Source organism: Hypanus sabinus, chromosome 15 (assembly GCF_030144855.1).
Source record: "Hypanus sabinus isolate sHypSab1 chromosome 15, sHypSab1.hap1, whole genome shotgun sequence".
NCBI lineage: Eukaryota > Metazoa > Chordata > Chondrichthyes > Myliobatiformes > Dasyatidae > Hypanus > Hypanus sabinus.
The window spans coordinates 28,979,353-29,267,710 of NC_082720.1; the positions used below are offsets into that span (position 1 = coordinate 28,979,353).

A 288,358-nucleotide genomic window follows, 5' to 3' on the forward strand; every position below is an offset into this window, starting at 1 on the left:
AGACAGATAGGATTTCAGGCATGCTAATGACTGGAAAGGCTATAACTGAATCAGCATAAATATGCAAAATCAATGAGCAGATGTGACTGAAGCATCAACAGCTGAATATGAATAATCTTGTCCCTGGTGATATTTGCATAATTGGTGTCTGTTGGGCATTGAAGCCAGTACTCAGCTGCCTGGCAACACGGCGATTGTGATTATGAACAGGAGTAACAGATGCAAGGGAGGCTTGATGATGCAGCTGAATGTTTATCAACCTCTGGCAGAAAGCACGGCTTTATCCCAGTCTTTAGTGAGAATGCTGGAATGCTGCAATTTCAGCAATTCAATTAAACATCAGTGGATTGTGCTTTGTGATATCTGTACTTGAGAAACTCTAGACTTCACTATCACAATCCGGGCAGATAATTTAGAGGTAAATAAGTAATTGGGGGCCACAACCTTCCCACCATTAATAACATGATCTGGGAGGTTTCTGATTTGCAAAGTATTTTAATCAGTTTCCATTCAGTGTGTAAATGACACTGACTAAGACTTCCTATGCTCTATTCATTGCTATAAATATCTTCTTTCTGTGCTATTTGCAGGCTTATGTTTTATTGGGGTTTAGAAGGTTGTTCTGTTTCCTTCTCAAGTTAAGATTTAAACTAAAGTGTTTTAGCCAAAAAGCACAAATGCACCCATGATGGGAACAGTTCCTTGGATGGTGATCAATTCCCTTTGCATTGTATCTTGTAGATTTGTTCAAATCATTCATCTGTGGTGTAAAATCTAACTCAGTTAATAAAAAGTATAGCTTTTACAAAATAAATGAAACTACAAATTGCAAAACACCACAAATATTAAACTATGCAGATTCCAAATCGGCTTCAAAGACTGTCGAAAGTTACAATGGCTGAATTGTTTCCTTTTTGGAGATTTTGGGTGGATATCATTTTTACTGGAATCTCTGAAGGTTACCTGTTCATTATTACCCAAGCACACTAACATTGTTGTGTTCACCTTCTGGGCAAGTGGAATGCTGGTATAATTTTACCTGTGGAACATTTTAAAGTACAGGCTTGACAAATATTATACAAAGGGTATTATTCATGTCACATATGAACAAAGGGCACAGTGACCCAGCACTGTTGTGGATTTATATTCATAAGCTCAATCTGGCACTTTCTCAATTATGAGAAGTTCTGCAGATGCTGGAAATCAAGGTAATACCCACAAGATGCTGGAGGAGCTCAGCAGGCCACGCAGCATCTATGGAAAAGATTGAACAGTCGACATTTTGGGCTGAAGCTATCGTCAGGACATTTTGTGTCTATTACTGGCACTTTCTCAGCCGTAGGGTGAGGACATTTGGCCATGCCTTTGCTGATCATTTTCTATTGAATAAGAATTATGCATAGGTCATCAATCATTAAAAACTATTAACAACAAGCACAATGATGCCAATCTCCATCAGTGTAATACCTGCAACCTGTTCAAGTGCTTGCAGTGGACCTGCTGACAAATCTGATCTAGAAGATTTTAAAGATCCGTCAAGTGTTCCTATTTAAATGCTTTGCAAATCAATTGATGCCTAAGATAATTTCCTCCTCTATAAAGATGTGTCCTCATTAACTATCCCAATAGATTGCTGTCAGCAGTAATACAGTGAAATGATAACATCGGCATCTGAACTGTCCTAGGAAATTGAGCCTCGACTGGACAATTGTTAACCATTATTTCAATGGATGATCAAGTTAAATGGAGTACAAATGAAATAGATTAGTATTGACAGGTATGAAAATTATGTTTGTAAATAATTGTTGAAAGACACCATGCACAAAATAATTCACTTTGTGAACTGGCAGGAAAAAGGTAATTAGGTCATCCATTGTATTACTTAATTGGGTGTGCAGTAAGCATTCCTTCACAATATCTTCAATATTAGGAAGACTTGCTGCTTATATTTTTGTTAAGTCTGTGACATTATGTAACATAATGATGGAGGTACATGTTCCCATTGACCTGTGACTCTGACTGTACACATTAGGTTTGCCTCAGGATCCTGCACAATTGTACATATTGAAAATAAATGGTTGAAAAATGCCTTTATGGAAAATGCAACTACTTTGATATAATTGTTATAATTTTGTTATCTATATTCACCATTGACATACTAAAGGATTCACCTTAAATTATTTTTGTGACTTTTAAGTAGCTCTCTTGCTCGTAAATATCTTTTTGAAACTCGGAGGTTTTCCATTTTGCGCTGTAGGAAATGAAATGCCTAGCAACGAGGACAAAAGCACACCAGAAACATTTCAAGCAAAGAATAACCCAAAAAGAGAAACATGTTGACAGTAATATTGTGGCAGATATTTAGAACCTTTCACTGCTACCATGGCAAGAGGCCTGTCTTCCAAGGTTTCTCACGTGCATTGTATTGGATTTTTGCAAATTACATTTTAACATTTGCCCATGCTGTTATGAAGACAGGGTGAACACAGGCACAAAGGTGTATGATATGCTGTTAAACTTGATTGTATAAATGTCTACTTTAGCCAATTATTTAATGACTAATTGTTGATTATCATGACTTAAAAGAGCTCAGGAGACGCCGATGGGAGGTCTGCACATTTAGCATTTAAGTTTTGTCAGGTAGTAAATTTCTTGCTCACATTCCCACCGAGAGTGTGGAGTTTAGTGATTCACACACAGGAGCTTGTCCCAGTAATTTTTGGAGACAGAGGGAGGTGTCTCTAAGTTTCTCTGAAATGAACTGAAGGTCTTGACAGAGGACATGTAAAGGCCTCCAACATGGCCTGATGCAGGATTTGGTACTTACACTTTCTAGGGTAGAGGTGAGACCAACCAATATCACTAGCGAGCAGAGTGATAAGATGATGCATCTCTAATGACTACAGAACTAGCAGCTTTGGTGCAATACCAAATTGTATTTAAGGGAAACCAAATGGCTTGTATAAGGTAAGGATGTGCTTCAATGCAGCCTCCAAGAGCTTCTGCTATTTGCTTGTACAGTGAATGTTTCGTTTGTTGCCAGGAGACTTCTTGAATAGAAAGAGATTCCAAGTGATACCTACGCCCGGTGACCTGTCGCTCATTGATCAGTGCACTGGTTGGACCTGAGGTACTGGTGGGGGGAAATGAATCATGGAACAGGAACCTATTAACATCTCTGCAGGTGCCACTTTCCCCCTCCCTCCTGGCTTGTGTTATTGCCCCGTGACCAGATGGAAACCTGAGCCCCGGTCAGAGCTGTCTGGGACTTCAGTCTGTCAAGTGTAATGGAGGTTGGGGAGAAGGACACCACCATTTATGTCCTCAGGCCTTCAGCAGCTGCTGACTCATGTTCTTGCACTGATATTGAATTGAACTGAATTTTGGTTTATTGTCATTTAGAAACCACAACTGCAATGCAATTAAAAAATGAGACAAGGTTACTCCAGAATGATATCACAAAAGCACACAACAAAACAGACTACACCAGAAAATCCACATAATGTTGGCAATCCCCAAATCCAGAGTCTGGAGAGGCTGCTGCATATTAATATTGTGCTACCATCTTAGCGCGCGTTCCCCAGAAAGGAGCTCCAAATCCACTAGACAAAACAAGACTACCCAGACACATCAAGTCAGGAGACCAACTCTAGCACCCAACAAACCAAAAACTAAAGCTACAAGACCTACACAAAATCACATAGTTACAACATATAGTTACAACAGTGTAAACAATACCATAATTGATAAAAAAAAAACAGACCATGGGCACAGTAAAAATAGTCCAAAGATGTTAAAAGACCATAAGTTCGAAAGAAACCACCACACAGTTTCCACAAGTCCCCAGGATCCCAATAGACTCGTCATCCCACGCAGGCGGCAGAAGGGAATACCCCAGCTATGGACTTCCACAGCGCTGCCAGACTCAGCCTCGCAGATGCAGCACACAGTGAAAGCACCCCGACCGCAGTGGACTCCGTGTCCGTTGAACCTCCGAGCCTCCGACCATTCCCCCGACACAGCCTCTCTGAGCACTCTAATGAGTGTTAATACCAATATGTTTAGTGATCAAAGCTTTACCGTGCCTTGGGGAAGCTATTTCATACTAGTTCTTAAATGATGGTCTTATCAGGCATTGCTCTGCAAGAACTTATCTTGGTCTGTTTGGAAACTTTGTAGTACTAGGTAAAACTACTTCTGCTAATTTTGTATTTGCCATTTCCATCCTTTGTTAGAAGGGTGGTCAATATAGTGAGTAATTTGGAGTCATTATCGATGAAAATTAAATACTTTTAGGTGAAGAAGCCACACAACATGGACAACAAACCATCATCTACTCATCTTCCTCTCTTCATGTTTGTGATTACCCTGTCATTCTGCTGTCTCTTCCACAGACCTAACCAAAAGTTATATCTGACATCCCATGTAGACGTTACTCGTTTGAAAATCTTGCATCTGTCCCTGCTGATTGCCAGCTGCTATTGAATGGAGTGCTGTCCTTTGGCATGGCTGATTACATGACCTTGGCCCAGCACATGAGTGAAATTGTGAAGAGGACACAACAGCACCTCAACTTCTTTAAGAGTTTGTGGAATTTCGGCATGGCGTCTAAAACTTTGACAAACTTCTTCAGATGTGTAGCAAAAAGTGTATTGACTGGCAGCATCATGGCCTGGAAACACCGATATCTCTGAATGGAAAATCCTATGAAAGGTAGTGGATTTGGCCCAGTACATCACGGGTAAAGCTCTCCCAGCCATTGAGCACATCCACATGAAATGCTGTTGTAGGAAAGCAGCATCATCATCAGGTAGAAGGTACAAGAGCTTCAGGACTTGCACCACCAGGTTCAAGAACAGTTACTACCCCTCAGTCATCTGGCTCTTGAATAGAAGGGGATAACTACACTCACTCGCCCCATCATTGGTATGTTCCTACAACCAACGATCTCACTTTAAGGATCATGTCTCATTATCTCATGTTCTCATTATTTATTTCTACTTATTTCTATTTGCAATAGCACAGTTTGTTGTCTTCAGCATTCTGGTTGATCTTTCATTGATCCTGTTGTGGTTACTATTCAAAAGATTTGCTGAATATGCACACAAGAAAATGAATCTCAGGGTTGTATATGGTGACATATATGTACTTCGATAATAAAATTTACTTTGAACCTTCTCCATTGGTGAAACTTCCCTTCCTCAGCTCGATTTCTACCTGTCACGCCATAGCCAAAGAATCACTTCCACTATTTCTCTGCATTCCTGCAATTTCTTCTGGCATTGCCCAACTCTTTGTCCCTCATAGTTCCGAATTGACTTCTACCTCTAGGTGTGACTGAAAGTATGATGTCTGGTTGCACATACACCAAGCTCACCTCTCCCTCTCAGTTGGGTGTGACTTTCTGTAGTAATATGGGTGATCACACACAATGGCTGCCTGAATGTATTAGTGGAAGACAAGACCTGATGTCATTAGCAGTCAACCTCAATAAAGGCAGCATAATGCCTATGGACTAATTCACTACTAAAAGATATTTGGACCCAAAATTAGAACATCACAGGACCATGAGGGGAAGCTCTAATCTCTGGGCTGGTTGTGACCAAATTGACTCTTGCAGAACCTAAAGGAGCATACCTGCTCCCCGTCTCCTCTGCAAAAGTACACGGTGTGCTTCTGTACCTGTGGACAGCCAGCTGCCACTAAACGGAGGAAGTACGTTGTGCGCACTCATTATGAACTGAAATGGCAAAAGAGGATCAGTGTGTATACTGTGAATATCTGTCCTGGGCTGGCAGGGTAGCTGTGCAGTGTTAATTTGGAGTGGAAGGTTTCAGCAGCTGTAGGAAGAATGTGTTAAGTCATTTTAAAAGCACTCTGCCCCATCCATTAAATGGAGGCCTCGAGTTCTGACTCCATGAAGTAATGCATCTCGGTCGGATATTCAGTTAGTTGCTTACTACTGGTTTTGAATTACTAGGTTTTAGTTTCCTCGCCCAATGTCGCTTGTTTTTTTTTGGTCATCGCAAAGACTACTGGCTGAGAATGACCCACGGATTCCTACCCTAGCAAGAGCTCAATGCGAGTCGAAAACATCTCTCATTAACTAGTGATGGAAATTTTGCTAGATTGAGGCTGCATAGTGCATGAAAATTTATATTTGTGATTCAATGAATTAACAAAATGGCTAGAATTACATGAGAAACTCAGCAGATGCTGGAAATCCAAAACAACACATACATAATGATGTAAGAGCTCTGCAGGGCAGGCAGTGTGGAAAAGAGTAAACCGTTGACGTTTCAGGCCGAGACCTTTCATCAGGACTGGAAAGAAAGAGGAGAAGTTGGAGTAAGAAGGTGGGGTGAGGGGAAATTAGAAATTTATGTTGTTCATTGAAGTTCGACTGATATGAGGGACAATTAGGATTAAGGTTCAAAGGTTTAACTAAACGGTTTTCTGAATGGAACTATTGGAAATACTCAGCAGTTCAGGTACTATTTGTGATTGACCTGAAATGTTAATTCAGTTCCTCTTTTCACACAAGCTGTCTTAGCTTTTGAGTATTTCTGGAACATTTTTATATCACAATTTTTAGATACTATAGATTTTTTTTTGATTTTTCACTCCTGAATGGGCATTTTTGTTTGACTCAGTATCAGAGTTAACACTCTGAGAATAATTTGCCTAACAGACATAGACATGAAGCAGAACTTGCTTAAGAGCACTTACAAAACTGAAAATAAATCACAAGTTACGTTCCAGTACACAGACCAAAGTCCTAAAGAGCAGAAACTAACCAAAGGAAGCCTGTTCTGATGTTCAATAAGCTAAATGTTGAGGAACTAAAAGAAGTACTGTCAGGACTACATGACCTGAGGAAGTTCTATTATGAAATCAGCAAGTTTCAGATGATTAAAGCTCCATTATTGAGCTCAATTTGACTTCTGTCTCTGATTGCAAGAATCCGCTTTGCCACATATTACAGCCGTCAATAAATGATACTATTTTATTACTTTCCTCTTCAGCAATGAAATAATTTTGAACCAAAGAAAAACATGCCTCTAAATGAATAAAAAATGACTTTGCTTCAGAGACTTGTCTGGCTTTGACCTCTTTATGCCACGAGGCTGATTTATATAGTTTTAAAAGAATATTTTATCTGACTTCCCTACTGTGGCAACCGAACTCAAGGACATTTCTGGGTCAGAGACAGGGGATCATATTGTGAACTCTTCCACCATTTTCAGCAACAACGCTGGTGTGTGAATCAGGTGACAGGAAACAGAATCGATGGGGTGGGTAGCAGGGAACGTTATTCGCCAAGGTGCCCTGCTCCACCTACAGGCTGGCAAGAATGTTTTAAAAATGAGATGAATTCTGATAGCAGGATTAAAGAACAGGTTTGAAAAAAACAAGATGACCATTAAGCACAAATTTGATTTTCAAATTATTAAAATCACAACTGATACATTTGAGAATGTTATAAGAAATCCAGCAGTAGAGCTATAAGCAGTGATCAGGATGAAAGCTCCATACAAACTTCCCTTTTTGCGTCATTCAAGCAATTGCCAGCATTTACAGATCACGCTGTGACACTTTGCCAGGCATTAGTGACTGTAACATTACTCCAGGAATGACGTTGTACCTATCAGAACAGGAAGATAGAAGGCATTAGGAGCATGGAGGAAGCTCGTAATTTTTCATTACATAACATAATGCAAAGCACAATGGATTATCACAGCCAGGCGAAAGATTTTGCCAAACATTCTGACAGATTGTTAAAAACAGAGCTCCTTGGCACATTGAGGAACTTTCATTATCAGCAATCAACAGGAGATTTTGTAACAATAGTTGAGTGACAAAGTGTCTAAGTGGAATTCTCAGGTCAAATGTGCTTGGGGCTGGTATGAGGAAGGGACCATCACATCCTGCCAATGTATTGCACTATTAAAACTCGAAGTGGGTTTTAAATCTAGCTTCATTGGATTTATGCTTACGTTGAATATTGAGTAGTTCAAAAAGCAGAACTAGAATACAGGCTTAACCTCTCCCAACTGAACCGTAATTGTGATATAGACAGGGGCTAAGTATAGACTAGTTAAGTCCTTGGAGATGTGTGGCAGATACAATAAAGAACCCTGAGTCCTATCCCTGATAGTTAAAGAACAATATCAGTCTCCTGGTCAGAGCCATGAGGTTAAATGATTTTGTCACTGATACTTCATAAATTACTCTGACTCTGTCCCGAAGGAAAATGAAAAATTGTATTTGTGTTGACTAATAAAATTTGCACTAAAAACCGCTGAGATTGGAGGAGCATTAAGTGCTCCATTTCCAGGACAGGTAACTTGGTGACACTTCAGTAACAAGTACAGCAGCAGCAACACACACAAAATGCTGGTGGAACTCAGCAGGCCAGACAGCATCTGTGGAAAAGATCAAACAGTCGAAGTTTCGGGCCGTGGCCCTTCACCAGGACTGTAGAATCCCAGGAGGTGATCAACACGTCTTATGTGAAGCAACACACCGTGCAACGTTTAATAGCCTGATCAACAATCTTTGCATTATTACCACCATTTGCCAAGTCTAAACATCGACTAAGGAGAGAGAACAAACTGTAATCTGAGTTTTATTTGTCAGTTCTTAGCTGGTGAAAAATGACCTTTTTAACAAGCAAAGGTCAAACCCACAGTTCATTTTCATGTAGTTCAATGCAGCTGGTCACTGGGAAAAAAATTCCCTGTTCAAATGTTTTACTTTTGGATTAATTAATAGTGAATATTGATTGAGTTCATTCAGTTAGAGAATGGTACCTAACTCTGGGAAAAGAAGTCAAAAAAATATTTAATATAGATCAGAAATAAACACAATATAACTTTACTGTTGCACAAGTTACAAAAATGAGCTTCTGTTAAAACAATTTTATAATAATAGAATACTGTGGACTACATGTAATTAAATTCAGCAAAAACATGGGCTGAATGAAACAAACTGTTAAACTTTTTTTTAGCCTTTTGGGAACAGGGCTTGATTCCAATCCAAGCTTTTGTGATGTGTTGCCAGTGCATCGAGACGATTGATTATAAAGGAAATCTTTTTCAAAAGAGTTATTCTACTTGAACTAGAAGGAAATGACAACATTGAAGATGCTATGGTGTTTCACTGCTCCAGCTCCTACTGCTCTCTGGGATTCCAGTCTATCTACAGATTTAAAGCTTCTATTGAAATTAGGGGTAGTCATTTATACTGTACTGTGACTAACATTTAGTGAAAACCACACACAAGGCCCATTGAAACATCAGAAGAAACCTGAAAAGAGTTTCAGAACTACATTTCAACCCCTCATATCTAAATTCTGTTCAAGCTTTATCTTTGTATTCAAAGTAAAATGACTAATGCTATTAATTTATTGAAATTTCTCTGAATCCAAATACTGCATCAGTAATGATGAAGCCAATGGATTGTCATAAAAGCTTCGAGATGAAGGGTCACAGCCCAAACCATTGACTCTGCATTTCCCTCCACAGATGCTGCCTGACCTGCTGAGTTCCTCCAGCAGTTTGTTTTTTATTCTGCTCCACATTTCTGCACCTGCTGTCTCTTGTGCCCTGTCATAAAAATAAAACTTATCTTGTTCAATGAGAAGGAAATGAAGAGGGAAATCTGTTCTCTTCACCCGGTCTGGTTTACAAATGACTCCAGAGACGGTATGTAGTAGTGTCATTGATTGTTAATTGGCTTCTGAAATAGCCCATCCAGCCATTCTTGGTGCAATATGTGTTGCAAGTTTATTAACAAATATCAATAATGGAAAGAAATGCTAACTTGCATGAAATGGCATGGTAAATATCAACAATCGGGATGATAACGTAGTAAACTGGATTAGCAAATTTGCAGATGACACCAAGATTAGGGGCACAGTGAATGTATCAAGGCTGCCAGTGGGATCTGAACCAGCTGAAAAAATGGGCTGAGAAACGGCGGATGCAGTGTAATGCAGACTAGTGTGAGCTGTTGCACTTTAGAAGGAAAAACCATGTTAGGACTTACACAGTAGGGCACTGAGGAATGTGATAGAACTGAGGGATCTAGGAAATCATAATTCCTTGAAAGTAGCATCACATGTAGGGAGGGTCATAAAGAGCTTTTGGCACATCGGCCTTCACAAATCAATGTAGTGAGTACAGGAGATGAGATATTCTGTTGAAGTTGTATAAGGCATTGGTAAGGCCTAATATGTACTGAGTGCAGTTCTGGTCATCTTTCTATAGAAAAGATATCAATCTGTTTGAAAGAGTGCAAAGAAAATTTACAAGGATGTTGCCAGGACTTGAGGGCCTGAATTGTAGGGAAAGTTTGAATGGGTTAAGACGTTATTCCCCATAACAGAGGAGAATGAGGGGAGATTTGATAGAGGTATATAAAATTATGAGGGACATAGATAGGGTAAATGTAAGCAGGTTTTTGCCACTGAGGTTAGGTGTGAATAGAACTCGAGGTCATGGTTAAGGATGAAAGGTGAAAAGTTTAAGGGGACATGAGGGGACATCATCACTCAGAGACTGGCGAGCTGCCAGTGGAGTGGTGGGTATGGGGTCGATTTCAGCACTTCAGAGATTGGTACGTGGATGGGAGGGGTATGGTAGGTTATGGTTTGGGTGCAGGTCGATGGGATGCGGCAGATTAATAGTTTGGCATAGAAGAGATGGGTCAAATGGCCTATTTCTCTGATGTAGCATTCTATTATTCCACATGGATGCACAATAAGGACCGAGATACACAGGAATTGTGGGGGGTTGGGGAATTAGAAGAGATTACAATGATAGGAAAGAGCGTAAAAAGTTTAGAAATATAAGTACATGCATTTCAGATCAGATTCTGAACCAGTAATGTGCTATTACAAATTCCATTTGCTGATATCAGCAAAGTTATTAAGTTGCTTTTAAGTTGCTTTGTCGAGTTTTCCAAACTTAAGAGTAACATCAAAATAATTGTTTGAACTGCTTTATATGAAATAAACTTTACAAAATAATATTCTCACAACCCATACCAAATAGTCTACACTAATCAATATAAACTTTCATTTGGAAATTGGCTACTCATTTGCAAATAAAGAAATTCACCTACCCTCTTCTGTTATTTCCCACACTGACCTTTTACCTCTTCATCTGCCTATCATCCTCCCCGGGTCCCCTTCTTCTCCCCTTTCTCTAATGGTCCACCCTCCTCTCCGATCAGATTCCATCTTCTCCAGCTCTCTATCTTTCCTACTGACGTGGCTTCACCTATCACCTTCTAACCATCCTTCTTCCCCTCCCCTCCCATCTTTTTATTCTGGCATCCTTTCCAGTCCTGAAGAAGGGTTTTGGCCTGAAATGTTGACTGTTTATTCACTTCCACAGATGTTGCCTGACCTGTTGAGCTCCCCTCGCATTTTGTCTGTGTTGTTTCACCAAGCATAAGTCACTTTCACTTATTGTTGGTGCAGTCCCTATTTAATAATCAACAGTGAATATTAGTTTCGATGACAGGATAACTTATACTTTCTCAGTTCCCAGTTCTCTCTCTGATACTTGTTCTTTAGCCTAACTAGATCTTTTATCTGTAACTTAGACAAAACTGAAAAACAGCTTATCAAAGGAACTCCATAGCTAAACTTTCATAACAGCCTCAATCTGAGGTTCTCAAGGCAAGACCTTGGGATTCTAAATCCATCACAGACTCTTCATTATTACTCTGGAAACATGGATGTATCATGCATTAAGCAATAACATTAAAAAAAATTATTGCAAACTGAGAGAAAGAAAAAATGACGAATCATGATCGTGCACAGCATCGAGTACTGGAGCATGAATGCACATACTCAAACATTTCAGGAACAGTTTCATCCCTTTTGCCATCAGAATACTGAATGGATAATGAACCCATGAATACAACCTCATTATATTTTTTCTCTCTTTTTGCACTACATATTTATATATATATATTGTAGTTTATAGTATTTATTAGTATGTACTGCGGCCACATAACAGCAAATTTCATGACATATGTCGGTGATATTAAACCTGATTCTGATTCTGAATTATAACTATTGATATGACTGATGTCAGATTACTATTGGCTCTTTTTTGAGAAACCTATTCATTGCATTCATTCCACTGCTGGTTCCTCATTGCCCTATTAAATAGTTTACCTCAAATTGCATCCAAGTTGCTTTCGAAAGCCTTGATCAGCTGTTTTAGCCAACCTCACAAGCAGTGATTTCCATACAATGTTTAAATTTTGAATGATAGGATTTTCTGATATTCTTCCTGCTCCTACAGCCCATCATTTAAATCCATGGACTGGTGTCTCTCTTTATCCTAATCTATTGTGACTTTGTACCATACTCCTCTGTCAGATCTTCTTTTAACCTTCCATGGTTTAATGAGAGCCCTCCCCCCAGTCTAACTTTATAGCAGGTCTCTTGGGCTAGGAATCATTTAGTAGATAGAACCAAAGAGTCATAGAGGTGTACTGCACAGAAACAGGCCCTTTGGCCCATCTAGCCCATGCCAAAACCATTTAAACTGCCTGCTCCCAATGACCTGCACTGGAACCATAGCACCCCGTGTATATGCAGATCTATTCTGCAACTTCATCAAAGCTTCATGACTTTCCTAAAGAGAATGTTTTATTGAAAAGAAACAACATAGTCTCCATCCTTTGGCATTCTGTGCCTATATTTATGAAGCTAAGGATCACATTTCCAGCAGATAATCAGCTCCTGCCATCATCAATCATTTATTTACCTATGCACCCAAGCTCTTCCGTTGCTGTGCAGCCTTTAGAACTTAACCAGTTTTGCTTCTGTTTGTCCTTTTTTGCCAAAACACTTAACTGCAAATTGGCAGCAAGGCTAATATTTAACATCCATCTCTGGTTCATTGCCAGAAGCTGTTGGTTAGAATTCATCGGGAACTAACCTTTTCATGAGATGATGGTGTGACAGAATTGAATCGTAATAATGGAATTCCTTACAATAGAACAATTAATGCTCAGAGTTTTAGGTTAACATATAAAGAATTTGTGCCATATATTGGAAGACTGTGGGAGATATGACATGTATAAAACTACATTCTATTGCAAATATATGAGTTTGGAAGAAGAAGGGAGAGAATAGGCAGGCGTTGCTAGTGGGAGGGGAGGCATGACGTGTAAAAGGAGATAAGTAATGTGGGATTAGTTCAAGTTTATTGCATACAAACCAGGGTATATATGGTTTGAAAATCAGCTTTTAGCAGCAGCACGGTCCATTACAAACGTAAATTATATAAGCTTAAGTTAACGTTAAATTATGTTCAGCTTACACTCAGAATAACAAAAACAATCATAATGACATTAGTGCAAATAGAGGAAAATGCAGTCCAGGTAGAATTAGGGTTTTTGGGTTGGATCAAGAAACCTCTTGCAGTGGAGAAGGAGCTGCTGTGGTTCCTTGAAGTGCAGTTCTTCAGGCTGCTACACCTTCTGCCTGACAGCAGCATTGAGAAGAGGGTCTGGCCTGGATGGTACGGATCCTTTGCGATGGATTATGTCTTGGAGATATCCATGGCAGAGGGAAGGGCTGCACCTATAGTGGACTCCATCACTGTCTGTGGCCTCTTATTTCCCTGGGCACTGGAATTCTCCTACCAGCCAGTCAATGTGTTCCCTGTACGTCTGTAGAAGTGTGTTGAATGCGTGCTGAATCTCCTTAATATTTGAAGAAAGTAGAGTACACATACATATTAAAAAAAAACTTATTGAAGGTCAAAGGATTTAACTCTAACTTTGATGTTTCGCAGTGACAGACTTCACCACTTAAAGAAGTCAATGTAGCTTTAGCTTAGATGTAAGTGACCCATTGATGCCAGCATCTGATTATACAGAACATATGCTAATACATAAAGCACAGTGGTAAGTAACAATGTAAAGTTCCCAAAATCTAGGAAAAGCTAGATTATAGATTCAATGGCACTGAAGTCAACTTGACAAGAACAAGGCTTAAGGCAGCTGAAATAAGTGGGAACAATGAAAACTCATTTGGAAGAGGAACTCGGAATGTGAACTCTGGAAAATACCGTCTAGTCAACCTTATGTGACATAACATGCTGTTCAGCTTTTTTTATGACAAGCAATTCACATAAATGGGTACTTGTAATCCCATATAGAGTCCGTTTTGGATGAGGTCAGTTGAATTCACACCTTGCACATGTCTAGTTTCTATGAGCAAAGGAGAAAAATAAAGGCACATTAGCCAGCTGGAAAGAGCTCCTGTATGACAAACAGAAACTCTGTTCTCTGATGGAGTGGAAACAGCTGTGCAGATCTCCGTGTCGTTTCAGTCGGAAACAATGGAATTTTCCAAGCATGGACAGGTAAAGATAAACATAACGTAAAAAAATCACACCAAGAAGTCGATGCATTAGGCTGAAAATTCCAGCGAATAGTTTGACAGCTCTTATATAGTTGAATGGAGTATCACATATCCCGCATCGGTTCAAAGGGCCTGAATATTGGGACCAAGCATAGCTGCATAGATATGTTGTTATTTCAGAAGTATTAATGTTCAAAAAGCTGTGGCTATAGCAATGGGGAAAGAGGGATGGAGCCACATAATCATCTATGTTAATAGTGAAGAATATTCCAAATGCTGTTTCACTCTCCATGGGCATTATTTAACTATCTATCCCTCTATCCATTTATTTATCTATTTCTTGATCCATTAATTTATTTATTTATCTATCTATTAATCATACAATCAAGTTATTTATTTAGGTAGATACGTTGATAGATGGATATAGCACAGAACTGGCCTTTCTGGCCCTTAAAGCTGTGCCCAACAATCCCCAATTTAATCCTAGCCTAATGACGGGACAACTTACAATGACCAACTAACCTATCAATCAGTGCACCATTGGATAGTGGGAGGAAATTGGAGCGCTCAGAGGAAAGCTAAGTGGTCACGGGGAGAACATACAAACTCCTTACAGTCAGTGGCAGGAAATTAACCCGGATTGTTGGTACTGTATAGCGTTGTGCTAACCACTATGTTATTGTGTTAGAATTTCTTCATTACTAGTTATTTTTCCTTTGACTTTATCTTAGCCCTTTGCATTCCTCATAAAAAGAGAGCTGAGTTAGATAAATTTAGATGAAGGATTCCCATTTAGTTTAGTCTACCAAAATTTTCAGCCACTGTATTTTTCTGTTACAGAAACTATGTACATAGTGAAGAAACACTATTCCTCTACTTTGATTGAAAGATGTTGTATTTTGAGTGGCATCACCCTTAGAAATTACAATAGCACCATTTTTAGGCTGGTTTGCAATTTGTCTCCAACATTGTGTATATTCTGTATACTGGGAAGAAAAAAACTGATGATGCACATACTGCGTGATTGATTTTAAAAATATCTAGGTGTGATGCCGAAAATGATTTTTATCTATTAATAGTCATGCTGCTTGATGTGTTTAATACAAAAGCAATAAACTTTTGAAATACGCAAGCCAAACTGCAAAACACGAATGGAAGGAAGTTTTTCTCTAAGGTGGGAGAGTCTAGAATCAGTGAGTACAGATACATGGTGAGAGGGATATCATCAGATTTAAAGGGAACTTAAGAAGCAAGTTTTTCACACTGTGGGAGGTGTATGGAGTGAGCTGACTGTGGAAGTGATTGAGGAGGGTACAATAACAATGGTTAAGAGAAGGGGAAAGGTTTAGAGGACTATGTGCCAAATGCAAGAAAATGGGACCACTATAAACTGGCACATTGGTCAACATAGAGGAGTTGGGCCACAAGTCCCATTCCCATGCTGAGTAACTCCACGACTCCATAAAGACTCTGCACCTTGAGCATTCTGACCCATCCTGCTGACTTGATACAAAAAGAAATGCTAACGATGGAAGGAGTAGGGAGGAGAGGCATGAAATTCCTATCTGGCGTCCAGATTCTGGAACGATGAGAAAAGATCAGAAAAAGCATGAGCTGTCCTCACAGAGGGAGTGGATTGTCATTCCAGAATCAGAAAGTGAGTGAATGCCCAGCTGCTCCTGCCAGTCAGGGAGCAAAGCTATTTTGAGGTCTATGACACTGAGTTAGCAACCTTCTGCAATCTACTTGCTTCAGGCCACACAAACTCATCCTCCCCAGAGTTTCGACCAGCTATGGGAAGCTGGAGGCAAGCATACACAGAGAGCTCAGTAGGGTATTAGTCAACCCTGGGCAGAAAGTTGGTGGGAGGAATTGTTGGGGTATAGTGAAGTCAATTCAACTTTTGCCACAATGGTCAACTATTTATTGAGAGTGGACGTTACTTTCCCTTTCCTGTAACTTATTAACACAGCTGTGCCCCTCATTCATTTTGACAGAAATCTTCATTTTAAGTTTTTGGCATTGGACTTCCACAAAGTTCCTCCCTTTCTTCTTACATTTGATGTTCGTGAAGTTGACAACGTTCAACGTGAACATTTTCAGAGAGCCAGAGTAGAAGCCCAGGCCTCCCCCTAGCTGAGGCCGTGTCAGTCTAATGTTCAAAGTCTGAATCAGGTTTAATATCCGCAGTACACGTCATGAAATCTGTTGTCTTTGTGGCATCCTGTGCTTCTTATCACTCCAACAATACTGTGCTTGTCCCTCACATTAGAGCTTCATGGTTTTATTCCCAGCAGCTTAAAGACCCAAAATATCAACCGCATTGTTATTTCATGTTACCAAGAGACATCATCTCCCGGGATTAAACGATTTGATATCTGAAGGAAATTAAAGAGGTATTGTGTTCCTGCAAGTGTGTCAGCAATACGAAAACAAAACAATTCTGGCAGAAAGCCGGACAGGTGTTTCAGCTAAAGGACGTGGAGACTGGGTTCTTAGTGGATATGTATCCCGAAATATATCTGCACACTGACATGTACAGCTGCCGTTTTCCAAACAATTTGGCACCCTACTGCTGTTTATTTTTCCAGCATCAGATACGCTGTAAAATCTACCTCATGGTTTGTTGCCAGAATGGAGCAGAACTGCACTTCAGGGAACAAGCGGTGGCTCCAGTAAATAAGTTGAATTCAAATAACAGAATTCAAATAACAGAATTCCATGCAATGCTCCTAGGAGGTGATAAAGAGTGAGTGTTATTCGCATATTATCACTCATAATGTGGGCAAAGGGGTCGGAGAGTATGTTGCTATCTTGCTTATGACAGTCCCATGTATTGTAATTTAGGATGTCCTCAAAGACATTGAGATACCTGATCCTTCCCCATCTCAAATGTCAGCCATGTTCAAGAGCCACTGTTCCTTTAGTTAACCTGCACAAGATAATAACTGAGCCTCCTGGATAAACTAATTAACTTATCCACAACATACAGCTAGAGGGTAAATGAAGTTTCCATGTCAAATCTTAAGGAGGAATTCAAAAGCATAGATTTATAAGGTGCATTTCCTGACTCAAGTGTATCCCAAATTGCTGTACAACCATTGATGTACTTTTGAAATTTAGTGATTGTTTTAAGATGGCACTTTCAAGAGGACCACAACTTTGTGTTAGGGTTTGGAGGCTTGTGGGCCTCAATGACCAACAGTCATGACCCTGTGCTTTGGCTCTTGGTAGGGTCACCAATGTGAAACAGGTCAAAGTGTAGAGGCCAGACTAAGAGTGGTCCACTGGTCCTCCAGGATTGGGGGTTCAGCTCAGGGGAAACAAACCTAAATGATCAAAAAAACAATTGTTATTGAAACAGCAATGTCTTCTATTCAGACAGAGATGGAGGACTTTCATTGCTGCCCTAAGCCCCAGCGGGGTAATAGGCAGTTAGTAAGTAAGTTTAATGTGGCAAAAACTGCAGCCAACTTAGGCAGACTTCCACAATTGGCCATGGAAAATGACCAGGGAAAGTTAATTTAGATATTGATTGAGGAATAATTATTTTGCAGGATTCAGGAAATAATTTCTTATCCTTCAAAATAATAACATGGGATCGTTTACATTCACCTAAGAGGGCAAACCTGGATTAGCATTTCACCAAAGAACCTTGAACTTTTCCACATTCCCTAAGTTCTGCACAGCCTAAAGTTTGTCGTGGTCTGAGGAACAACGTATCCTCAACTGAGCCACTGCTGCCATTTTGGGTTTGGTTGTTAAACTACAGCCAGTATTATGCAATGTCTTATGCTGGCTGTTAATCATGCGTGGACTTCTAGTACAGGAGTGGTCTAACACTGGGAATGGTGCAGTCAGGCAGCTGGGCAATAAAAGACAAGCTTGCCATACTCAGTAGTGCAGACAGAAAAAGAATTGATGTAAATGCTTGACAGGAGAATTAAAGAATACAGAGCATAATATTCAACATGGTGATTATCTGGTTTCCATTTACAGAAATTGAAAAATTGGAAGATGAAAACTCGAACTGTCCTGTGGGATTTTGTAGGTTCCTGCATTTATCGCCTGAGAAGGTGGTCGAGCTTCTGATTCCTTTGTTACCTCCCCAGTTGAGCTTTCTAGCTGTGCAATCATTTTCCAGAAATGCTGAACAACAGCAATGTGGTTTATTTAGCAGTTTCACCGTAACAACATGAACTATAGGGACATTATGAGAGACAATGTGACATCAGTGCACCAGAGGCATTAAATATGATCATTGGCTGTATCATAAGATATATCATTGGCTCTTCACTCAACTCTGGAACATCTGCATAGCAACGATGCACACATCAGGATATTTTTTATCAACTACAGCTTGGTATTTAATACTACCATTGGTTCAGAACTAATCAATAAGCTTCAAGACCTTGGCCTCAATACATTTCTGTGCAATTGGGTACTCGGTTTCCTCACTTGAAGACCCCAGTCAGTTCAGATTGGCAACAACATCTCCTCCACAATCTCCATCAGCACAGGTGCATCACAAGGCTGTGTGCTTAGTCCTCAGCTCTACTCCACTTTTGACTGTGTGGGTAAGCACAGCTCTAACGCCATATTTAAGTCTGCTGATGACATCACTCTAGTTATCTGAATTAAAGCTGGTGACAAATCAGCATACAGGAGGGAGATTGAAAATCTGGCCGAGTGATGCTATACTATCTTCTTACTCAATGTTAGCAAGACCAAGGAGCTGATTATTGACTAAGGAGGAGGAAACCAGGGGTCCATGAGCCTGTCCTCATTGGAGGATCAGAGGTGGAGAGGCCAGCAACTTTGAATTCCTCAGTGTTATTATTTAAGAAGACCTGTCCTGACCCAACATGAGGAACTATGATGAAAGCATGACAGCACCTCGACTTCCTTAGATGTTTGCAAAGATTCAGCATGACATCTAAAATTTTGACAAACTTCTAGAGATATCTAGTGGAGAGGATATTGACTGGTTGCATCACTGCTTAGTATGGAAACAGCAATGGACATAAAATCCTACAAAAAATAGTGGATACGGTCCAGTACATCATGGGTAAAGCCCTTCTAATATTGAGCTTATCTACATGAAACGTTGTCACAGAAAAGTATCATCCACTATCAGGGACCCCCACCACACAGAGCATGCTCTATTCTCATTGCTGTCATTAGGAAGAAGGTACAGGAGCCTCAGGACTCACTCCACCAGGTCCAGGAACAATTACTACCTCTCAACCATCAGGCTCTTGAACCAAAGGGATGAGTTCACTCAGCATCACTTTCCCCATCATTGAAAACATATGGATTCACTTTCAATGGCCTTTCACCTCATGCTCTCCATACTTATTGCTTATTTATTTTAATGATTATTATAGAAATTTACTTTTCCTCAACTCAAGCTGGTAAAACCGAGGGTATGGGCATAGCCAAGCACACTCATTTCTCAATTGCTAGGAACTTTTTCATTGATGAAAATATATCCTTAGAAGATTAATCTGACTGTTGTGTAGACTTTTAATGTCTGTTATTCCTCTTCCCCTTTATGTCCTAGGTAGTGTTAATCTAAGCAGATTGGAGTGTACATAACGTTCACTGAAATTTGTCATTTCAGTTCTAATTTTTCTTTGTAAATTTTCCATTATTATCATTATTATTTATTTTTTCTCTTCACTTTTGTATTTCCACAGTTTGTTGTCTTTTGCACACTGGTTGTCTACCCTATTGGCGCAGTCTTTCATTCTATTATGGTTATAATTATTGAGTATACCCACAAGACCAAGAATCTCAGGGTTGTAGATGGTGACATGTATGTACTTTAATAATAAATTTACTTTGATCTTTGAAATTGGAATTGGTTTATATTTGTCACATGTACTGAGATACAGTAAAGAGCTTGCTCTGTGTACTCTTCATATAGATCAACTCATCAAACAGTGCATTGAGGTAGTACCAGGTAAAACAATAACAGAATGCAGAATAAAATGCAACAACTATAGAGAAAATAGATTGCAGGTAGGCAATAAGGTGCCAGGTTGTGAGTTCAAGAGTCTGCCCTATTGCACTGGGGAACAATTCAATAGTCTTATAACAGTGAGTAGACTATCTTTGGACTGGTAGTATGTTCTTTGAAGCTTTTGTATTTTCTGCCCAATGGAAGAGGGGAGAAGATAATGTTTGGAATGAGTGGCATCTTTAATCCTGATGACACAAAGGTTGGGGTGTTGTGGATAGTGTGGAGGACTGTCAGAGGTTACAGCAGGACATTGATAGGATGAAAAACTGGGCTGAGAAGTGGCAGATGGAGTTCAATCCAAGTAAGTGTGAAGTGGTTCATTTGGTAGGTCAAATATGTTGACAGAATATAGTATTAATGGTAAGACTCTTGGCAGTGTGGAGGATCAGAGGGATCTTGGGGTCTGAGTCCATAGGACAGTCAAAGCTGCTGCACAGGTTGACTCTGTGGTTAAGAAAGCATATGGTGCATTGGCCTTCATCAATTGTGGGATTGAGTTTAGGAGCCGAGAGATAATGTTGCAGTTATATAGGACCCTGGTCAGACCCCACTTGGAGTACTGTGCTCAGTTCTGGTCGGCTCACTACAGGAAGGATGTGGAAGCCATGGAATGGGCTGCTGCTGACGGCGGTTGTGGTAGATGCAATAGGGTCTTTTAAGAGACTCATGGATTGTTACATGGAGCTTAGAAAAATAGAGGGCTATGGGTAACCCTAGGTAATTTCTAAAGTAAGTACGTGTTCGGCACAGCATTGTGGGCAGAAGGGCGTGTATTTTGTTGTAGGTTTTCTATGTTCTATGACTTACAGAGGCAGCAAGAAGTATAGACATGGTTGGAATGCTAGTTTACCATGATGTGCTGAGCTGTGTCCACACCTCTTTGCAGTTTCACATCCTCAGGAGTGTGTGCTTAACCCTCTGCTCTACTCTCTCTATACACATGACTGGGTGGCTTGGCATAGCTCAAATACCATCTATAAATTTGCTGACGATACAATCATTGTTGGTAGGATCTCAGATGGTGACTAGGGGGCGTACAGGAGCGAGATATGCCAACTAGTGGAGTGGTGTCGCAGCAACAACCTGGCACTCAAGATCAGTAAGATGGAACAGCTGATTATGGACTTCAGGAAGGGTAAGACGAAGGATCCCTCATAGAGGGATCAGAAGTGGAGAGAGTGAGCAGTTTCAAGTTCCTGGGTGTCAAGATCTCTGAGGATCTAACCTGGTCCCAAAATATTGATGTAGTTATAAAGAAGACAAGACAGCGACTATATTTTATTAGGAGTTTGGAGCGATTTGGCATGTCAGCAAATACACTTAAAAACTTCTATAGTTGTACCGTGGAGAACATTCTGACAGGCTGCATCACTGTCTGGTATGGAGGGGCTACTATACAGGACCAAAAGAAGCTGCAGAGGGTTGTAAATCTAATCAGCTCCATTTTGGGTACTAGCCTACAAAGTACCCAGGACATCTTCAGGGAGTAGTGTCTCAGAAGGCAGCAGAACCCAGGGCATGCCCTTTTCTCACTGTTACCATCAAGTAGGAGGTATAGAAGCCTAAAGGCACACACTCAGTGTTTCAGGAACAGCTTCTTTCCCTCTGCCATCTGATTCCTAACGGACATTGAATCTCTGGATGCTACCTCACTTTTTTTTTAGTACACAGTATTTCTACATTTACACGTTTAAAAAAAATCTATTCAATATATGTAATTGATTTACTTGTTTCTTTATAATTTTTAAAATTATTATTTTTTCTCTCTGCTACATTATGTATTGCATTGAACTGCTGCTGCTCAGTTAACAAATTTCACGTCACATGCCGATGATGATAAACCAGATTCTGATTTTGATTCTTGCAATCATATGCAGAGCAGTTTCCACACCCAAGCCACAATGCACCTAGTTGAATTCCTCCAGCATCTTGCTTGTGTTGCTCTGGACTTCCAGCATCTGCAGAATCTCTGTGCTTATGCATCCAGATAAGATGCTTCCTATGGTGCATCAATATGAATTTGTGAGGGTCAACATGGTCATGCCAAGTTTCTTTAGCTTCCTGAGGAAGGAAAGGTGTTGGTGAGCTTTCTTGACCATTGCATCTACCTGGTTGGACCAGGTCAGTCAATTGCTGATGCTCACTCCTAGGAACTTCAAGCTCTCAATCTTCGCAACCACAACACTGTTGATGTAAACAGGAGCCTGTGCACCACTTCTTTTCCCAAAGTCAATGACCAACTTTTGTGCTTAACCAACGTTGAGGGAAAGGTTGTTCTCATGACACCATGTTACTAAGCTGGCTATCTCCTTCCTGCACTCCGACTCATCATTATGTGAAGTACAGCCCAGTATGGTGGTATCAACTGAAATCTTGCTGGAGGAGTTGGAGCAGAACATGGCCATGCCATCACGTGCACAGGGGGTGTAGATATGGGATGCAAGGATCCAGCCTTGTGGAGCAACAGTGTTTAGAATAATCATGGCTGAGGTCAGTTGTTAGTCAGGATGTTGAGGGTCCATTTGCAGACGGAGGCGTTGATACTCAATTGTTCAAGTTTGGTGTTAAGTTTGCTTGGAATTATAGTACTGCAGTCTGAACTGGGGTCAATAAACAATAATCTAATGTAGCAAGAGCTAGCTAGAAGTCATAAATTTAAGGAATGGTTTGTAGGAAAGTACAAAAGCAAATTTCAGGTGGAGATTTGAGTGAATGAGTGATTGAGATCATAGGACATAGGAGCAGAATTAGGCCATTTGGCCCATTGAGTCGGCTCCACCATTTCATCATGGCTGATTTATTTTCCAGCAATAATTTGATTGAGGTAGTTGTATGCTTCTGGCTTTCAGTAATTATTTAAAGGGACTCTCGACCAGTGACTGAGGTTGGGCATCCTTTTGTGGTGCACTCCCAAAGGGCTGGAGCCAGATGTGGAAGAATGGCAGGATCCCCAGGAAGAGGCGGAAACTAGAGTTTAAATGTCAGAATCAGAGTCTTGGAGGAGCAACTAAGCAACACCACGAGGTAACTCATCCTCTCCGGCCACAGTGAGAATACCAACGTAGCCCTGGAGGGGCGACACCACGAGAATTCATTCTCTTCGGCATAATGACCAAACCTCAGGCACTGTCTGAGGGTCTTCTTCAAATAATCACAGCATGCCAGAAACATATGACCACATCAATCAAATTGACAAGATTAACCAAAAACACAAGGGCTTAACCACTCCAATCAAGACCCTGATAAGTAAATTCAGGTGCTCATAAACCCAAGCAGCTCAACACCCTCCACCATGTTCACGACAGTACAAGGACTCCTAAGCCCCTTTTCACCTCAGCTTTCTGAATGTTCTCTCCATTTAGAAAATAGTCTCTGCTTATATTTCTTCCACCAAAGTGCATGACCATACACTTCCCGAAATTCTACTCAGGAATGGGCCATTCCTTTGCTTATTCTCCTAAACTGTCAGTCCTTATGTATCCTCTGTTCTTCCTCAAAACTACCTGTCCATCCACTTAACTTTGTATCATCTGCAAACTTGGCCACAAAGCTATCAATTTCATCATCGAAGTCAGAGATATATAATGAAACAAGAACAAAAGAAGTCTCCCAGCGGCAACCCCTGTGGAACGGCACTAGTCACTGGCAGCCAACCAGAAAAGGCTCCCTTTATTCCCACACTGTGCCTCCGGCCAATCAGCCACTGTTTTATCTGTGTTAAAATCTTTCCTATAATACTATGGGCTCTTACCTTGTTAAACAGCCTCATTTATGCCACCTTGTCAAAGGCCTGAAAATCCAAGTACACAAGATCTACCAATTCTCTTCTGTCTTGTTATACTGCTGATTATTTCTTCAAAGAATTCCAACAGATTTGACAGACCAGATTTTCCCTTCAGGAAACCATGCCGACTTTGGCCTATTTTATCATGTGCCTCCCAGTACTCTGAAACCAGATCATTAACAATCGACTCCAGCATCTTCCAACCACTGAGGTCAGACTAACTGGCGTATAATTTCCTTATTTTCTGCCTCTTTCCCTTCTTGAAGAGTGGAGTTGAAGGCATGGATGATAGTGATAGAACACTTAAATTCGGGTAGTTTGCACCTGGTGGAGGGACCACTGGACAGGACTGAAAAAAGCTGCAGAAAGTTGCAAGCCCAGCCAGCTTCATCATGGGTGTCAGCCTCCCCAGCACCCAGGGCCTTCAAGAGTTGATACCTCAAAAAGGCAACAGACTCCATGAAGGACTCCCCTCACCAAGGGCATGCCTTCTTCTCATTGCTCCAGCAAGGAGGAGGTACAGGAGCCTGAAGGCACACACTCAACGATTCAGGAACGGCTTCTTCCCCTCTGCCATCAGATTTCTGAATGGACATGGAACCCATGAACACTACCTCAGATTAATCCCTCTCTTATTTAATTTAATCCTATATACAGTATATATATTTTTTCTTGTAACTTATAGATATTATTATTATGTTTGCAGTATAGTGCTGCTGCAAAACAAAAAATTTCATAACATATGCCAGTGATATTAAACTTAATTTTGATTTCAAAAAGGAGCAGAATTATAAAAGAGGACTTTAAAATCTGGTGATAGGTACAAAAAGTGCAGGCCTTTGGACATGGGAGTTCAATATGAACTAGCCTGTGTGAATTGGGACAGTGGCAGCAGATCTTTGTATGTCCTTTTATTCATGCAGGATGAAAAATGGTGCCCAGCCGTGAGAGCAGAGCGTTGTTCGATCTGTGTAGCAAGGCTTGACTCTATTGCATCCAGAGTCCATTACAACTGTAATGTTTCCCTTCGGTCAGCAATATAATGTAGAAATTGAGGGAGGTAACTCACACAGAATTGACCAGAGGGAATAGTTTCTTTGGGAGACGATAATTACCCAAGATCTGTCAGATTTTGGTAGAAAAGTAAAGAATCTGAATGTTAAATTTATTCCCCTCACTACTAGAGCAATCTGACCTGTTGGGTATTTCCAGCATGTTATATTTATATTTCAGATTTCCTGCATCCTCTCTATATTGCCTCACTGTTTATCATTTAGTATCACTTTATCTCTTTGTGGAAAACTGAGCCAATGTGAAACCTTGCAAGTGGAACAAGTGTAAGACCTCCTCCCTCGCTACCATTCTGGGCTCCAAACAGTCCTTCCAGTTGAGGCAACACTTCACCTCTGAGTCTGTTGGGGTCATCAATTGTATTTGGTGCTCCTGGTGTGGCCTCCTGCGTATCGGTGAGACCTAATGCAGATTGGGAGACCATTTTGCTGAGCATCTATGTTCTGTCCACCAGAAAAATTGGGATCTCCAGTGGCCACCCATCTTAATTCCACTTCCCATTCCCAATCCAACATGTCATCCATGACCTCCTCTACTGCCATGAAGAGGCCACACTCAGGTTGGAGGAACAACTCCTCATATTCCATCTGAGTAGCCTCCAAACTGATGGCATGAAGATCGATTTCTTCAACTTCCAGTAACCTTCTCCATTCCCAATCCCTATTTCCCTCTCTCACCTTATCTCCTTACCTGCCTATTACCTCCCTCTGGTGCTCCTCCCGCTTTTCTTTCTCCCATGACCTTCTGTCCTCTCCTATCAGACTCCCCTTTCTCCAGCCCTGTATCTCTTTCACCAATCAACTTCCCAGTTCTTTACTTCGCCTGTCCCCCTCCTGGTTTCACCTTTCACCTTGTCTCCCACCCACCCCAGCGTTTTAATCTATTCCTCATCTTTTTTTCTCCAGTCCTGCTGAAGGGTCTTGGCCCAAAATGTTGACTGTACTCTTTTCCACAGATGCTTCCTGGCCGAATGTGTTCCTCCAGCATTCTATATGTGTTGTTTTTAACAAACAAAGCGACAGCATTTCACTCCCCAAACTCTGGAAGTTTCAAAGTCACTCCATTGGCTGACGTGTTCAATAACTCCAGAATTGTCCCAGAGCATCAGGGTCACCAATGTAGGTTTTCACAAATGAAACAGTGGAGGCAACTCATTTGCAAAGCCATAGCAATGCATTTATTGCAGACCAAAAAAACGGAACTCACAGCACGGTAAAAGCCCTTTATGTAATTGTATCATCAGGTCAGACCAGCCTCTTAAAGTGAAATCCCCAACTCAATGCCGGTGGTTGTGAATGATGTACATTTCCATCAATTACTTTTCCCTGCACCATCAGAAAAATTATGTTCTGTGCCTCAGCTTTCCATTGGATCTTGCTGGAGGAGTACAAAAGGCCACAAACGCATGGTCAGAGTTGGGCAAGATGGAGAATTAAAATGAGGCAACTGGAAACTCAGGTTTGCCCCTCCAGATTGAATGGAGGTGGCATGTAAAGCAGTCACCCAATCTGCATTTGGTTTCTCCATTGTAGGAGATACCACATCATCAACACTGAATGCAATACACTACGATGCAGAGGTACAGTTTGGTGTGAGAAAAGTCTGCTCTTTACTCCCCTTTCACTGCTGGGCAACTCAGGGTCCTTTACCTCCTTCACTTATTATTGGTTGACCCTGGGTTTTAAATGGCCTAGGAGGTAGGGAACTTCAACATGGTTTCAGGCCTTGTCCATTTGCTTGCCGAGCTTTTGGAGCTCTGTTACATTTTACTCAATGGCTGAGTGTCCAAGCTTCAGAGGATCAGAGCTGGAGAGAGTCAGCAACTTTAAATTCCTCAGTGTTATCATTTCAGGGGATCTTCCTGGCTCCAGCACTTAACTGCCATTACCAAGAAAGCACAGCAGTGCCGCTGCTCTATTAGAAGTTTGTGAAGATTCACCATGTTATCTAAAGCTTTGACAGACTTCTATAGATTTGCAGTGGAGGGTATGTTGACTGGTTACATCACAGCCTTCTATGGAAACACCAGTGCCCTTGAATGGAAAATATTACATAAATTAGTGGACATGGCCCAGTGCATCACGTGTAAAACCTTCCACATTATTGAGTCCATTTACGTCGAGCGCTGTCACAATAAAGTAGCAGCCATCGTCAAGGACTCTACCATCCAGGCCATGCTCTCTTCTTGCTGCTGCCATTGGGAAAGGGGTACAGGAATTTCAGAATCCAACCACTAGGCTTGTGAACCAAAGGGAATAACTTCACTGACCCCAGCACTCAACTGCTTGCACACCTATGGACTCACTTTCAAGCACTCTTCATTTCATATTCTCAATATTTATTGCTTATTAATTTATTACTATTTTGTGCTTTTTTTATATTCACATAGTTTGTTGTCTTTTGCAAATTGGTTGTTTGTCCATCTTGTTCTGTGCAGTCTTTCAATGGTTTTATTATGCTTCTTCGTATTTACTGTGAAGACCTGCAAGAAAATGAATCTCAGGGTTATATCAGCTGACCTTGAACTTTGAACGTTAAAGCCAGAAATCATATCCTAGGTAGCTGTCTTTTGCCACCTGACTGCAGCCTTTCATAGAGTTCACCTTCATCCATCTGAGTGAAGCTGCACCTGTCCGCTTTCATCCCTGCAGTATCTATTTGGCAAATCACCTGAAATGGATTCTTTCCCAGTGCCCATTGTTTCCTCTGTTGTGTCCTTTCCATTACTTCTCCACAGGCCATCTCTCATCAACATCCTCTGAAAAAAAATTGCAACATGAACTTCAATAACATGCAGTTCTATCTCGCCAACACTTCAACAAAGTGGACGCCTGAGAGGGAATAGTATGAAATGGTGCTGCTGGTATTGACTTTTACAAACAAAAGCCCATTTCAGGAAACAGTGTTGGAATTCAGATGCAGGAATTAGGATGCCTAATTTTTAGTTGTTACAGTGCTTGCATCCTTCTAAAACTGCTGGAACAAAGTTGCTCTGGATCATGAATCAGTTAAAGAACATTCCTTCTCTTCCTGATGTATACACATTAAAAGTAATTTCAGCACTGAGTGTGTTGGTTTTACCTTAATGGCTCACTGAAGTGTAATGTGTTTTGGAGAATGAATATCAGCCTTGGGTGTTGATGAATATTGTGCTGAGAGTGTGATCGGACTGAACACTGCTCAGTTCTACCACAGCTTCTTCTGATTGGACACATTTAGCATTGGAGTCATTGAAACACCAAGAGGTTGTTTTTGAAGTTTTTCTCCAAGTATTTTGACATTGACGACAGACTCTTTTTTTGCATTCTAACATGCAATGGGTTGTGTGACCATGAGAAGTTTAATTTGCCATCATTCTACATATTTTTGCTGACTTTACTGAAATTCTAAGTTCGCTCCTCAAATTTAATTGCTCAAACAACTCTGTAAATTGACATGACACTTGAGGGGTTTCCGGTGATGTCATCGTTGAGAATGGCAGCTTAAGTCACTAGCTCCTCTGGAAAAACGTGTAGTAAGCCCCGTTAACCCATCAAGTATAGTATTTTTCGAAAAATATTTGAACTGAAAAGAGGGGCAAGAATGGGGGAAAGGAATGGAAATAAAAAAAGGAACACTGTGGAGCCTGCAGCCGAGAGGAGTGCAGTGAGTGGCTCTCCTACTTGACCGCACGCTAACGAGGCGGACGCTGGACCTCGTTCAGGCGAAGCGGTAAATATGATCAAAATCCTGAAAGAGATAAGGGAGTTCCAGAAAGAAATAAAGCAGCAACTCCATGATATTAAGTCAGAGCTCGCCTGCGTCAATCAAAAAATAGCGGTGCCAGAGACTCAAATTGAGAAGGTGGAAGATCGCGTCCAAAACGTGGAACAGATACTGAGTAAGATGATAAAAATATTAAATCACCAAGAAGGTAAACTGCTTGACCTGGAGGGAAGATCACGGTGGAAAAATATCAGAATCTACAATGTTCCCGAAGGAGTGGAGGACTCGTCTGTGATGGAGTTTGTTGGAAAGTTACTACGGAACGCGTTGGATCTTCCCTCGGCTATGGAGCTGGAAGTTGAAAGAGCCCATTGTGCGCTCATCCCGAAACCTACCCAGGATAGAAAGCCACGCTCAATAATAAATTCCGTCGTTACAGCAACAAGGTGGAAATTCTCCGAAGTGCCTGGGGTAAGAAGAGAGTGTTTTTAGACAATAAGTTAATATATCTCGACCAAGATTACCCCCTCACCGCGGTCCCGCAGAAATGCAATGAATACTCTGAAGTAAAGCGAGTATTAAAGCAAAAAAAGATTAGATTTCAAACTCCATACCCTGCGAAACTTTGAGTGTTTTATGACGACAGGATGCGGTTGTACCAGACAATGGAAGAGGCAACTACAGACATGAAGGCCAGAGGGTTGCCCGTCAGTGTGACCAAAATGAGGGAAAGCCTAGCTGAGGAGTTATCCCACTCCGCTTGGGAAATAGTGCGAGAAGGCAGGAGACGGGAGGAGGCTGACAGAAGTATATCAGGAAGAGACCGGGAGTTTCCCAAAGACAGTCCTCACCCCCTTCAGAAGAGCCATAAAGTTTGGCTAACTTTAAAAATGTTGAGAAGCTAAACAGAAGCAAAAGTACATGGTGATATACCTATCTCGAGAAATACTTATTATAATGTGGATTTTATATTACTTAGTTGTTATTCTTTATTCGCTCACTTACTCCTTTTTCCCCAGCAAAATGAGAATATGTGTGCATATATGTGTGTGTATATATAAAAAGCTAAAGAGAATGGGCTTCACTAACCTGTTTTTCTCCTCATATAAATCAGGACATAGGAGAGGAGTTGCTATTCTTATCTCAAGTAAGCTAAATTTTGAAAAAATATTCGAAATGGGAGATAAAGAGGGCAGATATATTCTGGTAAGGGGGAATACAGATGGAAATTCAGTTACTCTATTGAATAGATACGCACCCCTGGGAAGTGAGATTGGTTTCTTTCAAAAAATTACTGATATTATGGTAATGGAAACAGAATGATATGTGGGGGAGACTTAAATTTTACAATTGCAACCAAATTTAGACTCTTCCAATAGAAAAACCTATGAAACAAAATCTTTACATAAGAAAGTTAATACACTTTTTGAGGATGTTGGTTTAATTGATATATGGAGGGACCTTTTCCCTGACAGAAGGGATTACACTCATTATTCTGCTCCCCATTCTGCATATACAAGAATAGACTATTTCATAACATTTGGAAAACACAAAGACAAAATAAACACCTGTGGAATTGGGACAATAGATGTAAGTGACCATGCACCTATATATTTATCTGTTGATTTTGACCTACAACCAAAGAATACTATTTGGAAACTAAATTCAAGTCTACTCAATGATCCGTACTTTAAGGAACAAATTAAAAAAGAAATTGGTCTCTACTTACAATTTAATGATAATGGAGAGGCTTCACCTCCCATTTTATGGGATACTCTGAAGGCGGTCTTAAGAGGGAAAATTATAGCAATACCTTCATATAAGAAAAAAATAAGGAATAAAACATTAGAGGAATTACAAAATAGGCTGAAGGAACTAGAGAAAAAACACAAATTGAATTTGGCACAGGATACATTAGGGGAAATTAAAAGAATTACGAATGAAATTAATAATTTGGTTATGCAAGAAATAAGGAAAAATTTAATGTTTCTGAAACAGAGGCATTATGAAAGTGGATCAAAATCTATGAAAATACTGGCGTGGAAACTGAAAAAAAAAGATAGCAGAAAATACAATTCATAGAATTAGGGACCCTAGAATGAAAATTATAAAAAATAAGCTTGGTGAAATTCAAGAAGCATTTGCAGTGTTTTACAAAACTCTATATTCCAAAGTTCCAGGGGGAAGCATAACCCAAATTGACACCTTCTTGAATTCTCTAGAGTTACACACTTTAAGCGAAGAACAAAATAGAACGATAACTGAAGTTGAATTAAAAGCTGCAATTAGTAGGCTTAAAATAAGCAAGTCACCAGGATCAGATGGGTATGCGGCAGAGTAGTACAAAGAATTTAAAAATGAGTTAATTCCTGTTTTACTCCCCCACACTGAACTGGGCTCTAAAAAAAGGCACAAATGCCACCCAGCTGGAAGGAAGCAATAATCTCAGCTATACCGAAAGAAGGCAAGGATAAAATAGAATGTGGGTCATTTAGACCAATATCCGTTCTTAATGTAGATTATAGATTATTTACCTCCATCATGGCCAAACGATTAGAGGAGTTTCTACCCATACTGATATGTAATGATCAGACAGGTTTTATACGACATCGCCAGACACAAGACAATATACGAAGGACACTTCACATTATAGATCTTATAGAAAAAAATAAAATTGAAGCAATAGTGATAAGCGTGGACACTGAAAAAGCATTTGATTCAGTTAATTGGAATTTTCTTTACAGTTTTACATTGATTTGGTTTCCAAGACACAATCATTAAAACTATACAGACACTATATGACAATCCTACTGCTAGGATTAAAATCAATGGATATTTATCAAATAGTCTTACCCTAGAAAGGGGCATGAGACAGGGTTGTGCATGGTCACCGCTACTCAGACAAAATGAAGATATCAGGGGAATTACTATTAAAGGGACAGAGCATAAATTGGCTTGTTATGCGGATGGCATTTTGATCTAGCTAGGGCAACCAACATACTCTTTACCTAAATTGATGCAATCCTTTGAACAATATGGTCAATTATCAAGATACAAGATCAACATAGATAAAACCCAATTACTTTCATATTACTATAGCCCACCAAGAGAAGTTGAAAGTAGATACCCCTGGGCATGGCACACAGAGTCTTTCAGATATTTGAGCATTGTTATGCCAAAAGATCTGGCAAAATTATCAGAATGTAATTATCAGCCTTTATATAAAAAAATTGAGGAAGATGTGGCAAGATGGAACCGGATTCATTTTTTCAGTCTCAGTTCAAGGATTGAGTCTATTAAAATGAATATACTGCCCAGACTGTTATATCTCTTTCAGACCCTACCAATAGAGATTAATCAAAATCAATTCAATGAATGGAACAAGATGCTATCAAGGTATATTTGGCATGGTAAAAGGCCTAGAGTTCAGCTCAAAACTTTGCAATTAACAAAGGAAAATGGGGAATGGGGCCTACCTTCTCTTAAAGATTATTATTTTGCAGCACAGTTGAGAGCTGTGATATGTTGGTGCAACCCATCATATGACACTCAATGGAAAAACACTGAGGAGTGGGTACTTCCCATCCCCATCCAAGCAATTTTGGCCAATAACAACCTGCAAAGGTACATAAATACTATTGATAACCCATGGGTGAAATTGACTCTTAAAATATGGAAAACTACGATAAAAGAATATAATCTAGAAGGAGATATTGCAATTCTTAAATGGTGTGCCTATGACTCGGATTTTACACCAAATATATTGGATGCCAGATTTAAGGACTGGACAGCTAAAGGAATAACAGTTCTTTGCAACATAATCAAAGAAGGAACACTGTTCAGTTTTGAAATGCTTAAAGAGAAACACTTATTAGAAAAACAAGATTTTTATTGGTATTTACAGGAGTGACAATATGTTAATGAGACTCTTAAAAATGTAACCAAGGCAAGTGGATAGAGCTCTTTAGAAAAGCATATAATTTGGATAATGGTAGTAGAATAATTTCAAGCATGTATAAGGGGTTGTCAAATCTTAAAACACATTTGACCTCATACATTAAAACAAAATGGGAGAAGGAAGGAGGGATAATTATATCTGAGGAAGAATGGACAACAATATGGAGGTATCAATGGAAGTGTACCAGTTCACAGAAATGGAGGGAGTTTGGATAGAAAAACTTGATAAGATATCTTATTACACCCTCTAAGAAATCCCATTATGATAGTAACCTCCCTGTTTGCCGGAGAAATCAAAATGCAAATCATTATTATGTTTTTTGGGACTGCCCTGTTATCAAAAACTATTGGAGGGGGATACACAATGCCCTACAAGACGTCTTTAAATGTGAAATACCCTTAGAGAGTAAGACCATATATTTTGGATATATACCTCAAGAATGGTTGAAAAGAGATAAATATTTAACGAATATACTGTTGGTGGCTGGTAAAAAGACTCTTACTAGGAAATGGTTATCACAGGAGAGCCCAACTTTAAATACACGGATGGAAATTACAATGGACATTTACAAAATGGTGAAGATAACAGCATCTGTTAATCATAAGCTGGAACAATTTGATTCATACTGGGAAAAATGGTTTAACTACATAATGCCTCATAGGCCTGATTTTATTCTCACAAATCAATGAATCTATTGTAAAAAAAAGATCACTCCCTACTTGTACATAGTTCTTTGCTTTTGCTTGCTTTTTCTTTCCACTCTTTTCTATAAGTGTATACCTCATAAATACTTTGTGCAGATTTGTAATATATATGATTATATGATATATATGTACAGTATCTGAAATACATCTTATGGAAATGTTTGTTTGATGATGAACTTCAATAAAAAATAAATTACAAAAAAGAAATGACACTTGAATATTCAGTAAGAAATGGTGGCGTTTTTGACTGAGTTTAGCTCACACGTTCAAGAGAAAATTTGGGATCAGATAAAGCATTAGCAAAATGATAGGAAACAATGCCAATGTGGGGGTGGGCAGAAGAGGACCCATGCTATGAATTGTTCCAGAGTTTTACACTTGGACCACTGCTATTTTCTAAATGATATCAGCTACCTGGATTCAGAGATGCAGTGTAAATCAGTAATATTTATGGACAATGTCAAACCATGAGATGCTGTGGAATTGAATAGGCTGCTTAGAAAATCTAAAATAAATGGGACACCAAATATGAATGTGGACTGATGACATTTAATTCAGGGATGTTCATTGAACAAAGGCAGAAGAAATAACATGCACACTGATTTGAGTTAAAAGAGCTCATTTCAAAATATTGATTGTCCCGAAGTTCAACATGCCTGAACGATAAAAAGTTCTAAACAATATGTTAAGCTGCAAAGAATAAGTTGATAGAACTCATAATCAAATTTTGTGCTGCAGAGCTCAGACTGCAATCTGAGTACTGTATCCATTCCTCCCTGAAGAAAAACATGGAAGACTTCAAGCCTGTAAGCTGTGGAGACAAACACTATGACAGATGTATTTCTTTCAAAACGATAGCATTTTGAGATGTGTATGAGTACCGTGTGATGCAGGACGTTACAGAGTCCTAGAGTTATAATGGGGCACTACACGGTGTAAGTTCTCATCGTGACCGTGACCACGTGGTTTCCTCCCACATTCCAAGGATGTACGTGTTGATCAGTTAATTGGTCACATGGATGTAATTATGCAAAGTGGGATGGGCCTGTTACTGTGCCACACCTCCAAATAAAAAGAAGTGAAATGAACTCTTGCTTTATGGAGCATCTTCACAGTTTATAATGCTAAAATCCGTTGCAGTCAATGAAGTTGTTTTGAAGTATAATCACTCTGGAAATATGTCAGCCAAATTGCACAGCACTAGCAAAAGAAATGCAGCTATGGTTAGTTATTGAGTAATAGTGTTGTATATCATGAAAAAAGGCCCTTCAGCCAATTTTATCCCTTCTGATTTTTTCTACTAGCCCTATTTACCTGCATTTGGTCCATTTCCCTCTACACTTTTCCTATCCATGTACCTGTTCCAACATCTTTTGAATGTTGTAATTGTCCCACATCCTCTGACAGCTCATTCAGTATCCACACCACCACCGGTCTGGAAAAGCTTACCTCACAGGTTCCCCTTATATTTATCACCTCTCACCTTAAACACATGTCATTTTAAACCCCCCCTACCCTGGGGACATGTAACAATCCACCATATCTATTCCCTGCTTAAAGGTCACCCATTAGCCTCCTCTGCTCTGGGAAAAACAGTCCCAGCCTATTGAGTCTCCCCTTGTCATTCAAGCCCTCCAGTCCCATCAACATCCTTGTGGATTTTTGTTAGCTTAACCACTTTTTTCCCCATAACACAGTGACTAGAACACTCAATATTGCATCTTACTTTAGCCAGAACAACAAACTTCTTGTAATATTTTATCTGCAGATAGTCAACTAACTGGGGCTTAATGGACATTACTGCTAATGTACTTGGGGCACTATTTACCTATCAGGCTGGCTCTCAACCTATGCTCATTGCCCGAACCTATATCCAAATACAACAAGACTTGAGCCTTTCTGTGACAGATCCCCAAACCCTTGATATCAGTGACAGCCACAGAAACCCTGTGTTACAAACCCAACTATTGAACTCTTCACCAACCCCATTGTCCAAATTCTCTTGCTGACACCCTTAATTTTCCACGTCTATCAGACCTCAACAGCAGAGCCAAATTGGGAAAGGACTCATTTGCATGAATTGGGCTTCATTCTGTTGTTGGAGACCTCAAACAAAAGCAGCACCTCCCCTCTTCCTCACCTCCTCCCCACTGTTTTTATGAGTGCTGCAGAATTTCTAGCCTAATTGTATGGAACACAGGTTAACACTGCTGGTGGGAAAATCCTACATTCTCCACTACCTTGAGAACAACACAAAATGTGACAAATACAACAGAGTAAACTATTAAAATGTGAATAGTGAGTAGATTAGAACATAAACTCTGTCAGTTCAGTCATTCTCAAAAATTCACAGCTTATATTAACATAACCTTTCTGAGTGCTATGGGCAGCTTAAAGGTAATAATCATCTCAGCAGAGTATAAAATTAGGCATGCATTGAGGTGGACATTCACTTCCCGTGTCAGTGGGCCTTTTGCTTTTGCCAAGCTTAGCTTTCTAAACACAGAAGCTGCCACTTGTAAAGATTAAACAGCTTAAGTTAAAATTTAAACAAATATCTGTTGTTTAGCTTCTGGCTATAAACAGGAGCCAGTCTTCAGCTAGACCAAAGGACCATAAGATAGTCCTTTGCAGAATTAGACCATTTGGCCCAAGAAGCCTGCTTTTCCATTCATCATGGCTGATATAATTTTCCTCTCAGCCCAAATCTCCTGCCTTCTCCTCATATCCCTTCATGTCCTGACCGATCAACAATTGATCAACCTCTGCCATAAATATACATAAAGACTTGGCCTCCACAGCTGCCTGTGGCAAAGAATTCCACAGATTCACCACTCTCTGGCTAAAGAAATTTCTCCTCCTCTCCATTCTAAAAGGGTGCCCATCTATTCTGAGGCTGTGACCCTTGGCCTAAGATCCTTCAGTTCTAGATGTAAATGGAAAGCAGTGATCAGTGTGAAGTTAGTAAACACAGCTTTGCAAACAAATTCTGTATATAGCAGATGCATTGTCTTTAGAAAGCAGGATGCTGGGTCACTGCACCTGTCTTATTGCTGCTCAAGAGGTGCAGTATAAGACAATGAATTACTTAATGTGGCTTCTTTTAAAATAGGCAATGTTGACTAATTTGTTTAGTTTAAGGAAGTCTGCAGACCAGATAGAGACAAATACTTAGCACATCAATAACTGAACTATTAATGTTGGAAGATGGATGTACATAGAGAAGTTAGCTTTACAACATTAGGTGTAGATAGCCGGGAACTGTGTTTCCAAGAAGCATTTAGACCACTTGTGTGGAAAGGGTATCAGGGAAATATCATTTACGTGGGAAGTCACCCAATTGGCAATGAAGCTATATAAGTGTGGAGAGCAGTACAGGAACATCAAGACGCATGAAAGAAATGTAGAGTAAATTAGAATCCATTCCTCTGCCTTAGATTTCTGCAACGGGAGATTCGTTCATCTGCTTTGTTGGTATGTCCTATTTAACTTATAGCAACTGTACCTGTGTTTAGGAAATCCTTTGTGTTTTAGAAACAGTTTGCAATTTAGAAATGTTTTACAAGAGAGAAATCCTTGGTGAGTTTTAAATGTGCTTTAAGAATGCCATTTGGATTTAAACGTGTATCACAGAAAATAAATGAGCTGTGTTTAAGCTACTTTGTTAGCTGGAAGTATCTCCTGCTTGGTAGGGAGAGGGAACCCACTGTTCAAATAGTGGGTATTGACAGCTAAACTTGCGGTGGAGAATGAACAAGCCTTTGAAGATTGGGTAGTCCCTCCCTTTAATGGGGCATTCGTGGCTACATATCCAATAGGGCTTAAGGTCTTCGTTTGAGTTCGGAACTTCACGGTCAGCAAACCCAGCACCATCACAGTCAGTGCCCAGTATGGTGACATTGTACCAAAGGTATTACTTAAGAAAGAGTTATTTGACAGTAGTCCAACTCAGAGAGATCTCAATGAGTACGATGTCACCCCACCTAGTATTGTAAAATGGCCGACATCCTGGTTTTAGTAGTTGCATAGGCAAACGCTGGTCTACATAATGAATATATCAGAAATATGGGATAATACCCCGACTGCTCCTCAAATTGAAAGTGATGAATATTTTATTCTTTGGGTCAGAGACTGGAATGATGAACTGACAGAACACAGGGAGTAGGATGCAGATTAGACAGACCAAACCCCACTGTATCACCTGTTGGGCTCAAACCAGCACGATTTGTACCCAATCCCAGCAATGCAGCAACAATTCATATTTGGAGACAACCGATCGGCCCCTTTTTAAGTATGCACCAAACATCTGGGTGGGGACCACATGCGATGCGATATGTGGTGTGTGGTAGAACCTGGTGACCCATACCTGTATTTTAATCCTGATGCATGGGGGATTTTGTGTGTTTTGTCCAGACACACATGAGGTAGCATCCACACCAGTGAACCCTAGAGGTACCAATGAAACCTGGAGAACAGATGAGACCAGATGCTCGGGAAAATTGTCTAAAGCCAGCAAAAGAAGAACCCAGGGACAAGTTCCTGTACAGGGAACAGCTGCAGCTTCCCAAGTACAAATCAAGTTTCTGGACTTTTGACTGTTCAGAATTTGCAGGCAGTATGCGCCACACCTCCAGCTGATGCTGAAGTCATTCTGAAGTGACTACTTGTGAATGCTGGGCGGTTACAGGTCCTCTGGGCCAGTCCTATTCCCCAACATGTACAGCAATTTTGTCAGTACCTCCAGTGGAACCTTGTCTTTTTGTGTGTTTTCCCCCTAGCCGTCAGTCTGTGATTTCAGCCATGTGCTCTTGTTTGTTTTCATGCCCCATGTGCTCCTGTCCCCGCTCCTACTCTACTCCAGCCCCTGTATTACTGAGTACTCTGTCTCTCACCTGTTTCTCATTATTAACTATTTTGCTGCCACTTCTGTCTCATTGTTCTCCACCTATCATCTTCCTCTCTGTTTATTGCTCAGTGTACTTTAGTCCTGTGTTTTCACCTGTTTGTTGCCGGGTTGTGCCTGTGAATTTTCCTGAGCGTTTCCAGCATTTGTATCTGAACTCTGTCCATCTGAATATTGACTCTGCCTGTTTCCCGATCCTGGTTTTTGGATTTCTCTGGAATTTTTGATCTCTGCCTGAACTTTGACACTGACTTTGTTGCCCTTCTGGATTTGCTACTCAGTAAATATCACAGTGTGCACAGTACTTGGTCTGTGATTGGGTCCCTGCTTCAGTGTCCTAACAAATTCATATTAATGTTATTTCCAATAGTCTTGATACCACCTGCCCATGAGTGTGGAAATCCATGTCAGATACATGCATGGATTTAGAAACAAATAAATGGAGGAATTAGCACTTTATTGAGCAAAATTGATAAAAGCCTGGGCTTAATAGTTGTTTGTAAGATTGGAGAACAAGTGGTACGGACAGACTGGGACCTGGTTCATTGTATAATGTTACCCTTTCACCCTAGTGAAAACCTCTGCACCATATGTATGGAGAGGCCCCTAGTCAACAGCTGATACACAAACTATTTCAAGTTGTTGAAGAAATCCTGTGCACCCATATGGTGGTAGCAGAATTACTGCTCGTTCCCACGCTAGGACAATGAGGTGCTGGCACAGAGTCCGTCCATATCCCTGTGAAGGGAATGTGGAGTCAGTAACAAAGTCTTCAAACCTACCTCATTCTCTGGGTTAACCGTATTTGCAGCATTCTCCTACACCAACTCCTTAGGGGAGGAGACGAGACTGTAATTTAAACTTTCTCCATAGATAATACCAAACTTGCCCCAGCAGGACTTAGATCCCCAGATTGCACGGAACCCTTATGTTAAACCAGGACGTGGGTCCACCACAGAACCCCTGTACCCGACAGATGGCAGAGGGTGAGACGCATCTAAAAGGTAAAACACATGCTTAGATTTGAAAAGCAACAAAAAATTCCTGTTCACCTGAGGGAGATCACATCGTCCAGGGGTAATACACCTAGAACGCGTTGTTGTTTTCAGAGTGAGACAGACTCAAACTCTGAGCTTTTGCTGTGTTTTCCTTTTAGTATTTGTGTTTATAATAACATTGTTCACAGCCTCCTTACTTACCATTTGCCTCGTCGCAGACAAAGTCGCATTTGGTTCGGCTCGGACACCCCTAAAACACAATGACCCAGAGAATATTATTTAAGGGGATCGGTGAGCAATGGCAATTCTGATTTAAATATCACTGAATGGTCCTTACTTCTTGGTCATATGTCAACTAACACAGCAGAACCCTTAATTCTTGCTTCTGGCAAAGTGTTTGTTCCTGTTCGCTGAAACATTCACTCTTTGGCATTGCAGGTGAAATGAACATGGATACGTGGGAAGGCAAAGAAACAAAGCAGATTGATTCCTCTGCCCATAGAGGAGTCTCTTGACATGGATCCCTCTAGATTTGAAGAAATGTATAGTCACCATTATGTTATTGAATAGTCCCACTCATGGGAAAATGGCAATATCCTGCATTTCTGAGTTATGTTTTAAATGGTTCAGCAAAGCCCTTTATCCAGGTTTTTACAAGGGAAGGTAAAATGGAAAGAGGCACTGAAGCAGGATGTATGATGAAACAAAAATGATTTCCTCCCTGGTCAGATGAAACTGTGTGGCCAAGCGGTTAAGGCGTTGGACTAGCGATCTGAAGGTTGTGAGTTCGAGCCCCAGCCGAGGCAGCGTATTGTATCCTTGAGCAAGGCACTTAACCACACATTGCTCCAGTCCACCCAGTTGAAAATGGGTATTGGATAACATCGCGATAGACTGGTGTCCTATCCGGGGAGGAGTCTCATACTCTCAGTCGCTTGACGCCACAGAATCCAACATAAGCACTGGCCTGATAAGCCTATAAGGCTTGGGACAGACTTTAGCTTCTAACAAATGAAATTAATAAATCCAATAAGATTTTTAGAGATTTTAGTCTCATAGACTATTGTATCTACCCAGATTCCCTATCTGCTTTTAGTCAAACAGTCATGAATAGTTCATGCTGTGGTACTTTACAATGAAAATTACTACGGAATTATTGGTGTCCCTACAAACTTGCTTCTTGTTAAGATGGCACTACTGAACATGTGCAACAACTTTCTAGAAGTCAAAAATCTAAGTTTCAACTAAAAACGTCACTAAAACACCTTTACTGAGGTAAGTTTTGTTAAGTTATCGACGTAAATAGTGAAGGGGTGAAAGGTGGCAAGGTGAGTTCGGGGGATGAGCCGAGGTGGTGTGTTGCAGAATCAATGCAAGTGGAGTTCCAATGTCCGTACAGCTGGCCAGGAGCGAGATTGCATCACTCTGGGTGCTGAAAGGAGAAGTTGGGGCCCTGGCAGAGGGAATTGGTGCCCGTACAACTGGCCTGAGTGCTAGGTTTGATCGTTTGATACCAAACTGATTTGAAGAGCTTGAGAACGTTTCAGGCTGGCCAATGGAATCCGGGCCCAAAGCAAATTGCTGGGTGGTGTGGTCTAGGCTCTGAGCTCATCGCAGTAGCCGGGCCCTAATGCGAATTGTCCTGTTAGATGTTTAAATGCTGGGCCAGATTAGGGGCAAGAGGCAACTTCAATTGCTCACTGCGATATTCATTCCTCCCTCCAGGGCACTGGAGCCTTTTGCTGTTCCATTGTCTGGTCAATTTAAATGCCAGCCCCAATAAACTGAAAAGACAGAGTATCGGGATCGGGGATGGGAGCTGTTTCCACTCACACTCCACCATGTTCACTCCTCTCTCCAGGGCACTGGAGCCTCTCGCCGTTCCAGTGTTGGGTCAATTTAAGTGCTGGCCCAGATAGACTGAAAAGACAGGGTGTCGGTTAGGGTGAGAGCCAATTTCCCTCGTTGTCTGCGAAAGTTACTCCTCTCCATGGCACTGAGGCTATAAAGATTGCTGTTGTAATGTGAGTATTATTAAAAGTAAGTTAATATTAATCAGGAAGCTGTTGGTAGCAAGAGGCGGGATCCAGGGTTGGCGGGGTCTTTACTTCCGCTCTTTTTACTTCTAGTATGCATTGTATATAGTTCCTCCACCCAGGCCACACGAGGTACCTGCCTCTGTATTGTAAATACCATTTGCCATCCCAGATAAAGATGTTCTTTTGGCCATCAAGTTGTCAAGCGGTCTGTTTGTAAAGTAGAAGTTACCACATGTTTTTGGCGATGAGGATGGAGTTACTGCTGTTGGGCGAGAAGCAAACACACGAAACCCACTCACGGTGGCATTAATCCTGAATAGTATATTTGCAAACTCACAGGGTGTTCCATAGTTTAGCTGTTTTATCACGGGAACCAGACACAATCTGGCGATTATCTGCCAAAAAGGCAACCCTCAGAACATCCTTGGTGTGACCAACAAATCGACGGGTAGTTAAGCCCGTGGTCAAATCCCAAAGTTGTAGGGTTCCATCCCAGGAGCCAGAGAGGGCAAACTGACCATCAGAAGAAATTACCACGTCACTAATAAAGTGAGAATGACCATAGAGGGAACGTTGAGGGATACCGTAGCTAGTCTCATCCCAAGTTAGTTTCCACATGATGATAGTTTTATCTCAGGACGCTGAGAGAATCACGTCTGGAAGTTGCAGGGTAGTGGCGATTTGTGTCACCCTGCCATTATGACCCTTTAGGGTCCCGCGAAGGGTCATCTGCTCCGTCATTGCAACTGGAAATCGAGCGTCCTCAGAGTCGATGGAAGCAGATTGGGGCACAGCCTTTGCTGTGGCCTTCCCCACAGCCCACGGGTTGCCTGACACTCTGGTCACTGATAATGGCCCCGACGTTCACCAGTGAGCTGTTCAGTGAGTTCATGTGGCAGAATGGCTTTCGTCACATTCAGACGGCCCCTTTCCACCCAGCCTCAAACGGTTTGGCTGAGTGGGTTGTTCAGACAGTGAAGGAAGGCCTGAAGTAGATGACAGGGCTTTCACATTTCCTGTTTAAATACCGCCTCACTGCACAGACTACAACTGCGCGCACTCCAGCAGAGATGCTGATGGGGTGTAGGCCTAAGTCAAGATTGGACCTGCTGCACCTGGACAAGAAGGCAAAAGTGGAGAGAAAGCAGGAAAAGCAGAAGGAGGGACATGATCAACGTGCACAAGAGAGACAGTTAAAAATGGATGACAATGTCTACATGAGAAACAATCAGGAATATCTACCTGGTGTAATTCTTAAGCAGGCTAGTGCAGTCTCCTATGTTGTTAAGCTGACTGATGGGCACGTTTTCTGCAGACATCAGGACCATGTTTGCTTGCGTCATGATTCCGGCTCAGAGGTAGACAGTTCCATGGAGTTTCCAAGGGTGAGACTGACTACTGGGGAACCATGTCCACCAGTGACTTTGCTAGAGGGAGAGACACTGGCTGAGGGGGCAGAGTCCGCTGAAGAGGATGGACATTCTCACGCAGACACACAGACCCTTCTCACGTCCCCAACAGTAGATCCACCAAAAACATCCTCACCAGCGGTGCCTGCTGAGTCACCGGGGGTAGTGCATAGATCGCAACGCCCTCGCAAACCTCCTGACAGACTGAATCTTTGATTGGACAGTTTCTTTTGTTGTTAAATTGAATGTTGAATTTGCCATGTTGTTTTTAGGTGTTTTTGTATTGGTAACCTGTTGCTAATGTTACCACTGTTTTTATTTCCCAGTTCTTCTAGATTTGGGGCATGTTGGATTTTAAAGGGGGAGAAGTGTGGTAATGTGAGTGTTATTAAAAGTAAGTTAATACTAATCGGGGAGCTGTTGGTTACAAGAGGCAGGATCCAGGGTTGGCAGGGTTTTTACTTCCACTGGTTTTACTCCCAGTATGCATTGTATATAGTTCCTCCACCCAGGCCGCATGAGGTACCTGGAAGCCTCTGTATTGTAAATATCATTTTTCGTCCCAGATAAAGATGCTTGAATGGTCTTTTTGTAAAGTAGAAGTTACCACAATTGCCCCAGCTGCTGTGCTCCGTGTCCACTAATATGATGAACTGATAATCCACACAGAATGTTGGAGGAGCTCATCAGGCCAGGCAGCATCTGCGGAAGGCAGAGAACAGTCGACATTTCGGGCAGAGACCCCTCATCCTGGGGCATCTACTGTTCAGTTCCATGAATGTTGCCTGGTGTGCTGAGTTCCTCCAGCATTCTGTGTTTATTACTTCCATTTCTGGTATCTGCTGATTTTCTCTCGTTTGTGGTAACCGAGGCTCTGGGCCTACTGCAGGCTGCTCTGGGGCCCAGATCGGAGGGCTCAATTTTAGTTTGGTACGCTGTTATTCGCTTCAATTGTCTGCATGATTTGTGTTTTTTTCTTTCACTTGCACACCGAGAGTTGGTCTTTTATTTTTTATTGTTATTCTTTTATCTCTTTAATTGGGTTCTTTTGAGTTTCTTGCTCTGTGGCTACCTATGAGCAAGCAAATCTCAAGGTTGTATAATTTATACATGCTTTAATAATAAATGTACTTGAACCTAGAATTTAATTATATTTCAGATAGATGTTGACTACAAATTGAAAAAAGGGAAACCCAAACTTTACTGTTGGAGACCAATTGATAATGGTGAATTCTGGAGTTAGATTGCTATCATGTATCATTGAAAATAAATGAACTGCATTGAAACACAGTTCGTTCATTTTCAGCATCTTCCCCTTGGTAGGGAAGGGGGACCCACTGCTCAAATAGTGGGTACTGGCAGTGAGACACACCATGGAGAATAAGCAGGGAAGTAAGCTAGTCATTGAGGATTGGGTAGTTACAGTGTAATTTCCCTTTAGTGAGAGTATTTGTGGCTATTTATGTCCAATAGGGCTTAAGGTCTGTGTTTGAGTTTAGAACTTTGTGGTCAGCAAACCCAATAAATTCACACATTTTGAAAGAAACAGACAGAAAATCTTTCTAATTAGCCTCACTCCAGATTCTGTGCCAGTATCAAACTAATACGATAAAGGCATTATGACTGCCAGATTTCTGATTGAGCAATCCAAACTAAACTCTGCTAAGCACTGAGCTCATTGTGGCTGCCAGGATTTTGATTCAACAATCCAACTAAACCCCTGCTCTTTCCCCTTAGCCCAGTGACTGTCTTCCGTTTCCAATGTTTATTGGATTTGATTCAGTGTTACTTTTGGATGCTGTTTCATCACCCTTTAAGGCAAAGCATTCCAGATTGCAGTGGGCCTGACCGTTAGCCAGCAGCTCCGTGGCAAACAGCCAGCTATCTGCACTGCATGTCTCTATGTACCTCAAAGTCCATGTAAGTGAGGTCAGGAGTGAGTCTGAGCTGAGCTGGAGGTCCAAAGTACATGTTGCATTCATTCCTTCACTTTTACATTCTCACTGTTGCCATCAGGTTGAAGGGACAGGAGCCTCAGGACCCCCACCAACAGTTACCACCTCTCAACCATCAGGCTCTTGAACAAAAGGGGATAACTACACTCACTTATGGACTCTGTTATCTTGTTATTTCATGCTTGTCATTTATTGCTATTTATTTATTATCCACACTTGCACTGTTTGTTTACAATTTACAGATCCTGTTTACAGTTATTGTTCTATAGATTAGCTAAGTATGCCCACAGAAGAAGAACCTCTGGATCGTATATGGGGGCATGTATATACCCTGATAATAAATTTCACTTTGAGGTGACTGGGGCACAAAACGAGTACACAGAAATAGTATTTCTGAACCGTTCCTGAGAAAGCAAAAGTGAACAAAAGTTTTACTTTACATCTACTTTTTGAAAATAGTTACAGTGTTTATCAGAATAAATGGAAAGAAAACCCTCGTGGCGTCAGGTTGTCAGGGCACTTTGAGGATAGGGGCTTGCAAAGCCAAAGCAGAGGATCTGCTCTGCCTCACAGGATGCCTCTAACGTGCTGAGACCCAGCTCATCCAGCACCATCAGTGAGCTGCATTTAGACATGGGCTAGAGCCAGGGTAACGAGGTCCATTAATTTATGGTGTGAGATATAAAACGCTTCTTCATTTTGTCTTTAGTTCATTACTAATTACTCATGTTTGTGCCTTCTGGTTAGTTATCCTTCTACACCTCAGCGCACACCTCAATATTAGTCGAAAGGCTGACTGCTTTATCTTCCAGCTTCCAGGTGCTGCTAACTCTAAGCTCCCGTTATCTAAATGGTGAAAGCTCGCAGCATGCCGTTAGTCAGAGGACCTTGAGAGTACTTGTGCATGAATGGCAAAAGGTTGTTTTGCAGGTTCGACAGATTATCAAGAAGACAGATGGAATGCTGGCCTTCATTGCTAGAGGGATTATATTTGGGAGCAGGAAAGTTACGTGTAAAGAGTATTGGTGAGACCACGCCTGGAATTCTGCATGGAATTCTGGTCGCTTAATTTGAAGAAAGGTATGCTGGCTTTGAAGGAGATTCCCCATGTTGATTTTGGGAATCATCTGGGAATATTCTCACTGGGATTCAGAAAAATGAGGGGATTTTATAGAAACATATACAATTATGAAAAAGATAAATAAGATAAAGGGAGGAAAGTCATTTCCACTGATAAGGGAGAGCTGAACTAGCGGATATAGCCTCAAGATCTAGGATTAGTGCAGAAGTGAGCAGGAACTGCTTTCCCAGAGTGTAGCAACCCTGTGGATTGTCTGCCCAGAGAACAGTAGAGGCCACCTCAGTAAATATATTTAAGACACAGTTAGATAGATGTTTGCATAGCTGGATGGATTAGGGGTTATAGATCAAAGCACAGATAGTCCATGGACAGATCAACCTTGATATTTGGTCAAGATGGCAACTGCGTACAACACTCCTTCAGTCAACATATTCTGGATAGATCATGAAATCATATATTCCACTTCTTTAATGTCTTTTATGTTTGTTTTTCATCTTCAATGTAATTCTGGAACTGAACGCCACTCCACTCCTTTTGCAATTTTTCCTCATTTCTTTCTCAATTCCTGTTAAAACATTGTTTGCATTGTTTACATTTACATCATTTATTATTATTATTTTGTAATTTGCCACTTACTGTGTCTATTGTCCTGTTTATTAATTATTGTACTGTCTTGCACTGTTTTGTGCACTTTATGTAGTCCCGTGTAGGTCTGATGTAGTTTTGTGTTGTTTCACGTAGCACCAGGGTCCTGGAGGAACGTTGTTTCGTTTTTACTGTGTACTGTACCAACAGTTATGGTTGAAATGACAATAAAAGCGACTCGACTTGACTTGTTGGAGCCTGTGATTTGCAGTTTGGAGGTTGTTTAGGTGTTTCAGTGCTCTGCAGTCTCTGAAAGGATTCCAGAAGATGGAGGCAGTGTGCAGGAACCTCACAGCGGGTAAGCAGTGGGATTGGGCGGGAGCCAATATTTGACTCCATTTCTCTGATTAAAGCAACAAGGGAGATTGAAGCATCGAGGTGAATGTCTGTCAGCTGCTTGCCTTTTGCTCACTGAGAGTCGCTCTGCTCTGGAACGAGAGATGCCTTTTGGTCGCGGGGGAATCACTTTGCTGCCGGAGATGGAAAGGCCTGCTGCTGTGCCTGGAGAATGAACATAGAACATAGAATAGTACAGCACAGTACAGGCCTTTCGGCCCACAATTTTGTGCCGACCCTTAAACCCTGTTAAACCCTGCTTCCCATAGAACCCCCCCCCACCTTAAATTCCTCCATATACCTGTCTAGTAGTCTCTTCAATTTCAATAGTGTATCTGCCTCCACCACTGACTCAGGCAGTACATTCCATGCACCAACCACTCTCTGAGTAAAAAACCTTCCTCTAATACCCCCCTTGAACTTTCCATCCCTTACATTAAAGCCATGCCCTCTTGTATTGAGCAGTGGTGCCCTGGGGAAGAGGCACTGGCTGTCCACTCTATCTATTCCTCTTAATATCTTGTATACCTCTATCATGTCTCCTCTCATCCTCCTTCTCTCCAAAGAGTAAAGCCCTAGCTCCCTTAATCTCTGATCATAATGTTACCCAGGTTTTCTGCATTTTGGAAAAGGACTTGGACTATAGACTTCCTTTCAGCCTTATAGTTTTGTATATTCTGTGTTCTTCACCCGATCTTTCTCATTTTTTGTGTGTGAGGGAGGGGGATTTGAGGGTTGACGCATCTGTTACATTTTTGTTTTTTGTGCGGGGGAGGAGGGATTTGGGGGTTGATGATCATGCTGCTGGTCTTTTGTTTCTTGGTTTCGTCACTATCTGGAGAAGAAGAATTTCAGAGTTGTATCCATTGATAATAAATTAATCTTTGACTTTTGATATTATTCAATGGTGAAGCAGGATCGATGGGCCAGATAGCCAATCCTGCTCTTATGTTCTCATGTTTTCTCAGAGCCGATTTCAACATTGGAACTAAAGAATGTGATGAGACTTGTAGGGATGTTGGAGAAATTTAGTTTTGAAAGAGGCTCCCTTGGTTGAGGATGTTTTCTTTGAAACAAAGGAGGTTGAAAACAGGGGTTGAAGAGGTCTGGACCAAAAGAGTAGGAAGAGTCCATTTCTCCTGCCAGAGATGTCAATAACATTGGGCATAGATTTAAAGGTTAAGTATTCAAGGGAAATGAAGCAAAAATAAATTGAATCAAAACATAGAGAGTGCTCGGAATCCATGGCCTGTGATGGTGTTGGAGTTGGGACATTTATACATTTTAAATATCTGAAATGACTATCTGAAAAGCTGGAACTTACCAAATTGTGAGCTATAAATAAGGAAGTAGGACTAACCTAAATAAAACTTATGAAATCAGAATCACAAGGTCACATTGTTGTAGAGCACAGAAGCAAGCCCAGGCTTAGCACTGCACCCTTCTCGATGACTCTGAGTACCCACAGTACCCACATAGCTTTCCACAGTGGTTCAACATGAGATTTGTTCATGCCCCTCATTGCAATATTGAGGCTAAGGCATTACATGCAATAGGTTAGGTCGTGCCAACTTCAGGTGTACATTGGTTTTTTCTCTGCAAGCTCTATCATTGAGGAGCTTTTAGAAGACATCAGGTCGCTGACTGGGGTTTCACAGTCAAGGAAAACTCTTTTTAGAAATAGAGGGATGGGAATGTTGAAGCTTTTGTTAGTGAGGACTGGAATTTCAAAGGATGGGGCTGATCATCATGTGGGATGATCATAGTGGACATCAGGGTAGCCACTGATTGGAGTGGGTCGGGACTGTGTGATAGAAGTTGGCACTGCAATGGCAAAGCTATGCCACGGTGGGACCTTAGAAATGAGTCTGCAACAAGGGATAAATATATGTAAAGCTTAAGGAGACACTGAGCATGCCTCCGTACACCTCAGATTTAGTCAAGTTGCCCCCTTTAAGCTGGATTGAGCAGGTTAACATGGGTTATGCAAGCCTACCTCTGCCTGAGTGGTAACGCACAAATGAACAAAGACATTTGGCATGGAAGCGTACACTGAACACCTTGATTCCAGATGTCTCTGATTCCCTGAGCACATCACATTTGCAGAAGGTGTAGAGAACTATTCAGTGAGTATCCAAGCACATTTAATGCTTGGGTTTTGAATTAGGTTTCTTTACGTAGCAAAGAGAAATAGCATGGCATCAAACGGAGGTTCAAGGCCTGGTTGTAACTGTTTTCAATGGCCTGGTTTACATTTTCCCTCTTTTACACATCAGTTTCATATTTTATGTTGTACTTTACACAACTTGTCCTAGAAATTCTTCTGTGCTGTAAAAGGGAGATTAACTGAGCACTACTTGACGAGACAGCTCAAGTTCTGTGTGAAGTCTATTAGTGTCAGTGTTATTAAACCTAATTCTGATTCCAATTCTGAACTGCCTTCCCAGTTTGGCATCGGCTCAGGCCGAATCCCTTTAAGTATTACTGAAGCTATGCCTCTTCCACTAGCATGATAGATTGTCTAAATATGCATTGAATTCACTTGATGCTGGTGAGCCTGTCTTGGTGTGTTTGTGCATTGATGCATCATAAGAACAAAGAACCCAGAAACAAAATAGCAAACATTGTGTTCTATACACAGTAAATAATGTGATCAGTTTTGCCATAAAATTCTATTACATAGCACACCCGACACTTAATGGAATTTCTTGGCATGTCTGCTCATACACAGACACTCTTACACAGTTTCCAATTTATACATCACTAGAATTTACATATTTTATTTCACACACTATTTTGCACAATATTGATTTTGCAAATTGCTCATTTTACATACTGGGCCAAACTGTGCTCAACCCAGCCCATATTTACACTTGACCCTATTGAATTAGGGTGTAGAATTTTTCTTTTTCTTTTATTTTTCTTGTAGTTTAACTTTCCTATGCTTGCTTATAATTGTTATATAATCACCTACGTACATACAATTGTTCAGTAATTCTTCTCGTGACTCTGTATCTCTCTAGAAGCTTCTCTGCAGCACGTGTCATGCCACTTGAATCGGGCTATTTATTAAGTTCATTGTTATCACTGGAATGTAGTTATCTCTGGTCTGACTGTAAGACAACTACATCATTTTCTTTGTCTTTTTTAGAAACAATGAAAACCTACAGCACAATACAGGCCCTTTGGCCCACAATGCTGTGTCGAACATGTAATTACTTTAGAAATTACCTAGGGTTACCCATAGCCCTCTATTTTTCTAAGCACCACGTAACTATCCAGGAGTCTCTTAAATGACTCTATCGTATCCACCTCCACTACCATCACTGGCAACCCATTCCATGCACTCACCATTCTTTCCATAAAAAACTTACCCCTGACAGCTCCTTTGTACCTACGTCCAAGAACCTTAAAACTGTGCCCTCTCATAATACCCATTTCAGCCCTGGGAAAAAGCCTCTGACTATCCACACAATCAATACCTCTCATCATCTTGTACACTTCTATCAGGTCACCTCTCATCCTCTGTCGCTCCAAGGAGAAAAGGATCTATTCTTGTAAGGCATGCTCCCCAATCCAGGCAGAATCCTTGTAAATATCCTCTGCACCATTTCTATAGTTTCCATATCCTTCCTGTACTGAGGTGACCAGAACTGAGCACAGTACTCCAAGTGGGGTCTGACCAGGGTCCTATATAACTGCAACATTACCTCTCAGCTCCTAAACTCAATCCCACGATTGATGAAGTCCAATGCACCGTATGCCTTCTTAACCACTGAGTCAACCTGCGCAGCAGCTTTGAGTGTCCTATGGACTCAAACCCCAAGATCCCTCTGATCCTCCCCACTGCCAAGAGTCTTACCATTAATACTATATTCTGCCATCATATTTGACCTACCAAAATGAACCAGCTCACACTTACCTGGGTTGAACTCCATCTGCCACTTCTCAGCCAATTTTGCATCCTAATGATGTCCCACTGTAACTTCTGATAGCCCTCCACACTACCCACAACACCCCCAACCTTTGTGTCATCAGTAAATTTCCTCATCCAGGTCACTTATAAAAATCACAAAGAGAAGGGGTTCCAAAACAGATCCTTGAGGCACACCACTGGTCACCGACCTCCATGCAGAATATACTCTGTCTACAGCCACTCTTTGCCTTCTGCAGGCAAGCCAGTTCTGGATCCACAAAGCAATATTCCCTTGGATCCCCTGCCTGTTTACTTTCTCAATAAACCTAACACGGGGTACCTTATCAAATGCCTTGCTGAAATCCAAATGCACTACATCTACTACTCTACCTTTTTTCTTTCTTTATTCTTATAACACTTAATGAAACAACCATAACCACCAAGTGTTATGCCTCATTCTTGAGATTTAAAGAATCTTTGGATCAACGTCACCAGATCCAACACCCTCCTCAGCAATTCCTGCAGCCCAGATAAAACAGGCACCAATAATTAAAAAATAACTTTAACATTTAATAAATTATTTGAAAACTCACTTCACCAATCATCAATATGGATAGATGCGGCCTGACCTGCTAAGTTCCTCTAGTATTTGTGTGCGTTGCTTAAGATTTCCAGCATCTGCAGAATCTCCTGTGCTTCACACAAAACTGTTAAACTTACTAAATACTGACAGTGTGGATGTGGAGAGGATGTTTCCATTAGTAGAAGATTCTAGAATTCAAGGGTAGAAGTGAGGTGAGGAAGCATTTCTTCAACAAGAAAATAACAAATCTGTGGAATTTGTTGCTATGGAGAGCTGTGGAGGACAAGTCAGACATTGATAGGTTCTTGATTGGTAAAGGGGTGAAGGGTTATTAGAAATAAGTGGAAGAATGGAGTTTAGCATAAAATTAGCCTTGATTAAATGATGGAGCAGACTTGATGGGCTGAATGTTTTAATTACGCTCCTATACCTCGCTATCTGTGGATTTTCCGTATCCATTGCACCCCTTTCCCATTCTCAATCCAGTGGTGGAGTGAGAGGTCACTATTGGCAACTCACCTTTCTTATATCTACACTGCAAAACAGAGGCTCAGGAGCTGGGACTCCTCTGACCCATGCAATAATGTTCGCTGATGATTCTCTCAAGGAGTGCGATCTGGGCTGGTATTAGTTTACTTTCCTTGATTTTGAACATAGCCCTTTTTATACACTCCAAATATTGCACTAGTTGGTTAAAATGAGTATTTCCACCTTCAAGTGTTTTTTTATGTCAACTCCAACGCACTTGATTATTCACAACCTGTATATTATAGGTGGCAAACTTAAACGTTAAGATATATAAGCTAGCTAAAATTATTTTCTACTCTTCATTTTACGACGGTGCCTGATACCCTCCTCTAGCTTCCTCAAACATCATTATTCATAGATGAGATTAGATGGTGATTGGCAGCAAGCAACCTACTCCCTAATGTAGGGAGGAACCTAGCAGGCAATTGCAGTGATTGTCAACCTTCAGGCTGAATGGCACTGATGTAATCAAAAACCATCTCCAAAGTGTATTATTTGGTTGTACCTAGTAGCAGTAGCCTGAAATTCTCCAATTTTTATGCCTGACTCAGAAGTATTTCTTCCAGCCTAAATGCAATTGTCTCTATGTTTGGCGCATCATACTTGGAACATCACTGTCTGTAAGACAAAAGTGTATTGATTAACAACACACACAAAATGCTGGTGGAACACAGCAGGCCAGGCAGCATCTATAGGGAGAAGCGCTGTCGACGTTTCGGGCCGAGACCCTTCGTCAGGACTAACTGAAAGGAAAGAGTAAGAGATTTGAAAGTAGTGGGGGGAGGGGGAAATGCAAAATGATAGGAGAAGACCGGAGGGGGTGGGATGAAGCTAAGAGCTGGAAAGGTGATTAGCGAAAGTGATACAGAGCTGGAGAAGGGAAAGGATCATGGGACGGCAGGCCTCGGGATAAAGAAAGTGGGGGGGAACACCTGAGGGAGATGGAGAACAGGCCTGAAGCGTCAACAGCGCTTCTCCCTATAGATGCTGCCTGGCCTGCTGTGTTCTACCAGCATTTTGTGTGTGTTGTTGTTTGAATTTCCAGCACCTGCAGACTTCCTCGTGAGTATATTGATTAGTTGCTTAACTTTATGAACTTTGGATATCACCCTGGGACAGGGATCAGATTCTAAAGAGCTGTTGTTATATGTTGTAACCTTTAATGTATGCTTTAATATATGCTTTAATGGCACAGCTCCATATCAGTGTGATAAATTAGAACAAAATAAAAATAATCTTCACAGGAAGTTCCTTTTAATCAACAATACAAATTCCAACTGTATCTGAATAACATCAAGTTTGCTACTGCGGATAAGACTTATAGCACCATGTATTTTTCTATAAAAACTAGAACATTGGGACAGAAGTAGATTGAAAAGTTAATAGAAGAATGCCCTTTAATGCAAGAAGGCTAAAATACAAAGGTGAAGTATGGTTGAGTGAGCAAGATTATCAAAGCAGTGCAGAGTGGTAATCCTGCCTGGAGTCCTGGATTCAGATCTGAGCACCGCATTCATCACAACACACTGGCTTGAAGAGATGGCACATGCTGATTAAGAAGAATGATACAGGAGTTAAATGGGTTAACTTCTGAGAAGTTAAGTAGATTAAACTTCCATTGAGTACTGAAGATTAAGGTGTGATCTAATTGAGGGATTTAAAGTGACTAAATGATTGGATGGTGTAGACAGAACTAAGCCATTGATAACAGAAAACATTTCTTCGCCCAGAGTGTAGTTGAAATTCCTTTTCCCAAAACCTCCAGGGTCGACATCAAGTGAAACTTTTAAAAGATACAGTGAATGGCAGAATCCTTGTGAAGAATGACGTAGAAAGTGATCTTGGGGGGCAAGTCCACATCTCCTTGAGAGTGGTAACACAAGTGCATAAGGTGGAAAGGAAGGCAGATGGAATGCTTGTTTTATTGGTCAGAACTTTGAGTATAAAGTTCAGGAGGACATGTTGCCACTGAATAAAAGTTCAGTTCGGCCCCATTTGGAGTATTGTTGCCATGCTACATCAAGGATGTAGAGCATTTAGAGAGAGTGCAGAAGTTCACCAAAATGTTGCCTGGATTGGAGAGTACTAGCTTTTAAGGAGAAATTGGACAAACCTGATTCTCTATTTGGAGTGTCAGAGGCTGAGGGGCAATGTGATAGAAGTATATAAAGTTATTAGAGGAATAGAAAGGATAGATAGTCAGAGTCTTTACCCCAGGGTAGAAATGTCAAACACTAGAAGGCATAGGCGAGAAGAGGAAAGTTTAACGGGGATTTATGAAGCAAGTTTTTTTTGCACAGAGTGGTAAGTGCCTGAAACATGCTGCCAGGGGGTGCTGGTGGAAGCAGGTATTTAGACAGATATGTGAGCCAGCAGGGAATAATGGATACAGACCACCTACAGGCCGAAAGGATTGGCATGATGGTCGTCACAATTACAGTTGGCTGAAGCACCCACTTCTCTGCTTTATTATTGTACAGCATGTTCTAAGCTATTCTGTCATGTTTTCCTTTTGCATGATGCAGACTAACCAGGTAAAGAGTGCTAAAGTTTATTGTGCCCAATGAGTGTTGTCACAGTTTTCGGGGGGTACGTCTTCTTTAATTCATTTGAATCTTTTCTCCTTAGCTTGTGTCTCATGTTGGAAAGTGGCAGCACAGAAGTGATCACTCACCATTAGAAATCAGAAGGAATCCTACTCACTTCCTGTCTTGAAGTTAATGGGTGCACCTTTGACTGGATAGCAATCCAGACAGATGAATATGGCTAATCTTCTGTCCTGGCTGTTCTTCGAGCATGATGCTGGTTCCGAAGTGTAAAATACAAGAGGCCAGTTACTCCAGTGAATCTTCTGCATCCTCCCCTCTACTCTAACAGTTTAAAGAAATGTCTGCACCCCCCACCCAAAGAAATGTCCGCACCCTTCGCTCTACCCAAAGAAATGTCTGCACTCCCCCACCCAAAGAAATGTCTGCACCCTCCCCTCTGCCCAAAGAAATGTCTGCACTCCCCCCTCTGCCCAAAGAAATGTCTGCACTCCCCCACCCAAAGAAATGTCTGCACTCCCCCACCCAAAGAAATGTCTGCACCTTCCCCCCCAAAGAAATGTCAGCACCTTCCCCCCCACCCAAAGAAATGTCAGCACTCCCCCACCCAAAGAAATGTCTGCACTCCCCCACCCAAAGAAATGTCTGCACTCCCCCACCCAAAGAAATGTCTGCACACTCCCCTCTACCCAAAGAAATGTCTGCACCTTCCCCTCTACCCAAAGAAATGTCTGCACTCCCCCACCCAAAGAAATGTCTGCACTCCCCCCTCTGCCCAAAGAAATGTCTGCACTCCCCCCTCTGCCCAAAGAAATGTCTGCACCCCCCCCCTCTACCCAAAGAAATGTCTGCACTCCCCCCTCTACCCAAAGAAATGTCTGCACCCCCCCCTCTACCCAAAGAAATGTCTGCACCCGCCCCTCTACCCAAAGAAATGTCTGCACTCCCCCCTCTGCCCAAAGAAATGTCTGCACTCCCCCCTCTACCCAAAGAAATGTCTGCACTCCCCCCTCTGCCCAAAGAAATGTCTGCACTCCCCCCTCTACCCAAAGAAATGTCTGCACTCCCCCCTCTACCCAAAGAAATGTCTGCACCCCCCCTCTACCCAAAGAAATGTCTGCACTCCCCCCTCTACCCAAAGAAATGTCTGCACTCCCCCCTCTGCCCAAAGAAATGTCTGCACTCCCCCCTCTACCCAAAGAAGTGTCTGCACTCCCCCACTCAAAGAAATGTCAGCACCCCCCCCTCTACCCAAAGAAATGTCTGCACCCCCCCCTCTACCCAAAGAAATGTCTGCACTCCCCCCTCTACCCAAAGAAGTGTCTGCACTCCCCCACTCAAAGAAATGTCAGCACCTTCCCCCCCACCCAAAGAAATGTCTGCACCTTCCCCCCCACCCAAAGAAATGTCTGCACTCCCCCCTCTACCCAAAGCAATGTCTGCACTCCCCCCTCTACCCAAAGAAGTGTCTGCACTCCCCCCTCTACTCAAAGAAATGTCTGCACCTTCCCCTCTACCCAAAGAAATGTCTGCACTCCCCCACCCAAAGAAATGTCTGCACTCCCCCCTCTACCCAAAGAAATGTCTGCACTCCCCCCTCTACCCAAAGAAATGTCTGCACTCCCCCCTCTACCCAAAGAAATGTCTGCACCCTCCCCCCCACCCAAAGCAATGTCTGCACCTTCCCCCTCTACCCAAAGAAATGTCTGCACCTTCCCCCCCACCCAAAGAAATGTCTGCACCTTCCCCCCCACCCAAAGAAATGTCAGCACCTTCCCCTCTACCCAAAGCAATGTCTGCACTCCCCCCTCTACCCAAAGAAATGTCTGCACTCCCCCCTCTACCCAAAGAAATGTCTGCACCTTCCCCACCCAAAGAAATGTCTGCACCTTCCCCACCCAAAGAAATGTCTGCACCTTCCCCCCCACCCAAAGAAATGTTAGCACCTTCCCCTCTACCCAAAGAAATGTCAGCACCTTCCCCTCTACCCAAAGAAATGTCTGCACTCCCCCACCCAAAGAAATGTCTGCACTCCCCCCTCTACCCAAAGAAATGTCTGCACCTTCCCCCCCACCCAAAGAAATGTCTGCACCTTCCCCTCTACCCAAAGAAATGTCTGCACTCCCCCCTCTACCCAAAGAAGTGTCTGCACTCCCCCCTCTACCCAAAGAAATGTCTGCACCCTCCCCTCTACCCAAAGAAATGTCTGCACCTTCCCCCCCAAAGAAATGTCAGCACCTTCCCCCCCACCCAAAGAAATGTCAGCACTCCCCCACCCAAAGAAATGTCTGCACTCCCCCACCCAAAGAAATGTCTGCACTCCCCCACCCAAAGAAATGTCTGCACACTCCCCTCTACCCAAAGAAATGTCTGCACCTTCCCCTCTACCCAAAGAAATGTCTGCACTCCCCCACCCAAAGAAATGTCTGCACTCCCCCCTCTGCCCAAAGAAATGTCTGCACTCCCCCCTCTGCCCAAAGAAATGTCTGCACCCCCCCCCTCTACCCAAAGAAATGTCTGCACTCCCCCCTCTACCCAAAGAAATGTCTGCACCCCCCCCTCTACCCAAAGAAATGTCTGCACCCGCCCCTCTACCCAAAGAAATGTCTGCACTCCCCCCTCTGCCCAAAGAAATGTCTGCACTCCCCCCTCTGCCCAAAGAAATGTCTGCACTCCCCCCTCTACCCAAAGAAATGTCTGCACTCCCCCCTCTACCCAAAGAAATGTCTGCACCCCCCCTCTACCCAAAGAAATGTCTGCACTCCCCCCTCTACCCAAAGAAATGTCTGCACTCCCCCCTCTGCCCAAAGAAATGTCTGCACTCCCCCCTCTACCCAAAGAAGTGTCTGCACTCCCCCACTCAAAGAAATGTCAGCACCCCCCCCTCTACCCAAAGAAATGTCTGCACCCCCCCCTCTACCCAAAGAAATGTCTGCACTCCCCCCTCTACCCAAAGAAGTGTCTGCACTCCCCCACTCAAAGAAATGTCAGCACCTTCCCCCCCACCCAAAGAAATGTCTGCACCTTCCCCCCCACCCAAAGAAATGTCTGCACTCCCCCCTCTACCCAAAGCAATGTCTGCACTCCCCCCTCTACCCAAAGAAGTGTCTGCACTCCCCCCTCTACTCAAAGAAATGTCTGCACCTTCCCCTCTACCCAAAGAAATGTCTGCACTCCCCCACCCAAAGAAATGTCTGCACTCCCCCCTCTACCCAAAGAAATGTCTGCACTCCCCCCTCTACCCAAAGAAATGTCTGCACCCTCCCCCCCACCCAAAGCAATGTCTGCACCTTCCCCCTCTACCCAAAGAAATGTCTGCACCTTCCCCCCCACCCAAAGAAATGTCTGCACCTTCCCCCCCACCCAAAGAAATGTCAGCACCTTCCCCTCTACCCAAAGCAATGTCTGCACTCCCCCCTCTACCCAAAGAAATGTCTGCACTCCCCCCTCTACCCAAAGAAATGTCTGCACCTTCCCCACCCAAAGAAATGTCTGCACCTTCCCCACCCAAAGAAATGTCTGCACCTTCCCCCCCACCCAAAGAAATGTTAGCACCTTCCCCTCTACCCAAAGAAATGTCAGCACCTTCCCCTCTACCCAAAGAAATGTCTGCACTCCCCCACCCAAAGAAATGTCTGCACTCCCCCCTCTACCCAAAGAAATGTCTGCACCTTCCCCCCCACCCAAAGAAATGTCTGCACCTTCCCCTCTACCCAAAGAAATGTCTGCACTCCCCCCTCTACCCAAAGAAGTGTCTGCACTCCCCCCCTCTACCCAAAGAAATGTCTGCACCCTCCCCTCTACCCAAAGAAATGTCTGCATCTTCCCCCACGCAAAGAAATGTCTGCACTCCCCCCTCTACCCAAAGAAATGTCTGCACCCCCCACCCAAAGAAGTGTCTGCACACTCCCCTCTACCCAAATGGCTTAAAGAAATTTCTGCCTGATACGTAATATCTTGTGTCTGTCCAAGTTTCATAATGAGTCATAGGAGAACCATCAATTAAGGAGTACAGTTCATTGTAGAACTTAATTTATAAATTCCACCAAGGAATTTTAGCTTTGTGATCTTGTGTGCAAATTTTGAACCAAGTTGAAATTTCAGGCTTTCAGCCCTTAGTTTATCTTATTATGCTTTGGACTGCTATGAAGGAAGGACTATAAACAAATCCTCTCAATCTTGAATGTATTTTAAATTTCCTACAATATCTATATTATTGGATATATAAAATACATTCAAGATTGAGAGGATTAATCTGTGGTCCATAACATTATTGGAATACCAAGTTCATTTTTTGTTTGACCCAATGGGAATTATTGCTGATCCTTCAACAGTTGCAATGAATTACTTCCAGCCAACACTTCCATAGACAACACATAATGGTATTTCAAACCAAGTAAATTTAATTCCCACTTCCATAATGCCAATTTACTTCTTTGAAAAGTAGTTTCCCCATGTAATGCCCTGGTTAAGATTTTTACTGTTATGCTGTGAGGTGTTTCATTTTAGTAATTTTCTGTAAAAGCAGTATGTCCTGCTGGTAGAATGTTTTGGTTTTGACTAACGATAAGGAGCTATATTATTCAGCTTGGGAATGTTGTGTCAGCCAATCGGGAGGGCGAGATCAGGAGAAGTTTCTGGAAAGAGATGGGCGGAGAGAGATTTGTGATGGACGGTGGTGGGTTTCATGGTCTTTTGATGGTAGGTGTGGAAAAGAGAAGACGCCCTCGGGATCCGATCCAATGGGAAGACGTTATTGCAAGGAGTGCTTCACGAGACGAAGGAGTCCAAGATGAGAAGCTCCACTAGTGATGGTGATGAGAATTCAGTGCTGTGAGTAAGAGCTATACCCATCTTTTGCAAGAGATGAGCTCCAACAGTCATGTGTACATTTAGACTGGTCTAACTGTAATGGGTCCTTTTACTTTTTCCTTCTTTTCTTTCTCTTAATAACTGTTTGATAAAGTTGAAATTAGTAAATATACTTTCTTCATTATTTTATCCTGATACATGACCTGTCATTTCTTGGTACCGGTAATTCTGTTGGGCAGCATTTGCTCAAATCAAGGTTCTGTTAATCAGAACATCCCAACATTCCTGTTTGATTGAACCCCAGATCATAACAACCCTAAATGTATACTGTTATGAAGGAGGCCTTCTCACTGCAGAGTCACATGGCTGTTAGCAGAGTTAGCTATCGAGCCGAGCCCGGTGACAAGGTTACATATTGAACTACACGATCAACCTACAGATCAGCAATATAACAGCAGAAGATATATTGATTATTATATGCAGAAGGTATCCATCAAAGATCAAAGCACATTTATTATCAAAGCATGTACACAATATACAGCCTTGTGATTTGTCTCCTAACAGGCAGCCACAAAACAAAGAAACACAACAAAACCCCATATATATAAAAAAGACCATCAAACACCCAACGTGTAGAGAAAAATTCATGCCCATAAAAGGAACCCATAAAAAAAATTAAAGAACCTATATTAAAAAATGACCATCGAACACCCAATGTACAGAGGGAAAAGGACCGCGTTCTGATCTGAATTCCACAAGAGAGCCCCATCGTCCAGCATAGTTCAGTGCAGAGCTGAGTCAACCTCATGGAGCAGCGATTGGAACTGACCCATCCTTCATTTCAGGCCCCAGACACCCTGACCTTTTCAATCTGGACCGGCACCGAAATTGTCCACCAGACATCGGGTTCAATCTAAGGGGCCTGGACCTCACTGCCTTGATTCAGCCTGTAAGCGACCTTTCCGATTCAGCATGGCGCTAAAGTCCAAACATCAAGTTCAGTCGCGTCATTACGCTCCAGGGCTTGGACCTCACCACCTTGATAATGTTGTATGAGTGAAGGCAGCTGCTTGTTTTGAGGCTAACAGGCAGAGTGGTCTTGGGTCTCAATCCTAGGTTTGCCTTTGATAGACAAGACATTGAGTTCAAGAGACAGGCTGTTATGTTGGAGCTTTATAAAACTCTGGTTAGGTTGCACCTGGAGCACTGCAGTTAGGACTGTTTGCCCCATTATAGGAAAGATATGGAGGCTTTGGAGAGGGTGCAGAAGAAGATTACCAGGATGCAGTCCAGATTGTAGGGCAGGTGTTATAAGGAGATGTTGAACAAACATGGGTTGTTTTCTCTGGAATGGCAGAGGCTGAGGGGAGATCTTATAGAAGTTTATAAAATTATGAGAAGTATTGATGGAGCAGACAGCCAGTTCCTTTTCCCCAAGTCAAAATGCCTAATATGAGAGTCCATGCATTTAAAGTGAGGGGAGAAATTTCAGAGGAAATGTGCAGGGTGAGTCTTTTATAGTGAGATGTGAAAGACGTGTTTAGGAGGCTCTTAGATAGACGCAGAAATATGCAGCGAATGGAGGGATATGGACCATGAAATGGCAGATAGGATTCTTTTAATTAGGCATCACAGTATCATGGGTGGAAGAGCCTGTTCTGTGTTGCACTGATCAATGTTCTACGGTGCCGGAAGAACCCAACAGAAGCAACATTGTGAATGAACATTATGCTCCAAGAATATCCTTGAAATGAAAAATACTTAAAAAATGCAGAACTATTTAATATAGGCCAACTTTCACAAATACTTCAGGAACAATGATTTGTCTTTTGATATAGTACATATGACAATCTGCCACTCCCCAGTAAAAGGGAATGATACAGATGTTTTATACTGTTGAACGTGACCCACACCTAACGTCGCCCTGAAAGTTAACAAAGAAAAAAAGAATCAATTACTCTTGTCTATTCATCCAGTCCTGCCTGAACTATAAATAATAATGCTCTTCACTGAAACACAATTTCTGTACAGAACACGTTCTTGTTCATTCTTGTGGCCAGAATATATTTTTGTTCCCAGTCTGTGCTGTCCCTGCTGCATTGCAGAGATGCCTTTTAAGTGGCTGAATCCTCTTAGCATTTGAAGTTTGACAAATGCTTTTTGGGGTGTATTTTTATGTCCACACTGACAGCCACTTCAGCAGCTTTAGGTGAACCACCAGCCTGCACATCCTGTGTTTGATGATCTGTGGAAGAATCTCCATCTGTCATTAGCTCAATGAGGTCTTCATATGACACAGATGGGGTCACTGTTGCCCAGTGGGCCCGAGTACATTCAAATACATTTCACTCGAATTAAGCGATCTGACAACACTGTGGCTTCCTGACAAAATATTGGGAATTATCAGTGTGAAATGTCAGCGGTCTTTAAATTTAATATTCATGAAACAAGTTAATATGGAGCAGAAATGAGCCTGCTCAGGCTGATTAAAAATTATTATGCGGCAAATTCTGAAATGTACATGGATTTGCACATGATACATCAAAAATTACATACTTTAAATAATTATAAATGACATTCATATACTTACAACTATCGAGTCTCCTGGTAGCTCCTTGGAGATGTAGCGATTTGGTTATCCACATGTTGACAGCAGGCAAGAAATTGACATTTACTCAGGAAACGACATCTACTCAGGAAACGACATCATTCATGTTGCAAAACTTGTTGGGAGTGTTTGCAGCTGAGAAATATTGGGTATTCATAGTGACTCAGGCACTATTTATAGGACTGTTTGGCCATCTTTCATTTACTTCTATAGCCTACTTGCCCAGCACATCATGAAAAGTTTTGCCCATGATAGGTGACTGAAAGGTATTTCTGTGACCTTGTGTGAGGTGCACAGTTACTGCCACCATGCTTTGGGTTGGCTGAATGGTCCCACTGGTTGTCATACATGAACCGGAGCTACCGGGCAATCATCAGAGCCAGAATTGACTCCAAAGGCTATTAGCTTGTGTGTGTCCCTGATGCAGCATCAATAACTGTCGGAGACGTGAGGCGAGAGATAGGCTTTCATTAGCTGGAAGAAAGCACTGTCAGCAGCAAGAGACCACCACACAACATCCTGGAGACTGAGGGAGAAGCAGTGCCTCCAATCACCTTTATACAGGGGTCTGTGGGAGGAGCCACAGGAGCAGTCAGCAGAGGGGCATGTCCAGATAGGTATATGTAGTTCACCACAGTCCCGAATAAAGGCTTTTATATCTGTCGGCAGTGTCTCAATCACAGTCGTGACAGATTGGCCAGAGGCTTCAAGGGCAGAGGGGAGAAAGGTCTTGTATTTATGGAACCCAAAGAACACAACAAAGTTTCTTATAGCTCTCTGAGGAAGAGAGATTCCAGATGCTGAGTTTTTTTTTAAGTCAAGTAGGACAGAAATTCAGAGAGATGCAATAAAATTGTAGATTCTGGTATCAGGAATAGAGTACGCAGTGCTGGAGGAGCTCAACAGGTCCAGCAGCATCTGTGGAAGCAAAGAGTCAAGTGGAGACCCAGAATGGACGAATTTAAAGAGGTGAGAGAGGGAGGGGTCAGGCAAAAGCTGGCAGGTGACAGGTGGAAGCAATGAACTGTGGGATGATGGGCAGTGAAATCAGTTGGTGGAGGGAGAGGAGAGAGTTTTGAGACAGAAATTAGTGGTTGATAGTTGCAAACAGGTACAATTGAGCAGACAGGGGAGACGAGAAGGGAAAGGCAGAGTCTGGAAGCGGAACCAGGAAGTGGGTCAGCATGGTAGTCAGCAATGCCAGAAACCCAGGTTCAATCCCCACCACTGCCTGTAAGGAGCTTGTGGGTCTTCCCTACATAAATATATGGACATAAACATGTACAAGGGGTGATTGATATGTTCATGGCCTAAGGTAGTAGGAGATTAGCTTAACAGCTCATTACATGCACATGCAGGTCAACTCTTTGAGTGATTATGCAGAAAGTTTGAAGTTAACAACTCCTTCTACCTTAGGCCACGATCTTATCAATCAGTCCTGCTGTGGACACTTTCTGGAGGTCCAAGATCCATATGCTCCACAACCGCTGGACTAAGTGTGTAAATGTAGGAGGGGATCATGTTGAAAAATAAATGTACATTTGACTCTTTCTACCCTAGGCCACAAACTTATCAATCACCCCTCGTATGTCCTTGGTAGTGGGTAGGCTGGTGTTGATGATGCATTGGGCAGTTTTGACTACCTCTTGTAAAGCCTTTCTGTCTGCTACAGTGCAGTTTCCATGTCATGCAATGATTCAGCTTGTTAGGATGCCCATCTTTAGAAGAATGCGAGTATAGAAATGCACAGTCCAGCTTTCTTCAATCTCCTCAGAAAGCAGAGGCACTGGTGAGCCTTCCTGATTGTGTAGAATGTCTTCTGACACCAGGAGAAGTTGTGTAAGATGTGCTGCCCCAGGAGTCTGAACCTGCTCACAGTTTCCAGTGCTGTGTCGCCAACGTAAAGGGGGATGTGAGTGCTGTGAGTTCTCTGGAAGTCAATGATCATCTTCTTTGTCTTGGTGACATCAAGGAAGAGTTTTTTCCTGGCATCAGACCTCGAGCTCTTCCACCTCCACTTTGTAGGCCAACTCATTATTGGACACCCCCACTGTCATGCCATTGGTGAACTTGACAATGTTGACAATACTTGACAATACTCAGGTATTTATGTGAGTAGACTGTACAGCAATGGGCTGAGCACACAGCCCTAGGGGGCACCTGTGTTGAAGATGATAGGAAGGGAGGAGCTGTTGTGCATCTTGACCGTCTGAGGTGTATTTGTTAGGAGATCCAATATCCAGTTACACAACGGTGTGTTTAGGCTGAGCAAGAGGTTATTCACCAAGGTCCATGGGTCAATAGTGCTGAATGGCAAACTGAAATCCAGAAACAGCATTCTCACACGTGTCCTTGCTTTCCAGATGTGTCAGGGCAAGGCACATGAAAAAATATTATAGCATGTGTCGTAGAGAGAGTCTGTTGGAAAGCATGCTGGTGAATGTTCAATGTGGCAGGAATGGAGTTTTTGTTATCTGCCATTATCAGCCAATCAAAGCACTTCGTGATGATTAAGGTGAGTACCACCAGGCAGTAGCCATTTAATTCTGAAGGTGTAGAATTGGGATGATGATGGCTGATTTGAAGCATTTGGAGACAGCAGCCTGAAGGAGTGAAGTGCTGAAGAAGACTGTGAAGATCCCTGTGAGAAGGTGTGCACACTCCCTGACTACTTGGCCTGGGATGATGTCTGGACTGGCTGCCTCATGGGGGTTGATTCTCTGCAAAGTCCTTCTCACTTCTACTGCTGTTACCGACAGAGGCTGCTCAACTGGGAGCTTTCATGGCAGGGCTGAGTTGCATGCTTTGAAACATGCATAAAAGTTGTTTAGAGGGTCAGGAAGGGAGGAGTCACAGGTACAGTCAACACTGTTTTTCCCTGTGTAGTCAGTAATGACCTTGATCCCCAGCCACATGCACCAGGGTTGGTTATTGGAAAGGTGTGATGTTCCTGAAATTTTTGTGCATAGCTGGTCTTTTCCCTCTTGACGCCCAAGATGCGGTTTTACCTGGCTGCTCTTAGAGCTGTTCTGTCTCCAGACTTGCATCGTTGGGGCTGTAAGATGACTGTTCTTGAGGTACCAACATCATCTATGCACTTATGGATGTAGCTGGTGACAGATGAGGCTTATTCCCTGAAGTCTGTGTCTTCTCCATTTGTAGTAGCCTGATAGCATGTTCAAAACAGTCCTGAAGCATAGAGATTGCCTCATTAGGCCAAACACTGATGGTCCTCTTGACTGGTTTCTCCATACTGGTCGGTAAACTGGGATTAACATTATGTAGATGTGGTCAATGAGGTCAAGGTTGGAGTGTGGGATGGGTTTGTAAGTATGATAGGGCATGTGTAACAAAACAGTTACCTCTTCTATGTTTGTTCACACTAACATTGAGGAAGCCACATTAGACCACTGAGTGCAATAGACAAGTTCAGAGGAGATGGATGTCAATTTCTTCATCTCCTGGAAGGGCAGCTTCTGTCTCTGGATGGTGGCAAGGGAAGGCGTGCAGGAACAAGTGTTGAGGGAAAAATGCTCAGAGATGGAAAGGGTTGGGTAGGGAGGGAGGAGCAGACCAGCAGCTTACAGAAAGAGATGTTCTTGTGAAAGGAGGGTAGAAAGACGTGACAGGTGATGGGATCCCTTTGAGCTGGTGGAAATAAGTGCTGAGTGCAAAGACTGGCGAGGTGAAAGATAAGAACCAAGGAAGTTCTACTTCTCTTCTGTCTAGGGGAAGGGTGTTTGAGCAGATATCTGGGAAATGGGAGGGATGTAAGCAAGAGCTCCACCAATCACATTGGAGGGGGAGCAATATTTCCTGAAAAAGATGAACGTTTCAGAAATCCTGGAATGGAAAGCTTCATTTTAGGAACAGATGCAGTGGAGGTGGAGAAACTGAAAGAAAGGGATAGCATTTTCATTGGAGATTGGGTGGGAGGAGGCGTACTCAAGGTAAGTATGAGGGTCCATGGGTTTATAGTAAATATGAATAGACGAGATGGAGATCCTGAGATAGAGAAAGTCATACAGAAAAGGGAAGAAATAGTCCAGGTAAATTTTTAGGGCAGAATGATGATAAAGTTGATGAGTTCCATGTGAGTGCAGAAAGCACACCTGTACAATTGCTGATGTAGTGGAAAGAGTAGCTGAGGGGTACCAGAGTAGGTTTGGAACCAGGATGTTCACATAGCCAATGAAAAGACGAGTATAACCCAGGCCATGCGAGTGCCTGAAACTACAACTTTAATTTGTACAAGGAGGGAGGAATTGAAAGAGAAGTTGTCAAGAGTTCTGCCAGGCAGATGAGAGTTTTGGTGGAGGGGAGCTTGTTTCTTTTTATTCCCAGAGACAGAAATTCATTACACTTGGCTGAAATCTACAGTCATGCAGCGATGCCTGAAATAATTTTTATGTAGAAGTCACAATCATTTCCACTCTGAACATTATAGCTCCCCAATCAATCCAGATTAAACTCAGGAAAAAGCAAATGGGAAGCCAGTGTTGTGTTTCCTTAAGCAGTGCTGTTGATTGGAGGATGTAAGCAAGTTCATAACCGTTACATAAAAGGCGACATGTATAGTGCTTCAGGGTACACTTGAGAATCTAAAGCTTTGCATAAATCTCAAGGGCTTCTGCTGCTTCAATATCCAACCAATCTGCACCTATGGAAATGGACGGCCCATGGTTAAGTCTGTCTTGAGGAAGCCCAGGTAATTTTGAAGCCAGTTAAAGAGTACAGCTACAGCCCTGGATGGAGAGGTGGATCTTGAGGACAAGTGTTCCCTGTGTCTTCCTTGATGCCTTCTGACTCCTGTATTCTGGCTAATGCAGCTCTTAATAAGAGAGCCAGAGGAACACCAGGAGTCTAGTCGAGAACTGAATTGAGTTCTTTAAAATTCAATTCTTTGCTATCCTGGAAGCACTGCAGTATTCCCAAGGGACATGTTTGCATGCATGGAGTGGAGTGCAATCTTAGGAGAACAGAAGTACAGAGAAGGATGAGGAACAGACAGAGGAAGTATAGAGGAGGAGGATGTAGGGAGACCCACTCTTGACAATGCATTTTTCATCATATAGAGGTGACTAAAGTATGTGTCTATACTCCAAGTTAATGATTGGAGGCTACAATAGGATCTCATGACACAACATGGCCTCATGAATTGGTGGTCCCGTTTCAATGGTATGAGCTGCTCTGACCTGCACTGTACAATTTATACACAGCAGATTTAATCTACAGTCTCGATTTAAAGCCTGGCAAAATCTTATAATAAAATCGGTGACAAGCTTTCTGTTACTAACTGCCTAACATCTTCCAGCAAAGAGCTACCCATTCTATGGCCAAGTCTCAACTTCTTTTTAACCTTGAAGAAGGTTTTCTGCATTAAGCTTTCAAATAATTAGGTTGGGTTTGAGGCAATATAACAATAAAGAGATGGACTATTCAGTGGGCAACTGAGATCCTCAAATCATACCCAGAACAACCATTTCTCACAAACAATTGAATGCACTAAGGATTTTTGTTCATAAGAGTGATCATGAAATTTTTAGCACTAGCAGATGGACCACCTTCTAGCACGTGACTATTAGCACTCTGCTGGAAATTTCTTTCAACTCAGACCTTGTGGTCTTGCAAACTGCCGTGGCACTTCAATCATCCTTTTTTCATGGTCCAGGCCTCCAAGGGAAAAAGGCATAAACAGAATAGCAAGTATTTATTGCTTAATGGTGATATGCATTTTTGCATGGTGGGAAGCATTTTGAGCCCTTCCTGTCCCCGCAGAGAGATTAATGTTTGAACACACCTGGATGGCTTACCAGGATCATTTCAGAAGGCAGTTAAAATGCAGTCCTTTGGTGCTGGACTGAATCTAGGCTGTGTAAGGGTGGCAGCTCTCCATGAAATGACAGTTGGCTTTTTATGACAAATCGCATGACTATTACTGATACCAGCTTTTTATATATTTCAGGTGCATTTGTTATTTAAATAGTTCACCTCAATTTTGCAAACTGACATTATCCTGTTAATTAAATTTAAGATCCCTACCTGCTGTGGTGAAGTCTCATTCTCACAGCTCTAGGTTATATTAGATATTTTAGAGAGTAAATTTTCAGACTAATACTGTAGATGTCTTACTAATGACCCAGTTCAAACACCTTGGCTGCTGTATTATTAAAGTGCATGACTGAATTCATATTCTGTATTGGTGATGATTGGTACTCTATTTGGTCTTCAGAGCAGTCTACTTCCTACATTACTGTATGGAACTGAATCATGGACCATCTACAGTAGACACCTGAAAGCCCTGGAACAACACCACCAAAGAACCTCATGACAGACTTTGGTACTCAGCTGGAAGGACAGACACATTCATACAGGGTTAGGCCAACATGAACAGCATCTCCGCCATGATAAAGCAACACCAACTCCAACGTCACGTCATTCGGATGCTTAACTCATGTGTCTACAAACAGATCCTTTACTCCAGGTTGAAGGAAGGTCGGCAAGTCCCTTTCAGACAAAGGGACTGCTTCAAAGATAACTTCAAAATCAGCCGGAGGGAATTCAGCATTACATTTAAAAACTGGGAAGGCATTGCACTCAATAGATACACCTGGAGGAAATCTGTTCAAGAGGGAGGTGCGCTACATGAGAGTGACCTCTACTGTGACACAGAGAACAAATGAACAACAAAAAGACACACACTTTCCCACACCGAGCCAGAACGTGTGGATCTTGGATTGGCCTCTAGAGTCATCTGAGGATCAACCAATAGAAAACCCCCTAGGAGAACATCATCCTCAACCTGAGTGATTGCACTACTACTATTGGTGATGATGGCTATGAAACAATTGGATTGTTGTGGTAGATAAATGCCTTTCTGCCCATGCATCTGGTCTGTCCTTTATATAGTCACAGATCTCCAATTTTGTAATCGTCTGCACAGGTAGTCACTGTCTGGAACAGTTAGGGTCAGGATTCATTTATGTGCTCAAGCCTGAATATTGTGTTGGTTTTGCTGCTTGTATGCATGGTCTGCTCCTTTGTTAACAGCTTGAGATTGGAATCAGATGTAACGCAATCGTCGGTGAACATCTCCACTTTTGACCTAATGAAGGAAGGAAAGTCCTTGATGAAGCAACTGAAGATTGTTGAATGTAGGCCTCTTCTCTACAGTGATGGACTGGAGCTGGGATAATTGACCCCCCCCCACGAGCTAACTTTCCTCTTGATGTCCGTTTTCCACATCCCTTAATAATTTACATTAGACAATTTGCCTTGTTGAAAACATCAGTCACTCTTCAGCCATTTGGTTTGCAAGTCTGAAGCCAATCTCTCTGACCAAAACCCACAGTGAGCATCAATGAGTAGCGTAATGGTGATAAATATGTATCATATAATTATCAGTGATATCTCTCTCTCTCACTTCAGAGATGATTCAGAGAGATTAGGCAGTATGTAACCAGATCAAATTTATCCTAACTTTTGCAAACTAAGCCTTCCTTTTTGGTAGACGTCAGTGTTATAAAGGAGCTAATAAACACTGGCTAATGATGGACTGCAGTTCTTCAGTGGTACATCCAAAATGATAACTAGTATTTTTGTTTTAATGCATTCAGTACTTGTATCAAATTATATATTTTTTCTCTTGTATCACAAACAATGATTGACACTAGCTGATGACTGACTTCTGTAATGGCAAAGAACTCAGGAGGTATTGTCCTCAGCACTTGCTGTCTTCAGCTTTGCTTTTGACCCCTTTGTGGACTAGGCCCCACTATTGTGGAGAATGTGAATTTTCTTGAAGCCACTTCCTCCCATTAGATCTTCATGGTCCACCACCATTCCTGACTGGATCAGGCAGGGGTATGGCTTCCTGATTCACCACCAAGATCAGACCGCACAGTCTTTCAAAGGTTGAGGAGGTAGAGTATGCTTTATGATTAACTCCTTGTAGTGCACAAACATGGCGGTCCTGTCCCAGTCCTGCTCAGCTGACAGGTAACTTCTGGCGATCAAGAATCATCCAAATACATAGAATACAGGGAGTTAGGAAGGAAGCTGAGAAGCAGGACCTCAAGGGTAGTAATCTCAGGATTGTTGCCCGTGCCACACGATGGTGAGGATAGGAATAGAATGAGGTGGCAGATAAACCTGATGGGCTGAATGGCCTAATTGTGCTCCTATGTCTTACGGTCTTATTTGATCTGCCACAGGAGTTTTCAGCCATTGTTTTGGGAGCAATGTTCATTTTACCTCAGGAACGTATCAGTCTAGCTCTAGGTGAACTGAGTGATGTAATCAACAGACATGAAGCAGCACACCCTGTTGCCTTCTCCATTATTTTGGGGGGAACTTAACCAGGTCAGCTTAAAGAAGTCTAAATAATTATAACGAACTTCCCACTTGTGAAAGCAGAGGAGCCAACACACTAGACCACTACCTTCAAGACCGCTTACTGTGCCATCCCACGCCCACACTGTGGGACGTCGGATCACCTGGCTGTACTTCTGCTCCCTGACTACAAGCAGAGACTGAAGAACGCAGCACCAGTAGAGAGGACCAAGAAGGTATGCACAAGGCGGGTGAAGGAGCACTTACAGGACTACCTTGAATCGATAGACTGGACAATATTCAGGGATTCATCCTTGAGACTGAAAAAATATGTCACAGTTGGCACGGACTTCATTAAAACCTGTGTGGATGGGTGTGTGCCTATGAGAACATACCGTACGTACCTGAATCAAAAGCCGTGGATGAACCAGGAGATTCCTGGTCTGCTGAGGGCTGGATCTGTGGCATTCAAGTCTGGTGATCCAGGACTATACGAGAAGGTCAGGTACAACTTACGGAGGGCTATCTCAAGAGCAAAAGAACAATTCCGACTGAGGTTAGAGGTGTGATCAGATGCACATCAACTCTGGCAGGGTTTGCAAGCCATTGGTTCCTACAAAGTGAAACCTAACATCTTGAATGGCTGTGGTGCTTCACCCCCAGATGAGCTCAACACCTTTTATGTACGCTGTGAAAGGGAGAACAAAACCACAGCTGTGAGGATCCCTGCAGCACCCAGTGACCCTGTGATCTCTGTCTCAGAGACCAATGTCAGAGGGGGGACCCTCCCACGGTGGCAGGCTCTGATGATGAACCAGGTAGGGCTCTGAAAACCTGTGCCAAACAGCTAGTGGGTGTATTCAGAGATAATCTTCAATCCCTCATTGCTACTGTCAGAAAATCCCACCTGCTTCAAAAGGGCAACAATCAAATAACCATACCAGTGCCCAAGAAGAGCAGGGTGAGCTGCCTTAACAACTATTGCCCGGTAGCACTCACATGAATTGCTGTGGGAGGATGGTTTTAGCTAAAATCAACTCCTGCCCAAGCAAGTACTTGGAACAACTGCAATTTGCCTATTGCCATAGCAGGTCTACAGTGGCTGCAATTCACTGGCTTTTTACACAGCCTTGGATCACCTGGACAATACTGACACTTACTTCAGGCTGCAGTTCATTAGCTGAAACTCAGCATTTAACACAATTATTCCTATAGTTCTGATCAAATAGCTCAAAACCTGGGATTCTGTACCTCCCTCTGCAACTAGATCCTCGACTTCCTCACCGGAAGACCACAGTCTGCGTGGTTTGGAAATAACGTCTTCACCTCACTGAGAATCAACACCGAATTGAATTGAAATGACTTTATTCCTTGCATCCTTCATATACATCAGCAGTGAAAATCTTTACATTACGTCTCCATCTAAATGTGCAATGTGCAATTTATAGTAATTTGTAATAAATAGTATGTACAACAGGATAGTCAATATAACATAGAAGTACAGTTGTGTCAGCATGAGTTAATCAGTCTGATGCCCTGGTGGAAGACAATGTCCTGGAGCCTGTTGGTCCTGGCTTTTATGCTGTGGTATCATTTCCTGGGTGGTAGCAGCTGAACAGTTTGTGGGTGGAGTGACTCGGGTCTCCAATGATCCTTCAGGCCCTTTATACACACCTATCATTGTAAAAATATCCTGAATAGCGGGAAGTTCACATCTACAGGTGCGCTGGGCTGTCTGCACAACTCTCTGCAAAGTCCTGCGATTGAGGGAAGTACAGTTCCCATACCAGACAGTGATGCAGCCAGTCAGGATGCTCTCGATTGTGCCCCTGTAGAAACCTCTTAGAATTTGAGGGGCCCCATACCAAACTTCTTCAACTGTGTAAAGTGAAAGAGGCGCTGTTGTGCTTTTTTCATCACACAGCTGGTATGTAGAGACCACATGAGATCCTCGGTGATGTTTATGCTGAGGAACTTAAAGCTGTTCACCCTCTCAACCCCAGATCCATCGATGTCAATAGGGGTTAACGTCTCCATTCCTCCTGTAATCCACAATCAGCTCCTTTGTTTTTGCAACATTGAGGGAGAGGTTGTTCTCTTGACACCACTGTGTCAGGGTGATGACTTCTTCTCTGTAGGCTGCCTCATTATTATTTGAGATTAGGCCAACTAGTGTAGTGTCGTTAGCAAATTTAATTAGCAGATTGGAGCTGTGGGTGGTGATACTGTCGGGTTTACAGACAGTAAAGGGGGGGCTTAGTACACAGCCCTGAGGGACACCTGTGTTGAGGGTCGGAGGGTCAGAAGTGAGGGAGCCCATGCTTACCTCCTTCCGGTGATCTGACAGGAAGTCCAGGTTCCAGCTACACAAGGCAGAGTGAAGGCCAAGGTCTCTGAGCTTCTTGTCAAGCCTGGAGGGATTTGTGGTGTTGAACGCTGAACTGTAATTCAAGGACAGCATTGTCACATAATCATCCTTCATCTCCAGATGTGCAAGGACGGTGTGTAGAGTTATGGCTATTGCATCATCTGTTGATTGATTGGGGCACCTCAAGGATGTATGCTTAGCCCACTGCTCTACTCTGCCTACACCCATGACTGCGTGGCTAGGCATAGCTCAAGTACCATCTATAAATTTGCTGACAACACAACTATTGTTGGAAGAATTTCAGATGGTGATGAGAAAGCCAACAGGAGCGAAATGACTCAGCTGGTTGAGTGATGTTGCAGCAACAACCTTGCACTCAACATCGATTAGACCAAAGAATTGATTGTGGGCTTCAGAGAGGGTAAGATGAGGGAACACACAACCGTTGTCATTGAGGGATCAGAAGTTGGAAAGTGTGAGCAATTTCTAGTTCCTGGGTATCAACATCTCTGAGGATCTTTCCTGGACCCAACATATCAATGCAATTACAAATAAGGCATGACAGCAGCTATATTTCATTAGAAAATTGAGGAGATTTGGTATGTCATCAAAGACGCTCACAAATTTCTACAGATTTACTGTGGAGTGTATTCTAAGTGGCTGCTTCACCATCTGGTATGTTTGGGGGGAAGGGTGAAATAAACTGCAGAAAATTGTAAACTCAGTCAGCTCCATCATAGGCACCAGCCTCCCCAGGACATCTTTAGGGACCGATGCTTCAAAAAAGCAGCACCCATGATTAAGTAATCCCTTCACCCAGGACATTCTCTTCTCATTGCTACCAAATGGGGAGGAGGTACAGGAGCCTGAAGGTGCACACTCAGTGATTCAGGAATAGCTTCTTCTAGGAAGAGCAGAATTAGGCCATCCAGCCCACCGAGTCTGCCCCACCATTCCATCATGGCTGATCCCGGATCCCACTCAACCCCGTACACCTGCCTTCTCACCACATCCTTTGACACCCTCACCGATCAGGAAATGATCAACTTCTACCTTAAATATACACACGGACTTGGTCTCCACCACAGTCTTTGGCAGAGCATTCTATAGATTTACTACTCTCTGGCTAAAATAGTTCCTCCTTACCTCGGTTCTAAAGGGTCACCCCTCAGTTTTGAGGCTGCACCCTCTAGTTCTGGATATCCTCAGCATAGGAAACATTCTCTCCACATCCACACTATCTAGTCCTTTCGACATTCAACAGGTTTCAGTGAGATCCTCATGCGTCCTTCTAAATTTCAGTGAGCACGGGCCCAAAGTTGTCATTTGCTTCTTATAAGTTAACACCGTCATTCCTGGAATCATCCTCATGAATTCCTCCAGACTCGCTCCAAGTGACAACAAACCTTTTCTGAGATATGGGGCCCAAAACTTTTGACGATACTCCAAGTCCAGCCTAACTAGTGCCTTACAAAGACTCAGCATTGTCTCATTGCTTTTATATTCTAATCCCCTTGAAATAAATGCCAAAATTACATTTGCCTCTTTACCACAGACTCAACCTGTAAATGAATCTTCTGGGAGTCTTGCATGAGGACTCCTAAGTCCCTCTGCACCTCTGATGATTGAACCCATTTAGATAATATTCCACATTATTGTTCCTTTTACCAAAATGCATCAGAATCAGAATCAGGTTTATTATCACCGGCATGTGTCGTGAAATTTGTTAACTTAGCAGCAGCAGTTCAATGCGATACATAATACAGAAGGAAAAAAAAGTAAAATAATAATAATAAATAAAGTAAATCAATTACAGTATATATGTATTGAGTAGATTAAAAATAGTGCAAAAAACAGAAATAATATATATTTAAAAAGTGAGGAAGTGTTCATGGGTTCAATGCCCACTTAGGAATCAGATGGCAGAGGGGAAGAAGCTGTTCCTGAATCGCTGAGTGTGTGCCTTCAGGCTTCTGTACCTCCTACCTGATGATAACAGCGAGAAAAGGGCATGCCCTGGATGCTGGGGGTCCTTAATAATGGATGCTGCCTTTCTGAGACACCGCTCTTTGAAGATGTCCTGAGTTCTTTGTAGGCTAATACCCAAGATGGAGCTGACTAAATTTACAACCCTCTGCAGATTCTTTCGGTCCTGTGCAGTAGCCTCCCCCCTCCCCCCATACCATTCAGTGATGCAGCCTGTCAGAATGCTCTCCGGGGTACATCCATAGAAGTTTTTCTGTGTATTTGTTGACATACCAAATCTCTTCAAACTCCTAATGAAGTATAGTCACTGTCTTGCCTTCTTTATAACTACATCAATATGTTGGGACCAGGTTAGGTCCTCAGAGATCTTGACACCCAGGAACTTGAAACTGCTCACTCTCTCTACTTCTGATCCCTCAATGAGGATTGGTATGTGTTCCTTCATCTTACCCTTCCTGATGTCCACAATCAGCTCTTTCGTTTTACTGACGTTGAGTGGTTGAGTGCCAGGTTGTTGCTGTGACACCACTCAACTAGTTGGCATATCTCGCTCCTGTACACCCAATTGTCATCATCTGGGATTCTACCAACAGTGGTTCTATCATCAGCAAATTTATAGATGGCATTTGAGCAATGCCTAGCCACACAGTCATGGGTATTATAGTGAGTAGAGCAGTGGGCTAAGCACACACCCGAGGTGATTGTCGGCAAGGAGGATATGTTATTGACCAATCCGCACAGACTGTGGTCTTCCGGTTAGGAAGTTGAGGATCCAATTGCAGAGGGAGGTACAGAGGCCCAGGTTCTGCAACTTCTCGCTCAGGATTGTGGGAATGATGGTATTAAATGCTGAGCAATAGTCGGTGAACAACATCCTGACGTAGGTGTTTATGTTGTCCAGGTGGTCTAAAGCCGTGTGAAGAGCAATGGAGTTTGAGTCTGCCGTTGACCTATTGTGACGATAGGCAAATTGCAATGGATGCAGTCCTTGCTGAGGCAGGAGTTCAGTCTAGTCATGACCAACCTCTCAAAGCATTTCATCACTGTAGACGTGAGTGCTGCCATGTAATAGTCATTAAGGCAGTTCACATTATTCTTCTTTGGCACTGGAATACTTGTTGCCTGTAGCAGTGACAGGTTGAAAATGTCCTTGAATATTCCCGCCAGTTGGTTGGCACAGGATTTCAGAGACTTACTAGGTACTCCATCAGGACCTTCCGCCTTGCAAGGGTTCATTCTCTTTCAAGACAGCCTAACATCGGTCTCTGAGACAGAGATCACAGCATCATCAAGTGCAGCAGGAATCTTCACAGCCCTAGTTGTGTTTTCCCCTTCAAAGTGGGCATAGAAGACATTGAGTTCATCTGGATTATCATACATTTCCCAAAACTTGAGGTCCTTTGCTTGTGGATTCGGAAATTCAGATTTTTCCCTTTCAGGGTTCGTTTGAAGACCCTGACCTGGAGTTACACCCTGACTACGGTTCTTTGCGGGAATGGGACCTGCTCTCGGGGTTCCACAATTGGCTGCTATTCAGCAGCCAAAGGCTTGGCCTAAGATTTTGGCTCAGATTTGTACGCCTGGGATCTCAAGGAACTGGAGACGGGTGGATCAAAGGTCAGTGTCACCACAGGAGACCCCTGTGTCATTGGGTTGTTGGGACATCTGCTGTGTGCCTGGGGACCCGAGATCTTTGCGATCTTCAGACACTGACTCGAGAAAAGCGACATAATGGACTTTCAACATCATAAACCAGTGAGTTGTTTGTTATGTCTCCCTGCTCATTGGAAAATGGAGTCATCTCTTTCTCCCTTATTAGAAGAGAGACAGCCTGCAGTATATCGAATTATAGGGTGAATAACGTAGTCTTTGGGGTAACTGCGAGTCTGTTTGCTATTGCTTTGCTCACGCTTGAGTGCTGGTAGTGGGTGCGCTTTATTTTTGCCAGTGGGGGGGTGATTGTTGCTTGCTGACGCGTGGTAGGGGGAGCTGGGGAGAGTACTTTGGGGTTCTCACGTTTAACTGTCATTCACTCTTTGGGGCACTCCTCTGTTTTTGTGGATGTTTGTGAAGAAAAAGCATTTCAGGATGTATATTGTATACATTTCTCTGACATTAAATTGTACTTCTGAACCTTTGAACTGTATTCCATCTGCCACTTTTTTTTGCCTATTCTTCTAATTTGTCTAATCCTGCTGAAATTGCATTGCTTCCTCAGCACTACCTACCCCTCCACGTATCTTTGTATCACCTGCACACTTTGCCACAATGTGATCAATACCATTATCTAAATCATTGACAAACAATGTGAGAAGTAGCAGTCTCAATACTGACCCCTGTCGCCAGCAGCCAACCAGAAAAGGCCCCTTTTGTTCTCACTCATATCTGTCAGATATTCCACTATCCATACCAGTGTCTTCCTGTAACACCATAGGATTTTATCTTGTTAAGCAGCCTCATGTGTAACACCTTGTCAAAGGCCTTCTGAAATTCCAAGTAAATGACATTCACTGCCTCTCCTTTGTCCACCCTGCTTGTTACTTCCTCAAAGAACTCTAACAGATTTGTCAGGCAAGATTTCTCTTAACAGAAACCATGCTGACTTTGACTTACTTTATCACTACTCTCCATGTACCTCAAAACCTCATCTTTAATAATTGACTCCAACAGTTTCCCAACCACTGAGGTTAGTCTAACTGGCCTATAATTTCCTTTCTTTTGCCTTCCTCCCTTCTTCGAGTGGAGTGGCATTTGCAATCTTCCAGTCCTCCGGGACCATGTCAGAACCAAATGATCCTTGAAAGATAATGACCAATGCATTTATTATCTCTTCAGCAACCACCCTCAGGATTCTGGGATGTAGTTCATCTAGTCCAGGTGACTTATCAACCTTAAAACCTTTGAGTTTGCCTTGCAGGTTTTCCTTCGTAATAGCAATGGCACTCACTCCTGCTCCCGGACACTCACGGACGTCTGGCACAAAGCTGGCGTCTTCCACAGTGAAGACTGATGCAAAGTATACATTAAGTTGACCTGCAAATTTCTTTGTCCCCATTACTACCTCATCCAGTATTGCAATATATTAATGACATATGCCAGTGATATGAAACAGGATTCTGACACAGATTGATTGTTAATGTTCCATTGTTAATTACGCACCAATTCTACCTCGTTTTGATTTTTCTTGAGGTTGCTTTAGCTAGGGATGGTAATGGGAACAAGTTTCCACTGCCTATTAAATGCTCCTACATGGCATGTACCTCAAATAACCTCTGACAACCAAGTTCAGCTCCCGGCCTTCACATGCGGCTTAGCTACTAAGACTGGCAGGACCGTTTCTACTGACAGGAGAAGGGGCAAAGGCAGGTGACTGGCACCTTAAAACTAGTTGCTTAGGATGGATGGGGCTCATCAGCCGTGGTTGGCAGCTCACCAAGGAAACCCGCAATTACAAATCTCCGCTGGCTTGTGGTTATACCCGCTCATGGGGAAGGCTTCGGGAGTAAACCCCATGGGAAACATCCAGAACAGGAGTCCCTAAGGCAGTTCTACATTAAGTTCAATGGTGACTGGCAACTCCTGCGATGCTGTTGGGACCGAACTGTATCGGTCTCTGCCGTTCCTTTGGGTTCATCAGATGCTTGGAGAGGGGAAGCTTGCTACATGGGCAACAGCTTGCTCTCCACATCATACTGTCCCGGCTTGCTTATCTAGACAGCTAGGACCCAATATCCATAGTCAACTCTGCCTGACGGAAGCCTCACACACTCACTCACTACCTCTTTTTAAATTCTTGTTTTCTATTGAGTCTTCTTTTGTATAAACCAACACCACAACCCACCTGCTACAAATGCTTTGGTATAATCTACACTTTGACACTTCCTGTTCTCATTTAAATCACTTCTGTAACTTGGAAACTACAATGACCACAGCACAAATCTCCGTGGAATGTACTTCCCACCTTTGAAACTCAGGGTATTTTTGCTAATAACTGTTCTCTTTGTCCTATTTTACACTTTATTACCCATAATCCTTTAATCTTACTGAATTTGTATCATTCTCATTTTTGCTATGTTCCTTGCATTCATTTTACAATGCTTTTCCATACAATTTAAGATAAATTTAAATCCATTAAAGATATGACAGAAGAAGATGAAAGATTTAAAGAGCAAACACGAGGAAATCTGTAGATGCTGGAAATTCAAATAACAACACACACAAAATGCTGGTGGAACACAGCAGGCCAGGCAGCATCTATAGGCAGAAGCACTGTCGACGTTTCGGGCCGAGACCCTTCGTCAGGACCCAAAAGATATAAAGATCTGTTTTGCTTCTTTGTTGTTAGCCTCTGCCTTAACAGAGCAATTTGAGTTTTACTGCATGAACTACCAATAGCAGATACAGCATGTTACAGGGGAGCAGGAGAGAAATTCTCCTCCATAATTCAGGAGCACAGTGGTAACACTAACGTAATGCAGATACCAGCACGAATATTCTAGGGGCATTAGTTCGAAAGATATAATGATAGAAGAGAAATTTAAATTCATTTAATTTAAACAAACTGAACACAAAACTGATATCAGTAATGGTGGGCACACAATTCATTCTGGCTCATCTGTATACAAAAAGGGAGGGAAGACAGTTGTCTTTACCGGAAAGGACCATACATGGCTTGAGTTCAAAGTTCAAAGTAAATTTATTGTCAAAGTACATAAACGAGGGTTGATTGATAAGTTCGTGGCCTAAGGTAGAAGGAGTCAATTTTAGAAAACCTAGCACATTTATTTTTCAACATAGTCCCCTCCTACATTTACACACTTAGTCCAGCGGTCATGGAACATACGGATCTTGGACCTCCAGAAAGTCTCCACAGCACGGGTGATTGATAAGTTCGTGGCCTAAGGTAGACAGCTCTCATTACATGCACTTGCAGTTCAACTCTTTGAGTGAAAGTGCAGAAAGTTTGAAGTTAATAACTCATCTCCTTCTATCTTAGGCCACAAACTTATCAGTCACCCTAATGAGTTCCTAACTTCAAACTTTCTTCATAATCACTCAAAGAGTTGCACTGCATGTGCACGTAACAAGAGCTGTATCACTCATCTCCTTTTTTGTGGTGCAGGAAAATTAAGGGTTCTGGGGAAAAGGCAGGTGGGAGGAAATGAGTCCATAGCCAGATTAGCCATGTTCTAATTGAAAGGTGGAGCAGGCTCGATGGGCCAGGTGGCCTACTCCGGCTCCTTTTCTTAAGTTCTTAATAATAAATTTACCTTACACTTTGAACTTTAAAAATTTCACATTGCCATACCACATGATATTTCAGCATCTTGTCAGCCTCGGAAAATACTGGCTATTAGTCATGACTTTCAAATTCATAGTTTTTCGAAGATGAGAGTATGATGCTGGGTTAAATTTGCTGTATGAAGTTTTGTGATTTTGCTAATCATCTGGCTTGAATCTTTAGTCACTGTTTGCCCTGAGGAAGACTGCAGCACACATCATGCCAGCCAGCTAGATCGACAGAGAACAACAGACACATGACAGGCAAAAATCTATTCAAGGACTTTCAAGAAAATGACTATTGGGCTGGATTACCTCCTTCAATCAGTTCAGTATGATTTGTAATACATAAACTGTAACTCAATTTCCGATTAAAATAATTGTCGACATTATAGTCTGCCTCGGTTTAAGCTAGTGTTCAGTCAGATACCAAGTAACACCCTGACACTGAAGTGGAGGAGATTAAGAATTGTCCATTTCCAAATGCTAGATATAAATATTGTTTCAGGCAAGATTCTGAGGGATTGTTACATGCTGTTGGGTAAATAATCTAATTAAAAATGGCAGCACAAGTACAAACTAGTCATTTGCCAACATAAGTAATTTCACCCCTTGTTATCCAATAATGTTTAATATGTTGAACAAAAAAAGATGATTACAAAATGGGAGTATTAGAGTTATGTTTTAATTCATGGTTTCTTTCAATGCACTGTATTTATGTTCTCAGCCAATAGGTGAGCAGTTTCACGTCTCCATTTGACATACCTTGAATAAATGGGATAGTCTGAAGTAATTATATTTTTTTCAAAGTTGTAGTCCAAAGACTTTACCAATATAATAACCATCATAACAAAACGGGTACCCTGAAGCCAATATTTAGATTGTACTGGTCTAATTTATGAAGTAACATTAAATAATAAGTAAATTAAAAGTAACTTTTACTTATTTAAAAACAAGTTATTGATATGCAAAATTAACAAGTAAACAATGATCTCATTTACATGATATTAATTTCAAGAAAATACTTAAAATCTTTGCAGCTATTTACAGAAGAGTTAAACCGATAAATTTATGAATTAGTCTCTGAAGAGTATCAATGCCATCACTGCTGGAAGCAGAAAGAAAAGGCCAGGTATTAAAATCCCTGGAACCACTGTTCAGATTGTCCTTTAGCTCTCTGAATTAGGTGGGAGCTCTGAACAATAGTGAGGTTATCTCTCAATTATCGACTAATCCCAGCACATATCATTTATATGAGCGAAGTAATTCAGGTGTAACCACAGTTTTCTTTTGTTGTTTGTGACACCTGGCCACAGCCTAAAATGTGCAAGCTGTAAATTTGACTGGCATGAACCTCCTCTGATTGTTCATCAATCAAAGATAATGAGTTCGGTCTTCTACCCCAGCTGGCAGCCATGCATACATTAACATTTCAAGGACAAGAAGTTATTTCTGATGTAATTAGCTTATAAATGTGATTTAATTAACTTATACAGTAAATACTGTCAAAAATATCACTGTAGCAACCAGACAGGCTAAATAAGGGCATTTGGATGTTTTCATCCACTTTGTGTATAGTTCTATCAATACACCAATCTACTTTTTAAATGTTGTTAAAATGTCATTATAAAATCGACCAGGTATGTCTTCATGAAACTATTTGTTTTGCTGTTTCTCCTGGAATTAGTTATCACAAGGAAATGTACCCCAATTTTCCAAATTTGGAACATAACTATAATAGGGAATGCAACGGATATACTGAGAAAGACAAAACATATTGTTTCCTGTGTTATGTTACAATATTAAAGATTTAAATAGATTGTATCACTACTGCTGATAAATTGTACACTGGCAGATAATCCTTTGGCCTGATAGAAAATTAATGGTGTATTATGACAATAACCATTTTATGCTTCTGGAATAAAATAATTAAAAGTTATATACTAAATATTATATATATTCTGAATAATGTTGAAGCCTATTCCAAATAACAACATGGTCCCAGAGCGTTGTTACTGATGACTGACTAAAGCCAATCGTTAGTATGTTCTGGCATAATGTGATATAATGATTAAGTTAATTATATCACATTACACTAGCATATGCTAGGTAGGCCCCAATGGAGTACCTGGTAAGGCTCTGAAAACTTGCGCCAACCTACTGACAGGTGTATTCAAGGACATTTTCAACCTCTCACTGCTATGGGCAGAAGTTCCCACATGCTTCAAAAAGGCAACAATTATACTGGCGTTTACCACCATCATTCCCACAGTCATGCTCGATAAGCTACAGAACCTAGGCCTCTGAAGCTGTCTCTGCTACTGGATCCTCGACCTCCTAACCGGAAGACCATAGTTTATGCAGATTGGTGATAATAGCTCCTCCTCTCTGAAGATCAACACTGGTGCACCTCAGGGGTGTGTGCTTAGCCCACTGCTCTGCTCTCTATATATCTATGACTGTGTGGATAAGCTTAGCTCAAATGAAACTTGCATATAAATTTGCTGATGATACAACAATTGTTGGCAGAGTCCTAGATGGAGACGAGAGGGCGTACAAGAGCGAGATATACCAGCTAGTTGAGTGGTGTCACAGCAACAGCCCTGCACTCAGCATCAGTAAGACCAAAGAGTTGATTGTGGACTTCAGGAAGGGTAAAATGAGGGAACATGAACCAATTCTCACAGAGGGATCAGAAGTGGAGAGAGAGAGTGAGCAATTCCAAGTTTCTGGGTGTCAATATCTCTGAGGATCTGACCTGGCTCCAACATACTGACACAGCTATAAAGAACACAAGATAGCAGCTGTACTTCATTAGGAGTTTAAGGAGATTTGCTTTGTCACTAAAACAGGAGAGCATTCTGACAGGCTGCATCATGATCTGGTATGGGTGAGGGGAGGGAGGCTGCTGCACAGGATTGAAAGAATCTACAGGAAATAGTAAAATTAGTCAGCTCCATCGTGAGAACTAGCCTCTATAGTATCCAAGACATCTTCAAGGATTGGTGCCACAGAAAGTCGGCGTCCATTATTAAGGATTAAGTCCATTATCCCTACCACCCAGGATATGCCCTCTTCTGATTGTTACCATCAGGGAGGAGGTACAGAAGCCTGAAGGCACACACTCAGCGATTCAGGAACAGCTTCTTCCCCTCTGCTATCTGATTCCTAGATGGACGTTGAACCCATGAACTGTACCTCATTTTGTTCTATAATTTCTGTGTTGGCACTATTTTTAATTTAACTATTTAATATACATATATATACTTACTGCAATTGATTTACTATTTATTTTTTCTCTATACTAGCATGTATTACATTGTACTGCTGCTGTTAGCTAATTTCACAACATATGATGGTGATATTAAACCTGATTCTGACTCTGAAATTCACACAGATGCACGTTATATTCTTTATTCACAGACAGGAAGTATTCAGACCAAACCTACAATTTCATGCCATCATCTATTGGTGTTAGACAATTTAAAACTGTCAAATATTATAAACTTCACCAAAGTTTGACCTATTAAAACTGAATTCCTGAAACATAGTCAGAGATTTAGCCAATTATAAATCTCACATGCCTGTCAATATGGAGTTTGTGTAGTGCTTTAGATTAGAAAGTCTCAGTAAATGTAATTGAAGACTTGGAACATTTAGTGAGAGGCACCTGTGTCTTAAATTAATTTTGAAGTTTGAAGTGATTATGAGTGGAATGAAGAAGAGATATTGACAGAGATATCTAGTGGATTCTTTTATTAGCGAGAGTAGGAGGCAAGGCAAGCCTAGATAGTTACAAATGAGAGACAACACACACTAAATGTTGGAGGAACTCAGCAGTTTGGATGGAGGGAAATAAACAATCAACATTTTGGGTGAAGACGCTTCATCAGGACTGGAGAGGAAGGAGCAGAAGCTGGAATAACAAGGTGGGTGGAGGGAGAGGAGTACAAGCTGGCAGGTGATAGGTGAGACAAGGTGAGGGGAAACATGGGTGGAGGAGGGAAATGATAGAAGTTTAGAGATGATATGCTTTGGCTCCCATCCTTTCACAGTCCTGGTGAAGGGTCTCAGGCTGAAATGTTGACTGTTTCTTTCCCCTCCATTGAAGCTGCCTGACCTGTTGAGTTCCTCCAGCATTTTGTGCGTGCTGCTCAAGATTGCCAGCATCTGCAGAATCCCTTGTGACTGTGACAAAGGAGAGAGCTGGGGATGGCTGGGGAAAGTGGTATGGATGAGGAGATGAGGAAGGAGAGAGAAAATGGGAAGGGTGTTTGCTGTAAGATGAAAGTGAAATAGGAAGAGCAGACAAGGAGAACAATTCTATGTGATGCAAACAGGGAACGATGCTGAAGGGGACATAACTGAGGCACGCAATAGAGACATGAATTAGAAGGTAGAATCTGGGGCTTCAAGAAACATTAAAAGGAGAACAATGAGTCATAGGGGACAGGCCCTTTGGCCCATCTGGTTCTTCTGACCAAGATCCCCACCTAAGCTCATCCAATTTGCTCATGTCTGGCCCATATCCCTCTAAAACTTTCCTACCCATGTACTTCTCCAAGTCATTTTTAAATGTTGTTAATGTACTTGCCTCAATCACTTCCTCTGCCAGGTCATTCCATAGACCAATCACCCTCTGGGTGAAAGGTTACCTCCTCAGGCTCCTATTAAATCTTGCCACTCTCACCCTAAACCCATGCCTTCTACTTATTGCTTTCCAAACCCTGGGACAATCGCTTCTCATGACTCTATACCCCTCTGCAAAATCACCCCTCATTCTGCTCTGCTTCAATGAAGTTTCTGAAAAGCTCAGTCTCTTGTGTCACGTATTTGAAAAGATGTGACACAGACGTGGCAGGAAAACGAACCCAAGTGCAGGACTCCGACGCGGAGGCAGGATCAGGAGGCAGAATCTCCGCAGTGAGTGTAGAATCAGGACCAGGCTGGGTCAGGACCTGGGAGACTTGGTTTACAGAGAGATACAGGGTTGAAGACTTGGAGCAAGGTTCCTCTCTTTCTGAGAGTCGACCAATAATCTGGCAAGGGCTGACCTGAGCTGTCGGGGTCTTATCCTCTGGTGGCTAATGGAAACCAGGTGCTGGTGAGTGAGAGGAATAGGGAAAGATTGGTAATCAAGTGTGGGGATTAAGGACCAGTTAGGGAGGAAAGGGAAAAGGCGGGAAATGCCAGCCAGGACCATGACAAAAGAGGCTGTGATATAATGTAATAAGGACCTCTTCAGTCACCGACAAGAACTAATATGATTCAAAATTTAAAATAAAACAACATGCAGAATCAAGGGTAGAAAATAGCCATGCATTCCACTTTAATGTATGTAGGCGTCTTGCATTCTTGTCTGTACTCTGTTCCCGCACTGCTGACCAGTTCACTGCGTACAATGAACATTGTATTAGGTCAGCAACCTAGCACTGCAAATATTTTAGAAACCATTTAGAAAATTCTTGGCTTGCCACTTCAGACTTCGAAAGGATTGAATTTTCAACCTTGTGTGGAAATTATTAACTTACTGAGGTCTATTGTTGGTTAATTAGTGAACCGCTCAGACCTAGGATCAGCAAACGTCGAGTGGGAAACCTGTGGGGATTTCCCATGCAAATGATGGGTCTGAAATGCATGCAATAACATTACTAAAATACGGCTCTTGACCAAAACAGGATAATCATAATAGCTTGCAAGTCGAAAAACAGAAGGTGTTGCAAATTGGAAATAAAATCAGAAAGCAATAGAAACATGCAGCAAGATGGCCAGCATTCTGTCAAGAGCCACAGAGAGCTAACACTTCAGATCAATGACACTTCATCAGAATGATAATGGATTGGTTGGAATTACCCTTGTAAACCTGAACAGTATCTGCATCTGTTTACAGTGATGCATCTACTGCGATGAAAGGGAGATAATGCTTATTAAGGTATTGGCTTCAGGCAGAAGGCATTTTATCAAATAGTCATCTATAATATAGTTTGTTGGCATGTAAACCATATATGAAGTTATCATAGTGCATGATAAACCCACTTCCTTTGATATAAATCAATTTTATTACAAAGTGATTTTTGTATAATTGATTCTCTTGTCTGACTGTATGTTTGCAAGATTTCTGTTGTAATCCCTCCCTCTGAGTCACAGATAATATGGACAATTTAGCAAGTATTATATATTCCTTCACTGTGCATTATTAGGAGGTTGACACCAGAGTCCTCTCACAGCTAATCATGTTGCAGAGCAACTGCTTCTGAGACCGAGTCATGCAAGTCATGAAAAGTTTGATCAGAGCTGACTGAAATGCCTTAGGTGTGGATAAGACACCAGATCAGAACCAATAATGCAGAGGTAGCCTTGCTGCTATAGCTGGAAATTCAGGAAAACTGGAAGTTTCCTGTTTTGAAGGTTTAGCGATCAATCTGTGATTATCTCTGAAATACAGTAAATATTTGAATCCTCATTAGCTACATGCAAAGGTGCATTTTATGATTATTCTGAATTCAACTCAGATATTTTAGGAACAGTTATATCTCAGCCTGGACACTTAAACTATTTGTTACATGCTGCTTTGATATTGGTTGAAGCCCTAGATTGGGCAGAAGCCCATGTATATTTCTGATGGCAAATTCACTGCATGCAGCACTATACAAAAGATAGGCTATAAGCTTCCATGCATTAGTATGCACAATCAGTCGGCAGGAACACAAGAGCTCTAAAGATTCATTCAGACTGTGCCATTACTGGCTATGTCTCACTGCCTTAAATATAAATAACCCTTAAACGAATCATTTGAAAATCTCCTGCTGTGGTTTACTACTCCACCCAGACAATACTGATTTGGTCTGAAATGGCTGGTAAAAGGGGTCTCTCTTTATTTCCTAATGTACCCTAAATGTAGAGTGGGCACATGAAAGAATAATTTCACTTGTGTGAGGAAACACTCTTCCAGAATATGCTGTGATACAGAATGTACTAACAGATACTTAATGTCAAAGCAAGCAAATCTATGAACAACAAAGTTTCCACAGGATAGTTCCAAACAACGTGGTTGGATTAGAGCAGTGGTTCCCAAACCTTTTTGGGTTATCACCCCCTTGGCTCTCAGACCATGTCCCCAGACTTTTCTTAAAATCTATAAAGAGTTTTGACTTACGATGTACAGTGAAAGAAGATAAGTACTGCAAATCCAAAGTATGACAAATAATTGCAAAAGTTATCCAAATCTATTTAAAGCTACAAATAAAATTATTTCTTCATTAAATTACAGCAAAATCAATTTTCATCTACATTTTAGAGTGTCTGTCAGTAGTCTAACTATTCACTATTTCATTGCTTTTTCACCTTTCAAAGAGGTGATGGGCTTGGTGCAGCTTCTCAACATCAGGCTGAATGTTGGAAAGGCAATAAAGAACACCTTGACCTTTTTCCACAGTGCAGGATAGCGTTCAGAGATTTCTTTCTGCAACCAAAAGTCTTGATATGATTTTTGAACCTCAGCTTCAGCTCAAAGTCATTTTGTAGTGAGATCAGTTCTTTCTCTATCCTTCCTGCTATTTGCTCATTACAAGATTCAGGAATGGATTTATTACCCAGTCTGGAATTTGGATTGACAGAAGATCCTGAAATCTCTCCGACATGTCTTTATGTAGCTCATCCAGGTTGGCAGAGAATACTTGAAGATTGTCATCTGGTATTCTTTCTTTATCTTCCAACTCAGAGTGTCTCAGAAACTGGAAAAGGTCACAATGGCCAATGTTCCATTTAAGTAGGGTTAACTTGGACAGAAATGTGGAGCTGACTGATTTGACTTTGTTAAGACTCACATAATTTCTTTGCATCTGAAAATTAAAATCATTAAACTTTGAGAATTGACATATAGATACATACAGTCACAAAAAGCACAGCATAGAAACAGGCCCTTCAGCCCATCTGGTCCATGTTGAACCATTTAAGCTGCCTATTCTCATCAACCTGCACTGGGACCATTGCCTTCCAAATAGTTCTTGAACCAAGCTTGCACACAGCACTTGTGCTGGCAGTTCATTTACACCTTTACAAACCTCTTAGTGAGGAAGTTTCCCATCATGTTCTCTTAAATGTTTCACCTTTCACCCTTCTCCCATGACCTCTGGTTGTAGTCCCACCCAGCCTCAGTGGAAAAAGGCTGATTGCATTTACCATAACTACACCCTTCATAATTTTGTACACCTCTGCCAAATCTCCTCTCAACCTTCTGTGTTCCAAGGAATAAAATTCTACCCTATTCAATCGTTCCTTCTAACTCAGGTCCTCCAGTTCCAGCAACATCCTTGAAAGTTTTCTCTGCACTTTTTCAACCTTATTTACATTTTTCCTGTAGGTAGGTGACCAAAACTGTACACAATACTCCAAATTGGACCTCACCAATATCTTACACAAATTCAACATAACATCCCATCTCCTGTACGCAATACTTTGATTTATGAAGGCCAATGTGCCAAAAGTTTTCTTTACGAACCTATCTACTTGTGATGCCACTTTCAATGAATTATGGACCTATATACCCAGATCCCTTTGTTCTACCACACTCCTCAGTTGGTTGGGCCTACTAATGAGCAACACTTCGCTCTTGCCTGCATTAAATTCCATCTGAATTGAATTGAAATGAATAATTCTGACAAAAAAGCAATGCCATGCCTAATATTTTTGAGTTTATTACTGACTGAAGCATTCAAGACTTCAAGGAACTTTATCACAGTTTCAAATAGTGTAAAAAGCGTTTCAGGTGGTTTCATTTTGAGAGCTATCTGACATTTATGTGCAACAGCAAGCGTTCAAACTGTTCATTATTCTCAACACAAAGCTCTCAAAATAGTTGAGAATTGAGAGCATGGGACTTGATTTTATTTACCGCTGTGATAATCGGTATTTAATGATGTGCAACAAATCACTTGGGATTTTTGTAACATGTCAAAAGTTCAAAGTACATACACATCACCATATACAAGCCTGAGATTCATTTTCTTGCAGGCATTTGCAATAAACGCAATAAAATCAATGAATGAAAGACCACTCCCAAAAGGACGGAGAAACCATTAATCTGTTTGCTAAGTATGTTGCATAAAGTGTCTTCCACATCCTCAGACATTTAATCTATTCCTCTTTGAACAGGGCTGTTGCTGAGTGGAATCAATTTAATTATTTGGTCTGGTGACTTATGCAAAACCGTACTCAGATCCTCCCTCGCAGCTGGCAGAATCAGTTCTTCTCCAATTGTATGGAGCTGTCCAGATTTATCAATGAGCAATGAAACATTGTATGAAGCATGCAACCCGTCACTGTTTTGTTGTGAAGTGCCATCAAACATGTTTTGAAGTGTTTTTTCATTTCTGAAAGTTTTCTCGAAATGAATGAAAATAAGCCAAGTTCCAGTTTGCCTGATCAGAGTGTGTTCTTTCCAAATGTTTAAGAAGTCTGGATGATTTCATCGCCTTTTTGAGAAACACTGAATTACACAAACCAGTATATTTCATTGTCCACTGAATGCCACAATAAAATCTTTAATTTTTGTTGTATTTTTCAATCCTGCAAACTGTCTTGCTAATAAGTGGGCAGAGCAAACTTGTTTTTTTTTTAATCTCACCATATTTCTTTGAAAGCAGCCATATATAGCTGATATATTCTGCTTATTGACAATTTTTGCTCTGGCATACAAAACTTGATGTACAATGGGGAGATGAAAGCCAAAGTGAATCCCAACTCTTTATGTCTTTTCTCATTTGTTCCAATCTTTTAAGCTAAAAATACTTTGTTTTTGGCAATAAGTGGGCAATCAGCTTCCACTGATCAATGTGAAGAGCTTTAACACCAAGGAGTAAAATATTTTCTTTTTGAAACCTATATTAGAACCTTGAGGCCAAGTTAAGTAGAGATTGCACAGCCTACATATTAAAGAATTCTTTCAACAGTAGATACTCCTGCAATGTGTTAATGCCATAGGGTGCACAGTTTAAACTGAAAGACAAATTCTAATCAAGGACTTGCCTCCACTCCCACCACTTCCCAATAGGGATAATTTGCAAGGTCAAAGAAGATCAGTGCTTACTCTTAGATTGATTCGTGACTCTTTTTTACATTTATGTATTGTTTTTAAATAGTTATATTTACATACTTTACACCTGAGCTCCCCACAAGTGGGTTTTCTGATTAATTTCCCTCCTTAATTTATTTATAGTTTGACCTTGGGCGTGGGTTTGGGTAGTTCTAATTTAAACCAAATGCAGCAAGAAGACTTTAATCTTGCCTGAGCTTAGCAATTAACACAGATAATGCCAGTAACTAATTATTGCTCTCTAAGCCCAGTAAATCTGATGTGAATAAAAACAGAAAATGCTGTGGATTGTCAGCTCAGGTACCTTCTGTGATGAGAACACAGAGTTGATGTCTCACGTCCATGACTTTTCATCTAATGGTTTGACTTTAGATTTCTGACATCTGCAGCTTTTTAGTTTTTTAAGTCTAAATCTGATGCCTTTCATTTGCAGGCTCATAAATGAATCTGCCAGTTTCCTTGGTCTATTCCCTTCTATTTCTCCATTACAAATTTTTGGTAGCTCATTTGTATTCTTTTAAAACGTAGAAAGAGCCCATTTGGAGTCTACCTTGGCTCTCAGCAACCTCATCAGTCTCAAACCCCCTCTTATCTCTCAGTAATCTACTCACTCTCAAATATCCATCAGCTCCACCCGGTTCTCCTGCCATTTATTTTCCATAAAATACTGTTCTCCAGTGGTCCATTAACCAGCTCATTTTGGGATCTGGGAGGAAACCAAAGAATATATAATCTCAGGAAGAATATGTAACCTGTGCCATCTGTGAGTAAGCAAATCTCAAGGTTGTGTAATTTATACATTCTTCGATTATAAATGTACTTGAAACTTGAACTTGGAACTACACACAAACAGCACTGGGTGTCAGTATCAAACCCAAATCATGGAAGCCATGAGGTAACAGCACTACATGATACGAGTTATCATGCTGCAAGTCCTCAGTCCCTATCATAAACAATACACCTTAGTCATTGACTCCATCCAGACTGCTAATGTCTGAAAACACATTTTTACAGTCTTTGCACTGGATAATGATTGGACAGCAATTGCAAGAGCAAGGATGCTAATAATGATTTATAAGCATATTATTTCTGCAGTCCCCGAAACCATTACAGATCAGTCACATCTCATACGTCTACAAGCAGTTAATTATTTTCACATTGTCATGGAAGTTTGGAGTATTGTCAAGGTATTCAAATTAATTATTTTGTTACTTTATATAAGAGCACAGAGAACTGGAGCAATGGCAGTGAATTGGAGCCCCTTGTTTCGTTAGTAGTGGAGTAGTTTAATAATTGATAATGCAATTGGGAACTTATTAAACAATGTTGCTGACATTTTACTTGCTAGATAGGCATTATCATGCCATTCATATCAGCTTCAGTTTCATCAGATATTCTGGCTGATCAGTTTGAAATATTATCCACAGGCTACTGTCAGATATTAAATTAGACCTTCATTATTTCTCAAAAATAACAGCATTAGACTTGCTGCAAAAAAAGATCTCTTTGCTTTAAATTCTTCATGTGTCCTCCGCAAACGTTTTGGGTTAAGTTTCCAATACAACCAGTCTATAGTTATTGTCAGGTATATTTAAATATAGCAATGGTAGAAGCTGACGATTCAATGGTGCAATCATCCATAACCAGGTGTGCCTTGTGCAAATGATATCCAACTTGTAGTCAACATTTGATATTGAATTGTCCTTAAATGCATATTGATTATGGAAAATAAATAAAAGTCGTTTCATGAATAAAACTCCAAGAAACAGAGACAAATATACTGATGCACTGAAGATTGGCATGCCAACAATGTTGCTTATGATTGATTTATCTACAGAAAGCACTTTGAATTTCAAAGTGCCCAGACCCTAATTATAAATCAAAGGTATGCCTATAGTACTCTGATCATTAATTTATCAACCTACAATAAATTCAAATTGGGAATTCTTTTAGTAAATGTCAGATTATGTAATGTTTTGTTTTTTTACTTTTAGTTAAAGATAATGATATTATGATATTCAAAATTGCTAACAGTAGCACTTACCAGGCTCCTGTCATACAGAAAGAAAATGCACAATTATTATAATTTTAAATGTATCCAATTGTTGATCTGGTATTGGCTTAATGGTTATGAAACATATAACACCCACTCTTATTATTATCTCTGGAAAACTTGGTGTGCTCCACATCTCTTTGATTTGCAGATTGTTCTTTGATTATAAAATGTTTCCCAAGTGACTCACCAGGGCTGCAGGCTTTAAAATCCTTCAGCTCTTAAAAAGTGCAAAATATCCCACATTGTACAGATGCCATTATCTTTGGCAGTCAGTGCACAGAAATTATACTAATAACCTGAACAGCTGCTTTATTTTTGCATGTAGTAGAATCAATATTGGCAACTTCAGTATTTAAAGTTTGTGTCCCAAATTAATTGATTTTCTCATGAAGACAAAACTAATTGGCTCTCGGAATAAAGGGAAAGGAAATGCAGAGCTATATAGGGAAAGATTGAGAGAGTGATTGGACAACTCATCCAGAAACACAGCATAGACAAAATGAATCAAATGGGGCCCCTCTCTTTACAATAATCTGATTACATTCAGATTAAAAGAAATATATAACTTTTCACTTGCTTCTGTGGATTTTGTCATGTTATTTTTTGCCAAGCAGTGAGCGTTGTAGCCTTCTTCAAGACAAATAAGCCCCAAGTGGTTAATAAATCAAGCACCTTGAGGGAGCTGAGTTACCTTCATTTGATGTTATTATTCAAGTCCTTCAGCAGTCTCAATGCTTCACGCTGTTTTCGTTCACTGACATGATTAGAGTGACTAACTTCTCACAATCAAATTCCCTGACAATGTCATTCGTTTCTCCTGTTTTAACCAAGATCATTTTTTAAATCAATAGGACAGAGGACATCGAATCACTAATCTCATAAACTACTTAACAAGAGTGGAATACCATTCCAAGAGACGTTATTTTTTCCTGTAGATTTAAATTGATACATTTGCTCAATAATGATGCATAAGTACTAGTAACTGATTAGAGCTCCTTTAGAATTCTATGGGGAGAGGGGCATTATTCAAAGTTCAAGAAATTGATGTTAATGCCACCAGTTGGATGCTACCCAGAGAGAATATAATGTGTTGCTCCTCCAACTTGAGTGTGGCCTCATCATGACCATAGAGGAGCCCATGGATTGACATCTAAGAATGGGAATTGGAAGTGGAATTAAAATGGATGGCCACTAGGAGATCCCATTTCTTCTGGTGGACAGAGTGTAGGTGCTCAGTGAAACGGTCTCCCAATCTCCATCAAGGACAAGCCAATGGTTGGGTACAAATGCAGACAGGACCAAGAATTAAATTGTAACATAGAGGCAAAATTCAAAAGGGAAAAGAATGCAGGACTGAAGGTGCTGTATTTAAATGCACATAGCATTCAGAATAAGGTGGACGAACTTGAGACGCAATTAGAGATTGGCCGGTATGACATTTGTGGGCATCACTGACGCGTGGCTGAAAGAAGGCTATGGTTGGAGCTTAACGTCAATCGATATACTGAAAGGACAGGGAGAACAGCATTGGTGGTGGTGTGGCTTTGTTGGTGAGAGATGGAATTACATCCTTAGAAAGAGGTGATGTGAGGTCAGGGAGTGTTGAATCTTTGCAGGTGGACTTAAGAAACTGTAGATATGAAAACAAGCATTATGGGAATCATATATGGACCTTCAAATAGTAGCCAAGATGTGGGGTTGAGATTGCAAAGGCAGCTTGAAAAGGCATGTAGTAATGTCACAATTGTAATGAGGGACTTCAATATGCAAGGGGATTGGGAAAATTAGGTTGACATTGGATCGCAAGAGAGGGAATTTGTTGAATGCCTATGAAAAGGCTTTTTAGAACACCTTGTGCTTGAGCCTACTCAGAGGAAAGGCTATCTTGGATTTGGGTGTTGTGTAATAGCCCAGATCTTACTAAGCAGCTTAATGTAAAGGAACCCTTAGGAGGCAGTGATCATAATATGGTTGAGTACATACCGCAATTTAAGAGGGAGAAGCATAAGTCAGATGTATCAGTATCACAGTGGAATAAAGGGGATTACAGAGGCATGAGAGAGGAGCTTGTCCAGGTGGATTGGAGGAGGATACTGGTGGGGATTGCATCAAAGCAGAGATAACTGAAATTTCTGGGAATAGTTCACAAGGCATAGGACAGATATGTTCCACAGAGGAAGAAGTTCTCAAATGGCAGGGGTAGGTGATCATGGCTGACAAGGAGAGTTAAGGTCTGCATAAAAGCTAAAAAGGGCATATAAGGTAGCAAAAGTGAGTGGGACATTGGTTGATTGGGAAGCTTTTAAAATCCAACAAAAGGCAATTGAAAAAGCTAGAAGAAGGGAAAAGGTGAAATACGAGGGCAAACTAGCTGATAATATAAAGCAGGATACTAAAAGTTTTTTCAGTTATTTAAAGTGTAAAAGGAAGGTGAGAGTTGACATTGGACCGCTAGAAAATGATGCTGGTGAGATAGTAATGAGGGACAAAGAAATGGCAGATGAACTTAATGGGTATTTTCCATATGTCTTTACTGTGGAAGACACTAGAAGTGTGCCAGAGGTCCATGAGTCTCAGAGAGCAGAAGTGAGCACCATTGCTATTACAAAGAAAAAAGTACTAGGCAAACTCAGAGGTCTTCTGATAAGTCACCTGGACCAGATGGGCTACATCCCAGACTCCTAAGAGGGGTTGTTGAAGAGATAACAGATGCATTGGTCTTGCTATTTCAAGAATCACTTGATTCAGGCATGGTCTCTGAGGACTGGAGAATTGCAAATGTCACTCCACTCTTTAAAAAGGTAGGAAGCAAAAGAAAGGAAATTATAGGCCAGTTAGTCTAACCTCAGTTCTTGGGGAAGTGTTGGAGTCTATTGTTAAGGATGAGGTTTTGGAGTACTTGGAGACTAATGATAAAATAAGTCAAGGTCAGCATGGTTTCTGTAAAGAGAAGTCTTGCCTGAAAAATCTGTTGGACTTATTTGAGGAAATAACAAGCAGAGTGGACAAAGGAGAGGCAGTGGATGGCATTGGATTTTCAGAAGGCCTTTGACAAGGTGTCACACATGAACCTGCTTAATAAGATAAAATCCAGTGGTGTTAGAGGAGAGATACTGGCATGGATAGTGGAGTGTCTGACAGGCAGAAGGCAGTGAGTAGGAATAAGGGGAGCCTTTTCTGGTTGGCTGCCAATTCCTCCAGTGTCAGTATTGGGACTGCTGCTTTTTATATTGTTTGTTAATGACATAGATAATGGAATTAATGGCTTTGTGGCCATGTTTGTAGATGATACAAAGATACAAAGGGCTAGGTCGTGCTGAGGAAGCAACACAATTGTAGCAGTGTTTAGACAAATTGGAAAAATGGGCAAAAGAGTGGCAGGTGGAATACAGTGTTGGGAAATATATGATAATACTATTTGATAAAAGAAACAATAGTGGGGACTATTTACTAAATGGGGTGAAATGTCAAACATCAGAGGAACAGATGGACTTAGGAGCCTTTGTGCAAGACTCCCATAAGGTTAATTTACAGGTTGAGTCTGTGGTAAAGAAGGCAAATGCAGTGTTAGAATTTATTTCAAGGGGATAGAATATAAAAAGAAGGAGATTATGCTGAATCTTTATAAGACACTAGTCAGGCCACACTTGGAGCATTGCCACCAGTTTTGGGCCCCATATTTCAGAAAGAATGTGTTGTCATTGGAGAGAGTCTGGAGGAGGTTCATGAGGATGATTCCAGGAATGAAGGGGTTAATATCTGAGGAGCGTTTGGCAACTTTGGGCTTGTATTCACTGGAATTTAGAAGAATGCAGGGGGTGTGGGGGGTGGAGATCTCATTGAAACCTACCGAATGTTGAAAGGACTAGATAGGTTGGATGTGGAGAGGATGTTTTCTATGGTGCGGGTATCCGGGAGTAAAGGGCACAGCTTCAAACTTGAGCCGGTGACCTTTTAGAACAGAGGTAAGGAGGAATTTTTGTAGCCAGAGAGTAGTGAATCTGTGGAATGCTCTGCCACAGTGGAGGCCAAGTTCACAAGTATATTTAAGGCAAAAGTTGACAGCTTCCTGATCGGTCAGGGCGTCAAAGGATATGGCGAGAAGGCAAGTGTATGGGCTTGGGTGGGATCCGGGATCAGCCAGGATGGAATGACAGAGCAGGCTCAATGGGCTGAATGGCCTAGTTCTGCTCTTATGTCTTATGGTCTTATAGTCTAATGGATTCTCTTGGAATAAAGAGCTAGAAAATCGTAGATGCATTTACAAAAAATTAATGCAGTCTTCACTCTCTTTCAACCTTTGGTGTAAAAGTTCTGGAGATGAAGATCAGTGTAGGCTGAGTGATTTAATCAGAAGCTAAATTATTTTAATGGTTAGTACTTTTGGCAGCAAACACCATTAATCCACTGCTGTGCCTTCTTCCACACAATAGTCAGTCTGTGCGAGAATTTGTTCTCATGAAAGGTGGTCCTGCTCATTAACTAACTGGCAGTACATAGGACTCAAACCAGTGCATGGGTTTTACACGGAGACAATGAAGAAAGAAGTGCTTGGAAGAACTGATCAATAGAAATCAGAGCCTAAATCATATATTGTTGTACCCCCTGCATCCATTGATTAAGAAAAGAAAAACAAACCATGAATGGAAATTTTAGGCATGTGGCAGGCTTTACAAAGTTCATGACTTTGTTCTGGGTACCTTGGTGTGACTGCTGTGTTACAAAATAAAAGATCCCAGACTACAGTGGCATCCATTATAGTGTATGTATATTTGATCAACACTTTTGCTACTTTCATTTGGCAGAAAGAGGCTTCCATGTTATCTGTAGGAGACTTTGCTGGGTAGAAAGTCACTCCTTCTGGTCCCCTTCAACACTGTGCCAACCTGCATTCCCACCTTTGTCTTGCCTTATCTGACACACTCCAGCTGTCCATCACCTGACTCTCTTCCTGCCCACTGGTTAACCAAAAGGAACCACCCTCACTATCCCCAACTTCCCCAACTATCAGCCAATCAAATGGCAAACTGCACCTCCAACCCACAAGCTACTGGCAACTTGCTACTCAACTCTACTGAACCCTTCATTAATCACCAGGAGCTGACACTGCCCTGACTTCCCCCTTCCTTGCTGCCCCTACCTCTTTGATGAGAAGATAAATATTTAGAAGAAAAAGAAAATCTGCAGATGCTGGAAATCCGAGCAACACACACAAGATGCTGGAGGAACTCAGCAGGCCAGGCAGCATCTATTGAAATGAGTACAGTCGACGTTTTGGACTGCTGAAGGGTCTCGGCCCAAAACATTGACTGTAATCTTTTCCATAGATGCTGCCTGGCCTGCTGAGTTCTTCTAGCATTTTGTGTGCGTTATTTAAAGATTAGCTTGACCCATCACATGTGCATCAAAACATACAGTGAAATGTAGTATTGGCTTCACATCAAATCAGCACAGATTGTGCTGGGCAGCCTTCAAGTGTCACTATACTGCTGATGCCAACATAGCATGCCACCACTCACACAACAGCTAATGCTGAAGGAAACTGGAACACCCAGAGGAGGCCCATGTGGTCACAGTAAGGATGTACAGCACAAGTACCTTACGGCCAGTGGCGTGGAATTTAACCCTGATCTTACAGCTTGTACTGTAAAGAGTTGCACCAAACACTGCGTAACTCTGCCACCCCAAGCTCAAGTGTCCTTTCTCCCCCTCATTCTCATATCACTCACTGCACCTCAAGTATTGAAACCCATGAGCATATCAGGGAGCAAGCACAAAATCACTGCTGCCACTCATCTCGTCTCTCTAGGCTATTTTTGTGACTTACAATTTTTTTGTATATTTGGACACACACCTTAACGAGCAGAGAAAACAGTGAACTTCTACAGAGTTGTTCTGAATGGTTTATGGAGCACAGCACTCTGTCCTTCATACACTAAGTCACAATCTGTGAGCTATGGCATTTGAAGTAAAGGACTTGTATTTACATCATACCTTCTGTACCCTACAAGTCTCAGAGGCAGTGATACCCTGTTGAAATATGTCCCAGTGATAAAATCTCTTTTATCGAGCTTATGCTGGACTTGAAATGTGCTGGTTAACTCAAATATGCTGGATAATCAAGCATTATGTAATCTAATAAGTATATTAAAAAATAAAGATACAGTAAGACCAATAAGATACATGGGTTAATGGAAAGAGGATGCAGCTGGCTTTACTGTTAGTTCGCACTGACCAGCAACAAATATATTTTATATATATATATATATATATAATTTCCTGAATCGTGCACATCAACACTTTCCTAATCCTGGGAAATCAGAGATCAATATTAATTGTCTCACCAGGAACAATGATATCACTGCAACCCAGGAATCAAACTGGGATATTATGACCTTGGCTTGTAGAAAGCGTGGAGCTAGAAAGCAGGGAAAGCAGGGTTAGAATGTCTATTCCGGCTGTTTTCTTGAGCACACCTGATTGTGGGAGCCAGAGTGGAACTCTTTGGTTGTTTTTTTTTTGGCTTCTGCCAGAACATTTATGTGGGGTGGGGGTGGGGTCATTGTCTGTTGGGGGAGGTATTTGGTTACTCCCTCATGTTGGGGTGAAAGGTGGGGATAGGCCTGACAGGCTGTTCCACTATTCTTGCAAAGTTATTAGTGTCCACGCTTGGAACTGCTGAATTATATGACCAAAGGAAAGTAAATTTTGGTTTGTCAGGATATATGCAAAGAACATATGCTGATCTGTCCAAATCAAGAGAGTTTGTTTGGCCCTCTGAGTCTACACTGACAACCAAGCTCCTATTTTTGCACAAATCCTACCCTGACCCATTCTAACCCATATTCCCCCACCATCTTCACCTCAGTCTCACCCTCACCCCAAGATTCCACCACTCTCCAACACACTAGGTGCATTTAACTTGGCCAAATTAACCTAGCATCCCACATATTTTTTTGTAGATGTGGGAGGAAACTGGAGGGCGGGGAACCCCTGCAGCCTCAGAAAGATCATGCAAACTCCACGCAGACAGCATCAGAGGTCAGGACTGAACCCAGGGTGCTGGAGCCATGAGGCAGCAGTTCTAATGCTCACAGATGATATTAATTTGCAGTCACAATTCACCTCAGTGGCCCAAACCAGTGGCACGTTACAAGTTCAAAGTTCAAAGTGCATTTATTATCAAAGTATGTGTACATTATACAATCTTGTGATTTGGTTCCTAACCGGCAGCCACGAAACAAAGAAACCCAAAAGAACCCATAAAAAAAAAGACCATCGAACACCCAATATGCAGAGAGAAAAATAACAAGTCATACAAACAATAAACACAAGCAAGTAGGGTTCTGAACTGACGTCCACAAGGACAGTCCAAGGCCCATAGTTCAGCACAGAGGCAGGTAAACATCATAGAGCAGTGAGCCCCTCTCCTCAGGCCCTGACCCCCTGGCCTTTTCAATTTGGTCTAATACCTAAGTCGTCTTCCAAACATCAGGTTTGGTTGCCTTGATACGCTCGGGGTGCTGGACTCTGCCACCTCGATTCGGCCTATACCCAACCTTCCTGATTTGGCCTGGCACTGGAACTGATTGAATCTTGGGTCTTCCTCACTCTCAGCAAAGGCCCGTTACCTCACCTCGCCTCAGTCCTACCACATCAAAATGCCTCCAAGTCCAAGGGGAAGTTACAGGCTATTGAATCGTTTACAAGAAAAAGAGAGAGATGAACAAAGTATTTAGTTGTTATCTTTGTTTTATTGGCCACCAACCAGAAGTCATTGAGATTCACCAGCGCCATCTTAAACCAGAGGCAGGGCTTGCAAGCTGAATGACTGTGATTGATATGAATGCTTTGCTCTTTACTTCGTGGTTGGTGAGTACAGTAGGAGAAGGGGTGCTTTAACATATACGTGCTGTTAACTCACGCTGATGTGTACCATTTCACCTGGCACAGGGGAGTCTCCCGAAGCAAGGCCACTGAGGTGAATTGAGGTATACACTGAGGACTGCTCCAGCACCAGAGGTATTGTACAACAATATTCAGCTCTTCAGTGGAAGATTTCCAATTTTCACAAAATTATCAGAGGGAACAAATGAAGGTTGAGGACAGCTGGGTAGTAAAGAGCCCATTTCTAGTAAGGGGATGGAGACCAGCACCGGAGCAGACCTTTGGGCAGGGGTCAGAATGATGTTTAATACACCATGATGTGGGTGAGGTGGGTGTTGGGGTGGTGTTGAAATAGTGGTAGAAGAGATTAAAAAATTGTTTACAAATAATTTATAGGAGCAACAGCAGATAATGGGACAATTTTCCCAGCTTGCCTTGCGTTGACTGAACATCAGCGGGCTACCACCTGCATTTATGTTCTATGACGTTGTACATCCAGTGATTAATTGAACATGGAGAAGGATTGATTCATGAGCAGAGAAGGAGGTAATCAGTTGAAGAGTTCCTTGCTCATCTTTGACCTCATGCCATGAAATCCCATGGGGTGTGGAATCGATGTAGATCTCTCCTGAGGTTGCGCCCTACCACCTATGCAAGGTGATGAGAGGCTTGATGTGTCTATCCTGCCAGGAGAACGCAATGCATCCAGGATTTTGTTGGAGCAATCCGGCACACTTTCTATAAGCTATGACAATGTGACAAGACCCGTATCAGGTTGCTGCTCGACTAATTTGGCACAACACACAACATTCAAAATTAATATACCGCATTTTTGTGAGGAGGATTTTCCAAATCAGCAGGGCTGGGACCAGTTCAGCTGCACCTGGTTTGCCGATAGACTGTCCATTCAACCTTATATCTTTTGCTACTAAATGCATCGCAGTTGTCACCAGTATACACCGATGTACATATCTACCTCTTCTAACACTGCGCCCCACCACCACTTACCCCACCAACATCTTGGTGAGTTAATTATCTACCCTGCTCCGCGCTCCCAGAGCACTTCTGGTACTCCAGAGATTCAGCTGACACTCACCTGTCTCCCTAACCCGCTATAACTGCAGTCACTGGGGAGCAGTTAAATTGTGATAAATGTTGGGTTGAGACTAAACAACAAATGCTATCATTCTTTGCCTCCCAAAACCACTCATTTCCTGTAAGCAGAGGAACAGGGGTGACTAAGCAGTATTGAAGGTTCTAGTGCTTATTAGTGGTTGAGAAACCAGTCTGATTAAAGGACTTTAATGCTGCCTCAGAGAACATTTTGTTTTAAGATTTTGCAGTGACAGCACAAGTTTGTTTTCTATTTACTTCATGCCCTGAAAATTGTTGCTGGCTGGCTAATCGCAGCAGGGAGAATTTCAGATCACAAAGCGTATGCTTAGTCACGATTAGCTGTGGAGATCTTGGAAGACTGAAGAACATAACAAAAATAAAATGGCAATAATTTTTTTTAAAAAAGTTAATTTGGAAGTCCATGCCAAAATGAAAAATTAAGTGTGACAGAAGGATGATTCAGATAAAAACATCCGTCTTGAACAAGAACCAGTCTTTGTTTTCAGACAAAGACAACATGCTGGATATTTCTGGCGTTCCTTTTTTTTATATTTAAGATGCGAACCGTGTCTGAGATAGAGTGTGGGGGTATTTAAAGGGCACAGCCATTGCAGTGGGAACTCTTTCAGCACTGTCATTTACTGAAACAGCTCTGATGTACTCGACGGAAAATCTTGTTATCTGGCTCCTATGGTAACCTCAAACTGCAACACAAAATGTTTTTGAGAGGAGCCTTCAGAAGCTAAAATTAAATCTAAGGGCAAATATGATGATGTCACCAAGTATCCCAGTGATCCGGATACTGTTCATGTTTTGTTAGAGTCAGCAACACTCTTTAAACTATTTATTTCAGTAATAGTTGAAAGTTCACTGACGTTAACTTTACCATCTGCTGATGAGATCGATACTAAAAGAACAGCAGGAAGGCAATATCATGCTTGCCTGAGAACCCCTTGCTTTATGTACTTTGGCTTTGCATCAGTGTTTCTAGGTGCCTCAAATGCCAGAAGTTCAGTTCTTGAGTTCAAATGCTTTCTTTCCTGCTGATAAAATGTTATTACTAAATTGAACAACTAATAGAACACTGCAGAAGCAAATGAAGCAAATACTTCTGCTCTCAAAACTGTAACAATTAGGCCTTGGGTTTGTGGGAGAAGCCAGAGAATGGTGGTAGATGGCTACGTACACAACGCTGGAAGAACTCAGCAGGTCAGGCAGCATCCGTGAGAAAAGAGTAGCCAACGTTTCGGGCCGAGACCCTTCATCAGGAATGGGGGGAGAAGAGAGGGCCGAAGCCCAGTAATAGAGATAGGGAGGGGGTAGGGCCTAGAGGTGCCAGGTGGAAAACCAATCAGAGGAAAGATAAAGGGGGGGGGAGGGGATAAGCATGAAAGAAGGCTACTGATTACCGTGTCTGGGTCAGGATGTGGTCGAAGAGATGGAGAGAGGCGGAGATAACGGAGGGTGGGCAGTGAGCGAGGGTCTCACTGAACTCCCGTCGAAGAGAAGATTTGAACTTCTTCAGGCTAGGCATACCTCGAAGAGATTTCGCAGCAGAGTAACGAAATCAAAACACAAAAATACGACTGCAGATGCTGTGGATCAAAGAATACGTACACAACGCTGGAAGAACTCAGCAGGCCAGGCGGCATCCGTGAGAAAAGAGTAGCCAACGTTTCGGGCCGAGACCCTTGCTGACTGGAGGCCAGTGAAGTGCCGCAGGGATCAGTGCTGGGTCTGTCTACGTTCTGGATGATAATATAGTGTACTGAATCCGCAAGTTTGCAGATGACACCAAGACTGGGGATATATTATGGACAGCCAGGAAGGCTATCCTGGCTTGCAGTAGGATCTGGACCAGCTGGAAAAATGGGCTGAGAAATGGCAGATGGAATTTAATGCTAATAAGTGTGAGATGTTGCACTTCGGTAGGACCAGCTGGGATAGGTCTTACACAGAAAACGACAGGGCACTGAGGATTGTGGTAGAACAAAGGGATCTGGGAATACAGGTCCATAATTCATTGAAAGTGGTGTCACAGGTAGATAGGTCATAGAGAAAGCTTCCATAAATCAAAGCATTGAGTAGAGGAGATGGGATTTTTTTTTGAAATTGCATAAGGCTTTGATGAGGCCTAATTTGGAGCATTGCATGCAGTTTTGGTCACCTATCTACAAGAAAGTAGATTGACAAGTAAGGTTGAAAGAGTACAGAGCTGTTGCCGGGTCTAGAGGACCGGAGTTATAAGGAAAGATTGAATAGGGTAGAATTTTCTTCCTTGGAACACAGAAGATTGAGAGGTGATTTAATAGAGGTAAATAAAATTACGAGGGGTATAGATAGGATTAGTGCAAGCAGGCTTTTTACACGGAGGGTGGGTAGGACTGCACCCAGAGGTCATGGGTTAAGTGTGAAAGGTGAAAGGTTTAAGGGGAACATGAGAGGAAGCCTCTTCACTCAGAGGGTCTTGAGAATGTTGACTGAGCTGCCAACATGAGTGGTGCATGCGAGCTCAATTTCAATGCTTAAGGGAAGTTTGGATTGATCCATGGAGGGTAAGGGTATGGAGGACTATGGTCCCGGTGCAGGTCAACGAGAGTAGGCAGTTTAAATGCTTCAGCATGGACCAGGTGGCCGAAAGGGTTCCTTGCTGTGCTGTACTTTCTATGACTGTAGGACTCTATGTACCATTTGCTCGTGATTTCCACTGTAGACTTTTCGGGGTTGCTTGTTCATGAGCTGGCCTGTTCAATCCAAACCAAACTCCTATTCTAATAGTAGTGGACAGCCGTCAATACCAGGGGTCATGGGTTTGTCCCTCTGGTGGACTGTGTCCTCTTCAGGGCACAAGCTTGGTGTGGTGAACTACGTGTGCCTGTCTGGACATGCCCCTTTGCTGACTGCTCCTGTGGCTCCTCCCACAGACCCCTGTATAAGGGCGATTGGAGGCACTGCTCCTCCCTCAGTCTCCAGGATGTTGTGTGGTGGTCTCTTGCTGCTAATAAAAGTCTATTGTTCGCCTCCCGTCTCCGAGAGTTATTGATGGTGCATCACCTGGGTAGGAAGATTTAAAGAACCGGCTGTTACCTATGCAGCGGGTTCCTCCTCCCCATGTCACTGATGTAGTCCAAGGGAAGGGCAAGCACTGATACAGCTTGGCACCAGTGTCATCGCAGGGGTTGCCAGAGTGAAGTTGTAAACAACATCAAACTGCCTTAGGAAGCCCATCTCAGGATTTCTTCCTCAGGATCTTCTCGCAAAGCTTTTCGCATAGGTGGGTATGGCCGCAAGGCAGCAGAGGTTTAAAATCGGAGTTTTCCTTCTCCTAGGCTGGCTGCTGTCCAAGGCTGACAAACCCCACCTGCCCAAAGCAACTGGTTTTGTGATGTCAGTGGTCAGCCTTTGCCCCTTCTCTTGTCAGTAGAAACAGGTCTGCCGGGCCTAGTAGCTAAGCCATACGTGAAGGCCAAGAGTTGGACTTGGTTGTCAGAGGCTGTTAGAGTCACACGCCATCTGGAGCAGTTTATAGGTAGTGGGAGCTTATCCCCACTACCACCCTCAGCTATGACAACCTTAGTAACTGATGCACCATCAATAATTCACTCTGAGACGTAAGGTGAGTTATCGGCTTTTATTGACTGGAAGAAGGAACAAGCAGTGAGTGACCACCATACTACATCCTGGAGACTGAGAGGCCGGGCTCAGGCCTTGATCGCCTTTATACCGGGGTCTGTGGGAGGAGCCACGGTCAGTGGGAGGGGCCACAGGAGCAGTCAGCAGGGGGCATGTCCACACAGGTATGTGTAGTTCACACACGGGGTCTGTGGGAGGAGCCACAGGAGCAGTCACCAGGGGGCGTGTCCAGACAGGTATATGTAGTTCACCACAGTGACCAGCTCCTATTTTTTTTTTAATTTGTTTCTTTTATACTCACCTTTGAGACTCTGTGGACTCCTGAATTTATTTTCAATAGATTTCCAGTTAATTTTAGCTCAACATGAAACTACAATGCTTTTTCCAAATAAATTCTAGACAGATTATTCCTTTATCTCACACTATTATTATATGCCATATACAGTAAATCATATGTTGATATGATACTTTCCTCCCAGCTTTTCCTGACCGGTATTCTAGATCTGGTCCCAAAGATAGTCACCTTCATCCAGTACTTCAAACATGTGGCTTCAGTGGATGTCTCTGCGGGTGAATGTCACCAAGATAATGTGTTCATTGGATGGGTAGAGAGTTTCACAGTCATTCTGCATACTGTCATTGGCTACTAACCACAACACCCGTCCACCCCCTTCAGTTTCAGCGGTCATTCAAAATGATGAATTTCTCCCCCCCCCCCCCCATTTCAGTCCATATCACAATGCAGCCTGAGTCTTGAAATAGATAAGTATTTTTTTCACCTGGAGTACTACGCACAGTTATGGTCCCCCTTTTTAAGGAAGGATATAAAAATTTGGAGGTAATATAAAAGAGCTTCACTTGGCTAATTTCTGGATTAATTCTTTCACAATGAGATTTTTGTTTATTTATTGACACACAGCGTGGAGTAGGCTCTTCTGGCCCTTTGAACAGTCCGCCCAGCAATCCTCGAATTTAATCCTAGCGTAATCACAGGACAATTTACAATAACCAATAAATCTACCAACCAGTGCGTCTTTGGAGTGTGGGAGGAAACTGGAGCACCCAGTGGAAGCCCATGTGGTCACAGAGAGAACATACAAACTCCTTACAGGCGGTGGCAGGAATTGAACCAGGATCACTAGTACTGTAAAATGTTGTGTTAACCACTACGCTACTATGTCACCCCCAACATATTCCTTGGAGTTGAGAAGAATGATGATCTGTAAGATCCTAAGGGAGCATGGCATGGAGGGCGTCAAGATGATACCACTTGTGGAAAATTCTCAAACAAAGCCAAATGGTTAGTAATTACTGAGGTATGGGAATTTCTTCTCAAAGGGAGTGGTGAATCTCTGGAATTCACTAGCTTGGAGGGTTGTGGAGCCTAGATAAATGAAGGTATTTTAAAAGAAGGTGAATACGCTTTTGAAATATTAGAGAATTAAGAGCTAATGGGAACTGGCACAGAAGCAGAGGTGAACCCTGTGTCTGATTGGCCATAGTCATGTTGAATGGTTGGGCAAGCTTGGAGGGCCAGATAGCCATTCCTGCTGCTATTATGTGCTACCTTCACTAAAAGTCAGATATATGCCCAGTGTGCATTAAACCTGGGAACTACTTCGATTGCAAATTTCATTCAACTCAGGTGAAATAAGTACTTCTACCCAATGGGAGCTATTAAATAACTACTGATGCTTTTTAGATTGTATCTGCAATCATTTCAAGCAACTGCAATTTCAATGAAATGATATCTATTTGATTCAGTTAATCATGACATTTTAATCAAATTTGCACTTTTCATTTCTTTCTTGTTATTCACATTGTCATTCTTGAAGAAATGCTATAAGGATATAGCTAGCAATGTAATTGTCACATAGAAGATCTGGAAAGTACTATGAAAACCAAACTAAAGAGGAACCAAGGGAATCGAGTGTCAGAGTTGACTAAGAGCCCTTTACTCTATATTGTCTACTCTGGCTTTACGTCAGTGTTTCCAAGTTTCTCTAATGGGGTTACAAGTGTATACAGCTCCCTCTAAAGGACAAAGTAACTAAGGTCATCATTAATTCCGATTCCTATCCCCATTCCAACGTGTTGGTCCATGGCTCCTCTTGTGCCAAGATAAGGCCACCCTCAGGGTGGAGGTGCAATATCTTATATTCAGACTGGGTAGCCCCCAATCTGATGGCATGAATATCGATTTCTCTTTCTGCTAAACAACTCCCCCCCACTCTCTGTTCTCCGCTCTGACCTTTTACCTTTTCTCCCCTGCCTATTACTTCCCCCCTCGATCCCCTCCTCTTTCCTTTTCTCCTATGGTCCACTCTCCTCTCCTATCAGATTCTTTCTTCTCCAGCCCTTGACCTTTCCCACATACCTGGCTTCACCTTTCACTTTAGCTTCCCCCCACCTTTCTATTACCGGCATCTTCTCCCTTCCTTCTCAATGCTGAAGCTGATGTTTCAGGTCAAGACCTGAAACGTCATCTATCTGTTCAATTCCATAGAAGCTACCTGGCCCGTCAAGTTCCTTCAGCACTTTGTGTGTGTTGCTTAAGGTCACCATTAAGCTGTGACCAAGATGTTGGACTTGACCTGTGCTCAGCCATTATGTTGTCACCATGACTGTTGCTATGGCCATATGACTCAGAATGACCACGTGTCATCGACTCCAAGATTAACCCAAAAATGGAATAAGCTTCCAGTGAAGAACAAGTCTCCAAAAATTCAACTCCTGGTCCCAGGTCACCTTTCTGCCTTCATGTCTGAAGGCCTGTTTCACTTTCTTTAAAAGTGATCTGATAAATTAAACCACCTTGAATTGAACTAAATATTTTAATTAATTAAAAAAACTCTTTAAATTTAACATCAGTAAATTAAAATAAAATACAAATCAGAGAGAAAGTTGAATGCAACATTAACAGATGAAATTTAATCTAGACCAGTGCAAGCCAATTAGAGGTAAGGCGTACATTTTCCCTATACACCGTCCATAATTAATTAATTTATAAATCAGACATTCACACCCAAATGATTAATATACATGACTGTAATGGCTACAGCACCATTCCCTGCGTTACACCATCAGTCATTGACCTCCTCTGGTCAGAGACATCCTTCCAAAATTACCCCGCGCTTCCTATCACCATTTTGTTTGAGTCACAGGTTATCAGATTCAGATTTGCATCAACGCTTAGTGAAATGTGTCATTTGTGTTAACAGCCAACGCACCCAAGGATGTGCTTGGGGCAGCTTGCAAGCGTGACCACACAGTCTAGCACCAACATAGCATTTCCACAATGCTTAGCAGAAGAACACAGAACATACCAAGCAACAATGATTGACTCAGGTCCCATACCACTTTACCTCTCACACTCGCTGTTCAGCCACACACATACACAGTCCTCTAACCCCATGACAGGCTGTCTTCTCCAGCCTCCAGAGGGGTCACAACCCCAACTTCCCCAGCAGACCTTTGCCATCTGGCTTCGACTTTTGGTCCTCCAATTGACTTCGAGACCTCCAGTCCTTTTAGGTTTTGGTTTTAGTTTCTGGTTTTCACATATGCCTTTCAAGTGAATATTTAATTTGTTATGGTATATAGATTTTAAAATCCACAATGAGGCAACAGTAAAAAAGAAACACTTCTCTTGATTCACCAGGAGAGCAAGAGGATTTAGAAATGATTAAAGACAAAATTATGCTGTCACTTATGTAAATCAGCTTGTTATAGTTCATTTTGCTTTTGGTGCAGTTTGGTAGCAATCTGAATATTAACATTTGTGTCTTTGCGTACATAGCTAATAATATCAGTTTCTAGTTATATTTACTTAAAATAAACGAGTTTTCATTTGAGTGGACCTGAGAAGTGATTGGAAGCATCATTCTGGGCTTTCACACAGAAACAGTTACACACACTTATTGCCCCAAAAGAATTTACTTTTGCAATTGCTTTAACTGGCAAGTTCAAAAGCATGTAGCAACAAAAGCATCAACATCTTTATGAGTAAGGAAATTCCAAGCATTTTGCAAGGACATCATCAAACAAATGGGAAAATGACCAAACTCTGACAGAGAGGAAAGCCCTAAGGAGATTGTTACAGCTGGAGAGGATTAGGGAAGGGCTTCCAGAGTTTAAACCCTTGGCTGTGGGTTGGTGCAGTGAGTACATTTAGAGCTGAGGAAGAAACAGGAATTTAAGAACTGCTGTTAGCGCAGAGAATTACGGTGTTAGGGAGTATTCTGAAGTCATGTGAATATAGCAGATATCAATTCAAACAAGAACCAGGCTTCGGTTCTTATTGTAAGTTCTGAAAGCTTGCAATTAGCCTTCAAAGGCAACACGAGTGAATCTGCAGATGCTGGAAATAAATAAAAACACAAAATGCTGGCAGAACTCAGCAGGCCAGGCAGCATCTATGGGAGGAGGTGGTGACGATGTTTTGGGCCGAAACCCTTCATCAGGAGTGAAAGGTTTCAGCCTGAAACATCGTCACTACCTCCTCCCATAGATGCTGTCTGGCCTGCTGAGTTCTGACAGCATTTTGTGTTTTTATTTTTTTCAATTAGCCTTCAGTTGTTTTGTAAATTACAAGCAGTAAACTGAAGTTAAAAGCACAGGCTACTCCACAGACTAAGAGATTGTAAAAGCCAAATGTTAAAACAATGGGGATGTGTTCACCTACTCCATAATAGCAACACACACAAGAACTCAGAAGGCCAGGCAGCATTTATGGAAGAGTACAGTTGACATTTTGGACTGAAATCCTTCGGCAGGACTGGAGAAAAAAAGCTGAGGAGTAGATTTAAAAGGTGGGGGGGAGGGGAGAAAGTAATTCACAAGGTGACAGGTGAAACCTGATGAGGGAGGGATGAAGTAAAGAGCTAGGAAGTAAATTGGTGGAAGGCCCTGGAAGAAAGAAGAAGAGGGACGAGTGCCAGAGGGAGGCGATGGGTGGGCAAGGAAATAAGGTGAAAGAGGGAAAAGGGGATGAGAAATGGTGAATGGGGCGTGGGAGTTATCACTGGAAGTCTTAGAAATTGATGATCAAGCCATCAGGTTGGAGGCTACCCAGACGGAATATAAGGTGTTGTCCCTCCAACCTAAGTGAGGCCTGATCATGACAGTGGAAGAGGCCAAGGATAGACATATTGGAATGGGAATGGGAAGTAGAATTAAAATGGGCAGCCACTGGGAGATCCCGCCTTTTCTGGCAGATGGATGCCAAATGTGATCTCTACTCCACAATAGTTTCATGGGCCGGGGAGACAGATCGAAAAAGGGGGAAGAGGGGTCATAAGGTGACCATCACAGATGTAGCTGTTGTGAAAATGCAGGGATCTTGCTTTGTTTGCCACTGACCAGGGCACTTAGCAAGGGACTGCCGCTCTAGACATAGAAGGGCAGAGGAGATCATATGTGACAGCTGCAGTCTCCCAGGCCATGGATGGAGACTGTGTCCTAACCGAGGAAGGGAACATAGAGTCACTCACCAAGACAGATAGAAACCACAACAGAACCCAAGTCCCTAACCTCACCAGCGCCCTCTCTGCCCAATCTGTCACTTGACCAGATTATAGAATTAATAAGGACAGCCTCGAGGTGGTGGTGACCATCAGTGCTGGTGACCCACGAACGTATGTAACAGCATTGTTAGGGGCTTCAGCAATGCGCTATGTTAGTGAACACGGGGGCCAGTGACTGGAGAGGTGAAGAACAGTGAAGGCAGAACAGATATTCCAAATCTGTGGAGTGTAGCCTCCAGTGTATTTCTGAGTCTGTCCAAATAATAAGGGTACTACCCTTGGAGTAGACATACTGAGGAAGGCAGGGTCTGTTATAGACTCCAGAAAGGGAATAATAACACGGATGATTCCAAGGCAGCAAATACGTACGATCAGTAGAGAACACAACCTAACCACCACAGCCACACTGCTCCGATCATCAGGGACTGGAGCCAGGGTGGCATCTATTGGTTACTTTCTCAGCAGTTCCCAGATGTGCAGGCTAGACACAAGCAAGATTATGGTCAGATGAGGAGAAACCCAGTAAAATAGAGGGGGACCTGGATAAACCCTATAAGCAGTATCCCATAAAATCTGAGGCACTGACCACTGTCCAGCGCATAGTGAGTACCAGGAGATACTAAGAGACCTCGGCATCCACTAACTTGCCTATATGGCCAGTAAAGAAACTGGATGGATCATATTGGTTAATAATAGATGATACTGCCCTCAATAAGACCACACCGAGATGGTATCCCATTGTGGACAGCCTTGCCACAGTCCTAAATGGATTGCCTTCAGAACATTACATTTTCTCAGTCCTGGAGATTGCTAATGGATTTTGGAGGATCCCATTAGCACCTGAGTCCCAAGACCACTTTGTCTTCATCCTGGGTGGGCAAAAATATTCTACAATAGCCCAGCTATTTTTCATAAGGTCATGGCACAGACTTTGGGAGAGCTCAATTTAATAGTCTACTGCTCAACCATCTTACAGTATGTAGATGATCTTTCATATCTCTCCCTCCCCCCTTTCTACTTTCCACAGGGATCGCTCCCTACGCGACTCCCTTGTCCATTCGTCTCCCCCTATCTTTTCCCACCGATCTCCCTCCTGGCACTTATCCTTGTAAGTGGAACAAGTGCTACACCTGCCCTTACACTTATAATAGACAATAGGTGCAGAAGTAGACCATTCAGCCCTTCGAGCCTGCACCGCCATTCTGAGATCATGGTTGATCATCTACTATCAATACCTGGTCCCTGCCTTGTCCCCATATCCCTTGATTCCCCTATTCATAAGATACCTATCTAGCTCCTTCTTGAAAGTATCCAGAGAATTGGCTTCCACTACCTTCCGAGGCAGTGCGTTCCACACTCCCACAACTCTCTGGGAGAAGAAGTTTTTCCTTAACTCTGTCCTAAATGACCTACCCCTTATTCTCAAACCATGCCCTCTGGTACTGGACTCTCCCAGCATCTGGAACATATTTCCTGCCTCTATCTTGTCCAATCCCTTAATAATCTTATATGTTTCAATCAGATCCCCTCTCAATCTCCTTAATTCCAGCGTGTACAAGCCCAGTCTCTCTAACCTCTCTGCGTAAGACAGTCCAGACATCCCAGGAATTAACCTTGTGAATCTACGCTGCACTTCCTCTACAGCCAGGATGTCCTTCCTTAACCCTGGAGACCAAAACTGTACACAATACTCCAGGTGTGGTCTCACCAGGGCCTTGTACAAATGCAAGAGGATTTCCTTGCTCTTGTACTCAATTCCCTTTGTAATAAAGGCCAACCTTCCAATAGCCTTCTTCACTGCCTGTTGCACTTGCTCATTCACCTTCAGTGACTGATGAACAAGGACTCCTAGATCTCTTTGTATTTCTCCCTTACCTAACTCTACACCGTTCTGATAATAATCTGCCTTCCTGCTCTTACTCCCGAAGTAGATAACCTCACACTTATTCACATTAAATGTCATCTGCCAAGTATCTGCCCACTGACTCAGCCTATCCAAGTCACCCTGAATTCTCCTAACATCCTCATCACATGTCACACTGCCACCCAGCTTAGTATCATCAGCAAACTTGCTGATGTTATTCTCAATGCCTTCATCTAAATCGTTGATGTAAACTGTAAACAGCTGTGGTCCCAATACCGAGCCCTGTGGCACCCCACTAGTCACCACTTGCCATTCTAAGAAACACCCATTCACCGCTACCCTTTGCTTTCTATCTACCAACCAGTTTTCTATCCATGTCAATATCTTCCCTCCCAATGCCATGAGCTCTGATTTTACCCACCAATCTCCAATGTGGGACCTTATCAAATGCCTTCTGAAAATCGAGGTACACTACATCCACTAGATCTCCCTTGTCTAACTTCCTGGCTACATCCTCGAAAATCTCCAATAGATTAGTCAAGCATGATTTGCCCTTGGTAAATCCATGCTGGCTTGGCCCAATCCTATCACTGCTATCTAGATATGCCACCATTGCATCTTCCCCACTACTGATGTTAGGCTGACAGGACGATAGCTCTCTGTTTTCTGCCTCCCTCCTTTCTTAAAAAGTGGGATAACATTAGCCATTCTCCAATCCTCAGGAACTGATCCTGAATCTAAGGAACTTTGGAAAATCATTACCAATGCAATTTCCAGGGCCACCTCCTTTAGTACCCTAGGATGCAGACCATCTGGACCTGGGGATTTGTCAGCCTTCAGTCCCATCAGTCTACTCATCACCGTTTCCTTCCTAATGTCAATCTGTTTCATTTCCTCTGTTACCCTATGTCCTTGGCCCGTCCATACACCTGGGAGATTGCTTGTGTCTTCCCTAGTGAAGACAGATCTAAAGTACTTATTAAATTCTTCTGCCATTTCTCTGTTTCCCATAACAATTTCACCCAATTCATTCTTCAAGGGCCCAACATTGTTCTTAACTATCTCTCACCACCATTCAGGGCCCCAGACAGTCCTTCCAGGTGATGCAACACTTCACTTGTGAGTTGGCTGGTGTGGTATACTGCGTCCGGTGCTCCCGGTGCAGCCTTCTATATATTGGTGAGACCCGATGCAGACTAGGAGACCGTTTCGCTGAATACCTACACTCTATCCGCCAGAGAAAGCAGGATCTCCCAGTGGCCACGCATTTTAATTCCATGTCCCATTCCCATTCTGATATGTCAATCCATGGCCTCCTTTACTGTCAAGGTGAAGCCACACTCAGGTTGGAGGAACAACACCTTATATACCGGCTGGGTAGCCTCCAACCTGATGGCATGAACATTGATTTATCTAACTTCCGTTAATGCCCCTCCTCCACTTCTTACCCCATCCCTTATTTATTTATTATTCCCCCCACCTTTTTCCCTCTCTTCTTTTTCTCTCTCTGCCCATCATTCTTTGCCTGTTCTCCATCTCCCTCTGGTGCTCCCCTCCCCCTTTCTTTCTCCCTCGGCCTCCTGTCCCATGATCCTTTCCCTTCTCTAGCCTTGTATCCCTTTTGCCAATCACCTTCCCAGCTCTTGGCTTTATCCTTCCCCCTCCTGTGTTCTCCTATCATTTTGGATCTCCCCTCCCCCTTTCAAATCCCTTACTATCAGTCAGTCCTGATGAAGGGTCTCGGCCCAAAACGTCGACTGTACTTCTTCCTATAGATGCTGTCTGGCCTGTTGCATTCCACCAGCATTTTGTGTGTATTGCTTGAATTTCCAGCATCTGCAGATTTCCTTGTGTTTGAGATGATCTACTAATAGCCTCAGGGGATAAGGCAGGCCACTTAGAGACAATGGCCAGTGTTTTAGAAATACTGTAGGGTAAGGGTCACAAGGCTCATATAGGGAAAGACACCGTACAGTGCCTAGGAGACACGATTTGAAAGGGGAGGAAGGACATGTCAGATGACAGACGTTTTGCAGTCAACTCCTTGCCCTGCCCAGTCAACATAACAGGAGTGAGGAAGGTAATGGGTCTAGTCAATTAGTGCCGTAATTTAATATCAGAGTTCTCAGCTGTAGAGGCTGTAATCAAAGGAGTGAGTCCCCCACTGGAGGAAATAAAATGGGGGCCAGATGAGGAAAAGGCTTTTACAGATATCAAGAAATCCCTGGTCTCTGCACCTAGGCTAGGGTTTCCAGATGTGGCTTGCCCCCTTCACCTAGACTGCAGCAATGAGGGAGGGTATTACAATGCAGTGTTTGTGCAGCCCCATGTGGACATAAGGAGACCAGTGGCATATTATTCAACATTACAGGCACCTGTTGCAGCAGAACTTACCCGTTGTATAATGGGCAGCACAGGCAGTGTGAGTAAGTTGCGATAAGGGGACAATGTATACTACACACTCCCCATGCCATTGTAGAGCTCCTGAACACAGAGACTGAGAGCAGTCACAGACAGCAGAAGGGCAGCTGGAGAAGCAGCTCTCTTCCACAAAGACACGTCAGTAACAACAGTAAGGGACTCTGGAATGAACTCTGCAAGCACTAACCTAAGTGTTGAGAGTGCCAAATAGGAATAGAGCAGGAGGAAGATATCAGCATGAGGGAAACACCTCTGGAAGATGAAGCAGAATAACTTTTTATAGATGGGTCTCGGAAATACATAGATGGGAAGCCACAGACCGTGGTGAAGGGAACAGGTGAGGAATTAACCATACTCTGTAATGAAGGCTGGTTCTCTGAGTAGACGATTAGTTGTACAGATCAGAGTAGAAAGATATTGGGGAAAATAGATGGGGAAGGGATCCGAGTTAAGTTTCACAACCTCAATGGCAAGGCAGACCGAGAAAGAGAGAAGAAATCGCACACAGTGCTGGACGGCAGCCATCCCGACCAAATGGGGAGCAAGCACATATAAGCTGGGCCCTTTCAGTTCTTGGTCCAGTGATCGAAAGGACAGTCTGGGAGGGAATGTCAATGGGGCAAGGTCTCAAATAGAGACCAGCCCAAACCCTCCTGCAGATTGTTCAAAAAGACTGGTTGTCAAGATCATTCTGGTAATCTTCTATCACGGCATGGAATGTGAACCTGTGAACCCGAGACAAAGTTACAGTACTCTGGTAAAGTCTTGGGCACGTTGGATTTTTAATGTAGTTTCAGACAGTACGGCCTCCACAGAGCCCTGATCTCAACTTTATTGAAGCTGTCTGGGATTACCTGCAGAAACAGAAGCAAGAGAGAGAGCCAGAGTCTGCAGAAGAAGACCATAAGACATGGGAGCAGAAGTAGGCCATTCAGCCCATCTGGTCTGCTCCACCATTCTATCATCTCTGATCCCAGATCCCACTCAACACCATATACCTGCCTTCTCACTATATCCTTTGATGACCTGATCAATCAGGAAACGATCAATTTCCACCTTAAATATACCCACAGATTTGGCCTCCATTGCAGTCAGTGGCAGAGAACTGTGGCAACTTCTCCAAAATGCTTCTCCATTGGTGCAGGTGAAGGTTCTGTCAGTAATATTGCCTTTGACATCGAGAACCTTCAAAATTAACTTTACCTCAACCCGATCTTATCATTTTTGTTGATGTATTTTGTCTAATCAGTGTGCAAAACTTGGATTAAATCCCACTGTTCTCCTAGGGAATTCATACAATGACTGGTTCAAAGGACACAACTAGAATGCTTTTACATTTTGTTCTTAAAGTTGATGCTTTATAATTTTAGTAAAGCTGTTGAGAACCAAACTAAAATTAAACAGTCAGAATCAGTATCAGTATGAGGTTTATTATCACAGGCATGTGCCGTGAAATTTGTTAACTTAGCAGCAGCAGTTCAATGCGATACATAACATACAAGGAGAGAAAAGTAAAAATAAATAAATAAGTAAATCAATTACAGTATATTAATATTGAATAGATTAAAAAGTCATGCAAAAACAGAAATAATATATATTAACAAAGTGAAGTAGTGCCCATGGATTGAATGTCCATTTAGGAATCAGATGGCAAAGGGGAAGAAGCTGTTCCTGAATCACTGAGTGTGTACCTTCAGGTTTCTGTACCTCCTACCTGATGGTAACAATCAGAAAAGGGCATGCCCTGGATGCTGGCGGTCCTTAATAATGGACCCTGCCTTTCTGAGACACCACTCCCTGAAGACGTCCTGGGTACTTTGTGAAGAATGTGTAACAGAAAGTGTAACTCCAGCTATTCAATGTTCCACTTGTTAAATTCAACATTTACCGTGTCATGATATTGAAGCACAGTATGATTTTGAACAGTTATGTTGCACAACTACTAAACAAAATGAGTAGGGAGAAACTAGAGACAGACTTGAGTCATGGAGGGAAGGTGTTATGGACCACAGACATGGCACAGTTCCCATCCCTTATAGGATGCACAGACTTGTGACAAAGTGCAGCAGATTGCGATTGTAGCTTAGGTTCAGGTAACTTTACTTTGAAGACTTCGAAACTATTAAAAAGCACTATATATAAATAAAAGCTGGAGACGGCTGGCTGGTGGCAGTCCTGCCACTCAATAAGATCATAGCTCCTCTTTTACCTCAGCACCATATCCTAATCTCATCAGCCATGATTCCTCAATATCTAATTAACTCATCAGATGAAAGTTTACAGAGGGGAATAAATTTACATACTTATTAAAAATTGAGCTTAGGAACAAATTTTCACATTCTGCCATTAAGTATGAGTAATAATTTGGACAAAGCACACTGAGGAAAATCAACTCAGTTCCAAAGTTAGCTGCCTCTTTAGATAGCTGAAAAATATAAAAATGGTATGGGGCCAACTGATGAACGCAATACTGTCTACTGTCTCAATGTTGCTGACATTATGAGTGATTGCATCAGTATTGTGGCCTTGATGGAAATTTGGTTGTGGATGATCAGAATGAAGCTTTTTGCATAGTAACAGCATCTAACACTTACCCAATCAGTGGTGTCCCAGTCGACATTGCTAACTTACACCTTGGCCTATACCTTTGACATTTTCTCCTCCTCTGAGCTTAGAGTTTTTTTCCACCCACCTTGGTTATCATGTTTCCTCTCTCCCACCTATTGCCATAAATAACTGTGCAACGAGACCGCTGCATAACATTCCTCCTACATCTCTTGTACTGTATTATCTAAGCAATTTCTCACTAATTTCCACCTCCATCTCAATGCATTATCTTTTCCCTCCTCTGACTTCATTGACTTTCCATCCCCCCCTTAATATTCCACTTTATATACTCTCCCCAGTCCAAAATCATGGACATGGCTTTGCTGCTCTTAACACCTCAGAGATCACTTGCTTTCTATCTTTGTACAGCCGCTACCCCAGTCCCACTTCTAATCTGAGGTGCATTTGTATCCCAAACTACATCCTCATATTCCTAATAATTCCTATTTCTAATGGTTGAGGCTTAAGCATACACCAGCACGAGCGTCTGAGAAACTCCTGTCACGTTTAGTCACAGCTTCACGTGGCCCAGTCCCAATTCAAACGGATGTTTCTCCTCCCTTGAAGGTGCTTCTACTCCTGGCATACAGGCTGATGCTCCAGAGCCTGTGATGAGAACCATGGTCAACGGGGGTGACCAGTCACTTACAGGACTGCTTTGAATCGCTGAGCTTGACCACACTCACAGATTCATGACTGCTTTCACTTTGACGCGAAAGAGTCTTTTCTGTTGATCAGTGTCAAAAAAGCCAAATTAAATCCACTGTGATTTAATGTTGAAAAACAATAAAACATGAGAACTTCTCAGGGGAAGGGGAGAAGTCAATGATTTTCGTAGGCACTGTATATTTTCATCCACAAAATCAGGATTCAGCACTCCACTCAAGCATGTGTAATTCTGATAAACACACACCTAAATGAGAGCACAAGCCAGAAAAAATAACAAATTATAATATGTGGCCTAGAGACTGGTGTAGGGGGCAGGGCTTCAGATTCCTGGATCACCGGGGCCTCTTCTGGGGGAGGTACAACCTGTACAAAAAGGAGGGGTTACACCTGAACCCAAAGGGTCCAATATCCTAGCGAGCACATTTAATAGAGCTGTTAAGGACGGTTTAAACTAATTTAGCAAGGTGATGGGAACTGGAGTGATAGGGCTGAGGAAGGGGAAAACAGAAATAAATTAAAGATAGCATGCAACAGAGATTATAGGAAAAACAGGCAGAAGATGAGGCTTAATCAAAGCCAGTGGCATAAGTTACAGGGCAATAAAGGCGTGGTGCAGTTAAAACAGAGAGCAACAAATACTGGACAGACAGTGTTGTATCTGAATGCACGCAGCAAAAGGAATAAAATGGATGATCATGAAATTCAGCTACAGATTGGCAAATATGACGTTGTGGCCATCTCTGAAACTTGGCTAAAGGATGGCTACCATTGGGAGCTGAACGTCCAGCGATATACGGTATGATAGGTTAGTAGGCAGAGGGGATGCTGCGGCTCTGTGTATAAGAAATAATATTAAATCATTGGAAAGAGATGATATAGGCTTGGAAGGTGTAGAGTCTCTATGGGTTGAGTTAAGAAAAGGCAAGGGTAAAAGGATACAAGCCTTTCCCAATCACTCTCATTGTCAACTACTCATCAACTAGCGATGCAGAGGAGGCAGAGTTTGAGGGACACTACAACAACCTGCAAGGCCTCATTGGTGATACTCCAAAAACTGATATTGTGCTCATTCCAGGTGATTTCAATGCAAAAGTAGGTCAAATATGTCTGAATAAGGAAGTCATGGGAAACAATGGTTTAGGAACACCAAATGTATAGGGGGCTCGGCTAGTTGAGTTCTGTCAAGAAAACCACCTCTGTATAATGAACACAAACTTTGATCAACACCCTCAGCGCAAATACACACGGACAGCTCCTGATGGTAAAACCAGGAACCAGATTGATTATATCCTCACCAACAAAAGATGAGAATCAAATATTCTGAAATGCAGGACATATCCGGGAGCTGACTGTGATACTGATCATCAATTGCTGTTGGTCAAGGTGAAGTTCAGGGTTAAGAATGTAAAACGAGCAAAATCACCAGTCAGATACGGTCTCTCAGACATACCAAACTCTCTCAGCATAGAAGTTTGCAACAGTTTTGAAGCCCTGCTGAATTTACAAGAAGAGGTTGAACCAGAAAAGCTTTGGAATGTAACAAGAGATACATTGACAACCACAGCAGCAAAACACGTTCCAAAGCTATGCAAGTACAAAGGCACAGGATGGATCACAAATGGAGCGTTGTATGCAGTAGGAAAGAAGAGATTGATGAAAGGTCAGAAAGGAACAACAAGTAAGGAATACAAGGAGCTGAAGCAAGAAATACAACGACGATGCAGGCTTGACAGAGAGGCATACCTACAACGCATCTGCTCCAACAGGGAAAATAAAGCCAACGGTCAACAGCAAGATAGGTTACGCTGCAATAAAATAACTTATTGGCACCTTCACACCAAGAATTGGTGCAATCAAAAATGATGAAGGAAAAATTCTGACAGGAGATGCAGATGTGAGGGATAGGTGGCTCGAGTACAGCAAGAAACTCTATGAAAATCGCGAGAATGAAAACCGTGACAGAGCCATTGACTGGACAAAACTAGAACATGAACCCGAGCCACTACTGTCAGAAGTGCGTTTGTAGAAAGAGCAATCGAGAAGATTAAAAAGAATAAAGCACCTGGTCCAGACAACATACCAGCAGAACTATTGAAAGCAACAGGCACCTCGATGGCCCACATCTTGCACCGCATTGTCTGTGCCATCTGGAAGACTGGCAAATGGCCAATGGACTGGTGCAAATCTGTCTACATTAATCCCCAAGAAAGGGGACCTCCTGCAGTGCAGTAATTACAAAACAATTGCATTGATATCACATGCCAGCAAGGTTCTACTCATCATCATCTGGGAGAGACTACAGGACTACGTAGAGAGAGAACTTGCACTCGAACAGGCTGGTTTCAGGAGTGGCCACGGCACCAGGGATCAGCTATTCAACATGCGCCTAATGGAGAAAATGACAGCGTTCAATACCTCCTGTACATCTGCTTCATAGACTACTCAAAGGCATTTGACTCTGTCCAATACACCAAAATGTGGACAACACCACAATTCAACTGGGCATGACACCACACCTGGTGGCTCTTCCAGAAACATTGCATGCTACGCAATCCTCCAGCCTTCGGACCACATCTGGTGAGACTGAATCATTCTGCAATGAGAAAGGAGTCCATCAAGGCTGCATCCTTTCTCCACACCTTTTTAACATCCACACTAGATGACCATGAGACTGTCAATTCCAGACAACCCTGGCATTAAAATAGGAGGAAGAACCATCAGTAACAAAAGTCTCTGCTGAATTTGGATTGCTGATAAATGGCAAAAAGACCAAAGTTATGGTGATAAGCAAAACTGGAATTCAAGCTGACATCTACATCGGAAATGACAAGATCGAACGAGTGTCCTCCTTTATATACCTTGGTGCAGAACTAAATGACACAAACGAATGCAGCAAGGAAGCAGGCGAAGGCCAGCAATGGCACGCACAAGCACTACCAAACTCTGGAACATCTGGAAAGATAGATCTGTGAGCACTGACACCAAGATATGCCTCCTCAAGAGTCTCGTCTGGCCAATAACCCTACATGGCTGTGAAACATGGACCCTAAGAAGTCGACAGCATTTAAAGATCTGGCGGATCCTCAGGGTATCATACATTGAGAGGACATCCAACAATTTCATCCTAGAAAAGAATGGCACAAAACCAATACTTCTGGAAATGGTTATCCAAAGGAAACTTTGCTATTTTGGACACATCTCAAGAACTGATGACACACTGGAACACACTGTACTTGAAGGCAGAGTAGAAGGAAGCCATCCCGAGGCAGACAGAGGACAACCTGGATCGATGACATCAAGAAGTGGACCAGCCTCACCCCCGGAGATGCAAGAAGTTTGACTACTGACAGATCGCAGTGGAAGAAAATGGTCGCCAAGGCTTTGGCAGAGTATGGTACATGATGATGATGAAAAGGACACTAATGACAGCTGTATACAGGCCTCCAAACAGTAGCCAGGATGTGGATTACAAATTACAGCAGGAGATAGAAAAGGCATGTCCGAAAGGCAATGCCATGATAATCATTGGGGATTTTAATATGAAAGTGGATTGGGAAAACCAGGTCATTACTGGACTTCAAGGGAGAGAACTGGTAGAATGTCTAAGGGATGGCTTTTTAGAACAGCTTGTTGTTGAGCCCACTAAGGGATCGGCTGTGCTGGATTGGGTGTTGTGCAATGATCCAGAGGTGATAAAAGAGCTTAAGGTTAAGGAACCCTCAGGGAACAGTGATCACAGTATGATCGAGTTCACATTGAAATTTGAGAGGGAAAAAATAAAATCCAATTGTTATGATCCGGTCCGGAGCTCGCATTCTGGGTCTTGATCCGGTCCGCAAACTCCGGACTCCGGGTCTTGTAGCCATCCCTCCTTTCACCCTTAAGCCCAAATAGGATCATCTTGGCTTAAGGAGGCACACTTGATACCTATTGGCTGGCAGGTGTATATAAGAGTGTGCGTGTGTGTGTGCATTTGTTCGTGTTCATGTGTCCCCCTCCCCTCCCCTCCCCTCCCCTCCCCTCCCCTCCCCTCCCCTCCCCTCCCCTCCCCTCCCCTTCCCTCCCCTCCCCTCCCCTCCCCTGTTTGGCTTGTATGTGCTGGTCCGGCTGTTCTGTTTGGTTTGCCTTGTTTGTACTATTGTGTTGTTTGGCTGTCTATCTTGTTTTGACCTGGTTGTCCTGTTTGTGCTGTCTGCCTGGTTTTGTTCTGTTTGTCCTGTCTGCTCCGGCTTGGAGTACCCTCTGTTAATCATCTAGTTCTGTAAGTCTGTTCTTATAGTCATCCTGGACCGAGCTCCCTTCCGATCCCTTGCCTCTGTCGGGTAAGCAGGCCGGACTGCCATTGCCCAGTGGGGGACCCTGACCCTTTCCTACCCCTCTCTTCTGACGGGTTGTGCCCTGCACCTGCCCAGGCCCCTGTGTTCCTGCTTGGGAGGCCGGGCCCTGCCCAGGAGTTATGCGGCCTGCCCAGGGGGCTATCCTCCCAGCATTCCTTTTCCCATAGACCCATCCTCTAGCCTAACCAGGGTCCTGCCTCGCCATGAACTCTCTCTGAACCCCAGGATCACCTTTGAATGCCTTGGTCTCCCCATCTTGTTCTATCCTTTAGTTGTTCCTGTCCTGCCCCTAGTACTTCAGTGCCCGCGTCCTGCATTTGGGTCCAGTCTCTATGTCCCCTCATGACACCAATATGTCGGTATTTCAGTGAAAATTACAATGGCATGAGAGGGGAACTTGTTGAAGCTGACTGGAAAGGGACATTTGCAGGAAGGACAGCAGGACAGCAAAGGCTGGAGTTTCTGCAAAAAATGAGGGAAGTGCAAGACAGATATATTCCAAATAAGAAGAAATTTCAAAGGGAAGAAGGTTGACAAGTGAAGTCAGAGCCAAAGTAAAAACAAAAGAGAGGCATACAAGGAAGCCAGAGCTAGTGGGAAGATAGAGGACTGGGAAGCTTTTAAAAACTTGCGGAAGGAAACTAAGAAGGTCATTTGGAACGAAAAGATGAACTGTGAGAGGAAGCTGGCATCTAATATCAAAGAAGATACTAAAAGCTTTTTTAAGGATATAAAGGGTAAAAGAGAGTCAATGGTAGATATAGGACCAATACAAAATGACACTGAAGATATTGTAAGGAGAAATGCAGAGACGGCAGAAGAACTGATAGCGTATTTTGCATCAGTCTTCAAATTGGTAGATGTGTGCAGTATACTGGACATTCAAGAGTGTCAGGGAAGTGAAGTTTGTGCAGTGAAAATTACCGCTGAGAAGGTGTTCAGGAAGCTTAATGGTCTGAGGGTGGATAAATCTCCTGGACCTGATGGAATGTGCCCTCGGGTTTTGAAGGAAGTAGCTAGAGAGATTGTAGAGGCATTAACAATGATCTTTCAAGAATCGATAGATTTTGGCATTGTACCAGATGCTGGAAAATTGCAAATGTTTCTCTGCTATTTAAGAAGGGTATGAGGCAGCAGAAAGGAAACTATAAACCTGTTAGCCTGACATCAGTGGTTGGGAAGTTGTTGGAATCGATTGTTAGGGATGAGATTACAGAGTACCTGGAGACACATGACAAGATAAGCCAAAGCCAGCATGGTTTCCTGAAAGGAAAATCCTGCCTGACAAACCTACTGCAATTCCTTGAGGAAATCACAAGCAGGTAAACAAATGAGATGCAGTAGACATGGTGTACTTGGATTTTCAGAAGTGCTTTGACAAGGTGCCACACATGAGGCTGCTTAGCAAGATAAGAGCCCATGGAATTACAGGGAAGTTACTAGCGTGGGTGGAGCATTGGCTGGTTGGCAGAAAACAGAATGGGAATAAAGGGACCTTATTCCGGCTGGCTGCCAGTTACCAGTTCCACAAGGGTCAATGTTGGGACCGCTGCTTTTTATGATGCATGCCAATGATTTGGACTCCAGTATTAATGGATTGTGGCTGAATTTGCCGATGATGCAAAGATAGGCCGAGGAGCTGGTAGTGTTAAGGAAACAGAGCCTGCTGAGAGACTTAGATAGTTTAGAGGAATGGGCAAAGAAGTGGCAAATTAAATACAATGCTGGAAAGTGTATAGTTATGCACTTTGGTGAAAGAAATAAACGGGCAGACTTCTATTTAGATAGGGGGAGAATTCAAAATGCAGAGATGCAAAGGGACTTGAGAGTCCTTGTGCAAGATGCCCTAAAGGTTAACCTCCAGGTTGAGCAGGTTGTGAAGAAGGTGAATGTAATGTTGGCCATAGAATATAGGAGCAGGGATGTGGTGTTGAGGCTCTATAAGGCATTCATGAGACCACACTTGGAGTATTGTGTGCAGTTTTGGATTCCTTATTTTAGAAAAGATATTCTGATGTTGGAGAGGGTTCAGAGAAGATTCATGAGAATGATTCCAGGAATGAAAGGGTTACCACATGAGGAACGTCTGGCAGCTCCTGGGCTGTATTCCCTGGAGTTCAGGAGAATGATGGGAACCTCATAGAAACATTCCGAATGTTAAAAGGCCTGAACATATTAGATATGGCAAATTTATTTCCCATGGTAGGGGATTCTAGGACAAGAGGGCACGACTTCAGGATTGAAGGATGTCCTTTTAGAATAGAGATGCACAGAAATTACATTAGTCAGAAGGTGGTAAATGGGTGGAACTTGTTGCCACGAGTGGCTGTGGAGGCCAAGTCATTGGTGTATTTCAGGCAGAGATAGATAGGTTCTTGACTAGCCAGGGCATCAAAGGGTATGGGGTGAAAGCAGGGGTGTGGGGATGACTGGAAGAATTGGATCACGCCATGATTGAATGGCAGAGCAGAATCATTGGGCCGAATAGCCCACTTCTGCTCCTATATCTTATAGTCTTATGGTCTTATTATCATTGGAGAAGAAAAAGTTAAACAATGGAAGAGAATGATCCTCCATGGAAGCCATCCCCACAACCTGAGTGGACTAGATATTAATAAGGAAGCATTGAACAACCATCTCAGAGTTGGAGGCCTCTTCCCAGAAACAGAAGGGCTCCTTTTGGCAACATAGGACCAGGTGGTTGACTCGAAACAATGAGTAAAAGTACGTAATAAAAGAGATGATAAATGTAGAAAAATCCAAGGGAAACCAGATACAATCCAACACTTTACAGGATCCTGCCACAATTTAACTCAATCTGACTATTTACATGGGCACAATCAAGTGGCAACCATCATTCACCAAAATTTAAAATACGAACTCATAAAAGAAATCTTACCTTTCTATAAATACAAGCCTGATCCAGTTTTAGAATCAGAATCTCACAAATTATATTATGACTGATCAGTTATTACAGATAGATCAATCCATAATAACTGTCCAGATATAATAATACAGGACAAACAAGCAGGAACAACTTATTTAATAGATATAGCTATTCCAAACACATATGACATGCAGAAATCAATAAATGAAAAATATGCTGAATTAAAAGAGGAAGTTGATAAGACTATGGAACATGAATGGGTATACATCAGAATCAGAATTAGAATCGGGTTTAATATCATGGGCATATGTCATGAAATTTGTTAATTTAGTGCCAACAGTACAATGCAATACATAATATAGAAAAATAATTAAGTAAATCAATTACAGTAAATATATCTATATATTTTATATTGTTTAATTAAAATTGTGCAAAAACAGAAATAATATTTAAAAAGTGAGGTCATGTCCATGTAGGAATCTGATGGCAGAGGGGAAGAAGCTGTTCCTGAATCACTGAGTGTGTGCCTTCAGGCTTCTGCACCTCCTTCCTGATGGTAACAGTGAGAAGAGGGCATATCCTGGGTGATGGGGTCCTTAATAACGGACACTGCCTTTGGCGGCACCACTGCTTGAAAATATCTTGGATAGTGCGGAGGCTAGTACTCATGAAGGAGCTACTTTTACAGCATTCCTTAGCTTCTTTCGATCCCATGAAGTGGTCCTCCCATCCCAACAGTGATGTAGCCTGTCGGAATGCTCTGCATGGTACATCTGTAGAAATTCGAGTGTCTTAGGTGACAAACAAAATTCCTTCAGACTCCTAATGAAATGTAGCTACTGTTTTGCCTTCTTTATAGCTGCATCAATATGTTGGGACCAGGTTAGATCCCCAGGGACCTGCCCCATTAGCAATATCTACAACTGGTATCGTTCCCAAGTCACTGCACAATAATTAGAGCTACACAGTAATAGCTATGTAAATATCCAGAAAGCCACAATATCAAACTCCACTAGATTAGTCCAAAAGTTCCTAGAGATTGAGAATTTAGTGTGTTTGACTATGTCCGTACCTCAGGTTTTACCAGCATCAGCTGAGAAAACAATAAAAATACAATAATAATAATAATAAAAAAGTAAGCAATAAATATTGAGAACATGAGATGAAGAGTCCATAGTTTGTGGGAACATTTCAGTGATGGGACTAACGAAGTTCAGTGAAGTTATCCTCTTTGGTCCAGATCTAATGGTTGATGGGTAATAACTTTCTGAATCTGGTAGTGTGGGTCCTGAGGCTCTCATACTTTCTTTCTGATGGCAGCAGCGAGAAGAGAGCCTGACCTGGGTGTTGAGGGTCCCTGCTGATGATGTTGCTTTCCTGCACTAATGCTCCATGTAGATGTGCTCAATGGTGGGGAGGGTTTTACACGTGATGGACTGGGCTATATCCATTACTTCTTGTAGGATTTTCTATTCAAGTGCATTGGTGCTTCCATCCCAGGCTGTGGTGCAGCCAGCCAATATACCTTCCACAATGCATCTATGGAAGTTTGTCAAATTTTCAGATGTTTTGCCAAATCTTCACAAACTCCTAAGGAATTAGAGACAGTTTTGCACTTTCATCGTAATTGTGCTTAGGTGCTGGGCCCAGGGCAGTTCCTTTGGAAGTATAATGATGAGGAATTTAAAGTTGCTGATCCTCTCCACCTCTGAACACCCAATGAGTACTGGCTCGTGGATCTCTGGTTTCCTCCTCTTGAAGTAAAGTATCAGCTCCTTCGTCTTGCTGACATTGAGTAAGAGTTAGTTGTTATGGCACCACTCAAACAAATTTTCAGTCTTCCTCCTTTATGCTGATTCACCAGTACCTATGATGCGGCCTATGACAGTAGTGCCATCAGCAAACTTGAATATGGCATTGGAGCTGTGCTTATCCACACAGTCATGAGTGTAAAGCGAGTATAGCAGTGGTTAAGCACACAGCTTTGTGATGCATCTGTGCTGATGGAGATTGTGGAGGAGATATTATTGCTAATCTGAACTGACTGGGGTCTGCAAGAGAGGAAATTGAAGATCCAGTTGCACAAGGAGGTATTAGGTCAAGGTCTTGAAGCTTATTGATTAGCTTTGAGGGGATGATGGTATTGGACGCCAAGCTGTAGTTGATAAAGAGCTTTATGATGTATGTTTCTTGGCTATCCAGATATTCCAGGGTTGAGTGAAGAACCAGTGAGATGGCATCTGCTGTGGACCTGTTGCTCTGGTATGCAAATTGGAGCAGACCCAAATTGCTTCTCAGGAAGGAGTTCTTACATTTCGGCAGCAGTCTCTCAAAACATTTTATCACTGTTGATGTAAGTGCTACTGAATGATAATCACAGGCAGGTTAGCATGTTCTTCCCAGGCACTGACATAATTGAAGCCGATCAGTACCTCAGACTGCTGAAGTGAGAAGTTAAAGATCTCAGTGAAGACTCTAGCTAGTTGAACAGCACATGTCTTTGGTACTTGGCCAGTTACCCCACCTGGGCCAGATGCTTTCCTTAAGTTTACCCTCCTGAAGGAAGCTTGATGTCGGTCTCAGAGATTGAAGTCAAAGGATCATTGGGGCTGTGGGAATTTGTGATGTCTCATCCATGTTTTGACGATCAAAGTGAGCATAGAAGACATTGAACTGATCTGGAAGAGAAGCCCTGCTGTTGTCTATGTTGCTTGATTTAACTTTATAGGAGGTGATAGTATTCAGGCTCTGCCACAACTGTCAACCATCCTTCATAGATCCAGGTTTAGTTTGAAGTTGCCACTTTGTCTGTGAGATGGCTTCCACAGCTTGTACCTGGACCTCATGTAACCTTCTTCATCACCAAACATGAATGCCACTGATCTGGCCCTCAGCAGAATGCAAATCTCTTGGTTCATCCAGGGCTTCTAGTTGGGGAAGACTCTGAGACGTACGTAACAATGATGGTGTATTCATTCAGATCCAAAGATGAGTTGTTGAACATGGCCCAGTCCACCACCTCGTAACAATCCCACAGCCACTCCTCTGCTTCACATGACCACCTCTTTGTTGTCCTAGTCACTGGAGCTTTACTGTATATCCTCTGCTTGTATGTAGGTGGGAGTAGGACAGCCAAGTAATTAGATTTCCTGAAACTAAGTACACAAGTTATCCTGGGCTGCTGTACTTCTTTCAAATAGTTTCTGAAGTTACAGAAGATAACAGGGTCAAATCGGGGTTGTTGGGGTTTGCTGGGTGATGCAGCTTGAAGGCCCAGAAGGGCCAATATTCCATGTTTTATCTCTAAGTAGTTAAATAATGTCAGCTATCCTTTAAATATTGTTAGCTATCCTTTACCCCGCTGATGCTATCTAACTTACTGAGTTTCTCCAGCAGTTTGGTTTTGTTCATTACCTGAGAGTTGCTCATAAGCTGTAAGTCAAAAATTAACAAAAACTGTGTGTGGGAGAGCTGTGATGAGAAGTGAGCAGGCATTGGAAGAGTGGCTGCCAATGGCTTCACTGACTCAAGGAGTGAACAATTGAGAATTCAGATTAGAACTTGAAAGTTCAAAGTTTCAAGTCAGCAGAAATCAAAATGAAGTGATTAGTACTGTCTCTCTCTTATTTCATCTTCATAAATCTGGTTTCCAACAGAAGCACACCTAAAAGTTTTCATTGCATTCCCCGTGTCATTGACTTCAGTCATGGTGCCACACTTTGTGTAAATTAGGAGATAAATGATAAATAAAATGATTGTTCATCTGCTAGATGCATCAGTGACTCTTTGCAGCTTAATGATAAATAAATAGCTGTCACGTAGTTCATATTAGCTCAAGGAATTTTGCAGATTAATACTTTTTTGCTGGAGTTAGCCAGTCAGCCAAAACCATTGAAAGTTCATGGAACTGTGAACCAGCTTGCATCTATAGGTAATATTCAGCATGTGTATCGTGTGGTTGAACATGTGGTTTTTGATATTACTAGTGGCTTGTAAGTGCTCCTCATGTCAAGTCAGAAACTGAGGTCTGTTGTGAGAGCAGGAGAGAATATATTTGTCTTCTGTTGAACTGTGGACTTGTGCTATGTCAATACCACAACAAGTTCTGTTTTCTTGAAATAATGTTCAGGTTGATTACATAAGAAACTTATTTTTCATCCATTTTCCTGTCTCAGAATGCAACTGTTCTGCACTGTAGAGTGCTAAAATGAAGCCAAATCTTGAAATACTCTATTCAGTTATAAACAAGCCTCATGATGAATAATTAATTCCTGCAAGCACTGCAGAGCAGAATTAAAAGCCTGATCCCTGGCATTAGGCAACAGGAATTAAGAGACAAGGTCAGATAAATCTGGACTTTCCAACTTTGTTATGAGGTCATAGTTACATGTGCATCGAAACAATGAAATATAAAGCTGGTCTTCATAGTTGATTATGATATTAAATGGAATAGAACAAGTTTTTTTCTGGGGAAGATTCAAGTTAAACATTTACTGGAAGATGAAGAAAAAAATGCAAATGAGTTAAAGTTCAGTTCCATTCTGATGCCCGGAAACACTTCATCGACTATTCAATAAAATCTATGATAATTATATGGGTAGGATAATAAAAGCAAAAATAACTCATCGACAGTTAAATGCTATTATAGAAACACTATTGACCTCCAAAGAGAATGCATTAGACGGCATGATTCCCCTCTATCTATGTGATTAAGAATAATTTGATTCAATTAATTATTCAAATTAAAAATTCCATGATTTTAATTATTGAGTGGAGCACCAATAGAAAGGCTATGTACAAGAAAGGGTCGCTTTTACTTTCTCTGGAGTATGGAGGTCTCTCCTCCACATGTTCTACCAGTCTGTTGTGCCAGCACAGTCTTCTAAGTGGTGGTGTGCTGGGGCAATGGTATCAACATGGGTGATGCCGACAGGCTCAATAAACTGATTAGAAAGGCTGGCTCTGTTGTAGAAGTCAAACTGGACACACTGGAGGCTGTGGTAGACCGAAGGATCCTTCAATCCTAGCAATTGTGGACTGTGTTTCTCAACCTCTGCATGCCACCTTGGCTGATCAGAGGATCGCTTTTAGTGATAGATTAAGACAACAGCGCTACTTCAAAGAGCGCTATATGAAGTCATGCCTACCCTCCGCCATTAGGCTGTATAATGAGTCCACCTATGACCCCCCCCCCCCCCCCCCACAATAGACTGTTGGTGGTAACTTATTTTTTTTATTCTTTCTCACTTCTCTTCTAATATTTGCATATCCGTGCACTTGTAATACTACTGTGACTGTCATTTCCTTTGGAATCAATAAACTATCTATCTATTCTAGGGGTATCATCCCGGATTGTTTCCTCTTCAAAATAATTCTTCCATTTGACCTCAGCTGTAGCATTAAGCTACATCCTGAAAAGGTTCCATCCAGATTTGCATCATTACTAGAAACCTGATGATATGCTTCACACTAGTTTTTTTTCTTCTCACTCTTTTAGGATCCAATGATACCAGTCGTACCCCTGGCATGGGGGTGAATTTTAATCATGTATTTGGTGTGAAAAGGGTGAAAAGCAGTCAGCAGCTCATTTTATACCTTCAATGGGGACTGAAGTTAGGAGAGATGTAAAATGGGCTGTGGCCAGCTATCACCTGCTCTACACTGTCACAATGAAGGCCAATCCCATTGTTCAGCAGAAGTGTTTTAAAATGTACATGTCGAGCACAACAATTGAATCAAAAACAAAAGATACAGAGCTGCACTAAGGATTAATCGAATATTTATGCTGCCCTGGTATTATTTACCTAGCCTTCCTGTGAGTGTGTAGTATGTGTCATGAAGAGATGACTTGATGCTATTTGAAGGTTAACATTTAATTATTTCAGAAGAGCAAATCAAAACAATCCTGTTTTATGGACATCAGTGTATCCAGGGACCTGTCTGTTGCCTGCAGTCTATGCTGGATCTGTTTCAAGCATTCTGTTATTCCTAAGGTCACCATGGCAAAAAGTTTCCAACAAAACATATAATTTTAAATCTCAGAGAAACAAAATGACACATGGTGTGAAACATCCACGTTTAAAATAACAGAAGTTTTGTTTAGCGTGCTTCCGTATTGAAGCACAAAGACCAAAAACAAAGCTTTGACCAATGTCCAGTCCAGTCGCTGATAAAGTAATGATGAACTGACCCAAAGGTTTCAAAGTTCAAAGGTTCAAAATAAATTTTATTACCAAATTACATCTATGTCTTCATATACAACTCTGAGATTCATTTTCTTTTAGGCATACTCAGCAAATCTGTAGAATAGTAACAATAACAGGATCAATGAAAGATCGGTCAGAGTGTAGAAGACAATAAACTGTGCCAATGCAAATATAAATAAATAGCAATAAATAACAAAAACATGAAATAATGAGATAAAGAGTCCTTATAGTGAGATAATTGTTTGTAGGAACATTTCAATGACAGGCAAGTGAGTGTCGTTAACACCTTCTATGCAAGAGCCTAATGGTTGAGGGTAGTAACTATTCTTAAACCTGGTGATGTCCAAGTGCTGAGGCTCCTGCACCTTCTACCTGATGGTGGCAGCGAGAAGAGAGCATGGCCTGGGTGGTGGGGATCTTTAATGATAAATGCTGCCTTCCCATGACAGTATTTTACGTGGATGTGCTCAGAGGTTGGTAGGGCTTTACCCGTGATGAACGGGGTCGATTCCATTACCTTTTGTAAGCTTTTCCATTCAAAGCCATTGGCCCAAGCAGTGATGCAGCCAGACAATATACTCTCCACTACACATCTATAGAAGTTTGTCAAAGTTTTCTGCAGGCTCCTAAGGAGGTAAAGGTGCTGCCAAGCTTTCTTCGCAATTATATTTACGTGCTGGGTCCAGGACAGATCCTCTGAAATAGTAACACCCAGGAATCTGAAGTTGCTGACCCTCTCCACCTCTGATCCTCTGATGAGGACTGGCTCATGGACCCCTGCTTTCCCTCTCCTGAAGTCTACAATCAGTTCCTTGGTCTTGCTGACATTGACTGAGAGGTTGTTGCTATCACAACATTCAGCCAAGTTTTCAGTCTCCCTCCTGTATGCTGATTCATCATCACCTTTGATTTGGCCCACAACAGTGATGTTATCAGAAAACTTGAATATGGCATTGGAGCTACACTTAGTCACACATCATAGGTGTAAAGTGAGCAGAGCAGGGACTAAGCATACAGCCTTGTAGTTGGAGGGGGTATTATTCCCAAACTGAACTGACTGGGGTTTGCAAGTAAGAAAATCTAGGTTCCAATTGCACAAGGAGGTACTGAGGCCCAGGTCTTGGAGCTTATTGATTAATTTTGAGGGGATGATGGCATTGAAAGCTGAGGTGTAGTCCGTAAAGAGCATTCTGACATATGCTTCAGGATTTGTGTTATACAGCACCTCTCATGATCTCAAGCCATTCCAAACTGCTTCATGCCCAATCAATTAATTTTTTAAAAGTCTGCTCTCTGCAAGATTCAAATGTCAGGAACATTTGAACTGTGGTTGTGGCTGAGGCAGACACAGGGTGGTGGGATGTAGTCTTTAAGAGGCCACATAGTTAGGAAACTAGTTTGAGGTCGATAAAGTACTGAGCTTGCAAAACATCTGTTTTAGGTTTAAGCATTTGCCAGAGAAACAAAATGTGAGCAGCTAGGGGTGAAATTTTCTGCTGGGATATAAGGCACTGACAGTATCTTATTCTATATCTAATCAAAGAAAATGTTTTCTCAACATTAATGGATGTCTGCGGAGGTGGACCTGGGTGTGTTAGTGTTCCTGTGGAACTTGGCATGCTTCCGTTTGAGGATGACAAGTAAACTCGTACAGATAAAGAATGGGAAGCAATCCAAGGCTTTACTCTTGGAATACCAAAACCATTAGCCACAAATCATGTGAGGCAAGTGAAATTATGCATATGGGAAGACAATACAGCATAATTAATCATGACAATAATCCATTCCCATACCTGACCCCAAACTAGTGAGGCAGTTTATCAAAGCGGTGAGTTTGATGCCTCAGGCTGACTGAGAATGGGATGTATTTGCAAGCCCTGAACTCCAGTGACTGGAGATTAATCTGGCATCCCTATGTGTATGTAGAGTGAAGAGCACAATGTGGTGTGTCAATGCCTTGAAGTACTTGGCCAAGGACTTTTCTACAGGAATGTGGGCTGCCACACCTTCACAACTATTGGAGGTGGTCATGATGGTGCTCCCAGAGATTGTCCATATGGTCAAGGGGTGATAGTCACACAACTGGCCTGGGTATTCCGCTGCAGAGAGGCATCTTCTCAATCACTGAAGTTAAAGAGACGGTGTGGGCATTTCTTTGTGGCAAACATAATGTACCAAAACACTCTGCTCCAGCAAATCCATGTACACACTCCACCCCTGCTGTGTGAGCAGCTCCTACCACTGCTACCAACATCCCTGCCAGATATTTCAATCAGTGACTTCAACTGATACATTGATGCAGATGGACATTCGACCAGTGTTATCAGGAGACTGGACAACAGCTCCAGGCTGCTATTGGAATCAGCTAAAGATGCAAAGTTGTCCAACATCTTCAGCACCTACGCACTTGGACTGGACTAGGTAATTCTCTATAGTCTTAGATAGTCTTACTCATCATATCAAAGGAGGTTACGTTCAGATCCACCGACATTATACTGGTGTTCTTCTCTGACCACTGCTTCCTGTAACCTATGGAAGGACCAGAAGTCAAGCAGGGGGACAAGCTGCTGACTCCAGAGAATGTGGAGGAACTAAAGGGGGGGGGGGGGGTTACATGGGTTGGAAAACCAGGAAGCCCCTCCTTAATTCTCTGTCTCATTGATGGGGAACAGCCAAGGAGAACATCGAGAAGTTCTTCACCCTCAAAGGTGCTCGTGAAATACTGCAAAGTCAGAGGGAGTTGTGCTAATACCAGACAGACTTGTAGCAATTTCTCCTTCTGCAGTCGATAGAAGTTGATGTGAGAGAGGAGTTCTCGGAGGTGAAGAGTCTGCAAGGTGCATTCCCTGCTCAAGGATCCACCAAGGTCATCTACCAATTTCTGAGTCCACTTCGTGGAGCCGGACAAGAAGTTCTCACGTTTTGTCTTCTGAACGGTCCGCAGGGGGAGACGTGTGATCCACAGCCTCAAGGAAGAGAATGGCTGGCAGGCAGACGTAATGAGGATCTGCAGATCCTTTATGCTGGTCTGTATGACAGTAAGACACCACCTTCTGCCCAGATTCATGATTAATTAGCACGCTTTCTATTTTTATCTGGGGGTAACCAACTTGAGTTTGCGTATGGCCCAGAGTCAGTGGAAGAGTCAGTCCATGACTTCAGTAATCAACTTGACTGATCTAATGCCCTCTTTGCTCTTTGCTCTTTGGTCAAGGTATCTGGAAATGCTGGATCTGGTTCAGAGGGGCTAATGTTATGTCACCTCTTTCTAAGGATTTGATTTCATTTTTACCAATAGAGTCTCCTATCACTACTGCTCCGATTACATCTGTAATATATGAATCTGTCATTACGTCCCCAATGCCAATTAGATCAGTGTCCAAAGAATAGGATTTGCTTTACACAGTCAACAAATTGACTTGTCATTTATCTAATATATTTGCCCATTTATTTTCTATGACTTTTTGCAATGGAAATTAAATTAGAGTTGAAAATACACATTGTGCTTTGAAGGGAGGATATCTCGGATCTTTGTGAACAGTATGTTCCATCTGCTTAACTGCTCTGATTGAAATGTTAGCAAGCAACTAAGATTCTAAAACAGAAATTGTAACAGTGAGCAATCAGTTCATTGTCAAATCACACATGGAAATCAAAATAAAGTGGGAGAGGGAAAAGAAAACTGATTAAGGGAGAGACAAAACAGATAGATAAAGTACATTTTGTATCAAAACAGAAGTTCCAACAATTAAAATCTGATGATTGAAAACTCCATTCTTGAGAAACTGAATTTTCAGAACCAAAAAGATCGTCATGAGTTAACAATATTAGTACCATGGAGAAATACCCATTTTATTGAAATGCACAAACACCCTGTAGCTATACCAATCTTATGGACTAGTCTATATGTCCGATGTCATTGTAGGAATTTCATCTCATTCAATTTTTGCAAAGTTGGCAAATACAAGTCAAAGAAAAACAAATAGCACCAATTATGGACCAAGAAGATAACATACATCTGGAGTCAGAGAATGCACTTATATTAACTGTCTTCAAAGAGAATGGGTTGATTCTAATGTTTGGCCAAGAAAATGCAGTTCAATTTATAAGTTGACAGAGGTGCTATTGGAAGAAGTACAAAGCCAAGTAGGGAGTGTAGATAGGCTGGAGTATTTCCATTGAAACGATTTAAGCAAATTGTGGCATATTTAGGTCACATAGATATTGGACAGATGGGATTTATCAGCCATGGTTGGCAGCTCACCAAGGAGAGGGGAACTCTAAACTCAAACCTCCATTGCCTTATGGCTACATCTACTCACGGGGAAGACTTCAGAAATAAACCCTGAGGGAAAAATCTGGACCTGGAGTTCCTAAGGCAGGCTTACATTTACCGGTAGTTCAATGCTGACTGGAAACTCCTGCAATGCTGCTGGTACCAAACTGTATCGGTCTCTGCTGTCCCTTTGGGTTCATCATTTGCGTGGAGAAGGGGAGCTTGCTACATGGGCAACAGCTTGCTCTCCACATCATACTGTCCCGGCTTGCTTATCTAGACAGCTAGGCCACAATATCCATGGTCAACTCTGACTAATGGAGGCCTCAGACTCAGATATACAAGATAAAACTGAAAACAGAAAATGTTGGAAATTCTCAGCAAGTAAAGCAGTATCTGTGGGAAGGAAAACAGTGTTAATGCTTTAGGCTTTTAACTTTTTATCTGAGCTTTGACCTTCTGAGTCTTTCCAGCAATTTTTATTTTATTTCAGATTTCCATCTTCTGTGGTGACTTTGCTCCCCACTTGACCCGAAACAGGAGTGTGTGGGCCATGACAGTCAAAGCTCAAACTGGAAACGGCACCTGATGATGATGATAATCTTGGCTTAGCCTCCATCTTATATCTTTGTTGCATTCCATCTTTAGATGGGCCATAACCTGAAAGCCCACTATGGGAGGGAGAAATTCAAGGAGCCAGTACCACATACCGGTCGTCCAGTGTTTCTAAACAAGAGAAAAATGTGCAGATGCCGGAAGTCTGTGCAACACACACAAAATGCTGGAGGAACTCAGCAGGCCAGGCAGCATCTATGGAAAAACGTACAGTCGATGTTTTGGGCCGAGACCCTTCAGCAGACTGGAGAAAAAAACTCCAGTGTACTGTAACTTGAGTTTGTCATTCCTGAATCTAGTAGTTCTCTTTCAAACCTTCCAGCTCTGAACAGATTCATAGCTGATCTATAGCTATGGTCTTTAGTAAGATGCTGTTCTCCACACTTTGTTATCACCCTGGACCTCAAGTGGCTCAGCTGACTTACTGCTGTTGATCAGATGTACGATATGAATCAGGAATACTGCTGAGCTGATGTGAGTTTCACTGCTTCGTTAAAATTTCTCTGATAGCTTTTCACCCATGAAGAGTTTTATGTTATACTTAAAGGTCAGTGGTGTGATTTATGGTCAGGTTCTTTGTATGCCCTGCTATCATGACAAAACAAACAATGTACTACAAGTGGTGGAGTCAAAGCAAGTATGAGTGCAGAGAACACTGAGAATGGACAAACATGGCTGTTGTCGGCCAGCGGCCGGTGAGTAGGCATTACTTTATGGGGTAGAAAGAAGCAAAGAGAAATGGACATACTGTACGCTCAGGGGAACAAATGTCAGAGATTACAGAATCTGCAAAGGTTAGACTACCTTGAAAGACAGCCAGCTCAAATTCAGCTGAGATTCTGCAAAAGTGCTTCTGCATCCAATGTTATGATCCCACTCACACACTTGGAACTGTCAGGAACAAGTTCATCAATCTTGAAATATTTCCTGTTTTACTTTCTTGATTCTCCAGAAATATAGAAAGCTTTTGTTTGTGACTTTGTTTACCCTCATACCAGCTATGGCCCCCACTTTGCTGAGAACTGAAAATCAATTGCAAGCCTATGACTAAGGAAATTGTATACAGGCAGGAGATGTTATGTTTGATACACTGCATAAGCAGGAGAGGAAGAGGAAGGGTTGAAGGAAATTCAAACAATTGTAGGGTCTGAGAAACATGAAAGGAAATGAAACAGCATTTTTGATATTGTTTTCCCAGATTTTTCTTTCCTTCCTTCATTTCTTGTTCCTTTCTTGAGTGTGCTGACTCTGGCTGGATTATCCAACCAACTTGAGCTCAATGGTACCTTTCCTGAGTGGCTGCATTTCACACAGGAGGTGAGACAGGGGCTGCCTGTTTGCAGCGGAAATGAGACTTGGTTGAAACACCAATCAAGCTGCTGTTTATCTGCTTTTGCTGTCAGGCAAAGACAGGATCTCAGAATCAAATATGGAAACAGGGCCATTGTGCAAACATCAAGCTCCCGTTTAACCGATCCTCCCTGAATAATTTCATTTTCCGTGTATTCCAATCAAGTCAACCCACCCCCCTCCCCGACTGTATCACTCACCTACACACAAGAGGTAATTTACCAAAAGCAGTTACCAACCCACATTTGAGACGTGGGAGAAAACCAGAGCACCTGGAAGAAATACCCACAGTTCAAAATCAAAATCACTTTCATATTCATGAAATGTGCTCCTTTGTATAGTACTAGACATAAATAATTACTGTAAGTTACAATATAAATAAATAAATAATGTGAAGCAAGAATAGCTCATGGGTTCATGGACTGTTCAAGTATCTGGTGACAGACGGCAAGAAACTATTCCTAAAACTTTGAGTGTGCATCGTCACACTCCTGTAACTCCTACCAGTTGGTGGTAATGAGTAGCGGGCATGTTCCAGATGGTGAGGGACCTTAACGATGGATGCCTCCTTCGTGTGGTGTGCTGTTTGAGGATGTCCTCAATGGCAGAGCTGGCTGCGTCTACCACCTTCTGAAATCTCTTCCAATACGTATTGAAAACTTCACACCAGGCTCTGATGCATCCGGTCAGAATGCTCTTCCCCAGTACATCTGCAGACACTTGCTAAAGTCTTTGGTGACATACCAAATCTCCTCAAACTCCAAATGAAGTATAACTGTTTGTGTGCTTTCTTCATGATTTCATCCCAGGAACTTGAAGCTGATCACCCTTTCAACCACTGACCCCTCACTCAGGACTGATGTGTTTTCTCCTGACTTCCCCTTTCTGAAGTCACAATCAGTTCCTTGACCTCGCTAACATTGAATACAAGGTTGCTGTTGCATTCACCGTTCAACCAGCCAATCAATATCACTCCTGTATGCCTCCTTATCACCATCTTGTGATTGTGCTAACAACATGATGTCATCGGCCAATCTATAGATGGTGTTCGAGCTGTGCCTACTCACACAGTCATTAGTGTACAGGGGGCAGAGTAGTGGGATAAACACCCGTGTTGACTGTCAGCAAGGAAGAGATGTTAACACTAATCTGCAGGGATTGTGGTCTCTCCATGAAGATGTCAGGGATCCACTCACAGAGGAATGTTCAATCTCCACAAAAAATAACATCCACTGGAGGTCAGGAGCTGTGTGAAAGTAGTTCTTTTCGTTGCACCAAACTGCGCAACTCTCCTTTGTCCTTTTCTTCTTTATACTACTGTGTAGTGAGGATGTTACGGCTGTATTAAAGCACATTTTGCATACTTTTTCATATCTCAATGCTGACATCTTGTATTTTAAAGTATATTTTTCTGACTGAGCAACCTTGCAACTATAATTTCCTTTAGGATAAATAAAGTTTTATCATATCTTATCTTATTCATTACCCAAATAATCTTGCTTCTGTTTTTCATGACAGTCAGTAGTTTTGAGGTCACCATTTCTGAGAGCAACAATAGAAAAGGATGCAGATTCTTAACAAGCTGAACTTTCAGAACCTCCCACAGAGGAATTTGAACACATTTGTCCAGATAGTTAGTCCAGGTCAGTGGTTACTATTCTGATAATTTAATAATTATGCCACTTACCATTATTAAACTTCATTTCACTGGAGGACTAATCTTAAGATTATGTCAAGTTTTATGTAATTACAGTTAAACCTATTGATGCAATCATATATTAGGAAATTATTTCATCCTGAATTTTATCATCTTTCCTGTAAAGAACAGTACAATATTGAAGAAGGCCATTCAGTCCATTGTCTGCACTATCTCTTTGAAAGGGTAATCAGTCAACACCCTTTTCATGTTTTCCCTGTTCCATATTTAAAGTTGCCATTCATGTTTTTAAATCTCTGTGCCTTTCCCCAATTTAACTCTTCAACAATACTGAATTTCAGAAGTGGGCTACAATATCTAACAGCTGAATGTGACAGAGACAGGATACCTGGCTCTTGGTATTCCTCCAGACCAACACTGACTGAGATCTCCCCACTCATTTAGCTCAGGATCAATGTCCACACTCCTATCCACCCCCTCCAACGATTACCACAGCTCACCAAATTCTCCACAGTAAGCCAGTGACAGCCATGTGTGTCTGTGGAAGCGTACCTGAATTAAGGCTTGTCATTTGGAAAGATTGCCAGTATGTAGCAGCACAAGGAAAAGGTGCAGATGAGAGTGGAAGCAGACATGGGGAAAGAAAATGATGGACAGATGGAATCAGGGGCAGACGGAAGGTGGCAGAGGGGTGGAATGAACACATTCAAAGGATGTTCATTATTAAAGAACATATATGTATCCATATACAAGCCTGAGGTTCATTTTCTTTCAGGCACATGCAATAAATCCATAGAACAATAACCATAATAGATTGAATGAAAGATCACACTAGCATTGGTGCTCAATCAGTGTGCAAAAGCCAACAAACTGTGCAAATACAAAAAGGAAGAATAAATAATAATAAATAAATAAATAGATAGATAGATAGATAAATAAGCAAGCAAGCAATAAATATCAAGACCAAGAAATGAAGAGTCCTTAAAAGTGAAGTCATAGGTTGTGGGAACATTTCAATGATGGGGCAAATGAAATTGAAGGAAGTTATCCCCTTTGGTTCAAGAGCCTGATGGTTGAGGGGTAGTACCTGTTCCTGAACCTGGTGATGTGTGTCCTGAGGCTCCAGTACCTTTTTTCTGATGGAACATTGAGAGAATAAACATAGGTGATCAGATGTGTGTGGTCAAGTTCACATTTATTGTTATTCAACTATTAATTATACATGTTTATCACCAAATGGAACAACACTCCTCCAGACCACTTGCACAGCACTGTACATATAACTCACACACAACACATAAAGTAATATTACAACAAATAAATGAACAAATAAAATATATTCCAGAAGATTGACATTTAGCATAAGGTGTATTCACGACACAAGATAAAAAGTAAATAGTACAATGCTACTGGTGCTTGGTCCAAAGGAACGTTTTTTCCACTTGATGGCATACATGTATATATTTAAATGATAAGAATCTTGAATTGTATTTGATAAGTGATGAGACCTGGGTGGTGGCAGGGAATCACTGGAGATGGCTAAGGTCAGATCAGTGTGGAAGTAGAAATTCAGCAAGTTGTGTTTAACGTTAATATCTTGGAAATGAAAAGTACAAACAATAATAACAAATTATATTTCTTTAAAATTAACAAAAGCAAGAGCATTATTAAACAAATTGTTGTATTGAAGTTAAAAAAAAAGGCAAAACCTTTCCACTCATAGCTTTTGTATTTTGCTAAAACATTGGTTTAATTATGGAGATTTTTGCAACACAAATATTTCAGTAACCCATGGAGGACCCCTGTGATCCAGCATATGCAGTGGAAGAAAAGGTCTTTATTAAATAGATTCCTGGTTTTCATTTGGGAAGGGAGAAGGTTTTTAAATTTTGTAGGGTGTCTTGGTAGAATTAGGAGATGCATAAAATGGGATGGAGGGGTGGTTGGAAACACTTATAAATAATAAAGAGGGCAATGTGTAACAAGACAAACAAGATGCACTGATGTTTAAAAAAAGCGCATGATTTTCTTTTAGTTGATACTAACAGCTGACACATTTAAAATATTTGACCATCATACCAGTACTCCTCCTTTGTCTTCCTGCATTGATTCTTCTTTAGTGGGCAAGATGGTGACAATTTAAGACTAGCTGACAGCTGCTGAACTGGTGCATGACCTCAGCTCCTCTTTAACCAGAGTCCACAGCATTGATAGCATTCACAGGATATTAAATATGGTCCTCATTCAAACTGACCTTAATTTGCACTCCACAGCCTTTGGTTCTCTGGCTCGCTGAAAGAAAAGTGGGCACAAGTTTTAATTAGTGTCATCAAGGACAGGAAACCTTGAACTTTTGTATAAGCATTTTTGCTGACAAGATGATTTATACAGTCACTGTCACAAGAGTCCTTCCCATCAAAAGCCCACTTTAAAATATGTAGTGCTAAGAAGCTGATTAATTGTCTGGCTGTATATTGGTGGTTTCTGTGCCTCATAATTCTATGGAAAATGACTAGAAATACTTTATAGATAACGAGAAAGCATAGTATGAACTTAATTTAAATAATTAATTTAGCTCCTAATGCATTTAAATGAAATTTTGTAGCAATAAAACAAGAATGTTCACATTAATAATATTTTTCTTGCTGCCCTGAACTAAGTGCTTGCAATAATGTCTTACCATTTAATGGAATAGTAATTAGAGTTCATATAAAGATAACCTTTTCATGAACAGTCCACCACTGATGAGCAAACAGAGGCTTAGGCCTGTAAAATAGCATCATCATTTCTCTCTGAATTTTCTCAAAATGCGTTACACACAAAATACTACTATAAACATTGTGGTTATATATGCAAAGGCAGACATTTTGCAGAAACATAGAAAATAAGTGCAGGAGTAGGCCGTTCGGCCCTTCGAGCCTGCACCGCCATTCAGTATGAACATGGCTGATCATCCAACTCAGAACCCTGTACCTGCTTTCTCTCCACACCCCTGATCCCTTTAGCCACAAGGGCCATATCTAACTTCCTCTTAAATATAGCCAATGAACCAGCCTCAACTGTTTCCTGTGGCAGAGAATTCCACAGATTTACCACTCTCTGTATGAAGAAGTTTCTCCTCATCTCGGTCCTAAAAGGCTTCCCCTTTATCCTTAAACTGTGACCCCTCGATCTGGATTTCCCCAACATCGGAAACAATCTTCCTGCATCTAGCCTGTCCAATCCCTTTAGAATTTTATACGTTTCAATAAGATCCCCCCTCAATCTTCTAAATTCCAGTGAGTATAAGCCTAGTTGATCCAGTCTTTCTTCATATGAAAGTCCTGCCATCCCAGGAATCAATCTGATGAACCTTCTTTGTACCCCCTCTGTGGCAAGAATGTCTTTCCTCAGATTAGGGGACCAAAACTGCACACAATATTCTAGGTGCAGTCTCACCAAGGCCCTGTACAACTGCAGTAGAACCTCCCTGCTGCTGTACTCAAATCCTTTTGCTATGAATGCCTACATACCATTTGCCTTTTTCACCGCCTGCTGTACCTGCATGCACACCTTCAATGACTGGTGTACAATGACACCCAAGTCTCGTTGCATCTCCCCTTTTCCTAATCGGCCACCGTTCAGATAATAATCTGTTTTCCTGTTCTTGCAACCAAAGTGGATAACCTCACATTTATCCACATTAAATTGCATCTGCCATGAATTTGCCCACTCACCTAACCTACCCAAGTCACCCTGCATCCTCTTAGCATCCTCCTCACAGCTAACACCGCCGCCCAGCTTCATGTCATCCGCAAACTTGGAGACGCTGCATTTAATTCCCTCATCTAAATCACTAATATTTATTGTAAACAACTGGGGTCCCAGCACTGAGCCTTGCAGTACCCCACTAGTCACTGCCTGCCATTCTGAAAAGGTCCCGTTTACTCCCACTCTTTGCTTCCTGTCTGCCAACCAATTTTCTATCCACATCAATACCATACCCCCAATACCGTGTGCTTTAATTTTGCACACTAATCTCCGGTGTGGGACCTTGTCAAAAGCCTTTTGAAAATCTAAGTATACCACATCCACTGGCTCTCCCCATCCACTCTACTAGTTACATCTTCATAAGATTCTATAAGATTCGTCAGACATGATTTTCCTTTCACAAATCCATGCTGACTTTGTCCGATGATTTCACCTCTTTCCAAATGTGCTGTTATCACATCTTTGATAACTGACTAGCATTTTCCCCACCACCGATATCAGACTAACCAGTCTATAATTACCCCGGTTTCTCTCTTCCTCCTTTTTTAAAAAGTGGGGTTACATTCCAATCCTCAGGAACTAATCCAGAATCTAAGGAGTTTTGAAAAATCATCACTAATGCATCCATTATTTCTTGGGCTACTTGCTTAAGCACTCTGGGATGCAGACCATCTGGCCCGGAGGATTTATCTGCCTTTCATCCCTTCAATTTACCTAACACCACTTCCCTACTAACATGTATTTCCCTCAGTTCCTCCATTTCACTAGACCCTCGGTCCCCTACTATTTCCGGAAGATTATTTATGTCTTCCTTAGTGAAGACAGAACCAAAGTAATTATTCAATTGGTCTGCCATGTCCTTGTTCTCTATGATCAATTTACCTGTTTCTGATTGTAAGGGACCTACATTTGTCTTGACCAATCTTTTTCTTTTCACATATCTATAAAAGCTTTTACAGTCAGTTTTTATGTTCCCTGCCAGCTTTCTCTCATAATCGTTTTTCCCTTTCCTAATTAAGCCCTTTGTCCTCCTCTGCTGGTCTCTGAATTTCTCCCAGTCCTCAGGTGTGCTGCTTTTTTTTTGCTAATTTATATGTTTCTTCTTTGGACTTGATACTATCCCTAATTTCCCTTGTCAGCCACGGGTGCACTACCTTCCCTGGTTTATTCTTTTGCCAAACTGGGATGAACAATTGTTGTAGTTCATCCATGAGATCTTTAAATGCTTGCCATTGCATATCCACTGTCAACCCTTTAAGTATCATTTGCCAGTCTATCTTAGCTAATTCACGCCTCATACCTTCAAAGTTACCCTTCTTTAAGTTCAGAACTTTTGTTTCTGAATTAACTATGTCATTCTTCATCTTAATCTAACCTATCTGTGTTCTTATCTGTAACTGCTCTATATCCCACTGCCTTCTTTTATAATCCTTTACATTGTCCACAATTCCACCAATCTAGGTTTCATATGCAAACTTGCTAATCCACCCGTCTACATTTTCATCCAAACCACTGATACATATCACCATTAGAGGTCCCAGAATCAATCCGTGTGGAACAGCACTTGTTATGGACCTTCAGCCAGAATAACTGTGATATATGTATTCCTACTCTTTGTCTTCTCTGGGCAAGCCAGTTCTGAGTCTAAACTTGCCTTCATCCTGGTTCCCATGCATTTGTCTTCAGAATCAACCTATATGCGGGACCTTATCAAATGTCTTACAAAAGTCCATGAAGATAATATCCATTGCTTTACTCTAATCAAGCTCCTTTGTCACCTCCTCAGAAAACTTGATTAAGTTAGCATGACCTGCCCTACACAAAGCCATGCAGGACAAATTCTATCCCTCAGTATCCTCTCAAATTGCTTCTCTACCACTGGTGTGAGACTCTCTGCCCTATAATTACCTGGATTATCCCTTACACACCTTAAAAAAATATTTCTTTTTTGAACAAAGGAATAACGTTTGTTATTTTCCAGTCCTCTGGGACCGTGCCTTTTGCTGGTGAGGGCACAAGACCTTTGTTAAATCCCTAGCAATCTCCTCACTTGCTTCTTTCAATATTCAGGAAAGCGTGCATCAGGCCCTGGAGACTTATCCACATTAATGCTTTTCTGAAGACCAGCACTAAATATTCCAGAGGGCGGGGCTGAGGATGATGGTGCCTAATGGCGATTCCTTTGCTAGCATCTTTGGAAACAGCTCTATTTCCATCTTTAATATCTCTTTTTTTTCTTTTTCAGGGTTCTTTTGAAGACCCTGATCTGGAGTTACAGGTTGACTTCGGTTCTTTGTAGGAATGGGAGCAGCTCTCAGGGCCTCACAACCGGCCGTTTTTTGACATGCCAAGGACGCGGTCTAGAAGACTAGTGTGTCTTCTGGATGCCAGATTTTCGTGGCGCTGGAGGTGGGCGGATTCGATGGGGGGGGGGGGGGGGTCGGTGCTGCCGCTGAAAACTGGTGTGTCGTGGGAGATGGAAGATCATAAGCAGTGAGCTGGCTGTTGGCTGTGTGCCCAGAGACCCAAGATCTTTGGGCACAGAGCTTGGAAACAACAAGGCAACAGACTTTTAACACCACAAAGTAGCGAGTTGCTTTATTATGTCTCCCCTCTCGCTGTGAAACAGGGACACCTCTTTTTCCCTTATTAGGGAGAGAGAGAGGGAGCCTGTGGGAAGTCGAATGACCCGGTGAACGAGTAGTCTTTGGGGTACTGCCTTTATTGATGCTTTGCTGCATGCTTGAGTGCTTGGTGAGGGGTGCAGATGTTTTTTTGCTGGTGGGGAAGGGGGGATCGTTGCTTTGCTGATGTTTATGCATGGGTCAGAGGACCTCGGGGGGCTTCGGGTTTCTAACAGTTAACTGTCAGTCATTCTCTGGGGCACTCCTCTGTTTTCATGGACGTTTGCAAAGAAGAAGAATTTCAGGATGTATATTGTATACATTTCTCTGACATTAAATGTACTGTTGAAACTGTTTAACCTATTTGCTCTTTGATCTCAGAATGTCGCAGCACATTAGCATGCCCTAGTCTGTATTCACTATCCTCCAAACCCTTCACCTCAATAAATACCAACATAAAGTATTCATTTAGTATGTTTGCGCTGACACCATATGCAATTTCCTCCTTGATTCTTGAGTGGACCTAACCTCTCCCTAGATATCTGCTTTTTCTTTATACAAGTATGAAATGCCTTGTTTTACTCTTTGATTCTTCTCAGCAAGGACATTTCATGGCCCCATTTGGCCGACTTAATCACCTGCTGGAGCACTTTCCCGTTATCTTTATCTTCCACAAAGTCCCAGTCTGGGATTCTAGCTTCCTAAACCTTGCGTGAACACTACTTTCCTGGCATGTAGGAAGAGACTCTGCTTGCCCAACAAGAAGAACCATCATCTCTTTGATGAGAAATGTGTGATAAATGTGCACACATCCGGTATAACTGGGGAGAGTGGAATAAAAAAAGATGGACATCTTTTACTGGTTGACTATGACTCCTAGCTCCACATACAAATAGAAGAAGGACCCACACGTACATTACTAATCTTTTGATTGAATGGATAAGGGTGATTGTGAGGAATAGAGGAATTAAATGGAAGTGAGGTGATTGATAGGGGTGGCGATTGAGTGGGTGGAATCAAGAGCCAAACTTAACAACTGAGATCAATGTGAAGTAGGGGTGGGAGGGGTAATTAAAAGGCAACAAGAAGATTAAGGTCCAAGTGGAAACCTGGTCCAGGACAGACTTTGATGTCTTCTGCGGTCCATGTTCTGGGACGTTTATTTATGAAATGTTTATTTTGATGGGGAATTTTACCAGTTCAGCCATATAGACCTGGTTGACCTGAACACAGCTAGTATATTAAGACCAAGTAATTATGTTCTCTGCCAATGCTCAGAGCCCAAACAACATAAGGATACATTTGCTGACTGAATATATTTTAATGTTGTTCTGTCCCCTTTTACAAAAAAAAGCACAGAGCTCTGCTGAGAGCATTCCAATCCATATCTGCAAGTCAGCTCAGCTCGTGACCTGGTTCCCGGCCAATCTAGCAGACGGGTACATGACCAAAATATTAAGCTATTTCAACCACCAGCTGTCTCGCTGCCTGGTGTGATTTATTTTATTCTGACAGCTATGGGTTATTGTAATGAATAATACAAATAAAGAAAATCTCCAAATGAGGCACAGAAATTAAACCGAAATGAATATTTTATCAGCTTCTTTTATTCCGGTGCTGATTCCTGATCAATTTTTCTCTCGCGTTATATGTTACATAATGAAATGCCCTGCGGCAGGCTGAAGTGATAGGAATGGCCTGTGAGTGTAGCTTTCAGGCCTTTCAATTTTCATCATGTCAGTGGCAAGAATCTAAAAGTCAGTCTTCACAAAAATCTAAGTGGTGCGTAGAAAAGATACTCTTTCAATATGTACAATGGAAATTTGGAAAATAACAACTTGCACTTATATAGCAACACTTTTGTAGTTAAATATGCAAGGCACAACGCTGTGCCATTAGAGAAAATCTAACAGTGCAATGTAAGGTATTAGGGCCAATGCCCATAAATTGAGTCAAGCATCCAGGATTGCTCTGAAGAACCAATATTATTACAGAGAAAGGGAGGAGAGAAATCAGAGTAATGTAAACAGAAGGATATGAATTTTGAATCCAAAGTGAGTTTTTTAACTGGGTACCAATATAGACCAGCATATCCATAGGTGACAGGTGATGGTGGAGAGTCTGAGCAACAGGGTCAGAAAGGGGTGTTATCTCTAAGATGGAAAGCGACAATCTGAGTGTTCAGTACATATAAATTTGAAGGAAGTTTTAGCAGTCTTGTTTCTTCCTCCGCCCATCTATTCTGTTTTTCCTCCATTCAGTCCTGCGCCCATCCCCCACTCTTTCCACCACTCCACTCTTGCCTCAGTGGACACTCACCAACATGCTTTCTGACGGAACTGCTCTACAACAGACGCCATAGCATCGGTCATGCGCCTGGCCCTGACACACCTAGAAAACAAAAACATTTATGTCAGAATGCTTTTCTGTTCACCGTTCATCACTGTTTCCCACAGACCATGATGAACAAACACCTTCACCCCAGTGTAAACACACCACCGTGCAACTTGGTGTTGGACATCTTAACCAACAGGCCTCCGGTAGTCAGGGTGCCCAACCACACCTCACTCCCCATCATTTTCAACACGGTTGCCCCCCAAGGCTGTGTGCTGAGCCCACCGCTGTACACATGACAGCGCGTCCAAACACCCGAGGAATGGCGTTGTCAAGCTTGCTGAAGACCCGACAGTGGTGGGGCTCATCACCAACGATGATGAGGCAGCTTACAGAGAGGGGTTGGAAGAGCTCAAGGCCTGGTGCCAGGCAAATCACCTTTTCAGTATGGTCAGATATGGCCAAATAGTGGAGACAGAGAGACACTAAAATGGGACAATAGTTCATATGTCTTCATGCGAACAGGAAAAGGAAAACAATAAACATTAGGCCAAACAGTGCATTTAACTAAAACTTCCAAATTGAAAACCAGATGCTCACACTGCGGCTGAAAGAAATATCTAAATATAAAATGAATATCATTAGTCTTCAACGTCAGTTGACTTGACAGTCCAATTTCTCAGGCAAGGCCGAATGCAAGCGGGCAGCGAAATGTTGCTGCGCTTTGCTCAAGTCTTGACAAGTGTTATGATGAAAGGAAAGGCGCAATATACTGTGACAATGAAAATAATTAGCTGACACATGCATATTCATGAGCACAATTGCTGTATCTGCTGTACTGCAGAGTCTGTGGTTATGACAGGGCCCCCCTCTCTAGCCACAGCTCTTGAGGCACCATAGTCCTGCGCCTGCTGGAGGGCCCAGATGAACAATTTGTCAAGAAGTCCTTCACTGGGATCTAAGGACATTCTTCTGGATCATACCCTTCCCAATCCACAAGGTACCGGACACAAACCCAGCGAGATACCAAGAGGCGCTGCACCGTATAGACTAGGGAACCATCTACCAAGCAGGGAGGAGGGGGAGGTGGGGTGACTAGGGCCATGGCTTCTCTGTTGCACATCCAGAAACAACATTCCTGGCAGGCTGAACGGCTCCATCAACAGGTAAGGCCATTCAAGCCAAGAGAGGAGGTCTGGTTGGCATCAAAGGATCTGTCCCTTGCTTGTCTCCAGGTGCGCTTGTAGTGTTAGATCAACTGTTCAGCAGCAGGGACTCCTACATCAATCTCCTGATCAGCGAAGAGCAGAGACTGGTATTCCTTCTGGCTTTCAAAGGGAGACATACTCATGGAGGATGACTAGAGGTTATTGTGGGTGATCGCTGCCAAAGCCAATTGGGAGCGCCAGGATTTGGGGTTGGAAGAGGCAAGTCAACACCGGGTTGTCTCCAGCTCTTGATTCCCTCTGAGTCTGGCCTTTGGATTGTTGGTGGAAAGCAGACAAGAGACTGGCCGTGGCTCCTACAAGAGAGCAGAAAGCATTCCAAAAGTCGGAAGTGATTTGTAGTCCACAATCAGACACTTTGCCTTGAGGAAAGCTGTGGAGCCTGAACACATTTGAACCATGAGTGTGGCAGTCTCATGAGCTGATGGGAGCTCAAGGAGGGCAATGAGGTGGGCAGCCTTGGAAAATTGATCTACAATGACTAAAATGGTGGTGTTTCCATTAGATGGGGGCAGCCCAGTGTTGAAATCTACTGAGAGATGGGACCAGGGGTGGTGGGGCACAGCTAGTAGACATAACAGACCTGCAAGACACTGGCATGATGTCTTGTTCTGAGCGCAGGTGGGACAGGCAGATACAAAGTTGTGGATATCCTGGGAAATAGATGGCCACCTAAATTGTATAAATTCCTGGGTCACTTAAATTCTCAGATGTCCAGCCAGACGGGAGGAGTGACCCCAATTCCAGCACTTTGGAATGCACCACAAACAGCTGGTTGGGCGGTCCCCCACCCAGGCCTGGGTCCGACTGTTGGGTGGCCCTCACCTCTGCCTCCATTCAGCAGATCACCGGAGCAGCAATACACGAGGGATGAAGAATGGGCTCTGGATCGGTATTGTCCTCAGATCCGTTGAACTGCCGGGAGAGAGCATCGGCCTTTGTATTCTTGCTGCCGGGACGATTAATGAGGAGGAAACTGAACCGTGTGAAGAAGAGAGCCCACCGGGCCTGACGAGAGTTGAGTCTCTTAGCATCCTGAATACAGGAGAAATTCTCGAGATCCGTCCAGACCAAGAATGGTTGCTCTGCCCCCTCCAGCCAGTGTTGCCATTCCTCCACGGCCACATTGACAGCCAGAAGCTCCCAGTTCCCAACATCATAGTTAAGTCAAGCGACGGGGAGGAAAGGCACAAGGGTTCAGCCGGCTCTCCGCAGCCGAGCGCTGAGAGAGGACGGATCCAATGCCGACATCGGATGCATCCACCTCGACAGTGAATGGCTGAGACGGGTCTGGGTGTTCCAGCAGTGGGGCTTTAGCTCTGAAAATGCTTGATCAGCATCGTCTGTCCAATGGAGTCCTGCCGAGGTCTTGGTGAGTGCATTCATGGGAGCAGCGATAGAGCCAGAATTCCAGATGAAGCGGCGAATAAAGTTTGCAAACCCCAGGAAGCGTGGACCCTGTTTGACTGCAGATGGTTTGGGCCACTCTGCAACTGCCTGAACTTTACTAGGGTCCATTTGAACACTGGATGGGGCAAGCATATAGCCCAACGACGACACCTGGTCTTTATGGAATTCATGTTTTTTGGGCTTGGTGTACAGGTTATTTTTGAGGTGCCGTCTGAGAACCCTCCTGACATGCTGCACGCGTTCCTGGTGAGAGCAGGAATGGATAAGGATGTCATCTAAATACACAAACTGGTTCAACATGTCCCTGAGCACATCATTAACCAAGGCCTGGAATACAGCGGGGGCATTGGCCAGACCAAAGGGCATCACCAAGTACTCATAGTGCCCATTAGAGTTGTTGAAAGCTGACTTCAACTCATATCGTTCTCTCATACAAACCAGATTGTAGAGCAGTTTTGGAAATATGTTTGCTCCCTGGAGATGTGCAAACTCAGACACCAGCAGATGAAGGGGGTTTTGGTGCTTCACAGTGCTGTTGTTCAGGGACCAACAATCAAAGAAGGGACGGAGTTTGCCATCTTTCTTGCTCACAAAAAGTAGCCGCTCCTGCCAGCAAACTTGCCCGAGGGATAAACCCCATGGCCAATACCTCCTTGATGTATTCCTTCAGGACAAGAGGAAAAGAGCCAGTATTGTGCATTCAGTACTTCAGTGATATTTGTGCAATATTGTAAAAATATTGCTTCACAAAGCACTTTTGTTCATTTAAATAATTCATTATGAGTTCTATGTCAAAGTACATGGATGATACCTTGCATCACGTCATATGTGGACGTCTCGCTAAAAGTAAAAAATAAATTAAGCATCCCCGCTCTGTGTCTTTGCTTCCAGTTAGTTTAATGTCTTGGAGTTACAAAGTGTAACACTATTCAAAAGCCAGATGAGTGCAATGCCATGCAGACAGTGAGGTGTTGGTGAAAAATAGGGTGAACATCTATATCAAAGGAAGCATGAGAAATGACAACTTATTTTTCTGGAAACAGATCACACTTCGTAATTTTGGTAGGTAATTTGTTGGTACTGGAAGTAAAAATGTAAGGATGGCAGTGTACTTAGAGAGCTCAGTGGGAGTTGAATGGAGACAGCGAGATCACAAACCCTGATGGGAAAAGCAAGAATAAAGGTGATTTCCTGAAGCAAAAGAGGTCAATTTTTTTTTTGCAGAAAATTGTGACGATGATGGATTTTTGAATGTTTTCATTTTGTATTGATCTGCTAAATGCTAAAACAAACAATATATTTACTATTAATGTACATCGCTCATTCAGTCAATCCTCTTCATGTCTCAAATGACACACATGGTTACACTAAGGCAGCATCATTACTGCCAATATTCTGGCTTGTCAGCTATTCGTGCTGTGAGATTCCAGTACTCCAAGCCATGGAACAACAGGCTGAGGCTATTGTTGTTGAGGAATCTAAACATTATCTTCATTCCCATTTATCAATATCCTAATTCATAGACAATAGAAACATCATAAATGAAATATCTAGAACTATAACTACTATTGTGTAAACTAAACAGTTAATATATTGAAGAAAGCTCATATGTAGAATAACCACAACTCATAATCATTGTTTCTGGAAAAATGTGATGTTTCCTTTTCTCTTTGGCAGTTCAGTAGCTTTATTTTAAAATATTATTTTGAATATCAAGACAGTCTAACCTTTGCACTTATGTATAGATTTCTGCCATCTAAATGGCAGAAATGATCAGAAAATGAGATTCAAATGCCATGTTTCTATGAGTACAATTATATTGAATTCACAGATCCCAGTCAACTCAGAAAAACATTGGAATCATGAGAGAGAATCACTTGTTATCGAAAATGCATAAACGCAAAGGCCAAGTAACAGTTTGAAGAGATGCATATCCAAATAAAGCTCGAGGGAATGCACAGATGTAATGGGAAGAAATGTATCAGTGGCCACAAAAACACTTAACAAACAGAATGGACTGCTGAGCAGTCCTTCGGGAAAAACGAAATCAGGTTATTTTCATCAAATCAGTGTGTCACTTTAGGGAAGTTAGTATGTCCATTTTAACCCCTCAAATTTTAGGCTAATGTATTAATTTGAGTAGTTGGGCAGAAAACTTGTTGCCCACTATAAAATCACCACAATCAAAGAGAAACAGAAGTTCTTATTTATAATGAAAAGCCATCAAGCTGACACCTTACCTTTGTTTTTCTCACTCAGCAGCTGTTTGTGTTTTCGGTTTCTATTTTGGAGCTCCAGCATCCATTGCATTTGCTTTGAAAAGTCATCATCCCTGCCAGTACACAGGAAGGCTCTGCGAGGCAGGGATAAAATATTCAGAAAGGGAGAGAGAGGTGGAGCGTCCAGGAAAAGAAGGAAAAGCATTCTTCCCTGATTCAAGGACCAGTAGAGTGTGAGAGATGACGGCGGTAAGTGGCGACCATTTGCGTGCAGCTCCGATAGAAATCATCAAATGTTCCCATTTAGGGTTGCTATAGCTGAAATCCACAGTCACAACCATGGGTATTTCAGTACTTCATGTTTAAAAAATCTACCGACCGACTCCAGACGGCAGAGTCAGGACACAAGTGCAGTTCCCTTTTAAGCAAATGGAAGCAGGGAAGGCAAGCTGGGCTACAGGTACAATTGCAACTATAGACTCCCACTCCTGACTATCCTGCTGGTGAACGTACAGACTTTAAAAATTAAAATTGAAGATTGCAGAGCAAGATTCCAGTACCAGAGGGACATCAGGGACTGCTGTGTACTTTGCTTCATGGAAACATGGCTCAGCCCCAGAATTTCAAACACAGTGCTGCAGCCCGATGGCTTCACCGTTCACCGTAAAGGCAGGTCAGTTGAGTGCTTTAAAGGTGGAGGAGGGAGAGTGTACTTCGTGATTAACTCATTGTGGTGCACAAATGTCATGCTTCTGGCTCAGTCCTGATTACCTGACCTGGAACATCTAGTGGCCAAGTGTCTTCCATTTTATCTGCAGAGAGAGTTTTCGGCCATCATCCTGGTAGCATTCCACCTTCAGCTGGAGATGAAGAGGCTACAGAAGTGAGATAAATCAGCTGTTGAGTGGTGTCACAACTTTGTACTCAATGTCAGTAAGACCAAGGAATTGGTTGTAACCTCAGGAAGGGGGAGTCAAGGGAACACATACCAGTCCTCATTGAGGGATCAGCAGTGGAAAGGTTCAGCAGTTTCAAGTTCCTGGGTGTCAATAGCTCTATGCTGGGCTCAATATATTGATGCAATTGCAAAGAAGGTATATCATCAGCTATATTTTATTAGGAGCTTGAGGAAACTTAACCTGTCACCAAAGACTCCCATAAATTTCTACTAATATACCATAGAGAGCATTCTAACTGGTTGCATTACCATCTGGAACGGTGGGGCCACTTCCTAGGATTAGAAAAAGCTGCAGAAGGTTGTAAAATCAGTCAGCTCAATTACAGGCACTAGCCTCTCCAGCATTAAGGGCATCTTCAAAAGGCAGTGCCTCAAAAAGGCAGCACCTATCATTAAGGATCCCCATCACCCAGAACATGCCATCTTCTCATTGTTACCATCGAGGAAGTAGGAGCCTGAAGATTCTGATTCTGAGAAACTTAAGTGCCATCACAAAGAAGACATGACAACATTTTTACTTTCTTCGATTCACTATGCCATCTAAAACTTTGAAAACTTCTGTAGATGCACAGTGGAGAAACATTCTAACTGGTTGCATCAGAGTCTGGTACAGAAATACCAATGTCCAAGAATGGGAACATCCACAGAAAGTGGTGGATATGGCCCAGTCCATCATAGGCAAAGCCCTCCGCACCACTGAGCACATTTACATGGAGCACTGCCAGAAGAAAGCAGCGTCCATCATCAAAGACCCTCATTCAGGCCATCAGGCTCTGAACCAGCATGGGTAACTTCACTCACATCACCTCTGAGATGATTCCACAACCTATTCAAGGATATGGAAAGTATAGAAAGGGTGCAGAGGAGATTTACAAAGATGTTGCCTGGATTGGTGAGCATGCCTTATGAGAACAGGTTGAGTGAGCTCAGCCTTTTCTCCTTGGAGCAATGGAGGATGAAAGGTGACCTGATTGAGGTGTATAAGATGATGAGAGGCATTGATCGTGTGGATAGTCAGAGGCTTTTTCCCAGGGTTGAAGTGGCTAACATGAGAAGGCACAGTTTTAGGGTGCTTGGAAGTAGGTACAGAGGAGATGTCAGGGTTAAGTTTTTTACTCAGAGAGTGGTGAGTACGTGGAATGGGCTGCCGGCGACGGTGGTGGTGGCAGATGCAATAGGGTCTTTTAAGAGACTCCTAGATAGCTACATGGAGCTTAGAAAAATAGAGGGCTATGGGTAACTCTAAGTAATTTCTAAAGTAAGTACGTGTGCGGTACAGTATCGTGGGCTGAAGGGCCTGTATTGCGCTGTATGTTTTCTATGTTTCTATAACTCTACAACTCAATGCCCTCTACACCTCACTCTAATTGTGCATATGACAAGAACTTCCACGATTGGCTTCTTCCTGTGAACATTTTCGCAAATAAACGCATCCCAAGCACCACCACCGAGATCAAAGCTAACGACATACTGACTTGACTACTATCATGAAGATTAACTCATCACCTCACAGTGACCAACTAAAAGGTAACTACAAGAACACAGATATTTCATCAATATGGCTCAGCAGACCCAGGTGTTAAGTTATCATTAAACCCTGCAGCTGTCAGAGTTTCCTGTTGTTGCTGTGACCCTGGGAACACAAGCCAGTTTGTCCTTCTCCAATGTGTGTTTAATTGATACATCCATGCAGATGCAGTGGTGCCATGAAATTGTCAGGGGTTGGATCTTTTCCGGGTTCCTACTCCCACCCTGTGACAGGACAAGTGTGAAGATCAAGCTGGCCTATGATGCCCTCTAATGGCTGCACAAGCTCCCTGCATCCACTGTTCATATCCATTTCATAGGTGCCATACCACTGCATGCGTGCCTATATCTCTGCATGCCACAACAAACAAAGTTGAATTTGAAATATCAAACATAGCCACTTGCCTAAATGAATTTGCAGGGTGTTGGAACAAAGGTGTGAAAACTCGCTGCCATTTTTCTCTGCGGCCTTTTTGGATTAGCACAGAATTGGGACTGCTACTGAAGTAATCGTTGGTTGTTTTTTTCTGGCATTGATATATATCTCTGTAGTATTGCTGTAATAAAAAAACTACTTCTTAAGGACTATGAAAGATGAATGGTCTTTCCTTATGCAGCCCATTAATTCTGCTGTCAATTATATCTAATACAGGAATAAAGTGTTCATCAAAGTGTGCCAGCAGTTTCCTGCATTGGTATTGCTCATGTCTGGGATTCCTGCTTGTTTCTACATGAAGACACAGATTCAGCTTGGCGTTAACTGTTCACCAACTTCTCCTGACAATGCTCTGATGTTAAACTCCAAATCAGTGAATCCATCGGCTAATTTTAAGGATTTTTTACCCTTGCTAATACATGGATTGAGCTCACCAGGTAGATGCTGTTCACAATATAAAATCTCTCTAATTTTAACCTCAGATAGCTGACAGAACTTGGACTACTCAGGTGCCCTGGGCTACCTACTCTAGGAAGTCTGCCTGAAAACCCAGGAGTGTGAGAAAGTCAGGACCTCCCCTCATTTGAGTGGGATGGAACGGCTGCAAGGAAGCAAAGGAGAATCAGAGTTATTATCAACGACATTTGTTATGAAATTGGTCTTTTTGCAGCAGCTGCAGTACAGCACAATATATGAAAATGAATATAATTTATAATAAAAAGATAAATAAGTAGCACAAAAGAGGGCAAAAGGTGAGGGGATGTTCATGAGTTCATGAAATTTGACAGCGGAGTGGAAAGAGCTGTTCATAAAATGTGCCAGTGTACCTCCTCCTTAATAAGAAGAGGGCATGACTTGATGGACGCTGCCTTCTTGAGGCATCACCTACTGGGTAGGCTAGTGCCCATGGATCTGACTGCAACATCTACTGATCCTGTGCGTTGGTGCCTCAATATCAGACAACGATGCCGCTAGTCAGAATTCTCCCGACCATACATCTGTCAGAATTTGCTGGAGTCCTTGGTAACAAACCAAATCTCCTCAAGCTCCGAATGAAATGTAGCTGCTGGCATATCTACTTTGTAACTGCATCAATATGTCGGGCCCAGGATAGATCTTCAGGGACGTTGACACCCAGGAACTTGAAGCTGCTCACCCTTTCCGTTGCTGATGTCTTACTGAGGAGAGGTCTGTGTTTCCCAGTTCCCCTTCCCGAAGACCATTCTTGGTCTTACTGACGTTTGAGTGCAAGGCTATTTTTGCAATGCCGCTCTGCCACAGATCTGTCTCATTCAAGTATTAGACAATTAATACTTCTCTCAGTTAATTGAATTTAGTTAAATATATTAAATAGTTCTAAATGTTCTGAGTATTTGCGTTTTCTTTCAATATTTGTTTTTAAAATCTCATGTAATTTTTTGCAGATTTGTATATGGTGTACATTTCTAACATTTAGAACATTGAAGATTTCTGACATCATGAACAGAAGGTGATGTGAAGAATCTAGCTGCCAACGCTTTCCCCACTGTTTAGCCTGGTATCTTTATTCTAACACTTTAAATACAAGCATTTCTACCCGTAAGACACTGTCACCATGGAGAACCTCATTAATAATGCTAGTGGCAACACTTTGCAGAAATTTGATGCAGGTGGTTTGGTAAATTTAACTGCAGACTTAGCCTATAGACTAGCAACAGATGCTAACGGTTTGCTGCAGATGGAAATATTGGGCTAATATTTACTCGCAATGTAGCTATGCTGTTTACATGCTGATAATGGAATAAAGTAAGACTTGTTGGGATATTCCAATTCTTCCCAAATCTTCAGCCATGCTTAATCAGTCAAATCATTTGTTCTACCAGGAGCCAGTGGTGCTTAGCTGAATAAGTACAGTATGTTGCTTGAAAGTGTATGGATTTATGGATATGGCTATCACCTGCTTAGTTGTAACCTCTATCCTTACATCGGCTTAAGTTTTTGGAATACACAGTCCATCACACACTGATTCAGGAATACGAAAACAATTTAGCTGAAATCAGTTGAAAACTATTGCAAATATATTCAGAGCTAACACTGCAGTATGGTATCTCTTACACATGCTCCCCAGGTATAGCAGGTTTTAAGTGTGAAACTACCTGCGGTAACACAGAAGAATAGATAAATTATTTTTGTCCAATATTTATTACTGTATTCCAGTTAACTTCACTTAAAAATATAACTTGTGTTTGTGGAAGCTTCTCTGTACAAATTGGCTACAATTTTGCTACATTACAAGAACTGGCTTTCAAAGGAAAGAGCTGTATTGGCTATAAAATGCTATGTGAAGTTCTAAGGTAATGAGGAAAGCATTACATCAATGCAAATCTTTACTTATTAAAAGATTCTGACAACTGACCTACTGATTGGCTATAAGCACCATCCTCTAATCTCTGTTACAACCTACAAAGGCCTGATTGATGATGGGTTGGGTTGAGAACTGGGTTTGGGGTTCTTAAGATTGTCACTAGATTGAAGCCCTTATCTGAGGGTTAAGCTGATGCCTTTTATCTCTGTTACTGCTTATCTCAGGTGCAAAGGAGGGTACAATTCCACCCAGGTTCCTGCTCTTGAGTGCCATTTCTGACTCCTTGCTTACATTTGTGAATATTGTAAGAAAAGGAATGACCTTAGCTCTGACCTTCCATGGCTCAATTGGCTAATGAAGTTCCTTTTCTTTCTCATGCAGAAAGAATAGAAGTTAAATGAGACAATAGAAGAAAGTTGGCAGCCATAAGCAATTCATTCACATAGGTCAGCACTGGCCCTAAATGTTTCTTCTCATGCAAATATATTTAAATTGATAGGAAGTAGTAGAGCATTTCAAAGATGCACAATCCGTTCATCTCACTCTTCATCAATCAATCCTTTATCCTGCAATTGCACCTGCCAGTTCTAGGCACCAAGAAAGCAAAGGAAATTTGAACAGTCCATTGCAGATGAGCAGCCTTTAGCTGTACTTCCGTTAAATAATACAGCAAATGAAGAGGAAGCAGTCTTTAGCAGAGCAGCCATTTTGGAGTGTGAATTTTGAGAAGGGCTGCACTGACGTATAAACTCAGTTGGTAAGTTAAAAGTGCAGGCTGTTGAATGCCGGGCTTTGGTAACAAGGACGAGCAGCAATAAGGTAAGTCCCCAAGTTAACGAAAGAGGCAGAAATAGCAGTCAATGGAATGGTATGCTCCTCCTCTGAGATCCAGGGGATCAAGTGCCCCGGACAGCCTTGTCTGCCTGAAGTGCATCCGTCTGCAGCCCCTCTCAGACACATGAATTACTGGAACAGCAGTTGGACTCAATGTGGAGGCAGGAGGAGTTATACGTACGGGAAGCGGCCACACCAAAGGTTCAGTTGGATAGATGGGTGACTGCCAGAAGGGGCAGGCAAGTAATGTAGGATTCTTCCTTGATTGCTCCCCTCTCCAATAAGTCTATCTGTTGTGGGATATGGCAGGAAAAGAGATGAGGTCCTGTAAAGAGAATTTAGGGAATCAGGTAGTGTTAAAAAGTAGTTGTGATTACACTGCATGCCATGTATCAACAAGGCTAGAAAAAGGACAACAGGTCAGGTAAATGAGTGCTAAGGAGCTGGTACATAAGGGAGGGATCAAATGGATTCTCTCCCAGGGCACCTGTACAGAAAGGAGAGATTGTATTGAAAGTGGATGTCCTTGCTGGGGGTTTGCTAGTACTATTCACAATAGTTTAAATTTGTGTGTTAGGAAATGGGAACCAGAGCAGTTGGTCAGCAAGTTGGGAGAATGAGGGAAGTTAGAAGTTAGTTAATCTTGGGCTGATAGGAAGAACAGACAGGGCCAGCTTAATAAACACAGTGGGATTGCCGGGCTGAAGTGTATTTTTATTTCAATGCAAGATAACCTACGGGTAAACAGATGAATGCAGGATTTGGATTCGTACATGGAACTATAGTGTTGTAGCCTTTACAGGGGTTTGGTTGAAAGAAGACAGGACAAGCAGCTCAGTGTTCCAGGACTCAGCTGTTGCAGATGTGATAGAGAGGGATGTAAAAGAGGCAGAATATGTAAAACCGACAGGGTAGTTGTAGTGGGTAGCTTTAATTTCCCCAATATTGACTAGAACTTATGGCCACAATTCGTGACCAATATGTTCCCTGGATGAAAATGTCAAATAATAGAGGGTATAGGTTTAATCTGGGACAGGGAAAGTTTAAAGGAGAGTTATGAGGCAAGTTTTTTTTTTAGAAAGAGAGTGGTAGGATCGTGAAACTGGTAGGAGCAGATACGATGGCAATGTTTAAAAAACATTTCGATAGGCACATGAACAAATTGGGAATGAAGGGATTTAGCTAATGTACAGGCACATCAGATTAGTTTGAATTGGCATCAGAGGCAGTGCAGAAAAATGTGGGCTGAAGGGCCTCTTTCTGAGCTATATTACTCTACGGTCTGTGTTTGTTTCCACAGCATCCACACTATCAAGCTCCAGTAGAATGTATAGAATTCAATGAGATCGTCCCCTCATCCTTTTGAAGTCCAGAGAGCACGAGGTTTGCTCAATCTTTCCTCACAATAAATCATCCTCTTCCTCAATCTAAAGGATATCAAAATTCTGTGTCATTCTCTGACCCTACTTCACCGAATCCCTATACAGCTGGAACAAGATTTCTCTTTTTTCATTCCCGTCCACCAGATGGACTGCACCCCAGGTTCTGTAAGAGGTGGCTGAAGAGATTGTGGAGGCATTAGTAATGATCTTTCAAGAATCACTAGATTCTGGAATGGTTCCAGAGGACTGTAAAATTGTAAATGTCATTTCCTTTCTTAAGAAGGAAGGGAGGAAATTTTAGGCCAGTTAGCCTGCCTTCAGTTGTTGGCAAAATGACAAAGGAGAGTCACTATGTGAATTTTCAGAAGGCCTTTGATAAGGTGCAACATAGTAACAAGGAAACATAGAAAATCTACAGCAAATTAAAGGCCCTTTGGCCCATAATGCTGTGCCAACCATGTAACCTACTCCAGAAGCTGTCTAGAATTTCCCTACCGCATAGCCCTCTATTTTTCAAATCTCCATGTACCTATCTAAGAGCCTTTTAAAAGACCCTATTGAATCCATCTCTACCACTGTTGATGGCAGTGCATTCCATGCACCTACCACTCTGTGTGTGAAAAACTTACCTCTATCATCCCCCTTGTACCTACTTCCAAACACCTTAAAACTATGCCTGCTCACATTAGCTATTTTAGCCCTGAGAAAAAGCCTCTGACTATCCACATGATCAATGCCTCTCATCACCTTATACACCTCTATCAGGTCACCTCTCATCCTCCATTGTTCCAAGGATAAAAGGGCAAGTTCACTCAACTATTCTTATAAGGCATGCTCTCCAGTCAGGGCAACATCCTCTGACAGGTACATTTCCTCTGCACTCTCTCTATGGTATCCACATCCTTCCTGTGATGAGGTGACCAGAACTGAACACAGTATTCCAAGTGGGGTCTAACTAAGGTCTTATATAGCTGGAACATTACCTCACGCCTCTTGAACTCAATCCCACAGTTGATGAACAAGGTATGGTCCAACACACCATATGCCTTCTTAACAATACTGTCAACCTGCACAGCAGCTTTTGAGTGTACAGACTCCAAGATCTTGCTGATCCTCCAGACTGCCAAGAGTCTTACCATTAATATTATACTCGGCCATCATATTTGACCTACCAAAATGAACCACTTCACATTTATCTGGGTTGAAGTCCATCTGTCATTCCTCAGCCCAGTTCTGCGTCCTATTGTCCCACTGTAACCTCTGACAAAACCTCCAAACGATCGACAGCACCAACTTTTGTGTCATCAGCAAACTTACTAACCCACCTTTCTACTTCCTCATCCAGGTCATTTATAAAAATTGCAAAGAGTAAGGGTCCCAGAACAGATCCCTGTGGCACACCACTGGTCATCGACCTCCATGCAGAATACGAACCATCCACAACCACCCTTTGCCTTCTGTGGTCAAGCCATTTCTGGATCCACAAAGCAAGGTCTCTTTGGATTCCATGCCTCATTACTTGCTGGTCTATAATTTCCTGGGTTTTCTCTACTCCCTTTCTGATGCACCATCAATAACTCTCGGAGACGTGAGGTGAGAGATAGGCTTTCATTAGCTGGAAGAAAGCACCGTCAGCAGCAAGAGACCACCACACAACATCCTGGAGACTGAGGGAGGAGCAGTGCCTCCAATCGCCTTTATACAGGGGTCTGAGGGAGGAGCCACAGGAGCGGTCAGCGGGGGGGGGGGGGGTGGGCATGAAAAGACAGGTATATGTAGTTCACCACACTTTCTCGAACAAGAGAACAATGTTTGCAACCTTCTAATCCTCCAGCACCTCTCCCATCCCTATTGTGATGCAAAGATAATTGCCAGAGGCTCAGCAATCTCCTCCCTTGCTTTCCATTGTATCTTGGGGTATACTCATCCAGTCCCAGCGACTTATCTAATTTATCTAACTGGATGCAATAGGTACATCCAGCTGCAGCTCCTATCAGACCGTTAGGGAATTGGAGCAGGAGCTGGATGAACTACAGATCATTCGGGAGGCAGAGGCAGAGATAGATAAGAGTTATTGGGAGGTAGTCACACCGAAAAGACAGGAGGTAGGCAAATGGGTGACAGTCAAGAGAGGCAGGGGGAGCAGACAGAGAGAGAAGAGCACCCCTATGGCCGTTCCCATCAAAAATAAGTATACCGTTTTGGATACTGTTGGTGGGGATGACCTACCAGGAACAAGCTGCAGTGGTCCTGTCTCTGGCACTGAGGTTGGACCCTTGACTAGGAAGGGGAAGAGGGAAGAGAAGAGAGCGGTATTGATAGGGGATTCTATAGTCAGGGGAGCGGATAGGAGATTTTGTGGGGAAGATCGGGAGTCTCGGATGGTATGATGCTTCCATGGTGCCGGGGTCCGAGACATCTCAGGTCGGGTGCAGGTTATTCTCGAGAGGGAGGGCAAGCGCCCAGATGTTGTGGTCCATGTAGGGATCAACGACGTGGGTAGGATGAGTGAGGGGGTCCTGCGTAGGGAGTTCAGGGAGTTAGGTGCGAAGCTGAAGAGCAGGACCTCCAGGGTAACAATCTCAGGATTGCTACCTGTGCCACGTGCAAGTGAGGCAAGGAACAGAAGGATTATAAAGATTAATACATGGCTGAGAGGATGGTGCAGGAGGGAGGGCTTCAGGTTTGTAGATAATTGGGCTTTGTTCCAGGGAAGGTGGAATCTGTTCCGAAGGGACAGTTTACACCTGAACTGGAGCGGTACTAACATTCTTGCAGGGAAGTTTGCTAGTGCTTCTTGGGGGGGTTTAAACTAAATTTGCAGGGGACGGGGATCCAGAATGTGAGAGAGGATAGCGACAGGAAGAATAAAGGACAGGTGGGGACTACACTGTTCTGGAATATTAAGTGTGTAGTAGAGGAAGGTGATGCGGAACAAGTGATACGGAGGACTCATGTACAGAGGGATGGTCTGACGGAACATGGAGTTAAATGTGTTGAAAGAATAAGTAAATTTAGGAAGGACAAAAAAATTCTAGGGTCGTATAGCCCGATGGGAGTTCGGGGAGCTGGGTTAAGCACAATAGGCAGCGATTCAAACAGAGAGAGGAGAAATGGGCTAAAAATTCTATATCTGAATGCACGAAGTGTCAGAAATAAGGCGGATGAGCTTGAAGCTCAGGTGCAAATGGCTAACTATGATGCTGTTGGGATAACGGAGACAAGGCTGCAGGGAGATCAGACCTGGGAAATGAATGTACAAGGGTATACGTGCTATCGTAGGGACAGAAATGTGGGCAGTGGGGGTCAGGTGGCCCTGTTGGTGAGGAATGAGATTCAGTCCTTTGCAAGGGGGGGACATAGGGTCAGGAGAAGAAGAGTCTGTGTGGATAGAACTGAGGAACAGTAAGGGCAAAAGGACCCAAATGAGTGTTGTCTATAGGCCACCAAGCAGTAGCATAAATATTGGGTGCAAGTTGAATAAGAAGTTAACATTGGCATGTGGCAAAGGTAATGTCGCAGTAGTTATGGGGGATTTCAATATGCAGGTGAACTGGGAGATGTTGCAGATGAACAGGGGAAACTATGGAGCCATGAGGGAGGAGCTGGCCAAAGTTGACTGGACGGATAGCCTAGCAGAAAAGACAGTGGAACAGCAATGGCAGGTATTCTTGGGAATAATGCACAAGGTGCAAAATCAGTTCATCCCCCAGAGAAGGAAGGAATCAAAGGGGGGAAAGGGGCCACGGTGGTTGACAAAGGAAGTCAGAGATTGCATAGCATTAAAAAAAAAGGAAATATGACAGAGCTAAGTTGAGTGGAGGACAGATGATTGGGAAGTTTTTAAGGAACAACAGAACTTAACTAAAAAGACAATACGGGGAGAAAAAATGAGGTACGAACGCAAACTAGCAAGGAATATAAAGGAAGATAGCAAAAGCTTTTTTTGGTATGTGAAGAGGAAGAAGATAGTTAAAAACAATGTTGGGCCCTTGAAGAATGAATTGGGTGAAATTGTTATGGGAAACAGAGAAATGGCAGAAGAATTTAATAAATACTTTAGATCTGTTTTCACTAAGGAAGACACAAGCAATCTCCCAGATGTACGGATGGGCCAAGGACATAGGGTAACAGAGGAAATGAAACAGATTGACATTCGGAAGGAAACGGTGATGAGAAGACTGATGGGACTGAAAGCTGACAAATCCCCAGGTCCAGATGCTCTGCACCCTAGGGTACTAAAGGAGGTGGCCCTGGAAATTGCGGATGCGTTGGTAATCATTTTCCAATGTTCCATAGATTCAGGATCAGTTCCTGAGGATTGGAGAATGGCTAATGTTATCCCACTTTTTAAGGAAGGAGGGAGAGAGAAAATGCAGAACTATCGACCTGTCAGCCTGACATCGGTGGTGGGGAAGATGCTAGAGTCCATTATTAAGGATGAAATAGTGGCATATCTAGATAGCAGTGGTAGGATTGGGCCGAGCCAGCATGGATTTACCAAGAGTAAATCATGCTTGACGAATCTGTTGGAGTTTTTCGAGGATGTAACCGGGAAGTTAGACGGGGGGGATCCAGTGGATATAGGGTACCTCGATTTTCAAAAGGCATTTGATTAGGTCCCACATAGAAGATTGGTGGGAAAATCAAAGCTCAGAGCATCGAGGGGAAGGCATTGACATGGATAGAAAACTGGTTGGCAGATAGAAAGCAAAGGGTAGCGGTGAATGGGTGTTTGTCGGAATGGCAGGTGGTGACTAGTGGGGTGCCACAGGGTTCGGTATTGGGACCACAGCTGTTTACCATTTACGCCAACGATTTGGATGAAGGCATAGAAAATAACATCAGCAAATTTGCTGATGATACTAAGCTGGGTGGCAGTGTGACATGTGATGAGGATGTTAGGAGAATTCAGGGTGACTTGGATAGGCTGGGTGAGTGGGCAGATGGCGTTTAATGTGAATAAGTGTGAGGTTATTCACTTTGGGAGTAAGAACAGGAAGGCAGATTATTATCTGAACGGTGTAGAGTTGGGTAAGGGAGAAATACAAAGAGATCTAGGAGTCCTTGTTCATCAGTCACTGAAGGTGAATGAACAAGTGCAGCAGGCAGTGAAGAAGGCTAATGGAATGTTGGCCTTTATTACAAAGGGAATTGAGTACAAGAGCAAGGAAATCCTCTAGCATTTGTACAGAGCCCTGGTGAGACCACACCTGGAGTATTGTGTACAGTTTTGGTCTCCAGCACTAAGGAAAGACATCCTGGCTGTAGAGGAAGTGCAGCGTAGATTCACGAGGTTAATTCCTGGGATGTCTGGACTGTCTTACCCAGAGAGGTTAGAGAGACTGGGTTTGTACACGCTGGAATTAAGGAGATTGAGAGGGGATCTGATTGAAACATATAAGATTATTAAGGGATTGGACAAGATAGAGGCAGGAAATATGTTCCAGATGCTGGGAGAGTCCAGTACCAGAGGGCATGGTTTGAGAATAAGGGGTAGGTCATTTAGGACAGAGTTAAGGAAAAACTTCTTCTCCCAGAGAGTTGTGGGGGTCTGGAATGCACTGCCTCGGAAGGTAGTGGAGGCCAATTCTCTGGATGCCTTCAAGAAGGAGCTAGATAGATATCTTATGGATAGGGGAATCAAGGGATATGGGGACAAGGCAGGAACCGAGTATTGATAGTAATTGATCAGCCATGATCTCAAAATGGCGGTGCAGGCTTGAAGGGCCGAATGGTCTACTTCTGCACCTATTGTCTATTGTCTATTAATACTTTCAGAAGCTCCAGCACATTTTCTTAATGTCTATACACTCAAGTGTTTCAATCCAGTTTAAGTCATCCCCACAATTGCCAAGGTCCTTTTCACTGGTGAATATTGAAGCAAAGGTACTTAGTAAATAACTTGCTTCAGTTTTCATCAGTGAAAAGGACCTTGGCAATTGTGGGGATGACTTACAATGGACTGAAATGCTTGTAATCGTGGGTGATTGCCTTGGGTGTTTTTCTTGTGATCGCAAGACCCTGTTGGACTATTTCCCTTGACTGGTGGTGCGACAGACGGCAGGGCAGTTGTGTGATTTTGGTTGTAGCAGTTGGGGACTAGTCCTCAAGCAGGTGCCTGTGCTCAAGTTAGTGTCGGCTCCCCCATCGGTGCCGCCCTCCAGTGTTCAGTCGGTGGAATGACAGGCTGGATAGGAACTGTACCATCAATTTGCAGGACATGCGCTACATATTTTTTTTTGTGTGACTGTGTTTTTGCTTGTTCTTTTAAATGTGCTGTGTATTTTTTGCACCTTAGCCCCAGAGGAACACTGTTTCATTCAGTTGTGTTCATATATGATTGAATGATAATTAAACTTGAATTTGATTTGATTTAAATGCTTATGTCTTTTCCTTATTAATTCTCCTGTCCTGAGACCAACTTTATCTTTGTTCTCCTCTTTACAAATGCTCCTCCAAATTGCTTTTACAGTATATTTCTTTATAGTTTACACAACTTATTTGTTACTGCTTCAGTAGTCCTCTGCTAGTTTCTCAAATTATACTTCAACAGTATAGATGGGAAAATGCCAGGAACTAATTTGATGTGCTTTTATCAAATTTAAAAGAACAGCCCATACAACTTACACACAGCTATGTCGTTCTATGGTGTGAGGTTGGCTGACTGTTCAGTACCGTTTTGTTATGAGTGTGAGCTGTTAATGAAAAGAACATTTAAGGGTATTGATACAACGTAGTCCAGTTAATGGAGACACAGGGACCAGTACTTTTTAGCACAATTAAGCGGCTGCACAATTAGTCAATTGGTTAAAAAGGTGAAAAAAAGACAGGCTACCATTTAACCAAGCAACAAATTTTGTATTTAAATGAAATACAGAACAATTTAGAACACTGCCAATACAAATGGTGGTTGTCTGTCATATCTGACGATGACAGTAAATTTGTGCGGGAGTGCTTTTAAAGTGGAAAAGCTGCTGCACTGGGGCAGTTCCATTCTCCCGACGTCAGAACCTGGGTCCAGTGGGACCTTGACTTCTTCTATGCCTCGTCGTATCCTGCACTCTCAACATAGCGTTGCAGAAATGTCTTCCTGGTCTTTGAATCTCACTATGGATCTCATCCACCCAGTCTGCTAGAGCTAGGACAAGTATATCCCTAAGAATGAGACGTACCAGTTTAGTCCTCCATTTGAAGCTGTGTACCAGGGTGTGGCCACATGCAAACAGCTGCTTGGAGCCACTGGGGAGAGCGGAGTGTCCTGTGTGACCAAAGGTAACATTCATTAAAAAACTGGTTGCTCTATGCATGGTGTAGTGTTTGACAGCCACACAATGTGCATGATGCTGGTTCGAAAATGTTCGCAACAGTCTCCCGCCCCAAATAAACGAAGGGAACCCCAGCTATTTTCTCAATTTGTTTTTGGTCTTTAAGCGTCGGCCCAAATATGTGGCTGCCCCAATTAACTTATGGCCGAGTTAACCAGAATCCACTGTATTTAGAATCCTATTAAATGCATCTGATAAAATATGAGAAAAATGTAAAACTGCTTTATCACTCTAGAATTCTGTGTTAATAAACCTTAATTCCTTAAAGAGATACTCTGAATTATTAAAGCATAAGAAGTAATTTGGTTGGTAATGACACATTATGTAACCAGCTAGGTCACATTTCTAAACTTGGTTTTACACATCTTAATAATTAGAAAGGAGGGATACATTTTAGACTGCTACTAAATGCTTATGGCGTCCAACAACTTTATGAAGGCTTTTTGAATTGCAACTTGGAGCGAGCTTGTGAAAGGGGTGGAGGGAGGTGAAGGTCACAGACCTTGCAAGTAAGGTTACATTATTGGCAGAAGGCAAGAAAGCATAATCAATTAACATGACAGTTTAACATGAAAGTTTTAGTAGAGGAAATGTGAGTAATTGCCTGGAGCTCTTGCTGTATGGGTGTCAAAGTGAAGTTGTCAAGGCATGATTGAAGTCTTCTTAAACTATAGCATTACTAAACCCAGAAAGTTGTTTTTCTGTCTTTTGATGATGTTTAATTTCCACACTCTACTGCTCTAGCTAAACCACTGCTTCAAATGCTGAGCAATGCTGCAGTGGCAGCATTGTGGCTAGGATGGAAGCACCAACTTCTGTTGCATTAGCACAACTCATCCTGCAGTCTGCTAACCAAACCCTTGCATGTATCATAGCTGGAATAGAATATGAGTGAAAACAAAATGCTTAAGTTTTCCAAATGAAGCCACTTCCTGTTGCCTGATGTTGAATTTCTGCTATCTTTAAGAAAGTAAAATTCTGCAAGACTATCATAGCCAGGTACTATCCAAATTTTATAACTCCCCTCCAATGAATTCCACTCAGTTAAACATCTCAACCAGGTGAAGTTGATACACATTGGAACATGTTAATCATTTTTACTATCTTCTGAATGTGGCAGAGTCCCAGTTTTAATTGTCCTTTAGACAACTATTGAATAAATGTCAAATTGTAGCGATGTGCCACACACAAAGCTGAAATAATGACACGCAGTCGGTAAGTCGTTTCGAGACTAGTTTATTCAAACTTCTCGGCGCTGACATTTAATCCCTAGCGCCCGTCCTCTCCGGGCTGAAATTACATCAGAGGTGCATTACCAAAGTCTCCCCCTGCAAGCTGGCTATTTGTGAGCCGGTTCGTCTGCGCAGAAAGTGGGTTGCCACATAACCCCCTCCCCCGCAGAACTGGCGATACACCCCCCAATGTCCACAGTCTGGGTCGGACTCTGTTTGGGAGGTCTGCCTCTGCGCCACGGTGCCTGAACCTCGACCGGCTGCGCCAAGTCCACATGGGCTGGTTTGAGTCGGTCCACCGTGAAAACCTCCTCTCTCCCCCAATGTCCAGAACGTATGTGGACCCGCTGTTGTTGATCACCTTGAATGGCCCCTCGTACGGCCACTGTAGTGGTGCCCGGTGTCTGCCCCTTCGTACAAACACAAACTTACAGTTCTGCAGGTCTTTGGGTACGTGGGTCGGGGTCCGTCCGTGCTGTGAAGTCAGTACGGGGGCCAGGTTGCTGAGCCTTTCACGTAGTCTGTGCAGGACTGCAGCAGGTTCTTCCTCTTGCCCCCTTGGGGCTGGAATGAACTCTCCCGGGACGACCAGGGGCACGCCGTATACCAACTCGGCCAACGAGGCGTGCAGATCCTCTTTGGGCGCTGTGTGAATTCCAAGCAGGACCCAGGGAAGCTCGTCCACCCAGTTAGATTCTTTCAGGTGGGCCATGAGAGCCGACTTCAAGTGACGGTGGAAGCATTCCATAGTCCGTTCGACTGTGGGTGGAAGGCAGTAGTGTGGTGTAGCTGCGTTCCCAACAGGCTGGCCACAGCCGACCACACAGGCTGGAGGTGAACTGGGCGCCTCTGTCGGAGGTAATGTGGGCTGGTACCCTGAAACGTGCTACCCAGGTCACACAGTGCTTGGGCGCAGGAATCGGCAGATGTGTGGGTTAGCGGGACTCTGGCCACGTGAACCGGTCTACCATAGTTAGAAGGTACCACACTCCTTGGGACACTGGTAGGGGGCCCACAATATCCACATGAATGTGGTCAAACCTCCAGTGGGTGGGTTCGAACTGCTGCGGCGGGGCATTAGCTGCACCTTGGCTGTTTGGCACTGGGCGCACGTTCTGACCCATTCACTGACCTGCTTGCGAAGTCCGTGCCAAGCGAACTTGCTGGAGACCAGCCAGATGGTTGTCCAAACCGTGGGTTGCTGGGTGCACCAAACCGTGTATGGAGTCGAAAACTCGCCGCCTCCAGGCTGCTGGGACGATGGGGCGAGGTTGGCCGGTAGCCACATCGCACAGGAGGGTCCTATCGCCTGGGCCTACGAGAAAGTCCTGCAGCTGTAAACCCGAGACTGCGGTCCTGAAGCTGGGCATCTCATCGTCTGCCTGCTGCGCCTCCGCCAGTGCTGCATAGTCCACCCCCAGGGACAGGGCCTGGACAGCTGGTCTGGAGCGTGCGTCCGTCACGACGTTGTCCTTTCCTGAGACATGCTGGATGTCCGTCGTGTACTCGGAGATGTAGGACAGATGTCACTGCTGGCGAGCCGATCAGGGATCGGACACCTTTGTGAACACGAAGGTCAGCGGTTTGTGGTCCGTGAACGTGGTGAACAGCCTGCCTTCTAAGAAGTACCTGAAATGCCAACAGTGCCAGATACAGTGCCAACAGCTCCCGGTTGAAAGCACTGTACATGAGTTTGGGTGGTCGTAGGTGCTTGCTGAAGAACGCCAAGGGTTGCCAGCGCCCCTCGATGAGCTGAGCCAGCACCCCACTGACTGCTGTGTCGGATGCATCCACCGTGAGGGCAGTCGGAACATCCGTTCTGGGGTGCACCAGCATCGCGGCATCTGCCAAGGCTTCCTTGGCATTAATGAAAGTGGCTACGGCCTCCTTGTCCCAAGTAATGTCCTTGCCTTTACCCGACATCAGGGTGTACAAAGGGCACATGATACGGGCTGCTGAGGGGAGGAACTGGTTGTAGAAGTTCACCATACCAACGAACTCCTGTAGGCCTTTGACAGTGTTGGGCCAGGCAAAGTGGCAGATCGTGTCTACCTTGGCGGGCAGAGGTGTTGCCCTGTCTTTGGTAATCCTGTGGCCCAGGAAGTCAATGGCATCGAGACCGAACTGGAATTTGGCCGGGTTTTGATCGTAAGGCCAAAATCACTCAGGCGGGAGTAGAACTGGTGGAGGTGGGACAGATGCTCCTGGCGACTACTGCTGGCTACAAGGATGTCGTCCAAGTGGATGAACGCAAAGTCCAGGTCGCATCCCACTGCATCCATTAGCTGCTGGAATGTCTGTGCGGCACGGGGTAGCGATCTGGAGTTGTAGCCTCGTTCAGTCTGCGGTAGTCACCGCATGGTCTCCAACCCCCAGCTGCTTTGGGCACCATGTGCAGGGGGGAGGCCCAAGGGCTGTCGGACCTCTGTATGATCCCCAATTCCTCCATCCTCTTGAACTCCTCCTTCACCAGGTGGAGCTTTTCCGGGGGGAGCCTTCATGCATGGGAGTGGAGGGGTGGTCCCTGAGTTGGGATGTGGTGCTGTATCCCGTGTCTGGGCATGGCTGCCGTGAACTGCGGTGCCAGAATCAATGGGAAGTCTGCCAGGATTCTGGTGAATTCGTTGTCCGACAGCGTGATGGAGTCCAGGTGTGGGGCCGGCAACTTGGCTTCACACAGGGAGAACGTCTGGAAAGTCTCGGCATGTACCAGTCTTTTCCCTTGCAAGTCGACCAGCAGGCTGTGAGCTCGCAAGAAGTCTGCCCCCAGGAGTGGTTGGGCCACGCGGCCAGTGTGAAGTCCCACATGAACCGGCTGGCGCCGAACTGCAGCTGCACTGTGCGGGTGCCGTAGGTCTGTATTGTGCTGCCGTTTGCAGCCCTCAGGGTGGGTCCTGGCTTCCTCTTGCGGGTGTCGTACCCCGTCGGGTGCAAGACGCTGATTTCCGCTCCGGTGTCGAACAAGAAGCGGCGTCCTGACTGTTTGTCCCAGACGTACAAGAGGCTTCTACGGTGGCCAGCCGCTATAGTCATTAGCGGCAGCTGGCCCTGGCCCTTGCAGGGCGGGTGACAACGGTTGGCTTTTGTGCCCCACCGCTGGTGGTAGAAACACCACTGTTCACTGGCCTCCTCACTCCTGCCTCTGTGTTGTGTGCGCCCCCCCCCCCCCCCACCGCCGGGCCTGGTCTGGTCCACTGTTGGGCGCGTGGCCTGGTAATCTGACCGACGGACGCCACGCTCTCCCTCTTGGCTTTCTACAGCATGTCTGCCCGGGCCACCACCTTCCGGGGGGCGCTGAAATCTGCGTTGGCCAGCAGCAGATGTATGTCCTCAGGCAGTCGTTCTAGGAACGCTTGCTTGAACATGAGGCAGGGCTTGTGTCCGTCAGCCAGGGAAAGCATCTTGTTCATCAATGCTGACAGCAGTCTGTCTCCCAAACCGTCCAGGTGCAGCAGGCGGTCATCCTGCTCACGCCGTGAGAGGCCAAAGGTCCCAATGAGCAGCGCCTTGAATGCTTCATACTTGCCTTCTCCCGGGGGCAAATGTATGAAATCCGCAACCTGGGCGGCCGTCTCCTGGTCAAGGGTGCTCACCACGTGGTTGTAACACGTGGAATCAGAGGATATCTGCAGAATCTGGAACTGGGCTTCTGCTTGGCTAAACCACACGGGTGATCGCAGCGTCCAGAAAGTTGGCAGTGTTAGCAAAACTGCGTGAACAGATAAAGAGTCAGTCATCTTTGGTCCAAATCCCGTTTGGACCGTCGGGGTCACCAATGTAGTGATGTGCTACACACAGCGCTGAAATAACAACACGCAGTTGGTAAGTCGTTTCGAGACTAGTTTATTCAAACGTCGCGGCGCTGGCATTAAATCCCTAGCGCCCGCCCTCTACGGGCGGAAATGACATCAGAGATGCATTACCAAAGTCTCTCCCCACGCGCTGGCTATCTGTGAGCCGGTTCGCCTGCGCAGAAAGTGGGTCGCCACAAAATCATGAATAAACTTGAAGTAAAAACAGAAAATTCTGCAAATACTTCACAAGTCTGTTAACATACGTAACAAGAGAAATATACACAGTGGCCACTTTATAGGTACACCAGCACATTAATGCACATACCTAATCTGCCAATCTTGTGTCAGGAACTCAATGCATAAAAGATTGCAGACATGGTTGAGAGGTTCAGTTGTTCTTCAGACAAAACGTGGGGAGAATGGAGAGAAATGTGATCTTCGTTACATCGACTGTAGATTGATTGTTGGTGCCAGATGGGGTGGTTTGAGTATCTCAGAAACTGCTGATCCCTTGTGATAGTCATGCACAACAATCGTTAGAGTTTACAGAAGATGGTGCGATGGACAGAAAATATCAAGTGAGTGACAGTTCTGTGGGCAAAGACACCTTGTAACTGAGAGAGTCCAGAGGAGAATGGACAGACTGGTTCAAGCTAACAGGGAGGCCAGTAACTCAAATTACCACAAGTTAAAACAGTAATGTGCAGAAGAGCACTTCTGAATGCACAACATGTTGAACCTTGAAGTGGATGGGCTACAGCAGCAGAAGACCATGAACACCTACTCCGTGGCTACTTTATGAGGTACAGGAGGTACCGAATAAAGTTGCCTCGAGTGTAAATAATGTTTAGGGCAACAACCTTTCATCTGAACTGAGAAAAGTTAGAGATAAACAAAACGTTAAGAAAAGTTGAGGGAATGGTGAATGGGGGAAATATCTGTAGTAAGATTAAATATTGAAACAAAGGGCAGAGCTACCTATAGCTGCACTGTAGACTCAAGGGTAAAGAAAGCAGCAATTCATCACAAGGATGATAGTCTACTGATAATGTCCTATATTGATCAGGAAGCATAGCAAGGTTTGAGAAGTCCAAGTGGAAAGGGCCAATGGTCTCAGGATGAGCTGTAAAGGATTTGGGAATGCCTAATCTGGGAATGCAAAAAGAACTCAAATAAGGAAACTAGCTAGGGTGGCCACCTTTGTCTTGAATAGGTTTTCACTTAGCTTTGTGGACATTTCCTTTGTAATCTTCTCATCACATGGACGGTAGCATAGTGGTTAGCACCACGCTTTACAGTACAGGCGACCCGGGTTCAATTCCTGCAGCTGCCTTACATCTTGTATGCTCTTCCTGTGATAGTGTGGGTTTCCTCCTGCAATCCAAAGACTTAATGCTTGAAAGATGAATTGGTCATTGTAAGTTGTAGGGTGACTGGGCTAGGATTAAATCAGGGATTACTGCGTGGCATGGCTGGATGGGCTGGAAGGGCCTATCCCATGCTGTATGTCAATAAATAAGTAATCATGTGCATTAATTTGTTTATTTCTCCAGCAGCCCTTTTCCTTGTTATAATTAGAACATCCGGATTGGAACAAAGCCTAGATGGATTTGGGTCAAACTCAGACAATGGAAATAACTCAGATAGACATTTGGGTCAGTTTGCATGAGTTGGGCCAAATGATCTGTTTAACTCTACGTCTCTATGATTCCATAATGAGTCATAGAAGGAGACAATTTATCCCATTCAAGTCCATGTCAAATCCCAGGAGTTCCATTTTACTTTTCCCATTCTGTTTACAGCTTAGCCACTTCTTGTCCCTTGCACTTGCTCATCAATTCCTCTTTCAGCTTCGTTGCTTTTCATTAACTGACACTAAGGGGAAAACTGAAGTGGGCAGTCGGCCTATCACCATACCTTTGGGATGTGGAGGTAATTGAGGTCTCCCACACAGTCACAGAGAGAATGTGAAACATTGACACAGAGGCACCTGTGTTCAGGATTGAACTCGGACTAACTCCTGAAAGCTTGTCAAGAGTTATACCCAGCCGTGAAAAGAATTGTGACCATGGCAATAATATATCAAAGTACTGGGTGAGTTTTACATATTTGTTGTTTGCTAACAATGTGGCTGAGAATATTTATACACAGTATTAGAAAGAAGAAAGAACTGTTTCTGTCAGAAGTTCCCGAAGTATTGTAGAGTCAGTATTACGTGTTGAACATTTATAACAACTGCAATGTAAAACTGTGAAATTATGAAATTTTTGACAATGTCTTCTTTTGCTTATCACTGAATTGATTTTGATATTTCCACTGTTCCAACACTGGAATTTTTTTTGATGTATAAGTCTTGGAATGCCCTGAGGTTGTGAAAAGCACTGAATAAATTTATGCATGCAACATATAAAAACATATACATTTACTTAGTGCTTTTCACATAAAGTGACATACAATATACTTCCAAGAGGTCCGCAACCTTGTCATGTTTTGGAGAGCTTTGTTGGCTGGAATCAGAGCTTTATGCTTTGGCTCTTGGTAGCATCACCCATGGAAATCCAGTCAAAGCATAGAGGACAGACTAAGAGTGGTCCGCCAGTCCACCAGGTTTGGGGGTTCAGCTCAAGGCTAACGACCCTGACTGGTAAAACAAAGTTGTTATGGAAACAGCAATAAAGAGTCGTTCTACATCTGAGTGCAACGGTATTCCTGGGTCTCCACCTAGGACTTACATAACTGACAGTCGTGAAAACTGAGAGGAAGCTACTGACATGATGAAGGAAGCCCTGAACACTGCCCAAGATGGAGGCCCTTCATTGCTGCTCCGAACGCCAGTGGTGTAACAGGCAACCTCCACCTTATACAACATATAATGTACATCGATGGTCAGAATATGACCATCATAGGCTATTTCACATATTAAATAACATGTTAAAGAAATGACACGTCTATTTGCCGTACTGCATAATTAGTTATTTAAGTGAATGTGTGTTTCTGTTGAATCAAAAGTGTGTTAACAAAATTTTCCCACAATTTACATTTGTGTGCAATACAATGAAAGTACTGAACGGGTGTACTAGCTGCCATTGTTGTCAGAGTACTCATTTTTTAATTGGAAATTGAGAACTCTGAATAGCTGAGAGTAGGAAAAGAAGAAAATTTTAGAAATCTTAGAATAGATCATAAAATCTTAGAATGGGTCTTAGAAATTATGGTCAAAAATACATTGTCCAAACATCACAAAGATTAATTTTATTTAAAAACATCCATTTTGATTCATGTAAGGGTTACCATTTTCAAAGTTCAGACTACATTATTAGAGTCACCACATATGTACACCAGTATGTACTCTGAGATTCTTTTTCTGCAGGCATACTTAGCAAATCTATAGAACAATAACTGTAAACATCAAGAACTGTGAACAGTAAACAAACTGCAAATAGAAATAAATAATGAGCATGAAATAACAAGATAAAAGAGTCCTTAAATGAGTGCAGTTTTCTCCTTTCATCCAAGAGCCCGATGATTAAGAGGTAGTAGCTGTTCTTGAACCTGGTGATGCAAGTTCGGAGGCACTTGTACCTTCTATCTGATGACAGCAGCGAGAAAAGAGCACGGCCTGGGTGGTGAGGATCTTTGATGATGGATGCTGCTTTTCTACATTTCATGTAGATGTGCTCAATAGTTGGGAGTGTCTTACTCATGATGTACTGGGCTGAAACCATTACCTTGTGTGGGATTTTGCTGTCAAAGGGATTGGTGTTGTGTTCCCATACTAGGCCGTAATGCAGCCGGTCAGCACAGTTTCCACCTCATATCTATAGAAGTTTGCCAAGGTTTTTGATGACATGCCGAATCTCCGCAGATTCGTAAGGAGGAAGAGTTACTGTTGTGCTTTCAGTGCAACTATATTTATATGATGGGTCCAGAACGGTTCCTCTGAAATAGTGACACCCAGGAATTTGAAGTTACTGACCCTCTCCACTTCTGATCCTCCGATGATTACTGTCTCACGGACCTCTGCTTTCCCTCTTCGTGGTCTTATTAAGTTATTGAGTGAGAGGTTATTGTTATGACACCACTCAGCCAAGCTTTCAATCTCCCTCCTGACTGCTGGTTCATCACCACCTTTGATACAGCCCACAACAGTGGTGTCATCAGCAAACTTGGTGTTGGAGCTGTGCTTAGCCACACAGTCGTAGGCGTAAAACAAGTAGAGCAGGAGACTAGGTACACATCTCTGTGGTGTTCCTGTGCTGACAGAGATGGTGGAGATGTTTTTGCCAATCTGATCCAGCTGAGGCCTACAAGAGTTGAAATCCAGGATCGAATTGCACAAGGAGGTACTGAGAGCAGGTGTTGTAGCTTACTGATTAGTTTTGATTATGTTAAAGGCTGTGCTGTAATCAATAAGAGTATCCTGTTGTATGCATTTTGCTGTCCAGATGTTCCAGGGTTGTGTGAAGGAGCAACGAGATAGCATGTACTGTAGACTGTTGCTTTGGTAGGTGAATTGGAGCAGATCCAAGTCACCATTCAGACAGGAGCTGATATGCTTCAACAACAGCCTCTCAAAACACTTCATTACTGTGGATATAAGTGCCACTAGGTGATTGAGCATTTTGAAAAATACTCAACGTTTCTCAGAATAAATAAGCCTAAGGAAATTCATGGATATCTTGCAAAACATCATACAGACTGGGGTAAATTAAAATACAATAACATCTCTCATTGTAATAAATCAATTGAAATATACTGTTATTGTAATTTATACAAACTAGGTTTAAATAAAATGTAATGTCTTGCATTAGAATTTACTAAGATGTGTTGTTAATTTTTTTCATATTCTCAAAAAGAAAATCATAAACTTATATGTACACAGGCAGATTAGGTAACAGAGAGATGGAGGTACAATTTATTGCATATGGAAGATTCAGTCCTTTTATAGTTTCTTTCTATCCCTATAGCTTACTCAGAACTCAATCATTATGAGGCTTTGTCTTTTTTTATGTTTACCTGTTCTTAAATCCTTTCTGAGATTAGAATAAATTTATGTTGATCTATCAAACCAAGTTGAAAAGAAAGGTATTTTCATTCAACAGTTTCTGTGCACTAAGCCATTCTAGATAGCTAACTAATCTCTATCATTCTTATGTACGTTAAAAGATTATTGGGTTTCAATATCCAACAGCCTCTTTGTCTTATTGCTACTGATTGTTAGGCCTATGGCTGTCTTGGCAGCAGTTTGAGTTTCCATGGGAACTGAACAATATGTATGTTTTATTTCACTTGAACAAAGCACACAGCTCACCTAAATTAGTGTGCTGTACATAAGTGGGAATTCAACATGAAGAAATATGATTAGAATTTTGAAAAATAAATTATTGTTAACTAATTTTGAAGAAATTAATTTTAACTAATGTAGCCCTTTGAAGTAATTAAATTCTGATTGTAAATATACTAGTGTGCAAAATCAGAAGATGTCATTAAGACACAATGTGATAGTCAAAAGTGAAAAAAGAGTACGACATGTTTCAGTGGACTTTATAATTACACAGGTTGATATACAAGTAATTCTACGGTGCTAATGAAAGAAAGCATGTAACCAGGAATCAAATTTTACCCCTCACCTCACAATCCATCTTGGTTATCAAGTCAATGAAGAATAGAAGTAAATATTAAAGCATTGTCACAGAAGTCATAACTTGCCTCCCCATGTGATAGGGATCCATTGTAGACACAATATTCTATTATAACATTATATTCACTCACTTCTTGGGATATGGACATTATTGGCAGACAACATTTATTGCCCATTCTTCATCTGCCACACGAAGGTGACAATTAGTTGTTTTATTAAACCACAGCAGTCTTTCTGTTGGGGACCTGCATAATGCCATTGGGTGGGGAATTTTGAGAGTTAAACTCAATGATTATGAGAAACCAGTAATATAGAATAACTCCGAGTTATAGGGGAAACTGGAGACAACGATGTTTCCATTGTGCCATCCTCTATTTTGGCTGAGGTCACAGGTTGGGTGATAGGGTGTTAACATCCTAAATGCAGTGCATTTGGTATACTGTGTGTTGTAGCCAACAATGCAATAGCAACTTACATTGTTCTTCTTACGCACTGGAATGATAGTGGTCTTCTTAAAGCAGATGGTATGGGAATACCAATGCCTTTGAGTGGAAAATCCTACAAAAGGAAGTGGATTCGGCCCAGTACATCATGGATAAAACCCTCCCAACCATTGAGCACATCTACTTGAAATGCTGTCATAAGAAGCAGCATCCATCACCAAACATCCTCACCGTGCTCTTTGCTCGCTGCTGCCATCATGTAGATGGTACAAGTCCCTCAGGGCTCACACCACTGGGTTCAGGAGGAGTTATACCCCCCAGCCATCAGGTTCTTGAACAAAAGGGGATAACTACACTCATTTAAGGACTCTTTTATCTCATACTCATTACTTATTGCTAAATATTTATATCTGCATTTGCAATTTGTTGACATTTTACAGTTCCTGATGTTTGCAGGTTACAGATCCTGTTTACAGTTACTGTTCTATAGATTTGCTAAGTATGCCCACAGAAAAAGAATCTCAGGGTTGTAGGAGGTGACGTGTATGTACTCTGATAATAAATTTTACTTTGAAATTTGAAGCAAGGAAAGGCTAAAACATTACTAAATATAATGAGGGATAAATATTTTGGGTAATGGATGGGATGGGCTGCTAATTTCTAAGATTTCTTTTGACCTATTTGAAACTGAGCACATTGGGCATTTTGTAGGGCTGCACTCATCTCAATAAAGTAAGAGTATTCCATCAGAATCAGGCTGAATATCATGGGCATATGTTGTGAAAGTTGTTAACTTTTAACTTTACAGCAGCAGTTCAATGAAATTGTATGATAAATAAACATCGAGAAAAAATCTGAATTACTGTAAGTATATATATGTCTATTAAATAGTCAAGTTTAAATAAGTAGTGCAAAAACAGAAATAAAAAAGTAGTGAGGTAGTGTTCATGGGCTCAATGTCCATTTAGGAATCGGATGGCAGAGGAGAGGAAGCTGTTCCTGAATCACTGAGTGTGTGCCTTCAGGCTTCTGTACCTCCTTCTCAATGGTAACAATGTGAAGAGGACATGTCCTGAGTGATGGGGATCCTTAATGATGGATGTCGCCTTCCTAAGGCAGGGCTCTTTGAAGATACTACAGAGACCAGTACCCAAAATGAAGATGACTAATATTACAAATTTCTGCAATTTACTTCACTCCTGTGCAGTTGCACTCCCCCCCTCCACACCCCCCCCCCCCACATACCAGACAGTGATGCAGCCAGTCAGAATGCTCTCTATGATACATTTGTAGAAGTTTTCGAGTGTTTTATCTGATAAACCTAATCTCCGCATACTCTGGAATGAAATACAGCTGCCGTCTTGCTTCTTTACAGCTACGTCAATCTTGCTCCCAACTGATGGCTTATAGATAGTGGAAAGGCTTTTGGATGTAAGGAGTGAATCAATCACCACTAGATACCTCACCTCTGCCCTGCCACTGAATCTGTATCACTAGTTGATGTTTATCGCCAGCAAATTGATGGTGTGGGAGTAAGTGATAGTACTATCATTGCCTACAGAAGGAACAATCAGTCTCTCCCTTGTTGGAGATCCTCATTGACTGGTAATTTTGTGGCACACATATATTTCATGTACATTTTCTAGCTCTAGCTCCATGTCAAATTATATTATGCCAGTTATGAACTTCAAACTCAAGAAACAAGCTGCTGGAGGAACAGAGCTTCTCAGTCTTAAACACTTCGGTTAACAGTGGTCCTACCAAGCCACTGTTGGCGAAGACCATTGAATTCCACCTCCTAGAGTATAATTGTGTCCTCATTTCTTCCAAGTGTTGTTCCGTGAGGAGCAGATTGAATCATCAGCGAGGGAGAGGACAGTCAGGAGGAGATTTCCTTGTCCATGTTTACCCTGATGCTGTAAGACTACATTCGTCTGGAGTCAACGTTGAGCTCTACCAAGGCTGGTGCCACTGCTGGTGAGTCTGTACTGTCCACGAGCTGTACCGAAGGACTGTGGTGGTGAAATCTAAAGTATAATTCTGATACTTCATTAGTCTATGGAACAGCTCTTCCAGTTGTGACACCACCTCCTCATGTTAATAGAGAAGTTTTTGCAAAGCTGTGTGGGCTAAGGGAGGGTCTCCTGTAAAAATGCTATTCCCTTTTCTCAGTTCTTTCATCTCCACCATATCTGTTATCCTGTCTCCTGTAAAAATGAAATTCCCTTTTCTCAGCTCCTGCAGCTCTGCCACATCTGTTCCCTCAATGAAGCTTTTCTTTCCAGGAAATCAGAGGTGTACTCCTTCTTCAAAGATCAGGGTTTCCCTTCCTGCATCATTGATGCTGCCTTCACTGCCATCTCCCTTATTTCCCGGACATCTGCGCTCTTAATGTTTTCCAGCTCATATCTGTTTGGGTTGCCTCCAACCTGATGGCATGAACATCGATCTCTCCTTCGGGTATTTTTTTCTTTTTTCCTTTCTCCCCTTCCCTCTTCTTGCACGCCATCTTGGACAATGACTCCCATCCACTCCATAATGTGCAGGTTAGGCACAGAAGTACGTTCAGCCAAAGACTCATTCCACCGAGATACTCTGCGTCATAGGAAGTCATTCCTGTCTGTGACCATCAAACTTTACAACTCCTCCCTCGGAGTGTCAGACACCCTGAACCAATAGGCTGGTCCTGGACTTATTTCCACTTGGCATGATTAACTTATTATTATTTGTGGTTTTATATTGCTATTTTTCTTCTCTATTCTTGGTTGGTGCGGCTGTAACGAAACCCAGTTTCTCTTGGGATCAATAAAGTATGTCTGTCTGTCTGTCTGTCCACTTTGGCCTCTTACCTCTTCTCCTGACCTGCCTATCACCTCCCCCTAGTGCCCCTCATTCTTCCCTTTCTCCTATGGTGCACGCTTCTCTCTTATGCAATTCCTTCTGCTATAGCCCTTTACCTTTCCCACCCACCTGACTTCACCTATCACCTTCTAACTTGCCCTCCTTCCCCTCCCCCAACCTTTTTACTCTGATGCTTTCCCCCCTCAAGGAGCATGAGGCAACCATGGCTAACGAGGGAAGTCAAAGACAACATAAAAGCAAAAAAGAGGACATACGGTATAGAAAAAAACAGTGGGAATTTAAGTGATTGGATTGGAAAATTTTTAAAAACCACAGAAGGCAAGTACAAAGCCGTGAGGAGAGTAAAGATGAAATATGAAGGGAAGCTACTCAATAACATAAAAGGATACCAATTCAGATATATAAAATGTGAAAGAGAGGCAAGGGTGGATATCAGATTGCTGGAAAATGATGCTGGAGAGGTTACAAAGGGGGACAAAAAAATAGAAGATGAACTTAATTAGTATTTTGCGTCAGTCTTCACTGTGGAAGATACAAGCAGTGTGCCAGAAACCCAAGAGTGTCACATGGCAGAAGTGAGTGTTGTTGTTATTACTAAGGGTGAAGTGCTTGGGAAGCTGAAAGGTCTGATCTAAAACATTGTAGAAGCTAAAACCACATGTCAGTTCAGTTTAGGTCCAAGTACATATTGTTCCTGCCTGAATTATTTATAAGGAGTAAACATAAAACCTTAGACTAGATCCAAATCGGTACCATTTCAGTTCCACTCTGAAAGATTGATGCTATGCAGTGTATATTATACCAGTTTTACTTTTCCAATTTACAGCTACTTATAAATTTTAACTTTACACCTGGGCATAAAATGAATCACTTTCTTACTTCAGGGATAGGGTAGAGGCACAGCGATAATGTCATTGGGACTGGTAACACTGGGGCCTGCACTAATCACCCGGAGATGTGAAATCAAATCTCACCATGCATTTTAAATTCAGTTAGTAATCTGGAATCAACGACATAAAAATCACTATTTTCTACAAAACTATTGGATATCCTAATACATAATCTCTTTTTCTCACACCTTTTAGACAATGAGATCTGCTGCCCCTGCCTGTCTATATGTGATTCCAGACATACAGTAACATGATTAACTCTTAGTTGCTTGCTCTCTCAAATGAAAACAAAACTATTCAGTTGTATCATAACCTTTATTTATTTGGGACACCATGCTGCTTAACTGGGACAGGAGACCGTTGCTGAACAATTTGGAACTAGTGTCAGCTGAGTGCACTTGTGCAGCCATTGGATACTACACCAAGCTTAGAGTGAACAGTTTTTAAATAGCTACAGTTGCACATGTTTGTGTTCAAAAAACAATGAGTTTTGTCACTGATAGTTGGCGAGAAAGAGGTAGCAAGAAAATTCAGATCTGTTTTGCTCACCGCGGTTTCAACCATTCAGGCTTGGAGATGAGAGAAGTGGCGAGGAGCGAAAATGAAATGATTTCCCTACTTCAGCAAATTAGGAACCACGAAGAATTTCAAGATATTGACAATCATCTTGAATGTTACAATGATAATGAAGATTTGGAGGGTGTAACAGTTTCCAACTAGCGTCAATCTTGTGCACTTGTGTAATTGTTAGACACTACACAGTGCTTAGAGCAAACAGGTTTTAAATAGCATCAGTTGCATGTGTGTGTGTTATGTTATTCAATTGTGCCAACCAACACCAAATTAAAAACCAGTGATTTTTGACATTACTTCATGCAGGAAGGCACTGACAGCAGTCCATTATCTGTACCAGGTGCTTGGGCTGATCTTGTTCATTTGCAGTCAATCAAAAGAAGACGGCAGTGTACGCTGTACGAATCTCTCCGTCGATAACAATTAGGAACAACGCAGTTTTATAAAAGTGGTAATATTGATAGTGTTCTAATTTCTCAGGCTTTCAGCTGGGCACAGTTATCGATTATAACTGATGTTTCAATGACAAACTCTGCCATCTTCATCAGAGATCATCATCCCTGATGGAGATAGCAGAGTTTGTCATCGAAACGACGGTTATGATCAATACCGATACCCAGGTGGAAGCCCAAGAAGAGTTGATTTGTCATGAGCTCTTGGAAAGTACTAGATCTGTGTTCTAATTTGTCTGTATTTCATTTTAATACATGATTTGTTACACAGTTAAATGGTAGTTTGTCTTTTTTTATATTTTTTAAACTATTTCCTTGAAACTTTGGCTAATTGGGGCAGCTGCTTACTTAGGCCAAATGTACATATCCCAATGTGTCTAATTAACCAGAATCCACTGTATTCTAAAACAACATGTAATTATAAACTTTTTTTTTAACAACATAGCCTTCTCCATTAAAGGGTAAATTCAAAAATGAAAATAAAATCTTTCATATTGTTTAAAATACCTCTCAGAAACAACTTGGGAAAATTCTCTAAGGTATAGTGAAACTGTTTAAGAAAATTAGCAGCAAAATCTCATGAACAGGAATTGGATGAATGATTAATAAATCCCTTTTGATAATGATGGGTGGAAGAGCAATGTAAATCAGGCAGTCAGGAGAAGCCCCTGCCTTTGGCACATGAATTTTAATATTCCAGTGAAGTTACTTTGCTCACTGTCTGACTCGCAGCTTGTTTACCTTTAACACAAGGACACAGACAGTCGCAGTCAGAAGTCAGAATAAGAGAGAGAGAGAGAGAGAGAGAGGAGCGAAACTGGAAAAGGTAGCAGCTCCAGCTTGTCAAAGCCAGGAATTTGGAACTCTGCTATGGCCACAAGGGTGGGTTGATTATCGATCCAGTGTGCATCGAATGTGTGGCTGTCACTTCATATAATCCACAGGAGTGGATTTAGGAATATCCTGTGGGACCTCAAAGTTAACCCCTGCCTGGGTGTGTTATGTGCTAACCCTTTGAAGACGGCGTCCCTGTGACAGATTACTCAGGTGGGAATTTGTGTGTGGATTTGGAACGGCTCGACGGAGGATCTTCCACCACTGATATTATTAATTACCATTGTGGAACCTGGGGATTTTGATGAAATTGCCTTCTCTCTACGTTTTACCTTGGATTACAAATATCTCTCTCCCATCATTTATTCCATGGATGAACTGAACTTCCATGCTTTCCCATCTCAAGACTCTAAGCCTTGTTCCCCCAAACTCAGTAGTTTGGGAGTTATATTTACACACACACGTACACATAACACTGTCAACTTTTGTTTATCTTGGTTAAGCTGATGCTACTAAAGATAGTGGTTTTAACGTCAAAACCAAACTCCAAGTGTAAACTCTATTGCTGCTGGTTCGTTTCTAAATTGTTACAGTTCATAAAAATGTGAAATTACAGTATTTGTAGCACACTTTCTGGAAATTTGTATCAACTACAACAATGTTCCACTTCCTAGGTCTCTAGTCTGCTTTAATTTATCATTGTATTCCTATCAATTCATATTTTATATATGAAATTCTAGACCACTATACAGGATGATATTTTCTTCAATGTATGTTGTCAGAATGAAAGTAAGTAAATTGAAATATCCTTAATAGAAGATCAAATTTGCTACTTGTTGGGGTTTGGTCACTATGTGAATACCTTATCAGTCAACTCAAAATCAAATACAGATAAGTATAATTTTAGGACTTTAATATTTGGATTGACTATAAATTCCAAATGGAACAAAAGCAGAATAATGTGTATTTAGCTGCTTTATTTCCCTACTCAGTTGTTTAATTTTGCTCCAACTGTTGACAGTTATTATAGTATCACACCCATAAGGACAAGAAACATTAGTCATAAACACAAGACATTCTGCAGATGCTGCAAATCCAGAGCAACACAGACACAAAGCTGGGGGAACTCAGCAGGTCAGGCGGCATCCATGGAAATGAATAAACAGTTGACTTTTCAATCTGAGACCCTTCATTGGAACTGGGGGTGGGGGGAAGAAGCCAGAATAAGCAGGTGGGGGGAAAGTGTAGGAAAACAAGCTAGAAGATGAAATGAGAAGCCAAATCAATGGGGGAAGGGGAATGAAGTAAGAAGCTAGGAGGTGGCAGGTGGAACGGGCTGTAGAAGGAATCTGATAGGAGAGGAGAATTGACCCTGGGAGAAAGGGTAGGAGAAGGGGGAAGAGAAGAGGTAAGAGAGGGGCCAGAGTGCAGAACTGAAGAAGAGGGGAGGGGGTAAATCGATGTTCATGTCATCAGTTTGGAGACTAACCAGACGGAATATGAGGTGCTGCTCCTCCAACCTGAAAGTGGCCTCATCGTGGCAGGAGAGGAGGCCATGGAGTGACATGTTGGAATGGGAATAGAGATTGGAATTAAAAGGGTTGGCTACTGAGAATCCTGCTTTCTGTGGATGAAGTGAAGGTGTCTGACAGCACTTTTTTCTGTTTGCAGGGTTAAGTGCCAGGAGGAAGATTAGTGGGGAGGTATGAACGGACATAGGAATCACGGAAGGACTGATCTCAACAGAAAGCATAAAATTGGGAGGTAAAGATGTGTTTGATGATAGGGACCTGTTGAAGGTGGCAAAGGCTGTGGAGAATGAACTGCCGGATGTGGAGGCTCATGAGGTGGTACGTGAGGACAAAAAGAACTCTATCCCTTTTAAGGTGGCTTGAAGATGGGGTGAAGGCAGATGACTGAGAAATAGAGGAGATGTGGGTGAGTGTAGCATCGATGGTGAAGGAAGGGAAATCCGACTCTTTGAAGAAGGGATATATCTATGACGTCCTGGAAAGGAAAGCCTCATCCCGTGAACAAATGCAGCGGAGACAAAGGGAGCGGCATTTTATAGGAGACTGGGTGGGGAAGCAGTCAAGGTAGCCATGCTAGTTGGTAAGTTTGTTTCCAAAGATGGAGACAGAGTGATTGAGAAAGGGGAGAGAAGTGTCAGAAATGGACCAAGTGAATTTAATGGCAGTGTGGAAACTGGAGGAAAGTTGATGAAATTGACGAGCTCAGCACTGGTGTATGAAGCAGAACCAATGCCATCAACAATGTAGCATAGTAAGAGTTGGGGAGCATTACCAGGAAAGGCTTGGAACAGGGGACTGTTCCACATAGCCAACGAAAAGGCAGGCATAGCTGGGGTCATGCTACACACTGAGCCTGGTAAAAGTGGGAGAAACTGAAAGAAAAATTGTTGATTTTGACTATATTTTATCAGTACTTAGACTACATTGAGTTTCACTACACATTGACAACAGTTGGATAAATTACTTGGAGGTGCTTGTAAGTTATTGAACTTAATATAAACATGTGCTATTATAATCGAAAAAAATCTGTTTTACTCTGCCTTAGAATATATTGATCTTTTTACAATGTTTCACTAATTTAATCTGGACATACAGAATTTCCAGTATTTTAATAACAGAAGTAATTTTGGAGTGTCCAAAAGGGGATTCTTTCTCTTTGACGTGTTCTCACCTGCAAAGGTCAAATCAATAGGGCAAGTGATAAAGTGCTATGAATTAACTACTTAAATTGTACTCTTACTCCTCCCTCTAGTTCCGTTCCGCCCCCACCTCTCTCTTCCCCTTTCTCTCCCCATTGCCCCTCTCTCTTTCTGTCTCCCACTCTCCTGCCAAATGTTTTTCATTCTCATTCTTAGTTCTCTCTAGGTTCCAGACTGTGCCAGGTACTCATAGTCAGCATTGGCTGTTTCATTCCACAGTGGTGCTCTTCCACACTCCCAGCACTGAGTCATGTCTGATGGTTCCAGCATAGTGCCAAGTGTCCGTTCTTCTGTGGGTGTCCGTCTCAATTGCACTGTGCTGCTGCCCACCTCTCCTTCACTGCAGTTCCAGGCTTGGGCCTGTCTCACTTGGTGCCCTTTGTGCTACCGCACTTCGGCTGTTTTCTGTTGGCATGGAGCTTCACATTGCCCTCTCGAAGAGAGTACCAATCAGAATTAGGCACAGCAGCAGGTGAAAAAGACATTAACTAAGAGTTCTTGTCTCATTGCAAGCAGCATCATGCAGTGAACCAAGAATGGAAAGGATGAAATATGAGGGGAGACTAGCCAATAATATGAAGCAGGATACAAAAAGTTTTATTTCAGTTATGTAAAGAATAAAAGGGAGGTAGGAGTTGATATTGGACCACTGGAAAATGATGCTGGTGAGGTAGCACTGGGGGACAAAGAAATGGCAGATGAACTTAAAGGGTATTTTGCAACTGTCTTCACTAAGGAACGTACTAGCAGTGTGCCAGAGGTCCATGAGTGTCAGGGAGTAGGAGTGAGTGCTATTGCTATTACAAAGGAAAAGGTGCTAGACAAACTCAAAGGTCTTATGGTGGTTAAGTCACCTGGACCATGTGGATTATATCCCAGAGTCCTGAGAGAGGTTGCTGAAGAGATAACGAATGCATTGGTCATAATCTTTCAAGAATTACTTGATTCTGGCATGATCCCAGAGGACTGCACTCTTTAAGAAGGGAGGAAGGCAAAAGAAAGGAAATTATAGACCATAAAACCACAAGATACAGGAACAAAAGTAGGCCATTTGGCCCATTGTGTCTGTTCCACCATTCAATCATGGGCTGATCCAATTCCTCCAGTCATCCCCACTTCCCTGCCTTTTCCCCATACCCTTTGATGTCCTGACTAATCAAGAACCTAAGTGCACTCAATGACTTGGCCTCTAAAGCCATTCATGGCAACAAATTCCACAGATTTACCATGCTCTGACTGAAGTAATTTCTCTGCATCTCTGTTCCGGATAGATGTCCTTCAATCCTGAAGTCATGCCCTCTTGTCCTAGACTCCCCTACCATGGGAAATAATTTTGCCATATCTAATCTGTTCAGGCCTTTTAACATTCGGAATGTTTCTATGAGGTCCCCATCATTCTCCTGAACTCCAGGGAATAGAGCCCAAGAGCTGCCAGACGTTCCTCACATGTAACCCTTTCATTCCTGGAATCATTCCTGTGCATCTTCTCTGAAACCTGTCCAATGTCAGTATATCCTTTCTTAAATAAGGAGCCCAAAACTGCACACAATACACCAAGTGCAGTCTCATGAATGCCTTATAGAGCCTCAACATCACATCCCTGATCTTATATGCTATACCTCTAGAAATGAATGCCAACATTACATTCGCCTTCTTCACAACCGACTCAACCCGGAGGTTAAACTTTAGGGTATCTTGCACAAGGACTCCAAAGTGCCTTTGCATCTCTGCATTTTGAATTCTCTCCCCATCTAAATAATAGTCTGCCTGTTTATTTCTTCCACCAAAGTGTATGACAATACACTTTCCAATATTATTTATTTGCCGCTTCTTTGCCCATTCTCCTAAAGTATCTAAATCTCTCTGCAGGCTCTCCATTTCCTCAACACTACCCAGTCCTCCACCTATCTTTGTATCATCAGCAAATTTAGCCACAAATCCATTAATCCCATAGTCCAAATCCTTGACATACATCGCAAAAAGCAGAGGTCCCAACATCGACCCCTGTGGAACTCCGCTGGTCACTGTCAGCCAGCCAGAATAGGATCCCTTTTTTCCGCTCCCTTTTTCTATAAATCGGCCAATGCTCCACCCACGCTAGTTACTTCTCTGTAATTCCATGAGCTCTTATCTTGCTAAGAGGCCCCATGTGCAGCACCTTGTCAAAGGCCTTCTGAAAATCCAAGTACACCACATCTACCGCATCTCGGTGGTTGGGAAAGTATTGGAGTCTATTATTAAGGATGACATTTCAAGTTACTTGGAGGCTAATGAGAAAATAAGTCAAAGTTAGCATGGTTTCTAGAAAGGGAAATCTTGCCTGACAAATTTGTTAGAGTGCTTTGAGGAAGTAACAAGCAGGGTGGACAAAGGAGAGGTAGTGGATGTCATTTACTTGGATTCCCAGAAGGCGTTTGCTAAGGTGCCACACATGAGGCTGCTTAACAAGATAAAATCCTATGGTGTAACATGAAAGATACTAGCATGGATAGTGGAATAGCTGACAGGCAGGAGGCAGTGAGTGGGAATAAAAAGGGCCTTTTCTGGTTGGTTAGTGGTGTTCAGAGCCAGTGTATTGACCACCTTCCTGTACAGCTCCGAGTCATGGGTCACCTACCGTCACCACCTATGAATCCTTGAGCGTTTTCACCAGCACTGCCTCCGCACCATCCTTAGCATCCACTGGAGTGACTTCGTCACCAACATCGAAGTCCTCGAACAAGCAGAGGTCACCAGCATCGAGGCCAGGCTGTTGAAGATGCAGCTGCGCTGGACAGGGCACGTCTCCAGGATGGAGGATCATCACCAGCCCAAGATAGGGCTTTGTCCAGGCTCTGGCTCGAGAGGCTTCGGCAAGCAGAGGCTGAGGACGAGCTTGCTCCCAGTGAGATAAGGCCAGGTAAGCTCCTTTAATTGATCTAATTAGCTTAGGAGTAGGTAATGGAGGCAGCAGTTAGGGCAGTCGAATGCTCCGTTTGCAGTATGTGGGAAGTCAGGGCGAGCACAGCTGTCCCTGATGACAACACCTGCAAAAGGTGCATTCAGCTGCAGCTCCTGACAAACCGTGTTAGGGAACTGAAGCTGGAGCTGGATGAACTTCGGATCATTCGGGAGGCGGATGCAATAATAGACTGGAGTTTCAGGGAGGTAGTCACCCCTAAGAGTCAAGAGACAGGTAGCTAGGTGACTGTCAGGAGAGGGAAGGGGAATAGACAGAATGAGCAGAGCACCCCAGTGGCTATTCCCACCAATAATAAGTATATCATTTTGGATACTGTTGATGGAGACGACCTACCAGGGACAAGTCGCAGTGGTTGCGTCTCTGGCACTGAGACTGGACCCTCAGCTCAGAAGGGAAGGAGGGAAAAGTGGAGAGCAGTAGTGATAGGGGATTTGGTAGTTAGGGGAACAGATAAGAGGTTCTGTGGAAGAGATTGAGAATCCCAAATGGTCTGTTGCCTCCCTGGTGCCAGGGTCTGCGATATCTCGGATCGAGTTCTCAGTAATCTCAAGAGGGAGAGTGAGCAGCCGGATGTCGTGGTCCATGTAGGGACCAATGACGTGGGTAGGAAGAGTGAGGAGGTCCTGAAAGGTGAGTTTAGGGAGTTAGGCACCAAGTTACAGGTCAGGACCTCCAGGATGGCAATCTCAGGATTGCTACCAGTGCCACGTGCAGGCGGGTTTAGAAATAGTAAGATAGCGCAGATCAACACGTGGCTGAAGACATGGAGCAGAAGGGTTTGTCTTTAGATTTAAAGATAATTGGGCAGTTTTCCAGGGAAGGTGGGACCTGTTCCGGCGGGATGGTTTACATCTGAACTGAAGGGGGACAAATATTCTTGCAGGTAAGTTTGCTAGAGAGGCTCTAGTGGATTTAAACTAGATTCAAGGGGGGAGGGGAACCTGAGTGTAGGAACAGATGTATGGGAGAAGGAAGAAAAAGAAGATAGTAAAGTTGTTTGCACCGTTAGTGATAAACAGAGAGTAAGAGGTGGAGAATTTCTTAAATGCATTTATTTTAATACTAGGAGCATTGTAAGAAAGGTGGATGAGCTTAGAGCATGGATTGATACCTGGAAATATGATGTTGTAGCTATTAGTGAAACATGATTGCAGGAGGGGTGTGATTGGCAACTAAACATTCCTGGATTTCGTTGCTACAGGTGTGATAGAATTGGAGGGGCAAGAGGGGGAGGTATTGCATTTCTTGTCAGAGAAAATATTACAGCGGTGCTCTGGCAGGATAGATTAGAGGGCTCGTCTACAGAGGCTATTTGGGTGGAATTGAGGAATGGGAAAGGTGTGTAGTAACTCTTATAGGGGTGTATTATAGACCACCTAATGGGGAGTGAGAATTGGAGGAGCAAATTTGTAAGGAGATAGCAGATATTTATAGTAAGCACAGGGTTGTGATTGTGGGAGATTTTAATTTTCCACACATAGACTGGGAAGCCCATACTGTAAAAGGGATGTATGGTTTGGAATTTGTAAAATGTGTGCATGATAGTTTTTTGCAGCAACACATAGAGGTACCAACTAGAGAAGTGGCAGTGTTGGATCTCCTGTAGGGAATGAGATAGGTCAGGTGACGGATGTATGTGTTGGGGAGCACTTTGGGTCCAGTGATCACAATGTCATTAGCTTCAATATAATTATGGAGAAGAATAGGACTGGACCCAGGGTTGAGATTTTCGATTGCAGAAAGGCTAACTTTGAGGAGATGCGAAAGGATTTAGAAGGAGTGGGTTGGGACAACTTGTTTTTATGGGAAGGATGTAATAAAGAAATGGAGGTTATTTAAAGGTGAAATCTTGAGGGTACAGAATCTTTATGTTCCTGTTAGGTTGAAAGGAAAGGTTAAAAGTTTGAGAGAGCCATGGTTTTCAAGCGATATTGAAAACTTGGTTCGGAAAAAGAGAGATATCTACAATAAATATAGGCAGCATGGAGTCAATGAGGTGCTTGAGGAATATAAAGAATGTAAAAAGAATCTTAAGAAAGAAACTGGAAAAGCTAAAAGAAGATACGAGGTTGCTTTGGCAAGTAAGGTGAAAATAAATCCAAAGGGTTTCTACAGTTACATTAATAGCAAAAGAATAGTGAGGGATAAAATTGGTCCCTTAGAGAATCAGAGTGGACAGCTATGTGTGGAGCCGAAAGAGATGGGGGAGATTTTGAACAATTTCTTTTCTTCGGTATTCACTAAGGAGAAAGATATTGAACTATGTCAGGTAAGGGAAACAAGTAGGGAAGTTATGGAAACTATGATGATTAGAGAAGAGGAAGTCCAGGAGCTTTTAAGGAATATAAAAGTCGATGTCTGCGGGTCCTGACAGGATATTGATCTTGAGAGAAGTTAGTGTAGAAATAGCAGGGGCTCTGACAGAAATATTTCAAATGTCATTAGAAATGGGGATGGTGCCGGAGAATTGGCATATTGCTCATGTTGTTCCATTGTTTAAAAAGGGTTCTAAGAGTAAACCTAGCAATTATAGGCCTGTAAGTTTGACGTCAGTGATGGGTAAATTAATGGAAACTATTCTTAGAGCTGGTATATACAGTTATCTGGATTGATAAGGTCTGATTAGGAACAGTCAACATGGATTTGTGCATGGAAGGTCATGTTTGACAAATCTTATTGAATTTTTCAAAGAGGTTACTAGGAAATTTGACAAGGGTAAAGCAGTGGATGTTGTCTGTATGGACTTCAGTAAGGCCCTTTGACAAGGTTCCACACGGAAGGTTAGTTAGGAAGGTTCAATTGTTAGGTATTAATATTGAAGTAGTAAAATGGACAAGATGGTCATATACATTAATGATCTGGATGATGGGGTGGTAAATTGGATTAGTAAGTATGCAGATGATACTAAGACAGGTGGCGTTGTGGATAATGAAGTAGGTTTTCAAAGCTTGCAGAGAGATTTAGGCCAGTTAGAACAGTGGGCTGAAAGATGGCAGATGGAGTTTAATGCTGATAAGTGTGAGGTGTTACATTTTGGTAGGAATAATCAAAATAGTACATACATGGTAAATGGTAGAGCATTGAGGAATGCAGTAGAACAGAGTGATCTAGGAATAATGGTGCATAGTTTCTTGAAGGTGGAATCTCATGTGGATTGGGTGGTGAAGAAAGCTTTTGGTATGCTGGCCTTTATAAATCAGAGCATTGAGTATAGGAACAACAACACACACAAAATGCTGGTAGAACACAGCAGGCCAGGCAGCATCGATAGGGAGAAGCACTGTCGACGTTTGGGGCTGAGACCCTTCATCAGGACTAACCGAAAGGAAAGATAGTAAGAGATAGAGTATAGGAGTTGGGATGTAATGTTAAAATTGTGCAAGGCATTGGTAAGGCTGAATTTGGAGTATTGTGTACAGTTCTGGTCACCGAATTATAGGAAAGATGTCAACAAAATAGAGAGATATAGAGAAGATTTGCTAGAATGTTACCTGGGTTTCAGCACCTAAGTTACAGAGAAAGGTTGAACAAGTTAGGTCTTTATTCTTTGGAGCATAGAAGGTTGAGGGGGGGCTCGATAGAGGTATTTAAAATTATGAGGGGGTAGATAGAGTTGTCGTGGATAGGCTTTTTCCATTGAGCGTAGGGGAGATTCAAACAAGAGGACATGAGTTGAGAGTTAGGGGGCAAAAGTTTAGGGGTAACACGAGGGGGAACTTCTTTACTCAGAGAGTGGTAGCTGTGCGGAACGAGCTCCCAGTAGAAGTGGTAAAGGCAGGTTCGACATTGTCATTTAAAGTAAAATTGGATAGGTATATGGACAGGAAAGGAATGGAGGGTTATGGGATGAGTGCAGGTTGGTGGGACTAGGTGAAAGTAAGCGTTCGGCATGGACTAGAAGGACTGAGATGGCCTATTTCCATGCTGTAATTGTTGTATGGTTATTGTGCTGTATGGCAAACTCTCCACTGGCTACCGTGACAGAGGGGCACCGAGAAAGAGGTATAAGAACTCTCTGAAGAAATCCCTTGGTGCCTGTCATTTTGACCATTGCCAGTGGTCTACTCTAGCCTCCGATCGCGTGGTCTGGTGACACACCATTCACCAGTCTGTCTCCTCCCTCAAGAACACCTGCAGGTCTGGCCTTGAGGACAAAAGGAGAAGGAGGAAGAACCGTGACACAGCAGCACCAAACCCAGAACAGATTTTCCCTCACAGCCGCTGCTGCCAGGTCTGCCTGTCCCATGTTGGCCTCGTCAGCCACCAGCGAGCCAGCAGCAGACGTGGGCAGCCCCCTTCCTAAATCTTCATTCACGAAGCCAAGCCATGACGATGATGAGTGGTGTTCCTCAGGGGTCAGTATTGGGACTGTTGCTTTTCACGTTGTTAGCAATGATTTGAATAATGGAATTGGTAGCTTTGTGGCAAAGTTTGTGGATCATACAAAGGGGTAGGTAGTGCTGAGGAAGCAATGCGATTGCAGCATGTCTTAGACGAATTGGAAAAATGGGCAAAAAGAGGCAGATGGAATACAGTGTTGGGAAATGTATGATAATGCAACTTGGTAAAAGGAACAATAGTGCAGACCATTACCTAAATGAGGAGAAGGTTCAAACATTAGAGGGACTTAGGAGTCCTCGTGCAAGACTCCCAAAAGGTTAATTTACAGGTTGAGTCTGTGGTAATGAAGGCAAATGCAATGTTGGTATTTATTTCAAAGGGAATAGAATATAAAAGCAAGGGGATAATGCTGAGGCTTTATAGGACATTAGTCAGGCTGCACATGGAGAATTGTCTAAAGTTTTGGGCTCCATATCTCAGAAAGGACATGTTGTCATTGGAGTGAGTGCAGAGGAGATTCACGAGGATGATTCTAGGAATGAAGGTGTTAACATACAAGGAGCGTTTGGCAGCTTTGGGCCTGTACTCAATGAAATTTAGAAGAATGCGGGGGGGTGGGGGATCTCGTTGAAACCTACCGAATGTTGAAAGGACTACTTGGGGAATGTGGAGAGGATTTTTTCTATGGTGAGGATATCCAGAACTAGAAGGCACAACCTCAAAACTGAGAGGAGACCCTTTAGAACAGAGGTAAGAAGGAATTTTTTTTTAGCCAGGGAGTAGTAAGTCTATGGAATGTTCTGCAGTGGAGCCCAGGTCCGTGCGTACATTTAAGGTGGAAGTTGATTATTTCCTGATCAGTCAGGGCATCAAAGGATATGGCAAGAAGGCAGGTGTATGTGGGATCTGGGATCAGCCATGATGGAATGGTGGAACAGACTCGATGGGCTGTATAGCCTAATTTTGCTCCTATGTCTTATGGTGTTACGGTCTTAATAAAACTAGATTATCTAAATACTGTGTGTTTTTCCATTGACCTCTTCTTAGGCATCTATCTACTTTCCTGATCCTTGGCAGGGCTACTGGTAGATATTCTAAAAAAAGCTGGGAGAAGGATAAAAGGTGGTAGAGATACTGAAGGAGACAAGGCGTAGGAGTACAGGATTAAAGGGAGAGGCAGCAAAGGAGATAGCATAAAGTGGTAACAAAGGCAAAAATGAAGCAAATATCCTCACAAGGGCCTTGGTAATTTTCTCTTTCACATCTAACAAAGTCCACAAATGCACTCAGTCAGACCCTGGGGATTTATACGACTTAACATATTGTAATGCTATTAGAATAACATATGACTCAGTTACATTTGTAAAAGCAGAACATTGGTTTACAATTTTTGGAACTGTTTAGTATAAGAAATATTGGCTGAAAACAGCAATTGTTATTTACAGGTTTCACCCATTAAGGATTGGGTGTTTTGATTATCTGCTCAATTGGTTGCAACAATATTTTATAGATAGCTCCAGAGACAGTCTGGATAAACTGCCCATTATCCTCATGTTTAATGCCCATATTCCCTCATGACTTAGTAGCTGTATTCAGCCCATCGTCTATGCCAGCTTTCAGACAATTCCAATTCTCCCATTAGCCCATTCTCTCTCATACGCTCAACAAGCACATCCTGATATCTTTTACACCCTCTAACCAAACCATCTTCTCCCCGCAAAAGAAACACACACACACACACACACACACACACACACACACACACACACACACGGTACTTTCACACACGGTACTTTACAGTTGACAAGTATGTTATGTCTTTGGAATAAGAGGAAGCAGGAGAAGCCGCTGGAATCACAGCTGCATACAGGCAGTACCAGAGGTCAGGATGGAACTGTGCACCACCTGCTCTCCTTGTTGTGCTGTTGCGCCACCAGATGGGTCTGCGGTTCTGCAATGGTCAGGAACCCACAGAGCTCAAGGTGGCACCAAAGAGGAGATTCATCAGGATTGTTGTGGTGGAGTGTTTCAGTTATACGGAGAGTCAGAACTTGACTGAGTTTGGTTCCCTAGGAACGGAGGAGATTGAGAAGTACCTGGCAGTTATAAAAAATTATCAGGGGCATAATTCATAGAATTTAGGAAAATCCACCCCCCCCCCCCCCCCCCCATAGCATAAGTATCTAAAATGAAAGGGCATGGTTTCAGGGTAAGGGCGAGCAGATTCCAAGGGGAAATAAGGCAAAATATAAGGTTGGAATCTGGAACACACTTCCTGTATAGATCTGTTTCTTTTTCTTTAGTGATATTGATTGAGATATAAACATTGGTCAATATACATAACAAGAAAGAAGGCAGTGATTTAATTGGAAGTGGCAGAAGTTATTGATATCAAAGAAATGTGTTGTAATTGGGGCAAATTTGAGATAAAAACCAAAATGATGGACACATCAAGCCCCATCTGTTGAAAAATGTTTCTGTCTTCACAGATGCTATCTGACCTGCAGAGGATTTCTAGGAATTGCTTACCCTTGCACTAGGACTAAGTTTGCTAAAAGGTACTTCATAGGTGAGTAAGGCCACCAAGGCTGTGTACAAAATTAGCTTTACTATTGTAATTAGTTTGATCACTGATAGCTTTCAAACTGTAATTGATCCCGGTCTGTCACTACGGACTATTTACTGTTATATTTTCAAAATAGCAACATTTTCATTTTTGATCTTATGATATTAATGACTTCAGCTTGCAGTGCATTATTAGTAAAACATTTCAACATCGATATCAGTAGCACTTTGATATCTGCTAGGTATAATTAAAATATTTGAAAAGGTTGTATTATGAAGTAATATACAAAGATTCTATGGAGAACAATTGCCTTTTGTCAAACATACCTCATCCTGAACATTCAATCTTGAGTCAGTCACCATCAATAGTCTGAAACTGAAGCATAAAAATATTGTTGCTACAAAAGTAGGGTATGTTCTGGCAAGTGACTCAACCTCTGACCCCAGTGCCATTCCACTATCTACAGGCTACACCAATTAACTTGATAACTACAACTCCAACAGCACTCAAGAATATCATATCCATTAAGCAGAAGGCTGCCAGCTTGATTAGGTCTATATCTACCACCTTTCATTCCCTCCCTCACCAACAAAATACTGTGTGGACTCACAGAACCAGTTCTGACAGCATCATCCTGGTATGTTTTACTTTCCCACTTAATCAGCATCAGGTTTATTATCACCGGCATGTGGCATGAGATCTGTTAACTTAGCAGCAGCAGTTCAATGCGATACATAATCTAGCAGAGAAAGAAAAAAAACAAAATAAAACATGAAATAATAAATAACCAAGTAAATCAATTACGTATCTTGAATAGATTTTTTTTAAAACACGCAAAAACTGAAATACTGTATAGAAAAAAAAGTGAGTTATTGTCCATTTAGGAATTGGATGGCAGAGGGGAAGAATCTGTTCCTGAATCGCTGAGTGTGTGCCTTCAGGCTTCTGTACCTCCTCCCTGATGGTAACAGTGAGAAAAGGGCATACTCTGGGTGCTGGGGGTCCTTAATAATGAACACTGCCTTTCTGCGATACCACTCCCTAAAGATGTCTTGGATACTTTGTAGGCTAGTATCCAAGATGGAGCTGACTAGATTTACAACCTTCTGCAGCTTTTTTTCAGTCCAAGGACAAGAACTTCAAGCACAGGGAACGCCAACGACTGCAGGTTCCCTACCAACTGAAACAGTGGCTAATTAACCTAACACTTCGCACTCTTCAGGGGGACACAGAGGGAAGCCATATAGTCATTTGGAAAACATACAAACTCCACAGAGACAGCACCAAAGGCCAGAATCAAACGTGGGCCACTGGAGCGGTGAGACAATTCCACCACCTACAACACCACTGTCCTGCCTCAGAAATGGCCTGTAAATCCCTGCTGTGCCTGCAATACCCACATCACAAAAAGACAAGTGAGGAACAGTTCCAACAAGTCTAATTTTAGGAGCTCCTACAAGTGACTAAGAGATCTTAAAGCAAAAATGCACCATATTAACACACAGCCCCTTGGGGATATCATAGAGCACTTGAATGATTCTGTTCAACAGAATCCTATTAGTATGCCTGGCAGCATATTTTGTTCCTGCCAAGATCTACCTCTTCTAGACATCCACTTGGTAATGGATGAAGTAATAAAACTGTTAGAATATGCAGTAAATAATTGACTTTTTAATCTTGCAGTTAATGGTTGTTTGAACATTACTATACACAATGTCAACTATTCAATAGATATGCTGTACAAAAATTTCACGGAAACAAGCCATTAGTCGCTCTTGGTTGTGTTTTTATCTCTGTTGCACTTTTCAGTACTTACTGGCATATCTACTATCATAAATTCAATATTTATTTCACATCTCATGCAAAAGGCTACTGATATTTTATTGTCTAGTTTCTCTCTTAGCATTCCCAATAACAGTTGTTATTTATTGCCCTGACCACAAAGTGACAAAGACGGTGTAATGTACAATTGCACCTCGTGACATGATCTGCTTCAAACAGATTTGGAACTTCTCAGATCGTATTACTGCTCTGTGAGAAGTCAGCTGATGTTAGCTGCAACATTCATGGATACAGTCAATTGCCCTCAGAAGCTTGACTAAAATTAGTATAAAGTTCACTAAGACTTGCTCACTGGAACTTCCTCAACTCACTGCAACTAAAATTAGACATGTCTGCATGTGAGGGTGAAAGTAAAATTAAAATTGGCTGCAGGGATTCAAATATTTATACTTCAGCATTAAATCAGTTGTAGACAGAGAAAAGGATCAAATGTATGGCATTCCTGCCTTTTCACTGTTGGCTCTTGGTTTGAAACTACTATAGGTTAATAAACTGAAGGCACCTACTTATGCCTGCCACATTACCTCCTGGAATCAGCGATTAATCCCCAAAACTCTGCTGTGAACAATCCACAAGAGAAATTACTGCGACCTTTGTGCTACTAATATTTTCTTTGAGTGCTATTACTCATTATAAAAATACTGCAGACGGGCACAAGTAACTATTTGACCATGTGAGGCAAGTGGGGGCTGAATGTTTTGTATGTTCAATTTTAAATTTAAATTTATTGTTGGCACAGGCATAAATACATAGGATATAAATAACATGAAAATTAGCTTTTGCAGCCGCAACATCATTACAAGGGCAAACATAAGTTAACATAAACTTAACTGAACATGAATTATACATAATTTACACATGTAAGTCCAACTAATATTGACATGACAAATAGATCCTGTATCCAAATCCACATTCTGATGAAGAGTTTTTGAACTGAAATGTTAACTGTTTCGTGTGTGTAGCTGCTAACCAACTTTCTAAATATTTTCATCTGGATGTTGTGTTTATTCTGCCTTTTAATGGTCAAATCCAATGCTCAAGAGTGTCCAAAACTTCTTTCTATCTGTTCAATAACACAGCTACAGGGAGAGCAAGAAAGGAAATAACAAGTAATCATGTACAGGGCACTGATCAGTTCTGAAGATGGAGGAAGAGTAATGTTCTACATTTACTCCTGTCTGACCCCTAGCTAAATCATTCTGACCACATACGGAATTAAAAATTTACTTGTGATTGGAATGTATGTGTATTTATTTGGTTAATTCACAGGTTGCATCAGTGGTAAAGAAGGCAAATGCAATGTTGACATTTATGTCAAGGGAAATATCAAAACAAGGAGATAATGCTGAAGCTTTACAAGACACTAGTCAGGCTGCACTTAGGGTACCAACAACAGTTTTGGGCCCCATATCTCAGAAAGGATGGATTGTCATTGGAGAGAGTCCAAGAGGATGACTCCAGGAATGAAGGGGTTAAGATATGAGGAGCCTCTGGCAACTTTCGGCCTGTACTCTTTGGAATTTAGAAGAATGCGTGGGGATCTCATTGAAATCTACCGAATATCGAAAGGATTAGATAAGGTGGATGTGGAAAGGATGTTTCCTCTGGTGAGGATATCCAAAACTAGGGGGCACAGTCTCAGGGGCAACCTTTTAGAATAAAAGTAGGGAGGAATTTTTTAAGACCAAGAGTGGTGAATCTATGGAATGCTCTGCCACAAACTGCGATGGAGGCCAACTCTGTAGGTATTTTTAAGCAGAGATTCCTGATTGGTCGGGGCATCAGGGGATATGGTGAGAGGGCAGGTGTATGGGGTTGAGTGGGATCACGTGATGAAATAGCAGAGTAGACTCAATGGGCTGAATGGCCTAATTCTGCTCCTATGTCTTATGACCGCTGTCATAGGCTGGATCAAAGTTGGTGATAAATCAGCATATAAGAGGGAAATCGAAAATCTGGCTGAGTGGTGCCATAACAAAAACCTCTGGTTCAACATCAGCAAGACCAAGGAGCTGATTATTGACTTAAGGAGGTGGAAACCAGAGGTCTATAAGCCAGTCCTTGAGGGAGGATCAAAGGTGGAGAGGGTCAGCAACTTTAAATTCCTCAGTGTCATCATATCAGAGGACCTCTCCCCAGGATCAACACATGAGTACAGTGATGAGCAAAGTACAGCAGTGCCTCTCCTTCCTTAGGAGTTTGCAAAGATTCGGTATAACACCTAAAACTTTGACATTCTTCTATAGGTGTGTAGTAGAGAGTATATTGACTGGCTGCACCAGCACCTGGTATGGAAACACCCAATGCCCTTGAATGGAAAATCCTACAAGAAGTAGTGAATTTGGCCCAGTCCATCACGGGTAAACCCCTCCCCAAAACTGAGAACATCTACACAGAATGTTGTCACAGTAAAGCAGCATCCATCGTCAGGGACCCCCACCACCCAGGTCTTGCTCTCCTCTCATTGCTGCCACCAGAAAGAAGGCACAGGAGCCTTAGAACTCAGACCACCAGGTTCAGGAACAGTTATTACCCCTCAACCATCAGGCTTTTGAACCAAAGGGGAAAACTTCACTCAACTTCACTTGCCACATCATTTTTCATGTTCCCACAACCTATGAACCCACTTTCAAGGTCTCATCATGTCATGTTCTAGATATGAATTATTTATTATTGATTTTTTCTTTTTTTTTAATTTGTACAGTTCGTTGTCTTTTGCACACTGGTTAAACACCCAAATTGGTGTTTACTTTCATTGATTCTATTATGGTTATTATTCTCTTTTGTATTTTTGAATATGCCCACAAGAAAATTAATCTCTGGGTTGTATATGGTGAGATATATATTTCTCTATCTATCTATCTATCTATCTATAGAGGAAGAATAAAATGATTCAGCAGCTCTGCTGCCACCAAGTGGACGATAAATTCACACGTTTTGTTTTCCAGAATTTCAACTTCAACAAGACATAATCATTTTGCACTATTCAATTACTTTGCCGATTGAGCAGCTTTTCAACTTTTCGAAAACGGAAGCAAGACCATCAGACGTTGAAATAAAATTAGGCTATTCAGCCCATCGAGTCTGCTCCGCCATTCCATCATGGCTGATTTATTACCCCTCTGAACCCCATTCTCCTGCCCTCTCCTCATAACCTTTCACGCCCTGATTAATCAAGAACCTATCTACCTCCACTTAAAATACACTCAGTGAATTGCACTCCCCCCCCCCCCCCCCCCCAGCAATGAATTCCACAGATTCACCACCCTCTGGCTAAAGAAATTCCTCCTTCTCTCTGGTCTAACTGGACGCCCTTCTCGTCGGAGGCTGTGCTCTCCAGTCCTAGACTCCCCCACGATAGGAGATATCCTCTCTACATCCATTCTATCTAGGCCTTTCAATGAGATCCCGTCTTATTCTTCTAAACTCCAGTGAATGCAGACCTAGAGCAAGCCTTCATATGATCCTCACACAAAATGTTGGTGGAACACAGCAGGCCAGGCAGCATCTATAGGGAGAAGCGCTGTCGACGTTTTGGACCGAGACCCTTCATCAGGACTAACGGAAAGGAAAGATAGTAAGACGAAGGGTCTTGGCCTGAAACGTCAACAGCACTTCTCCCTATAGATGCTGTCGAGACTGCTGTGTTCCACCAGCATTTTGTGTGCGTTGTTTGAATTTCCAGCATCTGCGATTTCCTCGTGTTTAATCAATATGATCCGCATATGTTAACCCTTTCATTCCTGGAGCCATTCTCGTGAATCTCCTCTGGAGGTGACCGTGTAGTTTTCTCCCACAGTCCAAAGGCGTACCGGTTAGTAGGTTGATTGGTCATTGTCAATTGTCCTGTGATTAGGCTTGGATAGAATCGGAGATCGTTGGGGTCGCACAGTTTAAAGGCCAGCTCTGCACAGTATTTCTAAATAAATAAATTATGAAGGACCCTATCCAGGCTGCTCATGGACTGTTTGTCCCACTTTCATCAGGATGGAGGCTACGTAGCGATCTTATGTATTTATATTTATTGTGTTTTTAAATTACAGTGTTCTTAGTGTACTTTTTATGTGCTACATCAGATCCGAAGTAACAATTATTTTGCCCTCCTTTACACTTGTGCGCCGGAAATGACATTAAACAATCTTGAATCCACTGACTTTGAGAGAAGTTGAAGGGTTCAAAGCACAAAGTAGTTGGATGGTAGCGAGTGCTCGCTCGGAACCCAAGTGGAGGTGGGGATGGGCACGAATGGTTGCACAGCCACCTGGGAATTGGAGTTTACTGAGCTTGGCGAGCCTCTGCAGCAGTAAAACTACACTTCCCAGAAGGCACCGCACCTTACCGGTGCATGCTCGTTGTTCCCCCTCTCTCTCGGCTGCGGAGCGGAAGTAGTAAACGATCAGCAAGTGAACCGGAGTGGGGTTCATGAACAGTTCACCCTGTCCGCACCCACCGTCCGTTCACGGCCCGCCTGCCATGGCCAAGAACCTGCCGCCTGAAGATCCGAACTTGATAGCCAAGATCGTGGATCACCTGAAGAATCGCGGCCTGTTTGACGAGTTCCGCAGAGACTGCCTGGCTGATGTCGACACCAAGGTGAGCACGGCAGCCCCCGGCCTAGGCCCGCTCCTCCTCGGTCGCCGGCGGCCTGTTGCGGGGGCTCTCGGACCGTCGGAAGTGACGCCATGGCGGGTTGGGTCGTGGAGCGGCGGAGCTCGGGCGGCGCTGAACCTGCAGCCGCGCCAACGTCGGCCGTCGCCTCGCTGCCTTCACGTTAAACCCCTCCCCTCCAGCTGCCGTGCGGAGCCCTCGGCCTCGGGGCGGCGATGAATTCCAGTTCGGCAGTCCCGTACAGCCTTCTCCCTGGCCTCAGTCCATTGTCCTTTGGTCCCCATCCTTCTGTTGTGGTATTTCCAGGCCGTGCGAGTATAAATTAATTTGAGCAGAACATATACGACCATTGCATGATTAAGTTTATTTCTGATCTGATGGTTGCTTCAACTCCTTCAACTGGTAACATTTAACCCATTCGTCCATTCTACCTTAAATATACCATAAGATATAGGAGCAAAGTTATGCTATTTGGCCCATCGAGTTTGCAATGCCATTCAGTCTTGGCTGACGTTTTCAGCCATATTCGCTTTCTTTCTGTAATCCTTAACCCCCATGCCAATCAGGAACCTATAATTCTCTGCCTTAAATGTACCCAGTGACTTTGCCTCGACAACTCTCGGTGCCAGGAAGTTCCACAGATGTTTAAACACTCCATATCCCGCTCTTCAGCCCTTACCCCATCCTCCCGTCACCACAACAGGGACTGTGTTCCCCTTGTCCTCACCTACCACCCCACCAGCCTCCGGATCCAGCATATCTGCAACTTTTGCCACCTTCAACAGGACCCCACCACTAAGCACATCATTCCCTCTCTACCCTCTCCACTTTTCGCAGGGATTGTTCCCTCCGCGACTCCCTTGTCCACAAGTCCCTCCCCACAGATCTCCCACCTGGTACTTACTCCTGCAAGCATAAGTGCTACACCTATCCCTACACCTCCTCTCTTATCACCACTCAGGGACCCAAACAGTCCTTCCAGGTGAGGCAACACTTCACTTGTGAGACTGTTGGGGTCATCTGGTGCTCCCGGTGCGGCCTCCTCTACATCGGCAAGAACCAACACAGATGGGGACGGCTTCATCGAGCACCTCCACTCCGTTCGCCTCAACAGACAGGATCTCCCGGTTGCCACCCACTTCAACTCTGCTTTACATTCCCATTCGGATATGTCCATACATGGCCTCCCCTACTGCCATGATGAGGCCAAACTCAGGTTGGAGGAGCAACACCTCATATACCATCTGGGTAGTCTCCAGCCCCTTGGCATGAACATTAAATTCGCCACCTTCTGGTAGTTCCCTCCCTCTCCCTTTCCCCATCCCACTTTCACTCTGCCTCCTAGCTGTCATATCACCTCTCTCATGATTCTGTCTTCTTTTACTACCCATAGTGCTTTCCTCTTCTTCACCTTTCCTGCCTATCCCCTCCCTGCTTCCCCTCCCCCACCACTTGATCTTTTCTCTGATTGGTTTTTCACCTGGCACCTTTCACCCTCCCCCACCTTCTTTATAGGGCCCCTGCCCCCTCCTCCTTCAGTCCTGACGAAGGGTCTCGGCCCGAAACGTTGACTGCTCGTTTCAACGGATGCTGCCCGACCTGCTGAGTTCATCCAGCTTCTTTGTACATGTTTAAACTCTCGCTGTCCATTGCTTTTGAAGAAGAGAGATGCTTCAGCCATTTCTCCCTGCTTTGTTTCCTCCATCTGTATTCAACTCCATGACTGACATTCTTGGAGAAAGAATATTAGAGATAGCCACCCCAGGGAACTTTCTCCCAATGCCTAGCAGTCAAGAAATTGTGATTGGGACCTAACAAACTGATCTGTAGCATAAGTGATCCAAAATAAAAAAATTAATTATACATGTCTTGTGACTAAAATGATAGCTGTACATATTTCTTTTAAACTTCGCTGTTAAAGGAAAAATAGGATTAGTGCTGTCAGAATGTAATGATTCAATGCAAAGTTCAGCTGACAGTATAAACTGCTTTGCTTTTCTAATTTATCATTCTCCGAGGCACTGAATTGCTTTGCATCTCAGTTTGCTGATAACCATCCAGTTGACATCTGATATGAATTCTATTTGACGGTGAAGTTTTCCCAGCAAATAGTGGAAAATGTTCAGCAAAATGTTAAGGGCCTACATGATATTTTTAACAAATAGAAATCCTTTTTATCGAAACAAATTTTTAAAAACTTGCAGGGTGCTGACTGAATTGTTTAAATAAGATGTAACAGCAGACACAATGTAACAAGCAATAATTGAACTCAGCAATGTGGGTTACTTGTAAATTGTTTGAGTAAATCTGAAATGGCTTATGGGTGAATAAAATACGGTGCAAAATTTATTACCATTGTTTTTAACTTTCATATTTTACAGAAAGATTATTTTAAAATAACCCAAGAGAGATGCTGAATTGTGATTATTAAATCATATATTTAAATTATGCTACACTAATTTTCTGGATTGAATGGAATTTGGAATGAAATACATATTGTTTAACATTAGTAATTTTGCATCTTGTAAGTAGATTGATTTGTTAATTCTCCATTGCAACCACCATAACAAGAAATGTGGTGTTCTCCCTTTCGAATGTTGTATTTATCCTTCTTTGACACTTGGTGTGTGTATTTTAAAAAAACACCATAAAATGATTTTGGAGCCACTGCATAAGTGTGTAAATCTCTCCCTGTATTTATTTACACTGAATGGCTTTTACGTCAAACATTTATAAAAGTTACTTGGTTAGTGAATTCGCAGATAAGATATAAATTATAAGAGTAAAATTTCTGTCTGGCATTCAGTTTTATTTCTAAAGCAGTGTTCAGCTCTGTTGCCCTTGTAGGAAGCTAGCCTGAATTCAAAGTCAGAATTTTTTTCATTTTAAAAAAGATAGCTTGTTTAAAGCAGTGAGCACTTGAGAAGCATATCTGCAGAGAGCAAGATGTACATTGTCTGTTGAGATCTTTTTTTGGGCAGATTTAAACTCTCACAAATAGTGAGCTCTGAGAATTGCTAGATGATTCCTGTGCTTTCCTCAGTTGCGTTCAAGGTACTTTTTTGGATGCATTATTACCAAAGATGGAAAAATCCCTGTCTGTTTTTGATTGGGGCAGCCATGTCACCAGGCAGACCAGTATCCTTGCTGGACGTCAACCCAAGATTTAGAGCTGTCACCATTTACTGAGGATGTCTGAAATTTGACCTAAAGCCATCTGTTTCGATCTGATAAAGTTCACGCAACCAAGCTAGTGATAACATTGTGGGAAAGTGAGTATCCTGCAGAATGTTAGCCCAATATTTTCATCTAAATGGGAGGCACGAATATCACATATTTATAAAAATTCATCCAACAGTTCAAGCACGTTGCCAGATACGAGGAAATCTGCAGATGCTGAAGAGTCTCAGCCCGAAACTTCGACTGTACTTCTTCCTAAAGATGCTGCCTGGCCTGCTGTGTTCCACGTTGCCAGATGTTGAGTTTTATTTCCCAACTCATCTATTTCTATTAGATTAAAATGTAGAATAAGATGATTGTTGAATGCTGTCTGGTTTACGTCTCTATTGGTCTCGGGTGACATGTGATATTTATACAGCACAGAAACAGGCCCGAGTCATTACTTTCCCTCGACCACATCGACTTACTTCAGATTCTACCACTCATCTCTACACACCAGGGGCAATTCACAGTGGCCAATTGACCTATTCGTTAGGTCATCTTTGAGAGGTGAGAGGAAGGCAAGACCCCCTAAAACCCTAAGAAAACTTCGCAAGTTTCAGGGAGAACATGCAAACTATGTGCTGTGTGGGGAGGGGAAGGCTTTGTATTGGTTCTGAGTTTTCTAAGACTTTAGGAAGAAGCATGTTTGTGCATAAATAAATATTTGAACTATTAACATTTTTAAATCCAATTTTATGTAGCCAGCATATCAGAATCTCAGACAACGAGTTGATAATTTTGTCTCCAATCATTTGGCTAATCATGAGTGGAATCCAAGCCTTAACAAAAATCAGCTGCGTAATGAGCTTCGACAAAGGGTCTGTAAGTGAGTACGTTAGTTAAGCTCTATAGAATTGTTAATTTCTTTTTAAGTTCACAGCAAAACATGTTGATTGATCCTGCCATCAAAGGTAATGTAGCAGTGTTTAGTTGTATTGTTATTCAGCGTAACAGGCATGCAGAATATCATCCATGTTTAAATTTCTGTAAGGGCTTAGCAGGAATTTTTAGGTTAATAGAAAAAACGAACGGTTTTAAAGGGTTTACTGAACCTTTACTGAATTCAAAGTTTTACTTTTAATTGTTAGCACACAAATTACTTTGGTACTTTTTAATATTTTTTCTCGTTCAAAATTGATGAATCTTAAACATAGAGCTTGTTTGATGAAGGGTTGCTCATTTGAAACATTAACTGTTGCCACTTAACCTGCTGTGCTTTTCCAACATTTTGTGTTTGGTTTGTATTTCCAGCAATACAGTTTTTGATTTGCTCCAATATCAAGCATCACAGTGGCATTTTTTTCCTTAAATTTCCTCGCTTGCATTTTTTGCTGCTACTTGTGCTGTAATGGTATCTGCACATTTTTGAGCTTGCTAATTACTTCAACAAAGGGGCATTTGTTGAGAGGGTTAAGGAATGGGGAGAGGAGTTAGATATGTAAAAATATATTATAACCTTTGACCAAATTAATCTTTTCACTGAATTGCTGCTTTTTGTACAAATGTACAAAGGTGTCAATTTTGAGTTTTATTATTTTTAAGCTTTGTCTAATCATGGTCTAGTTAAAACTTAAAGATTTATGTAGGCCAAACTGGATTTTGTTTCGAATTGTGCTTTTGAGATTAACTGCAAATTTTCTTTCTTTTAGTTGAAGTAGCATTTCTTTTTTTTAAATCTGGTATTCAAAAGTGGAAAGTGTTGCTTACCATCTTGTGCCCTAATAACCTCTACTGAAAACTCCTTTCTTATAATTTGTGTATTATAATTTTTGTTTTGAATGCAGTTATGTAGATCTCCGATAATAGCCATAAAAAGCACTGAGCTGGGTTTGATAGACTGTTGAATGCTTTTAGTTTCAAATACATCTTTATTACATGCTCAGCTTTTTGCCAAAACTCTGTTCACAGCTACAAGAAGTTTTTGTAACATTGGTTTTGGTTGTGTGTTACAAATGACATGGTGATGTTAGGTATTTTTATTTTTCTGCATGGAATTGTCCTCATTCTTTCATATGAAAATTTGATTCTGAGAAAGTTTGTTTCATAAGTATACAAAAATTAATTACATTTGCATCTCACAGATCAGGAATGTTGGAAGCTGGCGTGGACAGAATTATTTCTCAGGTCGTAGATCCGAAGCTATATCACATATTCAAACCTCAGATAGAGAAGGCAGTTCATGAATTTATGGCGACAGAAATGAATGAAGAAATTGTGCCAAATCCTCCACAGGAGCCTGAAAAACAGGAGCTCTCTGCTCCAGCTTCAGGTACACCTTGAGGTCTTGTATCATGTTTGTTTTCTATTTATAATGCCTCAGTTTTCATCATTAAAACCCATTTAAAGCCTTTCTGCATCTTTATCACATCTCTCACTTTTAGTCCAACTTTGTATCACCAGTAAAATTGGAAGAATTATACTTGGTACCCTAATATAAATATAGATTATGAACATTGGCCCCAACATAGATCCTAATAGCAGCCAACCACTTTTAGCCTCCAAACCTGAAAATCGACTATTTACTTTGGATCTATGTTTTGTCTTTAACTGCATACATAAAACCACAAATCCCACTTATTCTAAATAATAGCCTCATGTGGCACTTTAAAAAAAAAAATTCCAGTTCTCACTTATCCACAACTAGTTCCAGCTTCAAGAAATATAATAGATATGTTTCTGATCAGCTTACCAACAAGAATGCTTAATGGTGCCAGCCCACACCTGCAGTTCCATTGCTGAGGTGTGTAAATGTATCATCAAAGGAGGCAGAGGAGTGCTTGCAGGACTGCTTTGAATTGTGGATTGGACCATATTTGGATCTGAATGAATATACCACAGTTGTTCCCTACTTCATCAAGACTTGTGTGGATGAGCGTGTGCCTTTGAGAGCATACTGGACATACCCAAACAGGAAGCTATAGATGAACCAACGGATTCACAGTCTGCTGAGGAGTAGATCTGTGGTGTTTAAGACTGGTGATCTACACGAAGTTCAGGCATGACCTATGGAAGGCTATCTTAAGGGAAAAAAAAAGCAATTCTGAGTGAAGTTAGAGACAAAATCAGATGCATGTCAGCTATGACAGGGTTTGTAGACCATTACTTCCCATAAGGTGAAGCTTAACATCATGAATGGCTTTGATGCTTCACTCCCCAATGAGCTGAGTGCCTTTTATGCATGCTTTGGAAAGGGAGATTAGAACTATACTGTGTGAATCCCTGCCACATATGGCAACCCTGATGTATGTATCTCACCAGCAAGCGAGTGAAACATCTCAAGGTGTCAGGCCCAGATGGTGTACCTGGCTGGGCACTGAAAACCTGTGCCAACCAACCGGCAAGAGTGATCAAAGGACATTTTCAATCTCTCACTGTAGAAATTGGAGGATCCCACCTGCTTCAAAATAGCATCAGTTGTACTGGTGCGCTGGAAGAGTAGAGTGAGCTGCCTCAACCATCATAGCCCAGTAGCACTGACATCTGCTGTGATGAAGTGCCTTGAGATGTTGATCATGACTAGAATTAACTCCTGCTGGAGCCACTGTGATTTGCCTACCACCATAACAGTTCTACAGTAGATACAGTCTCATTGGATCTCACTCGTCTTTGGATCACCCACCCAACAGCTGTGCATACATTAGGCTGCTGTTTATTGATTACAGGTTAGTGTTCAACACCCTGATCTCCTCAATCCTAATCAACAAATTTCATACCTCCCTCTATAGCTGGCTCCTTGAAATCCTTATCAGGATTCCACAGTATGTGCACGTCAGAAATAACATTTTACTGATAATCAACTCGCATAGCTCAGGGATGCATGAATAACCCGCTGCCCAACTCTCTATATTCGTGTCTGTGGCTGGGCACAGCTCAAATGTCATTTCTAAATTTACTGATGAAACAACTGTTGGCAGAATCCCAGATGGTGACAAGGAGGTGCACAGGAGTGAGATAGATCAGCTAGCTAAGTGATGTCACAGCAAAAGCCTTGCACTCCATGTCATTTAGATGAAGGAATTGATTGTGGGCTTCAGGAATGGTAAATTAGGAGAACACAACAGTTTTCATTGAAGGGTCAGCAGTGGAAATTGTGAGCAGCTTCAAGTTCCTGAGTGTCAGTGTCTCTGAAGATCTATCCTGAGCCCAACATATTGATGAAGTTACAAAGCAGGCTTACCAGTGGCAATATTTCATTAGGGTCTGTTGCATCACCAAAGACTCTAGCAGATTTCTACAGAGTACAATGGAGATCTATCAGACTGTTTCCATCTCCGTCTGATATGGAGGCAGCAATGCACAGGATTGGAAAAGCCACAGAAGGTTGTCAACTGAGCCAGCTCCATCATGGGTACTGGTCCTCCTCTCTTCCCCCCCCCCCCCCCCAAATCAAGGACATCCTCAAAGGGTGATGCCTCAAGAAAGTGGCATCCAACATGAAAGACTTGCACCATCTCGGACATGCCCTCTGCTAGTTGCTACCATCAATGAGGAGGTGCAGGATCTTGCACACTCAATGTTTTAGGAGCAACTTCTTCGCCTCTGCCAAAAGATTTCTGAATGGTCCATGAACATTACCCCTCTACTTTGCTCTCTTTTTACACTATTTATTTATTTGTTTGTTTTTATATTTTAATTTATAGCAATTTTTGTGTAATGCTTTGCACATTTGCTGTAAAACAACAAATTTCATGACATGTCAGTGATAATGAATCTTACTGGTGAGGGCATGAAGGGATACCGGTGGGAAGGCAGGAGATTGCAGCGGAGAGGAAAAATGGATCGGCAATGCTGGAGCAGATTCGATAAGCCAAATGGCCTAATTCTGCTCGTGTGTCTTATGGTCTGACTCTGATTCTGACCTTTGTACAGATATGCCCCACATTAACAGTTTGGAGCCTGTAATTGTTTCATGCTCTTACTGTCTCAGCAACCCACATGAGTTGAGCTTAGCTTTCCTAGTTAATATTCTTCCACTCTGATTTTTGTCCCATGTTCATGGTCATTCCTTTTGTTTCACTTGGGATACTTCTAACATTTATGTATCCTGCTATATTTAATTCTAATCTTGTTGATTTTGCAACCACGTCTCTGTAGTAGCTATTGCGTTATATCCACTCATTTCTCTGTGCCTTTAATTCAGCGCTTTTTTTAATGAATTCTGTGTGTTTTTAGTTTAAAAAAAGGTCTTCAATTTGCACTGACTCTAATTGGAAATGTTCCATTTTTCTTTGGTACTCCATTCCTTCCTGAGTGGTTCTGGTTGTCAGTGGAGTCTGATATCTCCTTGTCTTATACCTCAGCAGAGCCCTAACAGCCATTCAGTTATCCCCACACCCCTACCTCCCACTTATCTACAGCTCTAGTGATCAGTTTCTCTAGGCCATAGATTGCAGCTGCATCTTTTTTATGAGAATAGCGCCAATGTCTGTGAAATGAAAACAAAACAATTAAAAACATTGAGCAGTTCAGCTAGCAATCATGGAAAGAGAAAGAGATGTTTTCAATTTTGATACTCTCTACCTGAATAAATGATACTTGATGTACTGAGTGTTTCCAACATTTTTGTGTTTATGTCAGATGTCCATCATCTGATTTTTTTTTCTTTCTTTCCTGATGCTCGTGAATTACAACCAATTCCACCACAACAAATCTTTGAATCACACATGTAAAGCTTTTTTTTAAATGCCATGACCTGGAAATTAATTGTTGAAATGTGTTATAAGTAGGTTAACTAATTTTGACTAGTATACTAATTTGGTTTATCTTGATTAACGTGAATATAAGAATATATGTCAACTTTTTTAAAAATAGATAAAACTCATATTTTAAATCTAATTGTGTATTTAATATTGATTTTTTTTCTTTTATAGGTAACTTTTCAAAGGCCCTAGCACCAGCATAAAAATGACTCGTTTCTACCTTCAACTGTAGTTGCACAATCAGTTAAGAATAAATTTGACTATGGGACAAAGATGCTTATCTAGGATTAACCAAGATAAATGTTGTTTATAGTTTACACTATCATTGCTACATCATTATATGGAATAGGAAGAATGATGAGAGCTAAGCAATGAAGAAAAAGTATTATTTGATGGATCTTAATTACTGTCACAGAATTTGGAGATGCTCAGATGCTTTTGGCAATGCTTGAAATTTTGAAGAGAAACTAGAGTGAATGAAGAAATAGCTGTAGTATAACTGGACTTTCATTGAAGGAGGACATGTACTGAAGAGATTTTTTTTTTAATTGAGAAATAGGCAACTTTCCCAAAAAGGTAGTTCACTTTTCTCAGAGCATATTGTGCATTTAACCCTTTGAGAGTGGCAACAATTTTTTATGGGTTCAAAGGGTGCTGAAAATATCTATACTGCGGTTTTGTTGTCATCTTTGAAATGCTTCTGCATTTGAGTTTCAATCACCAAAGGATTGATGCAGCTGTTATAATATATTCCCGGTATTTAAATTAGATAATTAAACATTGAAAAGTAGTTAAGTATTCAGCTGCATGACTTGTCCAGCACTGTACTTGGATATTTTTTTTCCTGTTACACATTTTTGTAAAATCCTTGAGGATAGATCGGGCGGTGTTTAATTACTACAGGTGACATACTTTTTCCTCTTTTGGTTCTGTTCAAAACAAGCACATATTGTCATATCATCTGGAAGGTTATAAGAGCAACAATTATTTTGAGCCAATAATTATTCTCAAATATTTTGAGAGAAATACATCACTATATACTGGGTTCTGGTAGCTACAGCTTTCTCCATCCTTCATTCTATACCATAGCAAAAAGGTATTACCTCCCAGTTACCAGTTGAGTTTATGGAAGTACACACTTGCCGTGCCTGGAAATTTATTTTCTTCATAAATTTTTAAATTTACTATTACATAACAGTTTAGATTTTATGCAGCTATTTCTGCCTGTTTTTCATTGAAGTGCATAATACTCCACATTCTAAATACAACAGCACTTTAGGCATGAAAATGAACCTGGTGCTTCATATTCATAAAGTAGTCTTGCAGCATCTGGGCATGCCATCATGTTGTGTAACTATAATTTAAAAACTTGGCACAAGGATGAGGCAATTAGAAAATTTCAAATTTGATTTCTGGTCAGTGGTAACTTGAATCTTTATCAGGATGGACCATGCTAATTGTTTCCAAGATAAATATTAGTATAATTTCTGCTCCTGGCATTCTCAAGTTTACAGTGAAAACAAATTAGAATGAGTTATGCTGCTACATTGTCCAGACAAATTACAGCTGTTTGGTTTCATAGTTGCTAATTTTCCATTTGCCAGTGAATAGTCTAATGTGATTTGGGGAAAAAGGCAAAGTTATAAGCCCTGAGTTGTATGCATCTTGTAACTTAATATTTTATTTTGGTTTGTTTTTCAGGATAGTTTTGAAGACTAATCTTGAAAACCTCCCTAGACATAACAGTTTTCCCCCCACCCCCTCCCCACACCCCTTCCACAGGCAATGAAATGTTTGTTCACACTTTTTGTGGGATTACACTTTCGTACTATCTTGGTTCTCATTGAGAAAACATCCATCTGAAAGAAGCTGTTGTACCTTTTTGCTGCAAGTTTTGCCTTGAATTTCAGAGAAAATGTTTTATTGTTTTTTAATGTAATATATACTCTGAAACGTTCTCTAAAACAGCCGGAAGAGTCAGATTCAATTTGTTTTTGTTGCCCCTCTATTTTTAAGTATCTACTTTCAAGTAACTGGAATTTGAAGTCATATTTGGAATGTCCAGTATTTCAGTTTGGGACTTCCAAAGATAAAATACTGCGCTTAAGCATTTAGTTCTTAAAATAAGAGATTCTCTGATGATTAGAGAAAGGAGGAGGTCTAGTTCATTAGCAAATCTTAAAAGTGCACACCTGGTTCTTGTATGGTTGTAGGCTTGAGTGTGCCAAATAACCACTAACTGACAATAGCAGGTTCTGTTGAACTATCCAGAATGGTTTTGGTCAGCAACAGAAAACCAGTAAAAAGAAAAAACAACACCATCAAATATGTGACACTTACAACATATTTTTGTCTTGTTACTGCTCCATAATTTTTAATCAAATCATTTGAAAAGTTCATGTTATTATTTTCAAACATGGATCTTGATTTCTAATAAGGCTAGGACTTCTAATGTGAAATAGAATATGGGAGTGAAATCCCAATATCTCAGGGGGTTTTCAGATTTTTTTCAACATATTTGATCTGTGGCCAATGTGTTGGTTGTTCCATTTTATGAAGATAAAGATTAAGACATTATTGTTCCTCAAACTAAGTGGGTTATTTGCATTAGAAAGAGCAGTACTACACTTTGACTGGGTTAGGTACCTCCTTGTGCTTCCAAAAATTTTTTACAACTTCCAAATTTAGTTGAATCACTGGATCACTAAGATTATGCTCTGAGAATTTTGCACACTGTAGTCTTTACTATTACTGGAAGTCATAACTATTCTTTCCATCTAGATTAAGAACGAACAGGGTATCCATTTAAAAAAAAATTACAAATAATGTTGAATTATTGGTTCTAAACAAATTGTCGGGCTGGTCCCCTGCATATGATTGCACATAGTTTGGTTGTTATTCGTCGACGCACAGAGAAGCACCAGAGGTTCTAGGATCTAGTAGTTATGATTTAAATTGTAGTACAAACCAAACTCGTTCATTGGGTCGACTTGACCTATGTAATTTTGTTGCAAATTTTGTATGCGGGTTCTTTAATGCCCTGAATATCTTGTGGCTTTGCTGTAATAGCTTACCTCCATAAATTTTCTACATAAGCTGCTAAAATTGTTAAAAGCAATGTTTCTGAATCAAATTCACTTTTTTTTCTAGATGAGCTTCAGTTGAATTCTAGGTTCATTCATTCCACCCGGTAATAAAATGTTATACTGCTGTTGTACAAGGTTTATTGCTGAATCTTAACAGCTTTAATCTTTGAAGTTAAAAAATCTGCTTAAAAATGAATCTAGTATTGATACTGAAATGGAGTACTGTGAAGTTCAGTTAAGTTTGATTTGTTTTTTAGAACCTAATCAACATTCTTTTGTATTGCGAAAAAGATACCAAAATGTGATATTTGAGTATTGTTATACTTTAAAAGTATATAGCTTTTCAGTAAATTCAATAACATTTGGAACAATGTAGGTTGTCTTTTACCAAATAAAAAAATTACACTTATGTGAATTGTTCTGTTTAATTGTAGACTATACCTAATAAGCAATGTGTTTCTTTGTCACAAAACCCTTAAATGTAGTTCATATCTGTCACTGTTACTGCTCAAGGATGTGTCAGGAATAAAATTTATACTGTGGAAATGGTGACAGGGTCAATTCAGCGGTGTTAACTAATAATCTGGAGATAAAAATTCATATTCCATTATGGGCATCCATAAAATTTGCCTTTGATTTACTAAATTTATATATTTTTCAGTAGGCCAGTTTCAGGTGTGTTGATCAAGAAACTATTTGGATCTTTTTAAAGCTAGATTAATATCTGAGAAGGAAAGTGTAATCCGGTCCACAGCGGTGTGATTACTGTAGGTGGCCAAGCAAGATGCCGAATTGCTGTGTTAATGAATGACATGCTTTATCACCTTTTCCTCCATATTTGAAGGACAGCAATGCTTGTCGTGAGGACAAAACCCACATTCTGTCACTAATTGCTTTTCCGACAATGGAACCACCATTGCCATGATATAGTAACCAAAGTGCCTCATTGTAGAACAAGCAAAATGTTAACTTGATCATACTGTTGCTTAGGGATTTTCAATCAAGAAAAATTAAATACATTTTAATAGATCTCGAGCTTAAAATGTACAGGTTGCATAAATGAAATTCTGTTTTTATCATAATTATCATTGGAATGCACAAAAGTAGGATTTTACTATAGTATATCAGATAAGTTACAAGCATTAAAATATGAACACGGAAAAAAAACTAAAGAAACACTTTTCCATGTTAATAAGTATTTTGTTAAATATTTTAACATAAGCCTTGCTCTTTATAAATATTGCCCACATATTTTGTTATGGTTTGCAGTAAAGAATGTTGTGGATGAACAGGACAGAGGGAGTAGCAGGGTTGTTCTTATTAATTGATAGTGCTGAAATAAAATAAAAACTCAAAAGCCACAATATCAGCCCACTGATCCTCACTGGAATCCTGGATAATATGATTAACAGTTCATTCTGAAAAGAAAGGAATTTAAAAAAATGGACTGGCTCTTGTTGATCATTTATAATTGGTGCTCAACCTAATATCTTGCCAACCTGGATTAGACTTTTTATTGTTAGCATTTAATAAAGTGTTTGACATGCTTGAGTTTTCAAGGTTTTAATTGAAAATTGTATTTTTAAATCACCTCTAATCATATTTTAAACAATAACATTTTTACAATATTGATGCTGTCAGAGCTAGCAAATGCCTGCAAAGTTCAACATTTGACATTTGATGTAAAAATGAATCTCCAAGTCAGTTCTTTGGCTTTGGGGCATTCGCTGTAGCTTTTGTAGTGAATGCACATTTGAAAATGCAAATGAGAAGCAGAATGAGGGATCTTGTTTCCTGCAGACTTCTCTGTTCTGTAAATATCATTGCTAATTTGCATTTAAGCTAATTAAAATGTTCACCCACTAACTCCATCACTACTTTATTATTTCGTTAGTCATCTTATGTACAGCCTAGTATCACTTAACTATCTTGTGTTTTCATATTTTGTTGTTATTACTGTGTTCTTTATCTTTATCTTTTGTGTGCTTTTTGCATCGGATCCAGAGTAATAATTAATTTGTTCTCATTTTCTGAATACAAGTGTAAAGGACATTAACCAATCTTGAATCTATAAATCTAAGCCAACCAAAAATTTACCTAGCTCTGCCTTTTTTAAAAAAAAATAGTGGATTCCAATTAGTTGGGCCACATCAAGACTAGTACATTTAGATCTGAAGGTTCATGGAAATAGTTAAAAATATATTTAAATAAAATATAGAACAAATTAGAACACTTCTGCAGTACTGTAAAACTGTATCAGTTCCTAATATTTATCAACAGTGGAATTCACATTCTTTTGGCTGTAAATGGACAAAATTGGTCCAGATACCTAGTGGGGATAATGCACTGCTTTTATACAATGCAGTTAATGATTGCGTCCTCCAATTCTAACATAATTTCTGCCTTCTTGAAGCAGTGAAACCATTTCATTTTCACTCCCAACCATTTCTGGCAAATAACAAGTATGAATGCTTTAAACTGCAGTGAAGAGAGCAAAACAATTCTAAATTGTCTGTTTTATTTCTTGCTAACTATCAGTGACAAAAATCGCTCTTTGAATACGCATACAACTGATACAATTTTAAAACTTTGCTGAAAGTGTGGTGGTGTGTCTAACGACCATGGAAGTGCATACATGCAGCATGGTGTCCCAAATAAATGAAGGGAATTCCGGTTATTTTTTCAGTTAGTTTTTGAGTTGTCCCAATAAGTGGCTGCTCTGATTAACCAATGACCAATTAACTGGAATCAACTATGTTCTGTATTAATTCCACTCGCCTTTGATGAGAAGAGTAGAAAAGACTTTTTGCTATATTTTTGCCTTAATGGATTATCTCTTTGTACTCAAATGAGAGGTCTCTGTCTAAAATGTTGACTGTTCATTTTCCTCCATATCTGTTGTCGCCTTGCTGAGCTCCTCTAGTGTTTTGTGTGTGCTTCTCCAGATTTCCAGCATCTACAGTCACTCTTGGATGAGATTCTTTAGGACAGGGGTCCTCAACTGGGGAGCCATGGACTTCTCACTTAAAAGTATTGGTCCATGGCATTTAAAAAGGTTGGGAACCCCTGTTTTGGGGTGTCACTCACATTTATTTAAACCCACTTTATGATAGTGTTCAAATCCCTTGACCAGTTGGGAAATGATAGCTTTCTTCTTCCTTCCTTCCTTCCTTCCCACTGCTCCCACAACAAAGTGAGCTATGGATTGAGGTTAGACAAAGCCTTGTTAAAGATAATCTTTTAATTGACTGCAAACCATTCAAATTACTTGTCACAAGTTCAGTATGACAGGGCACTCAGAGAGGCAAAGGTTTATGCTGGTTGGAGATACTCTGGGGTTAAGCTGATGAAGGCTAAACTTAGGCTGGAAAATGGTGGTAGTCATGCAGAAATTCCTTCATAGGACATTGTATGATCTGAATTGAAGAAACATATAGGGAAAGAAATGGGTGAAGAAATAGCGATATTTATTATCTGATATCTACCAGGGATTGTAGAAAATCTGACATATTAAGAAGCCATTTGTTCCAACATGTCTGTTCAGGTCAAGAAGAGCTGCCCAGCCTACACTCACTCTCCTTCCAACACAGAGTCCATATCCTTTGAATATCACAATATACATGCAAGTACGTTGTAAATGTGATGAAGGTTTTTGTCTCTACTACCCTTTCAGCCAGCAAGTTCTAGATCTTTACCAAATCGCTGGATAATAAATATTTTCATTTAGCTCTTCCACCAATATGTAAATGATACTGTTTGTGTAATCTTTCAATAAACTCTGTGTGATGTATTTAAAACATTATGAAAATATTATGAACACATACAATTTAATTTTGACAACAGATTTCATTGTTTATCTTCTATCTGCTTTTGGCTAAATTGCTCAATAATATATACAGCAAACAAAATCTATTACACTTTACGAAATGTTACCCTTCAATTTGGTGAGATTCTTCAGGTTTGTGTGTCTGAAGACAAAATCGAACTAAAGCCTTTATATTCTACAGAACTGAGACGAGGCCAAGTATTTTATGGTTCAACTGTAAAATCTTAAAATAGAATTAGAGCACATTTGGAAAGCGTTAAATGTCAATAGTTTACTTACCAATACAGACCCAGCTTATAAAGTCACATTTCATCAGCACGTCCAAGATTATATTCCATCTTAATGTTGCAATGAATTTTTACTGGAATATTATATTAACCTCTAGAAGTTGTCCTGTACTATTCCAAAAAGTTGAATGATGAGGCATGTAGCCTCATTCTTCAATTATCGTTAACATGTTTGCTGATGCATCTGCATCTATTAATTACATCTTGGAAAATTTGCAAAGAACACTCTGTTAATTAAAATGTCAAACTTGTACACAAAAAGACGCACACCTATTTGATGTCACCAAAGTGTAACAAGCAGTATGCCAGTCAATTTTCATGACGTGACGTGCCACAAAAGAGGTGACTTGATAGAGATGATAAGAGGGATAGATTGAGCAGACAGCCAATGACCTTTCCAGGGGCAGAAATAACTAATACAAGGGGGCATAATTTAAGGTGATTTGGAGGGAAGTATACGGGGGATGTACATTTTTTACACTGAGTGATGAGTGTGTGGAAAACCCTGCTGGGTTTGTGGTAGAGGCAGATGAGTTAAGGACCTGGACCTGGATTGCATTGTAATATTCTATGTTAAATAAAATGGGGGTAACGCCATTTGGAACTATTGGTTGATAGATAAAGATTGCCAGAAGATGGTGGTTATCACCCCTACTTATTTTTTAATGGTGTCATGGGACTATGTGTTTGCACCAAGTACAATACATGCACATGCTTTTTTTATATAAAACAAAATATTCAAAAATAAAATTATATACAATAACCATTCAAAGACTTTCAATTCTTTACAGTTGGTACCATTACTGTCTTTACATTTTCAAAGTTCAAACGTTTTGCCACCCACGTGGCACTTTGTTCTTTCATATTTACATTCAGGGTGTATACCCCCAACCCCCCAACCCCTCAACTCCCCAACCCCTCAACTCCCACGGGAGAAGAACCCTAGACTCTGGTCCTTCCCCACCGGGCCCTTGTGGTGGCTGCACCGAGTTTGAGTGCGTCCCTCAGCACTTACTCCTGCAGCCGACTATGTGCCAGTCTGCAGCATTCCCCCGCGGACATCCGTGTGCTGGTAGACCATCAAGTTTCGGGCCGACCAAAGAGCATCTTTCACCGAGTTGATGATCTGCCAGCAGCACCGGATGTTGGTCTCAGTGTGCGTCCCCGGGAACAGCCCGTAGATCAGAGAGTCTTCTGTTACGCAGCTGCTGGGGATGAACCTCGACACTGCCCATTCCATCCTCCTCCACACCTTCTCCGCGAACCCACAGTGTGCAAAGAGGTGGGTCACCGACTCCTCCTCACTGCAGTCCTCACATGGGCAGAGGGGTGTGGAGACGACGTTCCGGGTGTACAGGAGGGATCGGTCTGGGAGGGCCCCTCTCACCGCCAGCCAGGCGAGGTCTTGGTACCTGTTGGTGAGGTCTGGCGATGAGGCATTTTGCCAAGTGAACTGGACTGTTTGCTCAGTGCCTGCAGGACCTTATGTGCTGACCACTGCCTGATGGCCCTGTGGTCAAGGGCGTTGACCTGAAAGAACTTCCCTATGAAGGACAGGTATGACGGCAATGACCAGCTGACAGGAGTGTTGCGCGGGAAAGGGGTCAGACCTATCCTTCTTAGCCAGGGCAACAGGTAGAACCTGGGCATGTAGCGGTACTTGGTGCCCACATACCTGGGATCCACACACAACCTGATGCAGCCACACACGAAGCTGGCCATCAGGGTGAGGGCGACATTGGGGACGTTTTTGCCCCCGTTGTCCAGGGACTTGTGCATGGTGGTCCGTCTGACCCGCTCCATCTTGGATCCCCAGACGAATCTGAAGACGGCTCGGGTGATTTCCGAGCTGAAGGAGCGGGGGACTGGCCACACCTGCACCAAGTACAACAGCCCTGAAGCACCTCACACCTGATGACCAGGTTCTTGCCCGCTATCGATAGGGAGTGCCCTCCCCACAGTCCCAGTTTCTGTTTAACCTTGGCAGTCCGCTCCTGCCAGTTCTTGTTGCACGCCTCGGCCCCTCCGAACCAGATACCCAACACCTTCAGGTGATCAGCCCTGATGGTGAAGGGGACGCTGGATCGGTCGGGCCAGTTGCCGAAGAGCATGGCTTCGCTCTTCGTGCAGTTGACCCTGGCCCCCGATGCCTGCTCGAACTGTTCGCAGATGCTGATCAGCCTGCGAACTGACCTCGGATCGGAGCAGAAGACAGTAATGTCGTCCATGTACGGGGAGGTTTTGACTTGGGTCCCTCCGCTGCCTGGCAGCGTCATCCCTCTTATGCCCCCATCCCTCCTGATGGCTTCGGCAAAGGGTTCTATGCAGCACACGAATAAGACAGGGGAGAGAGGGCAGCCCTGCCTGACTCCGGACCTGATGTGGAAGCTGTCTGTTTCCCACCCGTTGACCTGGACTGCGCAACAGATGTCCATGTAGAGCAGTTTGATCCAATTCCGGATTCCCTCCCCAAATCCCATTTTGGAGAGTACATCAGCCATGTACGTGTGCGATATCCTGTCGAAGGCTTTCTCCTGGTCCAAGCTGACCAGGCAGGCGTCCACCCCCCTGTCCTGCACGTCGGCGATGGTGTCCCTCAGCAGCGCGAGGCTGTCTGAGATTTCCCTGCCCGGTACAGCACAGGTTTGGTCCGGGTGGGTCACCTGCTCCAGTGCAGACTTGACCCTGCTGGCGATAGGCTTGGACAGGATTGTGTAGTCCACACACAGGAGTGAGATAGGCCTCCAATTCCTAATGTCTTCCCTCTCCCCCTTCTGCTTGTAGATGAGGGTGATGATGCCCTTCCGCATGGATTCGGACATGCTGCCCGCCAGGAGCGTAGCGTTGTACACTTCCAGCGGGTCGGGGCCCATCCGGTTCCACAAAGCCGAATACAACTCGACCGGTAAGCCGTCGCCTCCGGGAGTCCTACCCGACTCAAAGGAATGGACGGAGTCTGTCAGCTCGTCCAGGGTCAGTGGCTGCTCCAGACTCTCCGGCTTGCCGTCGCCTGAGACCTGCATGATAGACGACAGGAAGCTGTGGGAGGCTGTGGAGTCTGTGGCCTTTTGTCCGTACAGACCAACATAGAAGGATCTGCAGATCCTCAGTACGTCTGTCTGCGAGGACACGACTGTGCCGTCCTCTTCCGTAAGGTTGTGGGTCACAGAGCTTCCCCTGTGCACCTTTTGGAAGAAGAATCGTGAGCACGTCTCGTCCTGCTCCACGGTTTGGACCCTCGATCGGAAGATGATCTTGGAGGACTCGGCGGCAAAGTGCTGGGCCTGCTGGCCCTTCACCTCCTGCAGTTCCTCCCTGAAATCCACCCCCCTCGACTGCAGAAGGAGGAGTTGCTGCAACTCAGTCTGGAGTTTATGCAGTTCGCTCTGCCCCTGCCTTGCTCTCTGGATACCCTTGCGGATGAAGAACCTCTTGATGTTCTCCTTGGGGGCTTCCCACCAGTGAACCGGGGAATCAAAGAAGGCTTTGAAGGTTCTCCAACCTGTGTACTCCTTCTCTAGTTCCTCAATGTTCTCTGGGGTCAGCAGCTTGATGTTCAGCTTCCACGTCTCCCTCCCTGCCTTCTGGTCCTCCTGCAGGTGGCAGGTGGCTCGCAGGAGGCAGTGGTCAGAGAAGAACACCGGCGTGACGTCGGTGGTTCTGACCATGAGGGGCTCTGACAGGAAGAGGAAGTCGATCCGGGAACGGGCTGAGACGTCCCATCGTTTTACGCTTACTTTCATCTAAAACGTGACGCCTCTGGCAATGTGACATTCCTTCAGTACCCTGAAGGATATTTGGAAATCATCTTGTTTAACTTGTAATGACTCACTGATGTGGAAAAGTATGATGTGTACATAATTTTGGATTACATAAAGGTTGCCTGTACTGGTTTGAATTAAATGAGTGTGATCTCAATGGCTAAATTACTGTGGAATTAAACAGCTTGCTGATTCATAATGGCCTAGCTTACTTAGCTACTGAGGCTTCTATTGAAGAGACTGAAGAGTTGCATGTGCTGAATACATAAATGTCTGGTGTGGGTCACAATGGGCCACTTTGTTTCAGCTCCCAAGCTGCTTAATTATATAAGGAGACATGGAGCAGTAAGGAACAACACATCTCACAAAAGTAAGATTTTAGACAGCTAGCACGAAGAGCTGATAAAAGTGAACTTTACAAGATTAGCTGACCCAAACTTTCACTTACTTTGTCCATGCCTGTGCGTGCATCTGTGGTAGTTTTGTGAAAGGGGTCTCTTGTTTGAAGTGCATCAGAGATGTTTTAAAAGTAAGTCATTATAGATTATAGAAGGGAAATTACACTTGACTGAATTGAGAGCTTTTGGTGATGAAAGATCATTAACGATATTGATGCTTTATATGCAAATTAATTTTCAAAGTTTGTCATTTATTTAGATTTGTTAGCAGTAACATTAATTCATACGGGATTAAGGAACTGTGGAAAGCAGAACACGATTAGTTTTTTCATCCTGGAGGGACGTTTGCAGTAACGTCAGAGTCTGTTTTGGGGCCAACTGTTCTTTTTGAAATGCATTAGTGATGTGAGTTGGGGAGTAAAGGGTGTAATGTCAAATTCTGCAAATTCAAATAAAGGTAGTAACAGGCTGCAACAATACAGAATGGTGAAATAGACAAGACGCCAGATGAAATCTCAAGCAGAAAAGTATAAAGTGAAATACGAGGGGTGATTAATAAGTTTGTGGCCTAAAATAGAAGGAGTCAGTTTTAGAAAAGCTAGCACATTTATTTCTCGTATATTTACACACTTAGTCCAGCGGTCATGGAGCATACGGATCCCTTCTTTGTAGAAGTTGGTGTCTTGGACCGCCAGAAATGGTCCACAGCAGGGGTGATTGATAAGTTCATGGCATAAGGTAGAAGGAGATAAGTTATTAACTTCAGACTTTCAGCGTTTTCACTCAAGTGTTAACTGCACGTGCATGTAATAAGAGCTGTACAACTCATCTCCTTCTACCCTAACTTATCAATCAGCCCTGCTGCGGACCACTTCTACAAAGAAGGGATCCGTATGCTCCACGACCGCTGCACTAAGTGTGTAAATGTAGGAGGGGACTATGTTGAAAAATAAATGTGCTAGGTTTTCTAAAATTGACTCCTTCTACCTTAAGCCATGATCTTATCAATCACCCCTTGTACACTGGTGGGGAAGAAAGAGTCTTGTAATATGAACTAATTAGTTCAGTTTAAAAAGAGTTGCAAAAAATGGTTAAGGCATTCTTGATTTTAATATGCATGGAATAAAGTACATATGCAAGGAAGTTACAATAAACCGTTGGTAAACATTATTTATTCCCTTAGCTAGAGCATTGACTTCAATCTGCAGATCTCTCCTGCCTTTCTCCAAGACCTTTACATTTAATCAATTAGATGAAGATGCTGAGGTAATTTTACTGAGTAGGTAAGGCTAAAAATGTGATGGGAGGATTATTCTGAATAGTGATGTTGTGGATAAAGGAAGTAAGTGGCAGAAGGGTCAGTAACCAGAGGATATAAATTTGTGTTGATTAACAAAAGATCAGAGGAAACGGGAAACATTTTTACACAGCTAATTAGTATGGGCTGAATACAATGTCTGAAGGATGATAAAGCCATATTCAGTTGCAAAATATACTTGGATAGCTACCAGAAGCAAAAAAAATACAAAGCACTGAGAAAAAATTCAGAAAATAAAATTTACTGGATAATCCCATCATAAAGTCAAGCAGTTTATTCTTATTTCCTTTATCCAAAGCATTCACCGTTCTGAATGCCCCCCCCCCATTAATCAATGTGGATATCAGCGAATCATATTATGATTTTCCAAGTGTCTTACTACTAATTAACATATGTCAAATTGACCTATTTTTTCCCCTCTTCCCTTTCTTGAATGGTGGGATTGAAAGTAATGAAACATTGGGTGTCTTTCAATCCAATGGGCCCATTGCAAAATCTGGAGAATTTTAGAAGATCAAAGCCAATAATTGCATTATCTCAGCAGCAACCTTCCTTAAAATCTTAGATTGTAAGTAAGCAAGTTTAGAAAAAATTTTCAGTTTTTAATCCCATTAATTTCTCCAGATAGTAGGACCACTACCTCTTTATCATCGGGCTCAGATGGGGTACCTGGCCAGGTATGAAAGACCTGTGCTGATCAACTGCCTGAAATATTCACCAATGTCTTTAACCTGTCTGGGGTACCCAGCTTGGCATTCAATACTATCGTTCCCTCAAAATTAATAAGTTTCAAGACCTTGGTCTCAATACTTCCATGTGAAATTGGATCTTCAATTTCCTCACTTGCAATCCCCAGACAATTCGGATTGGTAACAAAATCTCCTCCACAATCTCCATCAGCACAGGTGCACCACAGGGCTGTTTGCTTAGCCCCCTGCTCTACTCGCTGTACACTCACAACTTTGTGGCTAAGTACAGCTCCAATGCCATAGATAAGTTTGCTGATGATACCATGTCATTGGCTGAATCAAAGGTGGTGATGAATTAGCATCTAGGAGGAAGATTGAAAATCTAGCTGAGTGGTGCCACAACAACCTCTCACTCAATGTAGACAACACCAAGGCTGATTACTATCTTCAGGAGGAGGAAATCCGAGGTCCATGAGCCAGTCTTCATTGGGATGTTAAAGGCGGAGAGAGTCAGCAACTTTAAAATCTTTGGTGTTATCATTTCAGAGGATCTGTCCTGGGCCCAGCACGTAAGTGCAATTGTGAAGAAAGAACATAGAACAGTACAGCATAGTACAGACCCTTCAGCCCATAATGTTGAACCAACCCTTAAATCCTGCCTCCCATATACCCCCCACCTTAAATTAGAGGCAGTGCCTCTACTTCCTTAGAAGTTTGGGAAGATTCGGTATGACATCTAATACTTCGACAAACTTCTATCGATATGTGGTGGTGCGTATATTGACGGGTTGCATCACAGTCTAGAATGGAAACACAAATGCCCTTGAATGAAAACTCCAGCAAAAAGTAGTTAATATGTCCCAATCCATCAGGGGAAAAGCCCTCCCCTCCATTGAGCATATCTACACAGACTCAGGAAAGCAGAATTCATCATCAAGGACCCTCATCACCCAGGCCATGCTCTCTTCTCACTGCTGCCATCAGGAAGAAGGTACAGGAGCCTCAGGACTCACATCACCAGGTTCGGGAACAGTTATTACCCTTCAACCACCAGGCTCTTGAACCAGTGGGGGTAATTCATTCAACTTCAGATGCTCCATCACTGAATGATTCCCATAGCCTATGGGCTCACTTTCAAGGACTTAATTTCAGGTTTCCAATATTTATTGCTTATTTTTTATTATTATTGTTTTCTCTTTTGTATTTGCACAGTTTGTGGTCTTTGGCACATTGGTTATTTGTCCACCCTGTTGGGTGCAGTCTCTCATTGATACTATCATGGTTCCTGGATTTACTGAGTATGCCTGCAAGAAAACAGATCTCAGGATTGTATATGGTGACATATATGTACTTTGCTAATGAACTAACTTCGAACTTTTGAACTTTCAACCATTCTTTATCCTCACAAGACCCTTGGTTTCCCATTGTTTTCACAATTATCTTTTTGTCTTCAGTGGTAAAATCAAGAGAAAGTACTTTTCCCATGTCACTATCATTTTATTATTTATTACTGCACAACTGTTGAACTCTTTACAGACTGTTTTAGGTCTCTTACAAGTTGAATCCTATATTCTGTTTTCTCCCATCAATTTATTAATCTAAAATCCGACCAAATGTTGTGAATTTTAAAATCCTACATAGCCTTGTTACTGTTCATTGACTGTGTAGTTCTCCCTGTTGAAGTTGACATAACTAAATTGTTCTGGGGAGAAAACGATTGCAAGTTCTTCATTGTGGGACTGTCATGGCTAAACTGTTATGAGCAAATAATATGTTCTTGCTCTGGTGTTTATTTTCATATTCAACCATAATAAGACATAACTCAATAATTGTACTTTTGCCAGTTACCAGTATTTGTCAAGTGCCACTTCAAATGTTCGTTCGGAATGCTCACACGAATGCATAAAACAACTAACAACTGGAAAATTACAGTAATTCCATTTCAGGTCTGCATTATCTGATTTCTCCTTTTCTGTCAAGAAATACAAATCATTATTGTCTTCAAAGTTACTTACTTTCTTCAGACCGAATAGGAATATTGCATCATAACTGTGGGTGGCTCGACAGCATAGTGGTAATCACAAATGCAGGTGACCTGGGTTCAAATCTCCCTGCTGCCTATAAGGAGTTTGTACATTCTACCCGTGACCGCATGGATTTCCTTCGGGTGCTCTGGTTTCCTCCCACAGTCCAAAGGTGTACCGATTGGTAGATTAATTGTTCATTGTTAATTGTTAATTGTTCCATGATTAGGCTTGGTTTAAGTCAGGAGATTTGCTAGGTGGTGCAGATTGATGGGGCAGAAGAGCCTATTCCATGCTGTATTCCAATAAATAAATAATTCTTTGAAGAGTATACCTCATAATTCTCTGAAGCTCTCTTTTGATCCTCTGAGTTTTTCCCCACATCCTCAAACTTCTTGCCATAACACCAGGGGCTTTGCTCTCAATCATCTTGGATTTCTGGAATTCCTGCCCACTTCCCTCCAAAATCCTTCTGAGTGATCATATATTTAAAGCAGAGCTTGACAGGTTCTTGATTTGTAAGAGTGTCAAAGGTTGCGGGAGAAGGCAGGAGAGTGGGGTTGAGATGGATAAAAACCAGCCATGAAGGAATGGTGGAGTAGTTTCAATAGGCCAAGTAGCCTAATTCTACTCCTATGTCTTGTAGTCTAAAACTCGATCTTGTTTGGCTCATTTAAATGTATTTAATATGTAAATTTGTCATTAAAAGTGATGATATTTACATACATTTAATAGGAAATCATATTTCTGAAAAATGTTAAGCAAATTGAGATGTAGGTACTACAGGTAATGAAGTTGATGCAACTTCTTGAACTACTTGCAAATCCTTCTTTATAAGATAAATCCACAATGCTGTTGGGTAGAGAGTTCCAGGCTGCAGAACCAGTAACAGTGATATAGACTAGTGACATGTTTCCAAGTTAGGATTATTTGAAACCTGGAGATGATTCTACATGTGATTGTTTCTTGAAAACCCCTTCTAAATATTGCAGGTTTGGAAAGAGTTGTGAAAGGAATCTTGGTGCATTTCTGCAGTGTTACCTCTAGATGGCGGACTTGGCAGCCTCAGTTTGCTTCTGGTGGGGAGAATAAATACTTAGTGTGGAGATAAATCAGATGGACTCCATGATTTGAATTGTGTCAAGTTTCTTGAATGTTATTAGAGTCATACTCAATTAAGTATAGGGAGAAGAGGTTTCTATTGCGTTCCTAATGCTGCGTGTGGAAAAGCTCAGAGAAATTCCTTGCAAGGATACCCAGTTTCTGACCAGCTCCTATGAACGTATTATTTATATAATTAATATTATATTTTATATTATATATAATTGGATTTACAAAGGGAAAATCATGCTTGACTAATCTTCTGGAGTTTTTTGAGGATGTAACTATGAAAATGGGCAAGGGAGAGCCAGTGGATGTAGTGTACCTGGACTTTCAGAAAGCTTTCGATAAAGTCCCACATAGGAGATTAGTGGGCAAAATTAGGGCACATGGTATTGGGGGCAGAGTACTGACATGGATTGAAAATTGGCTGGCTGACAGGAAACAAAGAGTAGTGATTAACAGGTCCCTTTTGGAATGGCAGGCTGTGACCAGTGGGGTACCGCAAGGTTTGGTGCTGGGTCCGCAGCTGTTTAGAATATACATTAATGATTTAGATGAAGGGATTAAAAGTAACATTAGCAAATTTGCCGAAGACAGAAAGCTGGGTGGCAGTGTGAAATGTGAGGAGGATGTTATGAGAATGCAGGGTGACTTGGACAGGTTGGGTGAGTGGGCAAATGTATGGCAGATGCAGTTTAATGTGGATAAATGTGAGGTTATCCACTTTGGTGGCAAGAACAGGAAGGCAGATTACTACCTAAATGGAGTCAAGTTAGGAAAAGGGGAAGTACAATGAGATCTAGGTGTTCTTGTACATCAGTCAATGAAAGCAAGCATGCATACAGCAGGCAGTGAAGAAAGCTAATAGCATGCTGGCCTTTATAACAAGAAGAATTGAGTATAGGAGTAAAAAGGTCCTTCTGCAGCTGTACAGGGCCCTGGTGAGACCCCACCTGGAGTATTGTGTACAGTTTTGGTCTCCACATTTGAGGAAGGACATTCTTGATATTGAGGGATTGCAGCGTAGGTTCACAAGGTTAATTCCCAGAATTGTGGACTGTCATATGTTGAAAGATTGTTGCAACTGGGCTTGTATACACTGAAATTTAGAAGGATGAGAGGGGATCTGATTGAAACATATAAGATTATTAAGGGATTGGACACGCTAGAGGCAGGAAACATGTTCCCGCTGATGGGTGAGTCCCGAACTTGAGGCCACAGATTAAGAATAAGGGGTAGGTCATTTAGAACAGAGATGCGGAAGAACTTTTTCACCCAGAGAGTTGTGGATATGTGGAGCGTTCTGCCCCAGGAGGCAGTGGAGGCCAAGTCTCTGGATGCTTTCAAGAGAGAGTTAGATAGAGCTCTCATAGATAGCGGGGTCAAGGGATATGGGGAGAGGGCAGGAACAGGATACTGCTTGTGTATGATCAGCCATGGTCACTGTGAATGGCGGTGTGGCTAGAAGGGCCGAATGGCCTACTCCTGCACCTACTGTCTATTGTCCAGTTTCTAGTTAACAATGATACCAGGAAGTTTGAGGTGGCACCTCTGCCACTGAATGCCAAGTGTAGATGGCTAGATCTCCCCTTGTGGAGATGCAGTTGTGTGGTGAAACTATTATTTCCTACACAGTCCTGAATGCTGTCCAGTTTTCACAGTATACAAGCATGGCCTGTTAAATTTCCTGATCAATAAGGATTCCCCTTCTGATGGAAGGAAGGTCATTATTGAAACCGCTGAAGCTAATACTTTGTGTGAGGTATAACAAGCTGGTGGAGAGCTTCCTCCTGGATGCCCGTTGATTTTGACTTCCTCGCCCCCTCGATGTCACACTCAGTCAAGTGCAATCTTCATATTAAAGCCAGCTGATCTTACATCATTTCGGAAATTCGGCTCTTTGGTTTAATCAGGCTACAATGAACTACAATAAGTGATATTCTCCAATCTCAAACCCAGCATCAGTGAGCAGGTTGTCGATAAGTGAATGCCTTTTGATTGGAGCAACCTCCAACACGGCAATATGTTCACTTCAGCCTTCGTGTTGGAAAACCATGCATCTAAGAAATATTGTTTTGGAATTTTATTTTCCACTCTACTAAATCTAGTAATGATGATTTTATTGTGTTATGGCGCAAAGGACCATACCTTGTACATTATAATAATTTTTGTGTAAACACAATTTCATTTTCCTATCTATCTCTCTATTCACTGACCCGTCAGCTGAGGACAGCAGGAATCCTTCAAGCAGCATCGATATCATGTACAGGAACTACTGTGGATAGATAGATAGATGTTTTATTGATCCCAAAGAAAATTACAGCATCATAGTTGCATTACAAGTCCACAGATATACAAATATATAAATATTAGAAGAAAAGTAAGAAAGAATTAACAAAAATAAGTTACCTCAAACTGTCCAACAGGAGGGGATCATCACTTCCCCATCTACAGGTTGACATGTAATAGACCCTAAATGCCAGCATAAGAATGACCTCATATAGCGTTCTTTGGAGCAGTGCAGTTGTTTTTAGTCTATTACTAAAGGTACTTCTCTGTTCAGCCAAGGAGGCATGCAGAGGGTGGGAAACATTGTCCAGAATTGCTAGGATTTTCCATAGGGTCCTTTGTTCTACCACAGCCTCCAGTGTGTCCAGTTTGACTCCTATAACAGAACCAGCCTTTCTAATCAGTTTATTGAGTCTGTTGGCATCACCCCTGTTGATGCCATTGCCCCAGCACACCACCATATAGAAGGTTGTACTGGCAACAACAGACTGGTGGCACATGGGAAGGAGAGGCCCGCATAGTCCAAAGGACCTCAGTCTCCTCAGAAAGTAGAGGTGACTCTGCTCCTTCTTATACAGTGCATCTGTGTTGATGCTCCACTCAAGTCCGTCATCCAGGTGCACCCCAGGTGCTGACCACATCCATGTCCTCACCATCAACAGTAACGGAGCAGTGGCGGCTTAGTCTTCCTGAAGTCCATCACCATCTCCTTTGTCTTACTGACGTTGAGCTGCAGATGGTTCAGGTTGCACCATTTGACCAAGTCCTCCACCAGAGTCCTGTATTCATCCTCCCGTCCTCCCTTTGTACACCCAACTTATTGCTGAGTCATGAGAGAATTTCTGCAGATGACATGACTTATCTAAAGTCCGAGGTATAGAGGGTAAACAGGAAGGGAGCCAATACAGCCCCAGTGTTGCTTATAGCCATGTCTGACACACAGCTCTGAAGCCACACAGACTGTGGTTTGCCAGTCAGGTAGCTCATTATCCAGAACTTAATGGAAGTGCCAACTGGAATTGCTGCCGAAGGATTTTGGCCCAAAATGTCGATGGTACTTTTTTCCACGGATGCTGAGTTCCTCCAGCATTTTGTGTATATTGCTCAGATTTCCAGCATCTGCAGATTTTCTCTTGTAATGGAAGCGCCAACCTGCATTGAATCGAGCTTCTCCCCACTCCCCCCCCCCCCCGCAGCGATGAATGCTGTATGGTATTGAAGGCAATTGAGGAATAAAATGAGCATGCTTCTTACAGAGCTGCCCTGCTGATCCAAATGGGAGTAAGCTCTGTTTAGCAGGTAGATGACAGCATTGTTGACCAATGTGCTCCTGGTAGGCAAACTGCAGGGGATCAAGTGCTGGGGTCAGAGGTGAGCCAAGACCAGCCTCTCTAGGGTGTATATACTTGCTAGTCAGGCAATATCTGTGGAGAGATATCAGAATTAATGCGATATTAGCATAAAACAATTATATACTGTTTCTGTAATAAAACATGATTCATGTTCTAGTAGTAGGTAGTATTTATATATCTTGACTTCAGATCCCTTATCAACCTGCACAATGACATAAGTCCAGATTGAATGGCAGACGAGTTAACTATTTCTCATGTGGTAGCCTAATGAAATCTACTCTTTATTCCATTAGTTACAAAATAGAAAATCCGAAGGAAGCTACTTTTCTATCACTTTCAAGTCAAATTCCTTTATTTCATGACGTTAACAGAACCTCCTGTATAACTATTACTTTCCTCACCTTGAGGACAATCATGTGGCACGGTAGTATAGTGGTTAGCACATCTCTTTACAACAGTACAGATGACCCAGATTCAATTCCCGCCACTGCCTGTAAGGAGTTTGTACGTTCTCCACATGACCGCTTAGGTTTCCTCCGGGTGCCCGGTTTCCTCACACAGTCCAAAGACCAACTTGGTAATTGGTCATTGTAAATTGTCCTGTGATTAGGCCAGGATTAAATCAGGGGATTGCTGGAAGGGCCTGTTCTGCACTATATCTCAATGAGATAAAATAAAGCAGAGTGATGACCTGGCAGTGCCTGTAGTAGTTTTAATGTCACAGCAGTCCAACGAAAAATCAATGATGTCAACCAGCTGCTACATCGTCTTCTTCTCCTTGACTGTCCATTGATTTTGATGCTGACTGTGCTGAGAGTTTTTTTTTACTTCAACACGCCTTGCACAGTAATAAGACAGACGGTGTCGTGCCCCCACTATACAGTCTCTCTGGGCTTCCAAATCTGATGCTAAGTGGTACACAGGAGTGTAACAGACTTAGTGGATAAGGAAGCTGCCCACAGTGAAAACTAACTAGCCTAGTGATGCCATCCATTGACCAGCACTCCGGTTCCTCCGCATGCCACCAAGGTGGCTGTACCATTGACCCTTTGGGATTCATCTGCCACAGACACCATCACACGTCCTGCTGCCAGCATCCTCGTTGGGTGCAGCCTTTGCCTGAAGAGGCATAACCCACAAAGTAGCAAAGGCATGCTTACCTCCTTGACTTAGTCAGCCACGATCCTGCTACTAGATCTAGTCTAGTAGCATACCGATGGAACATCACCTTCACAGCTAGGTTAGACCTGCCAGAGAACGAATCTCCACCGTACTTCGCTGATGTTCAGTCAGTGTCACTCCCACGCCACAGTGAGGTGCCAAGTTAGGATTTTGTAGCTGCTACATACCATACAAATGAAAGAGGTGCTAAGCACTGATAATGTTGTTTCATCGTAAAATTCAACTTTATCTTTGTTTTACTTAAAAACAAAATGAATGAGGAAATATATTCAGTATGGTGGGTGGAGTGGAGTGGGGGAAGGGGATATTTCTTGATAAATGAATAATTTAATTAAAGTGATTATTCATTTCCACTAACTGTTCCCCTGATAAGTGTTAGCAATACTATTGGGATGGAAGGGATATTTCATGTTTTAAAAGCAATTTGATTTAAATTAAGAGTGTTATCTTCCTACTTTATCTAAAAGCATCTATTTCAATAAACGTTAGGCACAGATCACAAATACTTTTTCAAACCCCCGTTAAATAAACCATAAACTTCACTTCTTTCACTGATGAAATGTTGCTACCGAAGAACTGTTCTATATTTTTGCTGGTACCCGGTGTATGGTGCATTGATGAGAAATGCCATCCTTTGGATAAACTAAATGTTAGAATTGTCAGAATAAAGATTGTCTAATTGGAGAATTAGTCTGATGTACAGGGTGCTGAAGCTGAAGATCATAAGAGCACGGGCAGAATATGAGTTGTGGAGAAGAGGATGAGGAATTTAACTTTATTGTCATTGGGAAAAGGAAACCAGGGTATTTAAGCAATGCAATGCAAGGAACTGAGTGGCTGGAATAGATAATAATATAAAATGTTTATGTAGATAGTATACTGCGATCATAAGTGATGAATTTAGCATATGTCTATCCAAAAGCACATTGTATTTTTGTTCAGTAATACAGTAGGTACACGTTGAACATGTTACATTTTGGATCTCCACAAGATGTTTATGTGAATTCTCTCATGGGCAGTACATTGTAATTTTGTCTATAGTTTTCAAAATTAATGCTAAATGAAAAAAACATTCAAAGATATGGAAAAAGTCCTGCAGAAAGGCCTCGGCCCAGAATGTTGACTGTACACTTTTCCATACTTTCCATACTTTTCCTGGCCTGGTGAGTTCCTCCAGCGTTTTGTGTGTGTTATATGGAATAACTGCCTACTTTTACAACTAATCGGCATAAAGAGCTCATGTTGTAAAGTGAGAGTTGATTTTTTTTAGGAACAGGAAGCAGTAATTCAATCTCAATATATCCTGTAACTTAAGTCTTCATACACATCTTCTCACACAAGAAATTAATGTTTTAAGCTGCACTCCTAAGTATTGGGAGTAATATGTCTTATTAAAGCAAAACAAAGATCTGCACTTTTCTAGTTGGAAATTTTAAATAAGTGATTTTTGATAACGAATCATCTTATTTAAGTGTGCCATAATTTTTTCCTTAGACTTACTTTAATAGTAATTTCAAATACATTTGATGCACTTCTTGAACTTTTTTTCAGATTTGTAGTAACATATTTTGGCCAGTTGAGGTCAGTGGGATACATCCACCAGTCTTGTTTCCAGTTGGAAATGCGAACAGTCTGATAAAAATGCCAATATACAGGTCTAAATCATTTTAAAGAACTTTATTTTTTTTTAGAGAAAAGATGAAGAAGTATACTATAGTGGTCCATGTTCCTGACTAAGCGGTTTGATTAATGATGTGCTTTTCTTCTTAAAACTTCATCCGATTTAGTTTTAAATAATTATTCTGGCCACTTGTCCCTTAACCATTTCCAGGTAAATTACTCTAAAGTTTCACCACCATCTGAGTTACTTCATGCTTTCCACACATTTTATCTTTAAAGCTTTTACTGATATCTCCCTGTTCTACCATCTCTAAATGAATCAAGTTCCTCTACCCTGATTGTGCTTACTTCCAACTTCTCTCAATTCTTTCTGTTCCTTCATCCAAGCCAGCAACATCTTTCCTGTAGTGTTCCCAGAACCATACCCAGAATTCCAGGTATTCTTTTACTGTCATCATTTGAATTTGCAGACTTTTATATTGTGCCATTTATTTCCAAATTCACATCAATAATGCATACCAGAAATAACTGTTGTCCCCAGAATAGCTCATGAGCCTACTGCATACTTCCTTCCAGGATGAAAAGCTAATCACCTGCTTTCTGTGCCTTGCTTCCGCAGTCCCTTAATCCTATAGAATATCTCCTTGCTCTACCCTACCATAATCAATCAAGTTCTTGTACTCCTTTGAACACTTCCAACTTCTCACATGTATTTGAGCTCCTTTTTCTAAGGCAGCATCATCTTTTCTGTAGTGCTCCCAGAATTACACCCAGAATTCCAGGTACCAGATAAACAAATCCCCAATCGTTGGCTGGGTAATCTTCTACAATAATCTACTTTGGCAATTCTCCTGAAGTTTTTACATTATTTAATGTTCCATTTGTCTCTTTTGACAGCAGCTGGACTTTGACATCTTGATTCCCTTACATACCATGAATCCCAGAGGCTTCTCCAATTCATTCATCATTATTTGCCTATTCCTGTAATAGTTGTATTTATTTACTACCTCTAACATCTGCACTCAGAGCATGGTTTAATTTTATCGATTTTATTCTGGTTATTAAATTACACCATGCAATATATCCATGCAAATTATATGAAATGGATTTCTGAGGATTCTTGATACACCAAGGGTGAGCATATTCATAACTAAACGTTTAACCATGGAATACTATCAACCTAAGCTTAAGAATGAAAGAAGCCTAACGGACGATTTTCTGGTCTTGTGTTTCAAATACTGTCTGCTCAGACCATACTCTTTATAGGCTTTTGAGCTTGTGCAATGTACTAACGTTAAGTCAGGCTATTTCAGAACTGTTCCTTCTTCATTCATATCAATTGTTTAAAAATATCCTTTACTTTGCTTAGAATTTTTTGTTTTTGAAAATAATATGCGGTTGCATCCAGTTTTCATTGAAAGTTGCAAACAAATCTTTGCTTAATCCTTCTTCAGTGTTTTGCTTTTCTCTGTCACTTTCAAACCTCTTTGCATGTTACTAATATATTCTGACAAGTTTTTATGGCTGGAGAAAGGCCAAGCAATGCCAAGTTGTGTAATCACAGTTATCAAGTTATGAAACTAAATGAAGAGTCATCTGCGGATTATGTTTTTTATCCCATAGGTTTCATTCACCTAATCATACCCATCATGTGCCTTTTCATATTTTCCTTTTTTTACTCAATAACTTGAATAGGATTGTTTATTGTTAAACATGCAATGGCCATATGTATAAGCTGCGTCAACATAATTGACTCATACCAAAGAACCACACATATATCAACCACTAAAAGAATAACGGTCAATCGAGTATATTCCGGCAACAGTATCTTTTTAGTAAAAGGCATTATGTGCATTCCTAAATAAGGTTAATTCTCTCAGTGATAGTGCTGGATCATTTTAATTAGAATGAATTAGGGTTTCATTAGGAGTTTTCTGTTGAAACTACTGAACTTCAGGTTTGGATACTCAAAGTTTTGTGCAAGAGACCACTCGACTGGTTGTTTATCATTATATTGCCTTATTGTATTTTTGACCTATTTTGCCCATAGTTAGGGAATAATTCAATACCTCTAGCATCCCTTTAGTTTTTAATTGCTAAATTAAAATTTGATTACTACCTTCTGTATTTAGGAGTAGATTTGGATTAAAATATATTCAGAATCAGGTTTATTATCACTGTCTTGTCGTGAAACTTGTTTGGTGGCAGAAGTACAGTGCAAACACAGTATATTACTATAAATTACAAAGTAAACAAAGGGGAATAATGAGGGAATGTTAATGTACTTTCAGAAATCTCGGAAGCTGTTTCTGAATCGTAGAGTCTGGGTCTGCAGACTTCTCTACCTTCTTATTCTGAAGGTAGTAACCAGCAGAGGGCATGCCCTGGCTGATGAGGGTCGTGAAGGTGTCCTCAGTGGTGGGGAGGGTTGTGTCCATGATGGAACTGGTTGAGTCTATAACTCTCTGCCACCTCTTGTACATTGGAGGCTCCATACCAGGCTGTGATTCAACCAGTCTGAATGCTTTCTAACATACATCTATAGCAATTTGCAAGGATCTTTCATGGCGTACCAAAACTCCTCAAACTCTGAATTAAGTAGAGCCACAGGGGTGCCTTCTTCATGATTGGATGAAAGTTTTTGGCCCAGGACAGACCCCTCAGTGAATTCTTATGTCTTCCCCTTCCTGAAGCCCACAATCAATTCCCTACTCTTGCTGCCATTTGGTGTAAGGTTGTTGTTGCAACACCATTCAACCAGTTAATCTACTTCACTCCTTTCTGTATCCTTGCTGCCATCTGAAATTTAAAATTAAATAAAAATATTATTAATTAGACTTTAATTCATTCACTTACCAATTTGGTGTGCACAGTAGCATGGCAGGTGTTATCATAATGAGAAAAAAATCAATTATCACCATGGAATATATTGGCTCTTTAAAACTTTTAGAGCACAGGTCACTGTGAGAATGTGCATCACACGTAACAGAAACATTAATAATTATTTGTTAAATTGCTTATTTTAAACTAAGGATGTCGAATGATTGGAAAATAATTATTTTGCTGTTAGATGCCATCAATAAATTTGCTGATGATGCAATCATTGTTGACAAAATCTCATATGGAGACGAGAGGTTATATAGGAGCAAGATACATCAGCTAGTTGAGTGGTGTAACAGCAACAACCTTGCATTCATTGTCAGTAAGACCAAAGAGCTGATTGTGGAATACAGGCGGGGTAGGATGAAGGAACACGAGCCAGTCCTCATAGAGGGATCTGAAGTGGAGAGAGTGAACAATTTAAAGTTCCTGAGTGTCAATATCTCTGAGGATCTAACCTGGTCCCAACATATCAATGCAGCTATAAAGAAGGCAACACAGTGGCTATATTTTATTAAAAGTTTGAAGAGATTTAGTTTGTCCACTAAAACACTCAAAAACTTTTGTAGATGTACTGTGGAGAGCATTCTGACAGGCTGCATCACAGTTTGGCATGAGGGGTGGCTGAGAAGGGGGAGCTACTGCACAGGATTGAAAGAAGCTACAGAAAGCTGTAAAATTAGTCAGCCCCATCTTGGGTACCAGCCTCCGTAGTATCCAAGACATCTTCAAGGTGCGGTGCCTCAGAAAGGCGACATCCATTATTAAGGACCCCCATCACCCACAGTGTGCCCTCTTCTCATTGTTACTGTCATAAAAGAGGTACAGAAGCATAAAGGAACACACTCAGCGATTCAAGAACAGCTTCTTCCCCTCTGCCATCCGATTCTTAAATGAATATTGAACCCATGAACACTACCTAATTTTTTTTATTATTTCTGTTTAGCACTACTATTTTTAATTTAACTACTTAATATACATATATATTTACTCTAATTCATTTATTTATTCTATATTTATCATGTATTGCATTGTACTGCTGCTGCTAAGTTAACAGTTTTCATGACATATGCCAGTAATATTAAATCTGATTCTAATTATAGCTTTAAGGACACTGGCTCTTGTTGTGGGGTTAACACAAGGTTGGAGTTAGCAGGCAACACAAAGTTCCATAATACCTCTAGATGGTTTGCAAATGACCTGAATATTTGGGCCATATTTTTGTTGTTTATTAAAATCAATTATTCTAATCATTTATCTCATCATTAACTATGTATGTTGATGTAAATGAAATGATTGATATACTTCAATTCTCATTATACTCTCTTGCTCAATCAGTGGCCACTTTATTAGGTACACCTGTACAGCTCGTTAATGAAAATATCTGATCAGCCAATTACATTGCAGCAACTCAATGTGTAAAAGCATGCAGACATGGTCAAGAGGTTCAGTTGTTAACAGATCAAACTTCAGAATGGGGAGGAAATATGACCTGAGTGACTTTGACCATGGAATGAATGCTGGTGCCAGATGGAGTGTTTTGAGAATCTCAGACACTATTGATCTTCTGGGATTTTCATGCACAACACACAGCACTCTCCAGAGTTTACAGAAAATGGGGCAAAAAAGCTGCAGTTCTGGAGGCAAACATATCTTGTTGATGAGAGGTCGGGGAGAATGGCCAGAATGGTTCAACCTGACAGGAAGGTGGTAGTAACTCAAATAACCACGCATTACATCTCTGAACATACCGTTTAACACATTAAACCTTGAAGTGGATGGGCCACAGCAGAAGAAGACCACAGACATAAACTGAGTGGCCACTTTATTAGGTCCAGAAGGTTCCTAATATAGTGGCCACTGAGTGTATCTTCAAACAAGAAAGATGCAGTTTTTTCAATATCTATGTGTTTCTAAGGTGATTGTATTGAGTAGCAGAGTCACCCGGTGTGGCTCCATCTCAAACCCTGAACAGCGTCACAGACTTCTGGAACAGGCAGTTTGCTGCAAGTCTTAAAAGCTCAACATGTAGGTAGTGCAGTGTCTTAAAAACAAACTCCAGCCCATTTTATCTATGCTTACTGTGTCCCAATGCAATCCTGAAGGCATTACAAACACATGAATCCCGTCACTAAACCTCTTCACTTCTCAGGGTCTCTTATTACACCTTCAATATGCTTTTTAAACGGAACTTATGACCAAATCTATTCTGATTTCCTCTGTGGCTTAGTGACAAATTTTAACTAGAAATCCATTACCGGAAACAGTGGATTCCTTTGCTACATTAGACACAGTGCAAAGCAAGGTTATTTTATAGTTTGTGTGAGTATCTGAATCAAACGTTCTGTGAAAAACCACTATGAACACTCAAACACCAGTGACATGCAATCTTCTTCAATACAGTTGATAACTAAATAAAATAATTCCATACTTTCTACTTCCCCTCTCCCACAAGTTCCTTTCTGACATCTGTTCTATTTCTTACTTTCACTGGCCTGGATGTAATTACTACAGCAAATTGCTGATTCCACAGACTGAACAGAATAGCATTGCAACTGAGCAGGTTAACGTGATCCTATTGTTATCCAAAAGGAAAAGAATATTAGAACATAGTATGTAGTACAGCAACAATACGGGACCTTCAGCCCATGATGTTGCGCCTGTTATGTTTGTTCTTAATAATAAAGGCAAACTTGGCATGGGTTTACTTTAGAACATGTCAGTGTTATGGATTGGAGTTTGTGTTGCAGAGCCATGTCATTCCCTCTCAGAGATGTCCATTGCTCTATCTGGATCTGGTAGGAATGTGGATCTGCTTCCTCTTGCAAATATGGACCATGCACAAGACTTGTGATCTCAGTTTTGTACTTGATCTTCAGGCTTCAGGACTGCTTTTCGCACTCTTTCTGTTTTTCTTTGCCTTTCACTTTAGCCAATTTGACCTTGAGTGCTCCTTTAGATATCATGAAGTTTTCATGTACTGGAAGGTGAGTGTATATGCATCGACCCATCAACACTTGGTCTGGTGAAAGGCCATGCTGCAGTGAGGCACCTGTGTAAATCATTAGACTTCTGTGGAAATCCTCTCATCCATCTTGCACCTCTTTCATGAGGCCCTTGACTGAACTCTCTGCTAGCTCATTAGACTTTGGGTGATGTGGGCTTGAAGTTATATGTTGAAACCCCCAATCACTGGCAAAGGACTCGAATTCACAGCTCAAAATTGCGTGTCATTGTCTGATACCACTTCGCATGGAACTTCATGCCTCACAAACACAGCTTTCAGGAAGGTGATGACCATTTTGCTAGATGTTGATTGCAGCGTTGCCACCTCTAGGTAATTAGAAAAGTATGACTCTTCCAGTTACAATCAAACAAATCCAATCCAACTTTGAAGTACAGCCTGTCTGGTACAGGGTGTGGTGTAAGGGGCTCTGTTTGCTGCTCTGGTCTGTAGGTGGGGCATATTTCACATGAAACAATGGTCTGGTTGATGCCTGGGTTTATTATTGGCCAGTACACCACTTCATGAGCTCTTCATTTACATTTTTCCTCAGCAAGATGCCCTTCATATATCTTCTGGAGCATTTCTTGCATAGCAGCACTGGAATCAAGTATCTGTTCCATTTGCAGACCGTATCTTTCATGACTGACAGCTCAGCTCTGCATACTAAGTGTCAGTCATTTTAATTGTCTGTAATCATCTATGGATACTATGTTCATCTGGGCTCTGGTATCAAACTTGAACAAAATGGCTGTCTCATTCACAGTCACTGGAATGACCCATAATATTTTACCAGCACCAGCACCAGTCTGAGGAGGATCAGCAAAAAATTCCTCCATTCCCTCATCAATCGTGCACCTTTCTCCTGGTAGCCCCAGTTTTGCAACACTTTGCAAAATTATTGCAGGATGTTCCTTCAGCATGACATCTTTGGATTGTGGCTGCTCCACATTTGCTGCTTGAGTCTTCCTCTTTGCTTTCCTGTTACTTTGGGAAATGCCATGTGCACTGCTCTTCTGTTTTCACCGCATGCACTGTTGTCTCTGCCCTGTGCAGTTCCTTAGCTTGTGCTCATGTGGTCTCTGCTGCCCTACACGTATCCACAGGCTTTTCCAGTGTCAAGACTCTTTCATGCAACGTCCTTTCTTGGAATCCATTATCTGGAATACAATGAGCTATTCTGTCTCTAACTAGCGAGTATCTGAAATCACCAAATTCACCGGGCTTACTCAGCATGTGAAGCTTAGCTAAGTACTGGACGTACTGGGGAAAAAAAACGTATAATCTCTCAAAAGTAATGCTTTTACTTGGGACAAAATACTCGTCAAATTTTGTCATTAGAGTGTCCAATGTAAAAGCTACCTCAGCAATTTGAAAGCTGTTATAGATGTCCAACATACCTTCACCAATTGCATGCAGGAAAACAGACAGACAGACATACTTTATTGATCCTGAGGGAAATTGGGTTTCATTACAGTCGCACCAACCAAGAATAGTGTAGAATATAGCAATATAAAACCATAAATAATTAAATAACAATAAGTAAATTATTCCAAGTGGAAATAAGTCCAGGACCAGCCTACTGGCTCAGGGTGTCTGACACTCCAAGGGAGGAGTTGTAAAGTTTGATGGCCACAGGCAGGAGTGACTTCCTATGACGCTCAGTGTTACATCTCGGTGGAATGAGTCTCTGGCTGAATGTACTCCTGTGCCTAACCAGTACATTATGGATGGGAGACATTGTCCAAGATGGCATGCAACTTGGACAGCATCCTCTTTTCAGACAGCACCGTCAGAGAGTGCAGTTCCACCCCCAAAACATCACTGGCCTTACGAATGTGTTTGTTGATTCTGTTGGAGTCTGCTACCCTCAGCCTGCTGCCCCAGCACACAACAGCAAACATGATAGCACTGGCCACCACAGACTCGTAGGACATCCTCAGCATCATCCGACAGATTTTAATGGATGTTAAAGATGGTAAAAAGAAATGCTTCCAGTTTTTCATCAGTTCCTCCCATTCTGCTAGCAGCTAAGTATATATTGAATCACTGTTTGCAACACTTCCATTCATCAGTTAGATTGCCGGTAAGCAGAGGTGTGGGAGGACCTAGCTTACCGATGACAGGAACTCTCAGCCTCTCACCTGAATTCTCGGTGAATCTGTGGCTACTGAATTTTGAAGATAACATGCTCTTTTGCCTCTCTGGCCATCTCCTCTCCATCATAACTAGTGTCTGACCTCACTTGCTCCTAGCACCTTTCATACATACTCAATGTCTTTCTTAGTCACGCATGGTGTTCATTTACTCTCTGTGTTTAGACCTTTACGCCACCTTCTGACACCATGTTATGTTTGTTCTTAATAAAGACAAACTGGACGTGGGTTTACGTTAGAACATTTTATTACTGAATTGCTGCTCAATGCTGTGTGCGCGCGGAACCAGATCACCACCATAGCTTCCAGCTGCGGTTGAGCTCCTCACATTACCCACTGGGAACGGAAGTTCTCTGTTGTACACACATAATATGACAGGGCTGAGCTATATAAACCTGCTCCATGATCAATTTAAATATTCCCTCCTACACAGTTCTTATATCCATGTGCCCATCTAAGATAAATCTATCTCTGACCTCTCCCTAAACTCTCCTTCACTTACCTCTGGTGTCAGCCATTGTCACACTGAAAAAAAGATGCTGGCTGACTACTCCTTCTCTGCCTCTCATAAACTTACATGCCTCTATCAAGTCATCTCTTCTTTGCTCCAAAGAAAAAAGCTCTAGTTCACTCAAACTTGTTTTCTAATCCAGGCAGCATCCTGATAAATCTCCTCTACGCCCTCTGTAAGGCTTCCACATCCTTCCTATAATTCGGTGACTAGAAATGAATACAATACTCTAAGTGTGATCTGACCGGAGTTTTAGAGAGCTCAGATCTTGATCTCAATAGACAATAGAGAATAGGCATGGGAGTAGGCCATTCGGCCCTTCGAGCCCGCACCGTCATTCAATGTGATCATGGCTGATCATCCACAATCAGTACCCCGTTCCTGCCTTCTCCCCATATCCCTTGACTCCGCTATCTTTAAGTGCTCTATCTAACTCTTTCTTGAAAGCACCAGGTGAATTGTATATGCTTGAATGCTTTACTTGCAAGATCAAACACCATTCACAATAGAGGTGTTCAAATTCAATCAAAACTTCAAGCTGACCATTGATGATCTTTTGAAGTTAGTAAAGCAATTGTCCCTTGGCAGTTGGGTGTATTTCACATCCTTCCATTATACCTGTCTCATCTGTCTCCGGCATGCCCTTCTGCATAAAGGAAAGCTATATTCTTCTAGGCTGATTGCACACAGACACAGTTATTCTCACCTTTCTGCCTGCAATGGGCAAGGTTGGTTCCAGCAGTCTCACTCCTAGGGTCTCCTTGTCTGGGTTTGATCACACACTGCTACAGTCCTTCTCAGTTGGGTGGCTAACTCACTGAGTATATTTCAAGTGGAGCTTGATAGGATCTTGATTTGTCAGAGTGTCATGGATTACAGGGAGAAAGAAGGAGAATGGGTTTGAGAAAGATAATAAATCAGACATGATGGAATAGTGGAGCAGACTTGATGGGCCGAATGGCCTGATTCTGCTCATATGTCTTATAGTCTTACTATTTTTGCTCCAATGGTCTTAAATCCTTGTGCTATCTGCAAACTTACTAACCCTTCCACTTCCTCATCCAAGTCATTTATAAAAATTGCAAAGATCAGTTGTACCAAAACAGATCACTGCAAAACACCACTGGTCACTGACCTCCAGGCAGAATATGCTCCATCTGCTACCACTGTCTGCCTTCTGACCACCAAGTTTTACTTGATCTCACGCCTCCTGACTTTCTAAATAAGCCTACCTCGGGGAACCTTGTCAAATACCTAACTAAATCCATATACAGCAAATCCACTGCTCTATCTTCATCAATTTGTTTTTCTCTTTCATTTACTTAAAGAATTTGATCAGGCTTGTCAGGTATTAGCTGCTCTTCAAAGAGCCATGCTGGCTATCCCAAGTGCTCATAAATCCTGTCCCTAAGAATCCTCTTTAATAGTTTAACCATCACTGATGGAAGACTCCATGGTCTATAATTCCCAAGCTTATCCTGATTATCTTTCTTGAACTCACAAATAACATTTGCCACCCTGCAATCATCTGGTATTAATCTGTTGGCCAGTGACTATGCAAAGGTCATCATCAAGGCATAGGAATTTCTTTCCTCACTTCCCACAGTAAAGAAAGGAAAGAGGCAGAAGAAAGGAAACAATAGGCCAGTTAGTCTGACCTCAGTGGCTGAGAGGATGTTGGAGTCAATTATTAAGGATGAGGTCTCAGGGGACTTGAGGGACACAATAAAATAGGCCATGGTCAGCATGGTTTCCTCAGGGGAAAATCTTGCCTGACAAATCTGTTGGAATTCTTTGAAGAAATAACAAGCAGGATAGACAAAGGAGAATCAGTTGATGTTGTTTACTTGGATTTTCAGAAGATCTTAGACAAGGTGCAACCCATGAGGCTGCTTAACAAGCTACAAGCCCATGGTATTACCAGGAAGGATTAGCAAGGACAAAGCAGTGGTCGATTGGCATGAGGCAACAAGTGGGAGTAAAGGGAGTCTTTTCAGATCGGCTCCAGTGATGAGTGGTGTTCCGCAGGGGTCTATGTTGGGACCTATTCTTTTTACATTATATGTCAAAGATTTGAATGATGGAATTGATGGCTTTGTTGCAAAGTCTGCAGACAATATGAAAATAGATGGAGCAACAGGTAGTTTTGAAGAAGTAGAGAAACTACAGAAGAACAGATAGACTAGGAGAATAGGCAAAGAAATAGCAGATGGAATATAGTGTTGGGAAGTGTATGGTCATGCACTTTGTTAGAAGAAATGGAAGGATTAATTATTTTCTAAATGGAAAGAAAATACAAATACTGAGGTGCAAAGGGACTTGGGAATCCTTGAGCAGGATTCCCTAAAGGTTAATTTGCAGGTTGAGTCTATAGTGAGGAAGGCAAATGCATTCATTTCAAGAAAACTAGAATACGAAAACAAGGATGTACTGTTGAGACTTTATAAATAACTGCTGAGGCCTCACTTGGAGTATTGTGAGCAGTTTTGGGCCCCTTTTCTTAGAAAGGATGTGCTAAAACTGGAGAAGGTTCAAAGGAGGTTCACAAAAATGAACATGTTCCAGCATGTTTGTATTTAAAACTGTTCTACACTGTGCTCACATTCAGCAAGGATCTCACCAGTGAACGTTGAAGCAAAGTTTTCATTAAGGACTTTGCCAATTTCCTCCAACCACTTGCTTCCTCTTTTATCCCAGATCTGTCCTACCCTCACTCGAGTCATCCTGCCATTCTTCATATGCAAGTAGTACACTTCATGGTTTTTCTTAATCCTACTTGCATTATTTTAATGATGCAACAAATGGCTTGGATATTGTAAAACAAGCCAAATGTTCTCCATTTCAACAAAATAATTTATATCAATTCTCTTCAGTCAACTAACATAATAACCACAGCTGGAAAAGGAACCGTGGAACATGTAAAGGTTCAGTATTTAATTTCCCAACAATTTAAGATATGAAATAATTCTAAGTAATTTTATAGCTGTCACAATGGGAATGAAATCTTATTATTCCTTGATTTATTTTTTTCATTAGCAATGGATAGCAGTAGGTCATTTATTGTAAGCTGCAGAGAACTTATTTGCTTAAGAAGTTGGTGCAAATATCTACATAAGCTAAAGATTAATGAACAATTTTTTCACTGATTTGATTTAAAATAATTGTGTTATTTTCCAACCAAATTGACTTGAGTGTATTTTGGCTGCTATAGTTTCATCATGAAAGGAATTTTGCCGCCAAATAGCCTTGATTATTTTCTGGTTTTAATTACATTTCCAACAATAACAGTTATTAAGAGATGCAATGAGTGATGAAAGCTCTTGACAAATCCATCTTCCTAAGTTTGAAGATGTATTATTTTTTACTTCCTCCCATTCCTAGCATTTCTCATTACTCAACACTTTTGCTTCTTTCAACTAATTGTTCATGCTGCTCTTCACCCATTTGCTGGAGATGAACTGTCCACTTTTTTTCAGCTCTGCACATCATCAATAAAAGAATTGTTGGTGTGATTGAAAACTCGGTAGAGATTGGAAAGCATTGTCAGGCAACATGCTTTAATGTTTCATTTATTCCACCCCTGCACTGCTAAAATACTACTTCATAGTATCGAAGTATGTATGTCACACTGGAGTTGGATCTGCAAATTAGTTGTAACGGCAGAAATCTTAGCAAAATGTTATCTTACCACAGGTACAGCACTGAAACTCATACAAACATAAAGGTAGCTGAGCCAAAGCAAACTGGCAAGTTGATAATTTTATCCAATTACTGTATGTTTTAAAGTTATATATTCATGGAGTCTTTATCATTAACAATATCCATGGATAAAAAATTATCTAAAAATGTCATTATTCCCAGGATTATACTAATATTGCCATCTATATTGGAAGATAGATTGTCTTGAGAAAAACTAATGGGATAAAATTGATTGCTCAATTTATTTAATCCCTCCCAGCGATTAATTTTGTACTGATATTCAAAAATAATCAGTAATATTATTTCCAAATAAGTCATTTAATATGATTGAATGAACATGCAAGTAATACAATTACTTTTCTTTTGAATCCAACAAAATAAGTTGGACCTTAAACTATCAGTAACAATATGCACCAATAAATCCTTTGCATGTCCTTAATCTTAAGTCCATAACTGCAAAAGCCTTAGCTTAAAGTTGTTTGTTCTTCTAAGCTATCTAATAGTTCCATGAAAAAAGTCAAATTCTGTACTATTGCACCAGCTTTAGGCATTCAGAAAACCCTTTCATCTCAAAACTTTTCAAGGTTGTTCAAATATCATGTTTTTTTCTACATCTGTTGAAATGCTAGATTTTTCAACTAAATCAACTTACTGAATTAAGTCAGGACTGCTGGATTGCAAGAAAGTGGATTGCAGACAAATGGAAGAAAGTGAAGTCAAAACAAAATCCACACTTCTACCACTACACAAGGACAGAACATCTCATGCATTGCTAGAAAGTAATTCTGTGCAACTGACAGTACAGTACAATGTCTGCTAAAGATGTATAATAAAATAATTGTGGAAGAGAAATGCTGGATTAATGAGCTTCAAATGTCAGATATATGAAATCCAGGGAAATGCTTGCCAAGTTGTGGTATAATCACAGCACACAAATATGCGTGCCACAGTAAAGTTCGTATATGAATGCCAATAAGAGCTTCAAGTGGAGGCCAATCTGAGCATTCCTGTGGTAGTTTTATGGCAGATAGTTTATGAGGCATCTTGATTTCCTCTGGGCCAGAAATTCCATGATACCTTGTGATTTGCGTTATGTAGATTATTAAAACCTTGCAAGGTTACATTTTTATGCAAAGAATAAATAACCAAAAAGAGATGATGACAAGAAAAGAAAGAAGAATTCTCCAATAAATAGTTATCACAGTCAAGGTTAGCATATGTAAATACTGAACAATATAGCTTCTAATATAACAACCTCAGTTATTGCAGTGACTGGCAAATTCACAAAGTTCTTGTTCTTTCTAACTTAATTTCCCCTTAACTGTTGCAAAGATTCTGTGTCTGTAACATTTTTAAAAACGGATTAAATGATGATTTGCTAATGGAAGGGAGGAAAAGAGAGTCTTTTCTGGAATTTGTTATACATTCAAATGAAATTCTGTTGTATTCTATATTTCACATATCTCTAAATCAGGGGTTCCCAGTCTGGGCTCCACAGACCCCTTGCTTAATGGTATTGGTCCATGGCACAAAAGCATTTGGGAACCCCCTACTCTAAATAATCCACTACATAGAATTGTGTGAATTTGCTTTGCATCAGCTTTGGTTTCTCCTAAATATTTTCCACAAGGCATTTAAAGGGGAAAAAATGTCACAAGTCAAAACTATGTTGGAAGTCACGTGGACAGGTACATAGATGGATGAAGGCCAAACATGGGCAAATGGAATTACCTCAGCTGAGAACCGTCGTCTGGCATGGACCAGTTGGGCCAAGGGCCTGTTTCTGTGCTGAATGACTCTATGCCAAAATTGAATTCACCTCAGAACAAACCACCATGATGCAAAAAGAATGAAATAAAGAACTATCTCTAATGTGGAAAACAGACATGCTTCTGCACCAAAGCTCTACATTTTCTTAACCAACCTATTGCAGTGACTTACGAGAGGATCTAAGGTTATTCAAATGCCTATAGCTGGTGCTGTAGCTGATGCTATAAATTGACTGTTGTCATGCTTAGAAGGATAGACAACTTTAGGCATAAGCTTTTGGTTAATGGACATTAGATGGATCATCTTGTTACTGATGGACTAAGATCCAACTTAATCATTGGTTGTACTCAAGAATCTCAATCAAAATCAGATTTATTACCACGGACATATAAAGAAATGTGTTGTTTTGTGGCAGCTGTACAGTACAATGCATAAAAAACTAGAACAATAAGCAACACATTTTTAAAATAAATACGTTCTGCAAAAAAAACACCAAAATAGTGGGGCAATGTTTGTAGATTCATGGACCATTCAGACATCTGATGACAGAAGAGAAGAAGCTGCTCTTAAAATACTGAGCATGAGCCTTTAGGCTCCTATACCTCCTCCGTAATGGTGGTAATGAGAAGAGAGTGGTGAAAATACTTAGTGATGGATGCTGCCTTTTTGAGGCATCGCCTTTTGAAAATGCCCTTAGCAGTGGGAAGGTTAGTGCCCATGATGAAGTTTACAGCCCTTGACAGCTTTTTCTGATCCAGTGCAGTTTGCTGCCATGTAGCAAATGGTGATGCAGCCAGCCAGATACTCTCCACGGTACATCTGTAGAGATTTGCTAGAAAGTCAGTTGAGGTAAATCTACTTAATCATCTGATATTCCATGATCTTACTCTTATCAATCAGAATGGCACTCCATTCAATTGTGTTGGATATGTTTTCCTAATTATTTTATATCTTGGAATTAATTCAGAATTGAATAGATGAGGACAATCCTCAATTTCTTGATCTTTAGATTAAAATGTTCAAATTGTTAACCAAAGGTAAAATGCATCCTTGCAATGCAAAATTCTGAGGAAAGCAAATTTTCTACACTCTACACTAGTGTATCACTTTGACAGAGTCTATCAGAGACTACTAAGATCTTATTTTTGATGAGGTTGAATCGAACTATTATTCAGAGGAAAATATTTGCAACTAGTTACCAGACATGCATAGCTTTCAGGTAAACTGTAGCTGAAGAGCCAAGATGGCAATGAATGAAACATCTAATGGTGCTTCCTTGTTATCTTCTACAATTTATCGAAGGTTATTATTATCCCTAAGGGTATGTCCTATAAATCTTTTCTCTGCATCCTGAAATAAAATGTGTGTTGATCATCATCAATACATTCCCATAGTATTAACATTAAATAATATGAGACTTTGAACATTGATTTTATAATAACTTTATAATCATTAACCTCATTTTGTATAAAGGAATTAATTAATTTAACATTTATTGCTATATATCCAACCCTCAGTATGCTGGGAAAATTTCTTGTGTGGTGTAGATATTGTGCAGGTCAGACAGTATTTGTGCAGACAGAAGCAGAGTTAACATCTAGACTAGTGAACTGGAACTGGAAAAATAAGAAAATAAGTATGTTTTTAAGTTGCAGAGGCTGTGAGAAAAATAGGGGAAGGTCTGTGATAGAGTCATCACCAAGATTGTCCAGGTGATACATCTAAGAGAGAGTGATGAATGCTTGTTAACAACAGCTGATCTACCAGGAGGAACACTGGAACAAGGGCAGTACAAAGGGGAAAAGTACCGGAGTTGTACAATTCAGTGGCTGGAAATGTGAAGTAAAAAGGAATGCTGAAAGTTCCCAACAGATAGGTAACAGTTGTGGCAAAAGTATAATGTCACTGGTGGATAAACTCACATTAGAAAATTGATAATTTTCACACAAACAGGGAAAGCTAGTTGTCTAAACCTGTTCAATCTAATATTGAGTCCTGGCACCTGCTTATTAGTACAGACATCTAATCAGCCAATCATGTGACAGTGTTCCCATATCCTATGGACTCATTTTCAAGGATTCTTCATCTCATGGTCTCAATATTTATTGATTATGTATTATTGTATTTCTTTATTTTGTTCTTTTTGTATTTGCACAGCTTTGTTGTCTTTTGCAAACCGGTTGAATGCCTTGTTAGTGTGGTCTTTCACTGATATGATGGTGTTTCTTGGATTTATTGAGTATGCCCACAGGAAAATCAATCTCAGGGTTGAATATGGTGACATATACGTACTTTGATAATAAATTTAATTTGAACTTTACTTTGAATTTAAACTTTGAACTCTGAAACTAGCTAAGATTCAAGAATTATCTGAGCTTTAAGTATACAATTTACTCCCAATGATTCAAAGTCATCATATTATTTTCAAAATCAAATTTTAGGATGAAAATTGAAATAATTATTTCAAAGTAGGGAATATAGATATTCATATACAAAGTAGGGAATATACACAATGATAGAATGTTAAATTGACAGAAATGAAGTATGAACTCAAATTGGACCTGAATTCCTGTTTTTTCAACATATTTAGGAAACAGTGAAGGACAAACTTTCCTGCTGAGCACAAAGATGAGAAATCATTCATGAGGCCACTTAACAATTATGCAACCCAGCACAAACACTGTTTCTCAACTTTGGCTCGCTAACGCTATTCCTAAAACAACTAAAGGTTGCTACATATTTAAACAGCATTTATAGATAACCAATAGTAAAAACTAAACTGCGCTGCCAGGAAAGAAACATGTTTATTATCTTTTATTGAAGACATATGTGACTGGAAACTATAGCACAGGGGTCACTCAGTGATAATTTTACCCAGTGGGACTGCTATCATAGATCTGCTGCTACTATAAGGGAAATACTTAGCTAAGCAGATGGAAATGTGTCGCCCGGGGCAGAGACTGCATCCAAAGACTTTGTATCTGTGTGGGGAACTGGTTTGGTGGCCAGTGGATGTCATAGACTTACCTGGAACTAGGACAGCAGAGGCTTGCCATGAGATTGGTTTGGGACGGCAGTTCAGCAGTCAATATCAGGACCTGAAAGAATTATGGTGGGAGGGCTGTGAGGTGTTGGAAATTGGGTAGGAATGTTTGGTAAGAGGTTGGATTGGCATCTGTGGTAATAGCAGGTACCAGGAGGTAGGAGGTGTAGTTTTATAGAGATCAAGGCTTCAGTCAAAGAATCAGAGAGTTGGGGTGGGGGTGCAGCAGAGGTATCTGCGACTGGGGATGAGATATGGACATCTGGGATTCTGTGTTGATCAGGGGGTGCAAGACAAGTCCAGCTGAGTGGGGACAGATCCCAACCCAGCTGCGGGGAGGGTAGATAGGGAGTTTGATAGATCATGGAGTGGGAGCTTGTCCAACTACATGGGAAAGGGAGGACAGGGGGTGTGAGGAGGTTTGAAGTTTGGCTGACAAGGTGGAGGAGTTTTGGGTGGGGGAGAGATTATGCAAGAATGATTTCATCTGAAGTGCAACTTGAAGACAACGTAAAAGTACATTCTGTTCTGAGCTGTGCTGTACTGTTGAACTTTTAGGCTGACACAAAAGAACCAAAAATGGTCATTATTGCTTCTCACTCCATTGCAAGTGCACTTTAAATCACTTTGTGCTGAAGCAAATGACAGTCTTAGTGATCTGACTACTAAGCCTGTGGATTTTTCCTTCAGTCTGCATCCTCCATCGGCAGTTTTCGTCAGGCAAAGGTGTCCTTGGGTATGACTACAGCCACGGGAAATTGAATTCAAATGGAGAATGAACTGGAAGACCCAGGACCTTCCACAAAGTGCACATGACAATTGTAAAGATTTCCAGAGGACTTCTAATGAAGTCATTGGAGAGTTTACAGAGTGATACCAGTCAAACTGAAGGAACTTAAATAGGTTGTGGTTTATTCAAGGATTCATTGCACACAGCCTCTGGAACTTTCTCTCTGGTACTTAAAGGAATAACAGTTTTAAAGCAACAATTGCAGATCCACAGCAAATATTGCACATTTTGCACTGTTTCTCCTCTGTTTCAACTATCTTCGGCATCAGAAAAATTGTCACATTTAATTTTTGTCAGAAATATTTCTCAAATAATTGTGAAATTCTCTTCAGGAATGTCATCAACATTACTACATTCTTTGTTTTCTTATATCTCTTATAACACTCTTATATCAAATGTTCAAATCAAGTAGCCTATGTGAATTATTTTGCATTTCTTGCCAGTCTTCACAAGATCATTCCTAGAACTACATACCACTAATATTTTCTCGATATTCCAATTCCTTTTTTCTAACCTGTTGAGAGGACTCTGTGCAAACTCAGGCTAGTAGATGGAACTTCTTGTGCTGTGTTTTTTAATCTGTTGAACTTGCTTTTCCACAAATCTTTCCTCCAGATTGAGCAAGTCAAGACTCACTCACATCATGCTGTGAGAGTGGATTTTCTGTAACCTCGGTGAAATTCTACAAGATGGTATTTGGACTGTTTCTTCACAGCTTCGTTACCAGGCTGGCTCTCCTATCCACATCCCCATTTGAGTCGAAGTGTGGAAAACGTATATAGATATGGTATTTTATTCCATTGCTTTTCATAAATTACCCAAATTAAAAAGAACAAAAGATTAACTAACTGATCAATCAGAAGACTACATGTGGTAAAGATAAGTTCAGTGGTGGTGCATGAACATACACATTTTTACTTCTAAATAGTTTGTACAACTACAGACTTTTCATAGTAATCTATATCAAACTACTAGAAGTTGTCACTTCCACAGAGTCTCAACCCAAAATGTGGCTATTCCTTTCCCATGATGGGTCAAGTTTAATGCACCGAACTTCTCCAGCAATTCTTTTTCTGCTCCAGACTCCAACATTTACAGTCTCTCTTGTGTCACCAGAGGATCAACTCAACAGTTCAGTAATCCCAACATAATGCATTTCCATGGGATAGACATTCTACATTTTTGACTATGACAAGCTAATAGCCAACTTCTCTAAACACTTCATTTATATTTATTATTCCCAAAATGATGATTGTATTTTTTTTTTCAGAATGTTACTGTTGTGTCTGTGCACGACTACATAAAAGCACACACGCAGGAGCTGACTTTAACTGGAGTATTCACATTGCAGAGAGAGAGAGAGAATGATGTGCATTCATAGACAACAGTTCAATGTGCAGTGCTAAGGGGAGTCATTGGATGTGAAATACAGATGCAGTGTTATGATTTTTATCCTGAAAGACATCACTCTCAACTAAATGGCAAGGTAGTATTAGACCATGAATCAGAAAACCATGGGAGCAGAATTGGGCCATTTTGCCCAGTGAGTCTGCTCAGCTATTCCATCATGTATGATTTATTATCCCTCTGAACCCCTTTCTGCTGCCTTCTTCCGGTAACCTGTTGACACCCTTACTAATCAAAAATCTATCTACCTTCATCAAATAAACCCAATGACCTAGACTCCACAGCTGTCTATGGCAATAAGTTCTATAGATATATCACCCTCTGGCTAAAGAAATTTCTCCTCATCTATGTTCTAAGGAGACATCCTTCTATCCTGAGGCTGTGTACTCTGGTCCTAAACTCTCCCACTATTAGAACATCCTCTCCACATCCACTCAGTCTTGGCCTTTCAATATTCATTATGTTTCAATGAGATATCCCCCTCCCCATTCTTCCAAACTCCAGTAAGTACAGGCCCAGAGCCAACAAATGCTCCTCATATATTAACCCTTTTATTCCTGGTATCATTCTCGTCAGCCTCCCCCTGACCCTCTCCAATGCCAGCACAACCTTTCTCAGATAGGCGGCCAGAAACTGCTCACAATACACAAAGTGTGGTCGGACTAATGTCTTATAAAACCCTTACCATTATTTTAAAGGGACTTACAGAAGGCTTGTGTGATAACAGGAAGCCACAAGCTCAAATCCCTATGGTGGAGATGGGAAATTTAAATTCAGTTGATTTAATGCATAATATTAGCAAGATAAAAGTTAACTAAAATTGTTATTAGCAATAATTCATAATAACCTACTTGGTTCACTAATATTTGTTGTGTCTGAACACAACTACATATTTATTAAATAAAAGCATGCACATAGGAGATGGTTTTAACTGATGTAGCATTGCATGTTGCAGTGAGGGAGAGAGAACAAGGGAAAAATGAACATGCGTAGGCAACAGCGCATGCACGGATAACAGATCAATACGTAGTGCTAAGGGGGTGTCTTTGCTCTAAAAGAAATAGATCTATATATTACACTTCCTCCCTCTTTAGATTAATGCAACATAAAACTGTATATGTACAAAACATTCAATTTCCCTTTCATAAGCCCACATTCCAAATAAACATAACAAAATGCTGGAGGAACTCAGCAGGCCAGGCAGCATCTATGGAAAAACATACAGTCGTCGTTTTAAGCCAAGTCCTGCCAGAGTGTCTCCAGCATTTTGTATGTGTTGCTTGGATTTCCCAAATAAATAAGCTTTCACAAAAACAGTCCATCCGTTCTGAAGGATCAGTATTCTGGGTGGCGCTCTGTTTCTTTCAGGATAGCACCTCTGTACCTGTGGAGTGGCATCAGGTTTAGTAGGTGTCTTGCCTAAGACAATGTTCTCAGTTTCCAGTGTCACGTTGCCTGTCAGTGACATGGTCATCACTGAGAGGTAAGTCCGGTGACTGTAATGTGTCCGACTTGTTGGGTGCGATCGACTCAGGCATGTTCTTCAGTTGAGCATTCAGTGTCTGGTCCACATGACTGATGTCCAACATCCACTACATACATCAGTGGTCCAACTCCTGTAGCTATCCTTCGTGTGTCCATTTGTCTTCTCAATAATCATGCACTAGGACTTCCAGTCCAATTTCAAAGCTCGTTGCTGCTTCACTTAGCAACTGGCTGAACTGTTTATTCTGCACTTCCCTCCGGAGTTCTGGTTTCAGGAGGTCTATGCAAGATCTCGGATTCCTGTTCATGAACAGCGTTGTAGGTGTTTGATTTGTTGTCACATGAACAGAGCTCTGAAACACAAAAAGGAATTTGTCCAGTTGAGCTGTAGAGAAATATCCTCCTTGCCCATCGCTTTAATGGACTTCTTGAATGTTCGGATAAATCTTTCAGCTAACCCATTCGTTGCTGGGTGGTGAGGAACTGACTTGAAGTATCTGATGCCATTCTTTTTCATGAACAGTCTGAATTTTTCTGATGTGTATTGTGGTCTGTTCTCACTCACAATTTTTTCTGGTAAGCCATTTCTGGTGAAGATAGTCCTCAGAGTGGAGACAGTCTTTGCTGAGGTGGTTGACTTCATCGGTATAACCTATGGCCACATCGAATGAGCATCCACAGCAATCAGAAACATGGAGTCCATGAATGGTCAGTAAAGTCAATATGTAGTCTTTGCCGTGGTGTTGATGGCCATTCCAGTGCCAGTGGGGGTGCACTTTGAACTTAGTGCCAATGTGAACAGCTTTTGGTCAAGTTTTCAATCTATTTTATTCCTGGCCACCACAAGTAGCTCCAAGTGAGACTCTTCATCTTGACTGTACCCAAATGTCCATCATGCAGATTTTCAAACACTCTGGTGCAGAGTTTAAAGGGAACTACAACACGAGATCCACACATCAGCATTAACTGACATACCAACAGTTCATCTAGTCTCACTGAGAACTCTGGAAACATAGGATTATTATGAGCTGGCCATCCTTGCATGGTGATGTCATAGACTTTTGACAATGTTGGGTCATTCCTTATTTCCCTTTGTATTTTGGAACTTGTTACCCACAACTGGTCAACTCTTCTGCTGGGTCACAGTGTGAAGACTTTTCTTCTTCAGTTGCCTATAGTGGAAGACATGATAAGCCATCTGTGTTACTGTGTTCTTTGGTACCCTTGAACTCTATGTCATATGAGTGGGCTCCTAGGAATAGTGCCCAATGTTGTAACCAGGTAGTAACCACTGTTGTAACCACTGGAATTCCCTTTCTTGGATTGAAAATGGACACAAGAGCTGGTGATCTGTCACTAGTGTAAACTTTTGTCCATAGATGTAGAGGTGGAAATTCTTCATTCCCCATACTAAACTAAGGGCCTCTCAGTCGATCTGTGCATAGTTGCGTTCTGAGCTCATCAGTGATCTAGAAGCAAAAGCAATCAGACTTGCAGATCCATCTTTCATAATGTGTGACGAAATGGCTCCAATGCCATAAGGGAATGCATTGCATGCCAGTCTGGTGGGCAGGGATGGGTCATAAAGGATGAGCAGGTCATCTGATGTTATTAGTCTCTTTGTTTCCTTAAATGCCTTTTCACATCTTTCTGACCATTCACACTTTGCTCCTGTCTGCAACAGTGTGGTCAACGGATGCAGCACTGTACCAATGCTTGGGAGAAACCAGTGGTAGTAGTTTACAAGGCCCAAGTATGACCTGGGTTGCAACACATTTTCCACTTTGGGTGCCTGCAATACTGCTTCAGACTTTTCTTGTGACTTGTGTAAGCCATTCTTGTCAATAGCATGTCCAAAATGTTCATTTTTGGAAAAACTAACATTTCACTCTCTTTGCATACAGACCACACTCACTCAGACTGGTCAGCACATTACCAAGGTTCTGGAGGTGCTCTTTATCATTCTCACCAGTCATGATGATGTCATCAAGGTAACATTGTGTTCCTGGGATATCTTGGAGCTCTAGGTCCATTGCTCTTTGCCAAATTGCTGGAGCTGATGTGGTGCCAAAGATGAGATGATTATACTGGAGCAGTCCCTTGTGAGTGTTGATTGTGAGGAATTTCCTGCTTGACTCCTCAATCTCCGTTTGTAGATAGGCTTGTGACAAGTCAATCTTTGAAAACTTCTCCCTCCTGCCAAAGGTGCAATGATGTCTCCTATTCATGGCAGGAGATACTGCACAGTACACAGCACCGGGCTGATGTTCACCTTGAAATCCCCACATATGTGAACAACTCCGGACATCCCTTTCTTGATCACTGAGACAATGGTCATGGCCCAATCGCTCCACTCAACCTTGAACTGAATTCCAGATGCCTCCAAGCTCTGAAGTTCAGCATCCACTTTAGGCTGCTGTGGACAAGGTACTGGACATACTTTATAGAATCTAGGTGTTACTGTTTTATCCAATTCATTTCTGGACTTCATGCCTTTGAGTTTACCGATCCCTTTCTCAAACACCTTCTCATTATCATTAAACAGCTGTGCCAGTCTCTGGTTAGTGCTACCATTTGGGCTGCCATTGTCTGTTGATGTCACACTGAGAGCTTTGATTGAGTGCCAGTCTAGTTGGATTTTTCTCAACTATTTACATCCAAAAAGTGCTGGCCCTCCACTTTTCAGTACATAAAGTTCTAACTGTTGTGTTTGGGCTCCATTTGTCACATTTACTTTCAGTTTGCCTTTGGAAGCCATTTTTTCGCCTGTTAAGTCTTTATCATCATTGAGGTCTTCTCTAATGGTACCTTAGGAAACAGTGTGTTGTAGTCAGCCTCTGGAATTATGGACAAGTCTGACCCTGTATCTAGCTCCATTTCCAGTTTTACACCAGACACATCTATTGTGATCTGCTTCAGTTGTACTATGCAGTTCTAGACATGACAGTTCACCTTTGTGTTGTCTGATTCTGTTTTACACTCAGTAACTTTATGGATTTGCTTAGTTTTGTGTTTGAGACTTTTCAATGGGTTGTGCTTTTTGTCTGCCTTGCACTCTCTCTAAGTGACCTTGTCTGGGACACTTCCTATAGACTTTGTCTTTGAACCAACAGTCATTTGCATCATGGGAGGATTTGCCACATTGATAACATCTTTAGCTTTTTGCATCTTTCAGAGACATTTTGTGCATTTCACATTCTAACCTCCTTTTCTGTAGTTCTGCTGCATCCTTTGCTACAGTCTCTATATTGCAATGGGCAGTGCCCATTCTAAGGTTAGGTCTCTTTCTGCCAGTAGCTGCCCTTGAGTGCTTGACTATGCATGCCACATACAGGCCTGCCTCTTAATGCATCAGAGAGTCTATCCCTGAAGTCACAGTACTGGGAAAGTTTGCACAGTTCTGCAGTGTATTCAGGGTCTTCATCTTTTGACTGGTTCCTTTCTTATAATCTAAATCTCTCAGCTATTACCGGTGGTTTAGGACTCAAGTGATATTGTAAATTTGTAGCAATTTCATCAAACATCTTGCTTGCTGGCTTTTCAGGGCTTACCAGATTGCATAAGAGACTGTAATTCCTTGCACCCATTAAGCTAAGAAGTGTAGGGACTTTCTTTTGTTCCTCCAAGTTGTTTGAGTTACAATATAGTTCAACCCTCTCAATATATGACTCCCAGCCTTCATTACTGCTATCAAATTCAACAACTTTCCTGACTGAAGCCATCACCACGTTATTTTCACTTTAAAATCAATACGTCTTTCATTGTTACTCACGCGTTTGTTAGTGTCTATGATAGCTTTCTCTATACTGTTTGGTCCCGTAATCATCCCATAACTGTTGGTGCAGTTGGTGATATTTTCTGACATTCAGGTTCATACTCATCACCAATTTGTTGTGTCTGCGTAGAACTGCATATCAATTAATTAAAAGCATCCACGTGGGAGATGGCTTTAACTGGTGAGTTCATATTGCAACGTGCCTGCGTAAACAACAGTGCATGTGCAGACAACAGATCAATCTGTAGTGCTGGGGGGTGGTGGGAGGTTATTGCTCTAAAAGAAATAGCTCCATACATTACAATATTCTTCAGAGAAGGAAATTTTCCCTGGTTCCCAAGTCTATCCTGTATGTCACTCCAGGTTAACAGCCCTGTGATTGAATTTTAATTACTGAAAAAAATAACCTAAACAGCTAACCTATACAAGAGTAATTAGAGAAAGTTATTTAAAGTTGACTTCACCTATATTGTGTGAATTAGTATGAAAAATTAAACTCATGTCATTGACTTGCAGTTAGACAAACGTCCAACGTTTGCGTGGTCATCATGAGAAAAAGCTACATTATCTCTCGAAGACTTGCATTATGCCAGTCTAAATCCAATTCTCTAACGAGTAAATTCAGGGGAATAAAATGCTTTTGAATAGATTAATCTCTCCAAGAACTCCAGCCAAAGCATGTAACAGGGAACCAAGCCATTAGATAGGGCTACCTATTTGGAGAGAGTGCTGGAAAGATTACGGAAGCATTAACAATGATATTTCAAGAATCAATAGATTCTGGCATTGTACCAGATGACTGGAAAATTGCAAATGTTACTCCGGTATTTAAGAAGGGTGGGAAGCAGCAGAAAGGAAAGTATAGACCTGTTAGCCTGACATCAGTGGTTGGGAAGTTGTTGGAATTGATTGGTAGGGACAAGATTACAGCATACCTGGAGGCACATGACAAGATAGGCCAAAGCCAGGATGGTTTCCTGAAAGGAAAATCCTGCCTGACTAGCCTGCTGCAATCTTTTGAGGAAATTACAAGCGGGGTAGACAAAGGAGATGCAGTAGATGTAGTGTACTTGGATTTTCAGAAGGTCTTTGACAAGGTGCCTCACATGAGGTGGCTTAGCAAGATAAAAGCCCATGGAATTACAGGGAAGTTAGTAGCATGGGTGGAGTACTGGCTGATCAGCAGAAAACAGAGAGTGGGAATGAAGGGATCCTATTCTGGTTGGCTGCTAGTTACCAGTGGAGTTCCACAAGGATCAGTGTTGGGACCGCTGCTTTTTATGATGCATGTCAATGGTTTGGACTATAGGCTTAATTGATTTGTGGCTAAATTTGCCAATGATAAAAAGATAGGTGGAGGAGTGGGTAGTGTTGAGGAAACAGAAATGAAGAGGTATAAGGGGACTTGGGAGTCCTTTTGCAGGAAATCATAAAGGTTAACCTCCAGGGTGGTGAAGAAGGTAAATGCAATGTTCACATTCATTTCTAGAAGTATAGAATATAGAAACAGGGATGTGTTGTTGAGGCTCTAAAAGGCACTCATGAGACCACACTTGGAGTATTGTGTACAGTTTTGGGCTCCTTGTTTTAGAAAGAATATACTGACATTGGAGAGGGTTCAGAGAAGATTCATGAGAATGATTCCAGGAATGAAAGCACAACTGGCAGCTCTTGGGCTGTATTCCCTGAAGATCTGGAGAATGAGGGGGGATCTCATAGAAACATCCCGAATGTTAAAAGACCTGAACAGATTAGATATGGGAAAGTTATTTCCCATGGTAGGGGTCCAGGACAAGAAGGCATGACTTTGGGATTGAAGGACGTCCTTTTAGAACTGAGATGTGGAGAAATTACTTTAGTCAGAGGGTAGTAAATCAGTGGAATTTGTTGCCATGAGCAACTGTGGAGGCCAAGTCATTGGGTGTATTTAAGGCAGAGATAGATAGGTTCTTGATTAGCCAGGGATTCAAAGGACAATAGGAGAAGGCAGGAAAGTGGGGATGACTGGAAGAATTGTATCAGCCCATGATTGAATAGTGGGGCAGACTCAATGGGCCAAATGGCCTACGGCTTATGCTCTTATAGTCTTATAGTAATATTGATACTGTACTAAAAATCCCATGTTTGTATTATGAAAGTAAGCATCAGTGAAGAGAAGAAAGAATGCCTTGTGAATGATAAAACATCAGATAGTATCTGCTGGCTCATTCCTTTCCTTTAGTTTTACAAAAACATTACATATTTAGAAATGTAAGATAAGTAATTTAAAATTCAAGTTCCCTTTTTTAAGAATGTGATCATTGGTAACTAAAAGCTAAGTTGGTGTGAATTGTTAGGCATTTTTTAAAAATATCATTTTAAATTCCTACTTTTCACTTCCTTCCTTTCCACTTTTTCTCTCTGTTAATCCAATCTTTCCTTCCTCTTTTTCTTTCTGTAGCTGAACTGATGTTGAATTTACTGGCCCTGTTTTTTGCTATGAAGAGCATAGCGATTATTAATGCTGTTGTATGCCAAGGCCCTTGAAATCTTCCTCTTGCTATCTTGTTAGCAAAGTGCAACTTAAGCATGTGTAACAAGTCTAACTAATCATGCTTGCCATAAGATGCCCGCTCTGTCAATGCTTGACCCCATGTGTAACTTGTTAAAATATTGTCACGAGTTCTCAGTTACCTTAGCAATCTTTCATTGGCCATGGATTTTTGCTTAAATATTCCCATGTTCGAGCAAAGGTAAAATTGCTTAAGTGTGCTTCATCTATTCTGCTATGGCAATATAATTTATTGCCCGTGGGGCTTCTGAGTAGACCTTTAACCATAGGCATCCTGCACTCAATGAATGTGACAGAAAAAGCACATAAAATCATTGTGGTCAACTGTTCTTTTATGTATGAACATAACAATGGAAATGTTAACTGAAAAGTTATTTGATTTATGTATTACATACTGATGTGCATGAAAGAACACAAATTAAATGATGTATATACATCAGAAACTGCAATACTTCATGCTGATGGAGCATCTAAGCAGATGCCAGAATCATTTGCTTCAGTAGAGCAAGGCAGACCAATCTATGGACCTTCCGCTCCCTTCCTGGCTTCTGTACAAAATAATTCAACATGTTTTCCTCTGGGGGTTTAACCTACCTATTGACAGTATTCTGCATTCCTAACCCAGTTTATTTAGTGCATTTCTTTGCAAACATAAACATCACCATTGCTATCCTTACAAACGTGAATTATTTTTCAAAGAGAATTGGTGATCTTTGCAATTATGCTTCTGCTTGTGTTTCTTCCACATGGGGTGAGGCACAGTGTTATTGATACAAAATTCTGTTTCCATCAGAAGTTCCTCCCCAGCACCGCATGTTCCAATATCATAAAACAAAGCCTTCTTGTCTTTTCTTTGTCAAGCCATTTTACTTTCCTAGATAAGCAAAACAAAAGGCTTTAAAAAAAAACATAGATAAAACGCTTCCTCCAATAAATAATGTTTATTTTAATGCAGGTATTGAGATGTTGAAGAACCATTATTGCAGAATGCCCATGCTTGATCAGTGTAAGGTCAGAAAGGTGCCATAGTGTATTATGAAAGACTTCTAAGACTGATAGAACTACACAATCATGTGCAAACATGTACAAAGCCTTTTACTTTGCAGCCTTCTATCATGGCAAAAGATGGAGATAAGAGAAAGAGAGAGAGAGAGTGGAAATGGGGAGAAGGGAGGTGCGGGAAGGTTGTGAGGATTTATGTATGGAGTAGAATATAGAGTGTAATAGACTGGGAAGGAGTGGGATTTCTTTAGAGGAGCTGGTGCCAAGGTGACGATCAGATTAGATGGAGGGGAAATTAAGGGAATGATTAGGCTGGTAAAAAGACCAGAGATGGCAAAAGCAATTCCTGGATGTCTGGGGTAAGATTGGAATGGCTTGAGATAAAATTAGCTGAGCAGAGAAGCAGATTAAGGAGTGGGAGCATTTTGAGGGGCCTCAACAGGGAACAAAGACCCATTGCCCTGATGGAGAGGAGATTAGCGGCCATCAGTCAAGATGTTATTTCATCCTTATCGCTGAAGTAAGATTAGCACCTCAAAGTAATGTGGGTCATTTAACAAATATAAGAGCAGTCTTTAATCTAGAGTTGAGATTTGGAATGAATTTGTCAGTCATGTACACAGGTTAGAAAAATTGCTAAATGTTACCAACAAAGTGTGCTTCAGTAACTGATATCACAGTTCATATCCAATGGCACATATGTGGGTGTGTAACATTTACACAGAGAACCAGGTCAGAATTTATTAAAATGTGCTAAATACACACTAAGTGCTCAAACATATTAGCGATAAGGTTTTAAATAACATTTCTAGGCCATATGTTCAGGATCTAGTGAGAGAAATAATCATAACATCAATCCTAAAATGCATCACAAGAAAAAAATGATATTGCCAAATTGGTGGGTTTTAACTTAAGATGCTATATCTTAACAGTTTTACTGCTAGTCTCAGTTCACTGTAGTCAATCACCACCCAACTCCCACCTCTATCAACCAGTGACTCTTCAGTTCATAAGTATTTCCTCAAATTCATTTGCTTATCACTTTGGAAACATCACACCCAAAACTGGCAGTTCTCACACACTAGTGGCTTTTCAACCCTCAGCCACACCGCCCAATCAGATTGTACCCCACTCACCAACACCATTTTTATTTTCTTGCAGAAGTTTAGTCCACCACAAGAAACTGGGGGGAGAAATGTTGTGGGGCAGTCGTGTCAGTATTCTTTAACCCCTTAGAGGATAATGTTAGCCATTGCTGGAAGGGATGATTCTGAAGCCACTGGTAAGGCTGGAAGCATTAATGATCATGGTGTCTGTGCAAATATATTCCAAATTTTTACTTACTTCACAACCACTCTTGAGCTCATGGGATGATGCAAACATGACATTCTCCGTTACTCCTGTCCCCTCCATTAGAACTGAACCCTTAAACAGGACAGATACCTGCTCACCAGAGGTTGACTTTGCATACTCATTCTGCTGCAGAAAAATATGCTGAACTTTTACGGGCAAGACGTAAAGAAGCAAGGTGATTAGTATATTGAACCAAAATGTGCACTATCAAAGAGTGTGGAGGAGTATTAGATTAACTATACACAGAACCTGCAGTTTATGCTTCCCTATTTGGAATAGATGGTCATCTTCTACGGTAGTGGTCATCAACCCTTTTAAGCCCAAGATCCCCCACCTCGGCCTTAGTGAAAGGTGAGATCTACCCCAAATTGATTAGTTACACGCATGCGCGTCAGGGCAGAAAAGACCGGAAGTAAAACCCCCCCAACCTGGAAGTAGAAATAACATAAGAACACCAGGGTCACCACTCATTTTTTGCACCGCGGACCGGTTTAATATTGAAATATTCTTGCGGATCGGCCAACCGGGGGGGTGGGGGGGTGTTAAACACGACGGGAATACAGCGATACTCGAAGCACATTCCTTATGTCCAGTCTATTCTGCAATTTAGTTTTCATGGCTCTCGGCTCTCAGCTGCTGTCCCGTTTGCTCACATTTTTTCCGCTGAAAAATCTCAACGGGTTTGTCTTTCACTTGGGCTCAAGGTGCTGAAGCAGTTTTGAAGGCTTAATTGCCTCATTAGACAGCCTCCTGGCCCAAACTCCAGCCTCCCGCCCACCCGCTGCCAGCCGCCTTGGCCAGGTGCGGCTGGTCGTGGGTAGGGTGAGAGGACAAGGTCAAGGCCAGAGGTCCTTGTGCCAGGGCTGTGGCAGTTGCAGTCTGGAGAAAGCAACCGGCCGAGCGAGGAGTGCAACAGGGCGCATGCCTGCCCCCCTTGTAGGATCTATCGGCCAACAAAAGTTTGTTTCAGTAGATCGCAGCGAGGTAGCTGCTCTGCTACTTATGACACCCTGAGCCCGAATTAGGTCGCCTGTGAATATTTTAGCTCTGGGTTCCCCACAAACATATGGTGTGCTAAACAGGTTTAGAGGCGGCACCCATCTGTCTGTGCTCCAGGCTGGTAGCAACGGCACTTCCCGCCAGCCAGTGACCCCTGGCGCGAAGGTATCACTGCGTTTAGGCGACTGATGACCTCGCGTGTATTCAAGTTCAACAGTCGGCATGACAGGGAAAGAGGAAAGGTGCAGCTGACTCATATCATTTCCTCGTGGCCTGGTGGTTGGGGATCACTTAAGTACAAAGTACACTGTGTAGTCAAATGTGTGGCGGAGGGAGCTACACGCATGCGCACCGGGCAGAAAGAACAGAACTACAACCCCACAACCCGGAAACAATCTCTCAACAGTATTTTTGTATTTACTTTTCTTTTCGGGATCTACTGGGAAAGTCTCAAAGATCGACCGGTCGATTGCGATTGACAGGTTGGTGACGACTATTCTATGGAACCCATTATGCTGCACCTGATAGCTCATTTCTGTGTGGATATTCTGCAAGACAAGGTTTTCTCAATACCTCTGTACATGTGCCAGTAATAAACCAATTTTACAACTTAACCATAATTCAAATGTACTTCATTGGCTGTATGATTCTTTGGGATATTAAAAATTTGGGATATTCTTTTTGCCAGAAAAGCCTAAATAATCTTCAGAAGGTGATAATAAGCCATCTTATTTAAGTTCTTGGGACGTTAGCCAGAGAATTACGACCCACTGATAATGAATGTTGCTTCTCAGAATAGAGCCAACAACTAATGATGTGCCACAGGGCTCAGTCAGATTTGGGACCCTTGTTATTCGTTATTTATATAAATTACTTGGATGTAAACACATGTAGCTTGATCAGTGCATTTGCAGATGGCACAAAATTGGGAAGTATTATTGATGGTGAAGAATGTTATTGTAGATTATGGGGGGGGGTTGATCAGTTGATGAAGCGGGCTGAGGGGTGGCAAATGGATTTTAATACAGTTAAGTGTGAGATGGTGCATTTTGGAAAGTCAAACTAGAATAGGACTTATTGTATGAATGATTGGGTACAAGGGAGTGTAATGGAACAGAGGGATCTGGGAGTATAAGGGCATAGTTCATTGAAAGCTGAATTACGGCGGGGGGGGGGGTGATTGATAAGTTCGTGGCCTAAGATAGAATGAGATGAGTTATTAACTTCAAACTTTCTGCATAATCACTCAGTTGAACTGCATGTTCATGTATAACTCATGTCCTTCTACCCTAGGCCAAGAACTTATCAATCACCCCTGCTGTGGACATTTTCTGGAGGTCCAAGATCAGTATGCTCCACGACTGCTGGACTAAGTGTGTGAATGTAGGAGGGGACTATGTTGAAAAATAAATGTGCAAGGTTTTCTAAAATTGACTCGTTCTACCTTAGGCCACAAACTTATCAATCATCCCTCATACAGGTAGACAGGCTGCTAAAAAAAAAAGACATTCAGCACAGTCAGAGCATTGAGTTTAAGAGTTGAGGCAACATGATAGTGCTGTATAAATCATTGGTGAGGTCACTCTTGGAGTATCATGTACAGTTTTGGTCACCCTGTTACAGGAAAGATGTGGTTAAACTGAAAAGCGTGCAAAAAAAGATCTACAAAGATACTGCCAGGAATGGAGAGCCTGTGTCATAGACAGAGATTGGTCAGTCTAGGTAATTGCTCCTTAGAACCTAGGAGAACAAGGGGCAACCTCATAGAAGTATTTGAAAAATGGAAGCCATAAATAAGATGGGGAGTAACAGTTCATTCCCCAGATTAGGGGAGTCCAAAACAAGGGACCATCGATTTAGAGTGAGAAGAAAATGGTTTGAAATGGATCTGAGAGCCAATTAGGCTCATTGTTCTAGATTCATTCTGTATTCTCCTAGACAGTCTTCCACTTAGTCTGGCAGGAACAAGTCTTGTATCTGTACTCCGAAGTTTAGTCTAAGGATGCAGCCTGGAAGATGAGTGCACCTTCAGGGTTCTGGAATTTCGTGGCTCTGGGGACGTGCTGATTCTAGGCCGGTGCCCATGACTGAAGCCTTCCCAGAGAACACGGAATGCTGGGAGAAGCAGGTTAGCTGCCGGGGGTTGTGTGCCCAGAGTGCTGCGCCTCTTTGGGGCCGACTCTCCGGGCGCAGAGCACGTGTAAAGTGGCGCAACAGACCTTTAACATCATAAATCTACGAGTTTGTTATGCCTCCCCTCTCGCTGTGAAACGAGGTACCTCTTTTTCCCTTATTAGGGAGAGAGGGAGCCTGTGGTATGTCAAATTACTGGGTGAACAAGTAGCTTTTGGGGTACTGCAAGCCTGTGTCTTTATTAATACTTTGCTGCACGCTTGAGTGCTCGGTGGAGGGCGCTGATGCTTTTTTGCTGGGGGGGTGGGAGGGTCGGTACCTTGCTGCTCCTTGTATGAAGGAGGGGAGCTTTGGGGTTCTAACGTTTTAGCTGTCATTCATTCTTTGGGGCACTCCTCTGTTTTCGTGGATGTCTGCAAAGAAAAAGAATTTCAGGATGTATATTGTATACATTTCTCTGACATTAACTGTACCTATTTAAACCTATTGACTATCTGCAAGTCTTCAACATTATAACCTTAGACAATGACTTTGTTGTCCTCATTGACCACAGGACCTATCCAGAGTACTCAACCATTTCTTAATATCAGGAGTGAATAAAATTTGCAGATGATCAGATATGTGCTGGCAGGAGGAGAGTAAAATATTATTCTTTTTAACACTTCTAGCTGATGGTAGTTGCAAATGTTCCAACCTCAGTCACTTAAGTGATAGCATGAAGATGCTGGGGTAATGCTTTGGTACCAGAATGGATTAGGTGATTATTTTACATCTATTAATACACAAACACGTTCACTGCTGGAAGCACATTCTGCCAACTAAGTGACAGATTTATTTTCTTGAAAATTTCACAAAAAAAATCAAAGATTCACTACTGAATTGGGGTGAGTTCATTGAATCACCTTACATATTAAAAATTATCACATAAGTTTACAATTGCTAACACTGTCCTGGGTAATTATCATGTCAACAACAAAACCATTATTGTTTACATACAATTTTAACACTCAGGTTCAAAGTAAATAGGTGGCTCTTGTAAAATCATGTAAAGCAGATACCTACCTGCTCTGATCCAAATGGGGAACTAGCTGATCCAAACGGAAAAAAAGGGGAATTAGATTAAAATTGTTTGGAATTATAACAACATTGTCAGGTTTTACAATGACCACACCTTCTTGGTGACATATGTTGTGGCAAGTTGTTAACACCCTATCATGTTTGCAAAGGGGAACTCTAGACATGCACTCTCAATACTTTGACGTGTTTTTGGAGAATTATAATAAGCTTTCAGGAGAATCATCAGCAGAACAGAATAATTGTCCATTTAATAAAAGCGTATGTTCTAAAAGGAAATGAAATCACTACCATTGTTTCCAGTTTAGTGGTTTGATATATTTGAATTTTATTGCTGAGTGGATTATTGGAAATTTCTTCTACAGATTTCGATTTCCTAGACTATTTAGCAGTAAAAACAAGGAGAGGAAATTTATTTTCCCTGGAAATAGATTAAAGAGCAGAATATGATCCAACTATTCAACATAAGAGAAGAGAGGTAATGAAGTGGATATGGAGAGATTTTTTTGTTAAAAAAACCGAGGAGGAAAAGCAGAGTGCAAGATTATAAACTGAAAAAACCACAAGATAAACTCTACTGAAAGAGTGACTCCTGTACACTTTGATTTATTGACTTACAAAATAAACGGCTCCCTTGCCCATTGAACACAGTTGAAGCATTCAAAGGAAATTGGATTGAATCCTACTTCAACACAGGGTAATGGATATGGATGTAGGATAGGGGAAAAAAAGATGAAAAATACTTTGAAACAGGACTTTGGTGAGTGGGTGATCTGATGAGCTGAATGACCTTTCATTGTTCTCGTTTCCAAGCAATATAATTTTAGCTTTCTATAGAACTGCTTCACCCTCATTGATTTCCTAGCAGTTCCCCACACCACAGTGGTTGTACTTTATTAGTGATTTGACCTTACTGTGTTTTCTGACAAACAGGGTGAACAAAATTTTCCTTTCAGATAACAATGCACTGTCAAGTTCACTACAAATGCCATATATTGTACATAGGTAGGCAGAATATGACAATATTAAACAGGATAATTACACTTACTTCGTGTCTGATCATTAGACATCAGGGCCAGACAGGGAAAGCCTAGTTTGCCCCTACATAGAGAGATAAAACAATGACCAAGCATTATCCCCATTTTACAGAATAATACAACACTGGAAAAGGCTGTACAGTTCATTGATACTGCAAAAGTTATTTGAAAAATATTCCATTTTGCCCATTTTCACCCCGTATTCCATTCTTCATCAAGAATTTTACAAATTCCCATTTGAAAGTTACCACATACTGTTTTTAAAAATTCAAACCACTTGTCAAGCAATTATTTCTGCAAGATGTCACCAATCATCTGGAATGTGGATGAGGTGATCAGCATTAACACAACAGGAATTTAATTATTCTTGCATTGATTTATATCAGGCAAGAGCATATTTCTGCTGATATACAGTGTAATTATGTAACGCCTTATGCCAAGTTTTTAAGCTGGTGAAAAATCCAAAGAAAAATAACTGGAAAACCCTTTGCAGGGAAAAGAAGTTACTTATTAGTGGCTTTAATGTCAAGGCAAATGTCAAGGAGAATCTTTGAGGTTATGCTGAAGTAAATTTTTCGTCATAGTAAGAAAGAAAATGTCATGGATATATTAGTAAAAATAGCATCTTAGAAGATCATTTTAGCTCAGGCACAAGGATTAGCAACTGAAATATTTATTCCAACCCAAAGACACGTTCCACAATTCAGTTATACTTTGTGGCTGATTTAATTACAGTCATCAACAAAAGATAAAACATAACTTCACGGAGAATGGAATAAAGCAGAAAATGTCTGAAAAGCTGAGCACATCAGGAACAACTGAGGACAAAGAAGCAGAATTCCTAGCTCAGATTTTTCCTTTTTTTCCAGAACCTTGTGTTCTGTTGACGGGTCACCTACTTGCAATGTTAACTCTGATTCTTTACCTCCAAAACATGTTGAGTATTGACTTGTTGAGTATTTCCTGCATTTTCTGATTTCCATCAGTATTTTGCTGGTGGATCATGTAACAAAAGGGCTGACATTGATTCTTAATTCGTGTTTAACTGAAACTACATGTTGAGAAAAAGCTGAAACTATGAAACCATTAACTTTGGTTTAACGGTATTAATGAGGTCATGGAGGAAAAGTGAAATGGCTCTGGAATATTAACACAGATGTTGTCAACATCAACTAACCGAATCTAGTAAACATATGCGGGTTTGTTTTCATGCAATGTAAGTCACTATGGCTATTAATTAATAGGTCAAAATCTGCTTTATTTTAAACATTTGTAACATTTATGAGGAAACAATAGATTTAGTTGCTACCGTACTTATAGCCGATTTATTAATGAAAGCATTTAAGTCTACACCAAGTCAGCTTGCTTGTTGAAAGCCCATAAATGTCCTGAGGTTAATGTCTTGTGGTCTAAGTCCAAAAAGATCTACTTCTTAAAATCTGGACTTACTTCTTATGTTCTGCAAGCCTTTATTTGATTAATATTTTAGTTTGGAAAATGGTGATATCTGGTTTCATTCAGAGCTGCCCTCTCAAGAACTGGGCTCCTCCTTTATCATTTTAAGGTTGCTTTGTTGAATGCATGGTCCATTATATTTCTGTATCTTTGGAAACCTCACTTAACTATTTTGAATGTAGGCACACCTAAAGGTAATTGATACATTTTCCATCTAAGGATCTATTGTATACAGTTAATTTAGTCTGTTTTTCAGCAAGGAAATGTTCTAGACACACACTGTAATGTTTTATACATAGGGGATAATCCAAAATATTTTTTGTTCATTCAACTAGCATAATTCTTTACAGCTCACTCATTTTCAGCCCAGTATACTTCATGTTTAGGGCAGTAACAATGCTCTTCTGCCTCTATCTGTTTGTGGCAAACCCTTTAATACTTCGCCAGTTCTGCCTCAAGTTCTTCATGTTGGCTTTCGCAGCTTTTCATAGAGCCATGTCAAACATAAAGCATCCATTTAAAGCAACCTTATACTAATCCTGCTTAATTCCTGCCACTCCCTCATCAATTCCCCCGGGTTCTATCATCCAGGTACACATTAAGTTAACTTACAATGGTCAATGAAGAATGCATGCCAGGAGCAATGCCAGGTATCTGTCAGACTGAGAATCAACAAGCTCTGACTGCAGAATGCCAAACGCCACACGCAACATACAACAGTCAGAGCTGAATGAGTCCGCATCAATGGATCAGATCAGATCCTGCCACGTCCAGTTGTGAATGATGGTGTCAATAAACCAGCTCACTGAAGGAGCTAATTCCGTAAATATCCTCATTTTCAGTGATGGGAAGCCTAGTGAATCAGCACAAAAGCGAAGGATAAAATATTTGCAAGAGTCTTCAGCCAGAAATGCCAAGTGGATTATCTATCTTGACCTCCAGCATAATCGATGCCAGTCTTCAGCCAATTCAATTCACTACATGCAATATCAAGAAACGGGAAAAAGCTATGGGCCCTGACAACAGTCAAGCAACAGTATCAAAATCTGCGGCAAGCTGATCCAGTTCAGATACAACACTGGCATCTCCCCAAAATTCTGGAAGTTGCCTGGGTGTGCCTTGCCCACAAGAAGTAAGGCAAATCCGACCCAGCCAGTTACCACCACATTAGTGTCCCCTGACCATCCACAAAGTGATGGAAGGCATAATCATTTGTCCCATCAAATGGAACTGGCTTAAGAACAATCCTGCTCACAGCTTGGAATTCACCAATATCACTCAGCTCCTGGCCTCATCTACAGTCTTAGTCTAAACCTGTAGAAAAGCAGTGAACTCCAGACATAATGACAGTAACTGCCCTTGACATCAAGGTAGCATTTGATTAGATATGGCATCAAGGTGCCCTGACTAAACTGGAAGACAGTGGGAATTGGAAACCTTTACTGTTCGGAAACATCCCAAACACAGAGGAAGATGAAGTCTGTCAGCTCAGCCGTGCGCCACCTCTGCAGGTTTATCCATTTTCAGCAGCTTTTATCAATAACTTCCCTTCAATCAAAAGGTCAGAAGTAAGGATGGTCACTGATGATTGCATAATGCTTAACACCATTTGCTTCTCTTCAACTGAAGCGGTCCACAACCCGAATAACTTCTATGCCTGGGGTGGCAAGTAACATTTGCCACACAAGACCCAGGCAGTGACAGTATCCTTGACAGCTATCACCCTCTGGCATACAGTGGCATTGCCATCGCTGAATCTCCCGATATCAATATAGACCATAAGACTTAGGAGCAGAATGAGGCTATTCAGACCATTTCATCATGGCTGATCCATTTCCCTCTCACTTCCACTCTCCTGCCTCCTCCCTGACTGATCAAAAACCTATCATCCTCCATCTCAAATACACCCAATGACCTGACCTCCACAGCTGCCTGAGGCAACAAATTCCACAGACTCACCTCACCCTGGCTAAGGAAATTCCTCCTCATCTCCATTCTAAATGGATATCCCTCCATTCTGAAGTTGTGCCCTCTGGTCCAAGACTCTCTCACCATAGGAAATACCCTCTCCACATCCCCTCTATCTTGGCCTTTCAACATTCGATAGGTTTCAGTAAGATATCCTTCATTCTTCTAAAGTCCAGTGAGTAAATGCCCAGAGCCTTCCTCGTACAATAAGCCTTTCATTCCTGGAATCATCCTTGTGAACCTCCTCTGAACCCTCTCCAATGTCAGCACATCCTTTCTTGAATAAGGGGCCCAAAACCGCTCATGATACTCCAAGTGAGGCCTCACAGGTGCCTTATGAAGTCTCAATATTACATCTTTGCTATTAAATTCTAGTCCTCTCGAAATAAATGCTAACATTGCATTTGCCTTCATCACCACCAACTCAACCTACAAATTAGCTTTAGGGAATCCTGCATAAGGACTCCAAAAATAGTCTATGCTTTTATTCCTTCTACCAAAGTACATAATCATACACTTCCCGACAAAGTATTCTACCTGCCACTTTTTGCCCATTCTCTTAATCTGTCCAAGTCCTTCTGCAGGCTCCCTACTTCCTCAACACCACCTGCCCTTCCACCTGTCTTCTTATCATCTGCAAACTTGGCCACAAAGCTTTTGCTGCCATCATCCAAATTATTGACATACAACATAAAAAGAAGCGGTTCCAATACCAACCCCTGTAAGACTCCACTAGTCTTCAGCAGCCAATCAGAAAAGGATCCATCTATTCCTAACCTTTGCTTCCTACCAATCAGCCAATACTCTATCCATAATAGTATCTTTCCTGTGATCCATATGCTCTTATCTTGTTAAGAAGCATCATGTGCAGTACCTTGTCAAAGGCCTTCTGAAAATCCAAGGACACAACATCTACTGAGTTTTCTTTGTCTATCCTGCTTGTTATTTCATAAAAGAATTCTAATGATTTGTCAGGCAAGATTTTCTCTTTGGAAAACCATGTGAACGTTGGTTTATTTTACCATATGCCTCCCAGTACCCTGAAACCTGTACCTGTGTTGTATCTCAATAAAGGTTGCCATCCTTAATAGTCGGATCCAACATCTTACCAGTCACTGAGGTCAGGCTAACTGGCTTATAGTTTCCTTTCTTCTGCCTCCCTCCCTTCTTGAAGAGTGGAGTGGCATTTGCAATTTTCCAGTACTCCAGAACCATTCCAGAATCCAATGATTCTCGAAAGATCATTACTAATGCCTCCACAATCTCTTCAGCTACCTGTTTCAGAACCCTGGGTTGTAGTCCATGTGGTCCAGGTGACTTATCTACCTCCAGAACTTTCAGTTTCCCAAGCACCTTCTGCCCAGTAATAGCAACTGCACACAGATTTGCCCCCTGACACTCTCAAGCTCCGTGAATACTGTAGTACCTTTCATAGTGAGGGCTGGTGCAAAATATTTTAGTTCTTCAGCCATTTCTTTGTTCCCTGTTATTGCCTTTCCAACATCATTTCCCAGTAGTCTAGTGTCTACTCTTGCTTCTCTCATTACATACCTGAAAGAAACTTTTGGTATCCTCTTTGATATTATTGGCTAGCTTACTTTCATATTTCATCCCCCCTCCACCTCGACTATTTGCCTCCTGTTGGTTTTTAAATATTTCCCAATCCACTAACTTTTCACTAATTTTTTCTCTATTACATGCGCTGTCTTTCATTTACATGTCAGCTTTGACTTCCTTTGTCAGCTACAATTGAGTCACTCTGCTTTTAGAAGACTTCTCTTCTCTGGTGGTGGCATCCATCGGTCTCAAGAAACCATGGATCTGCGCCTGGAGTTTCCAGGGTGCAGGCCTGGGCAGGGTTGTATGGGAGACTGGCAGTTGCCCAAGCTGCAGGCCTTCCCCTCTCCACGCCACCGATGTTGTCCAAGGGAAGGGCACTAGGACCCATGCAGCTTGGCACCGGTGACATCACAGATGTCAATGTGTTGTTAAGTGCCTTGTTCAAGACACAAACATGCCTCCTCAGCTGAGGCTAGAACCAGTGACCTTCAGGTTACTAGTCTGATGCCTTGCCCACTAGGGCACATGCCAACTTCTCTTCTTTGGGATCTTGTGCCTTCGGAATTGCTCCCAGAAGCTCCAGACTCTGCTGCTCTGTCACCATCCTTGCTGGTGTCCCCTTCCAGTTAGCTTTAGTCAGCTCCTCTTTCTTGCCTCTGTAATTCCGTTTACTCAATTGTTGCTACTGATACATCCGAATTGAGCTTTCCCCTTTCAAATTAAAAGGTGAAATCTATCGTATTATGATCACTAGCTCCTAAGGGTTCCTTTCCCTTAAGCTCCCTAATCAAATGCAGTTCATTACAAATAACCCAATCCAGAATAGCTTATCCCCTAGTAGGCTCAGCCTCAAGCTGAATTGAAATAGCCATCTCATAAACACCCAAGAAATTCTGCTCCTGAAATCCAGCACCAACCTGATTTTCCCAATCTACTTGCATAATTAAGTCCCCAAGACTATTGTAGCATTGCCCTTTTGGCATGCCTTTTCTATCTCCCATTGTAATTTATTGGCCACATTCTTACCACTGTTCGGGGATCTGTATACAACTTCCAACTAGGGCTTTTTACTCTTGCAGTTCTTAACTCTACCCACAAGGATTTTACATCTTCTGACCCTATGTCACCTCTTTCTAAGGATTTGATTTCATTTTTTACCAAATTCTTAGAATGGAATGACATGGGATCAGAATATTTTGGGGGGTTACAATAGACTGGAGGCTAGCTATGTGGCTACAAGATCAGAGACTAAGAATCTTGTGGCATGTAAGTCACCTCCTGAGAACCATTCCACCAACTAAAAGGCTCCAGTCTGGAGTGTGATGTAATACTCTCCACCTTGGCTGGATGAGTGCAGCTTCAACAATACTCGAGAATCTTAGCACTATACAGGACACAGCAGCTACTAGCTAGGCATCCTGAAACAACCATTCACTCACTCTAACTGTAACACACAGTAGCAGCAGCTTGCACCATCTACAGGACCCATGACTTCCACAGCTAACTTACAGTATCTGTGCTACAATTACAATAACTGTAAACAAAATGACCAATCAAAAAAATATTCTTGTTGCAAAACAAACAGTTTTACCAAAACAAATTGACTGTTTTTATGCAAAATTATTCAAGGGTTTTTATCTATTAGATGTTAAGTGTTTGTATCTCCTTACTTCACTCCTACAAAGGACATGTTTAACTTGAAGGTATGTCCATTTTTTGACAGAGAAAAAGAAAGCACTCAACATCAAGACTTCCAAGTTATTTATTTCCTCTGAAGTGGTTTGAAAGTGGAGCTACATTCATAACAAAGGTTAACTTAGTAATAATATTGGCACACAGTGAGTCTCTCTGACTCTAATAATTTATGGACCTAGTTTAGTTGTTTTCCTAATGATTTTAGTTGAGAGATTAATGATGGCCAAAACATCAAGGGAAAGACCTTGAAATGTTTCAAATAGCTGAGATGGATCCTCAGTATAACATTTTATCTAAAGGACAGAAACCTAACAGCTCTCCCACAGTGTGCCTACATAATGTGTTCAGATCTTTGAAGAGCAGTTTGAACTTACAATGTGTTGAGTCAGAGATTAAAAAGTTGTTACTGAGCCAAGGGTGACATATTTCTGTTTGATGAATAGTCCAAATCATTCTAACTTGGCACAGTAACTTCCAAATAAATACCCTGTTTGAAAATAAATGTCAAATAAATTTCCTTAAAAAATAGTAAACAAGGTAATTTTAAAACATGATTTTCTCCAGGATCTATACAATACATAGAGTAGTCCCGTGTTTTATGATTCCTAGAGCATAAAGACGTTTGAGCTAAAGGCATGAAGAGGAAGCCGGAAACTGGCAGGAAACTGTTCTTGAGGATTCTATTGGTGTGGCTTAAAATTAACATGTGCATATCTGTCATTCTGTGACTTTGCACTTGCATACTGGGCCCAGATGGACCCTGTAAGGGATAAGCTTCCTGAACAACTGTGTAGGGAAGAATTTAAAGCTGCATGTGTATTGCCTACAGTTGCTCCAGTCACTCGATCTGCCTAACTATCAGGTTTCATCACGAGGGTAGAACTATGTGACAAGAACATTTGAGACGACATCAAGCAAGTGGTGAAGCAATTAAATCATTTTGCTGATGCACTCCCATTGAGTACGGTGACAGGAATATGATCCTTTTATATTAAAGTTTGAGAATTTACAGCCGTTCAATGCATAAATGCTCTCCTCAGATATCATAGGATCTCATAAGGCAAGAGCATATATCATAATGGTGTCAGACATTAAAACCCCTTTTGTGACAATACTGCATCTGCTTGGTACTTCTGGAAAAGCAGCTTGTCTCACAATGATATAACTGTTGGTGGCATAATAGATCTTATCATCATATTGCAAAGGAGAACCAAATATGCATTCCATCAGGTTAATTCTTTTTGCCACAAATATTTTCCTATTGCTATCAATAAGTAATAAAGACTATCAGACTTAAGCCAATATGCTGAAACAAAGTTTTTCCCCCAACCATCATTAATAACACACCCAAAGCAACCACAATATATGTCAAAAGAGGGACATGCAGAAATGTAAGAATTTAAACAAGAATACTTTTTCAGAAGGGAAAAAAAGAAGAAATAATATTATAGGCACAGGCACAAATGTGCCTGTTCTTATTTAGCTTAATAATCAGAGAGGCTACCCATGTTATTCTGGCCCCTCATCATCACCACCCCCCATCCCCCGACCCCACAGTCAATTTTCCTTTCAGTATAGATTTGTTGGACAAAATCGGTAATTGTGCCACCACATGTCCCAGTTTATTCCTACTAATTCAAATGCTTCTCAGTTCCAAGGAACTGAACATTAAACTATTTATACCATTAACTACTTAATTTTATACATTGTATGTCAAGCCAAATTGGGCAATTCAAAGTTTAATGTACTTTAATGTTAAATAATTCACAATTAAGCTATACTTTGAAGCTAAAATGCTATTTTGCAGAGCCATAATTACAACTTCTTGAAATCCTAGCAGAGAGCACCTACCAAAATGAATACATTATGTACCTCTTGTAGTTTGTCTGGATTCGTTTAATGGTTTGTTTAGACTGTTATTACAGTAAGTCTTCTTGAAAGCCTTTTGAATTTAGGTCAATACTTTTCCTTTTACATTTGTGTTTGAAAGAGAAAATCAGAGAGATAATATTTTATTAGAAATGGTAACAGAATCTCATATGTCTATTACAGAATGTAGAACCCTGGGAGATGATATTGTATTTCTAGATTTTGGCCATTTTCTGTAGTTTTCAAGAAGAAAATAATTTAGAATGTTACATAATTTAAAACATTATCTAAGTTTAAATATAGAAGAAAACATCTCAGGAAGAAAGCAATTCAAATACTAATCTCTTTCCATTAGTTAATATTGAAAGAATTCATCTATAGTTTAGAGCAAATAATACATTCTGTTCAAGAAACTGAAACTTGGGGTCTACTTATGATTAATAAGATAGTATTAGATTTTAGAAAGACATCTAATATTGTCAAAAAGAATCTGGGAATTGGGAAAATTTCAAAATTCATCAAAGGAAGTCCAAGAAATTGCTAAAGAAAAGAAAAGTAATGCAAGTAACCTGACAAGAAACATGAAAACCGATGTTAAATGTTCAACAGATATACTGTATCGGTAGGAAAAGATGAGCAAAAGTTTACCTGACAGAAGAGAATGGGGAATAAGCTAAGTACAGAGAAATTAAACAAATACCTTGTACTGTGTTCATGGAAGAAGATACTGAATACCTCCCAGTAATAGTGAAGGACCACAGGTCTAGAGTGAATAAGGACTTGAAAAAAATGTGAATCAGACTGGAGAAACTAAGGGGTCAAAAAGGGAATAAATTCCCAGGACCTGCATCCCAAGGTTTTGAAAGGAGTGGCTATGGAGGTCATAATTTCAGAGGCTGTCATCTTCATAAGTTCCATAAATTTTATATTGGTTCTTACAGATTTGAAAAGAGCAAATGTAACATTACTACTATCAGGGAGGAGGCACAGGAATCTGGAGACACACTCAACATTTCAGGCAAAGCTTCTTCTTGCTCTGATTTCCAAACAGACCATGACCCAAAATACTCTCTCACTATTTTGCTCTCTTTTAGCACTATTAAGTTATTTATTAATGCATATTCCTATTTTAAAATTTACGTATTACATTGTAATGCTGCTGCAAAACACCAAATTTGAGAGAAAAAATTTGTCACATGTACACCGAAACATCGAAACAGACAGTGACATGCGTCAATGACCAACACAGTCCGAGGAAGTGCAGGGTCAAGCCACAAGTGTTGCCATGGTTCCAGAGCCAACATAGTATGCCACAACATACTGACCCCACCACATATGGCTTTGGAATGTGGGAGGAAACCAGAGCACCCAAAGGAAAGCCCTCGGTCACAGATAGTACGTACAAATTCCTCACAGACAACAACAGGAATTTAATACTGATCACTGATTGCTGGCACTATAGTAACGTAACGCTAACTGCCACGCTACTGAGCCAGTCAGTGATGTCAGTGATAACTAACCTGATTCTGATACTGATTTGGAAGTTGAAAGCTTATCTTGCAGGCTTAGGCCATGCTCAGCAATTAAGCACTGATGTTGAACGTTACTAGCAATTTGGATCAAAGTACATCCACAGATGTGGTCACATAGTCTTCGTTTTTTTTGTATATTATCGATGAACACCAGTCTTACAGATCAAATAAAATTAATCATGATATTTGTTCAACATGCTTCATAACGGCCTCCCATCACTTCATTCTACACATGAGAGATTCTGCAGATGCTGGGAGTAATGAGTAACACATACACAAAATACTGGAGAAACTGACAATCAGGCAGCTTCTATGGAAGGGAATAAACAATCAACATTGCATGCTGTGACTCTTCATCGGGACTGAGAAAAGGAGGGCTGAAGTCAGAATAAGAAGGAGTGAGTGCTATAGAGTACAAGTTGGCAGATGATAGGTGTGTCCAGTCAATGAGGGAGGTAATGGTGAAGTAAGAAGCTAAAAGGGGATAGTTGAAGAAGATAGGATAGGAGATGACAGTGGACCATGGAAGAAAGGGAAGGAGGTTGGGTTCCAGAGGAAGGCGATGGTCAGGTGAGGAAAAGGAAAGGGGTGTCAGAGAGCCAGAATGAGAATGGACAAAAGAGCAAATGAGGGAGGGAGAATGTACCAGAAGTCAGAGAAATCAATGTTGATGCCATCAAGTTGGAGGCTACCAGCACAGAATATGAGTTGTTGCTTCTCTAACCTGAATGTGGCTTCATCGTGGCATTAAAGGAGGCCATGTCATAACGGAAATAGAATGTTACACATAGAATCAAGAGCGAGAAGCAATGGGAGAAGCAGTCAATCGAATGCAAGATTAATTCTACCCAGCTTCCTATTAGCTGGCTAATCTTCTATCCACACATCCTACGCTGCAAGCTTTTGTTTTGCTTTGAAGTAACACCCTATAAAATGCACCATGTAAATCTAAATATGGCACACTCACTAGTTCCACTTACTCAAAGAACCTAATTAATTGATTGAACATACAGTAATTTCCCATTCACAAAACCATGCTGATCTTGCCAGACTGCCTTATATTTTATCACACACAAAATGCTGGAGGAACTCAGCAGGCCTGGCCTGCTAAGCTCCTCAAGCATTTTCTGTGTGTTATTTGGATTTCCAGCATCTGCAGATTTTCTCTTGTTTATTTTACATCAAGCTGTGCTGTTATCATCTCTTTAAAAATATTTTCTAATTTTTCACAAGAACAGCTTTTTCAATGACTGAGCTATACTTTATGCCTCTCTCCAAGTTCATTAAGGCACTTAGTTTTGCTGTTTTCCTATCTAATTATCTCTTGCCAAATCTAGAAATGTTTTGAAAAAAAACATCTTGTTATAATCATTAAAGTTAAACAATACATTGATGATACTTCTATCAACAGTAACCTGATCTGGGCTACCCAGAATGAGTTTTACCAGGATCATTTGGCCCTGAAATTCATCATTGCTTTGGTCCAAACATGAAGCAAAGAGATGTGAATGAATTCAAGGCACTATTAGATTGAATGTGACATCAGTGAACTCTGGAAAACATTAGATGAATTGATTTCAAGAATTAAAATATTGTACAAATCAGATAGCCCCAGAATAGAATATTCTGGAACAAAGGTTTAAAAAGTGCTCAAATTGATATTTGATGCTTTAAAATAAAGCAAAAAAATAAGGTTTTCCTACAGGTTTGAGAATTCAAATAAATGAAAGGTTAAGGGTAAGATAAACGGATGTAAATGCAAAGAGGATTATTTTCCCTGGGTAATTTACAGCCCTGAGCCTTATGCTTATGAGTCACTTGTTCTATTAAATTAGAACTGTGGGGCTGTTGTTTTTCACCCAAGATAAGTTGAAATGCAAGATGCCATTTTAGCAAAGCAACTAAGGCATAGCTATCACGAGGAAAACCAATTTTATTGGCTCCAAGGAAACTGATGGCTACTTAGCTACTGAGCAATCTCTCCCAATAGCTTCCAGTTAGAAAGGAACAATGAAATAGATGTGACGAAGCATTGTTATTTGATGTTAGAGGGATCTACTCTGCAATTGGGGGGGATTTTTCATATATGTTGAGAGATATTGATTTCAAAATTCTGTCAGCATTTATTGCATAAGTTCTTTGATGACCACCAAGAGTGAGCGCTATGCAACACCATTATAACAGTTTTTAATTGCTCTTATCAGGAAAAGAAGGGTGGACAGCTGTGGAGATCTTCCTGGAGGCATCCTCCCACTTCTGGAGGAAGAATGGGAGAAGATGAGATCAAGCAGAGGAACTCCAGTTGCTGGGGAGAAGGCAATAGGGACAGAGAGTCAAGGACCTCTCCTGATTCATAGACGTGTAACCATCGTCCAGAGACTAACAATTACCATCAATGATTATGCTAGAGGTTCAACCCCAGCAGCCATCACAAAAAGGAAAAAAGGAGGAGATAGGTAAGGCAACACTTCATGTTCTGACTTGGTAGTCTCCAACCTGGTGGCCACAGTATTGATTTCTTGAACTTCCGGTAACCATACCCCTCTGTTCCTCCTTCTGTTTTCCCTTATTGTTCTAGCCACTTTACCTCTTATCGCACTCCTACCCCACCCCAACAACATGCCCATCACCTTCACCTTCCTCTGGTTCCTCTTTCCCTTTATTGCCCGGTGAACTGTCCTCTCCTATCAGATTCCTTCTTCTTCAACTCATTGGCTATTCCACCTCTCATACTTCAGCTTCTCATACTATTTCCTGTTTTACCTCCCTCTCACCCAGATTCACCTATCACTTACCAACTTCATTCCTCTTGCCCTTACATACCACCCCTGAGCCTCCACATTCAACACATCACTCTCCACAACATCTCCAAAGGGATCACGATGGCATCCATTAGTCTCGCAAGACTATGGATCTGCGCCTGGAAAATCTTGCTTCAGCCTCTCCAGGGCGCAGGCCTGGGCAAGGTTGTATGGAAGACCGGCTGTTGCCCAAGCAGCAAGTCTCCCCTCTCCACGCCACAGATGTTGTCCAAGGGAATGGCAAGGGCCGATACAGCTTGGCACCAGTGTCACCGCAGGAGTTGCCAGAGCGGGGTTGATGGCAACGTCAGACTGCCTTAGGGACTCCAGCTCCGGATTTGTCCTCAGGGTTTACTCCCGAAGCCTTTCCCATGAGTGGATATGGCCGCAAGGCAGCGGAGGTTTGAAATCAGAGTGTTCCCTCTCTTAGATGGACTGCCTTCCCAGGCTGACGAGCTCTATCTACCCGAAGCACTGGTTTTAAGGAGCTAGGACCCGCCTTCGCCCCTTCTCCTGTCAGTAGAAACAGTTCCACCGGGCTTAGAGGCTAAGCCACACGAGAAGGCCAGGAGTTGGACTTGGTTGTCAGAGGCTGTTTGAGGCGCGTACCGTGAGGAGCACTTTTAGGTAGTGGGAGTTTGTCCCCACTATCACTCCTTGGCTTGACAACCTTAGAACCAAAGGGATCATAACACCAAACATATCTTTACCTATCTCCTCCCTACCTCCAGTTTCCACAGGGATCGCTCTCTCTGCAGTTCCCTTGTTTATTTATGCCTCCCCCACTAATCTCCCTCCCGATAACCCCTCAAGCAACCAAAGTGTTGCACCTGCCCCTACACTTCCTCCCTCACCTGCATTCAGGGCCCCAACCAGTCCTTCCAGGAGAGATAACTCTTCCCCAGCGAATCTATTGGGGTGGTCTATTGTGTCCGCTGCTCCAGTGCGGCCTCCTCTACATTGGTGAGACACTTCATAAATTGGAGGACCACTTTGTCGAGCACCCCCACTCCATCCTCCAAAAGCTGAACTTCCCATTTTAATCCAAATTCCCATTCCTGTTCCAACATGTTGGAATATTGTCCCCTCTTCTGCCACAATAAGGCCACACAGGGTGGAGGAGCAACACCTTATAAAGTATTCTGAAGCAACGCACACAAGGTGCTGGAGGAACTCAACAGGCCAGGCAGCATCTATGGAAAAGAGTACAGTCAACGTCTCAGGCTGAAATCCTTTGTCTGGGTAGCTTCCAACCTGATGGCATGAACATTGATTTCTCTTTCCAGTTAAAATAATTCCCCCCTTCCCTCTTCTTCTATTTCCCCCCTTCCCTCTTCTTCTATTTCCCACTCTGGCCTCTTACCTCTTCTTATTTGCTTACCACCTCCTCCTAGGTGACCCTTCTCCTTCCCTTTCTCCCATGGTTCACTCTCCTCTCCTATCAGATTCCTTCCTCTCCAGCCCTTGACCTTTCCCTAGCTTCACCTATTACCTTCTAGCTATGCTGCTTCTCCCACCCCCCCCCCTGCATATTTTTATTCAGGCATCTTCCCCCTTCCTTTCCAGCTCTGAGAAAGGTCTTGGCCTGAAACGTCGACTGTTTATTCATTTCCACAGATGCTGCCTGACCTGCTGAGTTCCTCCAGCTTTGTGTCTGTGTTGCCTTGGATTTCCAGCATCTGCAGATTTTCTTTCGTCAGTGCACTGTTGTCAGTTGCTTTTCCTTCCATCTCTGAAGCTCCAACAAGAAATCCAGCAGCTGCGCAAAGTCATTCATCCCTGCCTCTGTGAATACAGGCAAAAAGCATGCATACAAACCCACCATTGCTCAATGATTGAGCAGAACTTGAGCAGAAACACAAAAAGCACAATTCAATCACCATCCATAAATTTGAGGATGACACCACTATCTTTGATAAAACCTCAGGGAGGAGGTGTAGGAGCCTGAAGACAATGATTCGGAAACAACTTCTTCCCCTCTGCTATCATTTTTCTGAGCACCCCATGAATACGATGTCATTAATTTGTTTTGCACAATTTAAATTATTTTGTAATTCATAGCAATTTTATGTCTTTGCACCGTACTGTAGCAGCAATAAAACAAATTTCACATCATTTGGAACAGTGATAATAAACTGAATTCTGATTCTGATCCAATGAAAATACTGCAACTGCAGCAGCTCTTCTGACAGTTAAAATATTTGCCCCAGAGTGTCCCTGTTGCGACCATCCTGTTGACATTCAGACAAAATAAAAAGAACAGTAGGAGAGGTTGATGGCTTCTGAGAATCTGAAGGGAAGATGTCCGACTATGTCCCTGAGGAAGCTGTTGCCTGCAGTGATTCCATTCGTACAGCAACCTCTCATCACCTTGGCTGCCTGCTCCAGGAGAAATAGTGGAGTGCTGGAAAGGGAGCCGGAATGCTATCATCTGGAGAGAGGAGAACAAGACTGCCATGCCACTGTACTGTTCAGACAACCATGTGACCTCCATGCCTGGACAACTGAAAGCCACAGGAGGCTCCTTTCAGTTACTGAACTCAAACCATCAATGAGAATGATCTGAGCTTCCATAACTAGACTTCTCATTAAAAATATTACCACACAGTGGAAGCTGTTTGGGCTTGCATTGACACATTTAATAATGCAAAGGAAAGAGGAATTGATTCCTCCCACAATGGTAGCTATTGATGCAGTGTCTCCTTTCTTGTTCCATATGCAAAACAAGACATTTCTTCTTCTCCCTTCATTTCCCACAGGAAGTGAATTGCTTTGATAATCCGGTAGTAAACACTGCAGCTTCACAGCTACTTTGTTGAGTGAATTGCTTAAAGGTTTTCTTCCGTCAAATTGAATTTGCTAACTTAGTCAACTTTGCTGTTCAGATCCGCACTTTGTCGCTGCTCATTTGTTCCCTGTATAACCTCACCAACTCGTGCAGAAAATCCCAAAGACAACGCTGTCCATGATCCATGAGGGTCAGGTGCTTCTGTCATTCTGAGACCAGTGGAGCCAAGTTTGTGGGCAAACCTATATAGGTGAAGGGGCAGGCAGGGAGCAAACAGTAAGGAGTCTGCAGAAGGACTTGGACAGATCAGAAGAATGGGCAAAAAAGTGACAGATGGAATACAGTGTAAGTTTATGGTCATGCACTTTGGTAGTGTTGACTAAAGGTCTAAATGGGGAACAAATTTGTAAATTGGAGGTGCAAAGGACTTGAAAGTACCAGTAAAGATTCCCTAACAGTTAACTTGCAGGTTGATTTAGTGATAAGGAAAGCAAATACAATGTTACATTCATTTGAGGATTAGAATATAAAAGTAATGTGTAATGCTGAGGCTTTATAAGCTATTGCTCAAATCGCATTTGGAGTATTGTGAACAGCTTTGAGCCATTCATCTAAGCAAGGATGTGCTGGTGTTTTGAGAGGATCCAGAGGAAGTTCATGAGAATGATCCAGGCAATGAAAGGGTTAACATACGATGAACAGTTAATGACTGTGCGCAAGAATTTGGGGGATCTCATTGAACCTATTGCATATTGAAAGTCTAGATAGAGTGGATGTTAAGAGGATGTTTCCAGTGGTGGGGAAGTCTAGGACCAGAGGACACAGCCTCAGAATACAAGGATGTCTCATTTGAACAGATGAGAAGGTATTTCTTTAGCCAGAGAGTGGAAAATCTGTGGAATTTGTTTGCCATGGATGCCTGTAGAGGCCAACTCGATGAGTATACTTAAAATGGAAGTTTATAAGTTCTTGATTCGTCAGGTTATCAGAGGTAACGGGGAGAAGGCAGGAGAATGGAATTGAGAGGGATATTAAATCTGCCATGATCAAATGGCGAAGCAGACTCAATGGGCCAAATGGCTTAATTCTGCTCCAATGTTTTATGGTTTTGTGGCTTACCTATCTAACATCAAAGTGGCAACCATTCTTTGCCTCAGTCCCAGCAGATCTTGTCCTATAATCAACAATGCATACCTTGACAATCCTCCAATGTTTGACACCAATCATGACTTCATCATTTGTAATGGTGGGAGACAACTTGTTACTCAATACAAAGTAATTTTGAGTGCAAAGAACTGAAATTCAATGTATCAACGCTCTAAAAAAATGTGTGCATACCCTAGAACAAGGCAAAAGTATTTCCTTCCTATTCCTAGATTGCCTATAAAGTACAAACCTTGCAGTTTCAGCAGAGGCTAATCAGACATCAGTTGAACAGCCTCTGTATTTTGGAAGTCGAGGTTCTGCAAAGGAATCTTGTTCAGGTACTAACTTCATCACTGAGATAGTAGAGAACATGCTGACTGAGCAGTGAAGATCAACGATGGTGACCAAAATCTCTGAATCAAGCCTCCTTTTAGTTCACTTGGATGGATCTCCCACTATTCCCTACTACACTGAGTTGCTATGAATTGTGTAGCAGATCAAACAGACACTGGACAGCCAAGGTGAGTATATTGTCTATCTATTCAACGTCTATAGTGAGCAAGCCAAGTCTCTCAAACTGTAAGAGGCAACCCCCATTGCCAAATGAGAGTAGAGACATCTGAAAATTGGACAAGCACAGTTTGCAATTATCAGAAATTCTGAATAAAAATTAAACGTAATAATGCTATAACGAAAATTAATTTTGCATTGTTTCAGCAACAAGGAGCATAACAAACTAATACTGCCAAAATCACCTTGGCAAATTGTTCATTCCTTATTTCAAAAGATTAAAAAAAATTTCAATATTCATCCTTTTGTATCAAAAGGATAATTTGTGCTATGAGGAAAGATCAAATTATGAGGCATGTCCACTCTGAGAGTTAGTTTGCACAAGACTTGTCAATTACTATAACTATGAAATGTCCATCTGAGTGTTATATTTCACAGCTCTGAGGTTTGACAAGAATTTATGCTTGCACAAATCCTGATGGAAATAGTTTCCGAATAGTTGCATAATCTCACTGAGCTGAGAAGTCAGATGCCCTCATTTTCTAAGATTCACAGTATAATATCAGACAGCCTGATATTTTCTTACATTTTAAAAAAATCATAAGTAGTAAATCTTTTGGAAAATTCCATGTGCATTTTTTTTTAAATTTGATCCTTTGACAACTTCAGTTTCCAATTAGTGTTCTGAGAAACCAAACTGAATTCCTAGAAAATCTAGGGAGATACCAAGAAAAGTGATGTTGAACAAAATGGTTTTATATTAAAAATCTTCCACATTTTGATAAACCTTCCAAGTATTTTTAAAAATTTAAATGCGGACAATAGAAGGGACTTGGCTCAAAGCATCAACTTTTCATTCCTCTCCATAGCTGCTGCGAGAACTGCTGAGCTCCCCCAGTGCCTTGTGTTTGTTACTTATAAACCTAACCTTAGTTATTTTGATCACATCAGCAGGTTATGTTCTAATGCGAATCCCAGTGTTAAAGTCTATTGCTTGTAATCATAACACTAGGTGGCGGTATATTATCTTTTCACCTCATATTCGAAATTCCTGCTATCGAAGGGCAACTCATCTACCATTTTTGGACAATAGGTCAAATTTCTATGCCCAGAGCGAGAATTGCATTGATTCACCATTTTGTGCACCATGTACTGAAAAATGAATGGTAAAACATGGGGTTACCATGGATTCCACTG

At 41.8% G+C, this 288,358-nt stretch overlaps 2 protein-coding genes, 2 long non-coding RNA genes and 1 pseudogene across 19 annotated transcripts; 3 read left to right on the top strand and 2 right to left on the bottom strand.

The window, feature by feature from the left end:
* Nucleotides 1-41,810: 41,810 nt before the first annotated feature.
* LOC132405743 (small ribosomal subunit protein RACK1-like) lies at nucleotides 41,811-42,380 on the bottom strand (annotated as a pseudogene).
* Nucleotides 42,381-46,831: 4,451 nt separating this feature from the next.
* Nucleotides 46,832-207,228, bottom strand: LOC132405391 (uncharacterized). 13 transcript variants are annotated; one of them, XR_009515845.1, is made up of 10 exons: nucleotides 203,043-203,181; nucleotides 197,472-197,600; nucleotides 197,188-197,236; nucleotides 167,388-167,473; nucleotides 153,508-153,606; nucleotides 152,753-152,865; nucleotides 147,862-147,933; nucleotides 141,423-141,460; nucleotides 54,713-54,840; nucleotides 46,832-47,176 (listed from the first exon to the last, which is right to left on the bottom strand). XR_009515845.1 is itself a non-coding variant. In XM_059990159.1 (8 exons), exons 2-7 carry the CDS (start codon nucleotides 197,492-197,494, stop codon nucleotides 141,424-141,426), a joined length of 411 nt encoding a protein of 136 aa, XP_059846142.1. In that variant the 5' UTR covers nucleotides 197,495-197,600; nucleotides 203,043-203,181; the 3' UTR covers nucleotides 53,616-54,840; nucleotide 141,423. The 13 variants fall into 13 exon arrangements, 5 of the variants coding, with proteins under 5 accessions (XP_059846143.1, XP_059846142.1, XP_059846141.1 ...); XR_009515846.1 differs by having other exon boundaries at nucleotides 153,503-153,606; XR_009515844.1 differs by having other exon boundaries at nucleotides 152,753-153,606.
* LOC132405397 (uncharacterized) lies at nucleotides 53,541-83,543 on the top strand. Its single transcript, XR_009515855.1, has 3 exons — nucleotides 53,541-53,635; nucleotides 59,290-59,417; nucleotides 80,154-83,543. It is a non-coding gene; the product is annotated as an uncharacterized LOC132405397 (long non-coding RNA).
* Nucleotides 131,321-145,891, top strand: LOC132405396 (uncharacterized). Its single transcript, XR_009515854.1, has 3 exons — nucleotides 131,321-136,856; nucleotides 139,030-139,154; nucleotides 145,164-145,891. It is a non-coding gene; the product is annotated as an uncharacterized LOC132405396 (long non-coding RNA).
* Nucleotides 202,352-214,006, top strand: bod1 (biorientation of chromosomes in cell division 1). Of its 4 annotated transcripts, none has more exons than XM_059990161.1 (5): nucleotides 202,352-203,296; nucleotides 207,235-207,359; nucleotides 208,615-208,802; nucleotides 212,404-212,475; nucleotides 213,934-214,006. In XM_059990161.1, the coding sequence occupies exons 1-4, from the start codon at nucleotides 203,126-203,128 to the stop codon at nucleotides 212,433-212,435; spliced, it is 516 nt and encodes a 171-aa protein (XP_059846144.1). In that variant the 5' UTR covers nucleotides 202,352-203,125; the 3' UTR covers nucleotides 212,436-212,475; nucleotides 213,934-214,006. The 4 variants fall into 4 exon arrangements, 3 of the variants coding, with proteins under 3 accessions (XP_059846144.1, XP_059846145.1, XP_059846146.1); XR_009515852.1 differs by having other exon boundaries at nucleotides 202,353-203,296; nucleotides 208,615-208,814; XM_059990162.1 differs by lacking the exon at nucleotides 212,404-212,475 and having other exon boundaries at nucleotides 202,353-203,296; nucleotides 208,615-208,814.
* Nucleotides 214,007-288,358: the final 74,352 nt, after the last annotated feature.

Coding starts and splice junctions, on each gene's coding strand:
- LOC132405391 (XM_059990158.1), bottom strand. CDS start 197,494: ATGATGCTGTCAGAACTGGTTCT. Junction 147,934..197,187: donor GATTGAATGTTCAGGATGAG/GTATGTTTGACA, acceptor TTTGTTTTCTAG/GTGTGTCAGGGCCAGGCGCA. Junction 72,777..141,422: donor GCTGTGGAGTGCAAATTAAG/GTCAGTTTGAAT, acceptor CTTGAATTACAG/TTCAGCGTTCAACACCACAA.
- bod1 (XM_059990161.1), top strand. CDS start 203,126: ATGAACAGTTCACCCTGTCCGCACCCACCGTCCGTTCACGGCCCGCCT. Junction 203,297..207,234: donor TGGCTGATGTCGACACCAAG/GTGAGCACGGCA, acceptor AATTTTATGTAG/CCAGCATATCAGAATCTCAG. Junction 207,360..208,614: donor CTTCGACAAAGGGTCTGTAA/GTGAGTACGTTA, acceptor TGCATCTCACAG/ATCAGGAATGTTGGAAGCTG.